Source organism: Xenopus laevis, chromosome 6S, assembly GCF_017654675.1.
Source record: "Xenopus laevis strain J_2021 chromosome 6S, Xenopus_laevis_v10.1, whole genome shotgun sequence".
Taxonomy (NCBI): Eukaryota; Metazoa; Chordata; class Amphibia; order Anura; family Pipidae; genus Xenopus; species Xenopus laevis.
In genome coordinates, this window is record NC_054382.1 from 60,950,369 (window position 1) to 61,238,726 (window position 288,358).

Below are 288,358 nucleotides of genomic sequence, written 5' to 3' on the forward strand. Positions count from 1 at the left end.
TTTGGACTCCATCAATCAACAGTCAGACAGATTGTGTACATAGTAACATAATAATTTGGGTTGAAAAAAGACACACATCCATCAAGTTCAACCTTTTAACTCTATTTTAACCTGCCTAACAGCTAGTTGATCCAGAGGAAGGCAAAAAACCCAATTTGAAGCATCTCCGATTTGTCTCAGAGGGGGAAAACTGACTCCAAAGTGGCAAACGGGCTAGTCCCTGGATCAGCTTGTACTATGAACTATCTTTCATAACCTTGTATTCCCTCACTTGCTAAAAAGCCATCCAACCCCTTCTTAAAGCTATCAGATTTATCAGCCTGTACGATTAATTCAGGGAGAGAATTCCACATCTTCACAGCTCTCATTGTAAAAAACCCCTTCTGAATATTTAGGCAGAACCTGCTTTCTTTTAATTGAAATGGAAAGACCTACTGGTAAATAAAGCATTACAGAGATTATTATATCATCCAGTTATATCTTTATACATAGTTATCATATCACCCCTTGAGCGCCTCTACACCAGCATGAACAACCATAATTTGGCCAGTCTTTTTCATACTTTTTTCCAGCTTAGTTTTCTGTACCCTCTCTAATTCAATAATGTCCTGTTTGAGCACTGGAGACCAAAACTGTATGGCATATGCTAGATAAGGCCTTACCAGTGCTCTATACAGTGGACGAATGGACAATGGAAGGCAACACAACCAAGGAGGATCCAACGGAATAGCATGGTCAGACGGGCCGGATCAGTACTGGCAGAGTTCAAGCAAGGTCAGACAGGCCAGGTCTGTACAGGCTGAGTTCACAGGATAGTCAGACAGGCAAGGATCAGGATTGAAGAGTTCAGAATAGTCAGGCAGGCAAGGATCATGATTGGAGAGTTTGGAATAGTCAGGCAGGCCAGGGTCAATACCAGTATAAACAAGCAGGATTCACAAAGAATATGCACCCAGGAACTAAACAAGTTAGACCTAACAACGGGCAACTACTAAAAATCCAAAATCCCTTTAAATACCTGTTGAATATCTCGTAAAACCCGGAAGTGCGTGCCGCGCACACCTCAGAGGAGCCGGCAATGGAGACAGAAAGAAGCACGCAGCAGGCGTCCCTGCCGGCCGATAGACCATCAAGGTATCGATCATTACAAGAATGTTTTGTGGACAGATGAATTCAAAATAGAACTTTTTGGCTTAAATGAGGAGTGTTGCATTTGCAGAAAGTAAAACACTGCATTCCAGCATAAGAACCTTATCCCATCTGTGAAGCATGGTGGTGGGAGTGTTCTAGTTTGAGCCTCTTTTGCTGAATTTGGATTTTGGGCCTGGACGGCTTGCCATGATGAATGGAACAATGAATACTGACCAGAGTGTCAGGAACCACCTGTGTACTGAGTAACCCAAGTTAAGCATGTTGCAAGATGAAAAATAATAAATGAAATAAGGTGAAAAAGAGCAAGATAAACAATAACCAGGAGTAAATAGGCTGGCAAGCTAAAGCAAGTCCTTAGGCAAGCAAGAGGTCTGGGGAAGTCAGAGTTCAATCGTAGTCGAGAAAACAGGCCAAGTCTAAATCAATAGGTCAAATCAAAAAAAATCAGAACAGGAGCACAGGTTCAGGAATAAGGCTGGAACAGTAACGCGCTGGAAAAGGAACAAGGGGGCAAGATCACCAGACTGAACTTAGTGATCCAGCACAGGGAGGCAGGAGAGGACTGGATTAAATAAACCCATAATGACCAGATTATAGACACCTAACCTTAATGAGAGTGAGGGTGGAGACAGAGGAAATAGCAGAGGTAGCAGGTGTCTATACGGACATGAAGGTCGTGAACAGCAAACTCCAAATTCCTCCAGTTGTTCAGCAGGATACAACACCTGTTGAATACCATGCAGGCCAGGGTTCCAATCACCAAGAGTCCTGATACCAGAGACCTCTAAAGGAAACTGTTAAGACATCTCTCTGTGAACTTGGTCATGCAGCAAGACAATGATCCTAAACACAAAAGTCATTCAACTAAAGAATTGCTAAAGAAGAATAAAGTGAATGTTCTGGAATGGCCAGGACAAAATACTGACCTTAGTCCAATTAATATGTTGTGGAGAGACCTAAAGCAAGGGGTTCATGACAGGAAGCGCAACAACATCCAAGAACTGAAGTTGTTCTGTATGGAGGAATGGGTTAAAATTCCTCCCAAGTCGATGTGCAGGACTGATCAACAGTTACCGCAAACATTTAGTTGCAGTTATTAATGCACAAGAAAAGGACACACCAAATACGATTTACACACTTTTGCCGCATACATGGATTTTTTTAATAAATACATGACCAAATATAATAATGTTTGTTTCATTTGTTTAACTAGGTTTTCTTCATCTACGTTTAGGACTTTAGTTTGAAAATCAGATAATGTTTTAGGTCACATTTATATAAAAATATAGAACATTTTAAAGGGTTCAATAACTTTCATGCACCACTGTATTTAATATATATATGGACAGAATAACACATCTTTTACTATGTAGAGATAAAGTATGGGCATAGTTATTAAATTAGAGTATCCTTATCTGTACAACTTTAATAATAAGGTTATGCCATATTTTTAAAATTCTAAATAAAAATTTTAAAACTGTCTGGAAAATCAACACTGTCAAGAAAGTAAAATATTTCATCCCACCTAAAGCACCCTGACACACTGATTTCACAACACTGTACATGTGTCTTCACGGCTGCTTGATGACACATGAGTGCTGTAAACTAGGAGTAGCCTATGAGTCAATGGCAATGCTAAAAGTTTTTCCACATTCCTGTCGTTGCAAAAAAATGTATCAGCCGCTTTCGTAATATGGAATTACCTATATATCAGTATGCAGTATGTAATCTCTTTTTATAAAGAGATTACACATATTGTAAATAAAGCAAATGAATACCTTTTTGTGAAACGGTGCTTAGATGAGGGATTGGCTATTTACATATTTAATATAGTTACATATATTAATTAGTAAATATGCAATATTTCACTTAATAAATTTTATTTTTTAAAAGTTGAGTTTGATCATCAAAATAATAAAATTGGCCTTGGGGTTTTAATTATTGTGTTATGAATCTACACGCTGCTCCCTTGCTATATTTTAAATAAACTTCTTAGAACAGAAGGTATACTGTACACATGCTACCTGCTTCACTTTTAAAAACAAACCAGCAGGGCACGGTAAGAGTAGAAATCTATCTGGCTATCTGGCTTGGGCTTGGTTGGTGAGGATTGCTCTGTAACCATCTAGCACTTCTGAGCTATAATTGTCGCCATACAGAATCTGCTGCTACATTTCCTATTTAGATGAATGGTAAGAATCTGGTAGGAGATGTTTATTCCCACAACAATCTTACATGCCTATATGCCACTAGCCTAGAATTATTTGAGGAAACACCATAGCTTAATTATATATTACATGTTAATAGTAAATGTTTTAACACCTGCAGCCAACAAAATATTCACTGTATTTACTATATTTCACTATATTCATTTTATGTCTAACTGAAACTTCACCAACTTCCTCTGATGAAGTGCCCAATAGTGTGAAACGCGTCAGGAGGGAGTGGCTGACACAAGGTAGGTAGACCGGGGGGACGACACTGCACTGTGGTGTGTTTTTGAATGTATTAACAATTCATTTTTGCTGTGGATAAAAATGCCAAAATAAATGTTTCTGATGTATATGCTGCACATGGAAGTGGACCCATGTACAGTTCTTACTACAAAGATAGCATATACCCCAAAACTACATAGTTAAATGTTTTAACAACATAATTAAGTGTTTTAACACTTGCAGCCAACAAAATATTCACTGTATTTACTATATTTCACTATATTCACTTTACTTCTAAGCGTAAATTGAAACTTCACCAGTTTCCAATAACAAAGTGCACAGTTTGCTATGTCACAGCTTGCTAAACAATTCTGAGGTGCCTACAAAGAACAAAAATCACAAAGTCTGTTGAAGTGTTGCATGCAATAAACAACGTTTAAAAAAAAAAAAAAGAAGCATACACCCACACATCTTATGGGCACATCCTGAATTCAGAATAAAAACATTTGATCAGATATGAGTTGATCAGTCAGATTATTAACCCTTTTACTGCCAAATCTCTTCCAGGTTGCAGTGGCAACAAGCTAATTTGTACAGGGCACTTGGTGGAGCCCAGCAGACAGGGCCAGTGATGCCACTTCCAGGAAGTCTGGGTGAGAACAAATCTGCATATTGAGAACCAGCAGAGAGATTTGGGACAGGACAGGCTTTGTGCCCCCCTGCATGACACTCTAGTGCTATGTGCAGACAAGACTGGCAAATGCCAGAGGGGCTGCTATAAGGTGCCATAGAAAGTCAGTATTTAGTGGGCTGATGGGGGCTGTTTGGGCCTCTTTTATGGCTTATTGGGCCTCTGTGTAACTGATGCGTCCCCCAGAAGCCCCCGGGGGAACGAAAGCAAAGTGGGGCCTGCCCAGTCTGGGCAAAGTTTTGTTTACTTGTACAGGGCGCTTGGAGAGTCCGGTGGACAGAGCCAGTGATGCCACTTCCCAGAAGTCTGGATGAGAGCAAATTTGCATATTCAAACCTGCAACATTTCCAGGAGCTGTTGAGAGATTCAAAGCAGGACATGCTCTCATTGCTACCCCGATCGGTGTTGAATGACCCCCAGGTATGTCTGCCAAACATGGCAGAGAGGCTTCTCCAACTTACCCTGGTGTCCTTCCAGACCCTGCAGTGTCTGGGGCTGGTCTCACACACCCTCTCCCTTGCATGGGGTGATGGGTTGCGGTCTTGACTATGTGAATTTGCTCTATGTTGTCCCTTCTCCAGTTTGGCCTGGTGGGGAGCTCCCCGGCCTCTGGCTGATGCTGTTTTCCTCTGTACTCCTCCCTTAGTACTTTTTTTTGCCCTATCAACTTTCAATGGTACTTTCTGCACCTACCAAGGTGACCACGGGTAATGGGAAATCGGGGTTCGATTCCGGAGAGGGAGCCTGAGAAACATCAAACACATCCAAGGAAGGCAGCAGGCATGCAAATTACCCACTCCAATACTGACAGGTTTGTGATGCAGGAAAAGAGAAAGGAGGAAAAATATACCATGTCCTTTCGGAGCCAGAAGGTTATTCCTTTATCTAGTGAGGATGAGCCTCTGCAACCAAACAATACAATCGAGTCTGCAGAAGTAGTAAGCCCAAAGACTCTGTCTGGGACTCCAGGGCTCCTGAAGGCAATAAGGCAGGTCGAGTCTCCTGGCTCTTTTCAGCCTCAAAAGTGGGTCTTTTCAACTGAGTTGGAGGAAATTGATTCAGGGGAAAAAGTTAAAACCAGGGGAAAAAAGTCAGAAAGGAAAAAGAGGAAGAATGTCATTTTGTGTACATAGAAAGTGATTTTCCAATATTGCAAGAATCTTCCAGTACTGCAAGGGTTAATCTGCAGTCCCAGAGCCCAGAGGAAGGGGGGGGGGATCTGCAGTTTCTCACCCTCATTGTGAGATAATTGCTGCTGCATGTCAGAGAAATCCAAGCAAGGAGAATTTTTTTTCTGCTCAAGGGAAGCTTCAACAACACGCTGGTGCAGTCAAAATTCCTGGGTCTGGTAGTGAGGGGCACCGGGCAAATGTTGGAGAGAGCCCACCAGAAAAGAAGATGCTGAAAAAGTTTGTAAGCCTCCCATTAATCTCCAAAACCCCAAAATCTTGATTTGGTATCTGCAAGTGCTCGGGGAGTGTGTGAGGGTAAACAAAAACAATGTTTGGAGGTTGCTGACTTGGTATTGGTGAGTGAGCGGGAGGAGGTATTTGAAAAGGTGGCAAGTGACGGGCAAATGGTGTGTAAACATATTGTGGTGGCAGCAGAGATGCATGCCGAAATTTCGGGGGGAGGGGGAATTAACAGTGTGTGGAGTCTTGTACATGAAACCTCTCGGGGTGGAATAAATAGGGGTGTGTGTCAAAGGGTGTTGGGGGTATTAATGGAGGGGGTGCAAGAAGTTAATGCTAAGCAAGCAAAGGATAAAGTGGTTAAAGGGGAAAAGGTAATAAAAACACCAGAGGTTGTAAAGGCATGAAAAATATGAAAGCCTGCTAAAAGTGTTGCAAACATTTCAAAAGTTACTGCTGCAACAAGTGCATCTGAAACTGTTAACCCGGTGTGTGCTTATGATGTTTCCTTTGCTAAAGGTTAGGTTACTAAGTTCACCAAAGGAGCTAATGTTTCCAAAGTTGTAATTACTGCTAATGCTGTTAATACTATGAATGCTGGTATTTTACTTAAACACCTGATGCTGCTAAAATTGGGGAAGCAGGGGCTAAGGTGGGGAAAATGTTACAGCAGTTTCATCTGTTTTGCGTTTTGCAAATGCTGTTAAAAAAGGGGGTGCTGTTGGTGGCCCAGTTCCGGGTGGGAGAGGGCATGCTGGGGTAAACCAGGGGGGAGGTGGAGTATGCAAGCAAGACAGGAGGGAGTGTCAAATCCAGAGGATTAGGGAAGATTGTAACATACTTACCGTGATCTTCCTTTCCTGTACGAACTCCATGTCAGTACTTACTGGGTTAGCCCCTCCCCCATGCTCCCATCAGAAGGACCCTCCCCAAGTCTTTAAAGACCGGCCACACCCACCTACCGGCGTCTTTGTAACAAGCTTCTAAAATCACTTGAAAAAGGGCGGGCCGTACTGACATGGAGTTCGTACAGGAAAGGAAGATCACGGTAAGTATGTTACAATCTTCCCTATTCCCTTTACGAACTCCATGTCAGTACTTACTGGGACGTAGCAAGTTAGTATTTTCCCAGTGGGAGGGTAATAGGCTCTTAACAAGAATCTGTAGCCATAGATGGCAAGACTTTGAAGAGACCAATCATGCAACTTCTATAAGTGAATGTTAAGATTCCCGGTGAAAGCTCAAGAATAAGTGACAGGGATAAGAATAGTCTTATATCATAGGCTCTATACCCCAGAAAAAGAGACGTTAGCCCAGCGTCAGTGTGAGGAAAAGATGAATTCCATAACAGCTTGACTCTTCCAGAAGAAAAAGAGAGAGAGGGATGAAGACCTCCCTTCACCTGGCAAACTCAACAGTTTAAAATACTTACTCTCCTACTCACCAGAAAGCATCCATCACATGTATGCTTAGTTTCAGTGCAGATTTGTAAAGCACCTGTAAAAAACACTTGGTAGGAGTTAGAATCCCAAACAGACCCCTTTGTATGTGTGGCCTGTTTAGAATATAAACAAAAGTGCCGGGCATAAAATGCACAATGAGGCATACTTGAGGCATGTACTTGATGTACTTGAGGCATGTACTTACTCTCCTACTCACCAGAAAGCATCCATCACATGTATGCTTAATTTCAGTGCAGATTTGTAAAGCCCCTGTAAAAAAACACTTGGTAGGAGTTAGAATCCCAAACAGACCCCTATGTATGTGTGGCCTGTTTAGAATATAAACAAAAGTGCCGGGCATAAAATGCACAATGAGGCATACTTGAGGCATGTACTTGATGTACTTGAGGCATGTACTTACTCTCCTACTCACCAGAAAGCATCCATCACATGTATGCTTAATTTCAGTGCAGATTTGTAAAGCACCTGTAAAAAACACTTGGTAGGAGTTAGAATCCCAAACAGACCCCTATGTATGTGTGGCCTGTTTAGAATATAAACAAAAGTGCCGGGCATAAAATGCACAATGAGGCATACTTGAGGCATGTACTATAATGCCTAACTATCTGATTGGCTAGCAATTAGATCTGCTCTAACTGGAAAGCAAACCCAGAGAACAGGGACATGGGAACCTGAAACTTATCTGGGGTGAGAATTACTTACTCCGTGTATGATCCTTACGATGGAAACACTGGTACCAACCTCTAGAAGATAATGCCAGATGGAGACAGGGCAATTACCTGAAGAATAAAACCCCAGTTGGATGGCAGAGCATAGCCTTGTGAGACATAGAACTGGTAACCCCTAGAGGATTTCGGAGTCAGAATAAAATAACCCAAGCAATACTATGATAGCCACAAGACTCACATAGGCAGGTTGTAGAGTAACCTGGAGAGATGCTCAGAGTCTCATGAGACCAATCAGATTTCCTCCTTCCAGCAAAGGAACATGTGTAGATGTAGGAAATTCAACCATCCTATATCATGCGAACTTCCTCAATGTTCTGCATTATTAAAATGGCAGGGGTTAGCCCTGCAGCCATATGTCTTTTGTGTCAGTGTGTTCCTCACATTGACTATATTTGAGGTAGCTGAATCCTCTTACCTTGAGTACCAGGCTGCCCACCATTGGGCATGCAGAGGATGTGCGTAGGCATCAATTGCTCAAGTACTTAGGACTGGACTGATCATAAGGATGTTTGAGTAACATCAGAAGGCTTCCAATCCACCAGACTAGACGCCGGTAGGTGGGTGTGGCCGGTCTTTAAAGACTTGGGGAGGGTCCTTCTGATGGGAGCATGGGGGAGGGGCTAACCCAGTAAGTACTGACATGGAGTTCGTAAAGGGAAGGTGGCTTTCCCCATAGAGAGCACGTCTATCCTGTAGATCCTGGAAGGAGGAGAAATGTTCTTCATTTACAGTGACCAAGTTGGTCATAGATAAGGTCCTAGGAATGGGGTTTGTGGCAGAAGACATTTTCTGTTTTGTACATGTAGCACACCCTTGAGTGAGACTAATATATATATGGGTAACTCCAGCACGCTCAGTGACACCCCATTGAACGGACCACAATAATGATAAACAGTGATATCCCTTTTCTTTATTAAGCGTAACAAATAATCAGCAGGGATCCGACTATGATTTAAAATATTAAAGCAAGATATATATGTATAACAATACACCAACCAACAATGACACCATTTAAATTGCTAATACAAAGCATGCAGAAAATATATGTGCTAAATGTTGTAACTTAATTTCCCTGTCACAGTCCCAGATTTGTGCACGTTGGGGCCCTTATTGAGTTTAGCTTATTGGCCAATAGCACTGATCCTTTCCTCTGTCGGTTAGCAGTATAACTCTATAAACTTAGTGAAGAAACACTTTCCTCCCAGGTGAGAAATGACTTGGCAGAGTGTATAGTTCAGCAACAGATGGATTAGCTCCTATTGTTTGATAATACACAGTTCCCCAATAGTGTGTGGTTTTGCAGGTTACTCACAGTCTGTGCTCCAAACTCTGTATCACCTTTAGTAACAGACCTCAGATGGGATGCAGGCAGCTCTGTTCTCTAGCAGCTGAAATCACCTGGGCCTCTTTGCAGCATGTCAGCCTAGGACTCTCCCACCAACCGCAGGCCGTTTCCCCCTGCTCCCTTTCTGGCTAGCACTGATAGCTCTTTTACAGGTGCTAGTCTAGGACTGGGATAGCAGGGCCAGCTTCTCCCAGTAGCAGCTTCCCCTGGGGCAGGATCCCTGCAGATGTCTCTCCCCTCTGGCAGCTCTCCCACGCAGAGCAGGTAGGTAGCAGTCAGCAGTCTTTTTCCCCCAGCAGGCACACACTTCTCTCCCTTTTTTATAGTCCAGCAGTGTGGTCCTCAAAACATTTTGCGCCCTTTCTTATCATTGGTGGATTAAAGCCCCAGCCAGGTCCTCAGCTCTGAGGCATGCTGGGATATGTAGTCCTGTAGACTGTCTATGCAGCACTTGTTCATGTTTCTTGCTTTAGATAGGGGTGTTACATACATAAGTGTTTTCCATAAGTTGACTATACAATAAGTTTTACCAGACCCCAAGAGTTACAGTAGTTCAATTTTGGGCAAGGTATAGAACCTGAACAGACACAATCTGGGTTTGGTATGGTTTTGAGGCAATCCCAGTCTCAAGACCCTCTGTAGTTGTGATCACCATTGTACTTGAGAACGAATCTATACTGCCAGCAGACTTAAAGGTATGGCTAAGGAGGTACAGGGAGGTCCTGGGGGAGTTGAAGGAAAAACATAGGGTACAAGGGGATATGGATGGGGGGTTGGGCAGCTAGGGTCCATCTCAGATCAATAGGAAACATTATTCAGCATTTACCCAATTCCACATTTATTGTCAGGATTTGGTATACTGCTCCTGGAAATGTGAGTCGACTAAACATCTCAGTATTAGGTGTGATGTGCTTAAATGTGCCATGTGCCTTGAAGTAGGCCATGTCTAAAGTCTGCCCCAAAAGTATAAGGTGCAATCTGGCCCCTACAGATTTTCACCAGGTATCACCTCAGGGTGAGTGAGTTAAGGTGGCAACTAAGAGGAAGAAAGGGAGTGCAGTGGGGGGACTCAGAGTCAGAGCGCTTCCTTTTTTTTTTTTTTTTTTTAAAAAAAAGGTTATTTTCTTTTTTGCAGTTACAATATATAACACTCATAATCATACAATAAATTGCAGTCCATTAGAACATTAGGGAATGTTAAATGTCAACAGTACCTACACAGGTTGTTCCTGCCTCTTAATTACTAGTCAATATCAGCTACTTATTGGTAGGTCTCGGGGATGGTATGTCTGAGAAGTCAATTGTTGTGTTAGCATCTAGCCAAGGGATCCTTGAACAATGTACGTTAGTTTTATAATAGGAACCATCTTATTAACTAAGCTTAGTTGGAGTGATATACACTTGGTTTTAAAACTTAAATTGTATAACAATCCCTGGTGGCGATAAGAAACTCATATATATGGTCAGTTGCTTCTTCCCATTGCTTATCAGCTAGTGCTGGGAGCATATTATTCCAGTTTCTTTTTGCTCTGTCAAATGGGGTGGGCTTTACCAGAAGAATTGAGTTGTAGTAGTGGGGTTCCATAACCCTTCCCAGGGAGGAATGCTCGTCTCAATTTTGAGAACCAAACTGTGCCTAAAAGGCATGCTGAATCTGTAAATATCTATAGAATTGTAAGTTTGTTTTCCCTATTTTTTCTTTGAGTGTGTCGAATTGGAGGAAATTTCCATCTATAATGAGGTCTGAAAGCCATTTTATTCCATTTCAGGGCCAGTACTACAATTCTGGAAGTCCCAGAAAATGCTGACAGTTTGAATTCTTCCAGAAGGTGCACAAGGGGATGGAGTATGATTAGTACCTGCCATCTGCTTCCGTACCTTTTCCCATGCTCTAATGGGGGAACTAAGCACCTCTGGTACAGTACGTACATCTCCCTTGGTTCTGTATGAGACATTCCACAATACCTCCAGAGATCCCATTATATTCTCATATAATGCTGCATGGGGGTTGTCAGGTCAGGTTTAAACCATTCATGCATAAAGATTAATTGACCAACCAAATAATACAACTGCATGTTGGGCAAAGCTAGACCACCACTTTGGTATGGTGGCCCATCCTACCCTAGGAGCCCTAAAGGATCTTAGTTCACTGTTTTATCTTGTTGAAGAATTTAGCTGCTAGAATAACTGGGGAGTTTTGTAGGGGGTATAGAACTTTTGGTAAGAACAGTATATTATTTTGAACAGTATATTATTCTGCCCCAAACAGTTAGTGGTAGTTTTACCCAGTGTGCTGGATCTTTTTTGAATTTGGCTAATGCAAGATTAATCTCACAATTTTCGGGTAGATCTCTGACAATGTCTATACCCAGATATTTGAAATGGGATGTCCACTTGAGGCAATACAGGGAACCCTCACTCCTGGAGTCTGTTAGCGAGAAAAGATGACATTTTTGTTTATTTATTTTGAGACCACTATATTCACTGAAAGTTTCCAGACTATTTATAGTGCCTGTGTGAGCGACACTTTGCAGTCTTTTAGGAACAGTATTATATTGTCTGCGTATAAGGCTATTTTATCTTCTATCCTGTTCACTGTCAGACCTTTAATCTCTAGATCAAGCCATAAAGCTATGGCCAAGGGGTTCCACTGCCAATGTGAATAGTAAGGGGGACAGGGGGCAGCCTTGCCTGGTTCCCCAGCCCAGACTTATTTTATCAGATAGTATAGTGTTTACTTGTATCAATGCAACAGGCATTTTGTACATTAGTTGGATCCAGTTATTAAACCTGGGACCAAACCAATATCTTAACACTGCCCAGAGATAGTTCCAACCGACTGCATCAAAGGCTTGAGTTATGTCTATAGATGCTAATAGTCCCTTTGTTTGAGTTAGGTTAGACTATTATACTGTATATGAGTAAACACCCATCTTAGATTTAAGGATGTGGTTTTGTTGGGCATAAATCCAGATTGATTGCTGTGTATCAGGTCATTTATTACTTTCATTAGTCTACTGGCGAGTAATTTTGACAATATCTTGGCGTCCGTATTAATGAGATTGGTCTGTATAAATCTCATTGGGTTGGTTCCTTACCATTTTTGTTGAATAGAGTAATGATTGCCTAATAAAAAGTCTCTGGTTGAGCCTGCGTTTCTATGGATTCGTTAAAGACTTTCGTAAGTGTGGGTGCTATTTGTTTACATAAGAGTTTGTACCATGCTGCTGGCAGCCCATCTGGCCCAGGGGTTTTATTAGTAGGTAAGCTATTTGTTTCTTCAATTTCTTGGGGGAGGATAAGATTGTCTAAAAACTTGCTCTGTTCTGCCGACATTGACGGGATTGGGATATTATGCAAATATCTTTAAATTTCTGTTTCCCCTTTAAAGTCTTGTTAGGTTGTATATATCTGTGAAGTGTGATGTGAAGATATGTTCTATGTCTTGTGGGTTTGTGTATAGGGTCTCTGTCCCATCTCTAATGGATGGTATTACCGTTACAGCCTCTGTAGCTTTGGCTAGATAGGCCAAAATCTTGCCATTTTTGTCCCCTGATTCAAAGGTTTTTTGGCTTTGGTATAATATTTTTTTCCTAGTTAGGGTTACCAGCTGCAGGTCAAGCTCTCTTTGAGCTCTTTTGGAATATGTTTCCTCTGCTTTTTCTCTAGCATAAACAGTTTGGGCTGTCTGTAATGCAGTTTCCTTGTGTTTTGTGTCCTCTCTACCTGTCTTCCTAGCTCCTTTTATATCGCTTATAAGTTTTCCTCTAGAAACCGCTTTGGAAGTGTCCAAAAGTACATTAGTGGATGCTGAGGAGTCATTTTCACACCAGTATTGTGTGTATTCAGAGGTACAGCTAGTTGCTACTGTGTTGTTTTTTAACCAAATCGATGACAGCCGCCATAATGCGTATTTAGGGGGTACTCCTAGCTAGAGTTTAATCTCTAGTGGGGAGTGGTCAGAGTGAAACCTTGGCATGTATTGGATCTCTTGAGTTGTGCAAAGGTGGCAGTTCCTATTGCTAAATCGATTCTTGACAGAGTTTTATGGGTCATGGAGTGACAGGAGTATTGTTGTTCAATAGGGTGTTTGTCCCACCATAGTCATGTAATGCTAAGGCATAAATCCATCCTTTAAGATGTGTTGAGGCTGCTTTGGATCCCTGGGTTCACTGTGCAATTAAAGTCACTTTTGTAGCAGATGGTGTCTGTGAGGAGGATTACCTTTTGAGAGATCTGCTCTAAAATTTTGACCGAATAGTGGAGGCATATATACATTTACTAGGATGAGTGCCATGTTGTGTATTTTGCAATGTAGGATGATGTACATTCCATAAAAATCAGTGTGTAAGTTGAGAAGCTCATATGGTATCGCTTTCTTTACCAATATAGAGACACCCCTAATGTGAATTGAGAAGGGGGCATGGTATGCATGCCCTACCCAGTGTAGTTTAAGTGCAAGTAATTTTTGGCCTGTTAAATGAGTTTATTGAAGCAGAACAACTTCCGGTCTATGTCTGTGGATATGGTTGAGAACCAATGCCCTTTTTAACTTAGAATTAAGACCTGTAACATTCCGTGATATCATCTTAACTGAGGCTATAACAAACTAATGTTTCATAGTGCTGGGCTAGCTTAGCCCCACATTGACAAACCAAATAACATAAATTGAACAACCCTTAACTAATATGTTAATTTTAACCTTATTGTGTCTCCTTGGTGAATGCACATGGACTTTAGCCCTTCCCACACCCCAAACTTGGGTGAGCCTTTACCCCAAACCTTAAACTTATTGAGATGCATACCAAGTGCCGATATAGCTGTATATCAACCCTTGTTGCTTCATCTAGCACAGGTAAGTAATTGAAATGGGGTTCAAACCCGTTGTCGAGGAGTTTGTTTTTTTCCCCTTCCCTCCCTTCCTCTCTTCTATCCCTAGCTCTGCACATGTCAGCAAACATACAAGTTTAGCATGCAGACAGCAACCTGTTTCCTAGAGTAGTAGTTAGTCCTCTTAGTAGTCTTTGCTGTTTCCTTCTTCTGTATGGGCCGTTGACATGGGGGCTGTTCCGATTTGGGGGTTGCAGGGCATTAAGCTATTGGTCAGCCTCATCCACCGTTAGGAGGAAATGCTCACAATCACCTTGAACCATGCAGAGTTTAGTTGGGTAGAGCATTGCGTAAACAATACCCACACTGCATAGCCTTCTCTTTACTCCTTGATAGGATGCTTGGGAGTAATCTGGGTTTAGTGAAATATTCACCTCATTGTAAGTTAGTTGTCCTTTTTTCCTGACCGCTACCATCACCGCATCTCGATCCCTGTAGGATAGGAACCATATAATCAGTGGTCTAGGTGGGGTTCCTGGTGGTAGCGGTCGAGTGGGGACATGGTGTGCTCTTTTCAATTTCATAGAGAATACCTCCTCTGCCAATGCTTGTTTTAGCCAGGATTCTACAAAGGCCTTGGGCGTTTTCCCAGAAACGTAACTAGAGGGGGGTGGGCCCTGGCGCAGGACGGGCAGCCGGGCCCCCCTCCGGACACCCGGAACTGGCCGGGAATATGCGGCGAAAAGCGCCCTGGCCCGCTCGCACCCCCTGCTCCCCCGGTAGTTCCGCCACTATGTTTTCCCCTCACTGCTCTCCGGTAGGCCCACCATTCGCAGATCCCTGTGGTTTTCCAGATCCTCTGCTCGCGCTGAGAGCACTGCTAGTGCCGTGATGAGTTGCACAGTTGTACTCATGTGTAAGCTAGTTATCGCTAAAAGCTCAGCGTTTGTCGGTTCTGGCCCTAATTCTTGGCGAGTCTGGCAATGCAGGCCCAGAGTCTTGATCGTGCACGTGGTCAGGCTCGGGCTGCAATGATTGTAAATAATTGTCCAGCTTCTGCGTTTGCTCCGCTTTTCCTTTTTGGCTGTGCTTCCCCATCTTGGTGTAGTTGTAGGGGGGATCAATTTTGCCTTTTACCAGCTTTTATAGCTATCAGGATATTTGAGTTGTCTTCTCGGCACGTCTGCTCAAGACCCCATCTTGGCCACACCCCCAGAGAGCGTCCATAAAGTTAGAAGCTGTAGATGGGCCTCTGTCCTTTTCAAATTGATTCAACATGCTTTTACACCTTTTCCTGGAATGCACGGTGTAAGGTTTCCATTAGGCGAAGAAAATACGCTCTTTAGAGAAGCAGTCTTTTCTGATGTTTCTCAGGTGGTGGGCTGGTGCTTTTTCTCTCACCCCCCTTAGATTTTTTCATAGGTGTATATTTTATGATTGGTTCATACTGTTTTAGGTGAGTAGCCCAATCCTATGGAAGAGCACTGGGGCCAGCATAAAACAAATTCTGATGGCTTATGTCTTTTTAAAGTCATAATAATTAGAGTAAAAATCATAATTTCGACTTTTTAAAAGTCATAAATCATCAGAATTTTGTTTTTTTGCTGGCCCAGTGCTCTTCCATATAATCTTTTGTTTTCCTGTCCATTTTATTTATTTAATTTTTTTTTATTTTCGTTTTTCTCTCTACCAGTAAAAGTGCCAAACTTGGGAAAAGTTGGTTTAAAGGCCTGTAAAGAGGCATGTAAAAGTGGCTTGGAAAAGTGGTTATAAAGTAAAAGTATTTGAATGTCATTCATAAAAGTAATGACTTAAACTAGACCAATTCTACACTGAGTAGAGAATGTCATTAAAATATATATTTATTGATTACCTAATGTGATGATAATTGAGTTTGTATGTATTTGTATAATTGTTTTTGTTTGTAATTTTATGTAAATATTGCAAATGTTATAAAGAAGGGTGGTATATACTAAAATCAATGAAAGATCAAACTTCAAGGACTTTATGGTGGGGGGGATTCATCTGGCTTGTTTTGGTTCTAAGTTATGTGTATTGTTTATATTGTATAATGTTGTTGGACAAATTGTACATAAAAAGTTTATTGGGACTGGGATTTCAAAAGTGTTTGGGATTTGTGTTGTATAAACTGTATTGTTTGTTTTCTTTGAGACATGTTTTGTTAAAATTATTGTGTAACAATAGGTCTGTACATATCAATAAATATAAATATATTGGTCACACCAGCATACCAGATACAATCCATAAGCAATAAAGTAGGATGGAGCACTCCAAACACAGGCTCTGCTGCAACAACATGTCGCGATAGTATACAAGTTTTTTGAGTCTGTTCGGAGTGCTCCATCCTACTTTATTGCTTATAAATTGAATCTGGTCTGCTGGTGTGACCAATTTGGAAAGAGAGCACATAAACAGGGGTATGGAGGTGAACAATATGCGGCGTAAGATAGCACCCAGTAGTGCTCAATTAAAAAGCAGTTCCATCAGGTTTTCCTCTGCACCTAGTGCCAGATTGGAAATTTGATGCCAGAGCAGAAGTGGGCACAATGCATCCCTTTCCATACCACCTGGAATAAGTATTTGGCTCTGTTGTGGACTAAATGACATGCAAATTAAGAGAAGGGTAATAGGCAGAAGAGTGACTCATAAATACAGGACTGCATAGGACTCTGCTTTCAAAGTGCAGGGCAGGGTGCAAAGTGTGGAAAACAACATATTGTGTCCATTTTGTGCACTTTGGACCCTGTTTTTCATCCATATCGTGTTATGTCGACTTCTGATAATCCAGAGCTTATCAAATAGGCTTCTTTAAACAGGCTGGTATTTAGGGAATGTTTGGAGAGAAGGGGAGAGTTGTTGTAGGGAATAATAATGACAGAAGCTTGAGAGAGTCTTATACTCAGGAAATGAATGTAAGAAAAATGCAAATTTGCATTTCTAATCACTTCTAAACATAGTAAGTTAGGTTGAAAAAAGACACACATCCAATAAGTTCAACCTTTTAAGTCTATATATAACCTGCCTAAATGCTAGTTGATCCAGTGGAAGGCAAAAAAAACATTCTGAATTTGCCTCAGAGGGAGGGGGGGGAATTCCTTCCTGACTGGCAATCACATCAGTTTGTACTTTGAGCTATCTTCCATAACCATGTATTCCCTCACTTAATAAAAAGCCTTTCAACCCCTTCTTAAAGCTATGTAATATATCGGCCTGTACGACTGATTCAGGGAGAGAATTCCACATCTTCACAGCTGTCACTTTAAAAAAATCCCTTCTGAATAGAACTGACAGAACCTCCTTTCTTCTAATCAAAATGGGTGCCCAGGTGTCAGCTGGAAGGACCCACTGGTAAATAACCAATTAATAGGTAGCTCCTGGTATCTCCTGTATGATTTGGATGAAACCTGTAGAAGAGACCTTACCAGAAATACCCAACAAGGCTGAGATTCACAAATATGTAAGTAACATGCTAATACAAGCTTACATAGCTCTATATGGAATGAATACAGTTTCACATACAGTGTATTCCACACACATAATAATGTTTATTTTCTTTGCCTTATATAACCTTTAATGTTTTCATTGAAAAGAAGACACTCCACTGGTTACTTAGGGTTACTTAAAATACTGTATGTTTGTACAGGTACTACTATCCTTCACTTTATATAATATACTGTATTTAGGTTTCAGTATATTCAACTTTTTGTTAATCCTAAATCAGTTGCCTAGAGGCTGTGATTGTACTGTTCTTTGATCAGATATTCATGGTGTGTCAGTCTAGTTCTACTTGCTAGTACGGTTGCTATACAGTTCCCTTCCTTTTGGCCTGTACTTTTAGGTACCTGACAAATTGGCCTATAGGTTGAACAAATGGATATGGCCATGTGTACAGTATCTGTTAGGGTATTATTTGGGCTATAGACTAAATGAGTGGACCTTTGCTTGATTTGGACACCTACAGGCTAGACCACACTGGGCTGATCTAATTGTTTGGCCCCAGGTCAACAAACAAGAGAGACACAGATTCAGTTCTTCTTCAACAGAATTTTCAAACCTGACAAGATATCAGTCAGGGAAAAGGTCGGGAAAGACCAACCACTACCAGACAACTACAAACTGACAATTCAGTTTTAAATGAACAGTAATACCAAATAATGAAAGTACTTTATATTAAGAAGAATATAATGTAATGTTGCCCTGCACTGGGAAAACTGATGAATTTACTTCAGAGACACAAATATTGTTTATATAAAAAAGCTGCTGTGTAGCCATAAGGGCAGCCATTCGAGCACAGGATACAAGTACATTGTATTTTCATTACTTTAATACACTTTCATCCTTTGGTAGTACTTTTTCTTTAAGGCTAGTGTCACATGTAGTGGATTCCCTTATGATGTGCCTGTACCTGGAGCTATGGTGTCAGCCAATGTGCAGGTACACGTCAGGGATTTCAGTGTGGAGATGCTTGAGTATGCATATTGGTGCTGAAATCTACTCCATGTGTCTGTACCTGGCTGACTCAGTAGCTCCAGGTGCAGGCACATCACAAAGCTGCAGCATAACTCACTATCCTAGATAGTCTCGATCTAAAGCAGATGACTACTATACTGTATATAGCAAGCCCTGGAAATTAAAACATTTAGGCCAGTGGCACACACAGCTGACTTATCTATGCCAGCGGATAAAAAGCCAATATGCTCCTGTCCTAGTTTGTCCATTGATGAATATGCCAGGCAGTGTGCACACTGGGCATATTGTGACACTAAAATGCATATGCGTTTCTGCATTTAAAAGCCAGTGCTGTGTCAGTATGCTCAGGAATCTTTTTCAACTGGTATATCTACACCAGTGGAGCTGGAAGATGCTGGAACCCTTTCTTGTCACTAGCTAACAAGCTTAATACATGTAAGCTTTAAATCACTTGCAATGCTATGTATTACTGTAAGATCAATACATTCCTACGGAGGTCAGACCATTTTAAGATTCTTGCTTTGCAGGATTAAAACATATTTGTGTCACCATTCTAATTAAAGCAGACCTGTCACCTACACATAAAAAGCTGCATAATGAAAACATAAAACATTAAACATAAATCACAAATGTTTGTTTTTCATTCAAACATCCATACCTATTATAATGGTGTTTAAATATCTAAGCTGTCAATCAAATATTATTTGCCCCACCTCTATGCCTAAGGCATAGAGGTGGAGCATTCAATTACTTTCACTTTCCATTCAGCACTTCCTACATGTCACTGCACTTCTCACATTGCCCCTTCCCTCCTCAGGCTCTATAATTATCTAGGGCAGGGGTCCCCAACCTTTTTTGGCCTGGGGACCAGAGAAGACTAGTAGGGATGGGCGAATTTTTTCGCCTTGTTTTGCCGAAAAAATGACGCCCATAGACTTGTATGGCGTTGTGCGTCAAAATAAAAAGACGCGCGTCAAAAAAATTTGCCGCGTGACAATTATTGTAACGCCCGTAGACTTTAATGGGCGTCGGCGACATTTATTAGCAGCAAATTTTTTGCCGAAACGAAACTGGTCAAATTCGCCCATCTCTAGAGAAGAGCCAAATTTTTTTGAAAGGATGGGGGGGGGGTCGGGGGGGGAGGTTTGCGGCCACGTTAATTGTTCGGCGGCCCAGTTCAGGACTGTCTGTGGCCCGGTTCTGGGCTGCTGCCCGACGGCTGGGAACCTCTGATCTAGGGCACTGGTCATGGGCATTAGGTTCCCCATTCTGGTGTATACAGTACACCACAACAGAACATGGCTCCTGACTGCTTGCTGTAATTGTGTAATTCCAAGACTGAAGGAAACAAAATTTAAATAATAAATGTAGTGTAAGTAAAGTTTATTTTACTTAACTAACATGATAAAAAATAATTTGGAATTGTTTCTTAGGGTGACAGGTCCCTTTTAAATAATAAAAAAAAGGTAAGCAAAAAGTAAACTATGAAAGAAAAATCTACAAATAAAGTAAAAAGTATATTACATTTTTGTAAAATAATTATTACAAGGTAAGTGTGGAGCTGAATGACAAAGAATGCTACATGTTGAATGATAAAGAATCCTAATGCTACACACTGAATGAAACAGAATGCTATACAGGATATAGGATCCCTTATCCGGAAACCCGATATCCAGAAAGCGCTGAATTACGGAATGGCTGTCTCCCATAGACTCCATTTTATCCAAATAATCCAAATTTCTAAAAATTATTTCCTTTTTCTCTGTAATAATAAAACAGTAGCTTGTACTTGATCCCAACTAAGATATAATTAATCCTTATTGGAAGCAAAACCAGCCTATTGGGTTTATTTAATGTTTAAATGAATTTCTAGTAGGCATGAAGTCCCAAATTACAGAAATATCCAATATCATTCTGGATAACAGGTCCCATACCTGTACTAGCTACATCATTAGTTGAATCATTCATGCGGGTATAGTACATAGTCGAATGCACTGAAATTATTATACAGGTATGTGTTCTAGTGGTGATGTATTTTGCTGTGGATTCCAGACTTACGGCTGAATGTAATATTGGTTGCTAACACAAAAATTGTTAACTATGTGAATAAATGCTCACAAAGTAACATTTTGCCTTTGTGAACACGTTGCGCCTCATGTGACAGTTGGTAAGCAACTGCAAATGTTATAGTTTGTGATAGTGTGCAGTTTATGTAATAAAACTTCTTAATGAAAAGTTGTGCAATGCGCAATTAATATTCACTATCCAATAAAAGCCTAATGAAGAATATTACATTACGACATGCAATTTTTTTATTCACAAATTTGTTTTCTTTGTGAATTTTATTACATTTCCCCCTTAATGTTTTTTTTAATATCTTTTTAGAATGTATTTAATATTTCATATCTAGGTGCACTTTACATAGTTTGTGCCAAGGTGAATAAACCAAAATCTTCTGCTAAGGCAGTTTGAATTCAGAGAACACAAGAGAGGTCTTAAACCCACTTATGTTTTCTGACATTGATTTTTTTTAAGCCACAATTGATTTTTTTTTTTAGAGAATAACGCGCTTGCCAGGTTTTTGGTGGAACCCTTTTTTTATTCATTAATAAACCTGATAACGGTTATAAAAAATCAATGCAAGTAATCTGCCTCTGCTGTTCCTACTGCCACATCAGTGCTGGAGGACTCCTCTGATTACCCATTACTTTGAGCAGAGCAGCAAGCCTCCGAAGATCTGAAGCATGAGGAGGACCTCTGGACACCCAGGATCTTTTTGAGGAGCAGACAGGCCTGGCAGCATTATTGTCTGAGGAGGAGAATGTGGCACACCCCCACACATCAGCAGAAGGGATGTCTGTCAGGGTCCTCGAATACCAAATGAAGTAGCCGCAAATACGATTAGTTAGCTTTCATAGTCCTTTCCCCTGCCCATTTTCACAAAGTCTCTCTACTATGGATCACAATGCACATCCAAATATGATCAGTGCCATAAGGCTAACAGAGAAGTAAACAAGGCAGAAAAAGTAGGAGCTAATGAGTGCAGTGCTTATGGTTGAACTAATTCTGCACTCAGTGTCAATTTTTACTCTATGTCCAATAAATGTAAGGTTAGTTGCCCTTTAAATTGGCATTTGTATCCTCATGGGTGAAAATTACTTCCGTCAACATCTTGTATAGCCAAAAGGTGCACCCATCAAAATAGATAACTTATTCTATGCATAATCTGTTCTGCCACACAGGCAGTTAAAACATCGGCACATTGCCCATAGCTTAAAAACTTTTATTTGTATAAAATAACTAAAATTAATGCACTTACAATTGTGCTTTTAAAATCAGTCACTTCACAATTTAGTGCTGAGCAGTTGGGTTTGATACTCCCACAGGTTGGGTAGCCAGCGTTTCCCTCCCTCATGTCTGTACTCAGGTTGCTCCCAGAAGTGATGTCTTTGCCTGATGCAGACGTTTCACTGTCACTCAGCTTCAACAGAGGCACATTCCAGTTCTCTGTTGCCCTCCCTTTTTAGACCACCATTCTTAGCATTCCCATGGCAACCTTCTGGCCCTTTCAATTACATTGTCAAGGTTGAACCTTAATTACAAGTTCATTCACATTTTCCCAATGTGTTGAACTACAACTACCTTTCCTTCTTGTGCAAAAGAGCCCTCTAGTGGACAAATATTGCTTAAATCTGACTAATAAAAAGGACATTTGTTGTAGAAATGCATAAATTCACCCTATTACCATGAAACAAATTATATATTTCCGGGTCCAGTTTTTCTTGAAGCCTTTGCATCTATAGTTAAAGAATTTCTCTTTAGATGCAAAGGAATATGCTGGGGATTGTACAACTTTTGGATGTATGGTTTTCATATTAAATATGCACCTATTTTCCTCATGTAGTGTGGATTTTACTACATCACCCCCTTCTAATTTGGTGTCACTACTGTTATCCCCCAGAATTGTAATCCATGTAGGGTTTTTTCATTGCTCTGTTTAAAATGTCTAGATACATTATGATTTTCACCTACCTTCATTATTTCCCCCACATGCTCATTTTTTCTTTCCCTCAGCCTCCTGCTTGTTTTTCCTATTTGCTGTAGTCCACAGGGACTTTCTATGCAATAAATTAATTTTCTTTTTTATCATACATGTTGTACAAAAAAAGACTGAAAAATCAATCAATGCAAATAATCTGCATCTGTTGTCCCTACTCCCACCTCAGTACTGGAGTCCCCATTACTTTGAGCAGAGGAGCAAGCCTCCGATGATCTGAAGCATGAGGTGGACCTCTGGACACCCAGGATGTTTTTGAGGAGCGCGGCAGCATTACTGTCTAAGGGGGAGAATGAGAATGTGGCACACCCCCACACATCAGCAGTAGGGAGGTCTGTAAGGGTCCCTGATTAGCTACTGACCTAGAGACACTGACCCACATGGTGCGTGATGTATAGTACAGTTTAGAAGGAAGGAATTGTGTGTTGATGAGCTGGCCCTGCAGTGACATCAGACCTTACCTTAGGCAGAGGGACAGACCTGCCTCACAGTCTAGGGCACTGGGCGTTTGTCCATAGACCGACAGGGCTGGTGTATGACTCCCAAGCACACCAAGGCAGGCAAGGAGGTGGCCAACGTAAATATCAAAGACATGCACAGTTTCTCGCTTAAAAACATTTATTGGTGCATATATACCACAAAAAATGACATATCAATGTTCAAATCACACACACCACGAAGCAGTGTCTCCCCCCCAGTCTGCCTACCTGTTGTTAACCACACCCTCCTGACGCGTTTCGCGCTATTGGGCGCTTCATCAGAGGAGGAGGTGGCCAACACTGCATCGGTGTGGGTATTCTTCACTTGCCAATCATGTGCAACCTCTGCTGTCCAAGGATCTTATATGGGTACTACAGTCTTAAGCTTCAATTTGAAGTGTCATCACATGATGATTTAGGAACAGCACCTAAGTGGCAGGGCACAGGCCAGTCATTCCTCATAGAAGCGATACCAGATACCCATCACTTGAAGCAAGGGAAAATTTTTTAGAGGCTCTCAGCTGGAGGCTGTCACTGTGCAGCTCTGCCCTTTCTGCAACCAGCTCTGCCTCCTCTCACCAAGGCTATACTCCTCTGCAGTCCCTGTTCTGCCAGATTTGCCTCCAGTTTCTTGGCTGAAAGGTGCTTCACGCCCCAGAAACTCCATGTTCAGATTCAGAGGAATGCAAAAAAGCCCATCTCAGTTTTCTTTTTTCCACAGACATGGAAAAAAGTTCCTTCAAGATGACAGTTGCAGCAGTCCCTGGGTCAACTTTGTTATTAACACTTATTTCACTCAGTTGCTAAAAACTTCATCTGAATGAACCTAATTTCAATTGCTTCAGGGAATTGTACAACTTCACAGCTCTCACCGTAAAAAATATTTTTTGAATATTATGATGGAGCCTCTTTTCTTCTGATCCCTAATGTCTGCTGGAGGTGAAGTACTTACTGGTAAATAAAGCATATATGTTTATTATATGGTCCCCTTATATATTTCTACATAGTTATTGTATTACAGTTTCTTTCAGTGCCTCTTCTCCATCTTTTTTTCATAACTGTGACTTTCCATACCCTTAACCTGCTTAGTTGCCCTTTCTCTAATTCAATAATAATACTTTTCATTAACCTGAATGGTTAGTTGCAGGTCAGAAGATTAGCATGGATGATTGTTCATCCGATATAGGCTATAATCTGCACGTCTATGGCAATAACCCATAGCAACCAAAAAAATTACATTTTTAAACAGGTGACCATAAATTCTACCTTGCTATTGTGGTTGCAATAGGTAATAAGGACTGTAGCAAACTTGCACATTATAGGGCTCATTCATAGCCACAAACCTAGGTACCGTATATACTCGAGTATAAGCCGACCCGAGTATAAGCCGAGGTACCTAATTTTACCTATGAAAACTGGGAAAACTTATTGACTCTAGTATAAGCCTAGACACAACTACAGCCTGTCTCCCAGCAGCGCACATTCTGCCAAAGCGACCCCCCCAGCGATCAACCGGACTTCTTTGCAAAGCTGATGGTGACAGAGAATTGCCAAACGGATTACTGTGTGCATTGTCCCACTACCATGTGCAGAGGGTGCTGTTTGATATTGCCATCACTGTTAATCTTTCGTATAACCAACAGAGGGCGCTGTGTGATATTGCAGTCACTGTTATTCTTTCATATAACCAACAGAGGGCGCTGTGTGATATTGCAGTCACAGTTAATCTTTCATATAACCAACAGAGGGTGCTGTGTGATATTGCAGTCACTGTTAATCTTTCATATAACCAACAGAGGGCACTGTGTGATATTGCAGTCACTGTTATTCTTCCATATAACCAACAGATGGCGCTTTGTGATATTGCAGTCACTGTTATTCTTTCATATAACCAACAGAGGGTGCTGTGTGATATTGCAGTCACTGTTATTCTTTCATATAACCAACAGAGGGCGCACTGTTATTCTTTCATTAACCAACAGAGGGTGCTGTGTGATATTGCAGTCCCTGTTATTCTTTAATATAACCAACAGAGGGCGCACTGTTATTCTTTCATACAACCAACAGATGGCGCTGTGTGATATTGCAGTCACTGTTATTCTTTCATATAACCAACAGATGGCGCTGTGTGATATTGCAGTCACTGTTAATCTTTCATATAACCAACAGAGGGCGCACTGTTATTCTTTCATGCAACCAACAGATGGCGCTGTGTGATATTGCAGTCCCTGTTATTCTTTCATACAACCAACAGATGGCGCTGTGTGATATTGTAGTCACTGTTATTCTTTCATACAACCAACAGATGGCGCTGTGTGATATTGCAGTCACTGTTAATCTTTCATATAACCAACAGAGGGCGCACTGTTATTCTTTCATATAACCAACAGAGGGCATTGTGGGATATTGCAGTCTCTCCCCAAGTGAACTGTTGGTATAGGAATGATTAAAAGTGACTGCAATCTCACCTATTCGGGTCGGGTGCCTGACCCGAGTATAAGCCGAGGTAGACTTTTTCAGCACATTTTGGATGCTGAAAAACTCGGCTTATACTCGGGTATATACGGTATATTCATGCAAATTTTTCTGCAGTTAGTTGGACTTAAAGCCCCACTTTATGGGCTCTTACACAGGTGTTTTTTATGCACTTGATGCGCATTAAAGGAGAACCAAACCCTTAATTTAAAAACCCCCTACCCTACACAGACCCCCCCCCTGCTCCCCCCAGCCTAGCTGTTACCCCTGGTAAATGTCCCTAACCTTTACTTAACCCTCTGTGAAGATCCAGGGCATCGGAGTTCATGGGCGCCATCTTCTTCTCTTCTGTAATCTTCGGGAAGAGAGTGGCATATCGGTGCATGCGCAGTTGGAGCAATCACTAATTGCATTCACTAATTGATTCCATCATATTCTGCCAGGCTGTCCTCATAAACATTGAGTTGCATTTGACTCCATATTCAATAGAATAGAGGGTTGACTTTGAAACTGGAAAAAAATGCTCTTAGCTGCGGCAAGAAAAGTGTTTAAATGCAATATATGCGTTTTTTCACGCTCAGCATGATTTTGAATAACACAGAAGCAAATGCCCGTGTGTTAGAGCCCTAATACTTAGTGTCAAAATGTGCTCCTTGCAATTTTGTATAGTTGCGCTGAATGCTGTTCAATGTTTCCTGCTTCCTGTTCCAAATCGAGTGTAGAGCAGTTGATGCAGGGGAACCCTGGAGCTACCACCTGATACAGAGGTGGTTTCCTCATCACCATGTGTCAAAAGAATCAATGTACTTGCATCGAAAAAAATATGTAGCCTACCCAAGGGTGTGGATTAATGAAGTAGTGATCTGACTGTGGTGACACCCAAAAGATTCCCAGTAAATACCAATACAAGCTGAAAGTGAACCTCTGATTGATTACACAGGAACTGGGCTGAAATAAATTGGTAATTAAATGCAGAAAATAGAAATGATCAAAAACAATGCAATTTGAATTGGTTAAATCCACACTTGTATTTGATTTTAACAATAAAGTTAAATAATCACAGCGGAGCTTCAGGGACTGCTGGCGCCCCCCCTCCCCATCTCCTTGTTTTTAATTTTTAGCGTCAGAGCAGGTCCAGGAGGGGCCTCATCGCTAGTGTAATGAGCGTTAATGCACCTGCTGCACTGGCAGACCCTAATTTCCATGTTAAAAAATGGAAATTAGGTTCTTAAAGTTATCAGAGCCAAATAATATATGGATATTTGGGAGCTCTTCAATGGTCCTAAAAGCCAGCAACGTTGGGGCCCTTAAACAAAAGTTCACTCCCAGGATCACTGAGTTTGTACTGAGTACTGCTGCACACTTACTACTGAGATGTGAGGCAGGAAAGTCGAATACTAAGCAACTTGCATGTAGGCCGCAGGTCTCGCTCCTTAACTCTCTGTATTGCGCTGGAGGCTTGGAACGTCTCTGGCAGGATTGCAGTCTGCTTCCCAAACTGTGCTGGAGGATCTCTGCTGTCTCCCTTACAGCAGATACAGCATCATTTCAGTATAATACACAAAATACACAATATCTTGTAAATTATATCCTTATAAACGTTGAGTTCTGATGTCATCAGTTATAAACTCTGAGTTCTGATGTCATTTCTGTCACATGACTCACTGAAACTAGTGTATTATAATAAATAAAGTACCCCCAGTTGCAAAATATGAGGATAATAGAAGTTACCTTGGAGTTCCATGACCTGTATAAAAACACTTCACAGCTATGTTGTATGCCTGCTCATGTTTTAGAACTCAGAATAGCATATAATTCAGGCGAGTTGCAGTAACTGACACAGAGCTTGCAAGACACAGTGAAAAGCATGTCAGGGCAGGAGAAACAGCCTGGGGAGTGCTATCTACACTTTGTTGATATATTTGCTTTTGGAAAGCAGTTCAAGAGGCTCAGGGGAGGATCCAGCTGATGTCACACACAGAGGAGGGCTGAGAAAAGGAAAGGAGAAGCCATCAAACAGACGGCTTTTTTTCTAAGTGGATCGCACTGGATATTTGTACGAGGACCCTGCTGATGGACTGATCAATGAAAATAAAATATACATAGGCAGCCTGATAGGTGGAGCCCCACACTGACAAGAGGAAGGGGGAAGGTGCAGAAAGAAAAGGAGGAGGCTTGTGTGGGACAGCAACGCAGCGCTCTGGCTTTGCTTCCTGGAATAGAAAAGAAGAAAAAGAGAGAGAGAGATAGCACCACCACCACCTGCTTTTCTCTGTCAGGATCCTTGGTACAATACAAAGCTGCCCTGGATTTATCATTTCAGTTCTGTCAGGAGAGTCGGCTGAGCTAGCCAGAGCAACTCGGAAGGAGGATCTGAATGGTGCAGGTAAATCACTGCAGTGGGGAGAGGCGAGGCGTTGGTGCTTCACGGAAGCAGCAGACTGTGCCCCAGTCAGTGTGTGTGTAACACTGTGTGCTCTAGGTGTGCGTCTGCTTGTCATTTCCCCCAGGCGCGACATGAAAGGGCTGGGCTCTTTGCCTACCTGCTGTGGCTAACCATGCGCTCATGATTTCTCAAGAAAGTCAGGTTTTTATGCATATTAAGGAAAGGTGTTTTACACCCACATGTTTAAAAGGCTTTAAAAAATACATGTATAAAAGTTTCCCTCTTCCAATATTAACATGTTCTACTTCTGTTTATATAGAAAAGCAAAAGTAAGCAGGGAGCAGAAAAAAAAATGCAGTACTTTGGTAGTTTTTATAGGTCTCGCGACATGTTTCAGTTTAGAGGGATCCTTACTCAAGTGTCAATAGATACAAAGTGCTTGAACATTTAAACAGTTGATACACCCAGTGCACCTCCCCCTGCACAGTCATGCACATTAAATTCATCTAATTAGTGCTGGCTCATCAAGATAAAGTCCAAGTTACAGTCAAACGGATTCTTTCTTGGTTAAAAGTCCCCAATGAAATATACTCAGGCACCATACAAGTTGCATAAATGAATTAAATAATACGATATTTGTTTCAGCATGTTAAAAACCATTCCATATGGATAGCCTATATTGGATTTATAGATGTTTTAATGCTTTGTACCAGGACAATGGGCAATCCAAATCCCCTCCAATATATTTGCATCTACATAGTTGAATGTTATAGTTCAACAGTGGCTAATACAAAAAATTCTGTGTAATAAAATGGTCATTGTATGCATGTTATACTTACAGTATATACTTATCAGTCATTATATATGTATATTAATAAGGCTTGATACGCAATACTACTCAACAAGTAGTCGACCTGTCATGTTTTAACCAAAATATCATATACCGCCCATATCAGATGCATTGTGATTCAATGGTTGGGCCCTAGGGCCCACAATCGGATCAGCCCAATATCGGCCACCTCAATTTGGGCATATCGGGGGGGGGAGATCGGCTTGTTTGGCGACATTGCTACGATCTACGTGTATGGCCACTTTTAGTGTCTATAAGGGCTTAAAGGGTTAGTATTATGAATTATCTCCATAGGTTATACTAGGGCCGCCATCAATGATATCTGAAATTAAATAGAAATATAAGGTTAACATATTACAGAAAACAGTTTATACTACATACTTCATTTAAGCCCACAGGTAACCAGGGCCGGAACTAGGGGTAGGCACGCAAAGCTGGAGGGGCGCCAGGCACACACCTTCTCTGCCTCTCCTATCCCCTAGTCCGGTCCCTGCTCTGGCCGACGTGCGCGATCTCTCTAGCGCGTATCTTTGTTTCATGCATGCGCACTTTTGTTTTTTCACGCATGCGCACTCATGTTTTTTTTTCCGCGCATGCACACTCGTGTTTTTCGCGCACTTGCGTATTGGGTGCTTTGCCCAGCCAGGCTTCCTAGGTCACCTGCCCGCGTTGGCCCGGCATTGCAGGTAACATTGAGTTCAGTTTAAAATCACCATCCCTAACCTGCGGTTGAACAACCTCTAAAGCTACCGACTTAAGTTGACATTGATAATGTTTTGCCTCTTTAATGGCTCTTATGCATGGACATTTTTTCCTGCGTTTTTCACATGCACTCAAAAAAACGCATATATTGCATTTAAGGGCAGGGACATACGGTCAGATTCAGGGAGATTAGTTGCCCGGTGACAAATCTCCTCTTCTTTGGGGTGACTAATCTCCCAAACTGCCTTTTCCTGCCTTCCCGCCGGCGATTTGCATTCTAGCCGGCAGGAAGCAGTTCAGGGAGATTAGTCGCTTAGTTTACCGAAGTTGCCCCACAAGGAAACTTCAGGTGACTTCAGAAAATGAAGCGCTCCGATTGTTATCCCGCCGGCCATTTTCATCCATGAAGAAGAGATTTGTTGTAGGGCGACTAATCTTCCCGAATCTGACCATGTGTCTCTGCCCTTAATGAGTTTTTTTCCATTTCAAATGCAACCCTCTATTCTACTTATAGCTGAATGTGCGTCAAGTGTAAGTAAATGCAGAATGCTGCATCTAAACAAATACACCAAAACACAAACGGATTAAAATGTAACTCGGAATGCTCATGAGTACAGCCAGGCAGACTATATTGGAATCAATTAGCAAATTTGAGCTCAAACCTGCATTTTAACATTCATTAAACACAGAAAAAGACGCTCCTGTTTAAGAGCCCTAAAATGGCAGGCAAATGTGGTGTCAGTCTGGGTACCTTCTTTGTAGTTACTAATATCACCCTTATGTTCTTTGATTGTAATTTTAATGCCCCTACCTGTTTGCCCTACATAAACTAATCTGCAAACTTAAAGACATGTTGTGCCCTTCTAAGGGTGAAGACACAAAGAGCTACTAGTAGTTTTAATTGGCTTTACTATAACACTACCTGTGTTTCGGGGTGAACACACACTTGGCAATTTGTCACTGTGACTTTTGAAACGAGTCGTGGTGACTAATTGCCATAACTCAAAAGACCCAAGAGTTATCCTGGCAGCAGGCAGTAACTTGTATGTTTATCTATGGCCGGTAAGTCGCCGCAATTCATCGCAGTGATTGGATTTTTAAAAAAGTTGAGATGAGTCATGCCTGCGAATCACAACGTGTGTCTTCACCCTTAGCAGAGGCAATTCTTAGTATTGTCTATGACAGGGTATTTTTGTCTGTATGTTGTAAAAAGGTATCCACAATTTATGCCAATGGTTCCATTATCACCAATGCTCCACCCTTATCTGCCTTTTTGATAACAATGTCATGATTCTTTTTCAAACACTCCAATGCTTTCTTTTTATTAAGCGTTAAATTATATGGGATCTTTTGTTGTCCCTAACAGTTTTCCTCCATGCATTCCACCTACTTAAACATTTCTAAAGAGGTGTTTGCAACACAAGGTATAACGTCGCTTTGAGAAAAGAGTTTATATCATACAGCCCCCACAAAAATGCATTTTAAGTTTCAGGGTTCTGATAAAATGATGGAATTCAATGTCCCAGTCTAAATAATCCACTCTATAATATGGGACAAAACTCAATCCTTTATTCAAGACTGACTTCTCTGCATCTGACCGTTTAAAAGTGGTAATGTTAACAACTAAATTTACCTCCTGTGTTGTCTGATCTGTTGCGAGAAGCTCTTCCTTGGAAAAGGAGCTTTTCATTTATTTATTTATTTATTTATTTATTTATTTTTACACATTTGGATCTAAATGATCAGGTCTAAATCATATTTTTGTTAAAACATGATAGGTAGACTTCTTGTTGAGTAGTATCATATCTCAAGCCTTATTAAAATACTTATGTATTGACTGAATGTAAGTATAACGTATATAAAGTACTGTTTTATTGCACATATTTTTTTGTATTAGCCACTGCTATCTTGATGAGCTGGCACTAATTTAATGACTTTAATTTGCATGACTGTGCAGGGGGAGGTGCAATGGGTGTATCAACTATTTAAATGTTTAAGCACTTTCTATCTATTAACACTTGAGAAAGGGTCCCAATGATCTGTAACATGTTGTGAGACCAATAAAAACTAGCAGCTAAATACAGTGGTTTGTGTTGTGCCCTTCATACTTTTGCTTTCTGTATCTACTGAGGTCTAATATGATGAGGTTGAGCATTTGTTTAACATTTATGGATGGTGCTAGAGGTGTTTATTGGATGTTTGTATACTTCTTTTTGCAAATGTACAGTGCCTCACATTTGAGTTTGTGTCCAGTAACATGTAATGTAGTGGCAGTGTGGGTGTTTGTTCTGTGCCATAGACCTGGCAGCTGGGGCTATATTATGTGCAGTAGATGGAAAGTGACAGGTATGACATGGCCTGCCAAGCCTCACTTCTCCTGAGCCATCATTACTGCTCGGCAAGTCGGACTTTGGGCGATTCTGCCATGGCTTTATTGGGGTTGGTTAGGAAACGTAGCTTTGTTTTGGAGAAAACATGTACTTCTCTTGGGTGAATTAAAATGTATACTTATCAATAAACTCATGTCCCAATTGTAAGACATAGAGCACGTGTTCTCACCCCCCTCCCCCCAACTGGACTTAGCCCTTTAATTAAGAGCCCTGGGCGGGTTTGGGTATGTTACATTGCATCAGAGGCTGGCTTGGCTTTCTCTTACATTATTTAGTTTTAGTGTTGCGATGAACATAAATATTTACCCAGCATTAGTGAAGTCCTTTACTGTGCAATGTGTGGGAAAAGGGGAGGGCACTATTGCTAGAATTCTCTAATTTCAGGGATGTAGTAACTTCTTTTTCATAAATAGATATTCATAGTAGATCTTTTATTCAATCCAATGGTTTATGCTGTTAAACTTGAAAATAAGTTACAATAATCGTATTTCTATTTGGTGCTTGCTATGGTAAACAATTGTACCTTTCAGCAATTATGTTTTAATTGTGAGGAAAATATAATATAGAAAATAGAAAACTGTGTAGAAAAAAAATTAATTTTCAAGATGACAGTCATCTCACTGTATTGCATCTTGAAATATCAAAATATGAAGTGGCACATTTTGGGGCCCTACAATTAATATGCTGTGGGTCCCAGTAACTGGACTAGTTATGCCCCTGATTTGTCTCACTTCAACTTCTGTCAGAAAGTTTGATTTTATGCAGTGACAATTTAATCCTGTGACAATTTAATTCAGTGACTTTGTTCTGAATGACCGTTTCTGTTTAGCCAAGCAGTACAAAAGTGATTTATGTATTGTACACAGCGTTTATTTAGAATCAATATTACTCTAAAGACACTGACTAATGTGTAAATAAATTAAAATCGCGCATCAATGGTGGCCCAGTTGTCTGTGCCAGAAATGGCACTAGTCTGTGATATATAACGTACAAGGCAAGGCACTCGGAAAGGTAGGCTTTGGGTGTGAGGGGGGGCAGCATCTGAATAGCCGCCTCAGGCAGCGAAAACCCCAGAAACACCTCTGGGAGTACTGCAGGGCTCTTTACATGGTCCTTTGATTTTCAACTCGTTTTTATTATTAATGACCTGGAGGTGGGCATTGAAAGTACTATTTATAGTTTTGCTGATGAAACAAACTTGTGCAGAACTATAGGTTCTATGAGGAATGCTGCCTCTTTGCAGTCATTTGATAAATGCAAGGTTATGCACTTTGGCAAAAATAATATAAATGCAAGTTATACACTAAATGGCAGTGTGTTGGGAGTTTCCTTAATTGAGAAGGATCTAAGGGATTTTGTAGTCAGTGTCATTCTGTGGCTACTAAAGCAAATAAAGTTCTGTCTTGCATAAAAAGGGTATAAACTCAAGGGATAAAAACATAATTTTGCCACGTTATAGGTGAGAGGACATGATTATACTTTACGAGTATATTACAGGACATTATAGTAGGGGACTCTTACCCATAAAGAGGATCCAGCACCAGAGGCCACCCCTTAAGACTAAAGGAAAATAACTTTCATTTGAAGCAGTGTAGGTTGTTCTTCACAGTGAGGGCAGTTAAGCTGTGGATGTTGTGATGGCTGATTCTGTTAATGTTTTTAACATTGTCTTGGATGATTTCTTGGACAGGCATAACATCCAATACATATGTAGGGACCCATAGGGTTAATATGCCCCTATGGCTTTAAATCCCTTCCTCCTTTTCTTTAGTTGCTGGCCAAAAGCCCATATATCTAGTGTTAATCTACCTATCTTGGTTATTGGCCAAGAGGTGTAATGACCACTTCCTGCCACACTGTATGTAAAGGGTTAGATCTTCCTCTTTGGCTTCTGGTGTCCTAACCATCTGGATGTTCCCATTGAGCCTGGGTACACCAAAGCTCAATAAAGCCATTCTGTCCTAGAGGGACCAGTGAATGAGGTTTGCTAGAGACAGGATTAGATCTGTTATAGACTCTCTAGGAGAGTAAGACAGAGAGGAGAGAGAGGGAGAGAGCAGCTTTGTGCTCCATCAAGGATTGTATCAGGAAGTAGCTTCCCAGGATGTACAATTGTCTTTAGTGAAGGGACCACAGTGGATAGGGTGTCAGGCTTAGATTTCTTCTCCCTGACCACTCTGCTGGGTGGGATCCGGACCACTTCAAGGTACATCTGCCTGGAAGTGTGCCTTACTACTTGACTACATACTCACATTCCTAGCTGTCTCATCTGCCTGTCCTAGTTCGCTGCTATTTCATACTGCATATGCCTCAGTATTGTAAGTAACCCTGTGGGTTATTTATCTTGCACAAATAAACTGTTAATTTTTGTTCTTTACTGCAAGAACCTCCTGGCGTCCATTCTTTCTATTTTTATTGCACAGTAGCCTGTGGAGCCTGAAGTGTTGGAGTCACGTGTAACCCATGCTCTAATCTAGTCCACTAACTGGACATTAACCCCGTTTGGTCTGCATAGCTCAAGTTAGTGTTACATATATATATATATATATATATATATATATATATATTATATCTGTGTGTGTGTATAGAGAGAGAGAGAGAGAGAGAGAGAGAATATAAATGAACCTTGTGCAAAAAAGGTTTATTTAAATCCAAAGTTTCAGTTCCGAATTGGAACTTTCATCAAGGAAGACTTTTCTGACAGAAAGTGCAGCACAAATTGGTAATTCAGGTAGCAGGTAATGTAGCTTTCCTAGTGTTTACTCAGAAAAACCTGGTGAAATTGTTAAACATTAATCTACAAGTTTGCTGAAGCATGTAAATTTGTTCTCTCGAGAATGTTTTAGACTTCCCATAGGAGTTTATAAATACCAGAACAGTGCGATATGTTTCTGTTTTATAAAAATAACATGCGTTAGAAGAATCTTTAAAGTAGTCGGTTCTTAACTGATCTTTTGTATTTGTATACTGAAAATATTCCAACAACCTAGATTTTCCAGCATGCTAACTGCAATTTATAAAATACCAAAGAGATTGTGTTTCAGGCCAATACACAGTCTGGTGTTAAAGTATTCGCATGTGAGTAGTTAGTTTAAAATGAGGACAAATGATTCTGTCAGTGATAGGAATTGTCATTATTACTGTCAAACTACCATCATTATTATTTTCTGAAAATGACAGAGAAAAAAAGAAAATTGCAAATAAAAAGACCCACGTCCATCAAGTTCAACCTTTTTAAAGTTTTCCTGACTCCACAATGGCAATTGGACCACTCCCTGGATGAACTTGTACTATGAGTTATCTTTCATAACCCTGTATTCCTTCACTTGCTGAAAAGCCAGCCAATCCCTTCTTAAAGGAACAGTAACATAAAAAAATTAAAATGTTTTAAAGGAATGAAAATATAATGTGCTGCCCTGCATTGGTAAAACTGGTGTGTTTGCTTCAGAGTTTGCTTCAGAAACTCTACTATGGTTTATGTAAGCAAACTTCTGCGTAGCCATGGGGGCAGATATTCTATCACAGGATACACAGTAGATTACAGTTAATTTACAAGAATCCCATTGTAACAACACAGTTTATCTGTTATCTGCTGCGTAACCTGTTTCAGCTTTGAGTGGCTGCCCTCCCCCATGGCTACACAGCAGCTTGTTTATATACACTGAAGCAAACACACCAGTTTTATCAATGAAGGACAGGCCCTGGATCAGCTTGTACCATAAGCTATCTTCCATAACCGTATATTCCCTCACTTGCTAAATAGCCTTCCAACCCCTTCTTAAAGCTTGTATATTTATCTATAGTTATCATATCACCCCTTAAGCGCCTCTCCAGCGTGAACAACCCCAACTTGGCCATTCTTTCTTCATAGCTGAGATTTTCCATACCTTTTACAAGCTGAGTTGCCCTTCTCTGGACTCTCTCTAATTCGATAATGTCCTATTTGAGCACTGGACCAAAAATGTACTGCATCTTTTAGATGGGGAATTACCAGTGCTCTATACCATGGAAAAATAACCCCTTTCTCTCTCAAATCTATGCACCTTTTAATACAGCTCAAGACCTTGTTTGCCCTTGAAGCTGCTGACAGGCATTGCTTGCCACAGCCAAGTTTATTATCTACAAGGACTCCAAGGTCCTTTTCAATTTTGTGCAGTCCCATTTAGGGTATAAGTGGTGCATGACTTTACATTTATCAACATTGAATCTCATCTGCCACTTAGCTGCCCAGATTGCCAGTTTGTTTCATTAATGAAAAAGTTAAATAAAAGTGGACCTAATACAGAGCCCTGAGGGACACACACTAAAAACCTTACTCCAAGTAGAAAATGTACCATTAACAACCACCCTCTTTACCCTACAGGGCCGGAACTAGGGGTAGGCAGAGTAGGCACGTGCCTAGGGCGCAAAGCTGGGGGGGCGCCAGGCACGTACCTGCTCTGTCGCCTACCCCAAGTCTGGTTCCCGACTGTCTGGTTGTTAACGCGTCTTTTTCGCTTCTGCGCATGCGCAGGTTCGCGCATACGCACGCGAGCACAGGTTCGCGCACTGTATCAAACGCTTTGGCAAAAATGCAAATAGATCACATCTACTGCTCCTATGCTGTCTAGCATCTTACTTACCTCATCAGAAATAGCGATCAAATTTGTCTGACATGACCCTCCTCCCACGCATCTATGCCACTTTTAATAAAGCTCAAGATCTTGTTTACCGTTGAAGCTACTGATGACATTGCTTGCTTCAACCAAGTTTATCTACAAGGACTCCAAGGTTATTTTCCATTATGGATTACCCTAGTGAAGGGTATAAGTGGCTTACATTTATCAACAGTCTGCCACTTAGCCACACAGATTGCCAGTTTGTCAATATCCTGCTGCAAGGATGCCACATCCTGGGTGGAATTCATTGTGCTACATAGTGTTCTGTCATCTGCAAACACTGATACAATACCCTACCCTAAGTTTACCCAATACAGAGCCCTGAGGGCCCCCACTAAGACCTTACTCGAAATTGAGAACAACCACCCTCTGTAGCCAGTTTTCTTCTTCATGTGCAAATAATATTAAGCTCAACAGTCCTTTGTTTAGAAAGCAGTTGTGGGGGCACTGTATCAAAAGCTTTGGCAAAATCCAAATATATTACAGCATCTGCTGCTTACATTTCAATTGAGCGGGTCACGTTGGGAGATACCAATATCTTTAGACACGCCATTCAGGCCATGGCCTGTCGGCCTCTTTGGCAAATCCAAATGTCCGCGTCCACCCACACAAGATTGAGTTTTCCGTGAAGGTTCTGGCTAATAATGCAGGTGCATCCCTCTTAACATTTAATGGTGTAGCACACCGACATCTCGAGGAGACTTGTGTTAGAGGGGTGCCTTATTGAATATTAATACCGGATTGACTGGGACTGCTTACTCTCGCAAAAATTGAGATTGTGGTTCATTACTGGAGCGCTCCGGTTTGGTTCCAGATACGCTACTTTCACATTACAGCATACGAATTGCTATCTGCGTTGTTGTATACTTAGAGACTATAGCAAGGGATCCCTTTTGCACATGCAGCGCTGCTTAGTTTCATTTTAATTGGTTTTAACTTGATATTGGCATAGTGTTGAATAATAAATATTGCCTTTTACTTTACACTTTGGAGCATTTCTTTAAAACTGAGCAATTTGGGGTCACATGGGCAGGGGGATAAGTCCCATTCTTGTCGTGTATATATACTTTGTTATATCTATGCACATTGGGCATCAAACTGTTCAGTAGACCATTGGCATCAATATTGTTTTACAATTATATGTAAGAAATTGGGTGAGATAAATGTGGCCAATTGCAATATTCTAAGCGATTTTGAGATGTGATTAAAACTGCTGCCTTTAGCATAGCTTTGCAGTTGAGTAGTTTGGAATATTAAGCCATAATAACCATTTTGGATTCATAAGAATGTGTACATACCAAAAATATATGGTTTTCAGGGGTCACTATAATTTTTTTGGACCTTTTATCCCACATAAAACCGTGTTTATAAATTCGTGTAAATGTGAGCCATGAAATAAATATGCACAAGGTAGATTCTGGGGTCTTTACATGCCATGTACTTTGATAAACCTATGTACATTGGGTATCAAACTGTTCAGTGGACCCCAGACTTTTCTATTTGGGGTGATTTATCTTGATACCTAATAGTATGTGGGATATAAGATGCTGCAGGGTGGACATTTTGAGGTGATTTCTGGAAATGTCTCCAAAATCGTCAAATTTAGGAAAGGTTTGCAGCTTGGTGCTTTGGAGTAGAAAGACATGCATACCCAATTTGGATTCGGGGGAATGTGAAAATTTATGGTTTTCTGGGGCGAACTTTTATTTATCTTTGTCCCCCAATAATGTAAATGTGTTGATTTTGCAGTATCTGGAATTAAAGAACTGATAGCTTGAATGGAGTGTCTACATTTTGTGGCCCCGATATGCCACATACATATTGATAAACCAATACATATTGGGCATCAAACTGTTCAGTGAACTCCTGGCATTCATAGTTAAGGTGTTTTACACTGGTAATGATGTGTGGGAGATATGATGCTGTAGATTGTAAGCTTTGAGGTAATTTTTCAAAAACTTTACCAATTTCCACAAAAAATGATAACTTTAGGAAAGAATTGAACTTCGTTGTTTGAAGGACATAGATATATTTACACATTTTTAATTCTCCAGAATCTGTTATTCGTAGTTTTCTAGGGTAAACCTATGGCTATGTTCTTGTACATAAAATAAATTATGTTTCTAATATATGTGATTGTACTATGTGACATTATTTTTTCATTTTATTAGACACTTAGAAGCCTATATTTTTTACAGAAGTGGAAATGCACCAAACTTTAAGCATATTTTGAAAACCCAGGTTGTCCCAAAAAAAACAATGTTGTTGTCCTGGGTAAACTAACGTACCCCCCCCAGTACCCCCCCCCCCCCAGTAAAGGCCCTTAATGAGAAAGAGTACAAAATGTTCAATATGGTCTGGCAATAAATGTACCAAATAGGCAGCGAATGGGTTAAACACAAATTTTTATTTATTTATTTTTAAAATAAATAATTTAAATTAATCCCCTTGGATAAAGGCCTCCTACTAACAAACAGTCACAGGTGGAAATAAAGGGGTTTATATGTTATGTTTTATGCTGTATTACATATGGATGCATCATTTTGAGACACATACATACCTCTATTTTAAAACCATGGCTTTGGGCCTAGGGTAAAACAAAATTTGTAGGCCCCTATTTTCTTTTCAAAGTAGGAATATCTAGTCTGAGATCCTTCAGCATTAGATGTACTTTTCGAAGTAACTGGAGGGCTGCTACTTGAGCTATACTAATATAAGGTATTGCTGTTGCTATCTTGCCTTAATGCAGGGGTGCCCAAAAAGAAGGTCAGTATCTACCAGTAGACATTTAGCTGGGGATCAGAAGATCTCAAGACACTGTCAACAAACAGCTTGTTTAAATCGCCCTCCTATTTCATTATTTTTATTCATATATTTATTATGTAAAGGTTACATAAGAAATAGTTGTTTGTTAAATATACAAACTTCTCACAACCTGACCACAAACCAACTGCAGGTAGTGGTATCAACATCAGGGGATGGCTGATCAATTACCAGATGGCAGCAGCCCTGACAGATGTCACATATAATATAAGGATAATAATAGATAAAACCTCTATTAAAACCTGCATTGCCATTGGCATAAACTAAGTAGACAAACTACCTTTTACATTGTTGCCTTTTCATTACAAATGCTGCAGGTGCCAATTCAGCTGTCCTATATGAATAACACAATGTCCAAATCACAAAGGAGCATAATATGTGTTTTCTCTCCATAAAATCTCCCTACCATCCATCCACTGCTTTTATATAGTTTACATGACAGCTGCTGCGTCAGTACATACAGACATCACAACACAGTGTGTACTGGAATGCACCCTAGGCTTATACTCGAGTCAATAAGTTTTTGGAGGTTTTGGAGGTAAAATTAGGTATACGGTATTTAGATCAGATTTACAGTAATTCGATCAGTAACAATATAAGGGGGGAAGATTACCTATCGCATTTTATGTAGTTGCCCCCGGATGCTTTTCTTAGAAGCTTATTTGCAGCTGACAAACTGGCGAATCCTTCGCTTACAGAGAATCACCAGGGAGATCTAGGGTCAGATTAGCATTTATCCAAGGGGCCTAGATAATATCAAATTTTTGAACCTCTGCCAATATATGTTACTTAATCATTTGAAGGGTTTTGTTTATCAAAGTTACCCAATCCTCTACATTCGCTGGTGTGTTACTCATGCATTTCATGATAATTTTTTAGCATAGTATAAGGTTAATCTCCTGATAATTTTCATGTGGTTCTGGTGGATAAGGTCATCGATCAAACCTAATTGACACACTTCAGATGATTCGACCCTTGGCAGGTCTAGGCAATCAGCTAGGTACACCAATTCTGCAAACCAGTAAAAGTATGGGACCTGTTATCCAGAATGCTCAGTACCTGGGGCTTTCTGGATAGCAGATCTTACCATAACTTGGATCTTTATACTTACGTCTACTAGAAAATTATATAAACTTCAAGCCAGTATTTTAGTATCTGTATTAATCAGAGAGATTGGCAAGTAGGATTCACATAGTGCAGGCGATTCCCTTATTTATGAATTAGAGTGAGAATTGCATCATAGAAGAATGCTTTAAAAGTTGTAGTCTCTAAAGCTTCATTGAATATTGTTACCAAGGGGGGAGGATACCTGTTTACTTAATAGTCTATACCACGCTGCCAGTAGACATCCAGCCCCGGGGTCTTTTTGGAAGGTAGGCCTGCAATTGCTAGCTCTATTTCTTGCTGGGTTATTGTCTAAGAAGTCAATTTGCTCTATGCTTAATTGTGATTGTCTGAGGGCGCTCAAGTAGTGGTTCTGTTTCCTATTGGGGAACTGGTTGTTTATATACTTCCCTAAAATAGTCTGCAAATATTGTGGCTATGTCCATAGGGTGCATACTGAGGGCCTCTGTATTATCCGTGATAATGTTTATAACTATGGGGGTTGCAGTTTGTGCTAAATAAGCAAATGTCTTGCTGTTTTAGTCTCCAGATTCAAATGTTTTCTGACTGTAATAAGTAATTTGTTTCTAGTTGTGTTGACACATCAGTTCTAAGTTTCTCTGGGCCTGGACTAGGTGTTGATGAGCCTCTTGAGAGTTGCAGATGTGTTCAAAATAATAGTGTGTTTAAAAAAGTGAATGAAGCTTAAAATCCTTATAATAGCTTTTATTTCCATACACACAAATGCTTTGGGAACATTACACATTCTATTCCAAATGAAAACATGAAGAAACATTAATCAAATTTGTGTTATACAGAAAGTGAAGAAAAGGAATTATCACTATTATCAATAGTAGTATCTGCATTCAGCTTTACAAACTCAAAGATTCACTTTATGAACTGGGAAATGTTTCAAAATGTTATTATTTAGTTGTATAACCACTGTTTCTGAGAACTGCACATCTGTATTGCATGTAGTGGACCAACTTCTGACACCTGTTCCATTCCACAATTCTTCAGCATTTGTTTTTGCCACAGAAACGGCATTTTTGATGTCACCCCACAAGTTTTCTATTGGATCAAGGTTCGGGGATTGGGCTTGCCACTTCTTAACGTTAATCTTTTTGGTCTGGAACCAAGATGTTGCTCAGTTACTGGTGTGTTTAGGGTTGTTGCCCATTTCTAGCGCATTTCCTCTTAAAGGACCAGTAACATCAAAAATTTATTTTACAGAATTCATTACAATACCACGAAAAAAAAACACCAAGACAAAAAAAAATTTAAAATAGCAAAGCCTTTATTAAGAAATAACTTACAGAAATTCCACTTCCTGTCCTCTACAGAAACGGCGACCATCCATACTGCGGCGTTTGATTTCTCCTCCCTGGCTATTCTAGTGACACTGTGTTCTCTGCCCCCATCTTCTTCTCCACCTCTGTGCAAATACCTCTTCCTGTGCTGCCAGTGCCTGTGCTATCAGTCCTTCGCTACAGATAGTTGTCGGTGCCTGTTCTACTCCTGTTCTATATCCAGATGGGCACAGTACAGCACGGAGTACTTCGCAATTACCAAATCCCCGAGGTCCCAGAATGTCAGCGCTTCTCATCCCAGGCAGCAGTAAACACAATCCCAGCTGAACTGCTAAGTGGCAGTATAGTCAGCGGAAGCGAGTTCCAGTGCTAGGACAGCGCAAAGTAGCTTCAGCTGCGCGTGCCATTGCCCCAGTCGAATTGCTCGCCCCTCTCTAGCAGTGCCTATGGAAAAGCAGAGGGTACTCACTGTGCCCATGATTCTTCGCCCGGCAGTCAGTGTTTGGCTACAGACAACAGCTCTCAGGCACTTGTGCGCCGGTTGGATCGCTCATTCCGGCAGAGTGAAGGCTGCAGCGCTTATCCCATACACTTCAAGAGTAAGTGGCCGGTGCCGGCATTTTCTTTGCCAAACACCGAATGGAGTGCTCAGTGCAGAGACTAACGATTTGCTCAGACAGCAGCGGTGCACGAGTGCCTGAGAGCTGTTGTCTGTAGTCTTCAGTCCGGCGCCGGGAGAGCCCAGGGGAAGGCAGGAGTTACACGCTCCTATGAAACCAGCAAGTGAGAAGCGCCTTTCTGTTCTGCCTGGTTATTAATCACTACACGCAGCATCTCTGCTTAGGGGAGGAGGGAAGATAGAGAGAAAGGTGGAGAGCGTAGGAGGGAAGCCGATGCACGGGGAAGGAGAGACACTGCTGCTGCTGGACGTCGCGAGGAGGATGCCTTTCAGTGAATTTCCAGGGAGGAGAAATCGATTGCTGCAGTGTGGATGGCTTTGCTTTTTAAAAGTTTTATTTGTCTTGGTGTTTATTTTTTGTTGTGCACTAACGAATTTTTAAACATTTTTTTTTGATGTTACTGGTCCTTTAAGCTTAAGGCAACCTAACTAGGTATTTTGATGTATTGAAACTAATCCATGATCCTTGGTATGCAATAAATAGGCCCAACACCATAGTATGAGAGACATCCTCATACTGTATAATGGTGCTTGTATCATCATGCTTAACAGTCTTCACATTGTACTATGGCTAGAATTCTGTATTTGGGGGTCATCTGAATAATTGTCTGCGGCCGCTAAACCCAAAAAGAACAATATTGCTTTCATCAGTCCACAATATGTTGTGACAGTTCTCTTTAGGCCAGTCACTATGTTCTTTGGCAAATTGTAATCTTTTTTTTTTCTTTTTCAACAATGGGACTTTGCGGGGGCTTCTTGCCAATAGCTTGGCTTCACATAGGTGTCTTCTAATTGTACCAGTACTCACAGGTAACTTTAGACCTTCTTTGATCTTCCTGAAGTTGATTATTGGCTTTGCCATTTTAGCTATTCTCCTATCCATTTGAATAGTAGTTTTCTGTTTTCTTTCCTGTCTTTTCAGGTTTTGGTTGCAATTTTAAAGCATTTGAGATAATTTTAACTGAGCAGTCATCATGTTCTGAACTTCTTTATATGTTTTTCCCTCTCCAATCAACTTTTTAATCAAAGTACACTGTTCTGGAACTACCCAGTTTACTCAGATTTACCCAGTTTATGATCAGACACATATGCACTATAACCAGCATGAAAGGCTGTGATTGACAATTGTTTTTTTCACAGAATGAATGACCTCACTAATTTAACTCTACACTGCTATAATTTGGAAAAAGCCATTATTATTTTGAGCACTGCTATTATTTTGAACAATCCTCAATTAATGATTCAGTTACACAGAATCAGCAGCATGAATGTCATGACTGTCGCGTCTGTATAAGGAATACTTACCAGCACTCCACCTAACGCCGAAGCCATGGACAAGTTGGCGGCGCCCAGTACTTCCACATGGCACGTTCTGACGCCAATGCATCAAAACATGCAGCATCAGGACGCATGACGAATGTACGCAGCGTCATGACACAGACGCGTCAAAATGCGCAGCATCAATGTGCAGCTTCAGTACGTAACGCATGACATCATCACGCTCTTTTGGTGCGAAAATCTGCCTATAAAAGATGGCAGAGCCTTGCAGACCGTCCCAAATTATAGGTTCAACTTTTTGTGTTCCTGGGTGTGATTGAATATACTGTTCTTGATTCCTGTTATTGAACTCGGACTGTTATATCGACTAGGAACCTTGCTGCCTGAATCAACCATTGCCTGGACCTGACTTTTCTTCTTCTTTAACCCTTTTTAGATACCTTGAACTGTGTTTGAACTTGCCGCTTCCTCCTTGGTCCGCAAATTTTCAATTGGGTTCAGATCAATTGACTGACTTGGCCATTCAAGAATATTCCACTTCTTTGCTTTAAAGGGTTGGTTCACATTTAAAGTAACATTTACTATGCTATAGAAAGACCAATTCTATGCAACTTTTAAATTATTTATTTTTTATAGTTATTTGTCTTTTTCTTCTGATTCTTTGCAGCTTTCAAATGGGTGTCGCTGACCCCTTCTAAAAAACAAATGCTCTGCAAGGCTACAAATGTATTGTTATTGTTACTTTTTATTGCTGATCCCTCTATTCAGACTTCTCCTATTCATATTCAATTCTCTTCAATCAATGCATGGTTGCTAGGGTAATTTAGTCCCTAGTTACCAGATTGCTTAAGATGCAAATTGAAGAGCTGCTGAATAAAAAGATAAATAACTCAAAAACCTTCAATAATAAAAAAGTAAAACAAATTGCAAATTATCTCAGAATATCACTCTCTACATCATACTAAAAGTTATCTCAAAGGTGAATAACCCCTTTAATAAACTCCTGGGTTGCTTTGGCTGTATGTTTTGGGTCATTGTTCATCTGTATTCTGAAATGCCTCGCAATCAATTTGACTGAATTTAGCTGGATTTGAGCAGACAGTATGTCTCTGAACACCTCAGAATTAATTTGGTTTCTTCTGTCCTGTGTCACATCATCGAAAAACACTAGTAGCCATTCACGCCAAAGTCATCACACTGCCTCCGCCATGTTTTATAGATGATGTGGTATGCTTTGGATCATGAGCTTTTCCACTCTTACTTTTTTCTTGCCATCATTCTGGCAGAGGTTGATCTTGGTTGAATTTGTCCAAATAATGTTTTTCCAGGACTGTGCTGCCTTTTTTAGATATTTTTTTTTTTTTTTAGCAAAGTCCAATCTAGCCTTTCTATTCTTGAGACTTATGAGTAGCTTGCACCTTGCAGTGCACCTCTGTATTTGCTTTCATGCAGTCTTCTCTTTATGGTAGACTTGGATATTGATACGCCTAACTCCTGAAGAGTGTTGTTCACTTGTTAGGCTGTTGTGAAGGGGTTTCTCTTCACCATGTAAATGATTCATATTCCCCCCCCCCCAAATCAACTCCAACTTCTTGAAGCTATATCTCAATAACCATATCACATTTATAGTCCAGCAGTTTTGTAGGGTTTGTGCCATGTTGGACAAGTCCCTCCCCTTAGACACTCTCCTTAGGAAGCCAGTCTCATGATTAGTGTATCAGGACTGGGGCAGGTTCCAAGCTAAACTGACTAACTGCACAACAGCCATTGCTAGGGGTGCTACGCCCCAATAATTACATGTAAGGACCAATTCATTTAGCACAGGGCAATATATATGGCTGTATTTGGGTTAGAGCCTGCCACATACTCTCCCTGGAACATGTATCTCCCAATGGCCATGTGTATAACCAATATGCAGGATAGGCACTTTACCAATCACATATTTATATCAGGGCTTGTAGGAACTAGGCTATCCACTAGATATAACCAAGTCATACTCAATGTGGGTTAGTCCTTTATAATTGATTCAATTGCATCTCGGACTGTTGTGGGAGAAATCCGTTGATCTGCCTCGTCAGCTGTTTGAAAGAAATACATGCAATCACAAACAAGTACAAAAAGACATTTGCTTCATTGTATACCAGCTGGTCTTTTTGTCTTGCTTCCACAGCTGCCGCATCACAGGCACGATCATTTAGAAATAACATGATAAATGGTCTAGGACAGGCTCCAGGGAGCAGGGGCCTCTTAGGGATGTGATGAGCCCTTTAAATGACCAGGAAGTTGGAGAATATCGCATCTACCACGGTTTGCTTTGGCCAGGTTTCTGCAAATCTTTCAGGATTTCTACCCTTGCAGCCGCAGATCGTTCCAGTGGTGTCTGTTTTCCAGTTCTGAGATACTATGAAGGCAAATGTGTTTAATACCACTGCAAAAGGTTCCCCTCAAAAAAAAAAGCCCCTCAAATGTTTTTTTTTTCCACCTGCATCTATGATTCACTATAGCGATGAGCAAATTTTTTTGGCAAATATGGATTTATGGTGAAATTCTGCATTTCGCCATCTGCAAATGTTTGACACAAAACTGCTGTGGCAAAAATCTGCCGCAAAAAATTTCTCCGTTACAAAAAAGTTGCCAAGACAAAACTGTTGTAGAGAGACAAAAGTCGCAGGAAGAATAAATGCACATTGATGTTTATGCATTTGGAGTGAGAAAAAGTTGTTAAATTTTTTCTATCATCTTCAATGCATTTTGCTACTCTTTTGGTGAAATGAGACAGATTCGCTAATCACTACAATGGACCATATTTCTCTTCCACACACTACAGAAATTCCAAGAAGTGTAGTTTATTGGGGTATAAGCAAAACTATAGTTCCACCAGAAAGATGTTGTGTGTTTTTTTTTCCTTTCTTTTATTGTGCTTTTATAATGTTCAAGTGTGTAGCATCTAAGTAGGTTATGAAAACATACTGCCTCAAATTAATATTCATAATTTTGTTTGTTTTGTTAGTATGCCATTGATTCCTAGATTTCATCATTGCTGGAGTTATTAAAAACAAAATAATGTACATTTTAGTGTAATTTACAGTATTTAAGAATAAGATTGTATTGTTTTTTTTTCTAATTCATTTGACACAAGATAGCATATAATTATTGCTTGATTGTTGTCGGCTTCTCTTTGTTTAGAGTTATTATTATATCTTCCACTCTACTAAAGACTCTCCATAGAGTGTGAACAGCTTGTTTTAAAATTAGCAATGAAAAAGCACATGATGACCTAAAATAAGATCTTCCAAACAAGGAGAGGCAAGAGCAAAAAAGAAGCTTGTGTGATGATTCCAATTCTCTGTAAATTATTCTTTTTGCTAAAACAGAAGAATGGCAGCTCAAGGAAATATTTTTTGTAAGTTTTCTTTTTTTGTAAGTATTTTTGCTTTTTCAGAGTTTTGAATAGGGGTACAGAAAGGAAGAAGGGTGAGGGAACCATAATCCAAGATAAAAGAACAAAGGAAACAATACATCAGATCCTACTTCATTTTTGTGAAAACCATTTATACAGACTTGCATTACCTAATCTGTATATACATTAGGGTTGCTACCTTTTGCTGAGCGGCAGGCTAGGCGGGGGGGGGGAGGTTTCTGGTGACGGGGTTGGCACCTGGCCGGTAAAAATGATGGTTGATCCCAATGTTGTTAATAGGGAAAAAGAGATAAATATATAAGAAGGCTGGTATTTTTTTATCCAGAAAATGTGGTAACCCTAGTGGTGATAGCCGCGCCTTTCACTTTAAAGCACTGTCTGGATTTTTGGAAATCTCTTTTTGAAATCCGGATAGGTAGTTTTTACACAGACAGCTCTCCTGAAAACTGGGCTGTTGGGTGAAAAGCAAATAGAATATGGGACTGCTAAATTGGGGGGAAGCAGGTATAGTGTATAACTGTTGGTATGCTGCTATGAGCTTTACCCTCAACTGTTTAGCGTGCTATTATTACCTTTAGTTATGCAAGTTTACTATATTTTTCTTAGATGTCTCTATTGCTTAGACCCAGTCTGCTCATATTTTTTCATACAGTTTAATTTTCCCATATTTTAAAGGAGAAGGAAAGCTACGGGGGCATTTCATTGCCAATAAATTAGCTGCAATAGTGCAGCTACAATGCTATATTTTTTCTGCAGAATGTTTTGCCATACCTGAGTAAAAGGCTTTAGAAGCTCTCTCACTTCCTGCCAGAGTCTCTCCCTCCTCAGTTTTAGCTCTGGGCTCAGATTACAGCAGAGAAGGGAGGGGGGAAAAGGAGCAAACTGAGCATGATCTTGCCTGGGGCAAAGAGGTTTAAGATGAAGGCAGGAAGTCTGATACAGAAGCCCATGTGTACACAATAAAAGGAAAGAAATGCTGTGTTTCTTTTGACAGGGGGCAAAGCAGCACTACTTTGAGAGTTGTCTGGTATACTTAGGTGGACCTTTCTGATAAGGCTTACTTAGTTTTAACTTTCTTTCTCCTTTAAGGCTGTCAGTTCTTCCACTTTCTTTGTCTTCTATTTCTTTTACCCAGTCTATTTTTTGTTGTGGTTCAGGGTTCCGCCAGTATTTCGGTATTACCACTCTTGCAGCCTTTAATATGTATATGATCAGTTGTCCTGTCTCACTTTTTAGTTATTTTTGTCTAGACTAAATAAGACTATTTGTATGTACCTTGGGACTTAATTTTTCTATTATCTCAAACACTGTTTTCCCAATAAAGTTCAGTTTTGTTCACATAGTTAGGAAATCCTATACCTCCCAACTGTCCTGTTTTCTGCGGGACAGTCCCGCTTTTGACAGCTCAACCAGCAGTCCCGCATTTGTACTGAAAAGTCCAAACTTTCTCTGCACAGAACAGCCAGAAAAGATGCAAAGTTAATTGGCTTTTGGCAGAGAGCCCAAACAACCACCAAGTGCAACTAAGATACTTTTGTAACAATTTTGAGGTAAGCAAATAAGTAATTGTAACAATTTAGATAAACAGGTCTCTTGGGAGAAGTTAAATTCACAGCTGAAAGGGCAATTCACCTTCATTAGCAAAACTGTAATAACTGAAAAAAACTCAGAAATATGTTCAAACTTTCATAACCTGTCAAATGAACATGGTAATTAGTAGGGATGCACCGAATCCACTATTTTTTATTCTGCATATGCATATGCAAATTAGGGGTGGGAAGGGGAAAAACATCTTTTACTTCCTTGTTTTGTGATTTCCCTCCCCACCCCTAATTTACATATGCAAATTAGGATTTGGATTCGGTTCGGCCAGGCAGAAGGATTCGGCCGAATCAGAATTAGAACCGAATCCTGGATTAGGTGCATCCCTAGTAATTAGGGGGTTTGGCCACTAAAATGGGCATGGTCAAAATGTTGGGAGGTATGAAATCAGATTTTAATGATGCATATGTGTCTAATAATTCCGCCACAAGGAATGGTCTTTATTCTGCATTCTGCCGGTTTCAGTTCTGTGATGTGTTTCTTTAGGAAACTTCCAAATGGCACTCAGTAGGGTGCATCACTCTTCTGAAACAGAGTTGGATTATGGATAAGGTAGTTATGGGGCATATTGCTGCTTGGGCTGTGTAGATTAGAGTTATCCGGGTTCATACAATGCATTTATTTTTTGAGTATGGTAGTTGCCCCCCCCCAGTCTTAAGGTGGCCATAGATGCAAAGATCAGCTCGTTTGGCGACATCGCCAAACGAGCAGATCTTTCCCCGATATGCCATTAACGAGCATGGCTATATCGGCGGTAATCTGACTGTTCGGCTGTATGGTCCGAACGATCCGATCACGATGTGCCATGGGCTCTAGCGGGATCAGTCGGGTCAAAATCAAATCTGACCAGTTAACCAAACGACCGATCTCCGACGGACGAAAGCTGTCGGCACTCCCCACACTCGATCCAAAAATCGTACAAATCCTCGATTCGTACGATAGGATCTGTGTGTCTATGGCCAACTTAACTGTGTAGTTCACTTGTGGGTAAAATTTAAATATTAGAGGATTAAAGTTGGCCATAGTTATGTAGGTTTGTAATTCGTATTAAGTATATAATACATTGCAGGATGAGGCAGTGAGGAGCTGTTGCAGCTCCTCCTTTTTTTTTCTCACTGTTATGATTATTTGAGTCCAAACAAATGGAACAATAATAAGGCCACCACACTATGTATGTGTAAAAATAATTTACCAGAAATTTCAGCCATATCCACAAGCAGTGTATTGAGGGATATGTGGGGATGAAGTGGGTGGAAATTGAGATAATTATAAGGTAGCCAGAACGTATATTTACAGTGAGGTTCATGAGCCTGTAAAGTATATTTATTAATTTCTGTATGGTAAAAACTAAAAAAAAATGAGTTTCTTTTACTAAAAAATTTGAATTTTTAGTGAGAATTATTCGAGATTTATTATACCCCATGCTGCAAAAAGTCAGTTTTCCAAAATACTTCAACCTGTCGAGGTCCTGCAGAAGTCAGTGGAAGAGGTTCTATTTGCAGATATTGTTTTGTGAGCTGGGTTTTATACGATGATCCGAAGGTTTTGAGTTGTTCTGCCGATTTCATAAAAAATTGTGATGTTTTGGGTGACAATCGGAAACCTTTGCGGTTTGCAACAATCCGAAAAAGTTTTGTTGATCCGCTTTTTTACATGTTGTTTTTAATGATTAATTAGGGTAAATTATGGATTTTAGTTTGGTCGGATTTTTTTTATTAAATAATAAAACAAATTTGGATTTTAGTAAATAACCCCCTACTTTTATAGTTAGGCTGATCATAAGACTTTATGCAATCTATCTATTTAATAGTTTTGTGTTACAGTTGTTTGTGAAGTATTGTATTCATTATGCATGCATAAAATACATGGGTTTTATATTTTCTGGTTGAAAATGTGCTTTGTGGTATGCAAGCCAAGTTGCAGTGAATAAACAGTGGCAGGACTTGCTTGAATGTCTGTACCATGCATATTTAAACTAAATAATCAATATCTGTATACAGTACATACTGGCACGTTCATTAGCAATTAAATAACCGCTTACCCCCAGTGTTTTTTTTACATTTTGTGGTTTGTAAGTTATGCGTAAATGCGATGGAAGTGGTATTTGTCTTTTACATCCTTTGCACTCCTGTTTGTAACTCCTGAAACAATATTTCAAGCCAGCTGATTCAAAGACCTAGAGGAGACCTGACTTCTGTTACATTGTTTTAAAAGTGAGAGCCAGAAAACAGGGGTAAACAAATGTTTCCAAAAATACCCCCAACTGCTATTACAATTGCAAAACAACAGATTTTTTTTTGTATTAGAAAGTTCACCTTTTTGTATTAGTTGTTCCGCTTTAAATTAATTTTAGTATGATGTAGAGAGTGATATTCAGAGATAATTTGCAATTGGTTTTCACTTTTTATTATTTGTTTTGAGTTATTTAGCATTTGAGTCAGCTGCTCTTTCGTTTGCAGTTTCAGCAATTTGGCTACTAGGGTCCAAATTACCCTAGCAACCATACATTGATGTAAATAAGAGACTGGAATATGAATAAAAAGATGGCAATAACAATAGATTTGTAGCCTTCCAGAGTATTTGTTTTTAGGTGGTGTTGGTGACCTCCATTTGGAAGCTGGAAAGAGTCTACAAGTAATTAAAAAACCATATAAAATAAAAAATGCCAATTAAAAAATGGCTTAGAATTATCCATTTTATAACATATAGATGAACCACTCCTTTAAATCATTGTTTTGGGTAGAGGACCCTGTACACTAACCCCCCCACATGAACAGAGAAAATGATGATGTGAAGTCCAGTTTGGCTACCAACGTGCTAATTATCAAGTCATCACTATGTATGTGTATGGGAGCTTCAGTGCATATAGGATGGGGTTACTTTAGCAAAGCAAAGCAGGTAAAAAAAGTATGCCATCCCCCCATTCTTTGCATTCACTGTTTGATAGGTTATTTCATTGCATAACACTCACAAAATTATAAAGTTTGGTATACATACCTAGATTTGGTTTGTCTGGTGTTTTTTCTAAGATTGGTTTTGATAACCCATCCAGTGGTCCTTATGGATTACTGTTGGTGTGTATAGTGCATCATCTGCTTTTCCAATTGATCGGGCTGTTTCACAACCAAAACATTTCCACTTGTGAAATTCTGTATTTTTGCCTATAGTGCTTATCATTTGTAAACAGTGGGGCAAGCAATTGTATGGCTACTTCTCAGGGCAGTGACACGCAGAATGTGTTGTTGAACAGTTGACAAAACACCACATGTGATGTGTGTCATTGCCTTTGAAGTAGTAATATGCTGGCCTATACCCTTACTCTATCTGATTGATCCACCACATGGTCTAGTAAACACACCCTTTCGTACTGACCCTGCTAATATAGTTATTGCCAGTCCACGAATAAGACATTGAATAGATGACAAAACACTACATGTGTCCTTGCCTTTGAAGTAGTAATGTGCTGGCCTATACCCCTACTCTATCTGAGTAATGCACTACATGGTCTTGAAAGCACCCTTTCGTACTAACCCTGTTAGTATAGTTACATAGTAAGTTAGGTTGAAAAAAGACACACGTCCATCAAGTTCAACCTTAGTTGTGGAATTACTCAAAAGATGAGGCAGTAAGCAATAGTGTTTTATATGCAAAATGTTTTTATAAAAAAAATCCTTTTTTTTTCAGGCTTTGTCTTTTTTATGGTTTCAACAAGGAGCTGGCTGGTGTTCGCACTGGTGGTGTTGATTTTCATATCACATTCCAGCACCACTCCTTGAAAAAGTATTTCAACACCCTTGCTCCCTTCCTCCACTGACAACAACATTTAGCATTAGTGAAAGTTTGTACAATATCTGCAGTACTGCTTTTCAGAAACAGGTTGTGATTTTTTTTTAAGAGAAACAATGCTTTCTATAGTTTGTGTGCTATAGACATATAGACGTAGACGTGTGTGTGTGTGTGTGTGTGTGTGTGTGTATATATATATATATATATATATATATATATATATATATATATATATATATTACTGATAAAGAACAATATTTGCATACAGATGTAGTCCTCATATGAAGTACAGTAAGAGTAAAAAAAAACAAAAAAAAACTTTGTATCTTTTTCTGGCATTTCAGTAACAAGCTGGGATTGGGAGCTGTCAAAATCGGGACTGTCCCACTCAAAATGGTACAGTTGGGAGGTATGCACCAGATCTACTGCTTATTTTTGTTGCCAAATGAAACACAAGTGGCAGCATCTGATGATATCATGTGTTTAACTAAAATACCTTGCATGTTATTTTAATTTTAGTGACTTCTTTTGGAAACCATGGAGATAAAAGCGAATCTGATTAATGCTGAACAGATTGCCCATTATTTTGCTAACAACCTATATGTTGCAGATTGATTATGGTCTTCGGTCTGTTTTCAAAAGGTTTTTAGTGAACTTACCCAACTTCTTTCAGGTTTCAGCCAGGTTGTGCCATAGAGATTTAGGGAAAAAAATAATAGGGAACTTTATTATGATATTCATTTGGACTGGCACACAGGTAGAATTTGAGGTTTTAATTAACATTTCTTTGAGCAATTATATTATTGCTCTCATTACCCTTCCATTGCCCAAGGTACTTATTGCTATATTCCCTTGAATTTTTGGCTGAAACCAAGTATGAGTTTTTATGAAAGCTGACTAAGATATAAATGATAAATGATAAATATACAAATGAAATACAGAAGAGACAAAAACAGTATACACATATAGGCAACTTGCATAGAGCTATAGGAAGGTGCAAAAAGCTCATATGTCTGATTCAAAATTTTTTTAAAATACAGTTACTCTGTAATACATATTCAAGCTCTAATGGTTTTTCATACCTGCTCCAAAGCACACAGCCTCTCGCTTTAGGGCCTGTCCCTCATGTAGGGTTAGAGGGCTTGACTCTCAATGCTCTGAACAACTAGAATATGCAAATAAACAAGTGTTGCAGGCCTGCTGAGCTTCCCAACAAATATAGCAGTGATATGACATAATAAAGTAAACAACGTCTACTATAAATTCTACTGTAAAGGAGAAGTCAAGCTTAAAACACATTATTATTAATTTGATTATGTACAGAAAACAGATAAGAGTAAATAGAAGTGCTGTAATAACATGGACTAATATAGCATGCAGAGTTCCCATTGTTCCAGCCCTAGTCCCTTCATAACAAAGTATAGCTTTCATAGAGAATGCAAATTCAGAATCTTTGAAATCAGGAGCCCTCAAATAGTTTGTGTATTTGAGATATAGTGGTTCCTCAGTCATTAGGATGGGCTTCCGAACAAACAGAAAATGATTAGTAGCAATGAAGGACCCACAGCTCCAGTCACAGCATCTAAAAGAATGTTTATTCACAGAAAATGAAAAAGTTAAACACTGCACAGCCAAATACATTTTATATATGCAAGTACAGGTATGAGATCCAGGGCATGTATGTCACTTTGCGGTTCAGTTCGGCAGACTGTTCGGTTGATATGTCCAAATTTAAGATTACTGCTTGTCTACTCAGGAAGTTAGAAGAACTGCATCTCAGATCAGATTAAACTGAAAAATACTATTTGGTCATCAAAGTGTACTTCTAGTCATAAAGTATCTGTGTATTACCAAGGTGTTCCCAGATCCACCCTAACCATAGTCTGGGTTGTCATAAGAAATGCAAGACTTTTGACATTTGTAATCATATTTCGAATATCCTTTTAGCTTGCATTCTTTTGTTAGAAATTATATGGTGTGCTTTGAATTCAGATGTTACAAGGCTTGAACATACAGGTTATAAATAATAAATAATGTATACGCACACATATAGTAAATCCAATAGAGCAGCATCAACAAGGTGAAAGTAACCTCTATAGGGGACTAAAATGTAGATGTTTGATCTTAATCCAAAGCCCTTCTCAAGCACTCACCAGAAAATGCATACTGAAAATATCAGGTATATATTTAAACATCCACTCCGTGGCATCTGTGTCAAGAGTCCTGTCCATCAAGTTACCCATTCACATCATCAGGTTTTTCTGGCAGTTGCACCCAGAGTTCCCATAGTTATATTGGATAAACAAAAAGAAGGAAAAGAAGTTAATTTCACCTCTGTGGTTTAATTTTTTCCCACTAACCTGATAATGACTACTTATTCTGTATCTAAAAATGTAATATAAACAACCATTTCTGCTTTATGAAACACTCCAATAATTTGACCTTTGCATAAAAAGAATTTATGGCATGTGCCATAAGGAATGCTAATAATGGCATATATTCACAGTCCATTGTAAGCATTTGCAAGATTAACAAATACAGGTATGGGACCTGTTATCCAGAATGCTTGGGACCTGGGGTTTTCCGGATAATGGATCTTTCTGTAATTTGGGTCTTCATGCCTTAAGTCTATTAGAAATTCATTTAAACATTATATAAACCAAATAGGCTGGTTTTGCTTCCAATAAGGATTAATTATATCTTGGTTGGGATCAAGTACAAGCTAATGTTTTATTATTACAGAGAAAAAGGAAGTCATTTTTAAAAATTTGGATTATTTGGATAAAATGGAGTCTATGGGAGACAACCATTCCGTAACTTTCTGGATATCGGGTTTCCGGATAAGCGATCCTATACCTGTATTTGGAAATGGTTAAATAATTTAGAATGCCCAAGTCCCTGTGAGAAATTTCCTTACCTGCTGGTTTGAATGACCAGTTACCCATGTTCTGCTCCTGAGTCACGTCTCAGTCACTGAGACAGATATTAAAATAACCTACATGTCTAGATATATTAATGCTGTTGCTCTAGGTCACAACATATACACAGGTAAATACTTTTGTATATGCACTACCTCTGAAACACAAACTTTATATGTGTTTGCAGATTCAGGATTTTTTATTTTGCAACTCACTCTATGTGGCATGCAACAAACACTGTATCCAGTATTCATGAATTGTTTTACATGTGTTCTTTCTTTACTTGTCACCAGTGCTAACACAAATGATAGTTAGTTAGCCAAAAATGTAATATATAAAGGCTGGAGTGAACAGATGTCTAATAAAACAGCCAGAATCCAACTTTCTGCTTTTCAGCTCTATAACTCTGAGTCAGTCAGCGACTTGAAGGGGGGCCACATGGTACATTTCTGTTCAGTGAGTTTGTAATTGACCCTCGGCATTCAGCTCAGATTCAAAAGCAACAGATATGACCCATGTGGCCCCACCTCAAGTCTCTGATTGGTTATTGTCTGGTAGCCAGGGTAACCAGTCAGTGTAAACCAAGAGAGCTGAAAAGCAGGAAGTAGTGATCTGACTGATTTGTTATACATCAAATCACTCCAGCCTTTATACATTACATTTTTGTCTAACTGACTATATTAGAAACATTTTGTATTTTGCACAGTCTATTTACCCAGTTTATATTTTTACACTGAACAATTCCTTTAATGTCTAAAGCAGGGGTCAGCAACCTTAACTATCAAAAGAGCCATTTTGCCCCTCTTCCACTAAAGAAAAATAGTCTGGACCGCAAAACATAACGCAGCTTATAAACTTTTAACATTTGTAACCTTTTTTTTAATTTTAACTGTTACAACAACAGAATACAATAAACAGAAGTGCAGTGTGTATGTGTAGGCCTACATAGAAATAAATTAAACACTGAATAGCCCTATTAAATGCTAGTGTTCTCATCTGTTTAATGTGACTTCTGTTTCTGAAGCTCCATTCTGATCTTCCTTCTCTTGTCTTAAGTGTGGTGATGATGATGAATCATCTTGCTGCGGCTCGGTCTTGCCTGTCACTCATGGGACGTCTATATAGCCCTCACACCTGCTGGCGGCTTCCCGAGTGTGCGATCGCGGTAAGCTAACAGTTAGGTTACCGTGATCACACACTGAAGAAGCTGACCTCAGGTGCAAGTGCTGTATAGAGAGCCCTGGAGACAAGCGTAGCATAGGGGGAAGGGCGGCATGACCAGGCCAGCCTACTAAGCGGGGATTGGTTAGGCAGAATAGACTGGGCAAAGGAAAGGGGGGGAGTTATAGTGGGCATAGGTTTGGGCGCCAAAAGGAAAGTCAGTCAGCGGCCATTTTACAGGAGAAGAGACTGGTCACTGTCTTACAAACCGAGCGATAATGGAGCCGAACATTGAAGCGATGCTGGAACAGCTGCGAGCAGAGGCATCAACGAGAGGAGCGGGGTGGCTTCAGCAGCTGTTACCAGAAGCAACAACGGAGTCGGAAAGGACGGGAAGCGACGGAGCAGCGCCGGTTCCAGCCAAGAAGGCACGGCGGTCCAGGCCTCCAGTGAGACTCAGCCCGTCACCACCGCGCAGAGGCATCAGACGGACAGCAAGCAGCAGCCCGCAGCCAGCGCAACAGAGGTACCGGAGTCGGAAGGAGTCAGTTGATGCGGCGAGAGGTGAGACACCCGGGAGGCAGTCAGCAGGGACAAGCGGAGACAGAGGGAGCGGCGCGGCAGACGGTAATATCCCTCAGGGCAGCGCCGGAAAGCAGACGGAGAAGCCAGGCACCAGGGGGAGGAGGTACCCCGCGGGTGGGCTGGAAGCGGCACAGGAGCGGGGCGCCAGCAGGGGGTCTAGAGCAAGGTCCCGACAGGTGACAGCGCTGCCGCCGGAGGAAGCCGTATGGTCTACCCCATCTACGGCAAGGGGAGAGGGTCAGCTTGCACAGCGTCCACATCACAGCGCAGTGGCTGCAGCACGGCAGTCAGCTCAGGCAATAACAGACCCACAACTATTACAGGGGAACAGACAAGGTAGAGAGGGGTCGCAGCCAGCTGAGAACAGGCAGTCAGGGTTCGATGGCGACAGGGTAAGATCCCTGTCAGGCAATGTTTCGGTACAGAGCACAGATGACAGCGTGTTGCCCAGCACTTCTACAGCTGGGATGACAGAGAGAGCAGCAGAGGATCAACGTAGCACGTTTGCTAACACAGGTAGCTCTAGCCATACGGCACAAATTATCACCTCACAGAACATGCAAAGTGAAATGGGGCAACAGGGAAGGGAGCTAACAATCCCAGTCGGGGGACAAGGAGCCCATAAGGTCCAAGAGGGTAGTACTCCGGGGGCAGCCAATTCTATGGAGACATTCCTAGGGGGTTTGCGCACCTTGCTGATGCAAATGGGTGGTGCACAAGGTAACAATATATTAGCCAATGCGGCAAGTGAAATAAGACCAGCAGTGGTAAGCACCACAGAAAAGGCGGCAGAAAGTACAGGGAATAAACCAACACCTATTTCAGATGCTGCTAAGGGGCATACATATGTGTGTTATGAAGGCCCACTAGGGGCACATCTGAAACAGGAGCTTAGAGAAAAAATTTGGAAACGAGAGTACGTGGATATATTTACCTTACTGCCGCTGGAGAGGTTTAATGTAGAGAAGTGGGAAAAAGGGAAAGAACACAGAAAAGAGGAAGACGAGGACAGAAGGCGTTTCCGGTTGATCCCTAGAACATTTGGGAACTGGTTACAGGCATTTGCAATTTTGGCCAGTGTGACTGGTGAAAAGCACCCAGGGCAATGTTCTGGGTTATTTTGTTATTTAGATGGGATATGGGAGGCACATAGAGTATACGGTGGTTTGGCATGGTTAAGATACGATGAGCATTTTAGGCAAAAGATGGCGATCAGACAGGACCTTCAGTGGGATCATAGAGACATTGGTCTGTGGATGCGACTCATGAACAACAAAGGTTATCAGGGCTATACAGTGGCGCATAATGCTCAGCCCTTTCAGGGGGGCTCCAGCGGGGGGACGGCCAGCTCGGCAGGAGCCCACAAAAAAGGAGTTTGCTGGCTGTATAATGACAGCTACTGCAAATGGGGGAACACATGTCGATTTAAGCACGAGTGCTCAACATGTGCAGGAACACACCCGTTTTCCAGATGTTTTAAAAGGAACAAGGCGGTTTCACCCAGAGCAAAAGATAGCTATACAAAAAGGGGAGACACCAGTGAAAATAGAGGAGATGCTTCCTTTTCTAAATGAATACCCTGATAGAGATAAAGCAAAATTGCTGATTGGGGGTTTTAGAGACGGTTTCCGAATTCCTGGGAAGGAGATGATGGTTGCAAACCGTTTTAAAAACCTAAAATCGGTGAACGAAAATCTACAATTGGTGAGGGAAAAATTGGAGAAGGAAGTCAGATTGGGGCGTATGGCAGGGCCGTTTAAGGAATCACCTTTGGATAACATCAAGGTCTCACCATTGGGCTTGATTCCAAAAAAGGAACAAGGAAAATACAGATTAATTCATCATCTGTCCTATCCAAAAGGGGGTTCAGTAAACGACTACATTGATAAAGATCTGACGAAAGTATCTTATACATCTTTTGACGAAGCCATACGGCTGGTCAGAGAGGCAGGCAATGGCGCCTTCATGGCCAAGACGGATATTGAGGCAGCTTTCAGGCTACTGCCAGTGCATCCAGATTCATTGTACCTTTTGGGTTGCCATTTTGAAGGGGAATTTTATATAGATCGATGTCTGCCAATGGGGTGTTCGATATCATGTGCGCTGTTTGAGGCTTTTAGCACATTCTTGGAATGGGCTGTGAAGCGCAGGGCTGGTCTAGATTCTATGATACATTATCTAGATGACTTTTTATGTGTGGGCCCTGCCAATTCCACGGTGTGTGCTGTATTGCTTCAAACGATGCAGGAGGTTGCCATTCAATTTGCATTCCACTAGCGCCGGAAAAAACTGAGGGCCCAACAACGTGTATAAAATTTCTGGGCATTGAAATCGACACAAGGGAAGGGGTGTGCAGACTCCCTGAGGATAAGATTCGAGGGCTACAAACAGACATTCACAATGCGTTGGCAGCAAAAAAGGTCACGTTAAGGCAATTACAGTCACTCATGGGCAAGCTCAATTTCGCTTGCAGGGTTATGCCAATGGGCAGGGTATTCGCAAGACAGTTAGCGATGGCCACATCAGGAGTAAAATCACCACATCATTTCATTCGTTTGAATAAGAGTCATAAGGCGGATCTAGTGGTTTGGGAGCGATTTTTGGAGACCTATAACTGCAAGTCCTATTGGTTGGGGGGAGACAGAATCCAATGTGGATCTGCACTTATTCACAGATGCAGCTGGGTCTCTGGGGTTTGGAGCCTACTTGGAAGGCAGTTGGTGTGCTGAGCAATGGCCGGAGGCATGGGGGCACGATGGCCTTACGGGTAATCTTACACTGCTGGAACTATTTCCTATTAGAGTGGCCATTGAAATTTGGGGTGAACGTTTTGCAAACAAATCAGTCCTTTTTCACACAGATAACATGTCAGTAGTGATGGCGATAAACAACCTCACGTCATCTTCACAACCAGTATTAGCGGTGCTAAGGTCCCTGGTGTTACGTTGTTTACAGTTGAACATTGTGTTTCGGGCAAAACATTTGCCTGGAGTTGTCAATGACATTGCTGACGCTCTATCTCGATTCCAGTGGGACAGGTTCAGGATCTTGGCACCAGGAGCAGAACGGAAAGGAACACGCTGCCCGGCACATCTCTGGAAAATCGTGTGCGAGGTATGCTAGAATGGCTGGAACAGTCAGTGGCACCAACAACATGGTTGAGTTACAAGAGGGTATGGGAAGAATGGTTCAGGTTGGAGAGAGAGAGTGGAAGGGCACTGGATGACACAGATAGGCTGAACATTTTACTTTGGCAGTTAACGTTGTATTTTGAGGAGGCTATATCGGTGAGCCAGTTAAGTAAGAAGATGGCAGCATTGGCATTTTTATTTAAAGCAATGGGTTGGAGGGACGTGACAAAAGATTTCATGGTGCAGCAAATTGTAAAAGGTTTTAAGAGAGGGAAACAAGTGATGGACAAGAGACGACCAGTCACGTTGCAGATCCTGAGGGAGATTATTGCGTTGTTACCGAATATGCTGCGTTCCCAATACGAAGTGGCGTTATTTAGATTGGCGTTTTCGTGGGCATTTTTCGGAGCACTTCGGATTTCGGAACTAGTGAGCAATAGTAGAAAAGGTTCAGGAGGGTTACAGTGGGAAGATGTACATCTGACGAATGACGGCCTACACATTGTGGTCAGGCATTCGAAAACAGATAAAAAAGGGGCAGGGTTACATATATTCCTTTACGGGGTTGAAGGGTGCGACACTTGCCCAATTCAAAACTTCAAAAAGTTTGGGGCTGTTAGGCCAACAGCTCAAGGCTCGTGCTTGATACACGAGAATGGAGCATGTTTGTCCAAGTTTCAATTCATAGCCATATTCAAAAAAGCAATAAGATCTTTAGGGTTGACTTTTTCAGAGTACGGCAGCCACTCTTTTCGTATTGGAGCGGCAACCGAGGCGGCAAGGTGGGGCCTCGGGGAGGAATCGATCAAGAGAATCGGGCGATGGGAATCATCTAGGTTCAGGTCATATGTAAGACCACATAGGATGGAAGACGGGCTAACTCGATAATAAAAAAAAAAAAAAAAAAAAAAAAAAAAATGTTAGTGAGAATCGAAAGTTTGAATTCACTTATGTTTTACAGGTTCAGGACCTTGTGTGGCTTGGATCGTGGGCCACTCCTACATTCGGCGGGCAGAAAACAGGGCCAGGGTCCGGGAACCCAGTGGGCAGTTGGGGTTTTTAAGGAGCCAATTACTGTTAACATGGATTGGAGTACCAGGTCTACAATGGGAAAGAATAGTACCCATTTTAGTGGAGAATGCAAAGAAACAAGGGCCGCCGAACGTGGTGATTTTGCATGCAGGGGGCAATGATTTAGGGAAGTACCCAATGAAACAGTTGATAAAAGATATACGCCGGGATTGTTTGAGATTATGGTCCCTATTCCACAAGCTGCTGATCATATGGTCAGATATTATCCCCAGACGGGTTTGGAAAGGGGTCAGGTCAGAGATAGCCATCAATAAAGCAAGGATTAAGGTCAACAAGGCAGTAGGAAAATTTATACAGAGCAACGGAGGGGTAGTAATCCGCCATGTAGAGCTAGAAAGTCAGGATTCATGTTATGCAGCGGATGGAGTGCATTTGAATGACATAGGGCATGACTTATTCAACAGGGGCATTCAAGAAGGCTTGGAGTTCGCTCTTAAAGTATGGGGTCATATGTGTGCTTGAAGGAGTCCAAACACACATATTGTGGCGGGTCCTTGTCAGTCCGCTAGGGCGATACTCATGGTATGGGATGGTATAAAGGTATGGTTAACCCCTGAGGTGGGTAACCATGGTAACAACTGGAATATTTAACACAAGCTTGGAAGGGGATAAGTTATATACTTGGAAAAGTACAGCAGATTGGTGATAACTGGACTGTGTTCTGCAGGTCTGCTGAGCTAGGAATTGCGGCCAGCTGACAAGGCATTGAGGAACGGCAGACTGACAGGGAACCCAGGGTTTTTCATTTAAGGCTATATATGAATATATACTGTTATGTGATGTTATGATAATTGTTGTTATACCATGTTGAAGCCATATAAGGGCTGATATGTTTTAATTGACATGCATTTGTTATGTATACAACTGTTGGGAAGTGATTAAATAAAAGCTGTGGCCAATATCATTCCAAATAAGCAGATTGTCACGCGTGTTAATTGGAGGAAGGAAGCAAAGTTAGGCCGTGCCTGTGTCAAGAGAGCCCTGGAGACAAGCGTAGCATAGGGGGAAGGGCGGCATGACCAGGCCAGCCTACTAAGCGGGGATTGGTTAGGCAGAATAGACTGGGCAAAGGAAAGGGGGGGAGTTATAGTGGGCATAGGTTTGGGCGCCAAAAGGAAAGTCAGTCAGCGGCCATTTTACAGGAGAAGAGACTGGTCCCCACCCACCCTCCCTAGTTAAAGAGAAGAAGGACGGTTAAGGTTAGGAAATATTATAAGAAGTAATTACAAGTCACAGCTCGAAGGGCGGGTCCTTGTCAGTCCGCTAGGGCGATACTCATGGTATGGGATGGTATAAAAGGTATGGTTAACCCCTGAGGTGGGTAACCATGGTAACAACTGGAATATTTAACACAAGCTTGGAAGGGGATAAGTTATATACTTGGAAAAGTACAGCAGATTGGTGATAACTGGACTGTGTTCTGCAGGTCTGCTGAGCTAGGAATTGCGGCCAGCTGACAAGGCATTGAGGAACGGCAGACTGACAGGGAACCCAGGGTTTTTCATTTAAGGCTATATATGAATATATACTGTTATGTGATGTTATGATAATTGTTGTTATACCATGTTGAAGCCATATAAGGGCTGATATGTTTTAATTGACATGCATTTGTTATGTATACAACTACTGGGAAGTGATTAAATAAAAGCTGTGGCCAATATCATTCCAAATAAGCAGATTGTCACGCGTGTTAATTGGAGGAAGGAAGCAAAGTTAGGCCGTGCCTGTGTCAAGACAACGTGACAGGCAAAGCCGCAGGACCGAGCCGCAGCAAGCAGGATGAAGAGCCGTATGAGGCTCTTGAGCTGCCGGTTGTCTACCACTGGTCTAAAGTGTTCCCGTGATACAACCATTGTATATACAGTTCTCCAAAAGCAGCAACGTTTTACCATTTATCATTTCCTTGCAGCAAATAGAGTATAATTTAAAGGGTTAGTTCAAGTTTATGGTAAAATTGTAAATGAATATATTATAGAATATTATATCCTTAACAAATTGTTTTTAAATGGTGGTCACTGACCCTAGCAGCTAATAAAAACAGTTGCTCTGTATGGCTACAATTGTATTGTTACTTTTTATTACTTATGTTTGTATTCAAACATTCTGCAATTCTTTCTCCAGTCTCTCACTGAAATCACTGCTTGGTTGCTAGGGTAAATTGGAGCCAAACTGGAAAGCTGCGGAAGAAAAAGCTAAATGAACTATAGCAAACTAAAAGTGAATTTTGACAAACCAGATTACAAACCAGTTGCAAGTCAACAGCAAAAAAAAAAAAAAGTTTTGGAAAATCTGCAAGAAATCTCCTAAAAATACCTTGCCATCCAGGCTGCATGTATATATTTTTTAAATGTAACGTTTTATTAAATTTCAAAAAGCAAAATAGGCAGCTGGGTAAAAGAGGCAATTAAAATATTTTTGAATTATACATGTATGTTCAGAAGTTGAATGAATGAAAATGAGCTGCAGATACAGCAGGGCAAAGTAGAGCTAATTTGAAGTAATGGTTAAAAGGTTTGTTAATGTAGTTTGGGGAATTGCGTGATAGAGATTCCATACTTAATTATTTAATTATCCATACAGGCTCTTTTTTTTATAAGCTATTTTTCAAATGGGAGCACCTGGTTTGTGATGGTAGGGGTCAATAACCAGTAGACACACTTTAGGGACCAGTGGGTATGAATGAATTGGATGGTCTGTTTTCAACAATTAAGTGTCAGGAGGGGTCTGTTGCATCTTGCTCTACTTTGTAAGCAAGATGGGCATGCCCATTTTTGTGACCACACCCCCTAATTACCATGTCCATTTTACAAAAGTTGGCAGGTTATAAAAGTTTGAACACATTTCTGTGTTTTTTATGTGTTATTACAGTTTTGCTAATTAAGGTGAAATGCCCTTTAAGCTGCTTGTATCAGGTCTCCCAAGAGACCTGCTTATCTTAAATTGTTACAATTCTTTCTTTGCTTATCTTACATTATTACAAATGTATCTATTCTGGGCTTTTTTTGTGTCTTTTTTCTGGCTGTTCAATGCAGGAGATCAAAGAGAAAGTCGGGACATTTCCGTAACAAACCCAGGACCATTGTATTAACAGAAAATATGCAATATGCATCTTAACAAAATTAGACAGGTGCATAAATTTGGATACCCGAACAGAGATATTACATCAATACTTAGTTGAGCCTCCTTTTGCAAATGAAACAGCCACTATGCACCTCCTATAAACTTTGATAAGTGTTTGGATTCTGGATGGCGGTATTTTCAACCATTTGTCCATATAAAATCTCTCCAGTTTAGTTAAATTTGATGGCTGCCGAGCATGGACAGCCTGCTTCAAATCATCCCATAGATTTTCGATGATATTCAAGTCGGAGGACTGTGACAGCCATTCCAGAATATTGTAATTCCCCTTTGTATAAATGCCATTTGTAGATTTCAAAATGTGTTTGGGGTCATTGTCATGTTGGAATATCCAACCCCTCGTAACTTCAACTTGGTGACTGATGCTTCAATGTTATCCTGAAAAATTTGTTATTGGGTTGGATTCATCCGACCCTCGACTTTAACAAGTCCCCAGTCCCTGAACTAGCCACACAGCCCCACAGCATGATGGAAACTCCACCAAACCTGACAGTAGGTAGCAGGTGTTTTTCTTGGAATGCGGTGTTCTTCTTTCACCATGCAAATCGCTTTTTGTCATGACCAAATAACTAAATTTTTGTCTCATCAGTCCAAAGTACTTTGTTCCAAAATGACTGTGGCTTGTCTAAATTAGCTTTTGCATACAACAAGCGACTCTGTGGCGTGAGTGCAGAAAGGGCTTCTTTCTCATCACCCTGCCATACAGATGTTCTTTGTGCAAATTGTGCTGAATTGTTGAATGATGTACAGATACACCATCTGCAGCCAGACATTCTTGCAGGTCTTTGGAGGTGATCTTTTGGGTCACAATTCTCACAATTCACCGAATATGCTGCTCCCGTATTTTTCTTGGCATGCCAGACCTGGGTTTTACAGCAACTGTGCCTGTGACCTTCCATTTCCTGATTACATTCCTGACAGTTTAAACCTCTGAGATAGCTTTTTGTTGCCTTCCCCTAAACCATGATATTGAACAATCTTTGTTTTCAGATGTTTTGAGAGTTGCCTTGAGGATTCATTTTCTTATGATTGGACACACCTACCTATGAAGTTCAAGGCTTAACGTGCATTCATTTGGTGTTGCCAGTAATCAGTATTGAGCAGTTACATGCATTCAAATTAGCAAACCGCACAGCCAGTTTTTCACATTTGATTTAATTTCATACAACTGAATACTGCTTCACTAAAAATCTTTGTTCAGAAAACACCCCAGTACTCAGATGTTCCTGGGAAATGAAAGACCTACCACTGTTATCTTTTTTTGTTGAAAGTGGAGTTAATTATTATGCAGGCTGAGAGGGGTTCCCAAACGTTTTCATATGACTGTATATAGTGATCCATAGGGTTCCCCTGTGGTGTTAAAACCTTTCATGGTCGGAAATCCCCTTTTGTGGACAGCTAAAGTTTAGACCTAAATTGGATAAGGAGGGGGTGAGTCCTTTGTCCCTGTGCATTGTGCCTTGGCAGATTCTGGATTTGGCCAGAAGGTATCACTGTTGAGCCATTTCTTCAAATAGCTGAGCTGCCATGTGCTCAATGGGCGTCAAAACATTTTTTTTTTCTTATGGCGACTTTTCTGTCTCACTACTTTTTGGGGACCCAGGTTCCGCGTCACCTTTGTATATGTTATTTCCTTAAATTGGAGAATTTAGTTAGCATGCCTGTTTCAAACACATCACACAGCCTTTACGTAAAAATTACAGATTAAGAATGCACTAAATAATAAAAATTCATTCATGCTAACCCACTAACACTTTCATGACAAAGTACATTCAGCTTTGTATATTTAAATTACAAACATGTAAAATAATACATAAAGGTACATTATATGTTTTCCATGAATTTGAAGTGGGGATTAGCTCTTACTAGTTTAGTCTCAACATGATTTATTACTTGAACAATGAGCCATGAAAGGTGACCAAAATATACATTTTCATTATAATTGGACAGAGGCAATTACACAGAACAAAAATATTTAGTAGACAAAATTGGTTCAAAATTACTGCCTGTTGACAAGTTTTGAATTATTCAAACAAGTAGTTGGTGTTGCTTGTTTGAAAAATTTCCATATTGTTCTCATGAAGCTTATTTTATTTTAAACATATATTATCATTTTAATATCCATAGCTATTGAAAAGGTTTACTGGATGTCCAAAGAGTTAAAGAATAATATCAGTAAAGAAAAATGCAATTCTTGTCAGTCACAATAAGATTTGCTTTTTTTACAATTCTGTTAAAACCTGACAGTTTGTGGCATGGATCCTAGACTCAGCAGGATAATGCATGTGTCCTGTTCAATGTATATTTGATAGATTCAGGAAGATCCTGAAGGTCCTGAAAATAACGACTAGAAAGGAAGCAGGCATCAAGCCAAATAGTTTAGATAGTATAATGGTTCTGATGCAGCCTTTTACCTAATGTAATTTAAAACTTTTTCCTACTAGTTTTAAAAAGAATATGTAACTTGTAACTTTTGTTACAAAAGTATCAAAGTACACCTGCCACATAATCTGGGCTATCTGCCAAAAGCCAATTAAGTTAGAAACTTTGTTTCTTTTTCTGGCTGTTCAGTGCATGTGATCAAAGAGAAAGTCAGGGCATTTTAGTAACAATCCGGGACTGTGGGTTGAGCTGTCAAAATTGGGACTGTCTCGTGAAAAACAGGACAATTGGGAGGTATGTCTTTATGTAAATTTGCATGCCTTTCACAAAAACCGGTCTGTCCGGGTCAAAAGTGGCCAGGTGGCAACCCTAATTTTCTTCCATGAAGCTGGTTCTGGCTGTGGTGCTATACAAACCAAATAGGACAAGCATTCAGTTGGGAAGCCCTTATTGCTTATTTTGAATTTGCTGACTGAAGTTGTGGAGATTTCAACCATTTCAGTTTCTGGGTGACATATACTGACTCCAGTTTCAGTGCTCTCTAGTACTGGTTGGGGCTCTTCTGTAGATTGGGCAGTTGAAAACTCTGTATGTCTAAAGTTTAATGATATAGTTACATAGTTACATAGTTAAATTGGATTGAAAAAAGACAAAGTCCATCAAGTTCAACCCCTCCAAATGAAAACCTAGCAAACACACACACACCCCTCCCTACTTTTAATTAAATTCTATATACCCATACCTATACTAACTATAGAGCTTAGTATTACAATAGCCTTTGATATTATGTCTGTCCAAAAAGTCATCCAAGCCATTCTTAAAGGCATTAACTGAATCAGCCATCACAACATCACCCAGCAGTGCATTCCACAACGTCACTGTCCTGACTGTGAAGAACCCCCTACGTTGCTTCAAATGAAAGTCTAATAGTCTAAAGGGGTGGCCTCTGGTACGGTGATCCACTTTATGGGTAAAAAGGTCCCCTGCTATTTGTCTATAATGTCCTCTAATGTACTTGTAAAGTGTAATCATGTCCCCTCGCATGTCCCCTTTTTTCCAGAGAAAACAACCCCAACCTTGACAGTCTCCATCCCTCTAACGGTCTAACCAATTGAGTTGCACGTCCAGCTCATTTATATCCCTCTTTAAGGACTGGAGTCCAAAACTACACTGCATACTCCAGATGAGGCCTTACCAGGGACCTATAATTATGTTTTCATCCCTTGTGTTAATGCCCTTTTTATGCAAGACAGAACTTTATTTGCTTTAGTAGCCACAGAATGACTTTGCCCAGAATTAGACAACGTGTTATCTACAAAGACACCAAGATCCTTCTCATTTAAGGAAACTCCCAACACACTGCCATTTAGTGTATAACTTGCATTTATATTATTTTTGCCAAAGTGCATAACCTTGCATTTATCAACATTGAACCTCATTTTTCAGTTTGCTGCCCAGTTTTCCAATTTAGACAAATCACTCTGCAAAGTGGCAGCATCCTGCATGGAACCTATAGTTCTGCACAATTTAGTATCATCTGCAAAAATAGAAACAGTACTTTCAATGCCCACCTCCAGGTCATTAATAAACAAGTTGAAAAGCAAGGGACCTAGTACAGAGCCCTGCGGTACTCCACTAACAACACTGGTACAATTAGAAAATGTTCCATTTCTCTTTGTAATCTATCTTTTAGCCAGTTATCTATCCAGGTGCAAATACTATGTTCCAGGCCAACATTCCTTAATTTAACAAGTAACCTTTTGTGTGGCACTGTATCAAATGCTTTAGCAAAGTCTAAGTAAATCACATCCACTGCCATCCCAGAATCGAGATATGACATCATCAATAATAACACTCCATGCTTCTTCCACTTTTACACTTTTTTAGTGTGGTTCAATCTCTCAAACTCAATTTTGCAGTGGGTTGTATGTTACAGTAGTCTGAAACATAATTCCATGTTTCCTCAGATTGGCTTGTGTTTTGCCACTTGCGTCCTATTATCTGCATGGAGTGTTTTTGGCATTTTGCTAAATTTATTGCTTACTTGATAAAGATTTTCTTCAAGCTTCTCTGGAACTTCATCCTTGCTGTGTAGCAGACTGAAAAGCCTACATGTGCTAAATCTGCATAGTTCTGCAGATGGCAGAAGAAGATATTTATATAAAAATCCTCATGATAATAGCAAATAATTTTTCCCATAAATTTTCCCATAAAAAATATTATTAAATATTATTTTCTCTGTAATTACAAAACAGATCCTTATACTTAGCTTCATAAATCGATATTGGTAGCTAAACAGTTCTATTGGGTTTATGTAAAGTTTTCAAGTAGACTTAAGGTTTAGTGATCCAAATGATGGGAAAACCTATTCCTGATAATAGATCCCTACCTGTATAACCTCCATAACTTCCAGCTTCCTACTAAGAGCTTTGCACCATTTGTAGCATTACATTTTATTTATTTAACTCTTTTGGAAGCTGGTAGCATAAACAAAATCTTAGCTGCAAGTTTTTAAAAAAGAAAGGAATCCATCACACCTGCTCAGACATTATAGAGAAATGCAAAGGAGAATAAGCTGGCCATAACATAAATTGGTATTCATTATACATTTTGATCTATTAAAATAGCAGACCCCCCTGCCCCTCTACTTCCAGTTTATAAATTGATTATATGCTACAGATAACATCTGTCTTGTTTACGCAGACATTAAAGAACAAATCAATGTATAAGCAGTTATCATTTTCATGCCTTCGAGGTGCAGCAGCCATGCCCTGTGGGTAGAAAAGTCTTTCTTTCTTTACAGGGGTCCCCAACTGCCGGGCCATGGACCACTGCTAGCTCAACATGGCAGGCGAACCGGGCCGTTTCTCCAGACCCCCAAAATACTGTTTGCATGTGGGTTTATATTTTTTTTTGCAAGCTCAAGAGTTAAGAAAAAATGAGGGAAAAATAAAACATTGCTGAAGTGCTTCTTTGAAAAGGGCGAAAGACCCAATGATGACACAGCAGGAGACTCCAAGACTGCAACACAAAGAGAGCTGCATTTAAGAAAAAGTAAAAAAAAGAGTCTTACTTACAATATGGGTTCATTGCAACAGGTGATTCACGTTCTCCATGCCCGCTCTGTATAATATGTGGTGAGCAGCTATCTAATGAAGCCATGAAACCTTCAAAACTGCTTTGCCACATGGAGATCAAGCACCCTGCATTTAAAGATAAGCCTTTGGAGTTTTTCAAAATTAAAAAAAGTGAACACAAAGGGCAGAAGCAATTATTGAAGGCCACCACAAATGTGTCTGCACCAACAGCACCATTCTTAGTCGCTAAGCTAAGAAGCTCTTTAATATTGCTAAAGAGTTGATCCTGCCCGCTGCTAAGGACATTTTGCCATAAAGTTTTAGGAGAGGCTGCAGTTCAAAAGGTGGCACGTGTTCCTTTTTCGGTTAGCACTATAACTAGACGAATTAATCACATAGCAGAGGATATTGAGACACAGTTGTTACAGAGAATTAATGAGTCACCGTGTTACGCAATGCAGGTTGATGAGTCTACAGATGTTGAGAACAAGGCAATAATGTTTTTGTGCTAAATATTTTTTCAGGAGGATGTGCATGAGGATATGTGCATTATTGTTGCCTACACCATAGCTGCAGAATTGTTCAAGCTTTTGAATGATTATCAGGAAAACAAATTGGTTATTGGTCATTTTATGTAGGTGTATAGTATGCACGGACAGGGTGTCTGCTATGAACTGAAGGCTTTCTGGTTTCAATACTCTGGTCAAGGAATTTGCTTCTGAATGTGAGTCTACACTCTGTGTCTTTCATAGAGAAATGCTGGCAAGCCGAAAAAATTCACCTGAACTTAACATTTTCCACAAGATGATTAAAATGATCAACCACATCAAAGTACATGCTCTTAATTCGTGTCTGTGAGGAGATGGACACAGAGCACAAACGTCTTCTCCTTTGCACAGAAGAGAGATGGATAGATTGCTGGCCAGAGTTTTTGAGTTATGAGAGCCGCTCCAGAGATTTCTAATAGAAAAACATTTCAGCAGCACAGAATGGGTCGCAAAACTTTTCATATTCACAAAACTTGTGACATATTCAACCTGCTCAATGAACTCAATCTGTCACTTCAGGTAAGAATGACAACTGTCTTTCAAGTTGGCAGACAGAGTGACTGCATTCAAAGCCAAACTTGAATTATGGGGAAGACAAGTAATCATTGGGATTTTTTTTTACACGTTTCAGACATTAGTAGGGATATTGGAAGACACTGAGCCTGGCCCTTCACTCTCCCAGTTGGTGCAGGGTCACCTATCTCAGCTTTCAAGACAGTTTACTTCCCAACCACAGAAGACCCCTGAACTGGGAAGGAATGTATCTGCAACCCATTTGTGAACAAACCAGGTGAATCAACTTTGTGTTAGAAGAGGATTAACTGCTTGATATTGCAAAAGATGGTGAGCCTTAAAAGTATGTTTGAGACAGCTTCAAATCTCCACACTTCTGGCATGGAGTCAAGGTGGAATATCCTGAGATCGCCACAAAAGCACTGAACACCGTGCTTCCATTTCCAACATCCTATCTTTGTGAAGTGCGCTTTTCTGCAGTGACAGCAACAACCAAAATGCAATTATGGAGCAGACTGGACATAAGAAACACACTCTGTCACTGACGCCCATCACCCTCAGACAGGACTGTCTAGTTACAGGGAAACAAGCTCAAGTCTCCCACTGATTCTCTGTTATGAGTTGTATTATATTTTTAGTTGTGAGTTGTATTACATTTTCTATATTTCAGTGTAATAATAATAACAATAAATTGCATCATATAAAATGCATTCATTACATTTGCATTTTTTATATATATATATATATATATATATATATATATATATATATATATATATATATATATATATATATATATATATATATATATATATATATATATAAATTCTAGTAGTTGTTGCATCTTGACAACATAACCATATGAATATATGGCTGTATTTGTGCAATTAAGATAGAAGTTCTGGATGCATAATTGGTCAAAGGCACCTGTAAAGTGGGATTTGTGCATCACTATTTTGTTTATCCTAAAATTTGGATTATGCTCATTTCTGGTTCTGTGTTATAGCACTATATGTATATGGTTTGCAAAGTTTACTTGCTCTGCTTTTCATAGTAATAGAAAACAGTTTCTTATAAAGGAAGGGTGACTGTGACCTTCATCTCATACAGGTATGGGATCCGTTAACCTGGAAACCCGTTATCCAGAAAGCTCCGAATTACGGAATGGCTGTCTCCCATAGACTCCATTATAATTAAAAATGATTTCCTTTTTCTCTGTTATAATAAAACAGTACCTTGTACTTGATCCAAACGAAGATATAATTAATCCTTATTGGAAGAAAAAACAGCTTTTTAGGTTTATTTAATTTTTACATGATTTAAGACTTAAGGTATGAAGATCTAAATTACGGAAAGATCCGTTACCCGGAAAACCCCAGGTCCCAAACATTCTGGATAATAGGTCCCATACCTGTACCCAGATTTTGAGTCCAGGGGGTGGAAAGCACTTGTACATGCAAAATAGAATGATTTTTTATTTGCACTATTCAATAAAACAAGTGTGACTGTTTGCTATCAATCAAAAACTGATGTTACATATATTTTTCTTACAGTTTTTTACATATGTGTGACATACATGCTTAGACATGAGGCTGTAACTGAATGAATGGAACATGCCCCATGATCTCTCCATATTTAGTTATCAATACACCAGTGGTGGTAAAAGGCTGTCTGCAATTTACATGCCATTTGTGCATTTAGTACATGGCAGAATGTGTGTATACATAAACATATATCTGCACTACATTTAAAAAAAAAATATTAAAGGTTTGCATGTACAATATTTTGTTTACAATATAGTATTGCCAATGCTATTTTTTTCATAGCCTATAAGATATTTAAAAATGAACAGAATGTGATAGATGGATGGATTATAATAAAGCTTTAACCAATTTCTTAATTTGTTTCAGGGTAATTTATACCAGTTATGAACTCCCGACTCCGTGCTCTGGGTGGAAGGATAAACAATATTCGAGCAACAGAACTTCCAAAAGAAAAGAACAGATCTGAGGTGGTATGCAATGTGCGCTTCTTGGATGGCTCTCAACAGTGCTTTAGAGTTAATGTAAGTTGTCTTTTTTTAAGTGCTAAGCAATTCTTTGGTTTTGGCTTTTGCAAGCCATGTTAAACAAAATGACCTGTCATTCCAACCAGTTAGATTATTTGCTTTATATCCTGTTCTATAGCACTATTAAGGAGAAAGCTATATGAAATACATTTGCTTCTGGGCAGCACAAGATTGATCAAGAGCGAGGAAAGTAAGGCCTGTATAACTCACTGCAGTATTATTTCAGCATACATTTTACAAAGGCACATCAAAGTCCATGGGGACTTAGACAGAGTCTGAAAGAATCCTGGAGACAGAAGAAGTTGAAGGAAGACAGCCTTTAAGGATCAAAAATAGTGGTTGTGGGAAAATATTTGTAGATACAAGGGGAAATAGTGGAGTATAAAATTGTGCACATGTGCCATCAACCTAATTTAATTTGGATTTTCTTGTTTTGGTAAAACAACAAATCCTCCCAGGTGCTTAGATCAGACGTTTTTGCTCAGTAAATGAAAGCAGGTAGTGTGTAATTTTTCATTATATTTTGGCCAGAGTGGGATATAAACTATGCCAATGTGAGAAAATAAGTGAATCTCCTATCAGTCATGTATATTTTTTACTTTTTAGTATTTTTTTAATCATTTTAGGAAATTAAATACAGTCTTTATTAGATATTTACACAGCCTCAGCATTTGTACCAGCATATGCTGCTCTATTAAAGGAGTGTGTATATGAAAGATATAGGGATGCACCGAATCCAGGATTTGGTTCAGGATTCGGCCCTTTTTCAGCAGGATTCAGATTCGGCCAAAATCCTTCTGCCCGGCCAAACCGAATCCAAATCCTAATTTGCATATGCAAATTAGGGACGGGAGGCAAATTGCATGACTTTTTGTCACAAAACAAGGAAGTAAAAAATGTTTTCCCCTTCCCACCCCTAATTTGCAGATTCGGTTCGGTATTCGGCCGAATCTTTCATGAAGGATTCGGGGGTTCGGCTGAATCCAAAATAGTGGATTCGGTGCATCCATAGAAAGATAATATAAAGTACCCTACGGGGCATTTATTATGCTGTGGAAATTTAAATTCACCAAAAAACGTAGAAAACTGCAAAATAAATGGCGAATTTATCAAGTTGTATGTAATTTTGCTCCATGAGAATGCCAGCTTTGACACTATATGACACTGAATACTATTTTTTGTCTATCCAGTTCTAGGGTAGTGCATCTGTTTAGCTAAAAGAACTATCTGGATTTCAAAGTTGTGAAGAAAAGGCAAACATAAAAAGTGGGCAAATCTGTGCTGTGGGAAGTTTGTAAGATATCATTGGGATCTAGTTTCATGCAGAAAATTGTGGCAGTGACGTAATGATATGGGATAGATTATATTAATAAAATGTGAGCCCTTCACTAGGATATAATCAGTATTATTAATATGGCTTATGGAGATATGAGTATGTGGCTGTTACTAGAGAAAAGTATTAATCTATATTGTGCACACTTGCCTATTTCTTATAATTCACAAATGCCAGAAGTAATCTGTAGTGTGTATCCTTATAAATGGTTATTAGATATTCCAACTGTTGTAATTTGTGTTTAGAGAATGTATACTCGCGTGTTTCACCAAGAAAATCAACTCCATGTGCCTATACCCAGGGGCGTAACTACAGAGGAAGCAAACCCTGCGGCTGCAGGGGGGCCCAGGAGGTATAGGGGGCCTATGAGGCCCTAATTAATGAGAAATGTCAATATATATTGGTAAAACAGGACAACCTCTGGAAATGTTGGGGGCCCTAAAATTAATTTGCTGTGGGGCCCAGTAGCATCTAGTTACTCCACTGCCTATACCTGGGCCAATGGAGTGACATCCCTACTTGATATAAAAGGTGCTTCACCATCTCAGTTGTCAGTAATTTATTGCCACAGATATTGAGGTGGGGCAGGCAATTACTTTCACTTTCCATCCTTCACTTCAGTGTCCACAAAATGATGGCTGTCTGCTTGCTGTGATTGTGTAATTCCAAGACCGAAGGAAACTAGATTTAAATATTTATGGCAAAAGAAAAAACCCTCTGAGTTGTGGGAAAAAAATATTGTGAATTCAAAACTTGCAATTTTGCACACTACACTTGTGATGGTAAAGAGCCTTTACAACTAAACCATACACGTTGTTTTCAGATAGACTGTGTTTCTTTCAAGGAGATGCATAGCGTAATTAAAATGCCTCCAATCTTGTAGGCGATAATGAATAATATATGGTGCTGGTTTTACTTTAGGCTAAAAATCAATATCTTTAAAAATTACCCATTTTTTGGAGCTCTCTATAGATCGGCTATGGCCCTGTTCATGTTTCAAATGAGGAGTTGACATGTCCTAACTATTCCTGTCAGAAGCACAGTGGGAGGTAAATTGCCAATCATAGCCCTGCAGTCACACAAGCAAAGTTGGGCTTCAGTTTTCTATAAGGTCAGCCTAGCTTGTGATTTATATTCTACAGTGCAGTGTGCTGAGTGCTACCAGCTCCCCCACACAGCCTGGGACAGGAGGCAGCAAGAAGTGGATCAGATGGGCAACCGATAGGGTTTTTGCACAATTTTTCAATAAATCACCCGAAACACTACTTTTTAAGCTAAAGCTTTGCAAAATAAGGTAGAAATATTGTACATTGTTTTAAGGTTCTGTACTAGCTCAAGGAAATAACAGCCTTTTCACAGCAAATATCTCTGCCTCCAAAGATGCCCCAGTAGCTCCCCATCTTATTTTCTGCTGATTCACTGCACATGCTCTGTGCTGCTAACAGAATCCAAGATGTGAGCTCTTGAGTTAACATTGAAAATCTGGATTGTTGCAGAGCCTGTGTATAAGTGTATAATGCATTCTTGTTTTTCACATAATATGTCTCCTTTAAATAATTCATAGTTGTTCCAAGATACAGCTGCCTTACATTTAGGGGGTTATTTGCTAAAATCCTCATATTTTTTTTTAAAAAAAAACTGTAAAAATTCGGTTCAAGAAAAATTCGGATTGACTCGCGACAAACCTGAATTTTCCGAGTTTGACGCCTGAAACTCATGTGAAAGCGTTAGAAAAGCCAGAAATCTTTGGATTATCAAACAAAACCCAGTGCAAACCATAATATCTTCAAATATTGGTTAGTTAATTAATAGTGAAAAAATTAAATTTTCAGGATTTTAGGATATGAACTTTAATAAATAACCCCCTTAGTGTCTGCAGTATTGGTCATCTGCTCAGACCCTTATATACTAACTGGTTTTTGAAATGAAAATCTTTAAAGGAATATTTATGATTCCTGCTTAAAGGGGAACTCCACCTTCCAAACCAATATTTGATAAGTTGATAAGCTACCTGTTTGTTCAAAAAGTCTGAATAAATGCCATTTTCTATGCTGAAATCCAGCTGTTTAACAGTTCTTCTCTTTCTAATCACTGACGTTACAAATTGTGACAACTTCTCCACAGCTTAGAGACGGCATGCAGGAACTACATACCCGACAATGCATTGCACTGTGATGTTCTGTTACTTATTGAAATCACATGTGCAGGGAATTGTGGGGTTTGGAGGATGCAGGCTGAGGACAGATGGCTGTTGATACAAAGTAACGGTAGTCAGCCAGCTCAGCAAAGTAGTCAGAGAGATCAGCAGGAGAGCAGAGGTCTAGTCTTAGGGAACTGTCAGAAACCATTAAAAATCCTGAAAAGTCTGCATATTTTTTAATTAATGATGTATATTGCAAAGGTGCTTGAAATTATGTTTTCAAATAGCTTGTTATGTTTTTGTGGAGTTCCCCTTTAACTGACGTTGATGAAGCTGTGCACGTTAGTGCCACAGAAAGAGTTAAAAATGTTTTGATACACAACTGATTGCAAGTCAAATGGTGCCCATAGTTGTAGTTCGTAATAAAAAGTCACAGCTAGTTTATGTAACTGAATTGGAAATAGCTGTGAATTTTTTGTCTTAAATACAGAAACTACCTGTCAATGTTTGTTGTTTTTGTATATTCCTGTTTTGCAATACTGGCAGAAATTTAATACATTCACATTTAAATAAGCAACTTTATTTTTACATTGTTTCTCATTATTTATTTTTCCAGTGTTATGACAGAATTTTGAGCTTTAATGTTATAAAAACCCTGTCAGTGTGTCAGCAAAATTCACAGAATGAATAATTTCTTAAAATAAATTGATAATGTATTTATTTATTCTTGTGGGGAAAATTACAACAGTCTTTTAATGCAGCAAATCCACAATGTCTGCCATGAAGACTGTCATATATTCTTGTAAATTCTTTGAATATTCCAGTGTAATTGTCATGCAGTGTGAATATACAGCTACATGGATATATTGGTAATTTCTTCTTTCTTTTTGCCTGAAAATTGGACAGAAGCCACTATTGTTTTAGTTATGAAATATTTATTGCTTTTGTTATTTCTTGCACTAAAGTTAAATTCTGATTCTTGTCCCTACTAGCAAGGTGAAAATGAGCCATCAGGTCCGCTAGGAAGCCGTTTGCATAGTGACCTGCTCTTTATTTGTAACCCTTACTGGCTGCAGCTGGGAGTAGGGAAGTGTTCTCGGTGGTTAATGGATTATTTTTTTGTGTGTGTAACTGTTTAAGTGTGCAAAACATTATTTATTTTTCTATAAAGTGTTCTGCTCATTGATTGGCCTATAATTTACCAATAATTCATCATGGTCAGCAATTTATGTAATTTCCCTAGCTTTTACAGATCAAGAACAGCTTTTAGTTACTTTGCTACAAAATGTATATAGGGATTGCAGCCATACAAAAAAATATGCATATTGTGTTAAGTTTAAAAGTCACTAGGTTCACTACCTTTTGACAACAGAAAATGCTGATTCTTATCTGCTTGATTCACTGGAGAAGTCAAAAAGGAGAGATGTACAAAAAGTCATTTGGACATGGGGCTGTGGGGTTGTCTACCCTGACGGCAGTTGGATTTCTGGACTGTGGTATGAACTGGGGAAGCTTGGTGTTGGCCCTGGAGGCCATCAGGTCGACCTCCGGAGGCCCCAGAGGGAGACCAGGGTTTGGAAGACCTCTGGATTAAGGGCCCATTCACCCTGATCAAAGGTTTTCCTGCTCAGAAATTCCGCAGTCCAATTTTTCACCCCAGGAATGTGGACTGCTGAAATGGCGAGGAGGTGTTTAGCCTGCTAGGGTTGGTCGGACCAGCCCCTTGGGACGGCTGTCAAAGCATTTTTCTTTTAGTGTCCTTTCTGCCCTCTAGTGCCTGTGTCCCCTTAAAACTAAAAGAGAAAATACATTATGGGGCATGCTTACAAAAGTAATTTTACATTTTCACCAAAAATAGTGTAAAAAGCATGACATCAAAAATAATTATGGTAAGTTGTGTTGTTCCCTGTGTAGAAAACATAATATCAAATATATGGTGTAAGTTTTATTGTTTTCTGTGTACATAAATTAAAGGGGTGGTTCACCTTTAAGGTAACTTTTAATATGTTATAGAATGGCTAAGTCTAAGCAACTCTTCAATTGGTTTTGATTATTTTTTATTGTTTAATAACTATTTGCCCTTTTCTTCTGACTTTGCAGCTTTCAAATGGGTGTCGCTGACCCCTTCTAAAAAAAAGGCTACAAATGTATTGTTATTACTAATTTTTATTACTCATGTTACTATTCAGGCCCACTCCTATTTATATTCCAGTCTCTTATTCAAATCAGTGCATGGTTGCTAGGGTAATTTGAAACTTAGCAACCACATTGCTGAAATTGCTAACTGGAGACCTGTTGAATAAAAAAACGAAATAACTCAAAAACCACAAATAAATGAAAACCAATTGCAAATTGTCTCAGGATATTACTCTCTGCATAATAATAAAAGTTATTTCAGAGGTGAACCACCCCTTTAACACCTCACAACAAACATATGGAAAATAATCTTTACAAAGAGCTGACTGGGCTTTTAAAGTGAATCAAACGAATGCCTGAAATGATGGCTATATCGGCTCTGACTTGAAATTAGCTTTTGTTATGTATACTCTAGTCTAAGCAATGTTCCTTCTAAAGTAATTTTGATGCCAGCATGCACAACACAGATTTTAAAAACTGCGCGCACACGTTTAAAATGTGTTCACGAAAGAATTTTTGTGCATATAGCCGAGATGGAATCAGAGGGAACATTGTCTCTAAGTAAAGTGTGACAGCTCTGAACGTTTTTTTTTTTTTTTTTTTTAAATCCATTCTATAACATACTAAAAGTTGACATAAGGGTGAAACACCCCTTTAAAAGAAAATATTTGTATTTTTCAGTTGTTGAGAATGTTGGATAAAAGACTCATAGTGCCCTATTATTTCTTCCAGAAACAAGACACTGGTCAGACTTTGTTGGATATGGCCTACAATCACCTAAATTTGAAAGAACGAGAATACTTTGGATTACAACACAATGAAGAATCATTGGACTCACATGTACGACGTATATTGCTCTTACTCTATAAACAAATTCTTTTCTGGTTTCATCAATTGAGGCTATAACACAGATTTAAAGGGCAAGGCAACCCCCAAAATAAAATGTGCCTAAAAAAAGAGAACCTAATTCTAAGCAAATTTCCAATATACATTTATTTAAATAAAGTGCTTTTAAAGGAAAACTATACCCCCACAATGAATACTTAAAGCAACAAATCGTTTATATCAATTTAAGTGGCATATTTAAGAACTGGTATATTTATTCAAGTAAATATTGCCCATCTCTTGCCTAGAACCACCATTTTGGGATGGTCTGTTTGCTGCCTCAGAGATCACCTGCCCAGAAATACTGCAATAATACTAACTATAAAAGGAAGAAGTGTGGAAGCAAAAGACAGAACTTTGTCCATTAATTGGCTCGTGTGACCTAATATGTATAGTTTGTTTCTGTGCATTGTGAATCGTAGGATCCCAGGGGATGACCCTTATTTTTTAAAATGGCAATTTTCTATTTATGATTACCCAATGGCACATACTACTAAAAAGTTTTTACATATGAGCTGTTTTATGCAATATATTTTTATAGAGACTTAACTCTGTTCGGGAGTCTTAGTGCCCCAGGAAAGACAAGTCTGTTAATCAGCTGCCTTAACTGTCTGAGCCACCAGGGAAGAGAATAAAAAGGGACAGACAAGCACTGCTTTCAATACAAACAACCTAAAAACCACATACATTTTGAATCGAATGTCCTGTATCCTCCAGGCCCTGATATCTACAGAATGTATATTGCAAAGTTGCTCAGAATTATGTTTTCTTTTATTAGGGAAATTTTTATTTTGGGGTTGACGTGCCCTTAAAGGAGAACTAAAGACTAACTAAAGAAGTAGGCTAGAAATGTTTTACGTTACGTTTCGAGCTCCTGTGCCAGCCAAGGCAACCACAGCCCTTTAGCAGGGAAGATCTGTGTCTCCAAAGAAGCCCCAGTAGATCCCCATCTTCTTTTCTGCTGATTCACTGCACATGCTCTGTGCTGCTGTCAGTTACTAAGCTTAGGGACCCACTCACGATATACACATAGAATAGAAATATCACAATATAAGGCTGATTAATAGTTAATACAGATGATTACTACACAGCAGCACAAAAACCAGTGCAACTAGCATCAGAATTTAATAATCAGCCTTGTAGCATCATCTTATTTTTCAGGCCATCCTCATTTTCAGCTGGATTATTTGCGACAACCACAAAGCTTAGTTTTTCAACAGCTGCTCAGAGCCCACTGAGCATGTGAGTGTCGCAGACAACTTCCAAGATGGTGACCTGTGACAAGTTTGAAGTCCTGGATCATTGCTGCTATTGAGAAGCTGAAACTTTAGGCTGGTGCAATAAGTTAAGCATATAAAATATGGCATTTTTAGCCATATTCATTTTTAGGGTTTAGTTCTCCTTTAAAACCATGCTATAAATGTGAGTAATATTATGGATGATTGTTTTAAGTTCTTGCCCAAGTAACTTGTAGTATTCTAAAGTTCACTTTATGGGCAAAACTATGCAGATGACCCAAATCTTAGAAAACGTAATAGAAGCAGACCAGGAACCGTAGTACTGGACACATTTATCAAGGCTCGAGTTGAAAATTCCAATTTTTTTTTTTAAGGTCAAAACTGTCAAATTCGACTAGGGAGTTATTCAAATTCGATTCGAGTTTTTTAAAAAAAAATCTAATTTGATTTTCTAAATTTATCATACTCATCCCCTTTAAAAACTCAAATTTGACTATTCGCCACCCAAAACCTGCAGAATTCCTTTTTAAGTCAATGGGAGAGGTCCAGGGATCAATTTGAAGTTGTTTGCAGCCTTCCTGACATTTGAGTGTTCGGGTCGATTCCATTCATCCGATTTTAAAAAGATTTTATCAAAAGTGTTTGATTGGGAGTTTAGGGGAGTTTTTAAAAACATGAATTTGAAATTCGACCTTTGATAAATATGCCTTTACATGTTTCAAGCAAAATTGCCCTTTATTAAGTGTAATTTATCACCACTACACACTTTACGCAATTTAAAGAGAATCTCATGGGAGGGAAAAAAATCCCCCACCCAAATGGAATGTAATTATTAAAGTATAGGTGTATCCCATGATAGAAGCAACTTTCCCTCCTATGGGGGGCGGGGAATTCACTTCCCTTCCATGTGGTTCTCTTTCATTTGTGCAGTTTAAAAGTGTGCAGTTGTGGTAAATTACACTTGATAAAGGGCAATTCTGATCGAAACATGTAGTATTTAAATAAAAAATCATTGCAGCACAGTACTACAGTGCCTGGTCTGCTTCCATCAAGTTTTCTAGGATTAGGGCAATATTGTGGCATCTTGGATAGGTACAGGAGCTGACATTCAGGATTACATCACAGGAGGCTTCTCCTAAGTTTTGCAATTTGTGAATTCTATCCAAATTCCCCAATTATCTGAATTGGCTATTTAAAGGATCAGTGACACCAAAATATGTCAATACACATAATTCCCTCCAAAACTGCTATAATAATAGGTAAGTCTTAAGGTGGCTATAGACGCACCAATAATTTATTCAGTGCGTGTATGGTGGGAAACAAGCTGACTGTTATCAGCAGGAAACTTGGATATTGGTTGGCTTGTCAATCAGGCTGGCTGGAAAAATTTGGTTTTGTCGCCTTTGAAGGCACTCAAACATCGCCCACTTTAAGTGATGAATTCTCAGTTACAGGTAGAATTCTATTGTTTCTACCTGTATATCTGACGATTCAGCTCTACACGTCTGTATTGAAAACAAATGATCTTTCCTCCGACCATTGTTGCCACCATTACTCTCCCTAATTTTTTAAAATCCTCAGCTAGAATTTTACTTGCAAAATACTCTGTAGCAGAGGAAAGGAAGGGTCACAGGCAGCTTACATTCCTTTGTGCACTGAACCAGAAGTTATGTTTGCCTTGAAGGACCTTCACCACCTATGCTTTTTATCAGTGTGTCTGCACAGAGACCTGACCTCAGCCCAACTGAACACCTGTGGGATGAACTGGAAGCCAATGTGAGGCAGGTCTAATTGCCATACATCAGTGTCCAACCTCTTACTAAGAAAGGAAATAAATTCTGTAAGAATGTTTTAGAATGTGTAGTAACATTTTTGAGAAATATAGAAGCGAAAAGCTGTTTTAGCAAGAGAGGACCAGCTTCATAGGAGTACCATTATTTTTGGGACAGACAGGTGCTGACATGTTTTAATCATATATTGGCAAGGGTAGTGATGGTACTATTATTAAGTGAAAAATACTATGTTATATTTGGCATCTCTGAAATAATGCTCTTTAACTCTTGTCTGCTTACTGTTAAAATAAAAACACAATGCAGATGGACACATGAAACCAAGCAAATGCTTTGTTACATTTAAAGCAGGCTTTAAACACCTTTTCTAATTTTCTTATTTTACAGAGGTGGATTGAGCCGAGTAAACCAATTCGAAAACAAATAAAAGGTATGGCACAAGACAGTGACAATCCAAGTATACTGCACTAATTATGATCCTTTATTTCTTTCTTTAACGTACCCACTCACATTTGTTAAGACCTTGGGTGCACCCTTTTTTAAAAAATGTCTTCCTCCTTTCAGTCAGCTTTATTTATTCTCTATTCTCTCTATACACTCTAATCTGTCCTATCCATTTCTCTTCTTTGTTTTTGTACAGAAATATAGAATGAGCATGATACAGGCTTACAAGGCCTCTTTCCACTTATGTCTTTAACGGAACAGTTCAGTGTAAAAATAAAGATACTTCATTTTTATTTCTGGTGACAAATGACCAGAAAAAAGAGCCATATACACAGCACTCATCAGGATATCATTAAAAAAAATGTTATTCATAAATTGCACTTTAACACATTAACTCACAATTTAAAACACATATACAATGCCTTAAAATATTACTGTATAATGGGAGCTCCCAAGAGTAGCACGTGGCCTGAAATCTTAGCAAAAAAACACAATACACATCGTTTGAAATTCTGTTGAACTTGACTTTTCCACCTAATGAATTGTTATAAAAGTCCAATGCCACTGCTAATGACTAAACCCAGCACTTGCAAGCTAATAAGGTCCAACAGTAAATTGGTATTCCTTTTTAGCGTTTAAGCCTCTATTGGTCCCAAAGGCAATTGCATAATGTTATATTGCTCACAAAGCGATTGTATATAGACCTTCAGGGGAAAATTTCCAAAATGTTCCTAAAAGGTGTTAAGGAAATGTGAGTTTAAGTTCAACACCAACCAACAGGGCATTTATTTGGAACAGTCCTATGTTTTCATTATACTCACGGACCCACACATTCGCTGCACTTTTCCCCCTGTTGAATTATTGTGAAGGGCCAATGCTTATAACCAAACTCAGCACTTGCTGTCTAATAAATTCCAAAAGTGAATTGATATTGATTTATAGCAATTAAGCCTCATTGATTCAGAGGCACTAGCATAATTTTGTATTGCTCACAAAGCATTTGTGTGTAAACCTTCAGGAAATCGTTCCCAAAATATTCCAAAAAGGTGTTAATGTGAGTTCAAGTTCAATACCAACGGACCGTACATTCATTATAGACCTTCAGGGGAAAATTGCCGACCCCGATAATGTTTTATGCAATTGCCTTTGGGACCAATAGAGGCTTAATTGCTAAAAATTAATACCAAATGACTGTTGACCTTTATTAGCTTGCAAGTGCTGGGTTTAGTCATTAGCAGCGGCATTGGACTTTTATAACAATTCATTAGGTGGAAACATCAAGTTCAACAGAATTTCAAACAATGTGTATGGTGTTTTTTGCTAAGATTTCAGGCCACATGTGGTACGCTTGGGAGCTCCCATTATATAGTATTATTTTTAAGGCATTGTCTATGTGAGTTTTTGTTCAAGCTCACTTTACGAATAAAAATTAAATTTTTCATTATATCCTGATGAGTGCTGTATATATGTTTCTGGTCATATGACAGATGACCAGAAATAAAAAATAAAAAAAAGTATCTTATAATAATTATAGCCAGAACACCACCCCAATTGTGGGTTAATCAGGCTTTTTGCTGTATGAGCTGTGCATCTAGCCATTTCTGTCAATCATTGTAACAATAAAAACTGGTTAAATAGGCTGTGCAAAATAAAAAGTTACTAAACTAGTTAGCCAAAAATGTATTCTATAGAGGCTGGAGTGAGCAGATGTCTAAGATAATATCCAGAACCCAACTTCCTGCTTTTAAGCTCTCTAACTCTGAGTTAGCCAGAGACTCAGTGAGTTAGCCTGTGATTAAGTATCTGAGTGATATGAAATGCGTAAGGCTGTATCCTTGTGTACTGGAATAAACTATTTCATGATTTGCCTGGAAGACTGGTCTTTGCAAGTGCCTGCTCTTTTTCTTTATATGGTGGCCCGCTCCCTAAGCTGAGGGTTCAGGGCAGTGCATCTGGACCTCTTCTCACAACTGGTGAGTTCTACAAAAACCTGAGAATTTTCTATTTTTATATTACTACTATCCACAAGTGTGTATGGTCTATATTGTTCAGTGAGTTTGTAATTGATCCTCCGCATTCAGCTCCAATTCAAAAGCAACAGATATGACCCATGTGGCCCCTCCTCAAGTCACTGATTGGTTACTACCTGGTAATCAGTTGAAACCAAATGAGCTGCAAAGTAGTGTTCTGTTATGTAAGACATCCAGTCACTCCACCCTTTATACATTATATTAGAAACATTTTTTATTTTGCACAGCCTATCTATTACCCAGCAAGTGATTTCCTGTGCCTAAATAATTACATTTTAATAAAATTTTCATAATTACTTTTTATGTTCTTAAAGGGGAAATATTGCAAAAATTTAAATTTAATATGAGTGTTGTCTCCTGGAATTGAGGACATTTTAAAATACTGTATATTCAATAAAAATGGTGTACTATTTCTGAAATAATAAAGTTATGCTCTGTTCTCCTCTTGTCAATCAGTCATATTTTGGTTGACTGTTGTGTTGAATACATTGGGTTTGTGCTCCCTTTGCGTGTGTTTTAGAGCAACTGTTTTAAAATAACTGACTTCAACACAAACAGCACGAAAACAGATTGGTGAGAGCGGATAGTGAAGAATAAATTGATTAATTCAGAAAATGTACAACGTTTTTTTTTTATTCTTGTGCAAATGTTATTTTTGTATGCACATGCCTGTGATATTTTTTGTTATTACCTATTCAGTATCATAAAATGTATTTATATACAAAAAACGATTACAGGAGGATTTCCATGCTCCCTTTTGTTCCGTGTACGTTTTTTCATTCCTGACCCCAACACATTACAGCAGGATCAAACCAGGTAATTTAATTTCTTTTAGGTAATGTTCAGAAATCCAAACTACCTAGAACTTATGCTATACGTCTTCATTGTAGAAACTAGATTATGAATTAGGTAAACTATATTTTATATATAAATATTTTTTTTATGGACAACCCAGATTTCATTGCTTTTCTGCTCTACTACTCTACTTTGTAAGATACTTGAGGGGTTACCTTTATATGGCAGGGTCCCCAGTACCTCATTTAGGGGCAGATTTATCAAGGGTCGAATTTCTAGAGTGAAAAAAACTTCGAAATTCGACCATCGAATAGGCTAGTCCGACATTCGAAGTTGAAGGATTTTTAAGATTGTACGGTCGTAGTTCGAATTAAACGATTCGAATGATTTAATTGTACGATTTTACAAAAAAATCCTTCGACTTCTCAAAACGTAGCCAAATACTGGCTATAGGTTCTAGGAGGTCCCCATAGGCTAACATAGCAATTCGGCAGGTTTAACGTGGCGGTGTCAAATTTTTTAAAGAGACAGTACTTCGATTTTTGAATGGTCGAATTTGTTAAGTATTTTCAATTCGAGTCGAAGTTGAATTTGGTCTATTCGATGGTCGAAGTACCCAAAAATTACTTCGAAATTTGATGTTCTTAATTCGAAAATTCACTTCAACCCTTAGTAAATGGGCCCCTTAGTATTTCAATATGAAGTTTCATTCAATAATTGTTTTATCTGCACTCCAGTTTCTGAATTCATTATGTAAATTCTAACTCTATAACAGTTTGAATTGAATATTTTTCTGATTCAAGTTATTATATTTACAATATAAAATTTGTCTTAATTACAACCAAAGTAATTGACTTTTTTAACATCACATTTGATTTGCCTAAATGCACACAGGACCCAAAACCACCCAAGTTATCTTGGGGCACATTTACTAAGGGTCGAATATCGAGGGTTAATTGACCCTCGAAGTAAAATCCTTCGACTTTGAATATCGAAGTCGAATGATTTACCGCAAATACTTCGATCGATCGAAGGAAAAATCGTTTGATCAAACGTCGAAATCCTTCGAATCGAACGATTGGAAGGATTTTAATCCATCGATCGAAGGATTTTCTTTCGATCAGAAAAAGCTTAGAAAATTTATGGGGAAGGTCCTCATAGGCTAACATTGTAGCTCGGTAGGTCTAAAGTGGCAAAGTAGGTAGTCAATTTTTTTTTTTTAAAGAGACAGTACTTCGACTATCGAATGGTCGACTAGTCGAATCAAAGTCGTAGTCGAAGGTCGAAGTAGCCTGTTCATTGGTCGAAGTACCCCAAAAAAACCTTTGAAATTCAAAGTTTTTTTTTACTTCGAATCCTTAACTCGAGCTTAGTAAATGTGCTCCCTTGTGTTCATTCTGTAGTAGAGTTCAAGAAACAAGCCCACTGGGGTATTTCATAGCTCATATTCAAGTACTTGAAATAATATTTTACCATACACACATTTAGGGGTCCGTTTACTTAGCTCGAGTGAAGGAATAGAAGAAAAAATACTTCGAATTTCGAATGGTCGAATACTTCGACCATCGAATAGGCTTCTTCGACTTCGAAACTTGAACGATTCGAAGTAAAAATCGTTCGACTATTCGACCATTCGATAGTCGAAGTACTGTCTCTTTAAAAAATACTTCGACCCCCTACTTTGGCAAATAAAACCTACCGAAGCCAATGTTAGGTCCCCATAGGCTTCCTAACAATTTTCTGCCTCGGAGGAAAATTGTTCGATAAATTGCGGTAAATCCTTCGACTTTGATATTGGAAGTCGAAGGATTTACATTCGGCAGTCGAATATCGAGGGTTAATTAACCCTCGATATTCAACCCTATGTAAATCTGCCCCTAATTGTTTAAAAGACTGGCAAATTCACAACCTAAAAATGTATTGATTTAATTTTTAGGGATTTTTTTCCATTACAGGTAAAAATGCATTATTTGAAGTCTTGATTTTAATCTCCTGTTAAATATTTTTGGTCAATGTAATAAGTCATATTTGGAAAATAATTAAAATCTAGTACAATAAAATACTGTAAATCACTTCAGTGTTGTATATCATTCAAGAAAGTTTCAGGATTTTTTACTTTGATTCCCCAATTCCCATAAGGGTAAAGGTAAATGGAGTGGTGTGCTACCAGCACAATTAAATACATTAATGGGACGTTAACACATCTACATAATGTGGTAATTATTGTGTATATCATTTTTAGAGAATATATGTTTTACCAATTTGTGTAAGATTTAAATAAGGTTAATTTTAGTATATACTGTATAAGTATTGTGATTATTTACAAGAATTAACAATTAGCATTTTTAGTATTACGTTTTATGAATAAGTGAGCATGAGACTGATGAACTATTCAGTCTGAAACATCAAGGAAATGTGCATTCTTCCATTCTGTCAAGGTCTAAGAAAAGACAGCCTTATTGGTATAAATTGAATCTAGTAGACTACATTTTTTGTTTAGATAGTCTATCATTTTAGTGCCCTAACAATATCTCTTTTGTTTTCATTTTTTAGACATTTATATTTTCTACAATTAAAAAGTGATATTCTAGATGGGAGGTAATAAAGAACTAATATTTTTCAGACTTTTGTTCTAATTAATCATAAATGTATTTAATATTTGCAATTTTGTTATTGTAATGTACTCCTGATATTATTTGTACTGCACATTAAGATCTCGCCAAACTCAAATCCATAGCAACTGTACAGTGGATATTAAATCCCATTTACAGTAGCCCTATTGAATAACACCCCCTTTCTGCTACAAGGTACACACACAGTTTGCTTATAGACAGTTGAAACTGGAGCAGAAATATAGGGTACCAATGGTGGCAGAAAACACATTTTTAAAGGGATTGTTCACATTTTTAATTTTAGTATGAAGTAGAGAGGCATATTCTGAAACAATTTGCAATGATTTTCAGTTTTAATATTTTTTTTGTGGTTATTTTATTTAGCTTTTTTTATTTAGCTTTTTATTCCGAGCATTTGTTTTTTTAGATGGGGTCAGTGATCCTATTTGAAACATGCGAAGAATTAGAAGTAAATATAGTAAAAGCTATAAAAAAGGAAAAATTAAGTCCAATTGAAAAGTTTCTTACAATTAGCAGTTCTGTAAAATACTAAAAGTTAACATAAAGGTGAACCAACCCTTTAAAATGTTTCTATTTGTTAGAGCTGCTGTAGTAAGCAATGTTTCCCCTGTTACTCACTGACCAGCCCTTCTCCGGTTTGTTTATCTGATGCTAATGGCATTCTGTATGGAACAATAATAATTAACTCAACCTTGTAAATTTTATGTCATATATTTAAATGCCTTGCACAGCATAAATCTGAGATATTTATTAGCAATTCAACGTGTCATTAAAAAGGGACTAAATCAACCCTTTAACAGGACAACATATAAAAATGCTTTTTCATTTAATGCATTCATGAGACATAGTTTTGAAATCTTGAGCTTCACATATAAAATATATGAATTTAGATTCCACAGCTAGCAGATGGTTGATTGCTCTTTATTAACTGTTGGTTAACTGTACAATTATAACTATTTAGAGTTAATAGAATATAAATAACTTTAATAAATGCACCATTTCAGAGGAGTACATGAGGTCAGAAGGCTTTTTCTTAGTGCATTCTGTCTGACCATCTAAGAAGGGTATGATTTGGAATTAGCAGATATCATGCAAATAACACAACCTTTCTTTCTTAAAATATCTTATGATCTTGTATTAAAGAAGGCATTCTGCCACTGGATACTAAAGAAATGATAATGTAATATAATACAGTTGTTTCAGAGACTGGAACCATATTCTGAAGAACACCCCAGGGCTTCTTGTTAGACAGCCTTTTTTGTTTTTTAATTATAGTCACAGGAAATTAATTTCTCTTATATTTGCTTCATATTTCTGCTTACCAGCTCTTCATCCTTTGTGTGTGCTTTAATCCAATCTTTGCATGCAAAGAACTTTGTACACTGCCAGTGCTCTGTATACAGGGCATCTGTCTATCATAAGGGAAGAATTAACTTGCAAATATGCCTGTATATTCATTGATAGCTTAGTTTAATGGCTCCATTTCATCAATCACTTTTTTGTATGTTATCTACTTATAGGATGTCTTGTCCTCTGAATTCAGCAGTAGTTCTTGCATCTTATTCTGTACAATGTAAGTAGCAATGAGTCACATTGTGACATAACTGAATGTTTAAAATTTTGCACAGAGCAGAACAAGGTTCCATACTGCCCCTTTAAGGCACAGGTTTCCCAATTCTAGAAAAAAACACATAACCGGAGTACGATTTTTTAAAACTATGATTTTTTTAAACAAATCTGGAGCAATGCAACTTTTTCCCACAACAAAATGTTGTTCTGATTTTTTTTTTAGTAAATTAGGGGCATTTGTGGTTGTAAGTTTGTCCGATTTTTTTTTTTTAAATAAAGATGAGAAAAAAACGAGTTTTAATAAATTCCCCACTTAAGGTCATTAATATTACAGCAGAATGAAATGGCACACAAGACTTGTATTGTATGTATTACCATTTCATTTATTAGCTCTGTTTTGAGGACATATTTGAATTAAGCTCTAGAGAGAAAGATCACAGTAAATTTGTATCACAATGAAACTAATAATAGACTGTTGGCAATTGATCTTTACTTTTATTTTTTTTTTTAACTAATTGAACTTTGTTTTTTGTGTTTTTTTTTTTTTTTTGTCTATTTTGCCTCTTTTCAACCAGAATATGGCATATGATTGGCAGGGTCAGCAACACCTGCAAAGAAAAAGTGTATATATTTTAAAGCTAGATGATTGCTATTATTTTATATTTAAGTTATTTTTCAGGCACTTTCTTATTGATCTTTCAGTTGTTTTGTTGCTAGGGTGAGTGGAACCCTCGCAACAAGATAAGTCAAGTAATGTTATAACGTGGAACATTCACTCCTGTTCTGGTAACCCATAGCAAACCATGCTTTCAAATCGCAGAACAATAAATACTAATTGGTTCCTTAAGGTTACTCAGAACAAAGTAAATGTTATTGCATTGCAATTTAAACCCTAAACTGGAGAAAAATATCCAAAATCCACAAAAATAGAAATTTCAGTACTAGTTTAAAATTCTCTTACCACAATTACCACTATTTACATATTTTACACTATGCCCATTTAACAGCCTCCTACAAATAGTATTCAAGCATGGGGCTGGAAATAGGGATAGGCCTAGGGCGTGACTTTGGAGGGGGGGTTCCTGGGCATGTACCACTTCTGTCTGCCTATCACCCTAATTTATAATATAATGCTTCATATATGTCAATTCTGCTCAGGTCTATGATGCATGGAAATAATTATCAAGTTGTTTCTGTTATTCAAACATTTTTTTCATTTTTTTCAAACCATAGCTGAGCTAGGAGACCATAATCCTTTGATACATGTTCCAGGACACCTCTCAAATACTTCTTTTATACCAGGACAAGATATTGATTTTTTAAATAAAGTAGAGGCATTGCACATACAGCACAGGTAATAATTTTATTATTTCAACGTAGTCTTTAATAACTATATGCTTTTGAACTAGAAGGTCTTGTTTGCTTTAAACCTTCATATTGCTTTTCAGTTTTATGAAACACTGAATGTTTTTCCTGTGGATGCTTTGGTTATATATGCAAAAGAGGTGCCCTAAAGGCATTGTCTTTTGTAAACTATTGAAACATTCTAGATATTCTAATTAATTCTTAGGGTGAATGGTCCCCTTTAACATTTTACATTTTGTGCTTTACAGAAGTTGTGTAAAAAGAAAAATATATTTATATATAAATATATTGTTATAAAAATATATTAATGTTGAATAAACCCAGAATTGTTATAAATATGAAATTTTGCTGATAAATTGTTCATAGAAGATTTAGATAGAAAAAACAATACAATGTACTTTCCAAAGTGAACCCTGAATAAGGGCATGTGAATGCAAAATATAGGTCTGCTGTATATAAGAAAATATTTTATGGTATTGTCATTTAATTCTGATTTGGCTATATTTGAAAACCATCCAGTAATGTAGCTTGTAAGGATTCTCATTTCATTGCAAATAATTATTGTAAACAGCATGCAACAAAATAAAGTTACTGGTAAATTATGGTTAAAGGAAAACTATACCCCCCAAACAATGTAGGTCTCTATTAAAAGATACTGAGTAAAACAGCTCATGTGTAAAACCCTGCTTCATGTAAATGAACCATTATCATAATAATATACTTTTTTAGTAGTATGTGCCATTGGGTAATCATAAATAGAAAATTGCCATTTTAAAAAATAAGGGCCGCCCCCTGAGATCGTAAGATTCACTGTGCACACATACAAACCACATGTAAGGTCACATGAGCCAATTAACAGACAGAGTTCTGCCTTTTGCTTCCTCACTTCTTCCTGTTACAGTTAGTGTTGTATTTCTGGTCAGGTGATCTCTGAGGCAGCACAGATAGAGTCACGAAATGGTGGTTCAAGGCAAGAGATGTAAAAGGGCAATATTTATGTAAATATATATTCCAGTTTGGTAAGATTCTTTAATATGTCATTCAATTTGATATAAACTATCTGTTGCTTAAGTATTCATTTTGGGGGTATAGTTTTCCTTTAAATAATAGGTAGTTAGTTGTATGTTAGTTCAGGCCAGTCTTGTATTTGATTAGACTTTGTTGCATTGTATAGGCATCTTAATGATTAACTTTATAATTGACTAGATGTGGAACTGAACTTAATAACTTTATATAATTTGACTGGCAAAATGGACAGAAAACAGGGTCTATAAGATTCACTAGTTAGCGCGTCTCTTTTTTTAAAGATTAGAATATTAAAATATCATCATTATCATTTGATACTAGGGCCTCATCAAGTGTAGCATTTACTATCAATGTTCCCTCTAATTCCTTTTTGGCTATTTGTGCCAAAAATTATTTTGTGCACACGTTTAAATGGAGAACTAAACCCTAAAAATTAACATGGCTAAAAATGTCATATTTTATGTACTGAGCTTGCACCAGCCTAAAGTTTCAGCATCTCAATAGCAGTAATTGATCCAGGCCTTCAAACTTGCCACAGAGGTTCACCATCTTGAAAAGTGTCTGAAACACTCGTTTGCTCAGTGTGCTCTTAGCAGCTGATAAGTAGCTAAATATCAAGCAGAAAATGAGGTTGGACTGTCATATAAGCTGATGCTACAGGGTTAATTCTTAAATGATGATGCTAGTTGCACTAGTAGTCAGTCCCTAAGCTCAGTAAGTGACAGCAGCACAGAGCATGTGCAGTAATTTAGCAGAAAAGAAGATGGGGACCTACAGGGCACATTTGGAGGTACAGATATTCCCTGCTTAAGGGCTGTGATTGCCTTGGGCTGTACAGAAGGCCAAACCATAAAGTACAACATTTCTAGCCTACTTCTTTAGTTAAACATTAGTTGTCTTTTAAACACGTGTGCAATTTTTAAAAACGGTGTGCTCAGGTCAGAATTGATACAAAATGTTGAGTTTTCACACAAAACTTTGTGTGCTGGTGTCAAAATGTGTGTGCAAGCGCACAAGTGCACAACTACTATTACTAAATGAACATACTATTCATTTGGTTTTTTTTACATAAGAAAACCTGGTAAGTATGTGTACAACCCTGTTCTTATAGTATCAACTTCAGTATGAAACTCATACACCCAGCTAAAATCTATGGAGTTTCTATTATAAAGTTGGAATGTTGGATTAGTTAAAGTAAAATTATACACCCAAAATTAATACTTAAGCAACAGACCATTTATATCAAGTGGCATATTAAAGAATCTTGCCAAACGGGTATATATATTTAAGTAAATATTGCCCTTTTGCATCTCTTGCTGTGAACCACCATTTCTTGATGGTCTCTGTGCTGCCTCAGAGATAACCTGACCCAAAATTCTGCAGCTCTAATTGTAAAAAAAAAAAAGTGTGGAAGCAAAATACAGAACTGTGTTAATTGGCTCATGTGACCTAACATGTACAGTATGGTTTGTTTGTGTGTACTATGAATCCCAGGGGGCAGCCCTCATTTTTTTAAAATAGCAATTTTATATTTATGAATACCCAATGGCACATACTACTAAAAAGTATATTATTATGAAAATGGTTTATTTACATGAAGCAGGGTTTAACATATGAGCTGTTTTATGCAATATAGTTTTATAGAGACCTACATTGTACGGGGAGGTAATAGATTTCCTTTAAGAGGGAGAAAACAGACTACTTATGTTAGACAAAGGGGCTCATGTACTAACAATCCAATTTAGTCCAAATAAGGCTCCACGACACCCACATCAAATCTTCCTTAAAAAAAAGATTGCAAGCAAATACTGTCCATTACAGTAGGAAAAGAGAAGCTTAAATAATGTGGCACAAGGTGTATGGATAAAACAACATAAAAATGAAGATTCTTCTTTCATTAAGAGTAATATCCCCAATGCTTCAGAATACAATACAGTACCCTTTAAGAAATGTCTTTTTATATACCTAAATATACCTACAGCACTTAGTTTTTCCTAACACAAGTTTTTTTTTTCCATCTTTTAGCGGACTTGGACAAACAGAAGCAGAGTCATGCTACATTAATATTGCAAGAACACTAGAATTCTATGGAATAGAAACACACAGTGGTAGAGTATGTTTGATTTATACCTATTTAATAGCTGAATACTTGGGACACAATTTCAGTTCTGTTCTAATTACAGCAGCTCAAGGTTTAACTGTACTGTTATTTATTAATCAACATAGTATTTCACTGCACTGTAAATTCAGTTAGCTATGAGTAATAATAGATAAAACAAAACAAACCATTCAATGCTTATTAGAATTTGCAGCCCATTGAGCAGGAATGTGGACATCTCTGAAAACAGTACAGGTATGGGACCTGTTATCCACTTGGGGCCTGTGATTTGTGGGAAAAGGGATATTTCCATAATTTGGATCTCCATACCATTCTCATTTTGAAAATTAGGCACTTTCCCTGTTCCTATGCCCACTATCTTTCCAGCATGACCTGTCCAATAATCATTTTTGTCCTCCTAAACAGGGATGACTGTGATTTTTAGCTTTCTCTCATTTTACACCATTTTTGTGATTCCCTGATTTTACACCATTTAGTCTGGTCCCCTGAAAAACATAAATGGGGGTTCTACTAAATTTGAAGTGATTACATTTTACAGATCTGTTTTGTTTCAGATTATTACTTTAGTTAACAGGTTTACTTACATATGCACAGTATTTACATCAAATATATGAAAAGGATACAGATTAATTCCTATTTACAGAAATTCAATGCCCAAATGCAAAATGCATTTTACAACTCTCGGGGCGCCCAAGGCAAAACTCCTGGCGTTGGCCATCCTCACCATCTGCTGAGTAGGCTCTCGCCATTAAAGGAGAACTGAAGTTTAACTAAAGAAGTAGGCTGGAAACATTTTATATTGTGTTTTGGGCCTCTGTACCAGCCCAAGGCAACCACAGTAGTAAAGGTCTGTGTCTCTGAAATGCCCCGAGTAGGCTCCCCATATTCTTTTTTTGTTGACTCACAGCGCATGCTTTGTGCTGCTGTCAGTTATTGAGCTTAGGGATTGATGCACACTATACAGAATATAAATCATATAAAAGCCACAATTTAATGTTGCTTCTGACTGAATGAGTTGTACAGGCTGATGCATTGGATAGCTTTAAGACGGGATTGGATGATTTTTTTTAGCAAGAGAGCGAATACGAGGTTATGGAAGATAGCTCATAGTACAAGTTGATCCAGGGACTAGTCAGGTTGCCATTTTGGAGTCAGGAAGGAATTTTTCCCCCTCTGAGGCAAATTGGAGAGGCTTTTGAATTGTTGTTTTGCCTTTCTTTGGATCAACTAGCAGTTAGGCAGGTTAAAATAGAGTTAAAAGGTTGAACTTGATGGGCGTGTCTTTTTTTTCAATCTAACTTCCTATGTAATACAGATAATTACTATATGGCAGCACAGAAAACATTGCAGCTAGCATCATAATTTAATAATCAGCCTTGTAGCATCAGCTTATATTTCGTACAAACCTCATTTTCTGCTTGACAATTTGAGAATCCCCCCCCTAAGCTTAGCTTCTTAACAGCCCACTGAGCATGGAAGTGTCACAGACAGAATAAGGATCATTGCTGCTGTTAATAAGCTGAAACTTTAGGCTAAGTTCAGTATATGAAATATGGCAATTTTAGCCATATGAATTTTTAGGGTTAGTTCTCCTTTAACACCGCCTCCTTCCACCCCACTTCTCCATCAAAGAGCAGGGCCAGAGTTAGAGTTATAAGTGGCACCTCTTCTGCCCACTCCTAGTTCTGGCCCTATGAGAAATGCTTCACTCTGCCACTAAAACCCTCAGAAGGAATGTGCTAGTAATAGATCTAGAGCTAATGAACCATATAGCAAAATCTCTACAGGGCTTTTAACCCAGAAAATTTGTGTAGAATAGATTATCTGTTTTGCTATTCTAGGCATGGGACCTGTCATCCAGAATGCTGGGGACCTGAGGGTTTTCTGATAACAGATCTTTCTGTAATTTGGATCATCATACCTTAAGTCTACTAGAAAATAATGTAAACATTAAATAAACCCAATAGGTTGGTTTTGCTTCCAATAAGGGCTAATTATATCTTCATTTGGATTAAGTACAAGGTACTGTTTTTTATATTACAAAGAAAAAGGAAATTTTAAAAATTCTGGGTTTTTTTCGGATAAAATGTAGTCTATGGGAGAGAGTAATTCTGTAAATCAGAGCTTTCTGGATAACTGGTTTCCGTATAACGGATCCCATAGCTGTACCACTGAATAATAGAATATACAAAATTAACTGCTAATTGGTTGCTGTTGGCAATTGAATTTTGTTTAGCACCTATATTCATAAATTGACCCCCAGTAGGTGGTTCAGTGCCCTGTGAGTTGTTTTTAAAGGCAACTTTTGTTCTTAAAGACCAATTTCTAACACAGCCAGAATAGTTTGCAAAATTTCTGCTCTCATGCTTATTACTATGAACTGACTTTAAAAGCAATTGAGTTAGAAGTTTAAATTGATGAAGCAATAAATAAGAAATTTAACTGAGATTCATAACTGATATAGCCTGCATATGGCCTCACTCCTGAACTCCAACAACCTCACTTCTCAAAATGCCCCACTCCCTTTACCAGGCTTCCACTCCCTTAACTAGGCAGCCACTCCCTTTACCAAGCAGCCTCTTCATTTCTATTTTCTGTCATCAGTCACTGACCAGAAGCACATGCTCTAAAGGCCAGGACCAGATTGTTTTTATGCATTCATGAGTTTACATTAACAAATATAAATAATAATGTAATACAGACTGTAAACAAGTAAAGCATCTTCACTTTGTTAGTATTATGTACCTTTAATAGCAAATCAGTTTCACTGTGCTCAGTGCAAATAAAAACAAAAGATTCATCTCACAGATAAGTAAACTACGCCACCTAGAGTCCATATGAGCATTTAGGAATTTTCTCACACCTAGGGACATATTCATAATGTAAGAAAACTATATTACCGCAAAATTTAAACTGATTTGATATCATGGAATGCTATGTAGTTATTTTTCTGGAATGATAACCAACATATCAATTTTGATGCAAAAAGTAAGGGAAGACAGAAAAAACTGCGTTAAAAAAAGACACATTTCACTCTATATTCTCTGCACCAGAAAAGTTGAGAGAAACATTATTGCCTGAATTTGTCCCCTTGGCCTCAAAAAACGACAACGGGTTTAGCGCTGTGAAAACTGATGTAATTTTTGGCATAAATATGGCTTAATTATAGTACATACCTCTATAAATATGGTGATTTTCTCTTTGTAGCTGATGATTTAAATTATGACAATGGTTAATGCTAAATCACTCTTAATCAGAGAAGCAGCTTTATAAATATGCTGTTTATTTTACCTTTTGGACATAATATATATATATATATATATATATATATATATATATATATATATATATATATATATATATATATATATATATATATATATATATAAATATGCCCCAAAATACAGCTGTAAATGTTTTAGTCAGCCTATATGCCCCTTTTATAAAGAATCAAAGTACCTGTATTAAAATTGGTTGCATTTATAAATTTGTGATTACCTTCTAACAAAAATTCACCTTCCACAGAGAAGTTTACGTTCAGTTCCACTTTTAGTGCAGTTGAAAAATGTTTTAACCTTTTCCATGTTAACATAAAGCTTCAGAATACACTTCAGGGAAATTTGTGTCAGCTTAGACCAGGGAAATCCCATTTTTTCCTTCTAAATGCTGATAATTTTGCCAAAGTTTTTGAAATAATGAGAATTTAATTGCATTTTACTTTAGCAACACATTTAACATCATTCCAATAAGATAAGATTACTGGCTTATTTTCAGGGGTCCTGAGTAACTTGTACTGCGTTTTACCAGTTTATGGGAACACATGGGAATTACCAATATTAATTGTCACCTAAATGAAATGAGGAGCTATACTATATTTAGTCTTCATGCTGAGGAGCACTGGGAGAACATGCAGAAAGTATGCAGCACCCAGGTGCATTTCTGCCATGAGGCAATGTGTGTACCTTGCCTCAGACTGCAGCTCCCCAGAAGTTACCGGGGGGCAGCAAAAAGGTGCTCCTGATAACTTTAAGAGCCGAATTTCCGGTTTAATATAATTTTGCTCTCTGCACTAGCCTCAGGTGGTGTTACAGCCTCAAACGCGCCTGGCAGCACCCAGCCAGATACGGGTAGAATTTGCATTATAATTGCTGGGGTCATCTTCTTACTCTAAAAAAGTATTTTATGTGACAGTTTTTATTAGTCTGTAGTTCAGTAAATTAAACTGAAACTTTGCAACTATCTGTAACACTGAATTGAAGTTACAGAGCGAATGTAGTGTTAGAAGCACTACAGGCATAATTTGCATCTTGTGACAAGCAGGCTGCCTGTGCACACAGTTTGTGTGGAAATTAGCTATGGTAAGCAGGAAAGATAGAGACACCGCATCTTCTTGCAAAAGCACAAGTTTGTTTTGGCAAACTCTTACCAACATAAAGGTTACAGGAACACAGTCCAACAGCATGCATTCAAAACTTTCCCCCACTCTGGGGTTCTCGCCATACAGGGTGGCTTCCAAGATCTGGAATATTCTGGGCTTCTCACTAAGCCCTGCTGACTCTCCTCTCCAGGGATACCAGCTCACCAGCCTCCAGTCTGTTTCATCTTCTGGCTTTTCTCAATCACTTTAGACTATCAGTCACCTGGTCATGGCTCCCTCTTCTGCTTGCAGTGGCAGAACAGCATCTCCAGCCCCAGGAGTTCCTAACAGACAGGTATCCTTCCTGTTCTGTTCTTGTTTAGAAAGATCTTCCTTATATTTTCACTACAATTAAATACACACACAGTGCCACCTTCTTTGGGAAAGGAGGCTCTAGTATGAGAACTGGACCTCTAGAATGGATTGTCTGGCTTGCCTGTTCCTTCAAGAACAAGATAGCTTCCAGGGCCAGACAGCAAAATTCTTTAAGTGGAGAAATCATTCTCTAAGTAACATCTTCTTTTGCAGTTTCTCCTGTTGGGAACAAAAGGCAAGGGGACAGGGCAATGAACAGCAGCGGGTCTAAGGGCGCCTGCTATGTAAATCCGGCCCTGCATATAAGGCACTTAAAGGAAAACTATACCCCCAGAATGACAGAATGAATGCATAGCCAACAGACTGACATCTAAAAAAAGCCCATAAAAGTTACAATAAATAAATAATCCTTCAGCATGTGGCCTCACTGACTGTTTTCCTGATCTGGAGGGAGATGCTGTGTGCCCATATAAAAGTGGGAGCACAGAAACATAGCAACACCGCCTCATCACTTGGCTGTTTTCAAAATCAGCTGATACACCATACGCCAGCATGTTGGTATGCCCCTTTTAAAAGAATTGTTCAGTTTAAAAAACATCTAATATACTGTAAATATATCAATCTAATATAATTCTAATATAGTTAGGCAAAAATGTATTGTATAAAGGCTGGATTGACTGAATTTCTAACATAATAGCCAGAACACTCTCTTGGTTTCAACATTTTTTATTTTGCACAGCCTATCTAATTACCCAGTTATTATTTTCACACTGAACTGTTCCTTCCAAAGTTCCCTGTGCTTGCAATAAATCTTTCATATTAAAGGAACAGTAACACCATCAAATGAAAGTGTTTTAAAGTAATGAAAATATTATGTTATGTTGCCGTGCACTAGTAAATCTGATGTGTTTGCTTCACAGCTGTTTGTTTATATAAGCTATAGTAGTCATTCTAAAGCAAACATATACCTTTTACCAGTGCAGGGCAAAAGTCTTGTTTGTAATTGCAGTATCTGTTCATGGACTTGGCGGCTGGTGTAACAGACCGCTAGCTTTCAGGTTCGGAGAGGATGATTTGATGTAAAAAATGTATTGGAAATTACTGCACAGGGCACTGACCCTGCAGCAAATGACCCAGCCTTGCCAGCACTGCCATGAATGATCACCAACACAATATTATGCACAAGCCTGGGAGTGTTTTTACATGTAAATAAAATATTAAAAGCAGTGCATTAGAAAAGTTAATATGTTTAGGAAACATTTTCTTTTTGCCGATATATATTGATTTTTACACAGTATTCTGCAATTATGAATTGGAATAGTTTTTACCTGTACATAAAAATAAACAACATTGTGCTCATGGAGGACTGAAATAAATGTATTTTAAAAAGGAAAAAGAAGATGAGTGCCTAGAGAACAATTTGTGTACCTTTGCCGGATTGATACCCTACATCTTTGCCTCCTTCATACTCCTAATGACTGTCTTGTTTAAAGTCATAAAAAATTGTCTTATAATGTTATGAATGCATAATCCATTTTGCATGCTTATGCCCAGGTAGTTTGAAATGCTAACAGGGTCGGACTGGGCCGGCAGGACACCTGTAAAAACATGGTGGGCCCCCAGCTCTTATGGCCCTGCTGACCAAGATCCGTTCTCTGCACTGCCGCTCTCCCAACCTCTCTCCCTGCCACAACTTCCCTTCCTGGTCCTACTCGCTGTAAAGGAAAAGGTACACACGTGAGGCCAGAGGGGGGTTGTGGCTGGGGTGGGCCCAGAGGGGGGGGCTTTGCAGCTGGGGGGTGGTGTGAGGGCCCCTGAGGTGGCAGGACCAGTGAGCTCCAGGCCTCCCAGTCTGACGCTGTCCAGCAATACAGGTATGTGACCTATTATCCAGAATGCTCGGGATCTGGAGCTTTAATGGATCTTTCTGTAATTTGTATCTTCGTACCTTAAGTCCACTAGAAAATCATGTAAACATGAAATAAATCCAATAAGCTGGTTATGCTCCAATGAGGATTACTTATATCTTAGTTTGTATCAAGTACAAGGTACTGTTCTATTCTTACAGAGAAACTCATTTTTAAAAATTTGGATTATTTGGATAAAATGGAGTCTATGGCAGACGGCCTTTCCGTAATTCGTATCTTTCCAGATAATAACTCCCATACCTGTATAACTGGCTACAGTCTATACTCTCCTGGGAAAGGTTGCCACTAGATGGACTTCTATGGCTGTTTAAGTCACAGCACTGAGCCATTAAGTTCTTGATAGCAAACCCTTCTGTACAGCTCTGACTTTGTGCATGGGGCATAATTATGCTGAAACAGGATATGAAACATATGAGCTATTCTATGGAATATATTTTTATAAAGACCTACATTGTTGGGGGTATAGATTTCCTTTAAGTACATATTTCCCTTTGCATGCTGCATGTGATAAAAGATGCACAAAAAAAGGTTGTTCAATACATACTTTTTACCATGAAATACTTTTTTTTACAGGACCTCCATAATTTAGACCTACTGATTGGTATTGCATCTGGTGGAATAGCCGTGTATAAGAAACTAATCTGCTCAAGCTTCTATCCTTGGTGAGTAAATGAAAGTAATATTTGTTCTTTAGTAAAAATATTTCTTTTGCTATAATGCACTATAAACTATGAGCAGTTTTTCAAGTTTAAAGCTTTTATTGCATACATTGTGCAGTGATGCAAACCATAAGATGCATAATATGTTCTGCTATGTAGTTCTGCAGGTTTGCAAGAACAGAGAAACACGCTCTTTGGGGCAGGTCCTCTGAACACTTATTCTAATTATTGGTTGTATACAATCTATATGTTTAATTTATACACCCATTTATTGTACAGCACTGTATAATATGTTATTGCTTAACAAATACTGGTTATTTAAAAAAACTATCTTAATCAGCATACAACAGTGACAACACTCAACTCTAACACTGGATAAATGTCTGCTTGATTAGAAAATATTAAAGGGTCCAGTTTATTTTTTTAACCAACCCCTACCACGAAAATTATTTTTTTGGCAATAGGTGCATTATGGAATGAAAAGCTCCTCCAACCGCTACTTTAATAGTACTGTATTTATTAGTTATCATGAGTGGATTTTCCATATGATTTGGTCTGATACACCTTGACAGCCACAACAAATGAATTGGTCTGGTCAGTTGCCCTAGAACTGCACAGACTGAACCTCTGCCTAGTAGCTATTTAAGCACATAAGCAGTAGTGCATTTTGGCTTTAGGCAGAACTGCATAAGCATGTAAAAGATTCTCATTTAATTCAGAGAGTTCTTCCTTCATAAGGGAGAATCTTAAATGCTCAGGTAGTATCTTTTAATACATTGCTAGCAATGGTTTTACATTTTTTTTTTTTTTTTTCAATTTAGGGTATACATTTTAAAAATCTCTTTCAAAAGGAAAAAGTTTTTTTTACATCAGCGTCAAAAACAAGTAAGTGATTTTTTTTACTTGTTTAACTTGTATTCCTTAAAGGACAAGGTAACACTCTATTACTATGTTTCATCACCTGCTATTGCCCCTTTAGCCGTAGCTTACTGCTAATTATTTATCAGGCTCTAGTGCTCACTGCGCCTAATTGAAATGACCCACAATTCTATCAGCAGTGCCATATTTACTTATTCCAATGTCTCAAACATGGCAGATTCATTCATAAATTGAACTGTTAGTATTATTACATACAGTCCCTTAGACATTTATTAGAGATGGTGTGGTTGTGATTCAAGATTGTAATGTGAAATACAATTGTCTCATGTTGTTTAAAAAACATATTCTTCATTATTGATTCTTAATATATCCATGTAGTCTTGGAGCTTTTCTAACGTGTATTTGACACACTCCATTTACTGTTATATGCACATGTTGGTTTCACCAGATAAAACACTGTTAAAGGAGCATCTTTGACCATTGTGATATTGGAGCTCCCAGTAGTCATTTGGTTTCCATGATTCTCAAAAGTTGCAACTGACCGTTTTAATACACTATGGGGCATATTTATTAGAATTGGAGACAAACATCACCTGTGATGACCATAGCAACCAATCTAAAATTAGATTTTAACAGTCACCTACATGTTAGAAGACAAAAGCAAAGATCTCACTGGTTGCTATGGGCAACATCACCAGTTATGTTTGTCTTCAAATCGAATAAATATGCCCCAATGTAGCCAATATTATCCAGACACTATATATGTGAAAATGGCATGTCTTCAGTTGGATCTCTCGCTTTAAAGTTCCAAACTGTTTCAGAATAAGTTTTACAAGAAGTATGGGTATTTTAATGGGTAATTAGAAGCAAACAAACCTGGCATTACTGTGTTGGCTGAAGGTTGCAACAGTTGGATTCTGGAGCAGTGGGAATCCATTTTATAGTTATTAATGACATTTCACTGTCTGGGAGTCTGATATAATAGTCTGGATTTGTAAGATGCCAGGCAAATACTGCCAACCTGAATGCATAATACCTATGGTAAATCTTGTTGGTGGAGGATTTATGGGCTATGGTTGCATGCTTTTATTGTTTGCTATAGTTGTTTGGTTTGAAAGAGAATCTGGGACATGGGAAGCCTATTTATCACATTTTTTATTTTTTTATTACTTTATTCCATACTTAGTGCGTAAGGCAGCACACACACACATGGGTAAGCTTTGAATCAATCCCCTGGTAGGACAGAAAAAAATACAGCCAATAAACAAACCTATAATAAACCCCCCAATCACAACCTGCAGCAATGTTAAGTTTTTCAAGCTAACAAACTAGGGAGAAAACACACAAGAAACCAACTGATGCATTAATATTTATTAGGGAGGGAATAATTTTGCTGCCTTATGGACTCAAGGAAAGGACATTTCAGGTAAGCACAGGCATCACACATGGGATTTAGCAAACTAAACAGAGAGGATTTGGAATATATTATGAATACTGAAGAGCTGCTTCTAGATTTCTGTTGCAGAAGGCTGCTTTTTGAGAGTCTGCAATGTCTAACTTGCAGTGCTTGACAAACATATGAACACTGCTCCAAGATGCTGCTCTGCACTCATTAATATTGACACAAGATTTTCTCAGCTAAGACAGCTCTGGTGGAAGGAGCCCTTAAATGAAGAGGAGGTTCCTTCCCTGAAGATGAGTAGGCCAAGGATAGTTCCTTGAGGAGGAACAAAAAAAAGTTTGTTTTGCAGAAGATTGTTCCCTTTCCCTGGGTCTAAGTTTTTCTCCAATGGTGTTCCTTTTCAGTTTTTTTGAGGCTGAATCTGCTCAGTCAGGATCTTCAGATTATAGGTCCCTTGAACGTCCCACCTGGAATCAGGGCAGAAAAAACACTGCTGGAGGGTGTGAAGGGGGCTTATTATAGGCTTGTTTATTGGCTGTGTCCTACCAGGGGAAGGTCCAGAGCTTACCCATGTGTGTGTTGCCTGGAGGATGTAAAGAAAACTCAAACTTGCCAAATACTTATTTAATAAAAAAACTTGTATCTCAAAAACTGATTAAAAACATGATAAAACCCTTAAACAAAGTTGATTGCATTCATTTTCAGTGAGTCTGCTAGCTCTTAAAAAAATTAAAATTGAATGTCCCATTGCCTTGACATGAACTTAGATGCTGAGTTTTACATTTGAGTTTTTCCGCTTAATACTTTTTAAGAATTCAAGTTTCAGAAACCCTTATTTGAGTTGCACTGTATTTTGACATTTCAGAAAATATCAACACTTTCGAACCGTAAGGGGAGGTACAGAGCACTTCAATGTAACTAGGATATAAAAACAATTCTTTAAAAGTGTTTAAAACAAAAACAATTCTTGCTTTTGCTTACTATGTAATTATGTATTTCAGAATGAATGCAGAGAACAGATTGTAACATTCAATATGTTAAGTTATCGTGCTTGCAAAAACCTTTGGAGATCCTGTGTGGAACATCATACATTTTTCCAGACAAGAAGATCACTACCACGTGAACGGAAGGTAGTTTCTAATTATTGGACTTTGGGTGCATTAAACCAAGCAAAGTAAGTATACCTATGTAATTGTTTACAATTACGTTCACATAATGTATTAATTATATCTGTTTATTACAGATTTGGTAAAAGTTCATCATGAAAAGAGATCCATATTCTAGATGGGGCCTGGAAGTGAACTGTATCACAGCACACTTTGATATCATTATTATAATGATCTGCACTAACATATTCCACAGTGCATTACAGAGATTACACATCAGTCCCTTCCCAGTAGCTATTAAAATGTAACGTCCCTATTTGCGCACACTAGGGCCAATTTTATCAGGAGCCAATAAATCTGCCTGTATGTTCTTGAAATGTGTTGAAGGGCAGTATACAAGTTTCTTGCAGATATAGCTCTTGTTGGAATCAAACCCAGGCCCCAGCGCTGCAAGGCAGCAGTGGTAAACATTGCATCACTGTGCTAGTATATTTTTAGGAATATCCTCAGTCCCCCAGGTGGTTCATATTTACTATCAGAGCAAAGTGCAAAAATCAAAAAAAGCAGACTGCCACATTATTTGCCCACTACGCATCATAGTTTGTACCTGAATGGTGTTGAAGTGGACTGGCTATTAGTTCACAGAAAGCGGGTACCCACTATTAAAAAATCACCCCTGATCACAATTTGGGGTTTGTGCTGTATTTGTCCGATCAACAATCTGAATAAATTTGTTATGGCTAACTGTATTTTAATTTAAAATTAATTAATTAATTTATAATAGATTTAAGTATCGATTAATTACTAATGAATTGTAACAGCATTGACAAATCAAGTCATTTAAATTGACAACTGCACCCAGCTCTTTGTCAGTGGGTTAAGACTGTGAATTGGTTTGATGGTGGTGGAGAGGGTTTTTTTTTTTTACTATTTTTTCCCTATAAATGTATTTTAGGTCTGCCAGCAGCCAGCTATGCAGGAAAGTAATTGGTGGAATGGTATGGAACACAGATGTGAAGAGATCATTATCCGTGGAACATCTTGAGACAAAAAGTCTTCCGTCACATTCTCCTCCTATAACACCAAACTGGTAGATAAACCTCAGTAAAGAATATGATTGCTTTACAAAAATAATTTAGAGGGGTTCACATGACTGACAAATCTGGCACCTATGTGGAAAATTAACAAAGAAAATTGAGTGAAGGCTGCGCTGTTGCACAAATAGTCGGGTCGGGGAAAGCAGCACCAAAAAATAGTGGATCCACACTTCCACTGTGAGTAATAGAAGTCAGCAAGAGAGGTGCGCTATTAACCTTATAAATCCTTAAATACAGGCACCTAAAATGAAAAGAAACTACACATAGAGTAGTACGTTCGGCTCTTTCTAGAAATAACTTTGATGTTAGAACTACTCACAATCGTGATCCTCAAACAAGAGCGTGTAGAGTGTTCTTTTTTTAGCAGGGTATATACGATGTTGAAGCGTGCGATGTTTCTGAAGGAAAGAGACGCTACAGATGGTGAAGAATCGTTAGAGATCCGACTTAGACCCTGCGGGTCCTAAGGACTTACCGGACTGCCGTCAGAAGAGAGCGTTGGAAGACTCGCAAAGAGATCGCTCGATGCCGACGTGTTTCCCAGGCGCTGTTTGGACACCGTTCCCTGAGTTCAGGCAGCCTCGCTCACCCGCTGCGCGTCCGCAAACACTGCTGTTTCTCGTTCCACAGTCAGTCAGCTCGCCTCCGGTGCCGTGCAAAGGTTAAATAAGTGATTCGGAAGGGGATTAATTCTATAACAAACTTTTATTTCATTTAATACAAAGGCCCAACGCGTTTCATATCCTACGATACTTCCTCAGGGGCATCACGTGTGTAACATCACGTCCAAGATTATATAGGGTAGATCATTTCATTAGCCTAATTGGTAATTGGCTACAAGGTTTCGTTTCCACAATTAACACTTTCGTTTAAGAATACATCCATTATAATAAATTACATTAAAATAATTAATTTAAACATACTTAAATAGTAATAAAACATTATTAAGTTAAAAAGCACTTCAAATCAATTTCTATATTTAAACCTTTGGGAGCGAGTGTTTTAAGTTTATGTATCCAGTATGTTTCTTCTCTCGATATTATTTGTATAATATCACTTCCTCGCCAGTGATTTTTCTTTTGTACTATTCCCATGAATTTTAAAAGTGAGGGGTCTGAGTTGTGATGAGTTTTAAAATGGGCTGAGACACTATGTGTCAATAGTCCCTTTCTTATATTATTCATATGCTCCCTTATTCTGATCTTCAGAGTTCTATTTGTACGTCCAATATATTGGAGATTACAGGGACATTCTAATAAATAAATTACATTGTTGCTATTGCATGTTAACAGCGACTTAATAGTAAATTCTTCTTTTGTTACTTTTGAATCAAATGTTTTATAATTTCTATCATTGTTTGTACTTGTTTTACAGCCTTTACAGGTTCTGCATGTGAAAAATCCGTTTATTTTTTCTTTAGAGAAATGGTTACTTATTGATTTTTGATCTACAGGAGGTAGACAACTTGGTGCTAATAGTTGTTTAATTATTTGTGGTTTTTTGTATAGAATATATGGTTTTTCAGGTAAGACATCTTTTAGATCTTTGTCTTTTTTCAGAATATGCCAATGTTTTTTTATAATTGCTTCTAATTTTTTGTTTGAATTATTATAAGTTGTAATGAATGAAATAGGGTTACTTAATTTAGTTTTTCTTTCGGTGTTATTAATTACAAATGTGATAAAAAAGAGAGAATTGGATTAATTAATAACACCGAAAGAAAAACTAAATTAAGTAACCCTATTTCAATTATAAAAAAATTATAAAAAAACATTGGCATATTCTGAAAAAAGACAAAGATCTAAAAGATGTCTTACCTGAAAAACCATATATTCTATACAAAAAACCACAAATAATTAAACAACTATTAGCACCAAGTTGTCTACCTCCTGTAGATCAAAAATCAATAAGTAACCATTTCTCTAAAGAAAAAATAAACGGATTTTTCACATGCAGAACCTGTAAAGGCTGTAAAACAAGTACAAACAATGATAGAAATTATAAAACATTTGATTCAAAAGTAACAAAAGAAGAATTTACTATTAAGTCGCTGTTAACATGCAATAGCAACAATGTAATTTATTTATTAGAATGTCCCTGTAATCTCCAATATATTGGACGTACAAATAGAACTCTGAAGATCAGAATAAGGGAGCATATGAATAATATAAGAAAGGGACTATTGACACATAGTGTCTCAGCCCATTTTAAAACTCATCACAACTCAGACCCCTCACTTTTAAAATTCATGGGAATAGTACAAAAGAAAAATCACTGGCGAGGAAGTGATATTATACAAATAATATCGAGAGAAGAAACATACTGGATACATAAACTTAAAACACTCGCTCCCAAAGGTTTAAATATAGAAATTGATTTGAAGTGCTTTTTAACTTAATAATGTTTTATTACTATTTAAGTATGTTTAAATTAATTATTTTAATGTAATTTATTATAATGGATGTATTCTTAAACGAAAGTGTTAATTGTGGAAACGAAACCTTGTAGCCAATTACCAATTAGGCTAATGAAATGATCTACCCTATATAATCTTGGACGTGATGTTACACACGTGATGCCCCTGAGGAAGTATCGTAGGATATGAAACGCGTTGGGCCTTTGTATTAAATGAAATAAAAGTTTGTTATAGAATTAATCCCCTTCCGAATCACTTATTTAACCTTTGCACGGCACCGGAGGCGAGCTGACTGACTGTGGAACGAGAAACAGCAGTGTTTGCGGACGCGCAGCGGGTGAGCGAGGCTGCCTGAACTCAGGGAACGGTGTCCAAACAGCGCCTGGGAAACACGTCGGCATCGAGCGATCTCTTTGCGAGTCTTCCAACGCTCTCTTCTGACGGCAGTCCGGTAAGTCCTTAGGACCCGCAGGGTCTAAGTCGGATCTCTAACGATTCTTCACCATCTGTAGCGTCTCTTTCCTTCAGAAACATCGCACGCTTCAACATCGTATATACCCTGCTAAAAAAAGAACACTCTACACGCTCTTGTTTGAGGATCACGATTGTGAGTAGTTCTAACATCAAAGTTATTTCTAGAAAGAGCCGAACGTACTACTCTATGTGTAGTTTCTTTTCATTTTAGGTGCCTGTATTTAAGGATTTATAAGGTTAATAGCGCACCTCTCTTGCTGACTTCTATGTGGAAAATTAGTCACGCAGGGTTGGGCCATCTTAAAGTGATACTGTTGCTTAAAAACTACTTTTCAAAATATGAATGTACATTCATAGTTACCAGTAGGTCATGTTGATTGTTTTTTGCTGAGAGATCTGTTTTTGTAAGTTATTGTTAGTTAAAGTTCCTAAAACTGACCTGGGAACTGTATCATCTCAACCTGTCATTTAAAGTTTCTAATGCTAATGGACTCCTGCTGCATAAATATGGCAGCCCCCTCATAGATGAACACAGGGAGTCAGACAGGTAATTGAAAAGCATTAGGCCAATACTTTATAGCAGAATTATAAGTAGCATGTAAATACAATATTATGATAGATGCAAAAAGGTTTAATTTCTGGTGTCAGTATCTCTATAAATGTGTGTTTTTTGTGATGTAGGGTGCAAGATATTGATAGGAGGATGCAGTTGTTGTATGATAGGATCAGTTGTGGGTGCTACACAATAGAAAACCAGCTCTCCACTTGCATGTTGTACTCTCTGACTGTGAAAGGTAATAGGATTCCATGTAGACAGCAGCACTCCAGGTTATTTTGAAAGCCATGACTTTACTTAAAGGGGTTGTTCGCCTTCCAAAAACTTTTTTTCACTTCAGTTGTTTTTAAATTGTTCACCAGAAATAAAGACTTTTTTCAATTACTTTCCATTATTTATATTTTTACTGTTTTTCCAAAATCTAAGTTTAAAGTTGAACGTTCCTGTCTTTGTTGTTTGAGTCTGGCAGCTCAGTAATTCAGGTGCAGAAACCAGGGCTGTCCAACTGGCCCCCCCCCCACCTGCTGTGTTTGCTTACCATGTGTAAGATTTAAATGGTATCACTTCAGAGCTATACTGGCCCCTGCATTGTTTAAACCTCAAATTCTGATCCCCTGTATTGTTCACACCTGTGATTCCCCCTGCATTGTTCACACTTGTGACACCTCTATTGTTCACACCCTTAAAGCCCTGTACTGTTCACACCATAGACCCAGACTGAAACTGCTCACATGCTAATGGGACCAGCACTGTGTCACTGTATGTATTACATATTAGAGTTTCCTGATGGGTTTCCCTGTCTCTTGCTCTGTTCTGCCTTCCATATGCTCCCTGTGTGTGTCCTGCTCTGCCTGTGTGTAACATACTCTGCCTATGAGACATACTCTGCCTGTGTGTGCCCTGCTCTGCCTGTGTGTGCCCTGCTATGCCTGTTGAACATAAGCCTGGTATTTGTTCTGGGGGTTTGTTAACATTTGAAAATAAATTATTGTAAAGGGCCCCTAAGGTGTTTAAACATGTGCTGGGGGTGCTGTGTTATCCAAGGGGAACAGGAGGCATATTAATTTAAGGGTATGTCTTAATATGACACTTTTTTCACATATAAGTGATAAGTGATATCCCTGCAGTGAGCACCAGCCATTTGGTTTTTTTGGTGTGCTACCACAATTAATGTGGATATGGTCTTGTGGTAACATGGGTGTGGTTTAAAGTGGGTGTGGTTTAATAACAGGGCGTGGTCAACACTGGCTTCCATTATTGGCCCTCCACTATGTAGGCCGGAAAAATTTCGGCCCTCGGTACCACAGAAGTTGTACAGCACCGCTCTAAACTGTTACAATTTTGCAACATTCAGTTGACACATTTCTCAGCAGCATATCTGGAGTATTAAAAACTATTGCTCAATTGAACAATTCCAACAGCTGCCTGTAATGAAACCCAGAGATTCTGCTCAGCAGGAACAAAGACAAGAAATGTATGAACTAAATGTATCGATTTAGGACAGTTTACTGGGTCAGTGACCCCCCTCCCACAGCTGTTTTAGAAGGTGAAAAAAGACACTTTACACTTCAATATTATAAAAACGATGAAACATAGAAAATAGAAAGTATTTGGAAGAAAACGTTATTTCTGGTGATATATCGGAAAACATCTAGTTGTTTAAAGGTGAACAACCACTTTAAGCGCCAAAGGCAATGTTTCATGATTTAATCCAGCTCTTTATCAAGCCTAATGCAGTTGTTGTATAATACACATATTTTAGTACATTCATATTTGTAACTGCCTCATTTATGCAGCAATTATTTTTAACAGGGCATTTTCAGAATATTTGCTATTGCATGCTTTAACCAAAAATGCTTTTGCACTTTTTTCTAGGCGAAGCCCCAGGTTAAGACATGTGCTTAGAAAACAGCATTCTTCTGCTGACAATCTAGCCAATGAAATGACTTACATAACAGAGACTGAAGATGTTTTTTATACATACAAAGGCTCACCAACCTCCAAAGACAGTGATTCCGAGTTTTTTCAGAATCAGAGTCCACATAGTAGGTATGAAAAAAAATGTTCCTTATATTATTATTTTTCTTATAATAAATCATATAACTATATTATGAATTATTATGTATTTGTACCATGTATATCCATCCGGATGTTGAGATTTATTTTGCTAGAATTACATTTTTTATAAATGTTGCTTGTGTATTTCTCCATCTCATCTTTGCAAACTAGCAATTTTGATCTGCAGTTTTCATAAACACTTAGATAAAAACTTAGATGAGGCAGTTATTAGTCCTGAAATTGCTAAACAAATTGTACAGGCAAAATTTACCTTAGCTAAATTATTGTAAAGGGCCCCTAAGGTGTTTAAACATGTGCTGTGGATAATCCTATCACAGTAACTACACAAAATCTACACCTCTGCGAATTTCTTCAGATGTCAGCTCTTTGAAGAGTTACAATGTGCCATTGTGATTGGATTAGTGGAAGAGTTTATATGCCGAGAACTTCCCAAACCAGTCAGTTGAACTGAAGAAGCTGCTCGGATGAGTAGTGAAACGTCTTCATTGATTACTCAGCAAGTCCAGTTGTTTTTAGATTTACCTATACTAGATATACCATGACCTGGATGAATATAAATCTTCATAGTCATATTGAGCTAAAGGAAAACTAACCCCTAAAAATGGATATGGTTAAAAATTCCATATATTATATACTGAACTCATTGCACCAGCCTTAAGCTTAAGCTCAGTAACTGACTGCAGCACAGAGCATGTGCAAGTGAATCAGCAGAAAAGATGATCAGGAGTTACTGGGGCACCATTAGATGCACAAAACTTTACTGCTAAAGGGTTGTGGTTGCCTTGGGTTGGTACAGAAACTCAAAACATAATGTACAACATTTCTAGCCTTCTTTAGTTAAGCTTTAGTTCTCGTTTAAAGCAAAGTTATGGCCAGTTAGACCAGAGTACTTAATTTTTAGGCGAGTTTAAGCCTGAAAGGAAAAAAAAATCTTCAACTTGAAGCACACATGGAAAACATCCAGGTATATGTGGCACCTTCCCAGTATTTCTGTGTACTTAAATACTTGGCAAACCATTGTTTGTTTGTTTTTTTTTTGTTTTTTTTTTAATCTCACAAATTTATGACGCATACCAGTAGCAAGACCCATAGGTAGAGAATTTATTTGTGTGCACTTTAAAGAATATTTTATATGAACTGTAAGTATTTTAATTTAAAGGGCATGTAAAGGCAAAAAAATAAAATCCCATTTTTACTTTATTTGATGAAAAACAAACCTATCACCAATATATTTTAATTTAAATTTAAAAATGTGTACCGTTTTTATATGAAACCTGACTGTATGCAGTTAAATTCTCCCTTCATTTACTGCTGTGGATAGGAATTGTCAGACGGTCCCTAATTGCTCTTCAGGGAAACAATAATAATTATGAACAGCAGGGGGAGCCCCCGCCTTACTGCCCAGCCATGCAGATCTCATGCAGCTTTGTTTGTTTCCCTGTAGAGCAGTCGGCAACTGTGTAGCGATTTGTTTTGGATTTTATTTTTGTCTTTACATCCACTTTACGGTTTTCAACTCTAGCTGCAGGGAAAAAGATCACTGAGCCAGATTTAAATAGATAAATTGGGATTCTATTTGGAGGATTATTTGGTTCTGCAAAGTTGGTATTAAACAATACAAAAACTATAAAATACACATTAGATTACACGAAAACACAGGACCCAGTGCAGTCTGCATATTCTGATTATTATTCAGTCTTGCCATATCGCCTTCTGGCAGAAATTATTTGACTTGTGTTGTTTTGATTATTTATGACGACCCCTAAGCAGCCCAGACCACACTGAGCATGTTCATGTGTCTTGGTCTTGCAGAGATGTTTATACAAGATGGTGACCCCCTGTGGCCAACTTTGAAAGCATAAATCATTTGTTTGATTAGGCTTGTAGTGCAGTAAGTTTGTCTAGTTTACAAAATACAGCATTTCTAGCCTATTTCTATTTTAGACTGTACTTCCCCTTTAAAGCACAAGTTTGTGTTCTGAAAACATATCATTGCTTTTGGACTGATATCAATCTTTTGTGCAGTGAAGTATAAGCTAAAGTGTATGTACTTAATACATTTACCCAAACAGGTCTGTTTAGTGTACAACAGGTCAGATGTTATGCATAGGAGTTGAGGTATAAATAAGCAGATGGCAGGGAAAGTCACAGTTTTAAAATCATACAAAAACATAAACCTCATATAACATTAAGGGGCACATTTACTATGGGTCGAATATCGAGGGTTAATTAACCCTCGATATTTGACCCTCGAAGTAAAAGATTTACCGCAAATGCTTTGATCGAACGATCAAAGGAAAAATCGTTCGATCAAATGATTCGAAGGATTTTAATCCATTGATCGAAGGATTTTCCTTCGATCAAAAAAAGCTTCCCCATAGGCTAACATTGGTGCTCGGTAGTTTTAAGGTGGCGAGACAGTACTTCGACTATCGAATAGTCGAACGATTTTTAGTTCAAAACGTTTGATTCGAAGTAGCCAATTCGATGGTCGAAGTAGCCAAAAAAAAACTTTGAAATTCACATTTTTTTTTATTCAAATCTTTCACTCAAGCTTAGTAAATGTGCCCCTAACTGTAATGTAAGTTTAATATAATTTATTGCAGTACTAACGTGTAACATTATGCTGTTGACATTGCATTTTTAAGAAATGTACTGGAACACAGCCCAAGAGAAAACAGTCCAAGAGAAAACAGTCTGGACCATGAAAAATCCCTTCACCTTGTTTAACTATGTAACTATATGTTTTACATTTAAGAGAATGGATTATAGTTCTGATACTTGTCCACGAGAGGTGAATACCTCCCGCCATGTGCTATTGGCATTAGGGTGATCTACCTTTCCCTAATATCGTTGAACTGACTCAACAGTTAAGATTATAAGAGCCTTTAGCAAATCCAGATTTTTCTTTAATCAAGGGTCAGCCACATCGGCCCACACTGACGAGCAAGCACGTGCATGTGCGCAAGCAAAGGTGCATATTTGTGTGCTTTACAAGACTTGTTCAGCCGGACTATCGGTAGGCAGAAGAAAAGGTACGTGCCTGCACCCCCCAAGTTTTGCTCCCTAGGCATGTGCCTCTTCTGCCTATCCCTATTCTGGCCCTGCTTTAATCAGTTGTACAGGAACTTTGGAACAAATGCTTAACTTTTTGTTTTATGTAAGAATATGTAGAATAGCTGTGACAGACTGATTACAGTGTTTTTAAATGTTATTTTATATCTTTCTAGGTCGTCAGAACAAGATTCCCCAAAGTAAGGGACATTATTACATTTACAAGTTTCTTTTGCTGTACCGATGCAAAGTATTTTATCATGTAGTTTACTAGTTTATATATCTCAATCTATATTTATATTAAGTGTGCTCAAATTGCATTCCATATACAAAATTTAAGTCTAAAATATCTAACATTATTTAATGTCTTTAAAGAGAAAATGAATATACACAAAGGTGTTCAAAAAATGTAGTCGGCTAAGTAAACGTTTTCAGAGATTTTTTTGTATATTTTCTTGAAATCATACAAAAACAAAAACTTCATACAACATTAACTTAAATGTAAGTTTAATGTAATTTATTGCAGTACTAATGTGTAACATTATGCTGTTGACATTGAATTTTTAAGAAATGTACTGGAACACAGTCCAAGAGAAAACATTCTGCACCAGCCAGCTTCTCCCAGTGGGTTATCAAGACATTCATCATCTTCTCACCCACTAGAGGGTGTAGATAAGCAGTTTCTTGAAACGTATGACAATATCAAGAAAAGCAGTTCAACAGATGACTCCAGCCAATACTACTGTGACAAGGTAGTGTGGAAAGCTTTTATAATGGCAAGGGTATTTCTCATCCAGAAAACAGACAGAAACAAAAATGCAGAAAAATAAGACTTTGCCTTTAATTGTTCAACAACAACAAACACATCAACAGGGTGTTTGTCTTCATATGGCATCACAAATTTTGGTGTTTTATGATGTTTTGATGTTTTTTTAAGTTTCTCACGTGAGATTGTAGTCTACCTGACTACTCCAGGGTCTCTCCCAGCCAAAACCTTCCAGTCTCTCATGGTGGAAACTTTGTCTCTCTTTCAGACATAAAGGAGATATGTCTCCTCCAGACATCCAAGGATGAGCTCATAGGTGTGACGTCACACCCCTTTCACCTGCTGTTGCTATGCTCTCAGCTACGATCTATTTAGCTGCTTGTGAGAGAATATTAACCCTTTCTATCCCCCTTCAGACCAAATCATGTAGCTTAAAGGGGTTGTTCACCTTCAAACACCTTTTTCAGCTCAGTTAGTTTCAGATTGTTCACCAAAAAATACTTTTTCCAATTACTTTCTATTTTCTATGTGTGACTGTTTTTCTAATATTGAAGTTTAAAGTTTCATTTTTCACCTTCTAAAGCAGCTTTGGGAGGTGGGGTCACCAACCCTGTAGACTGATCTAAATTGATACATTTAGTTAATACATTTGTTATCTTTGTCCCTGCTAATCAGAATCCCTGGGTTTCATTAAAGGCAGCTGTTAGAATTTATACAATATTTGCTAATACTCCAGAGTCTGTACCTGGAACTTTAAACTTATATTTTGGAAAAACGGTTGGAAAGTGATTGAAAAAAAGGTTTGGAAGGTGAACAACCCCTTTAAATGCCTAATTTTCTTTATATTATCATGACAGATATGTTTTCTAAATACACTGTCACAGTAGGTATTAAAGTGCAAAAATGCAGTGAAAAGTGAAAAAATATATTGTTAGAATATATATATGATTTACATAGGACTTAGTAACATGAAAATGCTACACTGTTGCTCTCTGTATACAAGAATCCCTCTTTTTCCTACAGATGCAACCTTTTAGGCTTTGTGATAAAGAGAAGATTGTGATTTGTATTGGTTGTTTCTGGAAAAACCTTACTTTAGAACCTTAAATGTAACTTTACTTTACATTTCAGTTGCCCTGTTTAGTGAAATAAATTCAAAAACATAAATATTTACCAATTCATTTTCCAATTAAATTACCAATTTCCACTTAGACCAAAATGATTATGTAAAAGAGTAACTAAACTTAACAAAAATGTAGGCAAGAAATACTGAATATTATGTTTTTAGATTATGTAGTAGCCAAAGGCAACTACAACCCTTTAGCAGTGAATGCTTCCACTAGCTCCCTCTCATTTCTGTTGATTTACAGCAGCTTATATATATATATATATATATATATACACACACACACACATATATATATATATATATATATATATATATATATATATATATATATATATATATATATATATATATATATATATATATATATATATATATATATATATATATATATATATATATACTCTGCAATACTAATGTCCCTACACTATGGGGCAGATTTACTAAGCTCAAGTGAATAATTTGAATAAAAAAAAATTCGAATTTCGAAGTATTTTTTTGGGTACTTCGACCATCAAATTCGATCGAATCGAACGATTCGAAGTAAAAATCCTTCGACCATTCCATAATCGAAGTACTGTCCCTTTAAAAAAACTTTGACTTCATACTTTGCCACTTTAAACCTACCGAAGTCCAATTTAGCCTATGGGGACCTTCCCCAGTACGTTTCTAAGTTTTTTGGGGTCGAATAAAAATCCTTCGATCGATCGATTAAAATCGTTTGATTCGAAGGATTTTATCGTTCGATCGAACGATTTTTATTTGATAGTTTGATCGAACGTTTTGCACTAAAATCCTTCGAATTCAATATTCGAAGGATTTTACTTTGAGGGTTTTTAACCCTCGAAATTCGACCCTTGCTAAATCTGCCCCTATGTATCGCCTCTCCCAGCCCGATCAGCACTGGCTAAATTTGTACCCGTTAGTAACCCATTGCAACCAAGTTAATTTTTAGCTATTTTTCATCCTGCTACAAGTAAGCAAATATTTTGCCTTGAGTTACTGCCTAGATATAAATTTTGCACCGTCTTGATGAATGAGCTGCACTGTGCTTCTGTTCATGCCACTGAAGATTTAGCTTTTTCCTAAACTGTTAAATTTAGTTGTGCTCTGTTATCAGCAATTAGATTTCTTTCTCGCCACTATTTGCATAACATGTACTGTGTATAACAGTTTCATGTACCCACAATTAATTCATAAGCTATTATAGTATGCTATATGAGATAGCCATAACTCCCGTCACTCTTGTGATTTGAATTGTGATTACTCGAAGCTAAAGGGTCACTTTCTTATATACTAATTTAAGTAGGGGACTTTGAGTTTCATAGAGGGCAGTGGAAGTTTATTTGCCCAACTTCTATGGGCTATTATAAAATCACTTTTTGCTATTGCTTTTAACTGTTCTATATTTTTCTTTTGAAAGGTGTATTTGAGAACAGCTTGATTGCCATTTTTGTAATATTGAATTGTGTATTGTAATACACCGCAGAGCATTATGTGGATGCAATATTTTAACTGTTCTAGATTTATATATACTTAACAAATCATTTTGTAAATTCTAGAGTGACACTTTGAATGGAGATTTGTTGTTGGTTCATATTATACCAGATGAAGAAGGAAAATTTGGATTTAACCTAAAGGTAATTACAATTATAAATAATTACATGAAACCATACTTCAGAGTTCCAACAAATTAACCTGAATACAATACATATCTAAATGAGCACGGGGGTCTATATTGCCAGTCCAAATAATGGCTGCTGAGTATCAGGTACTTGCTGCAGTTTTAAAAGCACCATTATATTACCAATAAACAAAAATTGTCCTGATGCTCATAAAAAGTATAAATACAAGTTTTATTAAATCAATAGTAAAAAATACAAACATACTGACCCCGTATGATCCACCTTACATGTTTCGTACCCTCCGGTACTTAAAGGAGAACTAAACCCGCCGTTAACCAAAAATCCCCATTCCACTTCCGTCCATTGGCCCCCTCAATGGTTTCTCCCTCCTTAGTAACTCAGTGGGAAAAGTATCCCCGTCATGTACCTTGGCATAATTATGCAGAGTAGCACAGCGGAGTTCTTCAGCGCCATATTCGGAATCTTCGGATACTCTTCTTTTCCTTCGGCAATCTTCAGAGCTTTCCATGCATGCGCAGTAGGCACAAATACCAGAATGGTCCCAACTGTGCATGCGCGAAAAAGCTCCATGCTGGTGCTCACTTACACGAGGAACCAGGAGATGTCGCTGGAGAGCTCTGCTGTGCTACTCAAGTCAATCAGAAATCCACGATCATAGGAGAATAATAATACCACCAGACACTTTTCACTATTCAGTGGTGGAGATACCTCATATTTTTCAGCTCTGGGAATAGAAAGGGTGAAATTAGGAGTCGGGGGAGGAGACCTTCTGAGTTTACTAGCAAGGAGGGGGGTATTTTGGATCTTTCATCTACAGATGAGATTACCTTTAGGGTTAAATTATGAATTTGATGTTACATGTTATAATTAAAATCCAGTTGAGTTCAGTGATGCGATCTGTCTATGTATACTTATATTAATGGCTCTTAAGTGTACAGTGATGGAAATGAATGGGAGTACATTTTATATTGTATAATTTGTATTTTGGAACTATTATAATGATGTGACATTTTAGTGTCTAATTGCAACTTAATTCTACTATTTGTAACTACTAGTATATTTTACTCAATTATTATTAGCCGAATTGAAAAAGATTGGTGGCCCACAGGTTAACTTTAGCCGTTATATTTGGGTATACATGATACAGGGAATAACATGAGTACCCCGGAGTTAGTATAATGTAAACAAAAGAATTAACCTTACTGATTGGTTTTGTACGTAAAAGGGTGGGAACACCCAGGTTTTAAATGTTGGTATTCAGTAATTACTGGCAGAAATTCCCACGATTAAGTACCGAAGGGTATGAAACGCGTAAAGTGGATCATACGGGGTCAGTATGTTTATATTTTTTACTATTGAATAAAACTTATATTTTTACTTTTTATGAGCATTGGTAATACAATGCATATGTAGGTATGATCATTTGTTTTAACAATCAAAATTAGGCTTGCTAGTGGGCTAATTAAAACTAATAATTTGTAAATGTTTTATGAACATGACTGTAGTAAGCAATGCCGGACAGAGGCAGAAAGGGATTCTGCTTCTGCCTGGCATTCATAAGAAGAGAGGGCAAGAACATTAAAGGGTGGTTCAGCTTTAAGTTAATTTTTAGTATGAGTGGCAAATTCGAAGCAACGTTTTAATTGGTCTTCATTATTTTTTTTTTATATAGTTTTTTAATTATTTCCCTTTTTCTACTGACTCTTTCCAGCTTTCAAATGGGGGTACGGACCCGATCTACAAAAAATTCTCTGTATGGATACAAATGTTTTAATACTACTTTTTACTACTCATCTTTCTATTTAGGCCTCTACTCATATTACAGTTTCTTATTCAAATCAATGCATGGTTGCTAGGGTAATTTGGACCCTAGCAACCAGATTGCTGAAATTGCAAACTGGAGAGCTGCTGAATAAATATCTAAATTAATTCAAAAGCCACAAATAATAAACAATTAAAACCAATTGCAAATTGTCTCAGAATAATCACTCTCTACATCATACTAAAAGTTAATTTAAAAGTGAACAACCCTTTTAATAAAGGACTGATAAAGGTTATGGAAGGTCTTGGATACAAAGGGGATGGCCAAGTTGTTTGTACTGGTGAAGAGGTGCTCAATGCAAGCTATGATAAGTGTATAAATATGTAAGGGGCTATCTATTAAACTCACTCATGCCTTATTCATCAAAGAAGTAAGGGCATCCATTAAGATTAGTAAAAAGGACATTTTCATATAGAGAGCATTATGTTACCGGTAGCTTCAAGAATGGGTTAGATGCCTTATTAGCAATTGAATTACAGGGTTACTCTTATTAAAATTACCTTACTGGTATCTGGAAAGATAGCATCAATTAGGTTATTTTTTGCCATCCTTTGAACCTTACGAACTTAATCAACTATGTGACTGTATCACTGTATCAACAGGGAGGAGTCGACCAGAAAATGCAGCTGGTGGTATCCAGAATAACACCAGGATCACCAGTAAGTAAGGTCTATTTTATGTAATTTCGCTGTAATCTGAAAACTCATCATTTTGTTTTTCTTATTTGATAAGAGATTCAATTTCTGTATATCTAGTTATCATTATCTGTAGTTGCAATGCCTAAATGTTTGTCAGAATTGTCTTGACCGTTGTTTGTGTGTTTATCTGTCTAGAAAAGCACCAGTAAATATATATATATATGTGTGTGTGTGTGTGTGTGTACTTGTATAAATTTATATTATTTTTTTTGTTGTATGTGTGCATATGTGAAAAAATTGTGTGTTTATTTTGAAATCAAAATGGCTTTCCAGCAGCAATAAAGTTCTAACAGAAAACAGCTTGTGTTAAGCAACCAAAAAGTACAACACAACAGAATTCTGCTTACTTTAGCAGAAAAGTTTCCAAATCTTTATCAGAACCAAACAGGTTGGTCTCCGTACATTCAGGAGGTGAACAGCAAAACAGCTCCCATGTGTAGCTTGTACTATCGCCCCTACACCTGCTACACTTCCTTTAAACACCCCTTGGATGTCCAACCCACATCTCTACTTGGTTAACTATGTGGTGGCTTCCAGACCTACAGTTAGGTCCATAAATATTTGGACAGACCACTTTTTTTCTAATTTTGGTTCTGTACATTACCACAAAGAATATTAAATAAAACAACTCAGATGCAGTTGAACTGCAGACTTTCAGCTTTAATGCGGTGAGTTGAACAAAAAGATTACATAAAATGTGAGGAACTAAAGCCTTTTTTAACACAATCACTTCATTTCAGGGGTTCAAAGGTAATTGGGCCAGGGGTTCAAAAGTAATTGGACAATTGACTCAAAGGCTTTTTCATGGGCAGGTGTGAGCAATTCCTTTGTTATGTCATTATCAATGAAGCAGATAAAAGCCCTGGAGTTGATTTGAGGGGGGGTGCTTGTATGTGGAAGATTTTGCTGTGAACAGACAACATGCAGTCAAAGGAGCTCTCCATGCAGGTGAAACAAGCCATCCGTAAGCTGCAAAAACAGAGAAAACCCATCCGAGAAATTGCTACAATATTAGGATTGGCAAAATCTACAGTTGGGTACATCCGGAGAAAGAAAGCACTGGTGAACTCAGCAACGCCAAAATACCTGAACATCCACGGAAGACAACAATGGTGGATGATCGCAGAATCATTTGGTGAAGAGAAACCCATTCACAACAGATAAACAAAAATATACCACTCTCCAGGAGGTAGGTGTATTGATATCCAAGTCTACTCTAAAGAGAAGACTGCATGAAAGTAAATACAGAGGGTGCACTGCAAGGCATCAAGGATAAAAAAGGCTAGATTGGACTTTGCTAAAAAAATAACATCACACTTCTGTAAAAACATTCTTTGGACAGATGAAACCAAGATCAACCTCTACCAGAATGATAGCAAGAAAAAAATATGGAGAAGGCGTGGAACAGCTCATGATCCACAGCATACCACATCATCTGTAAAACGGTGGAGGCAGTGTGATGGCTTGGGCGTGCATGGCTGCCAGTGGCACTGGGACACTAGTGTTTATCCATGATGTGACACAGGACAGAAGCAGCCGAATGAATTTTGAGGTTTTCAGAGACACTGTCTGCTCAAATCCAGCTAAAATGCATTCAAATTGATTGGGTGGCTTTTCATAATACAGATGGACAATGACCCAAAACATACAGCCAAAGCAACCCAGGAGTTTATTGAAGCAAAGAAGTGGAATATTCTTGAATGGCTAAGTCAGTCATATGATCTGAACCCAATTGAGCTTGCATTTCACTTGTTGAAGACCAAACTTAGGACAGAAAGGCCCACAAACAAACAGTAACTGAAAGCCGCTGCAGTAAAGGCCTGGCAGAGCATTAAACAGGAGGAAACCCAGAATCTGGTGATGTACATGAGTTCAAGACTTCAGGCTGTTATTGCCAGCAAAGGGTTTTCAACCAAGTATTAGAAATTAACATTTTATTTTCAGTTTTTTAATTTGTCCAATTACTTTTGAGCACCTGAAATGAAGTGATTGTGTTAAAAAAAGGCTTTAGTTCCTCACATTTTTATGCAATCTTTTTGTTCAACCCACTGAATTATAGCTGAAAGTCTGCATCTGAGTTGTTTCATTTAAAATTCATTGTGGTAATGTACAGAACCAAAATTTGGAAAAAAAAAATGTCTGTCCAAATATTTATTGACCTAACTATACATATAAAGCCTCTGTCTGGACATGTCACGTTCTGCAGAGAGAGGAGGAGAGCTGGCGCTGCAGAAAACCGGAGGACTGCCGGCCTTATTCTGATGCTTCCTGGTTCCTGCTGGCATAGGTACAGATCTATGGCAATTTTTTATGGCTGGCTGCTTGCACAAATTTGGGGGCAATTTTTGTATGGCTGCACAGGTACAGATTTGGGGGCAATTTTTAATGGCTGCACAGGTACAGATTTGGGGGCAATTTTTATGGCTGCACAGGTACAGATTTGGGGGCAATTTTTATGCCTGCACATGTACAGATTTGGGGCAGTTTTTATGCCTGCACATGTACAGATTTGGGGCAGTTCTTATGGCTGGCACAGGTACATATTTGGTGGCAATATTTATGGCTGGCTGCTGGCACAGGTACAGATTTGGGGGCAATTGTTATGGCTGGCACAGGCACATTTGTGGGAAATTTTTATGGCTGGCACAGGTACATATTTTGGTGTAATATTTATGGCTGGCACAATTACAGATTTGGAGGCAATTTTTATGGCTGGCACAGTTACAGATTTGGAGGCAATTTTTATGGCTGGCACAGTTACAGATTTGGGGCAATTTTTATGGCTGACACAGTTACAGATTTGGGGCAATTTTTATGGCTGGCACAGTTACAGATTTAGGGCAATTTTTATGGCTGGCACAGTTACAGATTTAGGACAATTTGTTTATGGCTGGCACAGTTACAGATTTGGGGCAATTTATATGTCTGGCACAGGTACATATTTTGGGCCAATATTTATGGCTGGCTGTTGTCATTGTGTTTTTTGTCCAGACACATTACCACCTCAGTCTGTCTTGTTAGGAATAGGTTTAATATGCCAGGTTGTAACAATGTGGTGACCTAGGGGGGCTGCCCATTGTAGTAATCAAACAGGAGAAAGTTTCTCTATATTTGTCCCATATCCCAGTGCATAGATCAATCTGGTTATCCAGCTGGTATTGTAGTTCATTTTTGTATATTTCCTTTATTTTTAGAAATTCAAAATTATGTATTTCATGTGCAGCCCCAGAAATTGTTTCTTCTTCGAATGTGGCCCAGGGAAGCCAAAAGATTGGACACACCTGGTATACCCGGTGTTGTGCCTCTTGAGAACTTTGCAAGTGTTCCTGTATGGGGTTGGTAGACAAAAATATGTAACTTTTTTATCTGGAACAATTTTCACACATCTGCCATAACCTTTGATATGAATGGGATACCCTAGTTAGTAAGTATCTCATTGGGAAATCCTGTCCTCAAGAACATCTGGAACAGCTCATGGGCAATAGCTTTAGACAAGGCATTCCTTATGGGAATAGCTTCAGGGTATCTGGCGGCATAATCAAAGATCACCATGACATACTAATGGCCTCTGGCATATTTTACCAGGGGACCTTCCAGTTCCATGGCTATACACATTGGTACTTTGATAATAGGTAAGGGCACCAAGGGGCTGAGAGGCCAGAGCTGTTTCACTTTGCACTTTATACCGGACCAGTAAAACCGGTCCATGATTCGCAATTCAGTCTTCTCTACCCCCAGGTGTCCACCCAGAGCATTATTATGTGCCAGATCAAGTACCATATGATGGTATGTTTGGGGAACCAATAATTATTCAATAATCTCTCACGGATCTTGGTTACTTAATCGAAGAAGATCACCACTGACCGCGAAGTGAGGACATTGCTTATCTGCACCAGGTTCCTGAGAAATACCATTTATTAAACAAATTGCTCGCTAGTATTTACTAAAGTAGGATCCCGCATCTGGGCAGTGCCAAAGGCTCCCATTGTCACATATAGATCAAGAGATACAGTGTTCGATAAATCATCCTCATCATCCTCCCCAAGCATTAACTGTAACAAGGAGAAATGTCCCCTCAAAGTATAGTTCGTTCTTCGGACCAGAATCCTCAGTTACCATATCATCTTCTGTAAGAGTTTGGGACTGTGACACATTATCATGTTGCAAGTCATACATTACATCATGGATGCAGACTACCCGGTGTTTTGGATGCACGTTCGAATCCTCCTATGACACTATCCAGTACAAGGGTCACCATACTCTCTGAATCGAGGAGAACCTTGACTGGGACCTGATTGATGTAGACCCTACACTTGAATTGCCCCTCAAACATGTCAGGGCATGCAACTTAAACTTTCTGTGTATAACAGGAAAGTTGCTGGAGAGCCCCACACTGCAGGGGCTCCTCTTCCCAAAGGGCACTGTGCATGGTGTGCCCCCAGGCTTGACACTTCCAGCACTGCACGCCGCCACCTTCCAGGGTGGGGTGAAGCTACAAATACATAAATAACATAATGGATGCAGACTACCCGCAGCATTTTGGATGCAGGAAGAGGTGAAGCTAAAAATCATAAAACATGATAAATTGTCTCAGAATATCACTCCCCACACAGTCACAATATCACTCCCCACAGCATATCAAAAAGTTAACTCTAAGATGAACAACCCCTTTATTAAACTACCAAATATGCCTTATTTTAACATTTACTCTTTCTTTTTCCCTTTTCAATACTCTTATTAGGCTGATAAATGCACACCAAAACTTATGGAAGGTGACCAAATAGTTCTTATCAATGGTCGGGATATTTCAGAGCACACACATGACCAAGTGGTGATGTTTATAAAGGCCAGTCGAGAATTGCACACTCGGGAACTTGCACTTCTAGTTCGAAGAAAAGGTAAGCAAAGAAATTGACATTAAACAGCTTATAGATAATTTCACAAGTGCTACTTTTTAAAATAGAGTTATGTGTTGTCATATCAATCAAAATACTGAAACTATTATATTTGAAGTCACTGTCTATGGGTGAGCTTTGTACTCTTGTATGGATCTACTGGGATTACAATTAGGTCATTAGTCTGCTTTTTATCAGGCAAGTGTAAAAGTCATGGAAATGTTTGGGCTTCCATTTTAAGTTTAAGAGCATTCATTGTGGATTTCTGGTGGTACATAGCATTTTATAATAAGAAGTGTTATTACATATATTGTGCAATGGTGCAAATGATAAAATGTCAGTCAATTCATTTAAGTACCGTATGTTACATACAGTAGTTTTTTTTTTTTTAAAATAGGTTGAAAAAAGACACACGACCATCAAGTTCAACCTTTTAACTCTATTTTAACCTACCTAACTGACCATCCAGAGGTCAAAAAACCCATTTGAAGCCTCTCCAATTTGCCTCAGAGGATGGCAAACAGACTAGTCTCTGGATGAACTTGTACTATGCGCTATCTTCCATAACCCTGTATTTCCTCACTTACTTAAAAGCCATCCAACGCCCTCTTAAAGCTATCGAATATATTAATATATCTAATATATTAGCCTTTAGGATTCAGAGAGAGAATTCCACATCTTTACAGCTCTCGCTGTAAAAAACCTCTTCCAAATATTTAGGTGGAACCTCCTTCCTTCTAATCAGAATGGGTGACCTCGTGTCAGCTGGAAAGACCTACTGGTAAATAAAGCATTAGAAAGATTATTATATGAGCCCCTTATAAATTTATACATGGTTATATCACGCCTCTTCTGCACCATGAACAACACCAAAAATGTTACGTTAATAAGGTACAGAACACTAAAAGCCGATAGCAGTAGTGTGTTACTATCATTTTATAGGCAATTTTTTATTTTTCATTGCCCTTGTTTATATTTTCAATTTCTAAAACTTGGAAGGAAAAATTTACACTAGTAGCTCAAATGCAATTTGGTCAACTTTCAGCTATTTTTAAAGCCTTTTAGCTCAACTTTAATTATTTGTGAAAAATATCATAGAATAGTCATATTGCTGGTGACAATGTTTGTGAACAAAAGAGGGCAATGGAGAAAGGTTTACTCTTAATATTTCAAGCTCATTTAAATGTCAAAAAATTAAACTGTTTTAAAAATAATACAAAAAAATAACAGATTAGTAGTAAACACTGCTTCCTGTTTGTCATGGCATCTTTATTTACTCATTTACCTTTTAGTTGTTAGGCCACTTGGTGAAACAAAGTCAGAAGATGATTCTGCCTTCACACTTTTTCCACCATCAATTCTTCCCACTTGCTCAGAATATGGTGATACATTACAGGGATCAATGGAACAGCTCTCAAAAGGCTTGGAAACTGGAGTTGTGCTCATTCAATTTGAGGTAACATAAAAATTATGTAAATTATGCCAAAAATGGGAAATATATTTTCATCCAAATTTACAAGGATCTATTATTTTGTATGTAGTTTACTAATGGACCACATAGACCCCCAACAACAGTGAGTAGTGCTCAGGGTCGGACTGGGGGGCCCGGTGCCCACCAGAACTGCAGTCCAGGGCCCCCCTACAGGCCCCCCAACCCCCTACGGTGTGCGCCGTGAGGCGCTGTACGCCGCCCCCCCTTTTTTTTCTTTAAAAAAAACAAGCAGGAGAGGGGGTCTGGCCCGGCGGGGGCCCATGATGGTTGGGGCCCACCTGGTTTTTTCCCAGTATCCCACCAGTCCGACACTGGTAGTGCTCTGTATTGCTTTGTCAGACATCAGAGAATGTGCTGAGAAAAGACATGCTACATCCAGTACCATCATCACGGAGGGGGGTGAAAAGTAAGTAAGTCCTGAACTGCAGCAAAGGGTGGGGACTTTGCAGTAAAGGAGCAGGGTTTGGGTGAGTCAACCTCTTTTTTCATTAAAAACTGTATTTATTTACTTGAGAAGGCCTCTTTTTTTTTTTATCCTGGCTGTCTGTAAATATAGAAGCTATCATAAAGGCAGTCACATGCCTTAGACTCATATAGTACAAGTATGGAACCTGAAATGCGTGAGACCTTGGGTTTTCTGCAGTGTATAAAAACTTTGAAACATAAAATAAACTCAATAGAATTTTTTGCCAACACTATAGATTCAGGCAACATTGGATCAAGTATGAGGTACTGGTTTAATACTACAGAGAAAAAAACATTGAATTATTTGCTTAAAATTGAGGCCTCTGGAGATTGCCTTAATTGATATAGAAGTGAGTAATGAGGCTGCTGAGAGGGTTTGTTACATAGGGGTTTTGAGCCTTGCTAACATTTAACTTACAATGCCAATAACAGTTTATCATGCCTCCAGCATTTTAAATTGTATTTTGTGTCTTTAATATATGACAGTCTTTTAACCTGTTGATCTAGCTAATGTTTTCTGTAAAACATATATTAAATATAGGCCTATTATATATGACAATGGGCTTATAATATATGATAAAGCCAATGAAACCATCAGATATTTATGAAAGTATGAAACTATACAGAGGAAATGGCTTGTTTATGCAGATACTGCATTAATTTCAGTGATAGCTATTTGTGCCACTGGGCAAGGAACTCGAGCCCTAAAATACTGTACCCAGTGGTTCACAATTATATTGTGTATGAATGCTAATTTGCATAGGCCCTGAATGTAGCAAACTCATTTTTAAAAAAAATTCCAAATAACGGCACTAATTGTAGCATGGGTCTGAACCTTAGAAATAACGGTTTATTAAAATGTGCCCTTTAAATGATATAACTATTTAAAATATATAAAATCCATAACATTTGCATGTCAGATGTTTCTGGGGACTGGATACTAAGAAGAAATAGCTTCAATCTCTGAAACCAGAATATTTTCTAGGCTCACATTTTGCAATTGGTTTTCAAACTTTATTTGTATTTTGAATTTTATTTGTTTTGTTTTACAGCAACTATACAGGAAAAAGCCTGGACTTGCTATTACCTGTGCGAGGACGGGTCAAAATATGGACAGAAACAGATACAAGGATGTTTTGCCATGTAAGATATTGCATATGATTGTCCTTTGTGTCCACTGCAGTTTATCTGAAAAACATTATTTTGCAATCAGAAATGTTGATGAGGGAATTTGTCCAGGTTTCCTTCGCTGAAAAATTTGTGAAACTGCTAAAAAATTTGAGAGATGGCAAAAAATTTACAAAACACACTGAAGTCAATAGGCGTTTTTTCTTCTAGGGACTTTTTTGTCTATGCGACTTTTGTCGTGGTAAATTTTCCACATCAAATTTTTACCACAGTTTTGTGCAAAAATTCCTTGGTGGCGAGATACGGAATTTCACCACAAATCCATGCCTGGTGAAAAATCTGCTCATCACTAATAAGAAATATTTTTTATTTTACAACACATACGTGTCTCAGCATAGGAGAATTATATATTTTTGTTACTTAAGAAATAATAATGTTATAGGTATAGGATCCGTTATCCAGAAAGCTACGAATAATGGAAAGGCTGTCCTTAGACTCCATAGACTCCATTTTATCCAGATAATTCAAAAAATTTTAAAAATTATTTCTTTTTTCTCTGTAATAATAAAACAGTATCTTGTACTTGAACAGAAATAAGATATATAATTAATCCTTATTGGAAGCAAAACCAGCCTTTTGGGTTTATTTAATGTTCAAATGAATTTCTTAAGGCATGAAGACCCAAATTACGGAAAGTTCCGTTATCCGGAAAACCCCAGGTCCCGAGCATTGTACACTTAAGGTATGAAGATCCAAATTACAGAAAGATCCCAGGTCCCGAGCATTCTGGATAACAGGTCCCATACCTGTATATTTAATTCTGTGGAAGAATAATTTGCAAAATCTTGCTTTTGTTTTCCACCTATTTCCAAACAAGCCAGATGGACTTCAATTTTTATTAGTGCCTTTATTTATTGATGTGGACAACTGCTTTCTTGTTTAAATGTGCTAACATAGCAAATCATTCTAGACTTAATTTTAGGAACTCTTGTGTTCATATTCCCTAGATGATGCTACGCGAGTGCTGCTAAATGGAGAAGACGACTACATCAATGCAAGCTATGTGAATGTAAATAGCAATTACAATTTAATTACTTTGTTAACATATAAATGTATAAACATATAAATGTATAAATTGTTTTTTTAGCCAATATGCCTTTTATTGTTTACTTTCTGTAGACTGGATCTACTAAATCTACTTAGATCTAGTATACTGTAAGTTTAAAAGAACCCATAGCCATGACTGTTTAGAATTAAAAAAACTATTCTGCAAATTAAATTGTAATCTTGTAAACTAGAATATTATTTTTCTTTTATATGTACAATGTCAACGTATTCTAGAGAGTTTACATATTCTCATTAAGCCCTGCCTCAGTGAATCTTTTAATCTATGTCCATATTACTTTTAAGTATACTATGGTCAGTTTTATCAGGAGCCAATTAACTTTTCTGTATGTTTTTTGAGAAAACCCACACAAGCACAAAACATGGTTTTTTGTCTTAAACATTTAAAGTTAATATTAGCAGTTTTGTTTTTCCTATGATCGTTTGAAGTGGGGGGTTAGTGTTGGAAATATAAATGTATGTTATTTATTGCAGATGGAAATTCCTTCCACTAATATTGTAAACAAATATGTTGCTACACAAGGACCGCTTCCTCACACATGTGCACAATTCTGGCAGATGGTTTTGGAGCAAAAGTTGTCTATTATCATCATGCTAACAACCCTAACAGAGCGAGGAAGAGTAAGTGATCACTGTTTGTTTACAGTTACTAAATACCATATCATTTTCCAGTAACAAGTAGTATATTTTTTCTCTAGACAAAATGCCAACAATATTGGCCTGATCCTCCAGAAGTCATGGAGTATGGTAAATTTCGCATAATATGTAAGACCGAAGACTGTACAATTGCTTATGTCTTCAGAGAAATGCTCCTTACAGATACAGAGGTAAGGGATAAGACCATATTCTCACAAGCCATAATAAATATAGAGGCCTGTTTATTTAGCGTTGATTTTTTGTTGTATTTAAGTTAAAACCACAAATGCCACATAAGGTATAAAAAATCTGAATAAAAAAAAATGCTGCACTAAAAAATATGAATACCTAACAATAACAAAAAATCTGAAAACCTCAAAGTCTGAAAGGCTAAAAAAGCTACAATAGAATCAGCACAGCTCCCATTGATTTCTATAGGACGTCAACTGGTTTTACTTGGCAAAGTTTTGTATTATAGTTTTTCATGGTTTTTACACTTTTTAAATCAAATTTTTAGAGTAATAAAAAACACCAACATTTTTGTGAAAAAATACCATTTGTGAAAAAAATAAAAACCCGAATGTGAAGCATGCAACTCTTTCTTGAAACCCTGAATTTGTTTCATACATAATTTCCTTTCCTATTTACATACTTGCTACATAACTTATATAGAAAATTAAATTTTTATATATTTTTTTAGAGAATATAAATAGTTTGATTGCTACTACTGTACAGGAAAAAAAAAATTATACATTGATATCCAAAGTATTTTCACTGTTTGGCTTTAGGGGCCCTCTGAGTAATGTCGCATGGATGACTACACTAAATTGGCTGCATTATGGGTTGTGCTGAATATAATCACAGTTGTTGCCAAGTAGGCTTCCAAAGTGGTACATCTATCTGTTTTCAGGTTGCTTCACGGTGGGTCGCACTCGCTACTTTCCATCTATCCTTTGGCTGGTGTTAACAGAGTAATCTTTCTTTTCACTCAGTCAGGAAAAGTGTTTCAACATACCGTATTTATAAAAGCTGATATTTCTCTGGGTATTACAGTTTCATTCTTAAGTCCCAGAAAAAAATGAACACTGCTATAATTATTTTATGTGCAGTAACTATTCAGTACAACTTGTAGCACATTTTTGGCATGTCGGTCAATAAGGAAAAACATTGATATGGATTAAATAATACATAATAGGTGTATAAAAACCCAGGCACAGAAACAGAAATTATTTTGAAAAGGATTCATATTCACACTAAAGAGATTTAAATAAAAAATATAATGTTAGCCTTGTTACATTAATTGTCCTTCATTTAAAAAAACATGCCATTCTTTTTCGATTATTACTAGTAAACGTAGTGCCTATTGGAAATTTTTTTGTGTTTTGCTTGTTTTAAATAAATGCCCATGTGCATACATGATTGACATGATTGACCAGTGAGATGTAGTGTTGCTGGTAATGTGTTGAAAAATGTCGGCTTAAGCATAAAAAGTATAAGGAAGGACAGTATTTATAGTTAGAAAGGTTTGGACAGTAAGGCAGAAAACTGAGGTAAATGGGGCTTTAAATGACAAGCACAGTACATGGCCCCTCAGCCTTTCATGACTGACACAGTTTTTGGCCTCAAACATTTCATGACAGACACAGCATGTGGCCTCCCAACATTTAGAGGCACATTTATCAAGGGTCGGATTTCTAATTTGTGTGAGTTTTTTAAACTCCCCTGAACCCCCAGACATTCGAAATTCTACCAATCTGAATTTATTCTTAAAATTGAACGTATTGAAACGACCAGAAAACTCGAATCTTATTCATATCAAATTCAATCAAACTCGATTCGAGTTTTTTCTCCGAAAAAAACTTGAATGTCAGGGAGGCTGCAAACATCACCACATTGATCCCTGGACCTCTCCCATTGACTTAAACAGCAATTCTGCAGGTTTTAGGAAGTGAATAGTCAAATTTGAATTCTTAAAGGGCCAGAGTATGATAAATCTAAAAATCAAATTCACATTTTTAAAAAAACTTGAATCGAAAATCCATAGTTGAATTTGAGGGTTTTGACCATAAAAAAAAAATTGAAAATTAGAATTTTCTATTTGACCCACTATAAATCTGCCCCTTAATGACAGACATGGTGTATGCCCCCCTGAGCATTTTGTAAAAGACAGTGTACACAGCAACCCCAGCATTTCATGACAGACACAATACTTGGCCCAAAGCATTTCATGACAGTACCCACCCCGCTAGCATTTTAGAACACAGACTGTGCATGCGCCCTAGCATTTCATGACAGACACAGTATGTGGCCCCCCCAGCATTTCATGACAGACACAGTACTTGGCCTCTGGGAATTTCACAACAAAGACAGTACCCGGCCCCTCAGCATTTTAGAACACACACAGGGCATTGCCTCCTAGCTTTTCCTGACAGACAAAGTATACGGCCCCCAGCATTTCATGACAGACACGCACATGTGCCTATGGTGCAAGAGTCACTCCACATCACTTCCACAGCTGCTTAATAACCCTCCATAAAGGGTTTCTGCGCATGTGAGTGTTTTTATATTAAAATAAATAAGGATTTTAGCCACAAGAACTCTCAATGTTAATTATAAATCTGTTAAGTGTATCTTTCTGCACAGTGTCTACTATTACCCCTCCACTTTCCAAGTCAGTACCTTAATACACATGTATGCTTATTGCACAACCTCACTAGCAAATATGACAAGAATTCACCATCTCACACATTTAAACATGGACAGATGTACTTTCCACATGAAGTAAGTAGCTATGGCTACTCATGTGCTTAGTGTTAGGCTGCACTCACTTCTCAGCAGTCTGCAAGCATGCATCTAGGTTATTAATTAGCCATTTATTGTGTAGAAAGTACTGTATGTATCCATTTTAAAGGAGTAAGGGGTGAGGCTGTATATAAGTTTGCTTGCAGAAGACTTCTGGAAATTATTGATGTCAAGAAACCTTGGCATCTTAAAGCTTCAGTACCAGAGATAATGTACAGCAAATGTAAAGTATAGAATATTTTCAAATAAACCTGATGATTAAAAGCATCTTTATATTTGCAATTATATATATATATATATATATATATATATATATATATATATATATATATATATTTATATTTATAATACAGAATAAATTAATGCAGTACACTTTCAAAATGTTCATGAGACCATGATCTTATGTCCTTGCATCAATACAAAATATTCTCATACAACTGATTCCTGAGATTTTGAGTTTACCAAATGCTCTCCTAGGAACAAATAAATGATCACATAAGGCAGTGGGTGCAATTAAACAGTCTACAGAACTTTTGACTTGTAATAAACACATTAATTTTGACTTATAAGCGTTTAGCTTCTTAGACCCTTTATCAGTTATGTCGAACTTCATGTGGTGAACCTTATAGGCCCTTCTATTCCCACCCTTTGTTATCAGTTGCAAAATGTTCTAATGTGATGCTAGGCTGGTACAATAAACTCACTCAGAGGTGTTTCTAAGAGGTGACTTTAAGGTCACAAAAATAACACAAGTTGATCTCTTAAATTTACCAAGGGAGGTTTGTTGTTGTCCTGATAAAGTTCTTCCTGGGGCGAATTTCTTGCCTCATTTAAAACACAAGAAGAAAAAGCTTTGAATAAAATTCAACCTACAAACTTGTCCTGCACAAGATTTCAAGCAGTTGCGCCATTAAAAAAAAAAAATTATAGAGCATATGATAGCTGTAGTAAACAAGAACAATAAGAATGTTGGCTTTATTCTTTTTTAGACTGGTGATGAATTTCCAATTATTCACCTGCAATATGTTGCTTGGCCTGATCATGGAGTTCCTGATGATTCTTCAGACTTCCTGGAGTTTGCTACATACGTAAGGCAAAAAAGGATGGAAAATCAACCAGTCCTCGTTCACTGCAGGTAATTTTACTTTAATCACTTTAGTAGAAGATTTACTGCTCAGTAATCATAGAATAAATATATTCCTTTTAAGTAATCTCAAGAAAAAAATCAGGTTGCATGTACTGATATAAACAAAACATTGCCAAACAAATGTCTATCTTCAAATGTAATATGTTCTGTGTGGATAAGGCATTCGAAAAATGCTTCTGAATACCACTGAAAATATTAGAAAGCTGCTCCACAGATCAACTCTACGGTGCACTTAACATGTACACTCACAAGGCAGCTAAGGATCTGGAAACTCCAATCTGGATAGCAGACAATAGAGCTTACTACACTGATGACTGCAGGCAAGTTACTACATTAACATGTCCAGACCAACACCAACCATGCCAGAGGGGGACACAACACCTCACGTAGAGGCAAAGATGGCAGTAGCTGACACAAACAAAGGGAAAGCAACAAACAAAAGGAAATCCAAGACAAAATGTTCCATTGGAAGACACACTCTACATAAGAATGAGGATAACACATGCTTTGAATGCCTGCCAATTGCCATGCCCACTTCCCCCCAGCAAGCTGATACCAGGGGACCTTCAGAATTAACATCAGACCCCACAGCATAACTATATGCCCTATTAGGATGGATTAAATCCACCATTCAATCTGCGATTCCACAGACCACCAAATCTTCCTGCAAGCGACAACATGAGGATACCCCAGCTCCTTCCCCAGCAAAATTAGAATTCGATTTATCAGCTAGTAAGAGAGGCCAGATATCGGACCAATAAACATCTGAAACTGACTCCCGAGAAAGGGGACAGCCCTTCAGGAAGGCTCATCCAGAGATCAACAAAATACTACTTAAATTGATGATAGAAACTCTAGAGATTAAGAATAAGGTCAAAGTGGTTTCTAAAGCTGATAAAGTAGCGGATGAATACTGCAAGTTGTGGAACAGACCACATAAAGTAGACTCTGCAATAGCACTCCTGTCTCACCATACTACCCTCACTGGAGAGAATGCCACGTTCAAAGATCCTATGTATCAGAAGATGGAAGCTACACTGTGTAAGGGCTTTGTACATGCCACATTCACTTTAAGGTGAACCACAGTTTTTTTGGACCTTGCAAAAACACCTAGCTAGTGGTGTCAGCAGATAATCACCAATCCACCAGCATCAGACCAGAAACTAATAGAAGAGGTCCAAAACTCATCTTTAGCATTCATTCCTTACGCAGCCCTGAACACAATAAGATTAGCAGCAACATCTGCAGCCAATACAATCAAGGCTACTGTCTCAAGTTTGTGGTAATCAAGAGGTCACACAGAACAAACAGCCCTGCAACAAGCCATCCATTCCCTTCTCATGAGTGGGGTCATAGTACCATAGGTGCCGGAGACACAACATTTCAGGGGTTACTACTCAAACTTGTTCTTAGTTAAAAAGAAAGAAAGCATCTTCAGACTTCGGAAATCTCAACCAATTCGTAAAGAAACAAAGTTTCAAAATGGAATCCATAATGTCATTGTTGGCTGCCCTAGAACCCAACACCTTCCTCTCCTCCACAGACCTCAAAGGCAAATACCTGCATTTCCCAAACCACCCCAGAGATCAAAGGAAGGTTCACAATCAAAGATCGAAATTACCAATTTAAAAAACTATCCTTCTATCTGTGTACAGCTCCACTCCTATTCACAAAAATCGAATCGCCACTAATGGCCTATCTCAGAACTGAAGGATTACATTCATGCTGTACCTAGACAACATCTTCATACACACTCCAGATGTAAAGACCGCACAACAACATACCAAGTTGATTTTTTGTGTCCTTCAAACTCGCAAATGGTTGATAAACTACAAAAAAAGCTCCTTAACAGTCAGTCTTCAGAGTTCCTAGGCCTCCAACTTTACAAGTATTCCTAACCTAGGGCAGGATGCAATGCCTCCAAGAAGCCGTTCACACCACAAGCTGAAGAATTTTTGAGGCTCCTAGGCTACATGATGGCAGCTCTGGATACACTTCAGTTTGGCAGGTTTCATATGTGAAACTTGCAGCTCTTGCCTACTGTGGCGGGTGAACAAAGATAATCTCACCCAGAATCATGGAGTCAAATTCCCTGGTAGGTCCTGACAGTGGACGCCGGCCTACAGGTCCTCCAACCTCCTCCTCCCCACAGATGGATGCAGTCAGGTGGGGGTCAAATGGACACCCCCCTCTTCGGTTCTGGTGTACCAAAACTCCCGACTTCACCAGGTCATTTCACCAGTGATAACAATTATATAATATTTTGTAGCACATGCAATTAACTCTAGCTCTTCCATTTTACCTGATAAACTCTGTGCATTACAGAAGAGGTTACTACTTTTTCCTCTGAGCCTTATATTATTAAATGGAAAATTAAATTTAAAGTTACTATTAATCTATTTTTCTTGTAACAGATTGATCTCCCTAGCTGGTAAACTATATGCTCCCCTCACTTCTCCCCATGACCCCTTACTTCTCCCACTGCCCAATCTATCCTAGCTTCCCCATAATACTCTGGCTCACCCACTCCTCCCCTTGCCTAGTTAAATGCTCCTCCAACCTCCTCCCCCAAACCCTTCCTTCCTACACCAACACTTTAGCCACGCATTTAGCTCCCTAAGCTCCCACTGTCCTTGGAAGACCTTCCCTTAATATTTGAACCTATATCCTCCATTTTCCATAATGTGGGTCATTACCCAGCCCCACACAATAATTTGTCTACCTGACCAACCACATGCAGAATCCTGGCACCAGGAAGACGGCAAACTGTTCGTTTGTAGCTATCCAGATGATAAATAACCCTATCCACTTTTCTAATAATTGGATCCCCTATAACCACATCAGTGACAAAAAGTCAGACAAAAGAACCCCTCTACGGCTTAAAGCCCACTCTACTAGAGTAACTAGCACTTCCTGGGCACTGAGGAATGCAGCTTCCATTTTACTACCTTCACAAAACTGCTTTGGCACAGTTGGCCTATGGCCGAAAGGTACTGCAAGCAGCACTATTTTCCAGGGACTAAAGACCCACCCTAGAAGGGACAAACTTTTGGATGTCCCCTAATGTCTGCACTGACAGGAAGGGCCGCTAGAGAAAGGGGGATTTGGGATTTACCGCAAAATCCTTTTCTCATAGGCTGGACTCTCGGTGCAGTAAATCCAGCCCTTATGTTAGGTTAAGATTAGCTATGCTCTTACTGCTGCTATTATTATTGCCAAGTTCTTCCTCTATCCAACTTCTCTTCTACTGTACTTATTTTCTACGCTGTCTCCTATGCTTTACAATGAACTGAAGGCTAGGGGAGGAGACAGCACTATATTTATAGAGGAGCTGAGAAGTTTGTTCTGCCTCCAGATGTGAAGGATTACGAAAACCCTTACGTATGCACAGTCCAGGCCTACGAGAAAAGGTTTATCCAGTAAAACCAAAATCCCCCTTTCTCACCTTGTAAATATAAATATAAGCAAACATTTCCATTTACAAGTGATGCATGTGTTCTGCAATAGCCAAAGAGTTTAGTATAAAATTTTGCACATCTTGGCATCTTTTTTTAGTTTTCTCTGCCGCAAGTTATAACCGCACATTTCACCTAGTAGCGGAATATAAAATGAATATAAAATATATTAATGAATTAACAAAATATATTATATATATATATATATATATATATATATATATATATATATATATATATATATATATATATTTAGAAGTTGGGAAATAATGTATAAATTAATAATGCAACTCTAGATAGTATTAAGGCAAGTATTAAAAATGTATAGCCCTTTACTTTACAGCTCTCCATGTCCCACAAATACAATATATATTGTAAGGATGCAGCAGTCTGGTTTCCACTATGACTGTACCTGACTGGATCCATACTTGTCTGTATCTTGCATTGCCAACATTAGGACTAGTTGTGCATATTAAAAAAATCCACTATAATAGGTAAGCACAGAGGACGGTATGCACATCCTTAACAACAATACCATCTTAGAACTAAGAATGTGTAATGGAAAATTAGGACGGCCATACATGGGCCAATTGGGTGCACTCTAACAGATTGGCCCATGGGCTGAACTAAGGGAGAGCATGCGAGAGGCCATACATGATATAACCTATTTCTATTATTTGACCAAAACCGCAGAAAGTAAAGAGGACCATGCATTGAGCAACATGGAGCTTCAGGTGACGAAATATTAAAACCTGACGAACCCCTAATTGACAGATATCCAGTTCATGAATATTGGTCAGGTTTAGCAGGCCGACATACACGTACCAAACAAACTATTGTATGATATATTATAAATGTTTGTATGTCCAGCTTATGCTCACTAAGAATGAATATTCGGATCTAAAGCATAATGACACTTTAATATATTACTCTTTCACTGATTTCTAGTCTTTGCTTTAACCAGACTAGATTAGATTTTAAACACTGACAAATTAGCCTGTCCTGGTAAAGGTATAAAGCACTGATGCTGAAAGCTTAAATAAGAGATGTGACTGTCTTGCTCCAGGCCTAGTGTACATACAAAGTCAAATAACAATGTGATTGAATAGTCACAAGCTTAACAGAGATAATTATTCTTAAAGTGATATGGACTGATAAAATGCTGGATGTATAAGTTAGCACAAGGCTCACTCAGTATGAACAGAGTTTAGGATTGCTTAGGATTTTATTAACTCATGGCATGAATAAAAAGGCTTGGGTTTATGAGAAAGTTATACAGCGTGAATCTGACCTATTTCGCTGAAAATTCGCGAAACAGTGAAAAATCCGTCAAATGCATTGAATATATGTACCACTTTACAGGCACAGCTCCTGAAACTAAAATATAATTTTGGTTTTCCAGAAACAAGGAGAGCAATGTATTTGGGGGGGGGGGGGTAAATTAAAAAGTTTTTATTATAGTGATTTGTCTAAAAATTTCAACCATACTATGCAGTTTGTTTTCTATTTCAGTGCTGGGATAGGACGAACTGGTGTACTGATCACCATGGAAACTGCCATGTGTCTGATTGAACACAATCAGCCTGTTTATCCACTCGATGTAGTGAGACAAATGCGAGATCAACGTGCCATGATGGTTCAAACCTCAGTAAGAAAGAATCTCATCTAACCTGAATATGTATATTAAATACGGTATAATTAAAGGGCACCTGTTAGGTAAAAATGTTAGCCCCAACCAAAGGTGCGGGCTTATAGAGCCTGCATTCCGGTTGGAGATAACAGTAGTTTTTAAAGAAAAAAAAAAGCTCCCCCCCCCCCGCCAGTGCTAGGCTACCCGCAACTGGAGGGAGCTCCTGGTGCGAGCAGCCATGTCTGGTCACTCGTATGCGCATTATGAAAAGCTGCCCCGAATTGCTCATTATGCACATGACGTCACATGCGTGTTATGCGGACATGGCTGCTTGCACCGGTAGCTCCCTCCTGGTGCGGGTAGCCTAGCGTTGACGTGGGGCATTTTTTTTAGCCCACACCTTTGGTTGGGGATAACATGTTTACCCAACAGGTGCCCTTTAAGTGTATTTTGAATTTTTTTTTTGAGCAAAAAAATTTATGAAGGGTTTGTTGCACTTGGCTAGCTCTCTTAATAGAGTTAATGAGAAAAGATAAAAGGGCTTACATACAATCATATGAAAAGGTCTGGGAACCCCTCTTAATTCTTTGGAGTTTTGTTTATCTTTGGCTGAGCTTTCAGTAGCAACTTCCTTTTAATATATAACATGCCTTATGGAAACAGTAGTATTTAACAGTGACATAAAGTTTATTGGATTAACAGAAAATATACAATATGCATTATAACTAAATTAGACAGGTGCATAAATGTGGGCACCCCAACAGAGATATTACATCAATACTTAATTGAGCCTCCTTTTGCAAATGTAACAGCTTCTAGATGCCTCCTATAGCCTTTGATTGTCGCTCGCCTAACCATATAATTCTCCACTAGGGATATATGATTCTCACCCACAATGAGTTAGTCTCTCTTGGATTTAAATAAATACTTACTCAAATCGAGCCTGGCCCCAAAGTTCCCCCTGGGCCTGACTTGAACCATTCAGATACACTCAGGATATTAACCAGCTTTATTTGAGGTATACATTAATACAGAGTATTGCAATACAGAGTATTAAAAAATTGCTCATATGTCCTGAAGGACGTAGAGGGAACAATAAGCAATGCAGCATGTTACAATTTAACAACTTCTTCCATGGGGCTGGTCCAGTGGCATCCAATCGTCATTCTTGTTTTAGCATAACTGTGTCACTATTTCCATCTTAGGGGCAGACTCACAGTCTCCGCACAATAGCCAAATAAGGTACATCTACTGTGTCAGCACAGTGTCCAGAATGGTATCTGTGCTGTGGTTTCTGAAACTATATGTGCCTTTCTTGGCCTTGCACTAGAAATACTTGACATGAAACAACAAATGTATTCCTTGTTCTGTGTAAACATTCTACAACCCTAATAACAAAATGGCCTTTAACCTTGAGTTTCTTCTACAACATAGCAGTTCTGTATTAGTATCATGTTCTATAATATTTGTTCTTTGATAATAACCATTTATGGCTTAAATCTAAAACCCTGATATCTACACCCAGTACTCAGATGTTCCTGGGAAATGAAAGACATACCACTGTTATCTTTTTTGTTGAAAGTGGAGTAAATTATTATGCAGGCTGAGAGGGGTTCCCAAACTGTTTCATATGACTGTATGTTTTCTGAAGGTGACACACTCTGGGTAGACTGATATTGTGCTATTTGACCACAGCAACACAGATAGTCAAAGTGCACTGATTTTTAAGGGGGAATGTCACAGACAGGAAAATCTAATATGAGCTTTATCTCATGGGAAAAAAACATGTTATAAATTCTGTATTGTTTCTAAAAAATGTTATAAATTCTGTATTGTTTCAAAAAAAAAAAAAACCATACTGTATACTCCTAGTCCAAATTCATGTTTTATTTTGTAAAATTGGAATGGAGGTCCATCATTTCACTTCTTTTTTTTTCTCTTACTTTCACAGAGCCAATACAAATTTGTCTGTGAAGCTATTCTTCGTGTTTACAAAGATGGCTTAGTTCGACCATTGAATTCAAGTTAATAACATTTATTTTGTCATGCCAAGAGGGCTCCCCCCCCCCCAAATGCCTATTGTCTGAGATGTCAGTAAGACAGATGAGCACTTTTGGTTTCTGGAAAAGATTTTTAAGTTGTGTATATAAGGAATGTGTATATATTGTTTCATGTCTAGATAAGTGTATAAAATAATTTTGCACATATTGTACACACAAAAATAAATCATCACAGGAACACTAGTTAATAAATTGTTTTGCCTTAGACACAATCTTGCAAAAGCTTCACGTTCTACCACTGAAGATTTTATCTATATTTTTAATATATATTATTTTATGTGTAACAATACATGATAACCCACACATCAAAGTATTTCTTAGCTGCTTCATATTTTGACACAAATATTTTTTGAACACAGTGCCAATAAATGAATCTTTTTTTTTTTTTAATATTTAGGACTTGTACCATGGACTTGTTCTATTTACCATATACCTTTTTGCTTTAAGACATAGCAATGTAAAGTTTTTAAATCAAGTTAAACACATTGACAGCAATAACTTTCCCTAATGATGACACCACCAGCGAAACACATGTAAACTTTCCACATACTTAGTACCTTGAGGCATATATATTTTGCTGTGTTAATTTTTCAGGCATATTCTTGGAGATTAGCCAGAGAGATTTTCATTGTACTTAATGAATTTCCATCTATCCTGGATAATTTTGAAACACGCATAAGCATCTACATTGTAAAAACAAAAAAGTTTAACTTTGTATAGTATTTAGGCCATAGACAGTGGCGGACCCCCATAAGGCCTATATGGGATGTCCATTTCCATAATTTACCGGAATTGCAGATGTAGAGACGGGAGAGGCAGGGAGTAATTGGAGCAGGAATAGGACTGGGGACAGGGTATAACCTGGTGCCCAAAGTAAAATTAATGCAACCCTGCAGACACCTTAATGGATTGCATGGCACAAAAACCAAGGCTTACAATTCTTTAATGTCCAAATTTTGGTAGTTGTGAATAAAATAAAGGGGGAAATACCCTCCTTTTTGATTTATCTTATTAAGTTGGGCCACAAATAGATTTGTGTTTATTTTATTTGTGACATACATATTTCCTCAGTTTGAGAGAATCATGATAGTCTGCCTCTGACTCACATAGGCTATTACAGTAGCTCCCCTGTCAGAGTGGTATTCAATCCCTCCTTTACCTTGGTACATATTAAAGTGACAAATACTTGGGCTTGAGGTCCTTCGGATTTCCAGATAATCTGAGCACCTTTTTTTACATAAATCCAACTGAATGAGCTTATGTCATGGGGGGTATTTTATTTGTTTTAATGATCGAAGAAATTGTGTGTGAAAAACTGAGATATGTTGATGTATAGTTTTAGAGTAGTTACACTTTCACATACTGACTACATCTTTTAAGAACAAACTGTCAAACCATTGGCCATTCTGTAGACCTGCTGTATATATGTTTTGAAGAATAAAGCTATGATGCAGTCACACGTAACATATGTATTAGGATTTTGGCCATCTAGATGAATGCTGGAGTCACACCACTTTATTATTCAGATTGGCTGACCCACATGTCAAATGATTATATAGCTCAGTTTGGTCATGTGCTGACTGGTTCAAACACAATCAATCCAACAAGCCTCCAAGAATTGATATTCAGTTTAGCTAGTTGTTGGTCTCTTATCTAGGCAGTTTAAATTAAGTTACAGAACACTGCAATACAGATAGTTGCCCATTAAATAGGAGGTAGTCTTTAAACATGTTTTCTAATTCTCTTGTTTTGTTACCCTGAAGCCCATAGCAGTTTTTTTTTATTTAGTCCTAATAAGCTGATTTAACTACTTTATCACAAAGAAAAAATCAAAAATGGGACTGGTTTTGTTCATCTACGGTACCACAGGTCTCTGTGTCGTTTCAATTAGATAAATGTTCACTTTCTAAGGAGAATTGACACAATTTATATATAAATAATTTATAAAGATTTTATTTTCTTACCTAGTTGTTTAGCATTTGTGAATAACATTTTGAATACCTATTTTTGGTGGTTATACAAATTATTTATAAATAAGTAGGAATGATATTGGTGTTTAAATATTTTTAGAAAATGGTTTTCCAGATATTTATAATAAAACTGTATATCAGTGATGCAATAATTAACAAAAGTAAGACACTGAGGTAAATTTGCTTTGCTGAAACTGTACTCTGATTTCCATGAACCATACTGTAACCTGTGAACAACAGAATAGAAAGTTAATTCATGAAACAACTGTTCTTTTTAGTAGAACTGCATATTTTGATTTTACAGTTTGTAGCTAGGGATGTATGGGGACATGTATGATGTGTACTTGAAAAGTAATGTAATAGCAATATTGATGTGTGCTGTGGACACCTTTTAATATATATCGCATATCCAGCGGAATTGCATCCAACTGATTTATGTACAGTGTACAAACAGCATAAAGCAAGCAATACTGGGAAAATTACAAATGTATACATAGTAAAGCATTTGCTAAAGATGCAACACTTAAAGCTAATAAACTTAGAAAATAATATTTGTTGAAAATAGTAATGTTTATGAAATGGAAATGTGTAAGAAAAAGAAAAAAAGAAAAATTCCTAGATTTGAAACCAGATTCTAATCATTAAGTATTAAACTGGCTTACTGGGACTTGAATAGTCATTTGTTATTGGTTTTACCTGATAGTTATCTTCTCATAGTATTCTAAGCTCTCACTAAAAGAGTTCTTTACAGTCCATGACAATAGCCATTTAAGAAAAATAAAATGCTAATAATATAAGCATATGCGTCTTTTCTTTTTTTAAGCAGTATAAATATACATATACAGACAGCTATTACAGCCACATCATTCTTTTGCACGTAGCATGCCGTTTATTCCAACACCACTACCTTAGTGACAATGGCAATAAGTTTCTTAGCATCAGGACTCAAAAAAACAAATTCCTTCTCGTGTACTAAGATGTGGCTGAAAATCATAGGGAACAGTTTCATCTGTTAAAAAGCACTGTAACATTCCAGGCAGGATAAAGTATTTTTTGTCCATCACTAAGATAACCAAATGTTTTATAGCAGCAGTACCTATAGGTGTGTCAGTATAATACAGAATCCAGAAATATTTCACTTTAATATTTTAGTACAAATCTACAGTTTTGGTGATGCAATTTAAATTGCTTGCAACAAAACTCTTACATGGGAGTCTGGGGCAAGATAAACCTAACTCTGGGTGAAATTACCCTGGGCCAGTGCACCTTTTGATTGGCTATAAGCAGTTTGAGGCAGTGGGGCACTCTCCATTAATCTCATGTTCTAGAGGTGCTGACACCTGGCCAACAATACTTTCAGCTACCTGAGGAGGCTAGTGTTCAGGGGAATGCAGAAAAAAACCCTGTAAAAGCCCTTACTTTCATTTCTGTTCAGTTCATTATCTTGGTACACATCCCACACAATGGGGGGAATCCATAAAAGTGAAGAAAACTAAATTAAAGTAATAAATATTGGTGGATTTTAACTACAGTTCCATGAATGTCACAAACGTGTTAATCAAGTTTGTGAATATGGCTTGCTTTGTGCAAGTTGGAGTTAAATGTGTCACCACTGGTGAAAATGGCGTACCAAATTTCTCCATACAAAGCTCGGGTTTATCTTAAGTTTTTTAAACGTTAATAATGCCATTTTGCTGCTGTTAATGACAAATTTAGAAAGATGGGCTTAAACTGCCAAAATTACCATGCACTAATTTTTTGACAAAAAACATTGTGGCATAAGATGGTTTAAAAAATTGTTGCCATTTAGAGAATTGTAATTTATTGATGTAAACAAATGTTTTAAACCAATTTAATGCTCATTTTGTGTTAACAATTTGTGAATTTCCCCCCAGGTCTGTGTTTGCTACTCTGCTTCTGCCTTCATCTGCTTATTTACACCCACAATTAGGATCAGTTTCGGCAGCTTTTAGTTAACATTGCTCACACTGTTCCCTTACTACCACTTCATGCCTGCTGTTCCTCCCTGATTCCTGCACATTGTGCCTGTCCCTTTAGTAAGTGTCAGCCTTCCTCGACAAATCCTTACTTTTGGGCTGTTCTCCTACAAACAATTATATTCAGTCACCTAGGCTTTCTCTTCTACTATAAGGCAAGATTCTGCTTGCACAGTCCGGCAACTGTATATGATCTCCCCTGCAGTATCAACATCTGCACTATGACTGTATGAGAGTTTTTCCTGATTTGACCCACTTTGAAACATAAATGCCAAAATTATTAGTTAATAAGGGAGTCATCTAAATCAATGTAAAATTGTTTTATCATAAATCTTCATTTTGTTTTGTACACAGTAATATGTATGTACAATACAGTTAGGATTGCTACTGGCTTTTCCCTATACAGTCTTCATAATTGATACAAATCATAAACAGGGAAAAAAAGACAACTGGTATATATTGTATGTTTTACTTGATTATTCAAAAAAAAAAGCCGTAACACTGTTGGATCAGTAAATCAGGCAGGAAGCAGCGGGTGTCCCTGCCGGGAGCGTGGCGGGCATCCCCGTACCGCTAGACCACCAGGTACCCTTGTATTACCACCCTCTAGAGGGGGCCACTGGTCCCCTAGGCTTTTTTATGCTCAGAAAGTTTATTTGAGATAGTATATATACATTCATTACAGGGAATATAGGCAATGTAAGCAAATGTTTACAGGTCTTGGTATGACATAGCATTTATCAATGATTACACACAGTGATTTTGGTTTAAGATTATATTATCAATTAGAGTGACTTATGGCGCGTTCCACTTTTCCCATATTGCCCTATAGGCCTGATTTCGTGAATTCTTAGTGTACATAGCTTTTTCAATTTTTACCAGATCCTTCACAGAGTTTAACCAATGTTCATAAATTGAAGGGTCTGTGTTTTTCCAACTAAGAGTTTTCCATTTCCTAGCCAAAAATAACACTTTGTGAAGAAAGGGTATCAAAGGTGAGGGGAGCACTAATGGGGTGGTGATTCCAAGGAGACACAACTTGGGATCTTTTGGTAAGGGGGTCCTTACCAGTCTAGATAGTGTTTCTAGGATTTTGGTCCAGTATGACTCCAACTTTGTACAGGTCCAGAGAGTATGGAGAAGGGTACCTTTTTTTGTTGAGCATAGCGGTTACAAAGGGGAAAAATAGAGGGATCCGTTCTGTGCAGTCTGGTCTTGGTATAAAAGGCACTATGGATAAAGTAAAGCTGAATAAGCCTGTTTTTGTAGTTTAGGGATACTCTAGATGGGGTCAAAAGTGCCAGAAACAGGGTAAGTCCTGGTCCTACATGACACACAACTTTAATGCTTTTATCAGCTTTATGTTTCTGTATGGTCCTATACAACTTGGACATTAGTCCTTTGTGTTTGGTGGCTGCTAATTCACTTGCTAGTGGTGAGCTTCCTATCTGAATTGGGGTAAGGACCCCTAGGCTTATCAAGAAACCTGCCATCAAATTGTATGATAAGCCGATCAGCCCGAACATCAAAGGCAAGCGACCCAAGATCTCTCCACGGGACCATAATCCTTCCAGTGGACCAATACCTGAAAAGATGGGAATCTACCAACCTTTGCATCAAATACTCAGAAACTGGAGGAGGAGAAGACTGTCTGACAACTTTAACAAAGAAACATGAAAAGAATTAGAAATTTTAAGCTCAAGAAAAAGTTCTAGTCGGACAGTACTGGGATTGATTATCTCAGATACAGGAAAAGGAACAATGAATTTAGGCCTTAACTTTGCAGAAGGGACTTTCAAAGGAATATTTTTGGAATATAACCAAACCTTGTCACCAACCTTATACCTAGGAGACACCTTACGATGCCAGAGGCTCTCTTTTGGACAGATACTGCAGAGGATAATGCATTTTAAACATTTTGCCAAATCTTAGAGAGATGATCCATCATTGAATTTACAATAGGCACATCTGAAGACTGGCCTAAGAATGAAAAGGCTCTAGGATTATTGCCAAAAACAGTAAAAAAAAGGTGATTCTCTGGTGGACGTGTAGCAGTGTAGCAAAAGGTAGCAAATGCAAACACGGCCCACGAAAGAAAATCTGCCAGTGTAACAGATTACTAGAAACATAACACCAAAGATATTATTCCAAGGACTGATTTGTTCTTTCCGTCTGGTCATTGGTCTGTGGATGGAATGCAGAGAAAAAAGATAAATTCCTACCCATAAGGGAGCAAAATGCCCACCACAACTTAGACGCAAACTGAACCCCCCCATATCAAAAATGATATTTAATGGAGCTACAAGAAACTTGAATACATTAGACAGAAAAAGCTTGGCAAGAGCCTTAGCACATAGGAGGGTGGGAAGAGTGATGAAATTAGACATTTTACTAAATTGGTCAACTACCACTCAAATGACAGTGTTCCCTTTAGAGGAAGGTAATTCCACCATGAAATCCATGGATATATGTGTTCATGGTTTTTCGGGAATAGGAAGCGACTGTAGCAGCCCCTGAGGTAAGGATCTGGAAGGTTTAGAATGTAAACAGACTGGGCTCTAATCAATATAATTACCAACATTCCGTCTCAATGTCGGGCACCAAAGGGTGCGAGAGAGAAGGGAACAGATTTTACTGCCGCCATTATTCCCTGCTACCCTAGAGTCATGAGTCTCAAACAAGACTGCCTCACAAAAGTATTCCGGAACAAAACGTTTGCCTAGAGGCACATTAGGAGGAGAACAAACCTGGGTTTTGGACAAAGAGGAAAACAGATCTGGACCCGGCACTGCCTCAATCACCTCCTTAGACACAATAGAACTTTTTTAGGACTGGAGACAAAACTTATAGAAAGGGCATCTGCTTCAGCATTCTTTTCTCCAGGCCTGTATGTTATTATAAAATTGAAGCGAGTAAAAAACACTTAGCAGATTCAATGTACAACAGATTTGTATGATCAGTAAATACTGTAACCATATGCTTAGCACCCTCTAGAAGATGTCTCCACTCATTAATGCCCAATAATTTCCTGTTATCGCTGTCATAGTTTATCTCTGCAGGAGACAACTTTTTAGAAAAGAAGGCACAAGGGGGAATTTTATTGAAAACAGGATGTTGTTGAGACAGAACAGCCTCGCATCAATCTCAAAAGCATCCACTTCCACCAGGAAAAGTATGGTGGAATCTGGATGCTGGCCCTGATTGCATCTTCAGGCCAAATACTCGTGTCAGTCCCCTTTTTAGTAAGGGCAGTGAAAGAAGCCACTAAAGTAGAGCAGTTCTTGATGAATTGACTATAATAATTGGCAAACCCTTTGAATAGCACAAAGAGACAGTGGTTTGGCCCAATCTAGGATGGCCTGAACCTTGTTTGGCTCCAACTCTAGGCCCTTTTGGAAAATAATGTACCCTAGAAAATGCACCGAAGGGACCTCAGACACACTTCTTGAGTTTGGCATATAGCTGGTTTTGCCTTAGACTTCTTAACACTTACTGTACATGGGCACAATGGTCAGTTAGAAGACATTGTTTACAAACTCTTGGAAGATGGCATTGCATAGACCGAAGGACATTACTAAGTACTTATAATGCCCATACCAAGTACTGAAGGCTGTCTTCCATTTTGTCCCCTTCCCTGATGCTAATTGTTATAAGTGCCCCTAAAATCAAGTTTTGAGAAGATAGTGATGCCTTTAACTCTATCGAATAGCTCAGAAATCAAGGGAAGGGGATAATGATTCTTTACCGTGATCTAGTTAAGACCCCTGTAGTCTGTACATGGCCTGAGACCCCCATCTTTCTTCTCTACAAAAAGGAAGCTGACACCTGTAGGAGAAGAGAAGGGCCTTATGAACCCTCTCTCCAGGTTTTCCTTAATATACTCCTTCCATAGCCTGGGACTCTGGAAGACAGAAAAGGGTATGTTCTACCCTTAGGAGGAGAGAAACCTGGAGTCAAATAAATAGCACAGTCATAGGCTCTGTGCGAAGGCAGGGGTTTGGCAGCTTTTATAGAGAACACATCAGAAAAAGAGGAGTATACCAAAGGTAGCCCTTCAAGAGAGGTAGCAGCCATTACACGGACATTTGAAACACAAAGGCTCACAGCCTTTACCCCAATGTAGCAGCTTCCCTGTGACCCAATCAATTTGAGGGTTGTTTCCCCATAACCAGTGAAGGCCTAGAATCACAGGGGTGTGAGGGCAATGAATGATAGAAAAGAGAATATCCTCAGTGTGATTTCCTAGACATTCCAAGCCTTTCTGACTGGGAAGACACCAACCCATTCCCAAGGGGACTGCCATCAGTGGCTAGTACTTTGATTGGAGTGACAAGGGGTTTAGTGGGTATTCCATGCCCATGCACAAAGCTGACTTCGAAATTCCCAGGTGCCCCAGAATCAAGAAAGACAGGGCACTGTATGCAACCCTATTAAGAAAACTGGGATTAATAGTTGAGAAGAAAGTTGTTGGGGAGTAGAAATGGCATAACCCAAACAAGACTTCCCGGATTTGTTTAAGCTTTGCCATTTCCCGGCCTCTTGGGACAGGTGTTGCGAAAGGTTTAGCCCAAAACCATTAGCCCACCTATGACCCTTTTCCTCCAGGGACAAGGGTGCAGATCCTGTGGAAAGATTTGAAGGGTCAACTGTAAGGGACTCTTCCTGACATCTCTGCCTATGTCTCCCATCTATCTGGATAACCAGATGCATGAGGGAGTCGAGTGAATAGTGCATGGGGGGAGTTACCATGGGGATATATTTGAAATTCGCGCCAAGTGTCCTGATGTCTGATGCATCAAAACCCAGAAGCGACACGAGTGTGCGTCATTTGCGGATCAGTGCGGGAAGTGGCGGGCATCCCCGCACCTCTAGACCACCAGGTACCCTTACAATATGTTGTGGATCATGCTGCTAAATGTCTCTTTTGCAGACACTGATTCCATTCTACCCATACAGGAAGCTGACACTACAGAGAGCATTAAAGTGGACCCGTCACCCAAAAAAATTATTCAAAATCCTATTTTATCACATTAGTCAAGCAAAATGAACTTTAATTACACTATATAAATTATTTGAATCTTGTTTCCTTCAGTCTGGGAATTCATAATTATAACAAGCAGGCAGGAGCCATTTTGTGGACACTGTTATTAAGACAAGCCTTGTATCTTCTCAGAATCTTGTTTGTGCACCAGAATAGGGGACCTGAAGTCCATCCCCATGCCCTGGCTACACAATTAAATGGTAAAGAGAACAGGGAGAATGTGGGGAGAGCAGTGACATCTAGAAAGTGTTGAATGGAAAGTGAAAGCAGTTGTCTGCCCCGCCTCTATGCCTAGGCATAGAGGTGGGGCAGACAATATTTGATTGACAGCTGAGATTTTTAAATGAGTTTACAACAGTTATGAATGCTTTAATAAAAAATTGAAATTGGATTTCATGTTTAATTTGAAAAGGACTTTTGTTATACAGATTTTTGTGTCTGGGTGACGGGTCCACTTTAATGGCACAGAAGATCCATGTCTTATCAGGTCTGTAGCTTCAAAATAGAACATTTAAATTTCTTCTTACAGGGGCTATTCAAATGTAGAATATGGTCTGAGATGAAGATTCCCTTTAATGGTTTCTATATCAATAAGGTAACTTTTTTGGTGGATTTGGAGTGACACTGGTATTGAAAATTAAGTAAACTATATGAATGTGGATTGCTACTCTACTAGCTGATGCTCTACTTTTTGGATTGTAATCTGGGGTATTTGTCATGTTTAAAATGTTCTCCTGCACCCAAAATCAGCTGTGTTGCTATTATTTTTATGCAAATAAATGTTTTTGTTTCATTGTATAGCAGGTAAATTGGTTCACCATAGAAAGATTTACTGTATATCATTACGTATTTTAAGATTCAGGTAAGTTTTCCAGCAGTTATCTGTTTCTTGGCTCTAACAAGAAATTAGATGCAGAAGTTTTAATTTTAATCTTCTGAATGAAAAGCCACTGACTCCGCGACCCGCTAATACTACTCTAAAACCGCAACAATAGAAGAGACAAGAATGTTCAGCTGAAGCAAAGCTATTTAACAAAAACATTCTGCAGTACACTTTTTACTGCACAGGTATGGGATCCCTTATCTATAAACCCGTCATCCAGAAATCTCCAAATTAGGGGATGGCCATCACCCATAGACTCAATATTAAACATATATAGTATCTTGTACTTGAATCTAAGACATAATGTATCCTTATTGGAGGCAAAACAATCCTATAGTATTTATATAATATTTAAAAAAAAAATTAGGTTGACAGAAAACCCCAGTTTTGGGACCTGTTGTCCAAGCTGCAACCCCCAGCTTGGACAACAGGTCCCAAACTGTACAAGAGAGTAATACTATTATTTTTATTTTGAAAACATACTAATTCCCAGATACAACATTTATAGATGACACACAAAGTTGTCTGTGGTAAAAGCAAGTGGTCCAACCAAACTGTAATGGCAAGTAATCCTTTTATGTATACGATAGGGAACAACTGCTCAACAGGAGCTTAACTTAGTTTGAATTTGTTGCTTAAGCTGGCCATAGACGCAAAGATCCGATCGTACGAATCGTGGATTCGTACGATTTTCGGACCATGTGTGGAGAGTCCCGACATTTTTCGTCCGTCGGAGATCGGTCGTTTGGTCGATCGGACAGGTTAGAAAATTTCTGTCGCCTCCCGATAATATCTCTGCGTGTATTGCCGATCGTACAATTTTCAGAGGGAGACTGTCACTAGTGTTGTCAGACATAAGTATCGTACGATTGCTGTCAGGGGCAGAACATTGGGTGATCTGTTCTTATTTGATCGGAATGGTAAAGACTTTGATCTGAATGGTTAGTGGAGGGTCGGGAGATGGGAAAGTCCGATCGTACGTTGATTCGTACGATCGGATCTTTGCGTCTATGGCCAGCTTTAGTCCATTTAGGCAGCACCTAGCCCCAGGCAGCAGTCTGAAATCCAGATAACACCTATTTAGTAAGTAACTTACCTGTGACCTCCCAGCCCCACCCCATTGGGACAGCAGTTTCCAGGAATTTCAGAGCCCTTTCCACACACAAGGTCCGAAAATACCTTTCTAATGCTATTAATGTGACTTGCCCACCCTCTGTCCTGTGTGTTCCCAGCCTGCACATAGCTGTCTTATGCTGTTGCCTGATCATTCACTTATAACAATATTCCCTCAATGCTCAGCATAAAGCAATAGATGTAATGTTTAATACAAACTGTAAAAAATGTAGTACAGGTATGGGACCAGTTATCCAGAATGCTCGGGACCTGGGGTTTTCCGGAATAACGGATCTTTCTGTAATTTGGATCTTAATGCCTTAAGTCTACTAGAAATTCATTTAAACATTAAATAAACCCAATAGGCTGGTTTTGCTTCCAATGAGGATTAATTATATCTTATTTGGGATCAAGTAAAAGCTACTGTTTTATTATTACAGAGAAAAAGGAAATCATTTAAAAAAATTTCGATTATTTGGATAAAATGGAGTCTATGGGAGCTTTCTGGATATCGGGTTTCCGGATAAGGGATCTTATACCTGTAGTAATATAAGGCAATAAATGCAACAGTTCTGGGACAATTTATGTTTAATTGCAGGGAGATGCGAGGGAATAAATGCAGCTGTTCTGGGACAGTTTATGATCAGGTGCTGGGGGTTATCAAAACCAAGGATTGTTCTTGTAGTTTATCACTATTATTTAAGCAGATTGTATAGAGGTGTAATTAGTAATGAACAATTTATCCAAAGAAAGTAGTAACCAACACTAGCTGAATATTTTATTATACCAAATTAATTTAAAATGTTAAATTATCATTAAAGTACATAGATGAGTGAAAGTGCTTAGTGCTTCATATACCATGCAATTATAAGTGATCAATTAATGCTAACACATGAACCAATTAATCTTTCAATATCAATCAATTTATTAATGCATTTAAACCATATAAGAACTTTTCAACCATCAATTCTAATTGTTAATTCATTAAAGTGCATATAGTACCAATTAATTAATGAATTAATTTTTCACTATCAATTGATTAAAGTGCCAGTATCAATAAATATCATATAGATTTAAAAAGGTTTCAGAGTTTTGTTTTAAACAAGAAATTATCAAATAGCTAACAATTCATGAAATGAAAGATTGAAAATAGAATAGATCACCTAAATGAGATTTTTTTCTAGGCCCTGTGTGGTGTCCCAGGGCCTAGAAAAAAGCCTCATTTAGTAGATGTTAGGACAACTCAAGATAATACAGATGTTTTTGTCCCAAAAGTTATAAAAATAAAAACAATCTTATTTTTTACATTATTTTACATGGTTTGCTGCATTGTGAAAATATATGCTATATGTCCCTTTTAACTATCCATTATAGTCTATGGATGTTTTTTCTCTGCAAAATATTTTCTGCATCCCTACCCAGAACATATAGCAAATGTGCAAGTGATTGAACCCCTGGGTAATAGTGACCATAATGTGATCTCATTTAATATGATAAGTTCATAAAGCTTTACATCCATGGTGGGCAATTTATTTTGAAGGCTTATTAAGGGATCACATTCAGAATTAAGTCCTGTTGAAAGGCATTATGAGCAGCAATCAGCATGGTCTTATGGAGGATAGGCTGGTCAGACAAATTTGATTGCTTTTTATGATGTGGTTACTAAGATGCTGGATGGGGGGAGTAGATGTAATCTATTTGGATATATGTGAAAGTATTGGATAATGTGCCCCAAAAACAACTACTTTCTAAACTAAGGGCTGTTCGGCTTATTGAAGTTGTTTGCACATGGATAGGAAATGGGCTAAAGGATTTTTAGTCGGGGTCCCTCTGGGTTCTGTATTGGGTCCACTTTTATTTAACTTGTTCATTAATGACTTAGGGGAGGTTACTGTAAGTAAGTGTCAGTGTTTGCAGATGACACAAAACTATGCAGACCAATTCATTCCATACAGGATGCAGCATCCTTGCAGCAGGATATTGACAAACTGGTATTCTCAAAGTGGCAGATGAGATTCAATGTCAATAAATGTAAAATCATGCACCCGGGAGGTAAAGATATGCAAGCTACTTACACTTAAATGGGACTGCACTAGGCAAATCCATAATGGACTGGGCCGCTCCTGCCATGAGGCAAGGTGAGAACCTTGCCTCAGGCGGCATGGATCGGCCAGTTACTAGGGGTGGCAAAAAGCTGTCTCTGGTAACTTTAAGAGCTAAGAGGGCTAAGTTGTGTTTGTTAACACTAGAGATATGATAACTATGTATAAATATATAAGGGGATCATATTATAATCTCTCAAATGCATTATTTTCCAGTAGGTCCTTCCAGCTTACAATGGAGGCTTCTTTTCTGAAGAAAGGAGTTCACCCCCTGGGGTAAATTGGATAGGCTTCAGATAGGTTTTGTGCCTTCCTCTGGATCAACAAGCAGTTAGGCTGGCTATATAAACATAAACATTGTTTAGAAATTTCTAGACGTGTTTCTTTTTTATACGTTATGTTATGTTACTATGGACACATCTCATTTTGAACAGCCTGTCAAGATTGTTGCTTCTATCTCTAAAATTACTCTAAACATCCTCCAGAATAACATACCCTTTTCCCTATAATGAGGCTTATTTGTTTTTTAAATTACAAGCAGCTTAAATTCAGCTCTTTAAGCTACTTCCATGTCTGACGTGAAGATCCACACCCTGGGATCTTCTTCTCTCTCCAACTATGAAGTCCTCAAAGAGGTGTCTACAGCTCATTCCTGATTGATTTCTACTGACGCAGAGGCAGTAGGCATGTGCAGTAGGAACCAAACCCTTGCTAATAAAAACCCCTACTCCCCTACCCTACAAAGACCCCCCCCTTCACTGCTCCCCCCCAGCCTATGTGGTACTTTTGGTAATTGCCCTTAACTCCTTTACTTACCCCTCGGTGCACTATGTAGTGTAGGGGGTAGAGGTTTTTATTATCAAGGGTTTGGTTCTCCTTTAAAGAGAAAGGGAAAGATCTGTCCATTTTCCTTTCTGGGCTTTTATTCTCTATTCAACTATGAAGCCCTCAAAATGTGCCTACTGAATTGATTTCTATTGGAGCAGAGGCAGTGTGCATGCCCGGCAGGCACCTCAAAGTGAGAAGGAAAGCTCAGAAACGAAAAGGGTGGTAGCTTCACACAAGACAAGGCAGTAGCTAAATGAGCTGAAGTTAAGCTGCTTGTAATTTAGAAACCAAAAAAGACTCAATGTCGTGAGAATGATATGTTCTTCCCATATAACTGAATTGCACAGTAGTCACTGACCTCATTAGAGATGAGAGGACTGTTCCTAATTAGTTTTGGTGAATCTTATATTCAAATTAATTATACATGAAATGGCACTGCAGGTGGGGGCTGAAGCAACACAAGCCCAAAACCCTGTACATTTTCTTAGTAAGCACTGCCTCCTTTGTAAACCAGGACCCCAAACTAAAATTTGCCTGACCCCATGGTTGCAACCTATCAGCACCATATGAACAGGCCACTGTTGTCACACCTGTGGGTGGGCTGGAAGTGATATACTGTAATCTGTCCTTACCTTAAATTAGCTTTTGTCTAAACAAATGCTAATTTGCACATATATTGATGCATAAGACACACATTGGGGTGACCACAACCTAGAAAGCTCTTGCAGTGATACCAACATCCTGGGTAAAGCACATTCCATATGGCAAATTCCATTAAAAAGCCGAATGCACTTATTGGCTTTTAGACTTAATTTTAATTTATAAGGATTCTTCTACAGAAATGTTTATTCCTGATATAATTTCACCTTTATCTACTTTTTTGCCCCACATTTTACAGAATCAGTAACACAGCGTAATTGCCTTTCTCTATCTGTACTATACCCTGCACGACTGAATAGCATAGTTTGGTCCAGGGCCCACTATCACACACTTGACAAGTTAGTTAACCCTAAGTTACATGGTGAATCAAAGTGAGGAAATTTTGTGGCTGTAAACATTGGAGGAGAATACAGAGTGAAAACTTTGTAGTGGATGGTATGTGAATCAGTGTATATTTTGCTGCTGCCCTTAAAGTTTCTGACATTCTTGTATACCATCCACCACCAAAACCTGAAGAATACATTGTTTAACTCTCTTAAAGGAACAGTTCAATGTGAAAATAAAAACTGCGTAAATAGTATTTTTACACTGAACAATTCCTTTAATAAGACCTGGCGGCATCCGATTAGCCGAGGGCTCCTCCCAAGGTGAAAGGCGGCTGTTAAAGGCGGAAGCAAGAGCCGAGAACAGGGTGTTTAGCATTGGTTCTGAATTTAGGGTGCCAACTGTGACAAGCTGTTTGTAAAAGGGCTGTATTTAGGTCTGATGCCATCCAAGGCACGGACCTAAACACGCTCCTATTGTGCCAACCTGGCTCCATATAGAGGACATGGCTGCCGAAACCTGCCACCCTAGGCACAGGCCCTCGGGCAGTCTCCCCTTCAAAAGCCGCATATGCAGGTGGCAGGGGAGGATCTAGTCCAGATTAAAACCAAGGTTTTAAATTTTGATCACAGGTAAACAGGTTAGGGACCGCCGTATGGGGTTTACCTTGACGTGGTATGGCGGCTTACCAATTTTATGATCATAACTTTGTAACAAAAAACCCTGTTTTTCTCTTTTTAGACAGGGGATTATTGTATTTAAATATTTTTTATATGGCCTTAGGAGTGCACCCACAACCCCCCTCTTGTACAGGCCCTCGGGTGCCTTAATATAAATACGCCCCTGACTTGTACATCATTCTATGTATTACATAATACTCATTTTCTCATATAGCTTTGCTGCAGCTTCTCAACATCAGCATGATAAAACTGTTGCATGGCAATCAGTCACACTGTGCAAGTAGTAACAAAATAAAATAAACAAAACACACATTGATGGAACAGTAACACAGAAAAATGAAAATGTTTTAAAGGAATGACAATATAATGTACTGTTGCCCTGCACTGGTAAAACTGGTGTTTTTGCTTCAGAAACACAACTAAAAGGCATATAAACAAGCTGCTGTGTAGCTATGGGGCAGCCATTCAAGCTCAGGATGCACAGTAGATCACAAATAAGTTCTGAAGAATCCCATTGTATACTACAGAGCTTACCAGTTATCTGCTATGTATACCGTGCCTTTTCTCCTTTTTCAGCTTTGAATGGCTGCCTCCATGGCTACACAGCCGCTTGTTATATAATCTATTGTAGAGTTTCTGATGCCAACACACCAGTTTTACCAGTGCAGGACAACAGTACATTATATTTTATTTAGTTTAAAAGACTTTCATTTTTTGGTGTTACTGTTCCTTTAACATAGCATAAAGAGTCTTTATCACACAAGGGCACAGTAAAATGGTATAAAGATATACTTTGTTACATTTCATTTAGGAAGAAGCACAGTATTAAACCCAAAAGTTATTTTTCAAATGCTAATAAGTTAAATATAAATGGAATAGCTTTGTTTGATCACTTACTAATATCAAGACACTGAGCAACAGCTGCTGCTTTTTAAAAAGCTCATTCAGTTTTAACCTGAATTGATTGGATGTTTATTGATCTCAATTTTTATTACCAACTCAAAATTAAGTGCACTTATAAAGGCTTAATAAAGATAATTGCATACAGCTGATCAATATTCAAGATGGTTGGATTATGGTTCGAAATACAAAAAAAAATATTTTTAAACATCTCTATGAAAAGAAAGTAAAATGCATAAAAAAAATGTTTGAAAGGGTAAATAAAGACTCACAAAAGGTCAGGCTAACGAACAAGCCCAGAAAGTGATGACATCTGCAGCTGAGTAGTTTGCATGGACATTTAAATACTAAGACATATTCTTCGGAATGGAGATCCATTTAAATGTCTCACTCAAAAAAATAGTTTTTTTTTTAACTTAAGTGTATAATCAAGTAAACCCACTAAAAGTTGGTGAGGTCCTATAGAAGTCAATGGAAATTGTGCTCATCCTATTGGACCTTTTTCATCAATTTGGACTTTTAGAGGTTTTCTGATTTTTATTTATTTTACTATGAATTGTCTGAAAAACTTTTTAGATAGATATTTAGGGGCTTATTTGTGAAGCCTGAAATTTTTTGGTTGAGTTTGTGGGGCTTACTTTTTTCACATTGATTTTTTTGAAAACTTTTATTGGTAAATTAAGTGGATTCGGGGATTGGGAGTTTGGTGGAATTGATTATTTAAATAAAGTAAGAAAAAGTCTAGTTTTAGGAAAAAATTTTAATTTTTAGAGGAATTTTTTTCGAGATTTATTATGTTCCAAAGCTGCTAAAAATCCAAATCCTAAAATACCTGTCATAGTCATGTAAAAGTCAATGGCAGATGGTCCTTTTAACAACTAGAACATGTTCCCAAACGTACAGTGGTCGATCAGAAATTTTAGTAAACTAAGCCAGATCATGATTGGGAGTTAGGTTGAATTGTTGTTTCAATTAAAAAAAAAAATAGAAAATTTGAGTTTTAGTAAATATGTCCATTAAATTTATTAGCTATTTTAGGGGTATTTTTTCAGTATTTTTTTTTCACTTGTGCTTTTAAAATTCATATCTTTTCATAAATCCCATGGCGTTCATAAAAGATTTGGTTAAATACCATAACCAAACCCAAATTTGCATATGCAAATGGAAGCCAGAAAAGTTTAAAGAGAAAAAACTAGTTTTACTTCCTTATTTGAATGACCGAAAGTCACTTGAATTCTGATTCATTTTTGCCAGGATCTTGGATTTGGTCAAATCCTGCTGAAAAGGGTAGAATCCCTAACTGAATCCTTGATTTGGTGCATCCCTAGTTTCAAAAACCTAAAACTACTAATAAATAGGCCTTGATAAATAGGCCTTGATGTGTTACTTTCTTTTTTTTACAGGGATGACAAGATGGCTCATTTACCAGTGCAAAAAATTAGTGAAATTAATTTGTTTTACCCAAAATACATTACTTTCAGATTTCCTATTGACTATTATCCTAGTTATTAACCTAGTTAGTAAATTGCACCCAAGTTGCACCTGGAAAGGAAAGGGCTGTGATAGAGGAAAACGGGTGTACAGTTACAGGCCTTTCAATTGGTGTAAATCAAGTGGTGGATTGGTAGCCCCTTTAGGCACAACACACAAAGGGAACTCTATACTTGCTGTCTGGTCAAGGCAGATAGCGACTAGCTCCTTATGCACCAAGGGAGGCACAGCTGGCAAACTGGAGCATGGTGCTAGTATAGCTTAGCACAAGCACAGTGTGTAAAGCATTTTATTTTTGCACCTAGGGACAAAATTGATCCACTGAGTCTTGAGCTTTTTTTTGGGGGGGGGGGAACATTGGTGGCCAGGGCCCCAAAAAATTAAAAAAAATTGGTGCCAGTGCCTCCTACACAATGAAAAAAAAAAATTGGTGGCCAGTGCCCCTGTGTACAAGTTAAAAAAAACAATTGTGTCCAGGGCCCTCTGTACAAGATAAAAAGAAAAACAAGTTAAAAAAAAAAATGGTGGACAGAGCCCCCTACACATTCAGAAAAAAAGGTGGCCAGGGACCCACCGCCACAAGGTAAAAAAACATTGATGACTAGAGCCCTACAAGCTAAATATCAAACTGGTGCCAGGGCTCCCTACACATTCAAAAAAACACTGGTAGCCAGGGCCCCTTACAAGTTAAAATAAAACATTGGTGGCCAGCCCCCCTCCCCCAGGAAATACATACTGTTAATTGATGGTGAGGTGGTTAAAAATAAACCTTACCTTTACATTTCGACAGGTGGTCTTCTTCATTCTCGGCAGGTTCTTTTCCATAGCGGCTTCTTCGTTCTTCTCCAGATCGGTCTTCTTCGTTCTTCTCCAGATCGGTCTTCTTCGTTCTTCTCCAGATCGGTCTTCTTCGTTCTTTTCGAGGGTGGTCTTTTTCATTCTTTTCTGGAGCTTCTTTTGCAGCATGGTAGGACCCCCTTAGAAAGCAAATCCGCTGGGCCCAGGACAATAGGCACCCCCTGTGCCCCTCTGATGGCGGCCCTAGTCTTGAACATCTCCATGGTCATTTTTATAAATGGAATGTTCATCTCTGACCATATTCTACGAGAAAGCATTTTAGCAGCAGCCATCCACAGCTTATATGGTCTGTAGCTTCAAGACTATCCATTTAAAATAATAAAGATAAAATATAAAACGGTTTCTTCTAACTGGGGCTTTTCAAATTTAGACTATGTTCTGAAGGTGAACCTCACGTGAAAATTTCCGCACCTCACTCGCCTTTCCTATGCCAATTCCTGCTTGATGGTGCAAAACTCTCTAGACGGTCAGCACACATCAATCATTGTAATAACAGCAGAATGGAAGAGAGTAGCACAACACCATTTTTGTTGCAGGTGGGGAGCTTCCCCATTTATTTTTCAGCACAAGTAGATCAACGTTTCATGGGGGGGGGTTTCACCTGATCCTGATGAAGGGTGGGTGAAAACCCCCCCAAAACGTTGATCTACTTGTGGTGAAAAATAAATGGGGAAGCTCCCCACCTGCAACAAAAATGGTGTTAAGAATAACTAATCAAATCTTTTGACCTGCAAAACCGCAATAACATTTGTACTGTACATATCAGATATATAAATTATTCAGAATTCTTGATAATGTTATGTATATTTGTATAACTTTATTTGTAAAAGTCAGAATTCACTGTAGAAAACTGAAAAATGTTTCAAGATTTTCCTTTCATTTGAATCACTGGGCTTCCATTTGAATAACTAAGCTAATTTAGTTGTATAGCCACTCCAAAATAGATCAGGCGGCACTCCGGATGAAGTATAAGACATTGTGTGGGGTAAGTCTGCAACAGTCACTTTTGAAATTTGATAATTTAGTTGTATAACCACTGATTCTTAGAACTGCTGCACATCTGTGATGCATGGAGTCAACCAACTTCTGGCCCCTTTTACATTCCACAATTAACCTGCATTTCTTGGTTTTGCTTTTTATATCGGATTAAAGTCCAGGGATTGGGCTGGCCACACCATAATATCAATCTTGTTGGTCTGGAACTAAGATGTTGCTTGTTTACTGGTGTGTTTGGGGTCTCGTTGAAACACCAATTTCAATGGCATTTCCTCTTCAGCATAAGGCAACTTGACCTCTTCAAATATTTTGATGTATTGAAAGTGATCCATAATTCCTGATATGTGACAAATAGGCCCCACAAGATAAAGCACTGCGTATCTTGACAGCGCTATATAAATAAATGATGATGATGATAGTATGAGAAACATCCCCATATCATGATCTTCACAGTGTACTGTGGCTTGAATTCAGTGTTTAAGGGTCGTCTGACAAACTTTCTACGGCTTTCATCAGTCAACAAAATGCGGCACCATTACTGTTTAGGCCAGTCAATGTGTTCTTTGGCATATTGTAATCTCTTCAGAACGTCTTTTTTTCAACAATGGGACTTTGTGAGAGCTTCTTGCGATAGCTGAGCTTCACTTAGGCGTCTTCTAATTATGACAGTACTCACAGGTAACTTTAGACCTTATTTGATCTTCTTGGAGCTGATCATTGGCTGAGCCTTTGCCATTTTGGCTATTCTTCTATCCTTTCGAATTGTAGTTTTCATTTTCTACCACGTCTTTCAGGTTTTGGTTGCCATTTTAAAGCATTTGAGATCAATTTAACTGAGCAGCCTCTCGTTTTCTGCATTTCTTTATATATTTTCCCCTTTCCAATCAACTTTTTTTTATCAAAATATGCTGTTCTTGTGAACTATGTTGACAAAGAACTGCTTCTATCACCCAAAACAGCAATGGTAGTCATTTAAAATTACATTACTCTTCTCAATTTAACCCCTTAAGTAAATGTAGAAGCACCTAAAACCACCCTTAATATGGCTTAATATATACATAAAGTAGTTAATAAGAAAGCAGTGAAAGGCATTTAAAAACTGTCTGTGGGGACAGAAGCTGCATTTAATGAATATAAACACTATACACGCAATCCGGAAGGGAAAGATAGGATATGAGGAGCATATTGCAGTAGAGGCTGTCTAATGCTACAAAGATTTTTTTAAGTATATTAATAGTAAAAACATTCTGGTTGAGAGCGTTGCTCCTTTAAATAATGGTACCAGTATGGAATTAACAGATACTGAAAAGGCAAATGTGCTAAATATGGCCAGCTCTAAGCACCACAACTCCCAAAAAGTTGGCACCTTCTTTAATGGGATTCTGTCATGGGAAAACATGTTTTTTTCAAAATGCATCAGTAAATAGTGCTGCTCCAGCAGACTTCTGTACTGAAATCCGTTTTTCAAAAGAGCAAACAGATTTTTTTAATATTTAATTTTAAAAATAGGCCAAACATTTTGTCAGTTTCCCAGGTGCCCCTGGTCATGTGATTTGTGAACTTCAGTCACACTTTACTGCTGTACTGCAAGTTGGAGTGATATCACCCCCCCCCCCCCGCAGCCCATCAGCAGAACAATGGTAAGGTAACCATATAGATCCCTGGTAGATATGAGAACAACACTGAATAGTAAAAATCCATGTCCCACTGTGACTCATTCAGTTACATTGAGTAGGAGAAACAACAGCCTGCCTAAAAGCAGTTCCATCCTGATGTGCTGGCTCTTTCTGAAAGCACATGACCAGGCAAAATGACTGGAGATGGCTGCCTACACACCAATATTAAAAGTAAAAAAAGTATACTTGTTGGTTCAGGAATAACATTTTATATTGTAGAGTGAATTATTTGTGATGTAAACAATGTCATTTTGAAAGAAAAACAACACCATAAAAATCGTGACAGTATCCCTTTTAAGCACTAGACCCGTCTTATATTTAAAATCTCAAAATTTTGAGATCTATTAAGTGTAAAAACCACAAAAACCTCTAATGCAAAACTTCACCAAGTAAAATTTGTCAAGGTCTTATAAAAGTAAATGGGAGCTGCACTGATCTTATTGGATCACTTTTAATGCATTCAGACTTTTAGAGGTTTTAAGATTTTTTTTCCCGCTAAGAATTGTCCTAAAAACTCAAATTTTTAGAGGTTTTTGAGGTCTTCATATTTTTTAGCACATCTTTTATATTCAGATCTTTTAATAAATTCAATGACAATCGTGGTTTTAGAGTTTAGTTATGGTTTCAAAAACCTCTAAAACCACTAAAATCTGACCATTAATAAATAAGTGTCTATCTGTGTTTTAGCAGAGGCAATTCTCAGTATTGTCTATGGCAGGGTACTTTTTGGCATTTTATGTAATTGCCTGTAATTCTCCTATTGCCATAAGAAAAAGACAATAAAAATAAAATAAATGAACAATGACTCCAATCTGGGCCAGACAGATTTTCTGCTATTTACTATAAGAAGTTTAAATCACTATTACTCACACTTAATGAGTGTTGTTTAATGAAATGCTTCAAAGTAACTCCTTCCAATATGCTGTACTCTAATCTCTTATTACATCCTAAACTGGGTAATAACCACACTGATGTTCAAAATTACCCTATTTCCCTGGTCACACAAGCAAAACAATAAAAAACTGTTACATTTATTTTACTATAAAGAATAGGTGTCTGACTTTTCTGTAAATCAGTAATGTATTTTGTGATGCAGAGCATGACAAATATGGATTCACGGGGGGCCACAACATTTGCCAGGTGCTGTGATTGAGGTTACACAGTGTCAATGCATATTAGCCTGTCTGTTCGTACAAACACTGTTTGTTTTGTAAAGTCTATGCTGTGATTTTCTTCATCAGTAGGGCATTGGGGATGAACAGCTATTACAGTAATAACTATAATCAGGCTCTAGGGTGCTTTTTACTCCCACTGAAAGCAAAATGTTAACCACACTGACTGCTGAGATGCATCTGAATTGGTTAATTAATTAAAGACCAGAAATTGATTCTGCAATGTTGATTCTGCAGTTAGATTTTTGTTTATGTGTAGGGTGGCTGGGGTCTGTTTGCAACATTCTTCAATGTTTTTATACTTGTTTTTTTTTTATGTTATTTGTTGATATGTAGGACTAGTTATATAAATCTGAAGCTCTATCAATGTAGAGTTATAAAACTTTTTGACATCATCAATCTCTGCAAATCTACATACTGACCTCCAACTGGAAGCTATACTGTAGTCTAGCTAAGCTACAGTTGCAGTGCTTAAGAGTGGATGTGGATTTTTTTCAAATTCATGTGAAGTGTGTTTAAGTCTAAAAGCAGGTACATGGTTCCTATGCTTTAATGGACTTACTTTCTAAATGGACTGGGAGTAGGACAAGGTCTATGAGACAGTACAGTTTCCATGAAATAAAAGAGACCTGACATAGAACCATATTAACCAAAAGTTGTTAGTGTGACTGAAACGACTAAATTGTTAGGGCAGTAGTATGTGTAGCACAAATTTTCAAAATGATTTAGCAAGGAAAGTGTAAATGAATTAGTGAGAGGACTGGGTGAGTGTGCTGATTTAGCCCCTCCAATAAATTCTAAAGGGGTAAGAGTTATTATTAGTCAGTTAAAAAAAAATATCTGCTTAACGTATGCAACCTTCATCAGTGGCGTAACTAGATATTAATGGGCCCAACAGCATATTATTTTTCAGGCACCCAAAACTTCTAGAGTTTTTCCTGTTTTAACAATATTTATTTAACTTCTATATGAATTAGGGCCTCATGGGGCCACTATACCTCCCGCCCCCCCCTGCACCCGCAGGGTCTGCTTCCTCTGTAGAAGAGAATTCTGACTAGTAATTATTATTCATGTTAAATTTATGTTTGGGTTGCCAGCACTATAGAAGACAGGGACCCCAGCAGATGTTGTAAATAAATGGAAGTACTGTATAAAGAAGTGGTTGGGGAAAAGATGAATGTCAGGGGCATAACTATAAATCCCCATAAATTTAACATGAATAATAATTACTAGTCAGAATTTTCTTATAGTGTATGCATTGTATAGATGGCACTATAACATTGTATATCATAATTAACAATGAAATATATAATGGGCTTTACATTTAGAGGGTGGTAAAATCAAAAATAATGTGGTGAATGTGGAAAAATGTTTGAAATAAAGGGTGAAAATTGCAACAACTATGACAAAATACGATTGTACATGGTTCTGTATTAATAACTGTATTAATTCCAGTAGAAAATTTAAATGGTTCTCTTTCCTCCAACTAACACAAGTAACATCCCGGAAGTATCCATCATAGCTAACAATTCCACTATCACCCCCTCTCCCCAGGCCCGGTGCCTTGGGGTTATCCTAGATTCTGCCTTGTTTATCACCCAAGATGCTGACAAAATTCTTATTCACTCTCTCGTCATATCACGTCTAGACTACTGTAACTCTCTTTTAATTGGCCTTCCCCTCCAGAGACTTGTCACCTCTCCAGTCCATAATGAACACTGCTGCAAGGCTCATACACCTCGACAACCGCTCCTCCTCTGCCATGCTATTCTGTTAATCCCTGCACTGGCTTCCACTACCTTTCAGAATTAAATTCAAATTAATGACCCTGACATTCAAAGCACTTCATAAGTCTGCCCCACCCTACATCTCTGAACTCATCTCTATATACTCACCCAACTGCTTACTACACTCCTCTATTGACCTGCTACTCAACTCTTCTCTCATTACCTCCTCACATGCTCGCATTCAAGACTTTGCAAGGGCTGCACCCCTCCTCTGGAACTCTCTCCCACGGTCTGTCCGACTTTCTCCCAGCCTTTCTGCTTCAAGAAATCTCTTAAAACACACTTCTTTCAAGAAGCCTACCCTCACTCTGCTTAACTACCAAACGCAACATCACATACAGTACCACATTTCTCCCCCACTTAATTCGATCTTGCCCACTCCCACACCTTGTGTATTACTCCCTTCCCTTTAGAGTGTAAGCTCTTTCTGCATAGGGCCTTCCTCACCTTTTGTACCTGTATTGATTGTGATGTACGTAACTCCATATGTTCTATGTATATAACTCATGTGATTTAGTTGTATAATCACGATTACTTTACAGCACTACGCAATATGTTGGCACTATATAAACATGATGATAATAATAAAATGTGCATGTTGCATTAATGGGGCAATCTAAAGCAAGCACCATTTTATTTTTTAATACCATGCAGCATTAGAAATTAGTATACATTTATTTCATTTTCTCCCTAAAGTTATTGGACTGGCAGGTACAGATGTTGCAGGCTTAATGGAAGCTATAAAAACGCAAAGTGACCCTTTTGTGCCATGTGTATCATATACAACATTAAAGCTCCTTATATGTAATAAAAGGGTATTGGGACGTAAAATATTAGTGCAAATGACCATGTTTGTTACCCACAATACAGACTTTATTATTAATTTCTGCAATTTGCATTCAAGGCAAATTGTGAAGAACATTCACATTTTCAGATACATTCAGTTCATTCCTTCTGAGGGGATAGTGCAGCCTGTCTTGGTGATTTTACACAGCATTAGGGATTCCACTGGGTAACTTGCTACTTGGCACTGTTTCTACTCCTGAGCTCACCTAATTGTGTCCCTGTCTGGTGGCTTGATCACCACAAGAGTGCTAACTCCAACTACTCTCCTTGTTGGAACCAAAAAGCCGCTCACTAGCTAAACTGCCCCTACCTTTCACTCCTAAAGTGACTATGATATAAAACTCCTACCGCTATATAAATTTTCCCTGACTTGGGGCCTGACACATTCCAGACCCAATCCTGTACCCACCTTCCTACAAGGTGGGATCCAGGAACAGAGCCCTGAACACGTGTGTTCGCTTTTTATACAAAATTATATTGTCACCTACTGAGCAAACCTTGAACTACAATGAACCCAGGAAAAGGGAAATAAATGGCAGTGAAGTAAAATAAATAAATGCCTGGGTGAATCAAAAGACCAAAATACAACTGCCCTCAGGAGTTGCTCACCTTTGAGATAACTTTAATATGATGTAGAGAGTGATAGTCTGAGACAATTTGCAATCAGTTTTAATTTTTTATTATTTAAGGTTTTTGAGTTATTTAGCTGACAGAGTCCAAATTACCCTAGCAACCATTCATTGATTTGAATAAGAGACTGGAATATAAATAGGGAAGGGACTGAATAGAAAGATGAATAATAAAAAGTAGAAATAACAATACATTAGTAGCCTTATGGAGCATTCGCTTTTTAGAAGGCGTCAGCGACGCCCGCTTGAAAGCTGCAAAGATTCAGAAGAAAAAGGCAAATAATTCAAAAACTATATAAAATAAACAATGAAAACCAACTGAAAAGTTGCTTAGAATTGGCCTTTCTATAACATACTAAAAGTTACCTTAAAGGTGAACCACCCCTTTAACTCAAATGTTTTTGCTTGGTAAAGGCAGACAACAATAAGAATTTTTCCTTAATCTTTCCTTCCTCACCATCAACAATAGCTACTTCAGTTCTTAGAAATTCAAAAACTATGCACAGAATGAGTGGTTACTGTTCAGATTTACTTATGCTTGTCAGTGCCGGGCCAAGCCGACTGGGCGCCCTAGGCGACCCAGCCGGCCTCCGAGCTCCCCTCTGTACTTGTGTGCGTGCGCACGCTCCTCTACGTGCACGCACCCCCCCCCCCATCCAGCATGCGCACACATGCGCAGATCGACAGAGGGGAGGGGAAAAACCGAAGAGGTAAGCTCGGCAAGGGAGAGGGAGGGCAGGGGAGATATCACCAGATGAGAGGGGAAAAAGCCGGAGGCGGAGGGGAGGGGGAGAGAGCTGGAAGGGAATGGAGAGGGAGCGCGAACATGGACTAGGGGTAGGCAGAAGACAGGTACCTGCCCAGCGCCCCCCTTTTGTTGCGCCCTAGGCAGGTGCCTCTTCTGCCTACCCCTAGTTCCGGCCCTGATGCTGGTATATGTTACTAAACAAAGTGTATACCTTAATTTTACTTCATTTAAATTGATTTGGCTTTTAATATTGTTTTCCTATTTCTATTTACTATTTAAATGTGTCTTTCAGATATCATGTGCATGCATTGTCAATGCAATCCAAGTTCAATGTAGGTTTCCATTACCAATGTAATCCATGATTCATCCCTGACAGTTTTTTTTTTTAAAAAAGTCATTAATTCAAATATGGTATTCTCATAATTGTATAAATTATCTTTATATTTGGAATATGGTCATGCTGAACATCGTTTTTATATTATATGTTAATTTCCTTAATCCATACACCGTGACTCATGGCTGATGTTAGCTTTATTAAAACTGAATTATATTTAGAATATGATTTATACAGTTAAATGGGCTTGACAAAACTTAATGCTGAGTTGAAAAGCCTGTTTTGTTTCAAATATTTTTATTGGATTTTTACAATAAAGCATACAATACGTTTTAACAAAGTTTTCAACAACTTTATGCTTTATTCTATGCCTATCGATTGATAGGCATAGAATAAAGCAAAAAGTTGTTGAAAACAACACGAGATACATAAAGATATAAAATTATTGTTAAGTTGCATGTTATATAGCATATAATGAAAGCAGAGAGCAGAGGAGAGAGCCTTTTAGCATCAGCGATCCACAGCTTATATGGTCTGTAGCTTCAAAACTATCCATTTAAAATAATAAAGATAAATTACAAAATTGTTCTTCTGACTGGGGCTATTTAAATTTAGACTATATTTGGAAGGTGCACCGCCCCTTTAATGAAATCATATCCCTAAATACCTTTCCTGACGTGACACAATTATGTGATTAGTTAACCCCTTAGTGCTTCAATCCATAGTCCAAAAGTGCCTTGTTCAAATATCATAAATTGTCTGGTTATGGACATTATAGTACATTACCTAGAAGAATACAACAACAAATTAGCTTAAAAAATCCAATTGTGACATGTCAGGAAAGGAATTTAGGGATATGGTTTCATTAAGTGTGTGTTTCACCTGAGGAAGGGGGCATTCTCAGAAAAGTTTGTGCCACAGTTCTTGCTGCAATAAATGGACTAAATGGCATTTAATGAAGGCTGGTAGGTCAGCTTCTTCTATACAAAGTTGCTGGGTACTACTAAATGGCCTTGAAGCAGCCAGGGAAGTAAATGCACATGGGATAATCAAGTAAGTGGTGTGCGGAGGAATTTTGTCTTTGAACTGGCTTTAAACCCATTTCATTTTTCAAATTAAACCACCTTAATAGATTTCCACTGGAAGAATCAACAGATTTATTTGTAAGAATTTCCTAATTGCTTAAAGTGAAAAGTTGAAACCTTGGCTTTGAATGTTTCCATAGAAGTTGTAATAGCATAAAAACTGTCAATGTGTGATTAAAACCATGTCTAGAGGACAATAATTTCCAAGTAAATACAGAGTCCCTAAATAAAGGATTGACTTTGAAATCCATAGGAACATCTTTCTATTTTTTCTGTAAAATAGAAGATTGCATTGGAAATCATGGGAAACTTTAATGTCAGCATTAATGAAGCTATTACCACTAGATGTTCAATAAGATATCGGGTAATAGATGCTAGATTAAAATTAAAATCTGAAATCAGGAACTCAGAGGCCCCCAGGCTGGTATGGAGACTGAAGTTTGATAAGGCTATTTTTGGATTTTTGTTAGTCCAAAGAAAATTATTAAATGAAGAGTCTAGTTTTTCATGTCAGCATGCCTAACCAGAAGTAGTAAATTGATTAAAGGGAAAATTAACGTTTTAAATATGTTACTTTACCTTTTAAAATCAAAGGTGCATTCATTCATTGCAGATCAAATTTATAGTGGGGGAAATGTTGAAAGAATACATTTCAAATCTCAAATCAGCTGGTATTATAAGCCCTAGGTATATAAAGAATAAGTAAACTTTTTTTTAATATCCCTCATATTGCTCTAAATAATCCCCTATAGTAACCCTACAATAGTCCCAGCATTCAGCCTGCTGTGGTTTCTGAATAATCAGTTGAAATTTCACTTACTTCCTGGTCTAGCATGAAGCCCCTTCCTTTGAGATCTCTCCTTATCTCATCGGCAGCAAGAGTAGTTGGAGAGGAGCAGCCGCACAGTAACGGAGAAACAGGAGCCAGCAGCAGCAGCTTTTTATATCACTGTAAGCACCTGCACTGTTATCACAAGTTTTTCATATTTGCTGTTTAATGATACAATTTGCTGTATTTATTGACCAGTTGCTTGCACTTGCATCTTAATTAAACTGTGGTGTTGAACTATAACTCTCTGTACAAAATAGTATGGTTTATTCAATAATAGAAATATTAAATTATTCTTTAAAAATTACAAAAAAAGGGTCAACTCCTCATTGTTGATGAGATGAGAAATCTCAGAAGGGAAGGGAAGGGGCTTCACACTAGACCAGGAAGTAAGTGAAATGAGCTGGAGATATCAACTGATTATTCAGAAACCACAGCAGGCTAAATACTGGGAGTAAGGTAGGTTATTCTAGGGGACTATTTATAGCAATATGAGATATAGTAAAAAAATAAATTAAAAAAAGTTTTACGTATTCTTTAAGAGCTAGTTTAAATTTCTCAAAATAGTGCCCGAAATTGAACCATTTAGAGCTATAAACTATGACCTGTTTACATTTATTTCCTCAAAATGAGCCAAAATTTAATTATTGGCATTCTGGACAATCAATAACAAATTATCCACGAATACTAACGTTTTCAGGTGGCAGTTATTTATTTCAATACAATGAAATAAATCCAAATTATCAAGGTTTGTAATACTGTATTTAAGTACTCAAAATATTGGCATACAATTTAATCCAATGCAGAAAGGACATTCTACTGTAATACATAAACATTTTTGGAGGTTATATTGTCCATGACAGAACAGAAGAATATGGTTGCATTAACTCACAGAGCCAGGCCTGAGTCTGGTGTAAAAAAATAAAATGGGGGCCCATCCACAATGTTCAAAACAAGTTATCCTGCCCATATACATCAGTAGGTATGGGTCCAAAATGGCACACCCTCATCCACCAGGCGCCCCACAATTGTGGGGTCTGCTGCACTGTAGTTACCCCACTGGCTGCATTGATATTACTTTTTGCTGCAAGTTGCCTAACTTATTAAAGGTTTAATTCTAAGCATCTGAGAGCTAAAGGGTGGGGGAAAAATGGTCTGTATGCTCAGATGTGGCACACTTGGACAAGCAACCTTAACCCATGTAACTGCCATTCAGCTTTTCTCCCCTCTCTCCTAGTAACATTAGTGTTGTATAGCCTCCCACTTCCATGATATCATCAGTGGGTTTAGATTTTAGTTAAAATTTAAGGGACTGGGCTCAGTTGAGTGTGGATCTTTGAAAGCTGGAATATGATCGGCTTTAGTTTATGTTTTATTGAACCCACACATCACAAATCCCTTCCTATGGGCAAACATCTTTTTCTTTGTCTAAAATCCTAGTATGATTTGTCTAAAATCCTAGTATGATATTTTGTAAGTTAGGAAATCACTTTTTTAATTACTTTAATTGGGATTCTCAGATCCTTTCCAGTTCGTGTATATCTACTTTTAGACGGTTGCTCAAAATTTCACCATATACTCAGATATGGTTTTTACAATGATCTATAGATAAACAATATTTTTTCATCTCTTTAACCAAATGTCTTTCTATACATTATAGATAATATCTAGTTAGTAATAACTTCTCTATCCACAGTATGGCAGTGCTGAAGTCAAGCATACAGTATATCCATAAATCCATTTCCATCACTGGTTTCCTTAAAGTAATCTTCCCAACAACAGGCAGATTTCTTGTTACTACAGTTTAAGTTTATAATGGATGCACTCAACTCTGGATTTTTTCTCTCTGCACTTTATGCAGGATTTGGCCAAAATGTTCTGACAAAGCTAATTGAAAGCTATGTGGAATTTATGATATGACAACTGAAATTGATAAAATTTTGTTCAAGACTGCAGCTTCTTTTTATTTTTCTCAAATTTGCATATCCAAATTATTATTTTTATAGACAATTTATCTTAAGCCAAATTCAATAATTAAGAATTAGGTGCATCCCAAACATTTATCTACATTCAACTTCTTTTGAAATGTATCAACCTACTACAAAAATTTTTTTTACTCAGCAAATTCCAAACTCTTTTTCCATAATCTTATATAATGTAGTTTTGTGAAAATATGGACATATTGCTTTATAAGCCATTTATTACAGATGTTTGAAAACTACATTGTATATACTGTACATCATAGTCCAAAAAAAATAGAAAGTCTTAAAGGAGAAGGAAAGGGTAATAAACATGCTGTCTTAAATGAAAGGCTAACGCTGTTATCACTTACTGCACCAAGAAAATCGAGGCTGTCTCTTCTCTTTCACTTGCAAATGTACTGCCTGCAGAAGCCGAGTCTCTAGGTCGGGTGACGTCACTAAGATCCTCTGCTGTTTCCTCCCTGCTGCCTCTGGCACAGAAGGATCGCATTACACACTATCTGAAGCTTCTGCGCATTCTAAATATTATAGCCCTTCCCTCGTGTCCCTCACGCCCCTCAGGGCTATTTGCATTCTCTCCTGCTTGACCCGCCCACCAGCCAATCGGATTCTATGTGTCTCTTTTCCATGACGAAGCTCAAGGCTGCGGGCTAGCAGAGAGGGGAGGGGAGGGAGCAGGAGCGATGAGAAGTGCTGCAGATCTGTGTAAGTAATGTGTTACTGTTATGGTATTAGCACATGCGCACTAATGAAGTCTGTAAATGACGGAAGTGCACACTAACCAAGATGGCGGCCGCAATCTGTTTATAGTGCTGCATCTTAACGATTGGATTTTCTCCTAAACTATGCATGATTTTAAAATAAAAAGGTAGCGATTCAGAAGGCATATATAAGGGCTACACAATGGAACCCTAAGTACGTTTTGGCTTTCGTTCTCCTTTAATGTATTTTATAAGCAAGTATTATTTCACATTTTCACTATTTCTAAAGAATTACAAATGAGAATTTATTTTTTCTCAAAACACTTCACCTTTCTGAGCTGGGCATTAGGAAGGAAAGTTGTTGAAATATATTCATTCATTTACATTTTTCTTTTGCCAAATTTACAAATCGAAAAGACCCTTAACATAGTAACATAGTAAGTTAGGTTGAAAAAAGACACACGTCCATCAAGTTCAACCTTTTACATTTATGTAAAACTTAGCTGCTAATTTATCCAGAGGAAGGCAAAAAAGAAACCCCGATTGGAGCCCCTCCAATTTGCCTCAGAGGGGAAAAAAACCCTTCCTGACTCCAAAATGGCAATCAAACTAGTCCCTGCATCAACTTGTACTATGTGCTATCTTCCATAACCCTGTATTCCCTCACTTGCCATCCAACCCTTTCTAGCTATCTAATGTATCAGCTATTATGACTGATTCAGGTTGAGAATATACATGTTCTCACTGTAAAAAAAAAAACCCCTTCTGAATATTTAGGCGGAACCTCCTTTCTTCTAATCGGAATGTTTCAGCTAGAAGGACCTATTGGTAAATAAAGCATTAGAGAGATTGTTATATGATCCCCTTATATATTTATACATAGTTATCAAATCACCCCTTAAGCGCCTCTTCTCCAGTGTGAACAATCCCAGCTTGGCCAGCCTTTCCTCATAGATGAGATTTTTCATACTTTTTATCAGTTTAGTTGCCCTTCTCCGGATCCGCTATAATTCAATAATATCCCATTTGAGCACTGGACACCAAAACTGTACAGCATATTCCTTACCAGTTCTCTGTACAGTGGAAGAATAACCCCCTCCTCCCGTGAATCTATGCCCCTTTTAATACAGCTCAATACCTTATTTGCCCTTGATTCTGCTGACTGGCATTGCTTGCTACAATCAAGTTAATTATCTACAACGATACTGAGGACACTGAATGTTTTAATAAATTCAATGACAGTCGTGGTTTGAGTTTGTGTGAGTTTAGTCATGATTTTAAAAACCTCTAAAACCACTAAAATCTGAACTTTAATAAAAAAGCTTCTCAAACCACTGAAATCTGACCTTTAATAAATAAGCCTAGTAATAATGGAGTTTGCTTTCTTGATTATTTGAATATGATTTACTATAATCTATTTTCCAAAGCTGATTTTTTTATTTATAATTTAAATTACATGATTTCATTGTAAACATATTGAATATTGCATTATAAAAAGGAAATTATGAGTTGACATAGAAATCAAAGTAGGTGCTATACAGCTCATAAACTAATAAACTCTTGAGTATTGTGCAAGTGTTTGAAATGCTGGATTTGTAGATTACATGGTCTGCATCCATTTCTTCACATTTTGCAATCTAATTATATACATTACATTTGCTCTGAAGTTACTGCTTGATTTAATAAAATGTGAAAACACAGGATTTTTTAAGTGTTAAATCTTCATTCCATTTAAGCAGTGTTAGTAAGAATCAGTTCTGATGTGCAAACTGGTTTGTACAGTATGTTCATTATACAGTTTATTATATTGTGTATGCTTTTAGCACATCTTAAAGAAATGGTTGAAAGTAGTTTTGTTTTTTGGCAAATATACTGTCTTTGTAATAAGAAGTTTTAATACAAACACTACGGAGCTCATAACAACAATCAATTAGCTTTTTTTTCCAAGAATCTCAAAAACATCATGGTTTTCCAATATTTCTTAAAAGCCCTTAAAAATTGAGATTTATTAAGTGTAATAACTATGAAAAACACTAATCAAAACTTCACCAAGTAAAAAATGTCAAGGGCTTACAGAAGCTGCGCTGATCTTATTGGACTTTTTTAAATAAATTTGAAAGTTTAAAGTTTTTGGATTTTTTTGCTAGGAATTGTTAGAAATAATTTTTAGAAGTTTTAGAGGTATTTGTATTTTTACCACATATTTCAGGGGTTTTTGTTTATACTTTTTACATTTGGTTCTTTTAATATATTCCATGACATTTGTGGTTTACATTTGTGGTTTACAAGAATGGGAGTGTTGATAAATAAGCCTCCACACAGTGGTGCAAACAACAAAACAAGAATATTATTTCTATTGTCAGATGAAGTGCCACGAGGTTAAAAAAGGAGAATTGTTAGCATTATGCATTTTTATCTGTATTGACCAAAGATGTGCATTTCTTGTATATAGAAGAATCTAACTCTCATAACAGTACAGTTTTAAACATCCCTGGAAGGGAGTGGAGTATCAAAACTAGTGAAACTGATTGATAACAGAACTGCTGGTTAGGCTAGCTTTAATCTGGGTTGCAAACTGGAGGTATATGAGAAGGTCAGGCAGAAGGGATAAGCTGGACCTGTAAGCAGACAGGGACAGAAATAAGTCAGGTACCATCTAGTAAGAAATGTTAGTTGTAATGTTTGATGAAGTTCTCGTGAACTATAGCAATTACATGGTTAGTTCCAAGAAGCTAAATATAAAATGCTTCCTGCTGATGCTGGTGCTATTACCATGTCGAAAGGTTTGGTTTTGGACTGCATCCTGGAAGCAGGTTTGTGCTGACTGATGAGAAATAAAACAGTTTCAATTGCTTTGAAGCGACTTAGCACACTGAACAATTAAGTGACAAGAAAAGTGGAAAATAGAAAAGTATCTTTGTAGTAAGGTTTATTATAATAATCCATTAAAGCAGATGCTAAGAACTAAACCCTAAAAACCAATATGGCTACAGCTGTTGTATTTTATATACCAAACTTACTACACCAACTTAGATATTCAGCATCTCTATAATAGTAATGATTCAGGCCTTCAAAGTTGTCACAGGAAGTCACCATTTTGGATTGTGTTAGGAGTGTCAGTGATGACTCTGGGCTGCTGTTGAGAATCTAAGCTTAGGGGCTGGGCAAATCATCAAGCAAAAAATGAGAAACTGATTCTACAAGGTTCTGGTGTAGATTACATTGGTTTCAGAGCTGCTATGTAATGTGAATCTGAATGAATTACTAATCAGCCTTGTTTCATGACTTTCATATTCTGTATTGTATATACAGTATATTGTGATTCAGTCCCTAAGCTCAGATAACTGAAAGCAGCACAGAGCATCTGCAGTGAAATAGCAGAAAAAGAAAATGGGGAGCTACCATGAACATCACCCGTTGCACAGATCTTAACCACAAAACGGCTGTGGTTGTCTTAGGCTGGTACAGAAACAAAAACATAATGTGCATATACATAGGAGAAAGTAGCACTACATACAGTTTGTCTTTTTTGGGGACATGAATAGACTGCACTCACAAATTCTCCCCATGTCCAATATTATTTTATATATCATAATCTATTGTTCTAATGTTAAGTTTGCATTTATAATTATACCTTTGTTAGTATTTTATTTCCTAGTAGAAAGACCAAAGTGAATCTATTGGGCTCCATTTGCTGGCGTCTCATATAGGTTACATGTAGGGATGTCGCGGACTGTTCGCCCGCGAACTAATTCGCGCGAACATCGGCTGTTCGCGTCCGCCGAATGTTCGCGAACGTCGTGCGACGTTCGCCAATTTGGGTTCGCCTTAGCTGGCGCTTATTTTTGACCTCTCACCCCAGACCAGCAGATACATGGCAGCCAATCAGGAAGCTCTCCCTCCTGGACCACCCCCACACCCCCTGGACCACTCCCCTTCCATATATAAACTGAAGCCCTGCAGCGTTTTTTCATTCTGCCTGTGTGTGCTTGGAAGAGCTAGTGTAGGGAGAGAGCTGTTTAGTGATTTGAGGGACAGTTGATAGTAACTTTGCTGGCTAGTAATCTACTTGATACTGCTCTGTATTGTAGGGACAGAACTCTGCAGGGATTTGAGGGACAGTGAGTTTAGGTTAGTTAGCTTTGCTGACTAGTAATCTACCTTCTACTGCAGTGCTCTGTATGTAGCTGCTGTGGGCACTGCTTCTGATCTCATCTGCTGACTGCTGCCTGTAACCCAATAGTCCTTGTAAGGACTGCTTTTATTTTCTTTTTTGTTTTTTTTACTTTGCTACTGTAAGAGCCCAGTGCTATTAGTCTAGCTGTGTTGGGGAGTGGGACTGGTGTGCTGCTCCTCCTAGTAGTTCACCACTACCAGCACCAACCAGAGTCAAAATTGTTACAAAGTATCTTATTTGCACCTGTTAGCTGTTCTGAGCTCTCTGCCAAAAGCCAATTAAGTTAGAAACTGTTTTTTTTCTGGCTGTTCAGTGCAGAGAAAAGAGGGACTTTCCAGTACAAAAGAGGGACAGGGGGTTGAGTGGTCAAAAGAGGGACAGTTGGGAGGTATGCAAGTGCCACCTAGCTGTGTGAGCTTTTTCACATTCTGTCTAAATAACAATAATAATTCCGTGTCCGTAAACATCACCTGAGTGATGTTTTTACAGCAGCAATAATATATTCCGTATCCACTACTGTATACGTTGCCCTTGCAGGCATTGTTTGCCCAGTCTTTAACCAAGTGCCACCTAGCTGTGTGAGCTTTTTCACATTCCGTGTCCAGAAACATCACCTGAGTGACGTAGTGTGATTTCTGCCCTTTACAGCACAAAACGCAGCGCTGTGTCAACAATGTATTTTTCAGATACATTTTTGCCCTTGATCCCCCTCTGGCATGCCACTGTCCAGGTCGTTGCACCCTTTAAACAACTTTAAAATCATTTTTCTGGCCAGAAATGTCTTTTCTAGCTTTTAAAATTCGCCTTCCCATTGAAGTCTATGGGGTTCGCGACGTTCGCGAACCGTTCGCATTTTTGGACGCAAGTTCGCGAATATGTTTGCGAACATTTTTTCCGCCGTTCGCTACATCCCTAGTTACATGTAACTTGAAATATAGTGAAAAAAATATGATTATTATTTTATACAATTATTATTATTTGCTAGTATTTTTGTGAGGGAACTGGTCATCTGTTGTTTTTTAGTATGGTCCTTCAGATTGTAAGCTCTTGGCCTCTAATTCATCCTTCTCTGTAAACTCTTATTTGTTAAATTTTTGTAAAATCCTTAGACATTATAAATTAATGTAAAGTGCTGCGTAATTTGCTGAAACTTCTTGAGTTTGAATTTATAATCCAACATTTTTACAGAATTTTGGTTTAAGACAAGAGGGAAAAGAAGAAGATTCCACTAAGTAATCACAACTACTAGGAATTCTGGAAGGAATTTCATGTTGTAATTTAAGGGTGGGACAAGGGCAGGCACTGTTGCTAGGTGGCAATCCTATCTCTTGAACAAATGTTGTTCACATACCATTGGACGTTCCCAGACAATAAGGGGCAGATTTACTAAGCTCAAGTGAATGGTTTGAATGTCAAAAAGTTCGACCATCGAATAGGCTATATTTGACCATTCGATTCGAACAATTCAAAGTAAAAATCGTTTGACTATTCGGCCATTCGATAATCGCATTACTGTCTCTTCAAAAAAAACTTTGACTTCATACTTCGCCAAATTAAAGCTACAGAAGTGCAATGTTAGCCTATGGGGACCTTCCGCAGCACTTTTCTAAGTTTTTTTTTGTCGAATAGAAATCCGATCGATCGCTAAAAATCTTTCGATTCGAACGATTTAATCTTCGATCGAACGATTTCTATTCGATCGTTCGATCGAATACGCTAAAAATCCCTCGACTTCGATATTTGAAGTCGAGGGATTTCAATTCGATGGTTGGATTTCGAGGGTTTTAACCCCTCGAAATTCGACCCTTGATAAATACCCCCCTAAGTGTATAAGTGGAGCCTGCATCACAATCCTGGGAATCATTGCCTGTAGACAGACCTCCTACAGGGTGCAGGGTTACCACTAGAGCCACCCAAACGGGCCTCTTTACTGATAGTGAAGCCTTAAGAAACTCTTGGTTTAACTCCAAACGGAGAAGAAATATCTACGCATTTAAAGACTCCTTTTTACATCTTAGGGTAGGACTACACGGACATTTTCGTCGCAATCCGTTGAGCTGCGACAAATTGCATATGACGGAAATAAGGTAAGAGATAGAAATGTCGGACGAAGTTGCAGCGTTGATCCGACACCACTGTCAGGGCAGTCAAATGAGGAGAAAATAAAGCAGAGTCTAAGATCACTCTTTTTCCTCAGAAAAAACAAAATGTTCCTCCTCATGTTTAGAATATCAAGGAGATTGCACCTTCCATGATATTTGGAAGGAAACTGAAATGGAATCACCATGGAGTCTGTAGCAGAGTAAGAAACTGCATCCTCCATGAATGCTGAGGTAAAAAAGTAACTCTTACTTCAGCAACTCCCCTTTGATGTCACACTGCTACACACTGTCCAATTAGCATTGAGCAGGCCTGTGCTTACTCCCACATCTTAAAGACACAAGCATGTCAGAAGGGGAGTGTTGAAATGTGGATGTAGTGGTGAAATAAATGTTTCCAGCAGGGCCGGAACTAGGGGTAGGCAGAGTAGGCACGTGCCTAGGGCGCAAAGCTTGAGGGGCGTCAGGCACGTACCTTTCACTGCTACCTACCCCTAGTCCGGCTGAGTAAGGCTATTTGTGCGCATGCGCGTACATGAGGGGAGAGCGTACCTGGAGAGGAGAGGTCGACGCAGCCGGTTAGCGCGCCTCCTAGAGTCCTGCGCGGGTCCATTTTTTGGGACCCGTACCCGACCCGTACCCGCAACCCGCACCCGCAACCCGGACCCGCAACCCGCATTCTTACCCGCTTGGACCCGCTACCCGACCCGACCCGCAAGTACCTTATCCGCAACCCGGACCCGCGACCCGCTGACCATCAAGAATCAGGAAGTGCTGTCATTAGAAACCGGAAGTGACGTCATCGGGACACGGCGTGACCAGAAAAAGGTGCAAATATCGTTAATGAGAAGATCCGCGGCCCGACCCAGGACCTGCACACCCTCAGAATCACCGCCCTGCGGGTATACCCGCACCTGGAACTTCTCAGCACAACCCGCCAGGTACCGCAGGTTTTTGGTACCCGACCCGCTGCAGGACTCTAGCGCCTCCTATGCGTGCGGTCAGTGCGCATGTGTGCGCGGACGCATGCGCGCGGACGTCCTATGTGCACGCCAGTGCGCATGTGCAGCGGATGGGGCGTCACGGCTGGCTGGGTTGCCTGGGGCGCCCAGCCAGCATGGCCCGGCCCTGGTTTCCAGCATATCTTTGGGACGCTTCTGCAATCTCCCATAGAACAAAGAGTGCTCCATGTATACTTGACTACCGTTGAGCCATTTAAAATAACATTGATCATCCACTATTATAAAAACTCAGATGTTTAATAATGGCAAGCTTGGAGTGCAGTAACCACGATACTGTAAATCAAACCAACAGAGAATTTTCATTACTACTAGACTATATTAGAGAACTTGTCATGGCATTTGGCATGTTCTTTTTATCTTTTTTTTAATTCTAGGAGCCAACAATTTCTTCATTATATAGATCTATATATAGAGGTGTGATAGGTTATCAGAATGCTAATGACTTGATATTATAATGTATAAAGTTTTTATTATAATGTGTATAGTTTTTAGAAGTAATAATAATTGTGCAAAGTAAAAAACATTTATGCAAACTTTTTCTTTGAAAAACCCTGATCCAAGTCTAGCAAAAACCACCACAAGTAAAATAGTACACATTATTATTTTAGGGAGGTTTTTTTTATTTCAGAAAAAGAGATTAGATGTTGAATCTCATTTTTTTATAAGAAATATTGTGTTTGAATGTTGAATCTCACTTTTCGTAAAAAAAATTCTGTTTTTCATCGCCTGGGCACAAATCAATAAGATAAAATATAATTTACTAAAACACTTTCTATTGGTGGATAATTTTAAATGCTGCCTGGTGCCCACCATAGTGGGGCCTGTGCCAGGCTTACTCAAATATAAGCTCTAGGTTACGTCTCAGCCAAACTCATGTAAATATGTAAACGGTTACAAATTAGTAATTTAATGCCTAAAGTTATTGCTAACAACATATATTTATCAAACCGCAGCATCAAAGAAGCAACATCAAAACATTGATGTTGCTTCCTAGTGTAGTCTTTGGCATTTAAAAATGGGTTGTTCAGCTATATTATCCAGGTAATTTAAAACATAGTGCAACTTAACTACATAATATAACAGCAATTTAGTTTAAAATGTAAGCGCATTTTACCCATTAAAATCATGAAGCAGAAAGAATACATATCATAAACTGTTATTAAACTCTTATTAATCTGCTCTCTCACTCATAAAAAAAAAAAATTGCAAGTGAATTTTACTGACTCCCTACTAGTAGATTAATGTTAGCATTTACTGTATTTCTCTCTTTATATTAAGACTGAACCATTAACAATTGTTTTACACAGAGTTAGTTTCCAGCCAAACCATAAAACAGGTGTGGCATCTGTGTGACATGCCACCTTACCATTATTGATTTAGCCAAGCAAATGCTGGTGCTGTTTGAGTTATACGATACAGTAGTTGGTTATCCAAAACATAAAACCATTCTGACCTGGAACTACACAGGCCAGGACACTGATTTTGAATATCTCACAGTCCAACCCATTACAGCAGCTTACAACTGGGCCTTTCAATTGCCTGAAACGGACCTAGAAAAAGTACACTTCTACTTCCACAGCCCAATCTATTGCATCATTGTTGAGTCATTATTTTGTGCATTCTTCCAATGATAACGCACACAGGCCCGGCTTTGTGGAAAGGCCACCTAGGCTGGGGCCAGGATTTTAGGGGAGCGGCATGTTGCCCAACCACACCCACATTGGTTAAAAATCACTGGGGGATGCGCTGGAGATAAAATAATTTTTAAATTTCCCATGCGCCAATCCCCATTGCTCCAGTCCCCCTGGAGGGTACAAGGGCGATGAATGGTAGTGGGCCTAGGGGTGCCCACTATGTAAATCCGGCCCTGCACGCACATCTCCTCTCAAAGGTTTTTCAGGTCTGAACTATAATGGCCTAAGTGGGCTTCAGATCTAGGGATGTAACGAACGTCGGGAAAAAAAGTTCGCGAACATATTCGCGAACTTGCGCAAAAATGCGAGCGGTTCGCGAACGGTTCGCGAACCCCATAGACTTCAATGGGAAGGCGAACTTTAACATCTAGAAAAGACATTTCTGGCCAGAAAAATGATTTTAAAGTTGTTTAAAGGGTGCAACGACCTGGACAGTGGCATGCCAGAGGGGGATCAAGGGCAAAAATGTATCTGAAAAATCTGCCTGTGTGTGCTTGGAAGAGATAGTGTAGGGGGAGAGCTGTTAGTGATTTCAGGGACAGATGATAGTAAGTTTGCTGGCTAGTAATCTGCTTGATACTGCTCTGTATTGGAGGGACAGAAGTCTGCAGGGATTTGAGGGACATTTTAGCTTAGGTAGCTTTGCTGGCTAGTAATCTACTGTTCTCTTTAAACAACTGCCATACGTTGACCTTGTAGGCATTGTTTGCCCAGTTTTTTTGGACGCAGCCACTGAAGCACAGTTGCCATAAAAAATATGCCATATAAATGCTGAAAATAGTAATTTTTCGCCATACGTTGACCTTGTAGACATTGTTTGCCCAGTTTTTTTGGTTGCAGCCACTGAAGCACAGTTGCCAGAAAAAATATGCCATATAAATGCTGAAAATAGTCATTTTTTGCCATACGTTGACCTTGTAGGCATTGTTTGCCCAGTTTTTTTGGTCGCAGCCACTGAAGCACAGTTGCCAGAAAAAATATGCCATATAAATGCTGAAAATAGTCATTTTTTGCCATATACGTTGAGTCAACGTATGGCAAAAAATGACTATTTTCAGCATTTATATGGCATATTTTTTCTGGCCTCTGTGCTTCAGTGGCTGCGGCCAAAAAAACTGGGCAAACAATGCCTACAAGGTCAACGTATACACTACTACAGCGGTGGATACGGATTACGTAAAATATATGAATGCTGCTTGAAAAAAAGTAACTCAAGTGGTTTTTCTAGAGACGATAATATTATCAATATTTAGACAAAATGTGAACAAGCTCACACAGCTAGATGGCGGGTTGAAGAAAACAGTGTGCAAATAATGCCTACAAGGTCAACGTATACACTACTACAGCGGTGGATACGGATTACGTAAAATATATGAATGCTGCTTGAAAAAAAGTAACTCAAGTGGTTTTTCTAGAGACGATAATATTATCAATATTTAGACAAAATGTGAACAAGCTCACACAGCTAGATGGCGGGTTGAAGAAAACAGTGTGCAAATAATGCCTACAAGGTCAACGTATACACTACTACAGCGGTGGATACGGATTACGTAAAATATATTATGGCTGCTTGAAAAAAGTCACTCCGGTGTTTTTTCTGGAGACGGTAATATTATGGATATTTAGACAGAATGTGAACAAGGTCACACAGCTAGATGGCGGGTTGAAGAAAACAGTGTGCAAATAATGCCTACAAGGTCAACGTATACACTACTACAGCGGTGGATACGGATTACGTAAAATATATTATGGCTGCTTGAAAAAAGTCACTCCGGTGTTTTTTCTGGAGACGGTAATATTATGGATATTTAGACAGAATGTGAACAAGGTCACACAGCTAGATGGCGGGTTGAAGAAAACAGTGTGCAAATAATGCCTACAAGGTCAACGTATACACTACTACAGCGGTGGATACGGATTACGTAAAATATATTATGGCTGCTTGAAAAAAGTCACTCCGGTGTTTTTTCTGGAGACGGTAATATTATGGATATTTAGACAGAATGTGAACAAGGTCACACAGCTAGATGGCGGGTTGAAGAAAACAGTGTGCAAATAATGCCTACAAGGTCAACGTATACACTACTACAGCGGTGGATACGGATTACGTAAAATATATTATGGCTGCTTGAAAAAAGTCACTCCGGTGTTTTTTCTGGAGACGGTAATATTATGGATATTTAGACAGAATTTGAACAAGGTCACACAGCTAGATGGCGGGTTGAAGAAAACAGTGTGCAAATAATGCCTACAAGGTCAACGTATACACTACTACAGCGGTGGATACGGATTACGTAAAATATATTATGGCTGCTTGAAAAAAGTCACTCCGGTGTTTTTTCTGGAGACGGTAATATTATGGATATTTAGACAGAATGTGAACAAGGTCACACAGCTAGATGGCGGGTTGAAGAAAACAGTGTGCAAATAATGCCTACAGGGCAAATAATGCCTAAAAGGTCAACTTATACACTACTACAGCGGTAGTAAAATAAAAAAAGTAAAATAAAAAAAAATGAATATTAAAAAAAAAAAATTAAAGTTGGTGCTGCTGAACTACTAGGAGCAGCAGATTAGCACACCAGTCCCACTCCCCAACACTGCTAGACTAATAGCACTGGGCTCTTATAGTAGTAGTAGTAGTAGTAGTAAAACAACAAAAAAATAAATAAAAGCAGTCCTTACAAGGACTACTGTTATTGCAGCAGTCAGCAGATGAGATCAGAAGCAGGACAGCTGCCCACTGCAGCTACATACAGAGCACTGCAGTAGAAGGTAGATTACTAGCCAGCAAAGCTACCTAAGCTTAAATGTCCCTCAAACCCCTGCAGACTTCTGTCCCTCCAATAACAGAGCAGTATCAAAACGATTACTAGCCAGCAAACTTTCAACTGTCCCTGAAATCACTAACAGGCAGCAGCTCTCTCCCTACACTATCTCTTCAGCACACACAGGCAGAGTGAAAAAACGCTGCAGGGCTTCGGTTTTTATAGGGAAGGGGAGTGGTCCAGGGGAGAGCTTCCTGATTGGCTGCCATGTACCTGCTGGTCTGGGGTGAGAGGGCAAAAAAAAGCGCCAACAATGGCGAACCCAAAATGGCGAACGTCGCGCGACGTTCGCGAACTTCCGGCGAGCGCGAACACCCGATGTTTGCGCGAACAAGTTCGCCGGCGAACAGTTCGCGACATCTCTATTCAGATCTGATCTAATGATGATGGGTATGAGAGCAGCTGTAAAATATGTAAAAAAACAAAAGCCATGAGAGGAACATAAACAAAAGTTATTCTTATACAGTGGCATAATGAATGTAGTCTGGGTACACAATATACACCCAGGTCCCCAACCACCTCCCAACGGACTTGTGCTGTTTGCACTAAGTGCAAGAACACACAAAAAATCCCATGCCCTTGAACCAGTGATTTACTTTTGTTGTGGCTCTCGTTCTTAGTCTTATTGTCTGATATACTTTTTGGTTTACTCAAGTCGGGCCTTTACTCTGGTCACTCTTTGTGAATTAGCGTACTAGCATGTACCTTCTTGCATTGAGAGGCATATACCTAGCAGTCTTTACTCTCTAGCTTCACTGACATTGGTGGACTTGGAAAGGACCCTTTCAACGTGGTTCGAGAGCATACTTACGGGAATGATGTTTGAAGTACACCCAATATCCGGGCTGGAGCTCATGTGCCTGATAGTTGTCGTGGATAGGCTGGGCAGCAGTGATTTGTGATTTAATGAAAGACAAGCTATTAGACAGTTTAATGCAGTATTGCACTATATTATCACTGCAGGTTCTGAGTTCTGCAGGGATAGTCATTGAAATATCAGTAATCATCATCCTGCCAAACAATATTTTGTACAGGGATAAACCAATGTACGAAATGGGGTAGACCACGTGGAGGCTAAAACTACTGGGAGGGCTTCCACCCAAGAGCATCCTGAGGTTGTGGTTGTCTTTGCTAACTTCTGTTTAAAAGTCCCATTGGTGGGGCAGGGTCTAATGACTGATGTAGGCAGAGGTGTTCATGCAGATCTCCAGTTTAGCCGATCCATAACCAGGGCCTCATTGTTACAGATCCCAGGCAGATAGCTGAACAATTTAGGGACTATTACACCAATCTTTATCAAACTCGAGCAAAGCATACCCCAGCCCAGCAGCAGCAGCACTTTCTGGCAAACATACCCCTTCCAAGACTCCACCCATCATACACTGCTCTCCTAGATAGTCCAATAACATCCGCAGAAATACAGGAGGCAATGGACTCAATGGCATCCTTCAAATCCCCTGGACCTGTCGGGTTGCCAGTTGAATGGTATAGGGCATTGGGGAAGAAAGTAGCAGGCACACTCTGTGACATTCTGACGCAGGCATAGAGCCACGACTCTCTTCCCCCCCTCGTTTAATCATGCTCTGATTGTTTTAATTCATAAGGAAGGGAAAGATGCAGAATTATGTGGGTCTTATCGCCCCATGTCGTTGCTCAACGTAGATGCGAAAATTCTGGCAATTATACTCAAACTGGTTATCACACAATAAATAAATCCTGATCAGACAGGTTTCATGCCCAACCGTTCCATGGATATCAATTTGAGAAGGCTATATTACAACATGCAAGTACCACACAATAATACTGGGTCCAGGATAGTGGTCTCGATTCCATAGTGTGGCCCTATTCCTGTGTGGGGAATTCTGGAACAGTATGGGTTTGGGGAAAGATACATTAAAGGAATTGTTCAGTGTGAAAATAAAAACTGTGTAAATAGGCTGTGCAAAATAAAAAATGTTTCTAATATAGTTAGTTAGCCAAAAATGTAATGTATAAAGGCTGTAGTGATTTGATGTATAACTTGTCAGTCAGAACTCTACTTCCTGCTTTTCAGCTCTCTTGGTTTACACTGACTGGTTACCCTGGTAACCAGGAAGTAACCAATCAGAGACTTGAGGGGGGCCACATGGGTCATTTCTGTTGCTTTTGAATCTAAACTGAATGCTGAGGGTCAATTACAAACTCACTGAACAGAAATGTACCATGTGGGCCCCCCTTCAAGTTGCTGACTAGCTCAGAGTTATAGAGCTGAAAAGCTCACAGTTGGATTCTGGCTGTTTTATTAGACATCTGTTCACTCCAGCCTTTATACATTACATTTTTGTCTAACTAACTATATTAGAAACATTTTTTATTTTGCACAGCCTATCTATTTACACAGTTTTTATTTTCACACTGAACTGTTCCTTTAAGTGGATCCAATTACTGTATAAAAACCCCACTGCCCAGGTACAGGTTAATGACTGAGCAGATTTCCCGCTGGGTAGGTGGAACAGACAGGGATGCTCTCTGTCAACTCTCCTTTTTGCACTGTCCATTGAGCCACTGGCCACGCAGGTCAGGTTATCATCCCAGTTAACAGGTCTCAAATACAGGCCTATTGAAGAAAGAATCTCCCTATATGCTGATGATGTCCTATATTTAGCTGATCCAGGCCCCTGACTAACCAGGGTTCTGAATATGTTATCCACATTTACTGTATATGCTGACCTCCGTATCAACTGGTCTAAATCTGTCATCTTACCCCTGGATCCAGACCTGGACCCAAACCTAGCAACTGACTCAAGATTACAATGGGTCACAACCTTAAAATACCTTGGGATAAATATTCATGCGGACCCCAGTCAGTTCATACCCCACAACATAACCCCCATAACTGCACAACTTACAACAGCAATGACAGCCTGGAATGTGCTCCCACTCACCCTGTGGGGAAGTATAAATATAATCAAAATGATTTTCCTGCCAAAGTATGTATGTGTATATATGTATATATATATACTGTATATAGAAAAGACCTTGGTGTGTCCGCACTCCACTGGAATAAGCAAATGACCCAGGTGCTACTCGAAAAAGTTATCAATAACAGTCCGCAAGTAGTGAGTGCACACTGGGAACCATTCAATAGGTTTATTTAAAACTTCATTTTATTTAAGTTAATTAAAAAACAGGACGACGTTTCGGTCCACTTCTAGGACCTTTATCAAGACCATGATTGTTTAAAATTAACATCTTAAATAGACAGACATACAGACACTCACCCAATCGTGTAAACCCGTGAAGGTCATGTGAACGCAAGGGAAAGCCCACTCACCAGCAAGTAAAATATTAACCATATAGGTGTTGAGACACTGTGAAAAGACAGTATAAAAACGTTTTTAAAAGCTTATAACATGTTAGTACAAAAGTTACAAACAGTTACCAGACTGCCGAGCGACCCAGAAACTTAATTGAAGAGAACAGTTTGAAAAGGCAGAGCACAGATTATACCATGTGCTAAGTGTCACTATTTAGAGAAAAGAAAAAGGCATCTTACTGCATAGCAAAATTGGTTACATACTGTTGCCAAAAATATTGCATAGAGATTATTATCAAAGAAATGTTACAAAGACAAAATGTTACAAAGAAAAATGTTGCAAGAAAATGTTACAAAAAATGTTACAAAAAATGTTACAAAAAAAGAGAGAGAAGGGGATTGTTCACATTATAGTGCTGAACTTACTCTCTCACCTCTGTTGCAAAAAACATGTTAAAGGACAGTTTTCATTAAGACCTAAAGGGGCCAAAGTATTTAGCTTTTTTATCCAAAAAACTTCACGTTGAAGAAGCATATTCGAGTGATCACCACCCATCCGGAGTGGTGGGATATGGTCAATGGCAATATATTTAAAAGTTGGAAGCCTATGGCCATGTTCCAAAAAATGTTTTGCAACAGGTTTTGTGGTCTTACCATCCCTAAAAGCTGTACTTATTGCAGACCGATGTCCATCTATTCTTAATCTAAGGGTCAAATCTGTTTTCCCCACATAAGACAAGCCGCACGGGCAAGTTATCAAATATATGACATGTGTGGTACTGCAAGTTATATGATGCCGAATAGCAAACCGCCTGCCGGTTTGTGGATGTAAGAACGATTGACCAGGAAACATAAAACGGCAGGAGGTGCAGGTAGGGCATTTAAAGCATCCTGGTTTATCACCTGTCAGCCAGGTATGTTTTTTGGTAGTACTATAGCACGACACTGGGTCGTTTTTGACCAATAAATCCCGTAGATTAGTACCCCTTTTATAGCATACCAATGGGGGATTAGGGCTAGTTTTAGCCAATTCCTTATCAGCCTGGATGATATTCCATTGTTTTTTTACAAACTTGCCAATGTTTGACGTGCCATAGTTGAATTTAGTGCTAAACACCATGTTAGATGATGTTGCATTTTTTATAGGCGCTTGGAAGCGATTCCATGCTGAAGTCAAGGCATCCTCCAGCATGCCGTCAGTGTAACCTCTGGCTTTAAAGCGATCCCACATCTCAGCCAACTGCAAATCACGGGTATTGTTCACAGAGTTGTTTCTTAACACCCTGCAGAGATATTGGCAAAGATTTTTTTATTGAATTGGGATGACCACTGGAATAGTGTAAAAGGACATTCTTATCCGTGGGTTTACGGTATAATGAATAATCCACTTTAGCACCATTTAAAGTGAGCGTAACATCCAAAAAGTTAATAGTATGGGGATGTATATCATATGTAAAACGCACTGGGCTGTCCAAACTATTCAATTCAGCAACCATCTCAACAAATTGTGCCTCAGTGCCACCCCATACGATTAACAAATCGTCAATATAGCGACGAAAAAAGAGGAGCTTATCCCCGTACTTTGGCAGAATGAATTGTAGCTCATATCTGTGCATGAATAGATTAGCATATGCAGGTGCCATTGCCGCACCCATAGCAGTGCCTGATAGTTGTAAATAATAATCATTTTCAAATCGGAAATAGTTTAGTGAAAGAGCTGATTCGAGCAATTGCAAAATGAAAGAAATTGGAGGACCAGTGTAATTGCTAAATGCCTCAAGTGATTCGCTCACCGCCCTCAACCCAAAGTCATGGGGGATGATGGTATATAAGCTGACCACATCCATATATATATATATTCCATAACTCACCAGTTGTCATTGGCAAAGGGGTAACAGATAATATAACAAGCATTAATTAGACCCTTCCTGTGGAACAAGAAAGTTCACCTCACGTACTGTGATGGCTCCATTAGATAGGGGGGGATTGGGGCTTCCGGACGTTTATGCATATTACCTAGCAGCCCAGCTGACCTACATCAACTGGTGGTTGACCCAAGAACTAGAAAATCCAAATGTATTACTGCAGGCCAGGCTGGTGGGATCCTTAGAGGCCCTGAAACGTGTTTTTAGGAGGGCAAGGGATTACCCACAGTTTCCACCCTGTATGAGAGCCCCATACATGGCTTGGTTAACTGTCCAAAAACGTATGAAGATTAAGTCCCCAATTAACTCGCCAATGCTTCTACTATGGAACAAGTCTCATCTACAGCAGCTTATAGGTACAGAGGTCACCCGATTTTGGACCTCCAAAACAATAAAATACTTTTATAAAATACTTGGCCGACTTGCTAGATGGTGTGAGGTTCATAGACATGATAACCCTCAGAGACAAAATTGCGGTGCCCAGTTTGCCGGTGTACAAATACCTACAGCTGTGCTCAGTTTGGGGCAGCAGATATTTCAACGGATGAACCCCTGAATCTGAAACGGCTTAGGAAAGAAGATACCTCCAAAATGGTATCAGCCTTAAATGCCCTCATTATGTCAACTGGCCCACAGCCTTAACAACATGGAAAAGAGATATGCCTGACTTGAATAATGGGAAGAAGTCAAGGATAATCTTTATAAATTTCTGATTAGCGGCAGAGACAAACTAGTTCAACATAAATTAATATTAAGAACTTATCTCACCCCCAATAGACTTAAATGCATAGGAAAACTCCACTCCCCCATATATAAAAGATGAGGATAACAAGACGGGTCATACTGGCGCATGGTGTGGACATGCCCTATTACCCATAGATAATGGAAAGAGGTTACTTAATATATGGTGGATACGCTGGACCTCCCCCCAATCCTTTACAATGAAGTATGTTTACTGGGCTTAGTAGATGACATTTTACCCACAAACAAAACAAAGGTACTGGTCAGATCACTCCTCTACTATGCCAAAAAAATAACAATTATGAGGTGGATGGCACCTGTCCCTCCTAGAAAAGGTGAATGGGTAAACTATGTGAATCGGATACTCCCACTAATAAAATTAATGTACGAGGCCTGGGGTTGCTCGGACAAATTTGGTAATCTATGGAATCCCTGCTTAGGTACATCTGTTTCAATTACCGTGATACAGTAACTATAATGTTGATACTGCTGATGGAATATGAATTTGGATGTGTTATCTGAATACCACTATACCCCCCCCCTTTTCTTTCTCTTCTGTACCCCTTCCCTGTTAACTGAAAATAATAAAAATGTCTACTAAAAACAAAAAGTCCCATTGGTACCCTCAATCAAACCTGATGTACGGGGTATTCAATTGCTGAGTTATGTGTAGCGCCTAGCACACTCCAGTACAAAGCTGCTGCAGCTAGGGCACAAAGTAATCCTGGCAGGCCCCTAGCAACAGGATCAAGATAGTAACTATAATAGGCAATGGGTCTTTGCTTGTCCATATGTAATTGCGTGGCATTTCCATTTTTCTCATGACAGTAGAGGGTAGGAAGCGTAGATTAGTTAGGCAGACGAGGGCAGGGCATCTCTTAAAGCATATAAACACTTGTCGGCATCATCAGATCAAATAAGGGATGAATCACAGGTACTATGTTGGAGCAAATCTAAAAGAGGTCTGGTTAATTCTGAGTAATTGGCAATACAATAGAACATAACAGAGGTAAAGGTGAGACTATAATAAATAATACTATAATACTATTCTATAACACTATAATAAATGTTGTAAAACTGCAATCCGGAAGGCAAAGATATAAAATGAGGAGCAAATTGCAGCTGAGCTAAGACTAACGCCAAAAGTTTTATATAAATTTTGTATATTATTAATAATAAACTTTGTGTATTATTAATAATAAAAAGATGCAGGTTGAGTGTGTGGCACCTTTAAATAATGGTACCAGTATGGTTGTAACAAATACACAAAAGGCAAATGTGCTAAATCAGTTCTTTTCTTCAGTGTATACAATAGAGGAGTAATGATACGATTGGTATACCGAACCTAGAACAAACCCCAAGTTCCCAGTCATGGCTCACTCTTCCACCTTTAGCAACCACCTTTGACTTTGGAAGGAGCCCTCCGCTACTCGGGGTGGTGCCAGGTCTTATTATGAGAGGACCAAAGGAATACTTCTAGGCAAGCAAGTGAACCACACGTTATATAGAAATGGAGAACAAGGAGCGTAGTCTGGGTGTCAGGAGCTTACCGCTGCCTGAAGTCCGCACGATGTCGCTCTTCTGTGCTTTGCGTTCCACCGATGCGGGTCAGTGACGTCATGACGTGTGCGTCATGACGCTGGCGCAGGGGTGCCGATTGACGCAGCGTGATGACGTAGGGGATCCTACTTCTTGCGGCGCAGAGATCTCCCCAGTGCTCGGACATCGTTTTCTGGCTAAAACTCTAAGTGAGTAACTTAATTCTTATTTGATATTCCGGTTTTGACTCTGCTTTTGCCTTGACTTCTCCTTATCCTAATCCTTGGAACCCTTGCTTGGACTTTGATTCCCTGTTGCCGACCCTGCTATTGCCTTGATTACTCTCCTGCATTAACCCTTGAAACCTCTGCTTGGATTTGATTCCCTGTTGCTGACTCTGCTTGTCCCTGTTACGCTCTGCTGCATTAACCCCTGAAACTTTGCATGGACTTGATTATTGTTGCCAACCCTGCTTGCCTACCGACTACGCCTCAGATTAACCCTTGTGGATCCTGTTTCTGAATATCGTCTGTCTTTTACTGGGACACCCATCTGGCTCATGTATATTGCTGTGATTGTGACCATTCCTATCTGTCTGCGCTGACCTTCACCCATTTAGGTTACGTTCACCTGCGACTGACATTAAGGTGATTGCCGAAATCCACGCACGTTCCTACAGTTTCTTGCCACAGCTGTTTACACCATTAATTCACCCTTCTCTGTACTCATCTGCAGCCGCAAGACTCAGCACTGGAAGTACTTCACGAGGTCGGTGTTCCCTCTTAAAGACTTACAGGCTCCCATACCTCACCTGCTCTAACCTCCCTCTGTACCTAGTTGAGGGTGTGTTGGAAAAGGGGCTGTAAGGGTTGTCTTCCCCAACGCCAGTGGTTCCCTCCTGCTCGGTAAGTCTGACAGTATGTCCGAGCCATACCAACAGGAACCACTTGAGGAAACAAGTGTTCTAGAGACTTTGTCCCAGCAAATGGCGGCCCTGACTCGAGCGGTCCAAGACTTACAAGGTGGTTATCAAAGCATACAAGCTCGGTTAACCGAACTCCCTGCTGACGACGCGTTTACTTCTGCTTTGGGCTCATCGTCTGCATCCTCATCTGGGCATCTAGAACCTAAGATTAATTTACCTGAGAAATTTTCTGGTGATCGTAAGCAGTTTCGAGCCTTCTGGAACAGTTGCAGGTTACTGTTTTTTCTATGAAGCCCAGAACTTATGCGGGCGAAAAAGTTAAGGTGGGAGCTGTGATTTCGTTTCTTCAAGGCGAACCACAGACTTGGGCTCACCGCCTATTGGAGCTAAATAGCCCCCTTCTGAAGGATGTCGATACCTTCTTTGCAGCTATGGCATCCCTTTATGATGATCCACAACGTCCAGAGACCGCGGAAGCTGCATTACAGACTCTCACGCAAGGAAAGCGTTCTGTGGAGGACTATGCAGCGGAATTCCGGAGGTGGGCTGTTGATACAAGCTGGAATGAGTCCGCCCTTAGACACCATTATCGTGTTGGGCTGTCCACCCAGTTAAAAGATGAACTGGCCAGAGAAGGAGTTCCTACTCCTTTGGACGAGCTTATTCAGCTTACCATCCAGATTGACAGACGTTTAAGAGAAAGACGTACTGAGAAGTCTTCCGCTCCTGTCTCCTGGATGGTCCCTAGGGCACCCTTTTCAGGTGCTTCATCATTCCCTACACCTGAGCCTGAACCAATGCAGCTTGGGTTAACCCGCCCCAGCCTGAGTCCTGAGGAGAGACTAAGAAGAAGGCGTCTAAACCTCTGCTTATACTGTGGCGCTGCTGATCACCTGTTACGGACATGTCCTCTCCGACCAGATGGTAATTGTATTTCCGGTGGGACTGGGTTGGGAACACAGTTGCAGTTTAAGAAAACCCATATCTCTCTCTTGCTCTCATTACAGTGGGGAAGAAGACGGGTACAAGTGATGGCAATCATTGACTCCGGGGCAAGTAGCTGCTTCATCGACTCAACATTTGCCTGTATGCATGGTTTTCCTTTACGTTCAAAATTACAGCCGATGACGATCAGAATGGCGGATGGCTCTCCTTTAAGTTCGGGACCTGTTTCTTTTGAGACTGAACCTTTAAATGTTTCAATAAACAAATTCCATCATGAAATTCTCCGTTTTGATGTGGTTCCTTCACCTCTATTTCCAATCATTATTGGGTTACCATGGTTAAGGGTCCACAATCCTCTTATTGATTGGGCCACGGGGAAATTGTGCTTGACTTCTTCATTTTGTGTTAAGAACTGTGTCCAAAAAGGGGTGCCTACTCTTCATCAAGCCTTGTTTTGTGTTGCAGAGGGGGATCAAGATTTGTTATCCTCTGTTCCAACCGTTTACCATGAGTTTTTGGATGTTTTTAATGAAAAACGTGCGGACGTTCTTCCTCCTCATCGGGCATATGATTGTCCTATTGACTTGCTTCCTGGTTCACCCATTCCGTTTGGTCGCATCTTTCCTCTTTCGGAACCCGAACTTAAAGTTTTGCAGGACTACATTGATGAGAACCTGAGAAAAGGTTTCATTAGACCTTCTACGTCCCCAGCAGGGGCAGGAATTTTTTTTGTCGAAAAGAAGGACCACTCATTGCGACCTTGTATTGACTATTGAGAGCTCAATAAAGTTACAATCAAGAATAGGTACCCTCTTCCCTTAATTCATTAACTTTTTCAAAGGCTTCGCTCTGCAACCATCTTCTCGAAGCTTGACCTTAAGGGGGCCTATAACCTAACTCGAGTAAGAGAAGGAGACGAATGGAAGACAGCCTTTCGCACACGTTTTGGGCACTATGAGTACCTTGTTATGCCATTTGGCTTGTGTAACGTGCCAGCAACTTTTCAGCATTTTATAAACGACATTTTTCGAGATATTCTTGATACCTTTGTGGTTGCATATTTAGATGATATTCTGGTCTATTCTTCATCATTGGAAGAACACCGTAGACACATGCGAGAAGTGTTTTCTCGACTACGTTCACATAGTTTAGTAGTCAAGGTGGAGAAATTCGATTTTGAGAAAGATCAAATTGAATGTTTGGGGTTTGTCATTTCCACCAATGGCATCGTCATGGACTCTAAAAAAGTTTCAGCCATTCTTGACTGGCCAACCCCCAGCGATCGTAAGTCAATACAAAGATTTATTGGATTCTCTAATTTTTACCGTAAATTCATACGTAATTTCTCGGGCATCATTAGACCTTTAACTGATCTCACGAAACAGAAAGTCAAGTTTCAATGGTCCGTTTCGGCGCAAACAGCCTTTGATCAACTGAAAGAAGCCTTCACCACAGCTCCTGTTCTCACTCATCCAGAACCATCTCTGCCCTTCATCCTGGAAGTTGATGCTTCTGAAGTTGCTGTAGGAGCTGTTCTTTCTCAACGATCTATTCCTCAGGGTTCGTTACATCCAGTAGCGTTCTTTTCTAAAAAATTATCCGGATCAGAACAAAATTATGACGTTGCTGATAGAGAACTATTATCAATCAAATTGGCTCTGGAAGAGTGGAGGCATCTTTTGGAGGGGTCCGCACATCCAATATAATATTATTTCTAATGCTTTCTTTACCAGTAGGTCTTTCCAGTGGACACAAGGCTACCTATTCCAATTAGAAGAAAGGAGGTTCCGCCTAAATATTTGGAAGGGTTTTTTTTACAGTGACAGCTGTGAAGATGTGGAATTCTCTCCCTGAATCAGTCGTAAAGGCTGATACATAAGATAGCTTTAAGAAGGGGTTGTATGGCTTTTTAGCAAGTGAGGGAATACAGGGTTATGGAAAATAGCTCATAGTACAAATTGATCCAGGGTCTAGTCCAATTACCATCTTGGAGTCAGGAAGGAATTTTTCCCCCCTCTGAGGCAAATTGGAGAGGCTTCAGATGAGGTTTTTTGTCTTCCTTTGTATGAACTAGCAATTAGGCAGGTTAAAATAGAGTTTAAAGGTTAAACTTGATGGATGTGTGCCTTTTTCAACCTAACTTACTATGTAACTATACAACATTAGAATAAGCTGTCATATACCTCACTTGTGTAGCTTATGAAAATGTGTCATATGCTTGTGATATATTGAAACCTATGTTTGTTCTTCAATAAATTCATTTGTTTTTGTTTAAGAATCACTTATGCCAAATATTCCTTCTGAAAGTGTGTGAAGATTATAAATCTACTAGGAGTTGAAGATAAACTTAAACTCCACTATTTTTTCAAGCATCTAGTTAAAAGAACTGCATGTAACAATGATCTAGTTGTAAGCAGCAGGACTTAAACTATCTCAATTTTCCTAGTGCTTCATACCTTAAAACAGCAGCTGGACACAAAGTTATCTTTAATAGTTATGGTGAGAGTGTATGTTTAGGGTCTCTCCCTTATAGTGTGTTGTATCAGTCAACATTCAGAAGAAAATGTCTAAGATATCCTAATATTTCAACCCTCATTTTACAGTATTCATGGAATAGGCTTAAAGGGGTTGTTCACCTTCAATGTACAAATCTTATGAAACCACTAACAATGTTCTCAATGTGTTAGAAAAAACATTTTCCATAACAAAAAGTAAAAATGCCATTGTAAAAGCTATTTTTTATACCTATTAACTCAGCCCTTCTCCTGTCTCTCAGACCAGTTTTCTGAAGTGATGGGAGTAGCCTATTTTGAACCTGACACACCAAGAACTTCCTATATGATGACATCATCATGCCCAGGCTTTGCCCTTACTTGTTTCCTATTGGATGTTGATACTGCCCTCCTCCTAGTAATTTATTGGGTGCTTGTGAACTGTAACCAGTCACATAATTTGAATGAGGTTAACAGACGCAGCATATAAACAAACCTGCTTTGTAACAAACAATCACACAGCCATGCAGACAAATACTGCAGAAAAGGAAGGAGCAACATTGTTCTCCCAATTCTGGCACTCTCCTTCTGCCTAGACTAAAACTGAATGTAGTGCCAAAGGGATGCAAACTTTTCTGGGAATAAATACTGGCGTTTCTATATTTTTATCTTTTAATACCTTTGGCATTAAGCATAATGTCAGTTATTTACAAAATTGCAACAAAACCACCACTGACTTGCTTAGAAACGTATGTAACTTACACATCTAGCAGGGACAGTAGGGTTGCCATCTCACCCTTTTAAAACCAAACACATATGAAATCCACAGGCTGCATGGCTAATTATCAACTCATTTAGATGCTGCAGACTGAACTGATTTCTGTGCAGCCATGTATCATGCATCTAAATGAATTGCCAATTAGCCATGCAGGCTGTGGATTTCATATGTGTTTGGTTTTAAAAGGGTGAGGTGGCAGCCCTAAGGGCTCTTACACATGAGCGTTCTGACCTGTGCTCCCCAGCGTTCCGTTTTTTGGCGTTCAGCCGCAGGGGAGCGCAGGAATAGATGCAAGTCATTATTTGAAATGGGGCTGTACTCACTCAGGCGCGTGTAGGCGCATGCTGCATTTTTCCTGCGTTCGGCGCCTACACGCGGCTGAGTGAGTACAGCCCCATTTCAAATAATGACTTGCGTCTATTCCTGCGCTCCCCTGCGGCTGAACGCCAAAAAACGGAACGCAGGGGAGCGCAGGTCAGAACGCTCATGTGTAAGAGCCCTAAGTGACAGGCAGAGCAGTGTTGAGGGCAGGTAGGTTTTTTGAACATTTTGTGCGCTCTCCCAGGGGGGCGGTAATTTACCTAGGAAAATGATACCTTTTTTAATTGTTCCACTTCTGGAACAAGATTTAGAGCTCTAAATACCAAAAAATGAAAAAGTTCTATTTTTCATGATATAGGGATCTATACCAGAAAAATATTTCACTTCATGCACAAAAATTCAACTCATTTGGAAAGCCTCAAGCTCATACAAATAGTCCTGGAAGTCACGTCAGCTGCTGAATAATGATTTTTTATGAGGTAAATACACAAAATAATACATGGACCCCCCCCCCCCAAAATAATATATTTCTGGAAAGTACAAGTGTCATCTTCCATTATAATCCAATAATTCAAATTTATAAAAATGATTTCCCTTTTCTCTGTAATAATAAAACAGTCGCTTGTACTTGATCCCAACTGAGATATAATTAATCCTTATTGGAAGCAAAACCAGCCTATTGGGTTTATTTAATGATTACATGATTTTCTAGTAGACTTAAGGTATGAAGATCCAAATTATGGAAAGATCCATTATCCATAAAACTCCAGGTCCCAAGCACCTCAATCCCCCCCCCATCTGCACAGTTGAAGTCTCTGCAGCACACAGCCCACACTCCCCCTCCCTCTCACAAACTTGTAACAGTTTCTCTTCAGTACCTGAATGCTGCTCAAATTCCCCAGCACAGGAAGCAGTGGCAGATTGACATCAGACATAGCCAATAGGAGTTAAGTTAGCTGCCAGTACAATGTGTGATGTCATATAAGGAAGAGGAAGTGAACACTGTAGTGTTTTTGGGGGTCAGTGACCCCCTCCCAGCACAGGGTCTGTGTGGAACTGAAGGATTAGTACAGGGACACTTCTGAGGTGAATATCTCTTGAACTGTACTTTTTCTGTTTACTATTTCTATGGAAAAGTTTGTTCTATTCATGTGAACTGTTAGGTTTGTCAATTTGTTACAAAGGTGAACAACCCCTTTAAGAAAATCTCAACAAAGTAAAAGTTTACAATGAATTGTTATTTACATGGCACCCTACTTCCCTTTATATACCATAGGCAGTGATTATTTACAATACAAAGAAAAGGTTTAATGTAGAAACGCCTACTTCATAGAAAAAAAATCCCATGAAGGGCCCTCCAAAGCTCCATTTGCATATAAATAACTTTGTCACGATCTTGTGCATACAAATGTGAAATAATGTATTTACATATAAATTGCCTAATAAACAATAACCTTAAACAATGTAGCTGTCTTAAAACTATCTGAACAAGATGAGATAATGGCACAAAGCATAATGACAGGAAAAGATTTATTTTTTTCGTGGGCTGTTATCGCTGAAGGAACTATATGTATTTTATTAACATTTTTGTTAAAAAACTACACAATGCTGATAAATTAAGAAGTCCATCATGTTCTCCATAACAACATTCATATCACTGAGACAAAATGGCAAGTGAAATTACAGAGAATAACATAGAAAGTCTTATGTACAGTATTCAAGAATCCGAACTTCAGCAACATATCAATATGTATATCTAGTGAAATGTGTGTTCAGATAAAATTGACAGTTTATTACATGGTTAAATATATTTTCTAAAATCAATTCACACCTGATAAGAGTCCCTTTAAATATAAAAACTCCAAACCCCATAAAAACAGTTCTGTAAGAGGAGAGGTTTACATCATTATCCATCCATTGAAGTCAGGTTGTGATTTTGAGAAGTAGACATCTAGACAAAGCTGCAAGTCTAACAAACTTGAGCATTTTCCTTTATGATATATACACTTTAGTTAACCTTCAACAATGAAAACATTTCAAATCTACTGCATTTGGAATGTGATAATTTTTCACCACAGAGAAATGAAAGCAATACAAGGAAACTTTTCAATGTCTTCATAAACAGAGCAATTATACCTGCTTATAAAACCACACTTCTTGCCATTTCATATGACAATTTATAATGTACCTAACTCAGATATTTGCATATAGAGATATATAAAAAAGAGATATAATATATAAAAAAATGATATATAAAAAAAAGATACAGAGCAAAATATATACAGTATAATATTTAAACTTTAATATACTGTTGGTTTAACAGTCTATATGCAATCTGCTCTGTATATTATTGTGTTTTTCTATATGCACAACTAAAAAGCTGCTTTTTTAGGGGCGGTATTGTCATATAGCAACATAAGGAAGACTTACCAGAAATCACCTTGCAGTTCCTACCTTGCAGTTCCCACCTTGCCTCAACAATGATGGGGGTGGGGGCAATTGCTAAGAATAGTAGAGAAGGATCACTTAGATTTGCAACCAATACAAGGGAAGCATTTCAAATTGATCTACGACACATTATACCTGTTTATTCTAAGTGATTACAGGGTAAATCACTGTATAACCTATTTTGCTCCAGTACTTGTTTTTTCCCTTAGAGCACTTAAAGTTGCCTTGTGGTTGTAATGGGTGTGACATCAGCAAGTACTTACTGTATTCTTAATATGATTGTCTGATATTGCTCTATTATATATTTATGCCTGCCCCGCCCAGAGATGGGGTGAATGCTGGTATATATAAAACAACTACTTGCCGGGTTGGGTTAGGTACAGGTTGGAAGAGTATATCTAGTGAAATGTGTGTTCAGATAAAATTGACAGTTTATTACATGGTTAAATATATTTTCTAAAATCAATTCGCACCTGATAAGAGTCCCTTTAAAGAGTTCAGGTTAAGGTCAGCTGCAGTTTGACTTTCGTTGACCCACACTTGACTAATTGTATAATTTACAACAGACCAAAAAATGTAAATTATATGCAAGTATTTGGATTACTTACATGTGGGTGGGTTTGCAGCTACCCTTGTGGTGGCTTCCCTCTGACTGGACTCCGCTCCAGACAAAGTCACAACGTCCAAAATGATAATAGATAGACGGGAGCCTTAAACAACCACGGGTAGTATTTGAATAAAAAAATCTTTATTGCCAAGTATCCTTAAAAAATTAGGAAAATAATCAAGAGAAGACTGGATGTCCTTAGAATGGATCCACTGTTGGACCAGTCAGTTTTAGAAGACATCAGATTAATTTCAAACGTAATAGAACTATTACGTCTCCCCAAGTTTATATTCTCCTTAAAAAAAAAAAAAAAAAAGGAAGGTAGTAAATGGTTAACCAGAAATGGATGTTATAAATGTGGTAAAAATAGATGCAAGGTATGCAGACATATATTGGTAAAGGACAGCTTTCAGAGTAGCATAGCTGGGAAGAATTTCCCTATACATAGTTACATTAATTGTGACTCCAAATGTGTTATTTACTTAGCAACATGTAATTGTGGCAACCAATATGTAGGCCGAACCTGTAGAACTTTAAAGGAACGGGTGCGAGAACACCTTACACCAATAGACTTAAATGATCTTGACCAAGCTAGTCATCAGTAGAATTTCAGCCATAAGTAAACATATTATGGCAATTTCAGCTTAATAAAATTCCAAGGTATTGAAATTGTTAAATTAGGAGTGAGAGGAGGAGATTTGCAAAAAATGATAGACCAGAGGGAGGTATATTGGATTTTTACATTGAAAACATGCCACCCACAAGGGTTGAATAGTGATTGGGAGGTTTCATGTTTTCTTTAAATGAGGAAAACATGTGTGTGTGTGTGTGTATATATATATTTATTATTTATTATATTATTAGGAATTCCTTTGATTACAAAGATAAATGACAGCCTGATATAAACCAGAAGTGTATTATGTAAATTTTAAAGGACACATGGTTTTAATTACACACACTATATAAGGTCAGGTTACTAGACACGTCATGGTTTAGTTAAAGGGCTCTAGGATGATACCTGTTTATGTTTTTTAGGATACTTGGCAATAAAGATTTTTTTATTCAAATACTACCCGTCGTTGTTAAAGGCTCCCGTCTATCTATTATCATTTTATAAATTATATGCAGGCTAAAAGTTTTATGAGCTTAAATTTCTTACACCAAATGATTCCGCTGCAAACAATATCTCAATACAAACTACAGCTTTATTGTGAAATTCATAATTTTATATCTAAATAGCAATATTACACCATTCATACAATAATCAAGTTTAGAAAAGAATAAGAAAAATGACTTCAGGTACTTTATAAATTATGCTTTTTTTTTAAAGAATTGTAATAATGGTTACAATTTGGAAAAAAATATAGTATTTTCAAATCTAAAAGCACATTTTCTGTTTTTAATCTGTTCTTAAAATAAGCATGAAGAATGAATGATTTTTGAGGGGTGTTAAAGCTGAGCGCTGCCGCTGAGCTTTAATGCCACTGTGGACATACAGTAATTGTGTTCAATTGCTCATAGCAGTCATATTCATTCTGACGAATTGACACATAATAAATGTTACCTTTGAATATTTCCTTTATGGTCAATGTTTAATAACTGACTTTGCACTCATACTACACAGATGCAAATTTAAGCAAATAATGGATGCTGTTTACTTCATACAAATATTTTTTTTAATGGCATTAAAGCATGTATAAAAAAGCTGCTTTCAAATTTAATATGAAACACAAATGTTTTTATTTAAACTTAGATGTTTTAAGCATAGTTAATCTTGCCTGTTATATGTTACTATGTTATATTACTTCCCATGACTCCCATTGCTATGTTCCACTGGCATAGTTATAATATCCCATATGGCAGGTCATTATTGTAATTGCACACCTAATTTTTCATCTGCCTCCTAACACAGGAATGATGCAAACTTTGCTTTTGATAGCAATTAGGTCACAGATGCCTGCTTGCTGTAGGGTTACCATCTTTTCTGGGGCTGGAAAACAGGAAGGGGGCATATCACATTGGAGGCGGGGGCATGATGTGGGGGTGGGACTGGTGATGTTGGGGATGGGACTGATGACATGGCAATCAGCGATTGGCTGATCTCCATGTTATTATTTTCAATGTCCTGTCCGGATTTCCTGATTTGGAAATCTGGACAGGAAGGTTTCTGAACTGAAACACAAATCTTTCCTTTGTTATATTGTAATCCACTATCACAAAAAGATAGGGTTGTCACGTGTTCAGATTTCATCCGGACAGCCCTACCAAATACTGGTCTGTCCAGGTTAAATCTGGACACATAGCAATCCTAGCTTGCTTTGATAGTGGATTACAAAATAACAAAGGAAACAAAATGTGTGTTTCAGTTAACACAGTGGAAGAGGATTTGGAACTTTTTTTACTATGTATAATATTTGCCATTTTATAATTTTGGAAACATTTGATTATTATTCTTATTACAACAGATTTATAAAACACCTACATATTCAACAGTGTTTTGCAATAAATAGGTGTATGAATTAAACATACAAGAAGAAAACTTACAAAAACAATCAATAACCTATAAAAGAAGTATAGAAAGCCCTGTCCAAATGGTGGAGCACCATAACTATTTTTAGTAGAAATATTCAAATCTAAAAGAAATGTAGGGATAGTTATTGTGCGCTTGGCAAGTGTCTACAGCTTCTCTGAAAAAAAATTCTGTTGCTATGAAGTGATGCAAGCACAATAGAATGTAAAAATAGTATTAATGTACTGAATGTATTTTCAGTGATATTGACTATTAAATGGAAATGCAAGCATGTTTACCTTGAACCTTTTCTTGGAAATAAATACATGCAATAACTCTGCAGTGAGGTGCAGTTAAATCATTGTGAAATCCATGAAGTCAAGGATTTGAAATGTGTTCTTGTAGCTCAACAAAGAGATTAGCAGTAATGTTAAAAGAATGTCTTAAAATAAATCACACTCTTAAATATACTAGTCACAAACGACACTAACTGAAACGTTCAGACATTAAAAAGCAACATATATGAAAACTATATGGTAAATGTCCCTATAAAAGTATAAGTATCCATCTCAAGTGATCCCCAGAATCACATCCAAAATTAAACTTCTTGGTGCTGCAGATGTATCTTGTGCATGTGTGCGCACTCCAACTGTATATAACTTTTTATTCCACACTTCTCCAACAGATAACATCTATATTTCCGTTTATGGTCTAAAATCTTTGTCAAGATGCTTAATGAAACCAATTTCAATAAATTTGTAAAACTTAAAACATTGCTCCACAGCTCACTGGCATAACTTGGTGTCATGCCATAATTTCCCTGGGTCCCAAGCTGCAACCAGGGTTCTCGGGAATTTTATATTTTGACATTATTACAACAGTGTTATACACAAACAACTCAACTGTTTGATCTCCCACAAATATATCTAGCCATAGAGCATCATCCCTAATTAACAGACATCCAAAAAAATAGAACAATATTCATTCAAACCATTAGTTCAGTTTTCACACTGTAAAAGTAATCGTGATCTGTCACCTCCATGTCTTGGCATGGTGATGTGATCTATGGCAATATGGTTTAGAAGTGACGTGGTATGGTGGCTTTTCAACTTTATAATCATAACTTTGTAGCTAAAAACCCCTGTTTTGTAAACACATGAATTTGCATTTATACTGAATTACTTATGAGACAGGGGTCCAGGGAAGGGCATTGTAAGTAGCACTTCCATTATACTTAAAGATATTTTAATTAAGCCTTTAGAGTGCTTCCCCGAATTTTGAATATGTTTAGAAGGCAGCTGTTCACAAAATGCTGTATTGATGTCAGATCCGTGTGCATCCATGCATAGGCGCAACATCAAATCTATTTTGTAAGGATAGATAATTGAGCTCAATTTAGTAATTGTGTTCCACTATACTGCAAGCTTGTAACACACATGTGAAATCAAAATCAAACCAAAGAATCGTGGTAAATGGCTGGACACCAATAGTATTAAGTGACCTTTCATTTGCCACAAAGCAAGCCAGTTCAGGAAGTGGTAACACTCACAAAAGTAACAACATATAATTTAAAACGTAACTTTTACTGTTATATTGTTAAAAAACACGCTCTCTGAAGTACACACCCACTAGCCAACCAATCCGTTGGTAGTGCTGGACAATCTCCATAAAATATAATTAAAAATAGATGAAGCGTAAGGTGGAACGGTGGGGTCTACACAAGACTTCTCTGGTTGTTATAAACGTATATTTTTTTTTTTTTTTTTTTGCACACTCCCATAAACAAGGAGACCACAACCGCCCGCTCCCTCCCTTCCAAGCAGTCACCCCCGTGCCAGAAAACCTGCCTATCTACGTTGGGACTGCGTGGGAGCTAGGCACTCCACCGTCCACCTATGCCCGCCCTACGCGTTTCGCCGATGCACTCGGCTTCGTCAGGGGCATAAGTAATGAGCGCGTTTCTCTGCCAAGTTTAAATAGCCGGTTTCAAGTATCCGGGTACTCGAAGTCTCGCGATAGTTCGGCCGTGACTTCCGCATTGGTCACGTGACGTCGCGGTTGTCACGGAAACGATACACAAAGTCGCCTCGCAGCCCTCATATGTGTATATGGTGAAAATTTCTTTAGATCGTCCACAGTTGGGGGCCATCACTCGGTGTATGAATATGAGTTATGATTGAAAATAAACCTTTTACTGCTTATAAAGCCATTTAAAACTTGTAATGGGACCATTAATCGTATATTATTCAATATCTGTGGTTATTCATTAAGGAGATTTAACGCAGCAAAAAATTAATCTTTTAAGGAAATTTTTAACAGAATTAATTATTAATTCATGCAGCTACGTTTTGTATTTGCACCTATTAATGAAAATTGGGATACTCTTTTATTAATAAGTGGCGGACCTAGGTACTTGGATATAACGATTACTCAGGGGCATTTCCACTCGTGCAGGAAAAAGTGCTTACAGAAATGGACTGAAGGTAAAACCTTCATTGAGACCACTAGGAGCCTTGCTATTTAACCAATAAATCCATTTGGCTTCGCATTCCAATAATTTCCTATCTATATCGCCCACTCGAGAAGTTGGTTTGAAATGTTCCACCCCAAAGAATTTCATGACCCCTGTGTCACCACTATGGATTTCATTGATGTGGGTGGCGACAGTCGTGTTGCGTTTGTTTTTAACGTCACCCACATGTTCGAGGATACGTCTTCTGAATTCCCTCTTGGTTTTCCCCACATATGTTTTTCCACAGGCACATTTCATAATGTACACGACACGACTGGCCAATACTTACGAATAAGAAGGCTGTGTAATACCCTTGATGATTTCAAATTGGAATCTAAAAAATTGTATGAAAGATTCAGGGAAAGAGGCTACAGCCATAATTCTCTGAAAAAAGCATACAAAATAGCACTGGCCAAGGATAGGAATTCTCTTCTGGTCCCCCGAAAACAAAATTCTCATAACAAACAAAAGGATAATAAACAAATCAGACTGATAGGGGATTTCAGCAGAGAACATAAAGATATCACCCGAATATTGACCAGACACTGGCATATCTTAGAGCAAGATAGAGATTTGAAACAAATAATAGGGGACAAACCCTTGATAACTTTTAGGAGAAGCAGGAACATCGGAGACCAACTGACACACAGCCACTACAAAACCCCCACGAACACCACATGGTTAACAAACAAAACGAAGGGTTGTTATAAATGTGGCACTTGCATGGCATGCCCATTTATACAAAAGACTAACTGTGTTACAGGGAGGCTGGACATTATCAATTTTAAAATATCGCAGTTTATCAACTGTAAAACAGTAGGTGTCGTGTACATTATGAAATGTGCCTGTGGAAAAACATATGTGGGGAAAACCAAGAGGGAATTCAGAAGACGTATCCTCGAACATGTGGGTGACGTTAAAAACAAACGCAACACGACTGTCGCCACCCACATCAATGAAATCCATAGTGGTGACACAGGGGTCATGAAATTCTTTGGGGTGGAACATTTCAAACCAACTTCTCGAGTGGGCGATATAGATAGGAAACTATTGGAATGCGAATAAATAGCAAGGCTCCTAGTGGTCTCAATGAAGGTTTTACCTTCAGTCCATTTCTGTAAGCACTTTTTCCTGCACGAGTGGAAATGCCCCTGAGTAATCGTTATATCCAAGTACCTAGGTCCGCCACTTATTAATAAAAGAGTATCCCAATTTTCATTAATAGGTGCAAATACAAAACGTAGCTGCATGAATTAATAATTAATTCTGTTAAAAATTTCCTTAAAAGATTAATTTTTTGCTGCGTTAAATCTCCTTAATGAATAACCACAGATATTGAATAATATACGATTAATGGTCCCATTACAAGTTTTAAATGGCTTTATAAGCAGTAAAAGGTTTATTTTCAATCATAACTCATATTCATACACCGAGTGATGGCCCCCAACTGTGGACGATCTAAAGAAATTTTCACCATATACACATATGAGGGCTGCGAGGCAACTTTGTGTATCGTTTCCGTGACAACCGCGACGTCACGTGACCAATGCGGAAGTCACGGCCGAACTATCGCGAGACTTCGAGTACCCGGATACTTGAAACCGGCTATTTAAACTTGGCAGAGAAACGCGCTCATTACTTATGCCCCTGACGAAGCCGAGTGCATCGGCGAAACGCGTAGGGCGGGCATAGGTGGACGGTGGAGTGCCTAGCTCCCACGCAGTCCCAACGTAGATAGGCAGGTTTTCTGGCACGGGGGTGACTGCTTGGAAGGGAGGGAGCGGGCGGTTGTGGTCTCCTTGTTTATGGGAGTGTGCAAAAAAAAAGAATATACGTTTATAACAACCAGAGAAGTCTTGTGTAGACCCCACCGTTCCACCTTACGCTTCATCTATTTTTAATTATATTTTATGGAGATTGTCCAGCACTACCAACGGATTGGTTGGCTAGTGGGTGTGTACTTCAGAGAGCGTGTTTTTTAACAATATAACAGTAAAAGTTACGTTTTAAATTATATGTTGTTACTTTTGTGAGTGTTACCACTTCCTGAACTGGCTTGCTTTGTGGCAAATGAAAGGTCACTTAATACTATTGGTGTCCAGCCATTTACCACGATTCTTTGGTTTGATCAAATCTATTTTGCCCACATATGAAAGCCCACAGAAATTTGCAAGCAGTTTCTATCTTAAAATTGGCTGAAAAGGTGAGTCATTTTTAATAATAAGTTACCGACCCTTACTTATTTTAACAAACAGCCTTTTATTGCGTGAAAAACTTTTCCCTGATTTCTACACAAACAGCACATAATGTAACTCTTGATATATGGAGTCCAATAGTATTGTTTGCTTGAACTTCATCACTTAATGATGTTGACCCTTTTGTGAAAATCCCAAGATAACCTGGGTTGAACTTGATGGTTTTGTGCTGCATATGCATGTACTGTAAAATCTGTTGGTTATTGTTATTTCTTGAGTTAAGATATCGAGTAGCTTCCATTTCCATGTCTGCCCTGTTTAGCAAAAAAAAAAACCATAGATTATCCAGAATGAAGAATGATTGGCACAAACTTTATTAATTGAATTCATGTATACAGCCCCTTTAAAAAAAAGACATTCTGTTGCTAATTTTACCTTTATTTGTGATAATACAATGGAAACATAGTGCCTAATTTTAAAAAGGCTCAAAGCCATCAATTTCTACCTTTTGCACACATTGTTACTATATACTTCTAGGTTTTCCAACAGACCAGTGTCGGACTTAAAACCTATGCCTTTAGTACATGACTACAGGCCATGAAGAAATTTAAACTTACCCATTTCTCACTCGCTTTAGTAAAAAAGGGGAGCTGTCACCCAGACATAAAAAGCTGTGTAACAAAAATGCTTTTCATATTAAACAGGAAACCCAAATTATATAACATGTAAATATGTATTTATTAACACATTCATGCCTGTTATACAGGTATTCAATAGTTCACAGTACAAGTTGATCCATGCACTAGTCCTATTGCCATTTTGGAGTCAGGAAGGAATTTTTTCCCCCTCTGAGTCAAATTGGAGAGGCTTCAAATTATTTTTTTTTGCGTTCCTCTGGATCAATCAGTTAAGCAGGTTAAAATAGAGTTAAAGGGTGGAACCTGATGGACGTGTGTCTTTTTTCAATCTAACTTACTATGTTCTCAGCTGTCAATTATACATTGCCTGACCCATCTCAGGCATAGAGATAGGGCAGGCAATCACTTTCCATTCTGTACATCCTAGATGTCACTACACGCCTCACATTTCCCCTTCCTCTTCACTTTCTAATTGTGTAGCCTGTGCATGGGCATAGGCATTAAGTGCCCCATTATTGTCCATAAACAAGATGTTGGCATGATTCAAAGATTGCCTTAATAACAGTGTTCACAAATGGTGTAGGACTTGCCTTGACGTGGCACGTGAGCTTACATATTTTGGCTAAAGTGTGTTACTAACACCTAATTTTTTTTTAACAATTACTGTATATACAGGCCGAGGTCGATACCAATCAGGCAGAGCAGCGCAGAATTAGAAGTCCGGGGCTAAGTCGAGGTCACAGGCCAGAGTCAAAACCAACAGTAACGCAGTACAAAATCAGGATCTGAAAGAATGGTCAGAAACAGGCAAAGGTTGGTAGAGGCACCAAACTAGCAAGGGTCAAAGAACAGATAATCAGACTTGAATCTCAACCAGAAACAGACCAGATATAGACCTATGTTGGGTGATGTGAATAGGGATGTAGTGCCTTTAAATATTTGATATTCGTGCCAAGTGTGTTGATGGCAGACGCAGGGGTTGTGTCAGACCACGCATAAGAAGAAGAGGCTGCTCTAGGGAGAGGAACCGAGCATCCCAGCTGTCTCCCAGGTATTATAACACATAAGTGTTTTATATACAGTAATTTAAAAAAGTTTCGGAACTCCCCAATTCTTAGGAGTTTTGTTTATCATTGGCTGAGCTTTCAAAGTAGCAACTTCCTTTTAATATATAACATGCCTTATAGAAGCAGTATTATTTTCGCAGTGACAAAGTTTAACAGAAAATATACAATATGTGTCATAACAAAATTAGACAGGTGCATACATTTGAGCACCCCAACAGAGATATTACATCAATACTGTGTTAAGCCTCCTCTTGCAAATGTAACAGCCTCTAGATGCCTCCTATAGCCTTTGATTAGTGTCTGGATTCTGGATGGTGGTATTTTTGACCATTCTTCCATACAAAATTTCTCCACTTCAGTTAAATTTGATGGCTGCCGAGCATGGACAGCCTGCTTCAAATCACCCCATAGATTTTCGATGATATTCAATTCGGGGGACTGTGACAGCCAATCCAGAATATTGTACTTCTCCCTCTACATAAATGCCTTTCAAAGTGTGTTTAGGGTCATTGTCTTGTTGGAATAACCAACCCCTGTGTAACTTCAACTTTGTGACTGATGCTTGAACATCCTAAGGAATTTGTTGATATTGGGTTGAATTCACCCTCGACTTTAACAAGGGCCCCAGTCACTGTGCAGGTGTTTTTCTTGGAATGCGGTGTTCTTCTTCCACTATGCAAAGCTTTTTGTTATGACCAAATAATATCACCAAATGATGAGACAATAATAATTGTCTCATCAGTCCAAAGCATTTTGTTCCAAAATGACTGTGGTTTGTCTAAAGGAGCTTTTGCATACAACAAGCGACTCTGTTTGAGGTACTGTATGAGTGCAGAAAGGGCTTCTTTCTCATCACCCTGCCATACAGATGTTTTTTATGCAAATTGCACTTAATTGTAGAACAATACACAGGTACACCATCTGCAGCAACATGTACTTACAGGTCTTTGGAGGTGATCTTTGGGTTGTCTGTAACCATTCTCACAATCCTCCGCATATGCCACTCCTGTATATTTCTTGGTCTGCCAGACCTGGGTTTTACAGCAACTGTGACTGTGGCCTTCCATTTCCTGATTAGATTCCTTACAGTTGAAACCTCTGAGGTAGCTTTTTGTAGCCTTAAACTCCTAACCATGATACTGAACAATCTTTGTTTTCAGATCTTTTGAGAGTTGCTTTGAGGATCCCATGTTGAAAAGAAGCACAGCTTGCAATTTGCCCGACTTAAATACATTTTCTCTTGATTGGACACACCTGCCTATGAAGTTCAAGGCTTAATGAGCTAAAAATACTTAAGTTGGTGCCACTGCCACATGACAGCAAATATCTATGGTACCACTCAATAAATAAGTATCAAATGAAAATACGAAAATATAGTAGAAATAATAAAGGAGAATACACTCACAGTTCACCTCAGTCCCAAGGTGCAAAGACCAAAAACACTGTATCCAAAAGCATGTAACTGCTCAATACTGATAACTAGCAACACCAAATTGGTTGGGTTAGCTCATTAAGCTGTATCCAAAAGGATGTGAGGATCTCCAAAAATAAAGAAACAGATGTAAAAAGTAGAAAAATTTATTAGGACATGAAGACCTAACGCGTTTCGTGCCTGTTGGGGCACTTACTCATAGAGCCTAGAGGGAAATGAAAGACATACCACTTATCTTTTTTGTTGAAAGTGGAGTAAATTATTATGAAGCTGAGAGGGGTTCCCAAACTTTTTCTGTTATTGTATTGGTAGATTTGGTGTCCCCTGAGTTATTACCAAACTTAATATTACTACATTACTACATTTAAAAATTATTAAATAGGTGGGTGGATTATCCAAACAGCATATACAGTAGCATTGATTAGTTTTCTAAAATGTCCTTAGTAAATTAAATTGTTCAATTTATCGCTTACCATTAATAGAGACATATAATCCTACTATAATTATTGTGTTAGGAATATGTTATAGGTCACACAATTATAACCATGGCCTATTAAGGTAATTGGCAAACTGTTTTGCAATAGCCCAGTTTAAATCCACTGTTTTATCTTGACAGGTCACAGGTACAGGTCAATGTTTATTATCCAATGACATTTCCACTTTTCACTATTTCATCATGGTAAAGGATAAAGTTCATGCTATAATCTTAAAAGATGCAAATAAAATACAAATAGGCACAAATGGTACAAACCTGTCACAGATGGACAGTTTTTTTAATAGGTAAAATTTTAACAGTTTTCTTTAAATTAACATGTCACTGGTTATTAACATATTTAACACACTGGTAGCAGCAGCTTTCTAAGCTTCTCAGAGTATGGTAGGTGATTCGGGGGAAGGAAAGACCCTTCATACTATATCTTCGTTATCTCTAGGGGCCGCTCCTGGCCTGGACTCTCTCAAGGAACTCCAGATGTATAACATTGCCTTTACCTTCGTATGTGAGTTCAATTTTGGAGTATTGTCCCGTTTACTAAATTAATAAAGGAGTCCCATGTGGGAGGGGTGAGGCCCATCCACCGCATTATCACACATTTTTTGGCATAGAACAACAAAGCTTGGAATCTCAACATTGCATGAACTGTGGGGACCAGGTGGTTCACCACTCCCAGAAGGCACACCAGGGGGAAGAGTACTTGCAGATGCAAATCTAGGGTAGTTGCCAAAGAGGTCATTACATGGGACCAGAAGGCAGCTATTGCTGGGCAGTCTCAAATCATGTGTAGGAAATTGGCCACATGGTTCCCACATCTAGGGCACGAATTGTCATCCCTCTTGCCAATCGCTTTTAGCTTTTGGGGAGTTATAAAGCTGCTGAAAAACTTTGTACTGAATTAATCTATCCTCGCTGCTATTAGACTAATGTATGTACATAGCCTCTGTGGCCTCATCCCAGTCCTCGAGTAAGTTATGGGACACTTCTTTTGCCATCTCGTCTGAGCTGTATTGAATGGGAGGACGAAAACAATGGTCGTATGGAGTATGTTACGGAACAGCTTGGATGCTAGTTTTACGGGTAACTCCTCAGACAGGGTTTTTTCCACTGTGGTTAGGGTGGGGGGAGTGTTCCGAACTGAAACTTAAATATCTGTTGGATCTGGAAATACCTAAATGGAGGTATGTTTTGGGCAGAATATTTGGCTTGGAGTGCTTTGTGGGTGAGAAACGTATCGTTCTTAAGAAGATCCCCAAGGTATTTAATTCCCTGTTTTGGCCATAACAGAAAGCCTCCAGATTGCGGAAGTGTGGGAGGTGGGAGTTGTCCCATAGTGGTAAGCTAGAAGTGCATTGAATAGGGCTTTATTTGAGGGTCTGGGGACTGGGCCAGTCTCTGTGTGGTAATGGTAGGTGGGAGGTTGCCTATATCTATGAGTTTACAATGTGGCAGGTTTTTAAGACCTTCTAGCGACCCCACAGGGTCATATTTGGATTGTATGGGTCTGGATGGAACCACCAGTGCAAGTAATATACCTGGGCTGCTAGGTAATACAGCTGGAAGCTGGGTAGGGCTAGGCCTCCATCCACATTTGTGGCTTTAAGCTTTACCCAGGCATTTCTGAGGAATTTGCGGTTCCACATAAAAGGGAGAACCAGGCAGTTGATCCTTTTGAAAAGGTACTGAGGAATGTGGGTTGGGGTGTTATGCAGGTGGTTTCGGAATTTGGGGAGGTAAATCATCTTAATAAGTTTGATTCTACCCAGAGCATTAATGGGAGGTTTGCCCAGGCTTGCAGGTCAGTCTTGAGTTTTGTGTTGTGATAGGTCTAGCTGTATATTGAGACCAAGATAATTAAATTGGATGGACTTGTCCCAGTTTATTTTAAGGCCAGAGAATGACACAAATTGTTCCATTATGCATAGCACAGATAAAGAATTCTGGGTATCTGCTAGGTAAATGAGCATGTCATCTGCATACAGGGATAATATTTCTGTGAGTGGGCCTCGTTTGAAGACGATGATCTGCTCTGATTCACAAATGCAATGACCAAGGGTTCAATTGCTAATGCAAAGAGAAAAGGGGAGAGGGGGCATCCTCTGTGGGTGCCTCTGGCTAGTTGGAAAGGAGCGGATATCAGACCATTCACTCTGACCCGCACCATTGGGTGATGGTATAGCATCTGGAGCCATACCCAGGTCGGACCTGCGGAGGGTCTCCCAAATATAGCTATTCAATAGAATTTAATTCCTTTGCAGAGTCTACTAAAGCCACTTCTCTGGATCCCATGTTATCGTGAAAATTGATATGTTGGTGTAGAGTCTCCAGATGTTAATCTTTGTGGATCTACCCGGCATAAAGCTGGTCTGGGTGGATAAGATCAATAATGTAATGTTGGAGTCTTGTAGCTAGTATTTTTGCACGTATTTTTGGCATCTGTGTTTATGAGGAAAATTGGGCATTAGAAACTGCACTGGTCGAGGTCTTTCCCCGGTTTCGGAACTACAACAATTAGGGCTTTACCAAATGAGGGAGGTGGAGTACGCCCACCTCAAAGGATTTCTGTAGCTTGCTTAGGAGCTTGGGGGCTAATTGTTCTGCTAGGGCTTTATACCAATTGGATGTGAGTCCATCCATGCCTGTTATTTTGTTGGGAGAGAGGGCTGCTATGGCTATTTTCACTTCCTCTACAGTTATTGGTTAATTGAGTGAGGTCTTGTCTTGTGGATGCATTTTGGGAATTGGTATTGTTTAAGAACTGAATGTGTCTGTTGTTGGGGTGTGATATTGTGGATTGATACAGGTCTTGATAGAAAGTTGCGAATTCTTGTACAATACATTTTGGGTCCGTTAGTACTGTCCCATCTGCCCCCTGTAAGGTTTACAATGGGGAAGCGCTGTAACCGAGGATAGCCACTCCATGGGGAGTGGATATGGTGGGAGCCCAGGGGTGTAGCCATTGGTGTTTGGAGGCAAAGACATGATGAAAGTAAATAGTAGATTTAATGGCAGCCAGAACACAGAAAACAAAAAGGCAGGAACAGGCAAAAAAGGCTAATCATGGTATCCACAAGGTGAGGGGAAAATGGGGAACACAGAAACAAAGGTGCTCACTCAGGAACAAAGTACAAGGTATTCAAAGACAAGGTTTCCAGGTAACATGATTCAGGTAACAGATAACAAGATTCAGGAACAAGATTCAGGAACAAGATTCAGGAACAAGATTCAGGAACAAGATTCAGGTAACAGTTCAGGAACAAACAAATTCATACATTCAATACATTCAATGACTCAGCCGTGAGCAAAGCTCATGGCGGGGTTTATAAAGGGAAGGTGATTAGGAATGGAAGACACATGAGGGTAAACGAGGTGGGTGGAAAACATACTGTGAACAGGCAGATAAACAGAAACATTAAACACAAGAGTTCAGGATCAGCCCCAAGAGCCCCCAGTGGCTCACGAGGCAAATGCAGCCAGTGTCCAGTGTCCAGAACCTCAAAAACAAGGGTTCGCTTCCCGGGCTGATCCTGACACCCCCCTTATGTTTGACATGGCTGTTGTGGGACTTTGTGTTTTCATTAAGTATGCCAATAATCTCTCATTTTTGTCACCCTGTTCAAAAAATTAGATTGATAGAGAAGGGCTTTCTTTGTTAGCAGGGTGTTCTGGCGATCTAGGGCAATGCATTTTACTTGTAGTTGTAAGTATGTCTGGGGTGTAGGATTTGAGGTGTGGTTGTTTTCAGCTTGTAGTGCCTTTGCCTCTGCTTGTTTTATAGTTTCTTGGGTTTGGCGGCGTGCTTGTGCTATAGCACCAGACAATACTTCTTGCTTTACTGCCTTACATGCGTCCCATAGTACTGCTTGGGGGTCAAATCTGCATTCTGTTCCCAGTAATATCTGTAGCCATCTGAGTTGGCTGCCTGCACTGTTTCATTAGTCAGCCACAGGGGGGTTTAGTCTCCATAGTCCATAGACCAGTGGAGGGAAAGCAGGGGTGGAGAGTGGTCAGAAAGGCTACGCGGTAGGAACTGCACCTTGTCTATGAGAGGGAGGTCGTCTGTAGTTACATGCTAGGTCTATCCTTGTGAAGGAGTGTTTGAGTGGCAGGAATATTCTCTAGCCTCTGGGTGCTTCCATCACCAAGTATCTGCTAGTTAAAAGGCTTCTGACTATTGTGCTAATTTGGTTAGGTCTACTGCTTAAGAGTGGAGATCAGTTTGCGGATACATTGTGAAGCTGAAGCCACCCAGTCGTCTCTTGACTTCCTGGAAAGTTGCCCTTTGCTGTTTCACTGCTGTTGAAAAATTAGGATAGAAGGAGAGTTGATGAGCTATTCTGAGGATGGTATCCCTTTCTCTGTAGTTTAGTAGGAAGAACCGTGGCGGGGCTCCCAGCAGAGGTGCTCTAGTGGGAATTCTGTGAGCCCTTTCCACAATAAAAACCTCTGAGAAGGTGTTTGCTCCAAACAGTTCTTTTAGCCAAGTTTCAGTGAATTGCTCAGGGTGTTGGCCTTCAGCCCTCTCTGGCAGTCTGACTATCCTGACGTTGTTGCACCTGTGCCTGTTTTCCAGGTCATCAGACTTTGTGTTTTGTAGGGGAGATACTTGGTCCTCTAGCGTTGGGACTCTAGCATTTTCTCTAGCATTTTCTACCATTTCTCACGTTCTGTAAGTCTTGCCTCAATCGTGATAGATCACTTTTGAGCTCTTCCAGTTGAGCGGTGTCTGTTGTACTGTTCCCTAGTGATTTTGGGCCAGCAGGTGTGGCAGGATAATCAACCAGGCTATGTTGCCAAGGGACTTTTAGTTGTTTATCACATTTTATTGAGCTGATTTGCGCAAATGGGGAAGCGCCCCAGTCTAGTAAGGCACTGCAGTCACACTCCCAATAAGGTTGCCCTCAAAGTCAGTGGTGAGTATGGTGCCCTCAATGTGCATCCCAGGTGGATGCCAGTGTCTTGGCATGGGGAAGGTCGTGGGTTGACCTTGGGGCTGGGTGACTGGGGCCCAGTTGTGCTGTGGAAAGTCTGGCTGACGCAGGCTCTGGCTCTGGTGTGCTGGGGGTGCTGCCTTTAGTTGGCTAGGCCTGGTGGGTTGCTGCTCAGGGTAGGCCTGTCACAGGGCACAAGTATGTGGTCGCTACTGGGGTCTCCTGTACACTCACCCATCTTTTGTGCCTGATAACTTTGTACTAAATATTGCTATTATATTATAATGGTTAGACACGAGCATAAACAGTGTTGCTATGCTTTTTCAGTAACACTAGCACTAATAAACCCCTTTACTAGAATTCACTTGGGTTTAAAAAGATGTACTGATGCATTCAGTATGACCATGTAATTTGTTTTTGCTTTAACAGTGAGAAAAATAGTTTTCAAACATTAATTTATTTTCAGGTTATTATGGTTTTTACTCAAAGCTTTCTCAATATAAAATCGCTGATGACAATGTTATCTGATTAAAAGAGATTAATTTTACCTGAATGTAGAATTCCTTTAGCTATCTTGCCAAGAATTTAAAAATACTAACAAAAAGGACCAACAACAACTGTATTCACGAGGCAGTCTCTGCATCTCTGTCAGTGGAACAGCACATTGTGTCTCATTATAGAAAAGCTTACAGTAGCTCTCTTAAGCTGTGAGAAACCAAAGTATACCTCCCAACTGCCCAACTGTCCTGTTTTTTTCGCGGGACAGTCCAGATTTTGACAGCTCAACCTGCAGTCCCGGATTGTTACAGAAATGTCCCAACTTTCTCTTTGATCTCCTGCCCTGAACAGCCAGAAAAATATACGATGTTTCTAAAACTTAACTGGCTTTTTGGCAGAGATCCCAGAATAAGTGGCAGGTGCACTTGGATACTTTTGTAACAATTTAAGATAAACAAAGATAAGATTGTAACAATTTAAGTCCCTTGAGGAAACTGTAACTTGCAGCTTAAGGGTAATTTCACTTTCATTAGAAAAAATTTAATTTCACATAAAAACCACAGAAATGTGTTCAAACTTGACAAATTTTGTAAATGGAACATGGTAATTAGGAGGTGTGGCCACAAAAATGGGTGTGGTCAAAAACATTGCCCTTTTTTTATTTCCAAAATGTTGGGAGGTATGCCAAAGGAGGCTGAAATTGATCTGAAATGTTAGTGCCCAAAGAATCCCAGCATCTCTATGTCTATATGGTCACTTCATTAAACAGCAAGAGCTTCTTTTTCAAAAGTGAAGTTGCTTTAAAGGGGTTGTAACTGATGACACTTTTTCTTTTAAACTCATGCAAGTGGTTATACAGTAGCTCCATACTAAGGGATGAAACAGATTTGCCATGTATTTTATAGCAAACTTTCGCTAACGTTCATTTCTACCTAGCAAAACTTTGTTAATACACATACGCTTAGGTCAATTTGAATAGGGCAGGTACACTTAGGTGATATACTGTATATGTCTTTATTAGTGATGTTGGTGCAAATGATTGAAGTGGCCAATTATTATTAAAAATGTCCTAGGAAGCAAAATAAGGACGAGATCCTCTAATGCCTTAGACAAAAGCCCACTCTAAAACTAATGTGGCATGCCCCTCAAAAGGTTAAAAAAAAATATTACAACAAAAATATTTAACATTTACAACTTTTACACACAATCTCGCTTTAAAATATGAAAAAACACCAGCATTTTTTTCTTTTTTATAACTTTTTGGCATACAGGATATGCTGTTACTGACATAAGATTGAGGAGGATGTAGTTTCATTTTAGCAGTTCTTCAGGTATAACCTGGCGAAGAAGACACTGGTGAAAAGGGTTACGTAATGGAAAATTCGCACTTTAGTTCGCCTGGCAAAAGGAAGGAAAACTTTGTTAGCAATGAACTCTTTCGCTAGCGAATTGTGCTCTACGCCTGTTAGTAAATTGGCGATGTCCCTGTGGATTGAATTTCTGTTGAATTTTCGCTAGCAACGGCCACTTCACCCTTTAGTGAATTTGCCCCCAAATTTTGAAATCCTCTACAAGGCATGCATCTGGATACTCAGCCAAATCAGAACCTTGTTTTACATTTTTAGGGCTCTTCCTCATGGCCCTTTTTCCTCCTCAGTCTAGACCTGTGCTCCACTGCGAATGAACACTTTTAACTGGAACGCAGGGGAGCACAGGTCCAGACGCAGTCAATTCTTCTTTAGGGGCTGTCCTCACGATGATGCATGTCATGATGCCAAACACAAGTGGAACATCTGGACACAGTATAGTGCAGGAAAATATGGTTGTGCCAAACAGTTGCTCCCTACTTGCCGAACAGTCTGCTGCTTGCCTGGTGCTAGGGTTCGGCAGGTGGTGAAACAAATAGACAGGGTTATTGGGAGGGGCTGGGGAAGACCTGGTGGTCTTGGTACACATAGTGATCTTCCTCATGGTCCTAGATCCTGTGGTTGAACTCTTTTAACTGGAACACAGGGGAGCACAGGTCCAGATGCAGTCAATTCTTCTTTAGGGGCTGTCCTCATGATAATGCATGTCATGATGCTGAATGCAGGTGGGAAATCTGGACGCAGAAGCGCAGGAAAATATGGTCGTGCAGAACAGTCTGCGCCCTACATGCTGAACAGTCTGCTGCTTGACTGGTGCTAGGGTTCGGCATGTGGTGGAACGAATATACAGGTTTTTGGGAGCGGCTGGGGAAGACCTGGCAGGTACCAATGACAAATTTAGAGGAGGTGGTGAAGTCCTCAAGAATGATTTTAAAAAAACTACTGTTAAGGACAGGGAGGACCACATGTCGTACAGTATGTTAAGTATGGTATCAGTATTAAATGTATGTTTGCAAATGCAAGGAGTCTGACTGGTAAAATGGCAGAGATGGAGGTGCTGGTGCTGGAGGGAAAATATGGTGTGACTGGTGTGGCCGAAACATGGCTGAATGTGTTGTATGACTGGGCAGTCAATATCAGTGATAATAATTTGTTTCAGCGGGACAGAGGCAATAGGAAAGGAGGATGGGTATGTCTATTTGTCAGCCAGGATGTAAAAGCTAATATAAATAATTTATGATATAAATAATATAAATGTTAGGAAATGAGGGGGCTGAAGTCTTATTGGTAGAGCTCTTCACTGACTGTAAAGAAGTAAAGAAGTTAATAGGAAAAAAGAGAAAGGTATTCAAAAACTATAAGTCTTTGGGGACAGAAGCTGCACTTAATGAATATAAGCACTATAATAAATCTTGTAAAACCGCAATCCGGAAGGCAAAGATAGGAAATGAGGAGCGCATTGTGGTAGAGACTAAAACTAACCCAAAAACATATACAATACAGTATATACAATAGAGGAATCAGAGCTTCAAGGCTTACTTCATAGCTGCACTGTTGGCTCAGCTCAAGCTAGTCAGTGGCTGACTCCGGATATGGTTCATAAAGCTTTAATAAAAATTTATGTGAAGAAAACACCAGGACTAGATGTCATGCACCCCTGGGTTCTAAAGCTTGGTTCAGTTTAAGACTGGTCTCTATTTCTGGTTTTCTCAGATTCCCATTCATCTGATATGCATTGGAATAAAGCTGATGTTGTTCCAATATTCAAAAAGGGATTATGATCTCAGCCGGGCAATTATAGGTCAGTAAGTTTGACATCCATGGTGGGCAAATTATTTGAAGGCTTGTGAAGGGATCACAATCAAAATTTTGTCCTAGTGAATGGCGTTATGAGAGTGATCAGCATGGCTTTATGAAGGATAGGTAGACAAATTTGATGTTTTTATGATGAGGTAAGTAAGATGTTGCCCCACAAAAGACTGCTTTCTAAACTTAGGCCTGTTGGACTTAATGAAGCTATTTGCACATGGATAGGAAACTGGGTACAGGATCAGGTACAGAGAATTGTTAATGGTACATTTTCTGTTTGGAGTAAGGTTCTTAGTGGGGTTCCTCAGGGCTCGGTTTTGGGTTCACTTTTATTTAACTTGTTCATTAATGACTTAGGGGAGGGTATTTTAAGTAATATATAAGTGTTTGCAGATGACACAAAACTATGCAATTAATTCCATCCAGGACCAACACAACTCATAATGTGGCAAATTAAAAAAAATAAAATAAATGAAGAACAATTGAAAAGTTGCTAAGAACTGGCTATTCTCTAACATACTAGAAATTAATTTTAAGATGAACCACCCTTTTAAAAATTATTTTCAACATTGTTACAGAAAATCTAAAATATATCTGGTTTCTTGACAGTTGATCTCAGTTTATCTATTTTTTCCCAACCTTAGTAACTATAGAACTTTAAAATGTATTAATTTTGTTTGTGATAATGGTTGCTAGCCTACAAGGTTTTATTATACAACATCACTAAAGTGTGAATTCACAAAAAACACCATGAGACCTTGTACTGTACTTAACAAAACATCACCTTATAGGAGAAAATGTATTATACAGTCATAGAAACAGACTCATACCATTCAACAATTACAATGGCATACAAAATGCGTAACTGAAAAGTGATTGATTCAGCTTGCAATCAACATGTTACATTGATCTCCTTGAAAATCTGACAGTTTAGACTGAATAGGAACACTTACTGACAGCCTGCAATCTTAAGACTACCATGCAAAAATCACATTTATAATATATGACATCAAAAGTGATATCATAATAAATAGTACTATTTCTAGCACTTTAGCCTTTCTCTTCAAATGTGGTAATTTATGGAAAATATATTGTGCAGGGTGCTGAAATAGCTGTACCTTAAATGTGATTTTTTTTTTCAGTCTCCCTCTGTAAAAGGCAATCACAGCTAATATTGCACTGCAGAGAGTTCAGCAAATCCTGCAGAGTAACTAAATAAGTGTATCAATATAATAGTGGTTTTTGAAAACAGTTACATAATCTGTAATCCTCATACAGAAAGTACTCTGCTTGCTGCAGTTTTTTAGGTACAGGTATATGATCCGTTATCTGAAAACCCATTATCCAGAAAGCAGTCTCCTATAGACTCCATTTTATCCAACACCAAATTTTTAAAAGTGATTTCTGTTTTCTCTGCAATGTAAAATTTAAATGTACATTGTACATGATCAAAACTAAGATATAATGAATCCTTATTGGAAGCAAAACCAGTCTATTGGGTTTATTAAATGTTTACATGTTTTTATATAGACTTAAGGTATGAAGGTCCAAATTAAGGAAAGATCCATTATCTGGAAAGCGACAGGTCCCGAGCATTCTGGAAAAAGGTCCCAAACCTGTATACTGTAATATTAAAGGTTTAAATGACATTCCTCTTCTAAAGGGAAGCAACATGCAAAGCTTAAAAAACATTGATGAATTTATTTCAAAGTCAGGTCACTGCCATCATCATCTCCTAGTTTCCTTTTGAAAGTGGTGACATGCAATTAGTGGTGTTTTGACCTCTGTTGTTCTCCACAAAGCACTGTGCCCATGTTTTGTAGCATTTGCTAAGGGCTAGTCCACACGGGGAGATAGCCACGCGTTTGCGGTCGCGGCGACAAAGCGCCGCGCCAGTTGCCGCGACCGGCGCAGGCGACAGTTTTGTATAAGCGCCTATGTAAAAACGCCTGTGCTAACCACACGAGGCGATGCGCTTTTCAACAGTCGCCTGAAAAAGCCTGGCGAGGCATTTTCAGGCGACTGTTGAAAAGCGCATCGCCTCGTGTGGTTAGCACAGGCGTTTTTACATAGGCGCCCATACAAAACTGTCGCCTGCGCCGGTCGCGGCGACTGGCGCGGCGCTTTGTCGCCGCGACCGCAAACGCGTGGCTATCTCCCCGTGTGGAATAGCCCTAAGTGTATTGAGGCATTCTGCTTGCAGGTACTACTGCCTACTTAGAAGAGAGTGATAATGCTAAAGGTGCCATTTTTTTGTTGCCTAGAGTCATTGCAGCAAGGCCAGTGCTTCAAGTATTTTAGCAGGTGTTTTCTCTGTGTGTTAGCAGATATAAATATTGTAAAATTATGTGATGGGTTAGGGAAAAAATATATGATTAAAACCAATAGCATGAGTTAAAATAATCAGTGAAAAAATACATGAAAAAGTATAGAAAATTCCATATGACTAAACAAACCCGTATCACCACGGACAATTCTCATCCCCCCTGTCACCCTAAGGTAACTTCTGTGCTGCCACCCCCTCCCCCCACACTAACCTTTCTGGGGGGTCCAGGGGGGTATACAACACTAGTGCAGAGCATGTAATAGCACGTTCTTGCACTATAAGAGCCGAATTTCTACTTAAAAAAAGTTTTTGTCACTTGCAGTCTTGTATATATACCTATAGCAACCAATAACCAATAAAAATTAAAAAAAGAAATTAAAACAGTGGATGCAGGGGCATTTATGGGCCAACAGATGTCCAATGTGAGCTTTAGAAAAAATGGATTACTCAGTTTTCATACATAGCTCTGCGGTAATGTGACAAAACAATTAGAAAATCCAGCTAGAAGGGCTGCACAGACTGCATTAATTTAAATGCATTATTTCAATTTGTTTGTCTCCGCACCTCCTAACAAGACACCAGTACTGTTAATGCGTCCAATATATTGAGGATGTGCTGACAATTCTATAAATACATATGAAAAAAAATATCCCAAAGAAAGGAACTACCAAGAAGAATTCTTATTGTCGCACCATCCCAAAATTTATAAAACAAGATTATTATGCGTGGAAAGAGAAAACACTACTTCAAGTGATCAATTCATTGTTATAAAAATTCATTAGGACTTTCAATAAATAAAGTGTAAAAAGTGAGAGACTATTGTTATTTGTATCTATTTCTCTTGTGCAAAAGGTGCTAATTAAGGTGGTTAATTCATCGTTTGTATTTATTCATTAGGATAGAAAGATATAAAGTGCTTTTTGTTATGCAAAAAGTACCAAGTCTGTAGTAGGTCGTAATCAGTTTACTGGTGAAAACATAGTATAAAGAATGGAATAAAACGTGACATTTAATGGTCTGTTAAAAAGTAGTTCATAAGGGCAAAATCAATTAGGTTTAAAATAATTAAAATACTTGATCCGGTGTGGGGTATTCAGGATACTCAGCGTATGTAGCAATTACCCACTGGCCCCACCGTAATCTTACATCAGACCTCTTAGCCCTGAAGAATAAATTGTCCTTTATGGTGAATTAAATGGGGAAAAATATGAGTATAAGTTGGGCAGTGTTGCTTAAAACGCTGCAATTATGTGGTGAAATAATAACATTAGGATATCAGTGAATCAATCACTAGAAAAGGGAATTTAGACCAAATACTTGTGTCTAAATAATGCAGATGGATCTATGAACTTGGCACCTTAACACCAGGACGTCTCAATGAAAGTTTATCGTTACATACTTATATAGGCAATTGATTGATTCAAATAACAATAGTCTCTCACTTTTTACACTTTATTTATTGAAAGTCCTAATGAATTTTTATAACACAGAATCAATCACTTGAAGTAGTGTTTTCTCTTTCCACGCATACTAATCTTGTTTTATGAATTTTGGGATGGTGCGACTGTTGTCTTCCGTGGAAGTCCAGGTCTTTTTGCATTGCTGAGTTCACCAGTGCTTTCTTTCTTTCTCAGTATGTACCAAACTGTAAATTTTGCCATTCCTAATATTGTAGCAATTTCTTTGGATGGGTTTTTCTGGTTTTGCAGCTTAAGGATGGCTTGTTTCACCTGCATGGAGAGTTCTTTGACTGCCTGTTGTCTGTTCACAGCAAAATCATCCACATACAAGCACCCCCCTCAAATCAACTTCAGGGCTTTTATCTGCTTAAAGGAGAAGGAAAGCTATGGAGGCATTTTATTGCCAATAGATTAGCTGCAATAGTGCAAGCTAGAATGCTATATTTATTCTGCAGAATGTTTTACCATACCTGAGTAAAAAGCTCTAGAAACTCTCTGTTTGTTTAGGATAGGAGCTGCACTATTAACATGGTGTGACATCACTTCCTGCCTGAGTCTCTCCCTGCTCTGGGCTCAGATTACAGTAGAAAAGGGAGGGGGGTGGGGAAGAGGAGCAAACTGAGCATGCTCTTGCCCAGGGCAATGAGGTTTAAGATGAAGGCAGGAAGTCTGATACAGAAGCCCATGAGTACACAATAGAAGGAAATAAATGCAGTGTTTCTTTTGACAGGGGACTCAGAGCAGCATTACTTTGGGGGTTTACTGGTATATTTAGATGGACCTTTCTGATAAGGCTTACTTAATTTTAACCATTCCTTCTCCTTTAATTGATAATGACATAACGAAGGAATTGCCAATGAAATAGCCTTTGAGTCAATGGTCCAATTACTTTTGAGCCCCTGAAATTAAGTGCTTGTGTTAAAAAAAGGCTTTAGTTGCTCACATTTTTATGCAATATTTTTGTTCAACCCACTAAATTAAAGCTGAAAGTCTGCAGTTCAACTGCATCTGAGTTGTTTCATTTAAAATTTATTGTGGTAATGTACAGAACTAAAATTAGAAAAAAGTTATCTCTGTCCAAAGATTTATGGGCCTAACTTTATTATATAGATAATATCTGTGCTCAAAAGTGTTCTGATTTATTAGCTGTCTCTGCGTTTGTAAACAAGTAATACAGTATATAAACTATAGAGGGTACTTTTGGTTAATCAGCAACATGATAACTAAGGAGGTAACTTATCAAAATTTGGATTTAAGTAGTTTTAGTGGTTTGAACCACAAGATTCATGTTTTAAAAAACTATGAATGTCATGTTATTTATTAAAAGATCCAAATATAAAAATGTGAACCAAAAAATACACAGAAGAAATCCTAAAATCTTAAAATCCTTGATTTTATAGAGATTTTTGTGTGCTTACAAAAAAGCCAAAAAAACCAATAATTTCTAAAATCATAAAGCAAAGAAAAATGTTAAAAAAAAGGACAGCCCCCTTTGACTTCTACATGGGCTTGGCAGCTTTCAGAGGGCAAAGTTTTTTTATAAGTTTTTTTGTGGTTTTTACCTGTGGAGGCTTATTTATTAAAAGCTGTATTTTAGTGCTTTTAGGAACCACGCTAAAACACACAAACTGTAAAAACCACAAATTGTCATTGGATTTATTAAAAGTTCTGAATATAAGATGTAAAAAGAAAATGATGAACAATTCAGAAAGAAAATTTCTGGTAGCGAAAAACCTGAAAACCTCTAAAATTCAGATGGTCCAATAGGACCTCCCATTGACTTTTACAGCATCTCGACAACTTTTACTTGAAGTGAAGTAAGCATTTAAGGCTTTTGTGTTTTTTCACTCAATACATTTTTATAAATATACGATAATCACATTTTTTTTGTGATGCCTAAAAAAAAATCACTATTTGATTGTTAGTAAATGGACCCCATAATTGACAAAGTTTGAGGTTTAGAGTTATTGGTATAATGCACGATTGTTAGTGCAAAAACATACAAATGACGAAATGCAAACTGAAGGAAACAGCAGCAGGCAAAAAATAGTCCAATATGTAGTACACAGGGGGTTAAGAAGCCCCTAGTGTACCACCCAAAGTCAATATCCAGGCAAAAGTCAAGGCTGTCTACAATCAGCTTAGTCTGAATCAAAGCAGAAGGGTCAGAGTAAAAGTAATTTAAGGGAACTCACTAACCAATACCTTTTTTAGGTCATTGAATCCAGGTTCTTGATAATGTCATGTGGCGGGACGTCACAGCACACTGTTGTGATGAGGCCGAGGATGCCACCATCTTGAAAATGAAGCAATGGAGCATTTCCTGACAGTATCCAACCAGACCACCAAGACCAGGTTTCTGGGGAAATGGTCTGTAAAACTGTTTTAACAGCCTTGTAACATAAAGGTGTGAATGCTTAACCAAGGAACATTCTTGTTGGTCGTCAACAATGACAGGTGTAGGAGGAGATTGCCTGGAAGAGAAACAATTGGAGATTCCAGGTTTAACCCTTTAAGTGCCAGCAGAATTTCACATTTTGGTTACGCGAAATGCCAGCCGTTTTTGAATCATTTTGTGCTCTCTCACTTTAGGGGCATTTTCTGAGGGGAAACCTATAGTTTACCTAGGAAAACTATAAATAGTTTTTTTCGGTAGAAACTGAGCTTTCTAAATCTGCCTGAGTTTTCATGTATTTCCACCTGTGCAAAAAAATTTATAGTGCTAAATACCAAAAAAAAATGAAAAATTACCATTTTTCATCGTATATCAATTTATACCAGAAAAATATTTCATTTTACGGAGGAAAATCCAACTGATCTGGAAAGCCTTATGTCTCTCGAACGTGCCAATACCACATATGTATAGTTTTAGGGAGATTTAGGACTTCTGTACCTCAAAAACTCCCGGCAGTATATTACCGAATTTTGAAAGCACTAAGGCAGAAAACGGCATGCTTTAGATTCCAAGGCAAAAAATCCTGAAACCGTAGGTTTACCCCAGAAAACCATACATTTTTGAAAAGTACACATTCTGCCGATTACAGAATGGGTAACTATGTCTCGCTACTCCCAACTACCAAACATAAAAGCTTGTCTGAAAATAGCGGTTTTTCATAAAAAAATTCAAAATTCTGAAAAATCATTTCAAAGGTTTTATTTTGCTGCTCCGCATATCCCAAACTATATTACCGTATATACTCGCGTATAAGCCGAGTTTTTCAGCACCCAAAATGTGCTGAAAAACTCGACCTCGGCTTATACGCGGGTCATACGCCAATCCCTCACCGGATCCCTCACCTCCCTCTCCCATAGCGCATCAGGACTCTGTGACTGACGATCGCCGCCCGGAGCAGGTCCAGGAGCTCCGGGCGGCGCGTCCTTCCCTGCCGGCGTCCTTCCAAAATGGCGGCGCCCATGGCCGCCACGTGGGTAGAGGCGCCGGCGCCGCTACCCACGTGGCGGCCATGGGCGCCGCCATTTTGGGAGCGACGCCGGCAGGGAAGGACGCGCCGCCCGGAGCTCCTGGACCTGCTCCGGGCGGCGATCGTCAGTCACAGAGTCCTGATGCGCTATGGGAGAGGGAGGTGAGGGATCCGATATTACGGGATTTGAATTTCTACGCTGGACCTTCCTTACGCCCGGATTTGCTTGCGGCCAGGTAGGCTTTACATTCGGTGCTTTCCTTCTATCTTGGCGCAGTCGCTCTTTATTCTCCCTCGCAGTGCAGGGGAGCCGGCATCGATCGCGTGTAAAAAAAAACTTTCAGGAGAGATGGTTGGGAAGTAAAAATGGCTCCCCCGCCTCCCTCTAAGCCGCCTTGGGCCCGGTGGTGGAATGTTGTGTGTGCAGTTGAGTTGGTTGGGGGCTAGAAGTAAAGCCGGCACCCCCTGTCGCTACACATGACGGGGCCTGACACCTCCTGACGACGCCTTCTACTTACGGTAACTGGGGGAAGCAGCCACTCTGTATGGTTAGGGGTAGAGTCGCTGGGGAACATGCCTTCTACTGTTTCCCTGTGGCCCCTAACTTTTTGTCTTCCTACTGTCTACTACATACTGTACTATCCTGGCTAGCCCCATATCTATCATCTATCTATCTATCACTGCTGCTCTTAGCACCTGTATTTTATTTATATATGTGGCTATTGAGTGGATCTGTTGGGATGTTTGTTCCCTTTGTTATGAGATGGGTACGACTAGCTGCTGCCTGGCCAATCAATTACATTTTTTTTTAAACTTGTGCTTGTTTTTATGAATTAATGTTTTAAGCATCATGGCTTGATTTTTAACATTAAACCGACTGTTTGATATTTCTGAGACTTTTCTGAGTTGTGTCTAGGCTTATACGCGAGTCAATACGTTTTTCTGGGTTTCATAGGTAAAATTAGGTACCTCGGCTTATACGCGGGTCGGCTTATACACGAGTATATACGGTAGGTACCAAGAAAAAGCACCTGAAATATGATTGCCAGGGGTCCACTGAACAGTTTGATACCCATTATGCATAGGTTTACCAAAGTATCTGGCATTTAGAGACACCAATATGAAGTTAGCACATCCAAATTGTTCAGGACTTTACTTCAGCTACTGAGAAATCAACACATTGACTGCATTTTTTGTGGGGTAAAAACACAGAAATATATGTTTACCCCCCAAAACCCATATATTTTTGGAAAGTACACATTCTACTGAAGCTAAAATGGGTACCCATGCCTTTCTGCTCCAAACTACTGAGTCGCAAGGCTTTCCCAAAATTGTCGGTTTTGGTGAAATATCTGAAAATTGCCTCAAACCTTCAGCTTCCCAGCACCATATCGCCCATGTATCATTACGTACTAAGAAAAAGCACCCTAAATATGATTGCCAGGGTTCCTCTGAACATTTTGGTAGTCATTGTTCATAAGTTTACCAAAGTATCTGGCATTTAGAGGCCCCAAAATGAAGTTAGCGCATACAAATAGTCCTGTGGGTAACTTCAGCTAATGAAAAATCAACACATTGACTGCATTTTTGTGGGGTGAAAACACAGAAATATATGTTTACCCCCCAAACCCATATATTTTTGGAAAGTACACATTCTACTGAATCTAAAATGGGTACCCATGCCTTTCTGCTCCAAACTACTGAGTCGCAAGGCTTTCCCAAAGTTGTCGGTTTTGGTGAAATATCTGAAAATTGCCTCAAAGCTTCAACTTCCCAGCACCATATCACCCATGTGTCATTATGTACTAAGAAAAAGCACCCTAAATATGATTGCCAGGGTTCCTCCAAACAGTTTGGTGGCCATTGTTCATAGGTTTACCAAAGTATCTGGCATTTAGAGGCCCCAAAATGAAGTTAGCGCATACAAACAGTCCCGTGGGTAACCAGCTAATGAAAAATCAACACATTGACTGCATTTTTGTGGGGTAAAAACACAGAAATATATGTTTACCCCCCAAAACCCATATATTTTTGGAAAGTACACATTCTACTGAAGCTAAAATGGGTACCCATGCCTTTCTGCTCCAAACTACTGAGTCGCAAGGCTTTCCCAAAATTGTCGGTTTTGGTGAAATATCTGAAAATTGCCTCAAACCTTCAGCTTCCCAGCACCATATCGCCCATGTATCATTACGTACTAAGAAAAAGCACCCTAAATATGATTGCCAGGGTTCCTCTGAACATTTTGGTAGTCATTGTTCATAAGTTTACCAAAGTATCTGGCATTTAGAGGCCCCAAAATGAAGTTAGCGCATACAAATAGTCCTGTGGGTAACTTCAGCTAATGAAAAATCAACACATTGACTGCATTTTTGTGGGGTGAAAACACAGAAATATATGTTTACCCCCCAAACCCATATATTTTTGGAAAGTACACATTCTACTGAATCTAAAATGGGTACCCATGCCTTTCTGCTCCAAACTACTGAGTCGCAAGGCTTTCCCAAAGTTGTCGGTTTTGGTGAAATATCTGAAAATTGCCTCAAAGCTTCAACTTCCCAGCACCATATCACCCATGTGTCATTATGTACTAAGAAAAAGCACCCTAAATATGATTGCCAGGGTTCCTCCAAACAGTTTGGTGGCCATTGTTCATAGGTTTACCAAAGTATCTGGCATTTAGAGGCCCCAAAATGAAGTTAGCGCATACAAACAGTCCCGTGGGTAACCAGCTAATGAAAAATCAACACATTGACTGCATTTTTGTGGGGTAAAAACACAGAAATATATGTTTACCCCCCAAAACCCATATATTTTTGGAAAGTACACATTCTACCGAATCTAAAATGGGTACCCATGCCTTTCTGCTCCAAACTACTGAGTCGCAAGGCTTTCCCACAATTGTCGGTTTTGGTGAAATATCTGAAAATTGCCTCAAAGCTTCAACTTCTCAGCACCATATCACCCATGTATCGTTATGCACCAAGAAAAAGCACCCTAAATATGATTGCCAGGGTTCCTCCGAACAGTTTGGTGGCCATTGTTCATAGGTTTACCAAAGTAGCTGGCATTTAGGGGCCCCAAAATGAAGTTAGTGCATACAAATAGTCCTGTGGGTAACTTCAGCTAATGAAAGAGCAACACATTGACTGCATTTTTGTGGGGTAAAAACACAGAAATATATGTTTACCCCCCAAACCCATACATTTTTGGAAAGTACACATTCTACAGAATCTAAAATGGGTACCCATGCCTTATTGCTCCAAACTACTGAGTCGCAAGGCTTTCCCAAAGTTGTCGGTTTTGGTGAAATATCTGAAAATTGCCTCAAAGCTTCAACTTCCCAGCACCATATCACCCATGTGTCATTATGTACTAAGAAAAAGCACCCTAAATATGATTGCCAGGGTTCCTCTGAACATTTTGGTGGCCATTGTTCATAAGTTTACCAAAGTATCTGGCATTTAGAGGCCCCAAAATGAAGTTAGCGCATACAAACAGTCCCGTGGGTAACTTCAGCTAATGAAAAATCAACACATTGACTGCATTTTTGTGGGGTAAAAACACAGAAATATATGTTTACCCCCAAAACCCATATATTTTTGGAAAGTACACATTCTACCGAATCTAAAATGGGTACCCATGCCTTTCTGCTCCAAACTACTGAGTCGCAAGGCTTTCCCACAATTGTCGGTTTTGGTGAAATATCTGAAAATTGCCTCAAAGCTTCAACTTCCCAGCACCATATCACCCATGTGTCATCATGTACTAAGAAAAAGCACCCTAAATATGATTGCCAGGGTTCCTCTGAACATTTTGGTGGCCATTGTTCATAAGTTTACCAAAGTATCTGGCATTTAGAGGCCCCAAAATGAAGTTAGCGCATACAAACAGTCCCGTGGGTAAATTCAGCTAATGAAAAATCAACACATTGACTGCATTTTGGTGGGGTAAAAACACAGAAATATATGTTTACCCCCCAACCCCATATATTTTTGGAAAGTACACATTCTACAGAATCTAAAATGGGTACCCATGCCTTTCTGCTCCAAACTACTGAGTCGCAAGGCTTTGCCAAATTTGGCGGTTTGGGTGAAATATCTGGAAATTGCCTCAAAGCTTCAACTTTCCAGCATCGTATTGTCCATGTATCATTACCAGCATAAAGCATCCTAAAAATAAACATAGGGGTCTACTAAACAGTTTGATGCCCAATGTGCATAGATATACCAAACTATGTGGTGCACAGAGACCCCCAAATGACAACATGTATAGACATTTTCACCGCTGACACTGGCTGCTGCAATAAACCACCCGGTGTGTGTATTATGCGACATTAGACCACCTAACAGTACAGAGACCCCAGAAAACCATATATTTTCAGAAAGTACACATTCTGACGAATCCAATATGGGTAAATAAGTGTTTCTACTGCAAACTGCCAAACTGCAAAGCAATGCTGAACATAACGGTTTTTATCAAATTTCTGAAAATTGTCACAAAGCTTGAATTTTACCCCATTATATGCCCCACATTTCGTAACTTATCAGCATAAAACATCCTAAATATGAACGCCAGGGGTCTACTGAACACTTTGATGCCCAATATGCATAGATATACCAAACTATGTGGCGCACAGAGACCCCCAAATGACAATAGTGTATATAAATTTTCACAGCTGACGCGCTGGCTGCTGCAATATAAGCACCTGGTGTGTGTATTATGCGACATTAGACCCCCCTAACAGTACAGAGACCCCAGAAAACCCTATATTTTCAGAAAGTACACATTCTGACTAATCCAATATGGGTAAATAAGTGTTTCTACTGCAAACTGCCAAACTGCAAAGCAATGCTGAACATAACGGTTTTTTATCAAATTTCTGAAAATCGTCACAAAGCTTGAATTCTACCCCATTATATGCCACACATTTCGTAATTTATCAGCATAAAACATCCTAAATTTGAACGCCAGGTGTCTACTGAACACTTTGATGCCCAGTATGCATAGATATACCAAACTATGTGGCGCACAGAGACCCCCAAATGACAATAGTGTATATACATTTTCACGGCTGACGCGCTGGCTGCTGCAATATAAGCACCTGGTGTGTGTATTATGCAACATTAGACCCCCCTAACAGTACAGAGACCCCAGAAAACCATATATTTTCAGAAAGTACACATTCTGACGAATCCAATATGGGTAAATAAGTGTTTATACTGCAAACTGCCAAACTGCAAAGCAATGCTGAACATAACGGTTTTTATCAAATTTCTGAAAATCGTCACAAAGCTTGAATTTTACCCCATTATATGCCACACATTTTGTAACGTATCAGCATAAAACATCCTAAATATGAATGCCAGGGGTCTACTGAACACTTTGATGCCCAATATGCATAGATATACCAAACTATGTGGCGCACAGAGACCCCCAAATGACAATAGTGTATATACATTTTCAAGGCTGACGCGCTGGCTGCTGCAATATGAGCACCTGGTGTGTGTATTATGCGACATTAGACCCCCCTAACAGTACAGAGACCCCAGAAAACCATATATTTTCAGAAAGTACACATTCTGACGAATCCAATATGGGTAAATAAGTGTTTCTACTGCAAACTGCCAAACTGCAAATCAATGCTGAACGTAACGGTTTTTATCAAATTTCTGAAAATCGTCACAAAGCTTGAATTTTACCCCATTATATGCCCCACATTTCGTAACTTATCAGCATAAAACATCCTAAATATGAACGCCAGGGGTCTACTGAACACTTTGATGCCCAATATGCATAGATATACCAAACTATGTGGCGCACAGAGACCACCAAATGACAATAGTGTATATACATTTTCACGGCTGACGCGCTGGCTGCTGCAATATAAGCACCTGGTGTGTGTATTATGCGACATTAGACCCCCCTAACAGTACAGAGACCCCAGAAAACCATATATTTTCAGAAAGTACACATTCTGACGAATCCAATATGGGTAAATAAGTGTTTCTACTGCAAACTGCCAAACTGCAAATCAATGCTGAACGTAACGGTTTTTATCAAATTTCTGAAAATCGTCACAAAGCTTGAATTTTACCCCATTATATGCCCCACATTTCGTAACTTATCAGCATAAAACATCCTAAATATGAACGCCAGGGGTCTACTGAACACTTTGATGCCCAATATGCATAGATATACCAAACTATGTGGCGCACAGAGACCACCAAATGACAATAGTGTATATACATTTTCACGGCTGACGCGCTGGCTGCTGCAATATAAGCACCTGGTGTGTGTATTATGCGACATTAGACCCCCCTAACAGTACAGAGACCCCAGAAAACCATATATTTTCAGAAAGTACACATTCTGACGAATCCAATATGGGTAAATATGTGTTTCTACTGCAAACTGCCAAACTGCAAAGCAATGCTGAACATAACGGTTTTTATCAAATTTCTGAAAATCGTCAGAAAGATTGAATTTTACCCCATTATATGCCCCACATTTCGTAACGTATCAGCATAAAACATCCTAAATATGAACGCCAAGGGTCTACTGAACACTTTGATGCCCAATATGCATAGATATACCAAACTATGTGGCGCACAGAGACCACCAAATGACAATAGTGTATATACATTTTCACGGCTGACGCGCTGGCTGCTGCAATATAAGCACCTGGTGTGTGTATTATGCGACATTAGACCCCCCTAACAGTACAGAGACCCCAGAAAACCATATATTTTCAGAAAGTACACATTCTGACGAATCCAATATGGGTAAATAAGTGTTTCTACTGCAAACTGCCAAACTGCAAATCAATGCTGAACGTAACGGTTTTTATCAAATTTCTGAAAATCGTCACAAAGCTTGAATTTTACCCCATTATATGCCCCACATTTCGTAACTTATCAGCATAAAACATCCTAAATATGAACGCCAGGGGTCTACTGAACACTTTGATGCCCAATATGCATAGATATACCAAACTATGTGGCGCACAGAGACCACCAAATGACAATAGTGTATATACATTTTCACGGCTGACGCGCTGGCTGCTGCAATATAAGCACCTGGTGTGTGTATTATGCGACATTAGACCCCCCTAACAGTACAGAGACCCCAGAAAACCATATATTTTCAGAAAGTACACATTCTGACGAATCCAATATGGGTAAATATGTGTTTCTACTGCAAACTGCCAAACTGCAAAGCAATGCTGAACATAACGGTTTTTATCAAATTTCTGAAAATCGTCAGAAAGATTGAATTTTACCCCATTATATGCCCCACATTTCGTAACGTATCAGCATAAAACATCCTAAATATGAACGCCAAGGGTCTACTGAACACTTTGATGCCCAATATGCATAGATATACCAAACTATGTGGCGCACAGAGACCACCAAATGACAATAGTGTATATACATTTTCACGGCTGACGCGCTGGCTGCTGCAATATAAGCACCTGGTGTGTGTATTATGCGACATTAGACCCCCCTAACAGTACAGAGACCCCAGAAAACCATATATTTTCAGAAAGTACACATTCTGACGAATCCAATATGGGTAAATAAGTGTTTCTACTGCAAACTGCCAAACTGCAAATCAATGCTGAACGTAACGGTTTTTATCAAATTTCTGAAAATCGTCACAAAGCTTGAATTTTACCCCATTATATGCCCCACATTTCGTAACTTATCAGCATAAAACATCCTAAATATGAACGCCAGGGGTCTACTGAACACTTTGATGCCCAATATGCATAGATATACCAAACTATGTGGCGCACAGAGACCACCAAATGACAATAGTGTATATACATTTTCACGGCTGACGCGCTGGCTGCTGCAATATAAGCACCTGGTGTGTGTATTATGCGACATTAGACCCCCCTAACAGTACAGAGACCCCAGAAAACCATATATTTTCAGAAAGTACACATTCTGACGAATCCAATATGGGTAAATATGTGTTTCTACTGCAAACTGCCAAACTGCAAAGCAATGCTGAACATAACGGTTTTTATCAAATTTCTGAAAATCGTCAGAAAGATTGAATTTTACCCCATTATATGCCCCACATTTCGTAACGTATCAGCATAAAACATCCTAAATATGAACGCCAAGGGTCTACTGAACACTTTGATGCCCAATATGCATAGATATACCAAACTATGTGGCGCACAGAGACCACCAAATGACAATAGTGTATATACATTTTCACGGCTGACGCGCTGGCTGCTGCAATATAAGCACCTGGTGTGTGTATTATGCGAGATTAGACCCCCCTAACAGTACAGAGACCCCAGAAAACCATATATTTTCAGAAAGTACACATTCTGACGAATCCAATATGGGTAAATATGTGTTTCTACTGCAAACTGCCAAACTGCAAAGCAATGCTGAACATAACGGTTTTTATCAAATTTCTGAAAATTGGCAGAAAGCTTGAATTTTACCCCATTATATGCCCCACATTTCGTAACGTATCAGCATAAAACATCCTAAATATGAACGCCAAGGGTCTACTGAACACTTTGATGCCCAATATGCATAGATATACCAAACTATGTGGCGCACAGAGACCACCAAATGACAATAGTGTATATACATTTTCACGGCTGACGCGCTGGCTGCTGCAATATAAGCACCTGGTGTGTGTATTATGCGACATTAGACCCCCCTAACAGTACAGAGACCCCAGAAAACCATATATTTTCAGAAAGTACACATTCTGATGAATCCAATATGGGTAAATATGTGTTTCTACTGCAAACTGCCAAACTGCAAAGCAATGCTGAACATAACGGTTTTTATCAAATTTCTGAAAATTGGCAGAAAGCTTGACTTTTACCCCATTATATGCCCCACATTTCGTAACGTATCAGCATAAAACATCCTAAATATGAACACCTGGTGTCTACTGAACACTTTGATGCCCAATATGCATAGATATACCAAACTATGTGGTGCACAGAGACCCCCAAATGGATATATAGTATATAAAATTTACAAGGCAAAACAAAATAAGGCAGTAAAGAGTGAAATGCAAAAAAATCCAATAAAACCACAAAAATCAATGTTTTTTTTTGCAGACTAGTGTTATCGGCTGTCAGAATCACAGATTGAATATTTTAGCTGGGCCAAACAGGTTCTATGGCTAGAAACAAGTGAACACAACATATGCAGAGCTGAAAATGCAATAAAATGGCTAAAAATTCAATAAAATGGCTAAAAATGCACCAAAATACCCAAAATTGCAATATAATCACCGAAATAACATACAAAAGGTATTGCACAGTACGGTTAGCGAATACGCTATTCGTAATGGCAATAAAACATTTTTTTCAGCCAAAAAAAGAGACGATGCGATAAGAAAAAAAAAAAAAGCCACAATGCCATGTATGTGCGTGTGCGTGTGTACAAATGGTAAATTACATGTTATGTGCGCGTGTGTGCGTTTGCACATGTGTGTAAGTGCAGTGAGTGTAAGTGACCCCCCCAATCCCCAAAAATGTATGTGTAAGTGTGTGTAAGTGTGAATCTAAGTGTGTATTACTGTAATAAGTGTGTGTTGGTGTGTTTGTGTGTGTAATTGTTGCACTAACCTGAAAAAATCGATGGAGACTGTTGCAGGCGATCAGGAAGAGCCCCTGGAAGACATCTGCCTCGTGGTTCCTGTCTGTGTGCTGTGGGGGCGGAGATCGACGATCCGGTGCAGGCTGCAGCAGCAGGACACGTAAGTAACACGTGCCTGCTGCTGTTTTTGGGCCCCTGGGCGATCGCGCCCCAGGGGCCACTTGATCCCCTGCTCTGCTCGTTGCCTAGGGGCAGGGGATCGAGCAGGAACGGAGCGAGCGGCTCTAACAGCCGCTCCTCCGCTCCTGAACCCGGAAGTGCTGCAGAACGTAGAATCTACGTTCTGTGGCATTTCAAGTACCTTTGCCACAGAACGTAGATTCTACGATCTGTGGCATTTAAAGGGTTAATAAGAGACACATAAAACACATCGGGGATGCGTGTCTCAGGGGGAAATTGGAGTCGGACAGGCACAGGGTTGACAATTTCTAGAATAGGGAAAGGACCAATTAACTTAGGTGGATATTTATAGTAGAGAAACAATCTTTGTGCCTGAAGGAGAAGGTGTTTGCTTCATGTTGGCATATATCTTTTGTACAAAGAGCTCTTCTCCAAATTCATGTTAGTGGAAAGAGAAAAGTCTTGGGGAAATGATAGGAGGTTAGCTCAGTAGAGGAACAAGCAGAGTTATTTTGAGCGAAATTCTTCCCAAGGAAGGAGATTTGACCAGTCATGCTGGCAGAGGGAGGTACACATGGCATCTTAAGAATTGTTAGAGATCTTGGTTAGCTCATTCAGCAGCTCAATTGGACTGAGGATGGTATGCAGAGGAAAACAGAGAGATGGCAAGAAACCTCCAAAACTTGTGCCATCTTGCTGGAGTGATCAATTATGACTTTGTTCCCATTAGAAGGTGGTAATTCAACAATAAAATCCATGGCTAAATTGGTCCATAGACAAGAGGGAACTGTTAGGGGGTTGCAACAGACCACAAGGAAGAAAATGACTTGAGTTTTAAGAAGCATAAACAAGATGTTATAAAGCCTTTGACATATTTCTGCATGGATGGCCACTGTCCAAGACATTTCAACAGATCTACTGTATATTTTTTATATTTTTCTTTACCCCTGGATGGCTGTCTTGTTTGGAACAGTGGGTCTGTTGAAAAACAGAAAGTCAAAGCTCAGGAGGAATATAGGCAATACTAATAAGAATATCTGGAGGACTAAGAGAACAGAGCAGACTGGATCTGGGAAGCGATTTGTGGATGTCGGAGGTAATAATCTTATTAGGGGAAATAATTGAATCATTAACTTCACAGTGGTGGTCCTCTGAGAGAGCATATGCTTTCTTGGACAAAAGGTAATAATACAATTGAAGAATGTGATGAAGAGTGCCCACCAAGCTTGTTGTGGGTTCAGTTTCTTGAAAACCTGCATATAACATATTTCAGATTTTTATGATCAGTAAAGATGGTGACAGGATGGAAAGTTCCTTCTAGAAGATCTTGCTATTTTTCCAGGGCTAACTTTATAGCAAGTAATTCTCTGTTCCCACTGTTGTAATTCTGTTCAGAAATGGTAAATTTCTTAGAGAAATTGACACAAGGGTGAAACTTACAATCTGACACATGCTTTTGAAACAAAATAGCTCCTGCTCCAATATCTGAAGCATCAACTTCAATGAAGAAGGGCTAAAGTGAATCAGAATGCTGGAGAATAGGAGCAGAAGCAAAAGACTCTTTCAGAGACTTAAAATCTTCTAAAGCTTATGGAGTTATATTTCCTACCTTTTCATATGAGAGCCTGAATGAGAACTTGTAATGAACCTGTAAGAGAACCTGTAATAATTGGCAAAGCCAATAAATCTCTGTATGGCCTTGGTGCTGGGAGACTGGCAGTGACCTTTTCAAACCATTCTTGAGAGGTGGGTCAATCTTGAGGAAGGGAAGGGAATTGAAAACACATTTATCCAGTTTGGCATAGAGAGAGTTTTCCCTTAATTGGGAAAATATCTTTGGAGAAACAAGAATGATGTTGAGGTAATAACCACAGATTGAAGATATCATTGATGAATTTATGGAAGACAGCAAGTGTATAATAGCCATCTCTTGTGTTAAAAGCCATCTTCCATGCATCCCCTTCTCAAATCGATATCGGGTTGTAGTCCCCACAGAGATCAAGCTTAGGGAAAAATACTTGCTTGTTTCAACTGGTCAAAGAGTTCAGAGATAATGGTTAACAGTTCTTTAAGTTATCTTATTGAGACCCCTGTAATGTTTTGCAAAGACAAAGACCACCATACTTCATGAAGACGAAGCCAGCTACAGCAGGAGAGGAAGGTGGACAGATTAACCTGCACTGTTTAATTTTTCTTGGATGTACTCCTTCATGGCTTTGGTCTTGGAAGGAGAAAGAGGTTTAGTACGGCCCTAGGGAGGCATGGTTCCAGGAAGAAAGTCAATTGGATAATAGCAAGGACAATTTCTTACAGAACCAGAAAAAAACCAAGGCAATGGCTATTCAATTATAAAAGTAGTGGCTAGGCAGTTCTTGATGCAGTACAGACTCCATCGACAGATTTGATTGGAAGACCATTTAATTGTGGGGTTATGCAGGCAAAGTCAAGGTAAGACCAAGACCAATGGAGCAGAATGGCAGTTAATAATGAGTAAAGCTAGTTTCTCTTTGTATAGAGCCCCTACAGTGAGAGGTAATCCCCCTGTTGTTTATGAGATTATTTCTGACATCAAAGGTATACCATTAATCGCCAAGACCCTTAAAGAGATACTGACACCAGAAAATGAACCTTTTTTTTACTAAAAATGAATTAGCATGCTTCTTATAATTTTGCCATAAAGTATTTGCCCAATGCTTTTACATTACCTAACTGACTCCCTGTGATTGCATATGAAGCAATGACAATTGACTCAGAGGCTATTTCATGGGCAGGTGTGGGCAATTCCTTTGTTATGTCTATTAGTAGTGATGGGCGAATTTATTCGCCAGGCGCGAATTCGCGGCGAATTTGCGCGATTTGCGGCAGGCGAATAAATTCGCGAAACGCCCGCGAAAATTCGCCGAAAAAATTCGCCAAAAACGGGCGCCGGCGTCGAAAAACGGGCGTCGGCGGCAAAAAACGGGCGCCGGCGTCAAAAACGAGACGCCGGCGCCGTTTCGCGAATTTTTCGCCGTTTCGCGAATTTCGCGAATTTTTCGGCGAAGCGAAACGGCGCAAATTCGCCCATCACTATCTATTAGTGAAGCAGATAAAGCCCTGGCGTTGATTTGAGGGGGGGGGGTGCTTGTATGTGGAAGATTTTGCTGTGAACAGACAACATGCGGTCAAAGGTGATGCAGGTGAAACAAGCCATCCTTAAGCTGCAAAAACAAATAAAGTTTCAGGCCTGCAGGCCTTTTTTCAAGTTGAAAAAAGGCCATGCAAGCCTGAAACGTTGTTTGTTTGATCTGAGCCAGGATCCCAATAAAGTCTTTTTATGATTATATAGATTTGGATGATGCTGTGACTTCACTATTTCAATATTCAAGCCAGTCGGAGTGGACAACTTCGCACGTGCACCTGCAATTTGAGAGCTTAAAGGGTTTGGGTTAGTGCCAACCAACTGTCTCACATCCTCTCATTTTCTCATTTTATCTTTTTGTTCAACCCACTGAAATAAAGCTGAAAGTCTGCAGTTCAACTGCATCTGAGTAGTTTCATTTAAAATTCATTGTGGTAATGTACAGAACCAAAATTAGAAAAAAAAAAGTTGTCTGTCCAAATATTTATGGACCTAATTGTAAGTCAAAACTTCAACAATGTTTAACAAGGGCACTTATCTGGATCAACACAAGGACGCTAAAGACACCTTTATAAGTTGTTACAGAGCTCAAATCCAGCCGGTGTGAATCCCTTTAAATACATTTTACAAAAACTGATCCCCCCCCAATATATATAAATTCACATGCCACTTCAAGGCCCCTCATTTTACATGACTTCCACCTAGACAGTCTGCTGTGTAGGATATACAGTATTGAAGTGCATTTAGACACATTTAATGTCTTCCAACAATATGCATTATATGACTGAGTAGTAGAACAGCATTCACTTACCATTAGTACTCAAAACTATAGGGGCTTTTCATTCATTGAGCCTGCAGCAACAGTGTGCATTACGTACAACTGGGTGGTGGAACCATGTTCAGTTACCCTTTCATCAGTAATTCTGCTAAGACCAGCAAGAAATCTTTTACGTCTCAGCTAATTAATTAAAAAAAAATGGTGCAACTGTATCTGAAATCATTATCCTATAAGCTGAATGACAGCTATAATATAAAAAATTTAAGAAAATTAGAGCATTGAACAAAAAGAGAAGGTTAGTAGTATGTTGTTTTTACATATATTATATACACCTGCAATGTGGGCTTAGGTAATGTGTATATATTAATTACATCCATATACATAATGTACATCAAAACAAGATAAACAATGGATGACTAAGGTATCTACGTTGATCCTTGAAATACTGTACAAGTATGGTTTCTATTACTATATGTGGAAACCTGTATGACAAGTCTATTTCTTACAGAGCAATAGTTAAGTAAACATTTTTTTTGGTTTAATTTGTTAACTAGTGATGAGCAAATCTGTCCTGTTTTGCTGAAAATTTAGCAAAACAGGACAGATTTTCTCATCACTAGTTAACAAATTAAACCAAAAGTCTAAATGCACTTCAATATGAGAAAAACTTGTGATTGAAGTCAATAGGCAACAAACATTTTTTTCCTCACTCCAAATGCAAGTCAATGGGTGTTTTTTCTTATGGCAACTATTTTGTTGCAGCAAAAAATTTTCAGATGGTGAAATGCGGAATTTTGCTGTGAAATCCATGCCTGCTGAAAACATTTGCTCACCACTATTAACTTTTTCTCTGTTGCTTTCAGACAATAAATCATGGTTGAAGGCACAGTACTTTCCATTACAGGAAGACATTTTATTGTGAGTGTAGACTAACATTATATGTAAACGCATTTAGAGAATTTCCATTTCCAGGTGTTTTAATAGTGACAGGCCACCTGTATTTAAAAACAACATGCTAGCAGAATATACAAAAAGCACAGCTGGCTGTATGTCTTTTGAATACTTTTTGATTTAAAATTAAACATCATCCTTTACCACAGAATTTTCTAAGTCAGAAAGGTATTCACATAATAACCAATAAGAAATTCCCTAAATATTTGCTATGTTTGCTATTATCTGTGAAATCTGTGAATTTCTATATTGTGTATAACTGTCAAAAAAAAACAAAACTATATACTATAACTATATATTTCTAGGAAAGTCTGCTGGAAGACAATCCTTGAGTGGCACATAAAGAAAATTCTTGTAAACTAGATTAAAATGGAGGGAGTATAAATGTACATTACAGTGTAATGTAATTAATTATATATGACAAAAGGGAAATTTTTGAAAACATAAAAATAATTATTTCTAACAATTTGATACTTTCCCCATATAATAACACTTTCCTGAATGTCAGAAAAAAATAAGAATGTCACGTACCGTATATACTCGAGTATAAGCCGACCCGAGTATAAGCCGACCCGAGTATAAGCCGAGGTACCTAATTTTACCTACGAAAACTGAGAAAACGTATTGACTCGAGTATAAGCCTAGACACAACTACAGCCCTGTCTCCCAGCAGCGCACATTCCGCCAAAGCGACCCCCCCAGCGATCAACTGGACTTCTTTGCAAAGTTGATGGTGACAGAGAATTGCCAAATGGATTACTGTGCATTGTCCCACTGTCCCACTACCATGTGCAGAGGGTGCTGTGTGATATTGCCATCACTGTTAATCTTTCGTATAACCAACAGAGGGTGCTGTGTGATATTGCAATCACTGTTAATCCTTCATATAACCAACAGAGGGTGCTGTGTGATATTGCAGTCACTGTTATTCTTTCATATAACCAACAGAGGGCGCACTGTTATTCTTTCATATAACCAACAGAGGGCGCTGTGTGATATTGAAGTCACTGTTAATCTTTCATATAACCAACAGAGGGCGCACTGTTATTCTTTCATATAACAGAGGGTGCTGTGTGATATTGCAGTCTCTCCCCAGCACATTTTGGATGCTGAAAAACTCGGCTTATACTCGAGTATATAAGGTACCTTAATTTTGTAAATTTCTTGGTATAGGTAGGAACTATACTGTACAATAGCCAATTAAGGTTGAACATGACCTATAAGTATTAAAACACCTGACTTTGTCTTCATCACTGCTATACATTTGCCAAGTAGTACATAAACCAATATTAATAACTTGGGATGGAAACCCTGTATGGACATGTCGGGACTAGAAGAAATGGAATTTAAGAAATTAAGGTAAATTAATTTCTAATTTTCTTCTGTGTCCCTTCCAGTATAGTATGAATTAGTATATAGGATAAGTTAATTAATATTAATAGATGAATTAATACGTGTGGAGGGAATGATTCATTAATTAAATAAATAATTACTTAATTAAATAATTAATTAACTTTACCATCAGGACACTCCCTAAATGTTCACAAATCTTCATGATTTTTCATAGATTTACCCTGTTCCATTAATTGATATAATATGAACACTAAAGTGTAAGGAACTTACCCTGGTGGTCTAGCGGCAGCGGGGTCCACGCCGCGTCCTCGGCGTGGACACCCGCTGTGCTGCTTTCTTCCTGTGCCGACTTCCTTTAGGGCACGCGCGCGGCACGCGTAAATTATTTAAAGGCGCATGCGCGCTGGCGTGTGGCGTCAGTGCGCATTGGCGCGAAATTCAAAAGTATAAAGAGGGGAATTTGGTTTTTAGCAAATTGCCCGTTGTAGGTTCAAATTAGCTTGTTCCTGGGTGCTATTACTTTATTCCTGATATCTCTGCCGTGTTTGACCCTTGCCTGCCTGATTTACTCGCTGATCTCTCGAAACCCGACCCTGCTAGCCTGTGACTATTCTGACATCTCCAATCCTGACCTCTGCCTGTCCATTGACCATTCTACGTTTTCTCCATCCTGATTTTGGCCTGTCTGACTTCTCTACTGCTTGGGCTGGCCCAGCCTGCCTGATCCTGTGGCTTCCTATCTTCCAACATCCTTGTAAGACAGTCGTGCCCCATTGCCTGCCAGAACTTATGCTTTGCACCTCTCGTTAAGTCCAGGTGGCATCTGAGTACGCCGAGGGCTCCTCCCGAGGCCAAAGGCGGTCACTTAACTGGTGAAGTCGAGCCGAGACCAGGGTGCTTGGCATCTGTTCTGGTGTAGGGTGCCGACCGTGACATAAAGGAAATATTAGCATGTTAGCATTTGTCTGAATATGTTTTTTAATATTTTGAATATTAAATTGCTTCTGTATGCATATAGATATGTGTTCTGTACAGTTGTAGTAAATAATGTTATTATATGTTATTAATATACATGTTTTAACTACTATGTAATTTATGCACATTAATAAACCACATGGACACATATTACTTTTTGATCACTGTAGGATTTACATACTGTACATGAGTGGATTTAACATACAGTGATATTGGGAATTATGGTCTAATGAAATTTATTGAATACACATAGATTTATTTTTACTTAATGAACACTCATAAATACATACAAATCAAATAATTAATTTATGCATTTATATACACATTTTTACACAATTAATGGGATTGTAGTATGTATTTTATGAATATTTATTCTCACAGTATCACTTGATCTTCAAATTAAAGTATTATTTTGCCTTGAAACTTTTAATGATATGCATGCACGTAGCTATTTATACATTCACACATGTGCTCACTAATTACTCTGATTAAGTGCCCAGTTTTAGGACACGAAACGCGTTAGAATTGAACACCCTCCGATGTAATCCTCACATGCGTCTGAATGAAGCCGAAGATTGAAGTTAGCAGTGTTAGACTCCTGATTTATTCTTGATCTGCGCTCCGCATCGGTTTGAGAGTTTGGTGCAGTGGCCAGCAAGGAGTCTCCGGTATATCGCGAGAGCTGCGATCAAGCAGGACAATACACAATTCCGTGTGAGCTCCGCCAGTTGATGTCCCTTCTAGATGGGATCTACAAAATAATGCCACCCAAACAATAAGGGGTGGGAATAACATACTAAATTTCTACAAAGCCCATGACTAACAAGGCCAGCATCACAGCCATGAAACAAGAAAGCTGATATCAGGAGCTGCTGAAAAATGCCAAAGTACAAGTAAAAGCCATAAATACAATGACCCCTAATGTTGCACCTTCCCACCTAATAGTCTATAATTCTATTTAAATGATAAAAAACTTACCTTTTATTACTACATTTAAAACCAGCACATGTCCAAAATTGCAGGAATCAAATTAAAACTACTGTAGGCAGTAGCGGTAACAGGAACACGCTCATGGGGACAAATCATAAACAGCTCCCAATTATGCTGTTTGTAGGTTCGGTATGCTATCTGTTTGGCCTTGGGTGAATCATTAAGCTTATGCAGCAGCAGCTCAGCATTCTAATACATGTGTGCACCTTACATTCCAGCCCTCTCCCACCCCCCGCTTGTGTAAGTACAAAACATGTACAGACAACACGCTGCGTTTTCATCCAACAGTCGGATCAATGTAGTTGTTTCCTGCGATTCTCCTTCACTTCCGTTTTCTGTAAAACATCTGACACGTTGCATGCGTTTAGTCGCATTGCGATGTGTCGGGTCCAAGCGCTTCATCTAGTCCTGCCCTAAAGGGCTCATATATATGAGTGTTTCTTAAGTTGACCGTGCTTCCCTGTGGTCAGTTTTAAAGCATTCAGCCACAGGGGAGCACGGGAAGAAATGTAGCCTATTGATTTAAATGGTCCTGTACTGAAAGGTGGAACGCGGAATATTTAGTTCCACTTGTGTTCGGCGCTTACTTGCCTGTGTCAGTAAAAGCCCCTTTAGAAGAATTGTGTTTCTTTCTGCATTCCCCTGCAGCTGAATGCTTTAAAACTGATTGCAGGGGAACGCATTAAGAAATGCTCGTATGTACGAGCCCTAGTGGTTGAACTCAACTGGAGCTTTTTAGCTACAAACAATAGCACAAGATTTTACTAGGATGCTGTGAGATGTGATCCCCCACCAGTGTCGGACTGGGACACCAGGGGCCCACCAAAAAAACATTTGACCAGGGGCCCACCAAAAGTTTTTAGACCAGGGGCCCACTCTCAGTACTATTTTCTTCCTCTCCTCACTCAACCTCTAATCTCCTAGTCTCTCTTCTTTACATACTATAATCTATTGTTCCATCTATTTAGCCTCTTTGTTCTCATAGAAATAGGGAATGGCCATGAAATAGGCCAAATGTTTAGCAGCCTGAGGGGCCACTGACACCTGGGCCCACCGGGAGTTTTCCTGGTATCCCTGTGGGCCAGTCCAACACTGTCCCCCACAGTTGTAATGTAATGTTGGATGAGATAAAGGGCCAGATTCGATACAGTGAGAAAAAGTTTAAAGTTTTAAAATTCATGGTTTATAACGGGAAAAGTCATGGATGAGATTCAATTTGAGGAGAAAAAAATGTTTTCTCTAAATTTACAGTTTTTTCCCCATAGACTTCAATAGAGTTTTCACGTGATTAGGCATGAGATATGTTTTTCTGAATTGAATTGCATCGCAAATTGAATCCAGTCCTTGAGTGTTCACATGAGAAACATTTTCACCTTTCCAACTCCTTGTCATACTAATTGGGTATAGCCCCCGCCCCATCAGAGTGACCCTGTCCAAAGATTTAAAAGCCCAACCCCACCCCCAATTTGTTTTTTGGTCCTTTTTGCTTAGTTTTTGCACCCATTGGAAGCAAGTTGTTAGTCTTGGGAAAGCATTAGGGCTGCCAAAAACATCACAGGGACTGTGGTTTTGGTCCTTGATATCTTTTATCCCCCCAAGCACTTTACTTCATTGTATGGTGTCCCAATGGGATGATGTAGATTCAATCCTGTTTTTTGAGTCCCAGGGTTGTCTTCTTTTTTTTCTCTTATACTTATATAAATATATATATCGATTTTTTTTATGGAGACATTTAGGCATTTGCCTGCCTCCAAGGGTTGAGGTATTTTACTATTTTGGGGGGAAAAAGCTTTTTCTGCCTTTAATCTTTTAGTACATTTTTGCAGTTAAAAGTTCATCTTAATGTGCATGTTTAATGTTTATATGCTTAACCATTGTTATGCTACCGCCTACTGACCAAAGCTATTTGGCTGGCTCTGTATCTTCTTGTTTGTAAACCCTCCTCCTATTCCTTCCTTGTGTGTAATTTCAGTTCCTCCCATTATCCTCTTGTGTTCCTGCTTTTCATCACAGAGGAGCTTCAGCTCAGAGGTTAGGAATGGAATATGCTTTTTGACCTGCAGCATTTATTCATCCACTGCTACATTTGTCCATCCACCTCAAATTAAGCACCTTACAAGTGTCTGGTGAGTTCAGCTATCTGGCAAAGATTGCCCTCAGTGCTTGTTACAGTTCCATACAGGCCCTGCAGGCAGGTCTCATGGGGAAATCAGCCATTATGACAGCAATTGGAGTCATAATATATGCAAAACATAACTAAATATATTCCTTTGTTGAAATACCTTTAACTAATCTATGACCATGTCTAATTGCTGGCATAGCCAGCTACCCCCTGTGGATGTATAATTGTTGGACAGGTTATAGCAAGGTGGACTTCCTACTAGGTTGCCTGACATATCAGCCCAAATAGTTCACTGCTAATTAACTGGATGAGCACAAAAAAACAAACCACTAAAACATTCCCTTGGCCAGGAGACTTGGCCTACAAAATCATGGCATTATTTTGCTACAAATTACCATTTACTCTGCCCACGTGGTGGACTATGATGCTAACATGGTAGGCAATTTGATTCCAAATTCTGAGGCCTCTCTGAATCAGAAAAAGTTTATCCGGCTTCCGCCAATCTTCTGTTCAAGTCAAATCTTGAGAAATGGCCCTAACTAGGTCCAATGTATGCCCCTCTAGTTACTTGTCAGACTTAGAGGAAGGACAGAAGGAAGGGTTACTTCCAAATCGGCATGAAATTGAGAAATTACTTTTGGAAGGAAATCAAAAGATGGTCTCATCACTACTTTATCCGGGTAGATAATTGTATCCGGTTCTCTCGCTGAAAGTGCAGAGATCTCACCTACCCTGCAAGCTGAAGTAATTGCCACAAGGAAGAGGACTTTCAATGTTGCATGCCAGTCTGAGGCTTTTTCCAAAAGCTTAAAGGGTGAGAACATTAAAGCCTATAAAACATAAGATCCCAAGGTGGAATCCTGGATTTTGTAAATGGACAAACTCTTTTCATTGCATAAAAAAATCAGCTAACAAGAGGTTCTTGCCCAGGAATGGCCAGATAATGCAGATAATGCTGATATCTGACCTCAAAGCGTACTTATGCTATGTCTCTTCTGGAAACCTGCAAACAGGAATTATACTACCTGTTAGACTTTGGTAATTCTCGGATCAAATCTGTGTTTTCCTGCAAATTCCACAAAACAATTCGAGACTCTATATTATTGGGCGGAGGTTTAAGCTTTTCGAGACTTCAGTAGGGAATTTACAAGATCGCCTTGGAAACCCTCTTCTGACAACCTTTGAATCTAAATTTCCACACCATCAGGGACAAAAGATTCACTCCCTCGTAGAACACTGGGACAGCAGATCCGACTGTGAGGCAATCTTAGAGGTGGCTCTATTGCCAGACGATGAAGGAGCAGAAACCAAGTCGTCTTGGCCAATAAGGAATTATGGCAAAGATTAGAGCTCCTTCAACACCCTCCAAATCAATGGAAAGGGAGGAAAGACATTCAAATATCCTGCTCCAATCCTGGAGGAGCGTTTCCACTGCTTCCACTAGAGAACATGGAATCCTGGAGAAAAATCTGCTGCACTTGTGATTCTTGCTTGTAGCCATAAGATCGACTTCTGGCCTTCCAAACCTTAGCGCCACATCCTGAAAAACTGTCAGGCATAGGCTCCATTCTCCTGGCTACAAGATATTCCAACTGAAAAAGTCTGCCTCTGTGTTCTGGCTGTCAGACCCCCCAGGTTCTCTTCTGCTCAAGACATTATTGGAGCCAGTTCTCTCAGAAGTCGAGCGCTTCTGGTTGCCTCTTGCTTCTGTACATAAGTCACTGCTGTGACATTGTCAGACTGAATCTTTACCCAGCCGTGCACTACTTTCCTCGAAAAAGCTAGCACGGCTTCCTTTATAGCCCTTAAATCCAGGACATTTAATGAGAAGCCTTGAAGATTCCAATGACCTTGAACACAGTGGCCTTCTAACACTGCACCCCAGCCTCTCTTTGAAGCATCTGTTGAGGATTTACTAGAACCATCCCCTGAGTCAGATTTCTTAGATCTAGCCACCAGTCCAGACTGTTTTGGATGTCCTCTGAAACTTCTAGACTAGTATTCAACTTCAACTGCCTTGAAGCATTTTCCTTCAGAAAGAATTGCTGGAGAGGTTTCATGTTTCACCTGGGCCACTTTACCATCTGAAGGAAAATGTCATGAGACCTAGAATCGACTTACACGCCCTTACTGGAACTCTCAGTTGTTCTTTGAATTGTCTTATTTGTCTCAACACATAACCTACTTTCTCTTGTGGGAGTGATACTATCCCCTCATGTGTATCTAGATGTGCCTCCAAAAAGACTATCCCTTGTGAAGGAAGTAGGCTGCTCTTTTCCCAATTTATCACTCAACTGAATTGTTGGAGTGCTAAGATTGCTCTGTCTTTGAACTTCAGAGCCTCTTCCCTTGACACAGCCAGCAACAGAATATCGTCCAGGTAATGAAATATAGGAGTACCTTCCCCTCTTCGAAAGGCTACGATTGTGACGTGTACCTTCGTGAATGTTCTTGGGGACATCAACAGACCAAAGGAAGGCACGTAAACTGGACATGCTGATCTTTTTCTCCTGCGACAGAAACACACTCTTCCCTCTAGAAGCCTTCTTAATGATGGATTTGAGTTTCTCTCCGAAGAGCATATCCCTTCCAAATGCAGCTGACACAGATTTACCTTAGAGGCTGAGTCCGTCAACCATGGTTTTAGCCACAAGGCCCTTCTCACCAACAATGCCATTGTTCTGGAAGCTAGATGCACAAGATACAGAGAGGTTTTTTTTCATAGGACTGACCTCTTAACAGTTGAAGAATTGCTTCCTTCAGGTTATTCATCCAAACCTTCATGGCCCTGGATGTAGAGGTCATAGCTACCGCCTGCCTATATGTTGCGCCTGCTGATATAAAGGGCTTTTTAAGATTGGTTTCAATCCCCTTCTCCATCGGATCTCGAAAAGCTGCAGCATCATCCACTGGCAGTTTCGTTCTCCTTGCTAACCTTACTACCGAAGCAGCGAGGAGGGTTATCCCATAGTTTGGTAAAAGATTCTTACACCCAATACTTTTTAGCAAACTTTCCTTGAATCACAAATTTCTTTTCTGTTCACTTCCATTCAGAATTGATAATCTCCTAAATTGAGTGATGCACTGGAAAAGTCACATGTCTCTTTCTGACAGATGGAAAAAACTTGTCTGCTGACATAGACTTAGGCAGCTCTTCTGAAAGAGCTGCTGCCTTCACTAGATTCTCCATTGTAGTAGGATAAAAAGCAGTTTCCTCCTACTTCCTTCCTTCCTCGGAGAACTCCGAATGCATATCCCCAGGAAAATACAATTCTTTGTCTGACACATCTGATGATTCATATGGCAACTCTCTGACCCTTTTAGCTTTCTTCTGTATTTCAGAAGTAGACGCAGTAGCCTCCTGCATGCCTTGCACCACAGCTTGCTTGATAATTGAAACAAGAGCCTCCAGTTGTGGAACTCCCGAAGGCTGAGGGTCTGAAGGCGCTACCGGATCTGGTGCCGCATTCTGATAGAATCGCTTAATTCCCTGGTCTGCCCCATCTTTCTCTTTACACAGCAGGAGGGAATTTCACAGCAGTTCCAGTACTCGACCCTGCCCAACGGGTCCTTCTCACCACAACCCTTATAGGGTGTACTTGGAAGCATCAAAGGGGAGAGAGAACCACTCTGGCATGGTAAGCTAGCAGCCTGCTGCAACCTGGACAGGAAAAAAGACTGGGCATGCTGGGAGGAGGGAAGCATTTAAACCTATTGTTAAGACTTTCCTGTCCAGTGACCTTATAGGCGGGATTAACCCATGTGGGTGAATTGTCTGCCAAGGTGACTTGGGAAACAACCTATTTTTATGATGTAATGAAATGTTAAGAAATTTGAAACCTCTTCATACATACAGTTCAGAAAGGGACAGCACCAACTAGTTTGCAAAAACATATATTATGTGCTACCATCCACCACATGAGAGACTCTCTCAATAATAATAATAATATAATATATATGATATATAATAATCCAGTTGTACATAGGATGGTTAGTGGTCCTGAGGTGAAAAAGACAGGTTGCACAGGAAAGGGTTTGGTATCCTAACCACGTAGGACCACACAGGCATGCTACCTAGGAGTTAACTTAGACTTGCAACTGTCTTTTTCACCACACATCCAAACTCTTGCAAAATCTTGTTGTATTCAGCTGAGCAACATTGCCCAAATATGACTGACCGTTTCAAAACAACCAAAACACTTATCCTGACTCTTATCGCCCGCCTTAATTACTGCAACCCAACCTACTCCTCTTAGGTATTCCAACAAGTTGCCTTTCACAACTCCAATCTGTTTGAAATACTGCTGTTAGAGTTAGACTCATTCATCTATCTCTCCAGTCAACATCAGATGATCCCCTATGCGTAACCCTTCACTGGCTTCACTTCTCCTCTAGAATCAAATTGAAACTACACACACTTACATTTAAGGCCCTTAAAGGAGAACTAAACCATGAAAATAAATACGGCTAAAAATGCCACATTTTATACACTGAACTTAGTGCACCAGCCTAAAGTTCCAACTTCTCAATAGCAGCAATGACCCTGGATTTCAAACTAGTCACTAGAGGTCACCATCTTGGAAAGTGTCTCTGACATGGTCAGTGGGGTCGGAGCAGCTGTTAAGAAGCTAAATTTAGGGATTGTAGCAAATTATCAAGATGAAAATGAGGTTGGCCTGTAGTATAAGCTGATGCTACAAATGCTACAAGGCTGATTATTAAATTCTGATGCTAATTGCACTGGTTTCTGTGCGGCCACGTATTAATTATCAATATTATTTACTAATCAGCCTTATATTGTGACATTTCTATTCTATGTGCACTGTATATATTGAGTCAGTTCGTAAGCTCAGTAAGTGACAACAGCACAGAGCATGTGCAGTGAACCAGCAGAAAAGATGGGGAGCTACTGGGGTATTTTCAGAGACACAGATCTACACTGCTAAAGGGGCGTGGTTGCCTTGGGCTGGTATAGAAGCCCAAACCACAATGTACTGTACAACATTTCTGGCCTACTTCTTTAGTTAAGCTTTAATAATGAAGGCCCTCCTTCATGCAACCTTCGCTCTGCTTCTGACTTTTGCCTCTTTTCTCCTCTCATCATTTCAGCTCATTACAGTTACAATACTTCTCTCAAGCTTCTGCTTTTCTCTGGAACTTTCTGCCTCGAGCTGTCAGACCTCTTCTTTCAAATACTCCCTAAAGACCCACCTGTTTAGGGAAGCTTTTTGAAAGTATCTTAATTAATCAGTCATAGCTGATTATAAATCACAAGTTTGCTTCTGAACTCATACTTATATCTCAATTGTGCCCTAACTTCTAATTACCCTAAAATCCTATTGTACTCTGTAAACCTTTGTTTGTTATTCACCATTTGTTCCCTGTTCATTGTAGACTAATATAATTGTTCATTGTAGACTATAGTAACTTGTTGCTACTATATAAATAAATGATTATATTTTATGTGGAGTATAGCCACAAGTTAAGGAATTTGCCTTGCCCCAACTTGTTTCATACAGATGGGGTAAAACTATTGGCTCTAATCTTTCTTTGTCCATAAAGAGATGGTAGAGGTTAAAAAAATATATTTGGTTATTTACAATGCAGTATGCACCCTTGCCTATATATAAAACATGTTTCAACATCTAACCCCTGGAGAATGTTTCAACTTGAGGGCACATTTTACCTGCAGAAAGATATATGTAGAGGAGACAATCCAAAAAGTAAAACCACTGATTTTCCAGCTTAAAGTCTACAATTAATGTGAAAAATGTAACATTACTACATGTATGGGACCTGTTATCCAGAATGCGAGGGACTTAGGGCTTTCCGAATAACGGATCTTACATAATTTGGATCTTTATACCTTAAAGGGGTGGTTCACCTTTAAGTTAACTTTTCGTATGTTATAGAATGGATAATTCTAAGCAATTTTTGAATTGGCCTTCATTATTTATTTCCTAAAGTTCTTTGCATTTTTCTTCAGACCCTTTCCAGCTTTCAAATGAGGGTCACTGACCTCATCTAAAAACAAATGCTCTGTAAGGCAACAAATGTGTTGATATTGCTACTTTTTATTTACTCATCTTTCTATTCAGGTCTCTCCTGTTCATATTCCAGTCTTTTATTCAAATCAATGCATGGTTTTTATGGTAATTTGGACCCTAGCAACCAGCAAACTACAGAGCTGCTGAATAAAAAACTAAACTCAAAAAACACACAATATAAAATGAAATCCAATTGCAAATTGTCTCAGAATATCATTCTCTTCATCATACTAAAAGTTAACTCAAAGGTGAACAACCACTTTAAGTCTACTAAAATATCATGTAAACATTAAATAGCCCCAATAGCCTGGTTCTGCATCCAATAAGAATTAGTTATGTATTAGTTTGGATAATGCACAAGGTACTGTTTTATTATTACAGAAAAAAAGGAAATAATTTGGATTATCTGGATAGAATTTGGATTATCTGGATAGAATTTGGATTATCTGGATAAAATTGGGTCTATGCGAGATGAACTTTCCATAATTTGGAGCTTTCTGGATAATAGATCCTATGCCTGTACTACCAAAACATTTAAGGAACAGGTCACACTCCTGCACTGTGCTAGATACCGCTCCCCCCTGAAAGGGGAAGGGGTCTGGATTTAACGCTCAAACAAAGAGAAGCATGGTGGATGTCTGAATCAGTACTAATGTTATATGTTCTCTTTAATACGAAAATATTTAATTAAAAACAGTTCATAATACAATACAAATCTTATCACATAGATAAGAATAATTTGATGGCAGTTGGGGGGATAAAATGTTTTTCGGCATCATTAAGAAATTATCAATCTAGTATACAGTCATTTACAAAGGCAATAAGCTTTCCTGCACTATGTCTGGGTAAAATCTTCCCTGGGACCATGTAATATGGCTAATTACTGTTATATTAATATGATCTTGCAAAAGCAAGTGAAGAGAGTCTTAAAATGATTGCACAATAGAATTTAAGAGATTCAGGGGCGGAACTACCAAGGGTGCATTGAAAACTGCAACCGGGGTTGGGGGGGGCAGCTCCTCTGCCTGCACCAGGCCCCGGCACTGATAGTTATGTTATTGATAATATTTACTGGAAGTTAATTCATCTAATATCTGTATTTCTCGACGTGCTTTATTCCATAAGTTATAATAACGTTTCAGCTCCTGCTTGGGGCCTTTTTCAAGGTTAAATAATACAAAGTGAAACATACTATTTATACCATGTGACAATGTGTGGAAACAACCAGTTTCCACACATGACTATTAACATGTGCATGTTACAAAAGAACAACATGTAGATTAATGAAAAACAAGTAGAGTTTTTACTAGTGGAATTTTTTATTAAACCTGTGTTTTACACAATTCCCAAGATCCATAAGGATCCAGATAATCCCCCAGGGTGGCCAATTATCTCAGGTATTGGATCTTTATTGCAACCTGTAGCACAGTATTTGGATTTTTATCTGCAGTCTTGTGTGACAGCACATCCTACCTACCTTAAAGACACCATGGAATTGTTAATGGTGGAGAGAATAAATAAGAAAATGTATGACTGTGATTTTTTGTTTCTCTAGATGTCACTAGTCTTTATACCAGTATACCCCATACAGAAGGACTGGATGCAGTAAACAAGCTCATTAGAGGGTAATCCAGGGGTATCCAAACTTTTTGCAATGAGGGCCAGATTTGGTGCAGTGAAAATGTGTGGGGTCTGACCATTCAGTCTGACATTCTTTGAACCATTAAACAAGGAATCACGTAGCCGTAATATTTGGGCACATTAGTGAAGTAATCTGCCACTTGGTCTACACTGCTGACTGTGTGCTGAAGGAGTTAGCAATAGACACGTACTGGCACATAGTGACGCTCCGCTCTCACATACTTCTTTCGTTTACTGTACTGGCATGTCAGTACTTCTACTGATACCTTCAGCCTTAAAGAAATATGCGAGAGTGACGCGTCACTCAGTGTCGGCCCTCTTGCTTCTAACAATTTGGCCTATTTCATTTCACTCTCTATTTCTTTATGGTAAAAAATAGGCTTAATAATGGAAGAATAAAGTATAGTAAGTAGATATACTGTAAAAGACTAGGAGAATAAAGAGGTTGACTGAGGAGAGGAGGAATAAAAGTTTTCTGGTGGGCCCCTGGCATCCCAGTCTGACACTGGCATCACTGTGTTGCTGTACGTGTCTATTGTGAACACCTTCCGCACACAGGCAGCAGTATAGACCAAGTGGCAGATCATTTCACTAATTTGCCCAAATATTACTGCTACGGCTACATGATTCCTGATCGCACTATGCTGGCGGGCCGCATGTAAATTAAAAAACAGGCCACAATTGGCCCCCGGGCCTGACTTTGGACATGCCTGGGGCAATCCATTATATAAAGGTCCACTGCTGGATTACTTTTTATTGCTCCTACATTTTTTGCTGCACAATAATTATTTTAAATTTGAGGATTTTTTTCTGCAATTTAAAGGGGTCGCAATGGGTAGTAACATCACACCCACATATGCCAATGCATTTATGTATTTTTTTGAAAAGGAGTTTATTTTGAAGGATATTGCATTTAAAACATATGGCACTTGATACTATTTTTGTGGTACACTATTATTTGAAGAAAGGTGTACTATACAATATGATAAAATAGAACTACATATTCTGGATATGACCCTGTATAAAGATAGTGAAGGAAAAATTACAACTAAAATTTATTGCAAACCAACAGATAGAAAGGTTGCATTGAATTATAACAGTCACCATCCTAGACATTTAATTAACTCTTTACCTAAATTGCAAGCCCTGCAAATTTTGATACAGATATCAGAGAGAGGGAATTAACTGTCAGGGGCCTTACGGCTCCAGTATTGGAGAAGTCTGGACCAAGGAGGAAGCACTAAGCCAAAAGTCCAGTATGTGGTAGCCAAGGGGTTAAACAGGAGGCAAAGTCAGGAAACAGGCAGAAGTTCACAAGGCAGGTGGCAAGGATCTTAGTCAGGGTCAAGCAAGGTCAAAAGTTCAGAATCAATAAACAAGCAGTAGAATAACACCCAGGAACACCAGTAAGAGGAATCTATAATTGGGCATTGAACTGGTGTCCTGAGCGTCTTTTTATTTAGAATTTTCTCTCCAAGGCGCAACGTCATGATGTCATGCGTTCACGCACCGTCATGATGCCAGCGCTCCTAACATTACACTCCCTAAGAGAAATGTATTTGTCTAAAGGCTACTCTGAAAATGTAGTTATTATTGAAGAAGCTTAGAAACAGGTGCCTATGGTTTATAAAATACAGACACAAGAGAAGATGTTAAACAATATTTATTTTGTCAGCATCTATAACCAAATGTCTAAAGTGATATGCCAAGTTATCAAATCCTATTAAACAGCAGTTAGGAAGGTTGAAATAGAGTTAAAAGATTGAACCAACTTACTATGTACTGAAGGGTTAACATGCCTACTAACCCTTCATGTACTATGATTGGAGTATGCTTGCAACAGACCAAAAATTTGGACAAATGGTTGGAGAGTCTCCTTGCTTCATTTGGCACAAGGCAGCACTCTGGGTGACATCATAAGTCCAACGGATCCTGTGAGTAAATACAACAAAGCCAAACAGACATGGCGAACCCTTAGTCCTTGTGTATTCAAGTACAAAGGCTGCATTCATTGTAAAAACGTTGTTCTTGGGGACACCATAACTCAACCTCATACTGGAGAGACTTTTAACATTAAACAGCATCTAACCTCTGCTACAGAAGGAGTAATATGCCTTATGCAGTGTGAATGCAGATTCAATTATGTTGGAACAATTTAAGGAACATTCAGAGACAGAATGACACTACATAAATCTCAGATTTAACAGGCATTAGACTTTGGATCAACACAGTTTCCTATTGCGAAGCATCATTGCACATCAAACTGTGCAGCAGACCACTGCCCTTCATTTTTATGGTGATTTATTTTGGTACCTAATGTTATGTATGTGATAAAAAAATGTTTGAGACAAGACAATATAAACTGGAAGCTGAGGACATTTTTCAAATCTGGTAAGGTTAGGAAAGCATAATGACTGGGTAGTTTGGAATAGAAAGACATATTTACTTATTTTGAATTTGTCAGAATTTGTTCTTTTCAAAAATATAGGGTTTTTGTAGGGTAAACCCACTGCTAGTAGAGTTTTTGGCCTTGAAATCAGAAGTATGCAGTTTACCAGAGCAGTGCTTTGGAAATGTGGTAGAGTACTGCTGGGAGTTTTTACCTATACAAATCTCCATAAATCTCCATAAAACTATACATATTTAGTAATGGCATGTTCTGGAGTCATGGGCCTTTCCAAATCAGTTGTAATTTCATGCATATAAGAAATTATGTTTCTACTACATCTGTTTATATTATGGAAAATATGTTTCATTTTTTGACAGTTAGAAGCCTATAACTTTTTACAGAAGTGGAATTACAACACAATTCTATCATATTTTGAAAGCTGAGATATATAATTTTCTTGGGTAAACCTTAAGTCCCCCCCCCAGGAAAGGTTCCTAAAGTGAAATAGCACAAACAATGAACACATTAGGCAGCAGAAAAGGGTTAATTCTCCCTCTGTTGCAGCTTTTAAAAGATATTGCAAAGCCCACCACATTTTTAATACAATAAGGCCACCATTAAAGTCACAAGTGCTACAATCACATTGAAGTTTGGCTATTTTTTCTCCAGAAAGTACATAACACAAAAAAAAAGGGGGGGGTTATAGGAACACTCCAACGCTACATACAAGTACAATGGAAGCAGGCCTTTTAATGCTTGTATATCAGTATGCATTATATGTACGATAAGAAAAGCACCTCTGCTGTTTCTGTTTGGATCGATATGAAAAATACTGTTTCTCTCTGCATCAGCAGTGGAGAAACACAGAGCATGTGAATCACTATGCTTGTGTTTACCACCTGACACAGTTCTGCTTATTCTGGCTTGTTATATTTATCAATCAGGTATTAAGGAAGCCTTTTTTTATATAAAAGACCATTAATCATCAAGCACTGGTCACGATGAGCATGATGTATTATTATGCAAACAAAGAAGCTATGCCTGAGCTCACATGGGCAGCCCACACCATGGATAGGGGAAACATTAATTATAGAAGCAAGAAGTAAATGTCTATTTCTATATTATGTCATTTAAAACAGTTTGTGCTACACCACACACATAACACTTACTAGTAATTAACAGTGCAGATGCCAGTCGATGATTGTTTTTTGGAGTGACATTTTGTTGTGTGATCTTTTTCTTGTGTGTACTTGCAAGCATAGACAGCATTCAGTAAATGTACATGCATCCATACACACACCTTGCACCTCATTACTGTTTCACTAAGCATCTGAGTGTCCTTTCCATTTTACAAATCGCAAACAATTGGCCTATTGGCACAGTAACCCTGGGTTCACTGCAACCTTTAAGCTCCCATAATTTCAGGGTTCCCTCTGCAGCCTATGTCTGCAAGTGCAGCAGATTTATGCCAGATGTTATTTTGACACCAGGCACTGAAAATGATGCAATTCTAATTCAAAAGCAATTGTGCCGATTTGTGTCAAAATACAAATTTGCATGCATTTTGACACCAGACTCAACATGGTGAATCCAAAATTGCAATTTGGGCACTGCTTTTGCACCACTGAAAAATGGCAGGCACCTAAAGTTAATCTCAGAGAGTGTGTACATTAAAGGTTTCAGTCTCTCCTTATCATAGAGTATTACAGTATACTGTTGTGATTGTAATGGTCGGCAGATAGCAGCGGATGTTACATTCTGTGCTACATGTTACTGTAAGCATGGCTTTTCTGTTTGAATGTATGAATTGCATGTAACATTGCTTCTGTGTGACACCAGCCTCATGTTGTAAAATGGCAATTAACACATACAAATAGTAAGAAGGTGCATATAGAGTTCATTCATTGCTTTGTTGGGTATTTCTGTCAATGGAATGCTTTCATTGCCATAGTCTTGAATGGCTACTTAACTGTGCAACACACATTTTAGAGAAAAAATACCCCCCCTTTATAAAGTATCAGCTGAATGTGCTTATAAAAATACAAATTTCTTGTCAGGGTATAATACTTAATTACCAAAAAAATATATATATTTTTTTTAAATGTGCTTTTAACTTTTTCAGTTTCAGTTCAGTTGCTCTTTTTCCATTTGCTGCAAATTAACCTGGAAATGTAAAATCTATGTCAAGTGCCAGCCATGTCCTTGACAGATAGCACTATAGATTCTGCCTTCTGTGGCAAGTAAGTAGTTAAAAAAAAGGATCTTGGTCTACACATGTTGACAAAAAAAATCATGTAACTATGTTGTACAAAATCTATTTGTGACAATGTGTTTAGTGTATATTCTCATGAATGTTTATCCATTATATATTAATTTACTTGGCTGTAAAACATACTGTATAACAAATGGGATTATGTCATTATTATTATTAGCCATACTTTGTTTATGTTACTTATGAAGGAGAGAAAATGAGCACAGTGTGTCTGAATGTAAGCATGTCCAAGACAAGCTCAGAGACTGCCATAATACAGTATGCACAATGAATATGAGCAATGCAGTATTAGTGATCTGGAAATGAGCAGTGACTCTATTCATTCCATCTCTCAACTTCACTTGGATTGATTAGTTTTCTCCCTCTTGGTCTATAGAGGTCACTGCCTGTTTGGTGACCTGAAGGGCATCACATTTTTATAAAAGCATGACATGGAAATCATTTTCATGCATACAATTGTTGGTTTAATTTATTTTGCACAAGGAATAGGTGTTCACAAGATGAGAGAAGAGTACTTTGGACATCTGAAGAGTACAGTGGAACACCCAGGAAGTACACCTGTAGACACTGCCCTGTCCATGTGCATCTCCTAAAAAAGGCCAGGAGGGCAGCCCGCAAACTCTGGAATGGAGCAGCAGTGCCTAACAGAGGGTCTTTTATTTTACCCAGGAAAACAATATATTGTTCTTTTCAGGACAACCTTAGCTTTCAAAATATGCTAGAATTGTGGTGTAATTCCACTTCTATAAAAAGATATAGGCTTCTAAGTGTCTAAAAATTTGAAACCATCATTTTATGTACGAGAACACAGCAGATTTGGAAAGTTATATGTCTCCTGAACACACCAATACCAAAAATATATAGTTTTATGGATATTTCTCACTTGTATAGATCAAAAACTCCGAACAGTACTCTACCAAATTTCCAAAACACTGCTCCACAAAACAGCATAATTCTGATTTCAAGGCCAAACATTCAACTAACAGTAATCTCCAATATTAATGGTTGGCTGCTAGCACAGGTACAGATTTGGGAGCAATATTTATGGCTGGCACAGGTACAGATTTGAGGGCAATATTTACTGCTGGCACAGGTACCAATTTGGGGGCAATTTTTATGGCTGGCACAGGTACAGATTTGGGGGCAATATTTATGGCTGACTGCTGGCATGGCTACTGATTTGGGGCAATTTTTATGGCTGGCACAGGTACAGATTTGGGGCACATTTTATGACTGCTGGCACAGCTACTGATTTGGGGCAATTTTTATGGCAGGTTCAGATTTAGGGACAATATTTATGGCTGGCACAAGTACCGATTTGGGGCACATTTTATGGCTGGGATAGGTACAGATTTGGGGGCAATATTTATGGCTGGCTGCCGGCACAGTTACAGAGGAATTTTTATGGCTCTCTGCTGGCACAGATACAGATTTTGGGGCAACATTTATGGCTGGCACAGGTACAGATTTGGGGGCAATATCTATGCTTCTGAGTAAGTGGCGTGAGGCCACAAAACAGGTCAAGTGTGGGGTTGTTTCACTGATGATTGACTTATTTTAATGCAACTAATAAAATCAAGATTATAAGACTCGAAGTTGCATGGCGCTCCGTGAAAAATAACAAGTCAATATCTATGGCTGGCACAGTTACAGATTTGGGGGCAATATTTATGGCTGGCTGATTGCACATTTACAGATTTGGTGGCAATTTTTAAGGCTGGCTGCTGGCACAGGTACAGATTTGGGGGCAATATTTATGGATGGCTGTTGGCACAGGTACAGATTTGGGGGCAATTTTTACATAATGGTGACCCCTGTAAACCATATATTTTTGGAAAGTACACATTCCAATGAATCCAATGGGTAATTAGGTATTTCTACTCCAAACTACCTATCTGCAAAGCTACGCTAAAGGCAGTGGTTTTTATGACATTTCTGAAAATCGCCTAAAAATATTGTAATTTGCCACATTTATCTCACCCAATTTCTTACATACAATTGGACACCACCCTAAATAATGTTGCCAAGTGTCTACTGAACAGTTTTATGTCCAATATGTATATATATGCCAAAGCAGATGGGCATATGTGGACCCCAAATGAAAATAGTGCATTTGAATTTTCTCCACTGCCGATTCACTTTCTATGAACAAAGCCCAGCATATTCTGTGCCACAAGACCCCCTAAAAGTACAAAGATCCCCCAAAACCAAATATTTTTGTAAAGTACACATTCTGACAAATCCAAAACGGGTAATTATGTCGTTTTACTCCAAACTACCATACTGCTAGGCTAAAGGGAGCGGTTTTTATGACATTTTTGAAAATTGCTTAAAAATATTGCAATTGGCTGCATTTATTTCACCCAATTTCTTATATAGAAATGGAAAACACCCTAAATATTGATGCCAACAGTCTACTGAACAGTTTGATGCCCAATATGTATTGATATACCAAAGTAGCTGGCATGTACGGAACTCAAAATTAAAATAGTGCAGATGAATTTTCTCGGCTGCCAATTCGCCTTCTGTGAACAAAGCCCCCTGAATGCTTATTATGTGCCACAAGACCCTAACAACAAAGACCCCCTAAAACCATACAGTATATTTTTAAAAAGTACACATTCTAACAAATACAAAATTGCTAAAAATGTGTTTCTACTCCAAATAATCAAAGTGCCAATGACACTAAAGAAAATATAAGGAACAATAACGCAAGCATAAAACCACAATAAAATCACAAAAATGAAATGCAACTAGGCAAATCAATGAAATAACAAAATAAATGATCCAACAGTGTGGTTAGTGGTCAGAATGCTTGAACCAATAGTCACACTGTAAAATCAACATTTTATATGGGAATAATAAGAGGGAAACTGATAAAACGAAGAACTAAAAAAAAAGTTAAAAAAAACCTATACATGTGTGTTTGAGAAAAAGAAGAGAGATTGATCAATGCACATTCCCTGGTCCACTGTCATATAAGTAATCTATACAGATGCATGTGTTTACAAAGCCAGGGTTTTTTTAGTTACAAAATAATGATCATAAGATTGATAAGCCACCATACCACGTCAAGGTAAAACCTATATGGCAGTCCCTAACTATTTACCTCTGATCATAATACTCAAATGCTAAAGCCTTCTGGCATAAAAGCATTATCTGAAATAAAGGTCTTCCAACCTGGGTATTGGTTTCAATCATAGGGCTTAGCCCTCCCCCGCCATTAGCTTTCAAAGGAGAGAGATAACCTAGACCACAGCATTGGTTCCATGAGATGAATTCTCCCCCACTTGTGGCTTTTAAGAGAGAGAGACAGCCCAGATCAACACCCATTTCCAAAGGCATGGGGCCACCATTTAAAGGAACGGGTGTGGGGAAGCTACAACCACATAGAAGCCTGGCCTGCAGCATAGCTGCTAAACAGAATAGATCTGCTACAATACAAAATGCATAAAGGAAAGGTTGTGGGAACACTCCACAACCAAGAGCAAAAAATTTGCTATGAAATGCCTGCTTTGATGAATTAATGCTAGCAAAACTTTGCCAGCATTCGACTGCAGAGACGCAACTTTGGTGGGGCGAAGTGGCGTGGAGTGTGGCGAAGCGGCATTGAGTGTGGCGAAGCGGCATTGAGTGTGGGGAAGCCTTCACAGGAGTAGATCTGCCCTTTAGTGAATTTGCCCCATAGTTGTATTTCTAAAGCAAACACCAGTTTTACCAGTGCAGGGCAACAACACATTATAATGTCATTCCAATAAAAAATTTTTGGTGTTACTGTTCCTTTAAACTCGATGGACATGTGTCTTTTTTAACATAAGGGACTGTCTCACATAAGAGATGCTTGTTATATCATCTCTGGCTATCAGTGACATAAGGATCGAATTAGTTTGTTCTTTCCATATCTGCCTTGGTTTCCTCAGGGTTCTCCTGTTTCTCACACATTTCAAAAACATATAGGCAAGTTTATTGGCTCCTGATACTGAGTGTAGGACATGCAGAAATCCTAGACTGTCCTAGACATGGGGGTTTGACTCCCCAAGTCTCAATGGCATCGTTCTTCCTTATGTCCTCTCTTTCCTAGTCTTATTTCCAAAAAGGCAATACTGTTTCTTAGTTTTTACTTCTTTGTTTGATTTTATTTAAAAAGTTAACAGAACCTCAGTCCTTGGCTTACATTGTATTAAAGGAAAATGACCCTGTAATTCCTGCAATTGCTTTGATGGAGCAAATATTAAAATATGGCACTGTAATAATCATACTGTTTGAACTTCAGCTCCCATACCACAAAACCACTGCTGTTGTTCAGTTGCAATACCCCATTCGGTATGTAAGACAAATAATAAAAACTTTTATGTATTAGTATTGGTTTTTAGATCCTGCATTAAAAGCCATTCCAGATAAATAACTATTTAATTGAATAAGTTAATGGAAATGATTACTATGATTTCATATCTATGATCACTAGAGAGATTATGTGTTAAAGCCAAAAAGTTTTTTCCATATATCTTAAAGTGATAATGACACCTCTAGTTTTGTGCTTAGATCTCTACTTTGACAAGGTCCACACATAATCAAGTAAGGCAGAATAAGTTAAAAGCACCATTAAAAAAATTAGCAGCACAGAGAGGTGCAGAAGAGGAGTTTCGCAGTGTGGTGGACGAGCGAAGCCGTTAACTGTGCTGTCAGTCAGCATTTCACTTTCCACTTTGCAGCTCTGATTTTCAAGCCCCAAGGGACCATAAGAATGTGTCGATTCCAAAACTCTCTTCAGGGTTGGATTATGACGGTGTGTGCCCCTAGGCCGAGCCGGGCCTCACCACAAATCCGGGCCTGAATCTCTCCGGACCTATGTCCAATTTACAAAGGAAGTGGTCACATTGAGGAAAATGGTCTAAAGGACATATAGGCATATTTTGATGAAGAATTCAATTTTGCTAAAACCTGACATCTGACATGATGATATTCCCATAATTCATTCCATCAGATTTCATTTAGATTTAGGTATACACTCTGTAGAAATGTAGAGGAAATGGCTTCTTAGCACCCTACAAAAGTTTCTGGAAGTAGTATGCAGGGGGCACTATAATGATAAAATTGCAGCTGCCTTGGAGTTTTGAGATTGCCAGCTCTTAGATTTTGTTTCAGGATGGTTGCATTCTATTAACCAACAAATTACTTATTTAAGTTACTCTTCAGTATCTTCTTCTATACATTAGTGCAGTGATCCCCAACCAGTAGCTCGTGGGCAACATGTTGCTCTCCAACCCCTTGGATGTTGCTCTCATTGTCTTTAAACCAGATGCTTATTTTTGAATTCCAGGCTTGGAGGCAAGCTTTGGTTGTATAAAAACGTATAGTGACAATCAGAGGCTCCTGTAGGCTCCCGGTCCACATAGGGGCTACCATATAGCCAATCACAGCCCATATTTGGCACTGCAAGGGACTTTTTCATGCTTGCGTTGCTCCCCAACTTTTTTTAAATTTCAATGTGGCTCACGGGTAAAAAAGGTTGGGGACCCCTGCATTAGTGTGTGCTCTCTTTCTTAAAAATGTATCAGAGCCAACTGTTTAAAAATGACTGACCAACACAAAGCTGCATGTAGAGACACATGCTGAGAGGGGATAGTGAAGAACAACTTGATTATTTAAAAAATTATACAGAATTGTAACACATTTGGTGACATTATTATTTTTGAATTTCTAATCTTATGGTTTCCAGGTATACTATCTATGAATTTTGTATCTAACGACACAGCAAAAAAAAATATTTTTAATTTGAATTAAATTGTTTTGTAAATTGTTAAATTAATTATAATTCCAGAGTAAGAACTATATTCCTGTGTTGATTTCACTATAATGATAAAATTGCAGCTGCCTTGGAGTTTTGAGATTGCCAGCTCTTAGATTTTGTTTCAGGATGGTTGCATTCTATTAACCAACAAATTACTTATTTAAGTTACTCTTCAGTATCTTCTTCTATACATTAGTGCAGTGATCCCCAACCAGTAGCTCGTGGGCAACATGTTGCTCTCCAACCCCTTGGATGTTGCTCTCATTGTCTTTAAACCAGATGCTTATTTTTGAATTCCAGGCTTGGAGGCAAGCTTTGGTTGTATAAAAACGTATAGTGACAATCAGAGGCTCCTGTAGGCTCCCGGTCCACATAGGGGCTACCATATAGCCAATCACAGCCCATATTTGGCACTGCAAGGGACTTTTTCATGCTTGCGTTGCTCCCCAACTTTTTTTAAATTTCAATGTGGCTCACGGGTAAAAAAGGTTGGGGACCCCTGCATTAGTGTGTGCTCTCTTTCTTAAAAATGTATCAGAGCCAACTGTTTAAAAATGACTGACCAACACAAAGCTGCATGTAGAGACACATGCTGAGAGGGGATAGTGAAGAACAACTTGATTATTTAAAAAATTATACAGAATTGTAACACATTTGGTGACATTATTATTTTTGAATTTCTAATCTTATGGTTTCCAGGTATACTATCTATGAATTTTGTATCTAACGACACAGCAAAAAAAAATATTTTTAATTTGAATTAAATTGTTTTGTAAATTGTTAAATTAATTATAATTCCAGAGTAAGAACTATATTCCTGTGTTGATTTCATGATGAATCTGGTAACAGAGGGCTATTAATAAGGGGCAGATTTATCAAGAGTTGAATTTCAAAGTCATGGGAGTTTTTTTGAACTCCCATAACTTTGAAAGTCGAATAAAAAAAGAACAACCGAAATTTATGAAAAAAATGAAGTTTTTTTTTTTGCGGGTGAATAGGCTGTATTCAATCGTTCAAATTGAAGTAAGATCGAATTTAATTTGAAGTATTTAAAAAAAAAAATAAACTTTGATTTTTCAAAGTGCACCAATTGACTCCTAATAGGTTCAAGGAGGTCTCCCATAGGGTAAAACAGCAATTTTGCAGGTTTTAGATGGCGAATAGTCAAAGTCAAAGAGACAGTACATGATAAATTTCGATATTCGAATTTTCTATGTTTTTTCAAATTCGAATTGAATTTGGACTGTTCCCGAAGTACACAAAAATAGCTTGAAATTTCTTTTTTTCGACCCTTTAGTGTTCAATCTGAGGGCTAAACTACAGGGGAGATTTTGATCAGATTTTATGGGTCAGATTTTATCTGCTTGTGCCATGCAATACAACACAACAGCAAAAGATTTTGTTGGGTCCTACAAAATTTGATCCACTTTATAATGTAAAGTTAAATTATATAAAGTCAGATCGTATGGTTTGTTTATGCATCTACATCCAACATTCAATGTATTTCAAGGGCAAAAAAAAAGTCGGTCAGACACCATCAGATTTTATCTCGTCGGACAAAGAAGCAGCATGCAGTGTTCAAATGTAGTTTACACATCAGAATTTGATATAAGTACCATTATATTTTGACCCATGCGACTGCATCCGACTTGTAGGATGCTTTCTGTCAATCCAACACCATCCAGCAAAATATCTGGTGTAGTTTAGCCCTAAGGTGAACAAACCTACAGAAAAAGTGCTAATTAAGTCCCCTCTGTTGGGTACTTTTATAAAAGAATATCTCTGGGCAGCCCTGCAGTGCCTTAATGGAGAAATAAACCCCCAATAAGAAAATCCCCTACCACCTACCCTAGCTTCCCCTTTGCATAATTAGTTACCCCTGAAATTGCCCTTAAGAGTTTGCTCATGTATCGGTGCAGAGTAAGTGCAGTGGAGCTCATGGGCTCCATCTTCCAGATCTCCGATCTTCGTTAGTTAATCTTCCTTCCCTTCGGCAATTTCCGGCACTTTTGGCGCATGCACAGTTGCTATGAACTAGAGGACAGCTACAACTGCGCATGCGCCAATATGGCGCTCACTTACAGAAGAAGACCAGATATCCGGAAGGTGGCACCCACAAGTTCCGCTGCACTTATTCTGCACCGATATGTGAGCAAACTCTTAGGGGCAATTTCAGGGGTAACTATGTTTAGGAGGGAAGCAGGGAGGGGGGACTACCTAGGGTAGTAGGGTAGGGGATTTTCTTATTTTGGGGGTTTAGATCTCCTTTAAAGGAAAACTATACCCCCCAAACAATGTAGGTCTCTATTAAAAGATACTGAGTAAAACAGCTCATGTGTAAAACCCTGCTTCATGTAAATGAACCATTATCATAATAATATACTTTTTTAGTAGTATGTGCCATTGGGTAATCATAAATAGAAAATTGCCATTTTAAAAAATAAGGGCCGCCCCCTGAGATCGTAAGATTCACTGTGTACACATACAAACCACATGTAAGGTCACATGAGCCAATTAACAGACAGAGTTCTGCCTTTTGCTTCCTCACTTCTTCCTGTTACAGTTAGTGTTGTAGTATTTCTGGTCAGGTGATCTCTGAGGCAGCACAGATAGAGTCACAAAATGGTGGTTCAAGGCAAGAGATGTAAAAGGGCAATATTTATGTAAATATATATTTCAGTTTGGTAAGATTCTTTAATATGTCATTCAATTTGATATAAACTAACTGTTGCTTAAGTATTCATTTTGGGGGTATAGTTTTCCTTTAATAACAGCACAGCCATTTTTTTTATAAAAGAGAAAATTGCTGATTTTTTAAGTTCAGTACCACAGTTCTACATTCATGATGTAAAAAAAAATAATTAAGTAATCACAATTCAGAAAAGCTGCAACCATCCAGGCCTGCTGACAAATTAGTGCACAAAAGGATGTCATTATATTACTAACTCCATTCTGTATCTATTTTTTCATTCAAATCTAGCTTGGCATGCACTAGTTAGTTACACTATTAGAATGAATTATGTAAAAAAAACTTGGACATAATATATGAAAGTAACTTTATACCTAAGTGTGTCTGTTACATGGATGTTATACATTTGTGAGACAGATTGCTTGTTGAAATGTACAGAATGGAGTTCATAATATAATGACATCCTTTTGTGCACTAAACAGATTTTGTTCTCATTCTTTAATAGAAACAATTCTTTTGTATATTTTTTTTTTATCTCTGTATGGTCACAAATACTTATATACCATGAGACACATTAACTCTGTGTATTAGATAGTTTTGTATACAGAATGTATTTGGGACAAACGGCACCCCATACCAGGGCCGGAACTAGGGGTAGGCAGAGTAGGCACGTGCCTATGGCGCAAAGCTGGGGGGGCGCCAGGCACATGCCTTCTCTGCTTCTCCTACCCCCTAGTCCGGTCCCCGCTTGCAGATGAATCCGGTGTGATGCGCACTGCTCTTTTCGGCTTCTTATTTTTGCGCATACCTTTTTTTTTCCGCATGTGAGCATCCGGTATTTCCACGCATGCGCACATTCTGTATTTCTGCGCATGTGTGTCTGTGGGCGTTATGCCCGGCCAGGCAGCCTAGGGCGCCTGCCCGGGTTGGCCCGGCGCTGCCCCATACCCAGGGTAGTATTTTAGCAGTTAGGCCAGTGAAGTACCATTGTGTGGAGGGATGAGTCCCCACAGTTTGTGCTAAAGTTGGAATGACCTGAAAAAAAATGCCCATGCTGCAACTGCAAGCAGAGATGTAACTTTACAGAAAGCAGACCTTGATTTGGGGGCCAGCAGTGTTGTACTGTCTACTCTCATAGCAATTATATATAGATAGGTTTCTATTTAGGCCCGTGCCTGCAAGAAGTTTCTTTACCTGGAGCCCACTAGGACCCAGATCCTTCCATGAAACACTCTGGTAGGTAAGCCCGACATTAGAGGGGGAGGGGAGACTCAACAGAAGTTTCAAAGTTTTATTTAAAATGTTTGCAGGGGGCCCTAAAATAATTTTGCAAGGCATTCGTGCCAACACGCCATGTGTTTAAAGCACAACTTTCAGCACCCCATTTTCAGTGGCAAGGCTAGATCAAAATGAAACTAGAACATACAATTGTTTGACACCATGTTTAAATCTGGCAGGTGTGTGAACCTGTAGGTCCGCAGCCATTGCAGGACGACTAATCAATAAGTAACAGAAAGTAAATTATAATACGTCACGTCAAGTCACCTTCATATTACTAGCCGCCCTATCCATTACTGTAAGGTTAAAACACCTGCCGCCACCTTGTCAATAAAATAGCTGGGAAACGAGCCAAACTACAGCGGAGGGAGGAGACAGAGAAAGAAAACGACACAGGAGGAGGAGTAAGGGAGGGGGAACTAAAACCCATGTCTGTGTCATTCCAGTTTGCAAGACGAGGAGGAAGAGAACAGAGCCAACAAGTGCATGGGAAGCCAAGGAGAAAGGAAGAAAAAAAGGAGATTTTCAGGAATTTTCCAAGACAAAAGAATCAGCAACGACTGTTTGTACTTAGAAGGTCGCAGGAGGAAGTGGCTGATTGCTTTCCCCTTGGCTGTGCAGCATATTAGTGCTACTGCGTGCTCTTTTCATTGCTCATGCAGGGAATGATGAAGAGACAGCAGCCTCCCTTTTTCTGAAGGCAACTAGTTATCTCTTGGGTCTGATAAGGATGGTGTGAGTGGCCAGGCGGCTTGTCAGTATCGGGATCCCTGTGTTTCAATTTGCCCTGTGCTTTAGTACGGGAGGCTGGGGCTGTAAGTGGGGCTCTGCAGCTGTGTCCTTTGCTCTGCTGCTCAGAGACCACAACACTTGGAAACTTTGTCACGTCAAGAAAAACTATAAACATCGTGGATTCGATTGTGTTTATTGGATTGCCGCGCTGGATAAGAAGTGTTTGCTGGTATAGGAGCACTGTGGAGCCAGACACCTGTGTGAAAGTCTGGGGGTGTGAGTGATCCAGGGCTAAACACAGTGTTCTCTCAGTATCTCCTGGTTCTGCTCTAGAGCCACCTGATCCTGTCACCCAACGGCAGTGGCGAAGAGCGCAGAGCTTTATTACCCAGGAAGAGGAGGAGAGGGAGGAGGGAAGAGGGAGGTGAAGGAAGATGCTGCGGTTCCTGCGAAGGACCTTTGGCCGGCGCTCGATGCAGCGGCACGGCGGGAGAGCAGCAGCAGGAGCCCGAGGTGGTCCTGGATTCCGCGGAAGGGATGAAAGGGACGGAGGGATGAGGGCAATTAGTGCTGCTGCTTCCCCTGGTGGTGCGGGACTTTACCCGCCCCCGACCCTGCTGCCACCCCCAGTCCACAGCGGAGGAGCTACGGTCCACATCCCCGCGGCAGGGGACAGCAAATCGTTGCTGAGCTGTAAAGTGCAGTTGTTGGACGGAACGGATGTCGGTGTAGACTTGCCGGTAAGTGTGTGATTATTGTGTGTACTCTAACAGGCAGCATGAAGCCACTCCGTGCCCAGCAGGTGATTGGCACTAAGTGCCGATTAGGGGATTGGCAGTCACTGGCAAGAAGGCAGCAGAACTACAGTAGCTGGACTGTAGCAGCATTAATACCATCAACATTGATTTTAGTTTGATTTACATGTGAGAATCCTGCTCCCATCGTGCCAGGCAATAGTGAAAGTACTGGAAAGAGTTCCAGAGTCCATGGTCATTTTCTAGCAGCTTAACCCCTTCCTCTTGATTCAGCAGTGACACCTGTTACCCTCCTGCTTATGTTCAGCTAAAACTAGCTGCAACTCCCTACACCAGATGTTGTACTACATCTACTGAGGAATAGTTTGGCTACATTATGATACTTTACAAAATACCCTGTGCCCAGCTGATGTTTTACATTTAGTTCTGGCCCAGCCACATATTTTCAATTAGTTAGATCAAATCAAGTTGAGCTGGCTTTATATTGGCAACATTGACTGCCAGGCCCGGACTGTGGGTTCTGGCAAATGCCAGAGGGGCTGCTATAAGGTGCCATAGAAAGTCAGTATTTTGTGGGCTGGTGGGGACTGTGTGGGCCTCTGTGTACCTGAAATGCCAGGGCCTATTTTGATTCTCAGTCTGGACCTGACTGCTGACCCCACAGCTTACTGGCCAGACGAAGTCCAAAGCTATGGCCTGCCTTATTGACATCTGGCCAAGCATTGGCCAGCTATCTGTTTGACAGGTTTGAAAATCCCAGCTGCCAAAGAATTTATCAGGTTGTTAATGCAGATCAGTGGCTGGTCCTAGGGATAGATGTGATTGTATCAACTCAATTTGGCCTACAACCTTACTACAAGTAGATCCTATATTTGTGTGCGATCCAAGAGCTACAAACATTGATCTGATTTGGCTGGATCTGGTCTGCAATTCCACCTTGGCTGCACTTTAACAGCAGGGGCAGATTATTGTGCAGGCTCCATTGTACTATAGCCTAGGGGCCCATATAGCTGTATTTAATTATTTCTATTTTCTTTTATTAATTTATTTGTATTTGTGCTGCTGGGTCTGGTCAGTTACATCTGCTGGGATAAGAAGTGAGGGCAAGGCATGTGCATCCAGTGATATCACTAGCACACAGCACTTGACCCTGCGTTGAGAGCTCAGGTGCATGGGTTCCTGGATTAGCACGCATCTGGATCCAGCAGTAGCCTAGAAGGGGAGCCTGTGGATGTATCCAAAGGGGCCCACAACTCAATCTGCTGCTGAGTAGTGCTTCTCTATGTGAGTTACAAGGTACCAGTTGACACCATCATGTTCCCATTGTTACACAGAGTTGCAGAATATAATACTCCTTTTGTGTAACAATGTTTGGTACTGAGCACATCATCCATATCCGTTTCTGTGCCGTTATTTGGCCGTCAGTGCAACTAGTGAGGAAGTGTTACTTATTTTTGCAGTTGTTTTTGGTCAGAACTGCTCAAACTGAATCACAAAATCTCTGCATGATGTAACCATCTGACATTAGTCACAAATAATTTCTGTGCTGCCAGCTTCTGACACATTCAGATAATGTAGGGTAAATTAAGCCGTGCATGCAGCTATAAGGCAACACCTTCATATTAGACCCAATTTAATCATTGCCTAAATACAATACACATTACTGAGGAAGTATTTAAAATGTGCCTGGCATTCCTCTAACTTCTTTCTAGCGTATTGTGTACTCAAGGCACATGATGCAGGCACCTTATGAAAATGCTTTAGTATACAGGATGTCACATGCCATTCTACTGAGTAAAAGTGCTTCTGGACAGCAGTATAATATTTATAATTTAACTACCTATCATGGGAAGGCTCTGTGTCATTATGCTTAGGATGAGTATATTTTTATATATATATTTATGGTGCTTAAATGGGTTGTTCACCTTCCAAAAACATTTTTCAGTTCAGTTTAAATTTTTATGTTCCTATCTCTTGAGTTTTCAGTCTGGCAGCTCAGTGATCCAGAAGCATGAATTAGAAGGTGAAAAATGAAACTTACACTTCAATATTAGAAAAACGGACACAAATAGAAAATAGAAAGTAATTGGGAAAAAGTATTTATTTCTGGTGATCTATCTGAAACCAACTAAATTGAAAAACATGTTTCAAGGTTAACTATCCTTTTAATACATATACAGTTGTGTTCAGAATAAAAACAGTGTAATTTTATTCCATACAAGTAAATGCATTGGAAACACTGCATATTATATTCCAAATCAAAATATGAAGAAAAAATTCTCAAATTTGTGTTATTCCTTATATATCATATATATTATGTTATTCCTTATTCTAGTGTCTGCATTCTTCTTTTCAAATTCGGACATTCACTGTATAAATTGAAAAATGTTTATCAATATTTTTTATTTTTATTTAAATCACTGAACTAATATTTAGTTGTATAACCACATTTCTGAGAACTGCTGCACATCTGTTCAGTATGGAGTCAACCAACTTCTGGCACTACAATTCTTCAGCATTTCTTGGTTTTGCATTAGAAATGGCAATTTGGGATTGGGATGGCCACTCCATAGGGTGAACTCATATGGGGCGTTTCTATGTTGCGTTTTTAAAAACATGCGGTTGAGCATAAAAACGAAGCCCTACTGAAAATAGTGGAATATGCACTATAGCAATTCTCAGTGGGCATTTGTGAGGCAACAAAACCTCAGTATTTGCATTTTTTAGCAGAAACGCCAATACACCAAGAAAACACCATATTATTGAACTCTACGGGATGCGCAGATTTGGAAATACACCACTGATATACTCTCGCAAGATGGAATGCACATATATATGCGTATTTGCAGCATTGTCTGCTGGTGACGTAATTACGCTGCATATTGACGATCAGCCTGGCTACATTTTTGCATGTAAATTGTTTTTCTCTTGGCTTTGTTTCACAAAAGTTTAATAAAACCCTTCCGAGTGGAATTGTATGGAACAAGATAAAACAGAAATGCATGTTGGGAAAGAAAAGTACAGGCTAAAAACAAACATTATCATGCGCGTGTGGTTTCATTGGCGTCCCAACGCCCAACCATGCGTTTTTAAAAGAGTAAAAACACCCCATGTGACCTTAGCCAATGATGTCAATCTTGTTGGTCTGGAACCAAGATGTAGCTTGCTTACTGGTGTGTTTGGGGTCGTTGTTGAAACACCCATTTCTATTGTTGCGCTAGTCGGTGTATTCTTTGGCAAATTATAACATGTCTCTTTTTCAACAATGGCACTCTGCGGGGGCTTCTTGCCGATAGCTTGGCTACAAATAGGTATCTTCTATTTGTAACAGTACTCACAGATAACTTTACACTTTGATCTTCCTGGAGCTGATCATTGAGTTTTTGCCATTTTGGCTATTCTTCCGTCCATTCAAATGGTTTTCCATTTTCTTCCACGTCTTTCAGGTTTTGGTTGCCATTTTAAAGCATTTGGGATAAATTTAGCTGAGCAGCCTATTATTTTCTGCACTTCTTTATATGTTTTCCCCTCTCCAATCAACTTTTTAATCAAAGTATGCTGTTCTTCTAAATAATGTCTGGAACAACTAATTTTACTCATTTTCAGAGAGTAATGCACTATAACCAGCATGCGCAACATTTATTGCCTTTCTTCCTTTTTTTTTTTTCACAGAATGAATAACCTCACTAATTGAACTTCATACTGCTATTATTTGGAACAAGCTATTATTATTTTGAACAAGCCTCAATTAATGATTCAGTTACACAGAATCGGCAGCATGCATGTAATGACTGTTGAGTCTGTTCGTTTTCGTGTTCGTGTTCGAATTTAACAAAGGCATGTACTTGTGTTCAGAATAATAGCTGTCCAACATAACTAATCTAATCAACACCTACTAGTAAATTATTTGCCATGTAGAAATGTAATTTCTACCAAAAACAGCGATTGATTAGATTAGTTATGTTGGACAGCTATTATTCTGAACACAAGTACATGCCTTTGTTAAATTCTCTACTGTACAAGATATTACTATATGCTGGAAATGAATAACAGTATAGTAATAAAATATATTCTATTCTATATTCTTTTGAGGAGTCAAGCAAATGTGATACAATCCCATTTTAAATGCTCTTGCCATTGTAATTAATCCACAAAAGTTTCCTTCCTCCTTGCTATGACAGAAGGTACTCCAAGCAAATTATGTTATAGTTCTAGAATGTGAGCATAGAGCCAAGTCTTCTCCTTACATAGGTCAAAATGGTGAAGGTTAATAGCAAGAATAGAACTGAAATAATATTCCAAAACAAAAACAAACCATTCTGGCTCTTTTCCAGTACTGTTAAGCCTAATTGTCCTGATCAGTGGTTAGATTCGTTTTCAGCGTTGCAATTGTTGATCTTTGCAATTACTCTGCACATTAATACATTGCAAAGCATAATTGTAGAAAAGCTGCATAGGGTATACAGTTCAGTTTCACTGCAGTCAGGCATTGTGACCACCTAAAGCACTCTCACTACCTGGCTGCCTTAACTGCCAGATTCTGGTATTTTCTTACTTTGACTTGTTTCCCATAATGCAGTACCTTTTATCTAGCCTTTAATGATTTTTTCTTAAATCTACATTGATCTACATTGAAACTTGGTAACCTGTTTGTACCTCATTGGAAACAAGTTCTGCACAATACTTGGGTGTTTTCATTAGCAACAGTTGTCATTTAAACAGTGCATGTGCAAACAGATACTAAGCACCTAAACACTGGTCTGTAGGTCTTGGGTGATATACTGTAAGGTTCGCTACAAGAGAACAGTTCTTTTTTCCCTCTGGCCTTCCTTCATATGTACTATGGTATTGTTTTGTAAAACAAAAAAATCTTCATGTTTAGCACATGTGGTACATGACAACCACAGTGCTACAGGGGAAAACCTTGGTTCTCAAAACCTGTTAATTGTGTGCCAATGCTTCCCAAGGCTGACCCTAAGGGAACCAGTGTGTATAGTGCAATGAATGCCATTTGATCCTTTTTTTTTTTTTTTTTTTTTCAGCCTCACATTTCAAAACCGATGTATTCAAACAAGTTAAGCTTGTATCAGCTATGAAAATTGGGTCCAGCACCTCTACTGGAGCCAACATGCCTGCTTGCATAGCTATAAAGTAGCTGGTTCTGGTTAAACTATATTCAAGCTTTTAAAGCAAAAACATGTCAAACACCTATTATTTTTAAATAAGTGAACACAGTTTAGGCAAACTGTAGTTACAGGCAAATTTCTGCAACTGTGTCAAACATATGAATGTTGCGTACTGTTGCTGCATTTTGTGTGTGCCTTACTATGCATTCAACTACCGCCGTGGTTTGCAATTATAAGTATAGGCACTGCCAGCGAATCTTCAGAGGCAGCGGCCCCAATGACATCCCCCCTCCCTCTCCTCGCTGTTAACTTTTAGCGTCAGAGTGCAGGGGGGGCGCATCGCTAGTGCAGTGAGCACTATTGCAATCGCTGCCCTAGCAGAGCTGAATTTCCGTCTTACAAAACGGAAATTCAGCTCTTAAAGTTGCCAGAGGTGTTTTTTTACCACCCCTGGTAACTGGCCACTCCATCCTGCCTCATGGCATTAGCAGCCTTGGGCACTGCAGTCGATTGTTGTGCGTGCACTTAAACAAACACATGGCAAGCACCTATGGCTAATACTTGTGCCAGTAGGTGGGTAGTGCTCAGATAAACCATCTTTTAGAGCAAAACCTGCCTGCTATATTTTAAAGGGAAAAAATACCCCCTTTTTCGCTGCCAAAAATAAATGTATTTTTCTTTTACTTACACAGACATGCCTACTTCCACAAATTGAAAGGAAAACATGATAGTTTACCTCTACTACCTGGGACCAGTTCCCCACCCCCTTAAGGCTAGGGACAGATGGGGCCAAAATCAGCCTTTTGAAATCCACAGGCTCATTTCAGTGCCTGACCGCTAGCAAAACTCCTCTTCTGCATTTGCGTTCAGAAGCCTTGTGTCAGCTCTGGCACAAATACACTCTGCAAGAAATGCAAGACTTTGTATTTTGAGAAGAGAACACAGAAGAGGAGTTTGCAAGTGGCCAGGGGCTGAAATCAGAATTATTTCAGAAGGCTGATTTAGGGAACTAGCACACGGGCAGATTCAGGTGATTTAGTCGCCTCTTCTGCAGGGCTGCAATCTCCCTGAACAGCCCTCCCCCTGCCATCCGCCTGTTATAATGTGAAACGCAGCGCCAATGCACTTCTGGCGTTTCGATTTCCGAAGTCGCCGAGGTTTCCTTGTGAGGCAGAAGAGGCGACTAAATCTCCCCAAATATGCCCGTGTGCTAGTTCCCTTAGGCCCCATCCATCCCTAGCTGTAGGCTCCCAGTGTAAATCTACATCATGCACACTTTGTTCCAAAGTGAAGTGATGGATTCTGGCACTTGAAGTACCTCTGCTTTCCAGAGAATCTGTGCACCACCCACTATGGAAGGCTGAGGGACTTCAAGTCCCAGAATCCATCATGCTTCAATAAAAGAAGGTAAAGGTGGGGTTGCATTACATTGGGAACCTAAGCTATGTTTGGAATAGTTTGTCATGGTTTTCACTTTAGAAATGGTTTCTGACATTTGTGTTTGCAGGTAGCCTAAATTGCTACACCATGCTAACACATGAGGTTGTTGGAGCTGGGTACGATTGGTGATACATTATATAGAATTGTGTTAACTAATTTCTGTGTCCCATGTGGATCTGGTTAGTCAGCAGCAATATTTGAAAACCAATTAGCCCATGTTGAAACTGGTACCCGAGTTGTAGCCTGATTTGATTTTGCCAAATCGTTTGATTCCATAGAATGGGGAATTCCTGTGGGAAGTCCTACGATGCTTTGGCTTAGGCCCAAACATACTGGCTTGGATCAAGCTGCTGTACAAACACCCCACAGCCTGCATTAGAACTAATGGTTGTCTCCCCCATTCCCTCTTTCAAGAGGGATGAGACAGAGGTGCCCCTTATTTCCCCATCCTATTTGTTTGGCCATATGCATAAGGCACTCCCTTCAGATTAAAGTTTTCACATATAACACAATTCAGAAAAAGGTCTCATTGTATGCAGATGACTTACTCATTTACCTCGTGGAACTAACTGACTCACTCCTTGCCCTACTACAGTTGGTGGACAAATTTAGTAACTCCTCAGGACTGGGAAAAATCTGTACTGTTCCCGATAGGTACTTAGGGATAATAATACACACTGGCCGTGGCAAATTCATAGAACTTGGACCCAATAATTGCCTCCTTCAAGACTAAACTGACCCTATGGGTCAAACTGCCATAACACTTTGGGTTAGAATTAACCTCATAAAAATGGTTTATCTTCCCAAATTCCTAAATGTACTCCACATTGTCCCCTGCTTTATTCCTAATTCCCTTTTTAAACAGGTTTACCAAACCCTGATCCGCTTCATTTGGAACAACAAACTACCTAGGGTAGCTTGTGCTAAATGTATGGCCCCTTTATCAGAAGGGGGCTTGACACTTTCCCACTAGCGACTCTATCTAGCATCGCTAATACATTATCTGCACTTTTGCTTTGTTTCAGGTGCCTACAACCCTAATACCCCCTTCCAGGCATCAATTTTGGCATCCCTAGAGGGTCTAAGCAACTTTGCTTACGACTCACCAATGATGCACCACCTCTACCGTGCACACTTTCTACCCCACATAAGGCCAGGTCAGAGTTGCTCAAACTGTTGGGCCACTCACCGCCTTTAAAATCTTGCTATCTAACTTTATGGGGTAATTCGTTTCTCCCGCACCTTAAATCCCTACAGGATTTTATTTTCTGGCCTAGCAACAACATCAAATACCTGAGTGACCTCCTACAACACAGAGCATTCCCAACATATATGCAAATTCAGGATAAAACCCAGAAACAGCAACTCCCCTTTTATAAATATTGATTTATTTATAAATTTACAGCTGAGGCGTGCATTCCAAACCCAATTTATCTCCCTCTCCCCCTCAATTAACCTATCTTACTTTATATGAAATCCTCTACTCCCCTACCCTGGTTAAATTAACCTCTTAACATCTACCAAAATCCGATACTAACAAAACTGTTTTGACCAGCAGAGAAATGGTGTCCTCTCATATCCCCAGACTCTCCTCTGATGATTGGGAGGAGGAGGCTAGTAATATTTACAAATACCATTATTTCAATAAGGGACAGGTTTATCCAATACAAAACCTTTTACCACCTCTGTGTGACACCTATGAAACCGCACAAGATGGCATGCATACCCACTGACCCCCTAGATGTGGTGCTGCGGACTTTTTCCATGTGATCTGGTCGTGTTCCCAATCCTACTGATTTTGGTCAGCTGTAGTATAATTTCTTGCATACAACTTGGCCTTTCCTAGAGTGATCACCCCAGCAACATGCCTCCTTGGAGTTCCAGATGACATAATCCCACTAAAACACTCCCAGACTACTATTTAGACTGCTACTTTTTCTATGCCAAGAAAACCGTAGCTATGCACTGGATGGGCACCACACCTCCTACACTGAAGGCCTGGAAACGATTAGTCAACAAAGTGATCCCATTGTATGAATTGCATATGAGAGCAGAGGCTCTCCTACCAAATTTATAAGGTATGGGGCCCCTGGTGTGACCTTAAATGCCTAGCTAACCATATAGAGCAGTGAACCCCCAACCAGTGGCTTGTGAGCAACATGTTGCTCTCCGACCCCTTGGATGTTAAGCTGGCCATAGACGCAAAGATCTGATCGTACGAATCAAGGATTCGTACGATTTTTGGACCGTGTGTGGAGAGTCCCGACATCTTTCGTCCGGCGGAGATCGGTCGTTTGGTCGGACAGGCTAAAAAATTTCTGTTGGCTGCCGATAATATCTCTCAATGTATTGCCGATCGTACGATTTTCAGTGGGAGACTGTCACTAGCTTTTGTCAGACATAACTTTCGTACGATTGCTGTCAGGGGCAGATCTGTTCTTTTCTACTTTGTTTGATCTGAATGGTTAATGGCAGGTCGGGAGATGGGGAAGTTCGAGGATTCGAACTTCGGATCTTTGCATCTATGGCCAGCTTTACTCCCACTGGCCTCAACGTACAGTAGGTGCTTGTTTTTTAATCCTGGTTTGCAGGCAAGCTTTAGTTGCATAAAGACCATGTGTACTTCCAAACAGAGCCTTTTGTATGCTGCAAGTCCACAAAGGAGCTACTAATAGTCAATCACAGCCCTTATTTGGCAAGCCCAGGAACTTTTTGCATGCTCGTGTTGTCCCCGAATCTTTTTACATTTGAATGTGGCTCATAGGTGAAAAAGGTTGGGGACTCTTGATATAGAGGAACAGTCTGGTTAGCAACCGCCTCAATATAGAATGCAGATGCCATTAACCCTTTGCCTGACAGCCAATTTGTCCTAAATGCATACTGCCAAGCATATTATACATTTTGCACTCATTACGTTTACTTAAGATTTTTGACAAGAAAAAATACGTGAAATAAGACACATTATATATTGTTTTCTTTCCGTAATGAATTGGGCTAGAACACTGAAACAAAATGTTGTACTTTTTCTGGAGATATAACAAAAATTTTGAGTGACATATGTTAAAAAAGTGAAATAAAGAATAATATAAATATATATATATATATATATATATATATATATATTATATATATATATATATATATATATATATATATATATTTATTTTTTTAAAAAGAATTACATTTACTGACAAATTTACTGTTTCTAAAAGGCCCGAATTTGGTTAATTAAATGATGCTAAATTGTATTGGTATCCCACTTTTCATGTATGGGTGCACCTAAAGATGTGGCCTCCAAACATCCAAAAACAGGGTCAATACATAAGGGAAATTTTAGCTGGAAAGTCTAGGGCTGCGCTCGAAGTTCACACCTTGCAGTTCTTCAGTTTAAACACCCCTTACCTGTGACATACCCCCAACAAACTACTCCTTGAAAGTACACACCTGCAGCTATTCAGTTGTGCCTCTGTTGCTTTCCTACATGCAGATCTGTGGGCACAGTTCTCCATAGAGGTTTGTGGTTTGACCTGAAATAAAGAAAAAAAAAAAAAAGTTCCAAAGTTAGATTTCTCCGCAAAATTGGCATGATAACTAAAAAAATAAAATAAGTATCAATCTGCAACTTCTCCAGAACAAAATGATACCCCACATGTATGGGTGCACCGAAAGACGTGGCAGACAAACACCCCAAAACTGGGTTAACACACTAGCAATTTCAGATGGAAAGTTCGGGGCTGTACTCTTAACTGCACATCTTGCAGTTCTTCAATCTAAACACTCCCTTACCTGTGAAATACCCCCCACAAACTATATATTCCTTGAAAGTGCACACCTGCAGCTATTCTGTGGCGCTATCCTTATAAATAAAGAAAAAAGATTCAAAGTTAGATTTCTCCATAGTATTGCCACGACATCTGAAAGAAACCTGCTAAACATCAATGTAGAACTTCTGAATAAAATGATACCCAACATGTATGGGTGCACCTAACGACCCAATCTCCAAACACGCTAAAACTGGGGCAATAGTTACATTTGGGGTTGTGCACACCTTGCATTTTTTCCAGTCTAAACACCCCTTACCTCGAAAATACCCCCTCAACTATATATGCCTTGAAAGTGTACACCTGCAGTTACTCAGTGGCACCATCTTTGCTTTTCTAATTGTGGGCGCAGTTCTCCATAGTAATTTGCCCCAAAATTGCCATGGCAACTAAAAAAAACCTTCTAAATATCAGTCGTAAAGTTCTCCTGAACAAAAGATGCAGCCACCAAGCACCCTAAACCTGAGGCAATAGCTACATTTGGGGTTGTGCTCTTAAGATCACACCTTGCAGATTTTCCCCCATTACCTGGGAAATAGCCCACAAATTGTATAAGTAGTGAACATATACACACCTTCAGTTTTGTAGAAGTGCTGTCCCTGCCTTTGTATATGCAAAATTCTGGAGGCTATTCTTCACAGAATTACATGGTTACAGTTTTAACATTATATTTCTCTCCAATTTCGCAAATATGAGTATTATAAAGTTACTTAATATTCTACTTACCTATATCTGTTTAGGGAGCTTCTTCTGACCCTTTTGTTTCATCTCTATACATGTCCTCGGGCAGTGCTGCTTTTTTTGGGTGGGGGTACTTTTAGAACTCTAAATAGAAAATCTGCACATTTATGGAAAACATATTTCAAATATTCATACTGTCAACCCAAATAATCCCACCTCAGTAGGCTATACCACCACAGCATATTGTATTTGTGGCATGAGCACACAAAAACCATAGCTGTTAAACATTTAAACCTAAAGGACTGCCTTTCTTCCTTGTAAAAACCATAGCTGTGCCAGCCTCTCTTCTACAAAAAAGCTGAATGCCTATACCAAGAACAAAATATATATAGCTTAGAAATAGATAGAGCCTCAGTAACAGAAATTGGAGCTATGGAGTTTTCAGAGCAAGTATCCTATTTCTCTCCAAAAGAGGCATAATAAAGTGGTAAAGTAAAGAATAAAGTGACTATAGAGGAAGCTGATCCTCAACCTAAACCTAGCCTCTATCATCAACCAGTAAGTAAACCATAACTTTCTTTGCACAATTGCAAACCCTGAATGCGCTAGCTAAGATCACTTTACAAAAAAGCTGATGGTTCCAGGGAGACTCAAATACTAGTAAATGTAAATATTGCTCAGAAATACAGCGTTGGCAACTTTACTGAAAGGGGAGCTTATGAGGTGTCACTAAAAAAAAGATGACTATCTCATGGAGTCATCATGCATCACACATTTATTACCCTTTCAAAAGTGTTGCTGCGCATGGTATATTTCAAAACATGGTTTGAAACATAACCTGGGGTTGTGAGGGTACACTTTGCAAGCTTTTTGGGCGAATTGCTTGCCAGGAGTGGTTGGAAGTGTGTCTATAAAATTCTTCCCAATCAATCAGGTCACATTGTCACTAGCGGGCATCATGGGCACTGCCTCCTCAACACCATCAAGCAACAGGGCAGGAATTATGTGCAACTGGTATTTATAATTTGACAATTTGGGGCCTGGTGCTGCTGCCTTATACACAACATAAGAATTTAAAGGCCAATTTGAATCAAATATATACCAACTTTTTTGTACCAGGTCCTTTTTTCCGGGTAATAATGGTAAAGTTGGTCAGTTTTATCAACACCACCCACTGCAATTACTGATTCATCGAGGATTGTTGTCAGCATGAATACATTTTTTTTGTGTCACAATATTGGATGGCAAGGAGCTCGTCATTTTTCAGGGCATAAATTTCTCCACGTCTCAATTTGATGTTTATTAGATCGCTGGGCATTGCTTTTTGGTTACGATTTATGGTGCCACAGGCTCCAGGGGAATACCTGTGTAAAAGTTATCCACATATAAGTGGTAACCTCGGCCCAGAAAGATATTGCTCGTCTTACAAATTGTTATAGAGGACCATATACTGTAGGATGGCCTCAGTCAAAAATAATTGGAAATAATCAATTGGGTCAAAATTCCTGGTGTCAACCTTTACACCTGAGACTGCAGTAAATGGGGGGGAAACTAACTGGAGGCCCCCCATGCAGGCTCTTATCCAGCTGTAGCCTCAGCCCTATCGCCTGCATCCTGTTCTTCAACACCCTGATCATCCACATCCTGCTCAAGCTCCATGGTCTCCTCAAGGGCAGTAATGGTGCTACTACTATGACCCAGTGACTCATCACTAGACGAGTCACTATCTGATGCAGGGGGCACATACTCAGAATGAGTCACTAAACTCCTCTGAGCTAGATGCCATGCACAGAGCAGCCGCCTCTTCAACAGAATAAAATCTTTTGGCCATGATGCCAACAAAATCTATTGATTTGCCTAGGCCACAGTGCTTACAGTCGGAGAAATGATACAGTGGGATCAGTAGTCAAGGAAAAAAAAAAGCTGACTGCATTGCAAACACAGAAAACTACTCCAGTAAAACTACTCACCAAGGCGGAGACTAGAGAAAAAAAACTTAATATAAACAAATCTGGCAAAGTTTCAACCTCTTGAACTCCCTGGAACTTTCTGGAACAGAAACCACACTAAGCTATAGCGCTTACAATCAATGGCAAATAAAACACCCATCAGCCAACAACTTAAATCAAAAACCAACTGATATAACAGTGATTATTACCTGATCACTATTCATGCTACAATATGAACAGGTTTTACAAACTATGAACAGCATAAACAATCGTGAACAGCATTAGTAATAATGAACAGCAATACAACTGTATGACCAACTCAGTAAAATCAATGAAAATTCTATAAAACAGAAAAAAGTGATTATGCTGTGTGATTCACCACCTCAAACAAAATAAAAAATGAAATAATAAGCCTACTGTACAGACCCACTTGAGGTTCGTCCTCTTAAGCAGTGGATGTGACGATCAGAGGAAAGGTGTCAAATAATATGCAGAATCTCTGAGTTTCTGAAGATCCTGAAATAACATTCTCATTTTTAATGCATTTATAACAAAGGATTACTTATCTATGTACAGTTAGAGGTGAACCACAGAATTAGTGTTACCAAAGATTTTATTTTTATTATGACAAATTAAGTCAAACAGCAGGTTAAAGGATTACAAAGATTAGAGACCAGAAAGAACCTCTTAGTCTGGTAAAAATGGCAGAAATTGCTTTGTTCAGATGACCCTGCATATGCTCTACTGCTCCAAATAGACAAACCATTTGCTACTTTTACATCCACAATCAAGCCCCATTTATTAAATGCTGCCAAAGTGCTGATCTTATTGAAATGGAAACAAACCATAGCCCCAACACTACAAGAGTGGTATAGAAACGTAGAGGAAATATACACATTTGAGGAACTTTTTTTTTAGAAAAAAATGGCGTGTCACATGTACAGCCCTTATTCATTAAACACAGTCTCTTATTGTGTATAACGTGCCTGGAGAGTCATTAGCCACAGACGCTTACTGTTTATTATGTGCTTGTGGTGTCTCAACCAATGTCTCTCACTATATGATGTGCTTGGGGTGCCTATACCCAGTACTTTTTGTTGGACAGTGTGCTACAGAAGCTACTGATCTCATATTAAGTGGTGAGGTAGGGTTGCCATCTCACTCCTTTAAAACCCAACACATATGGAATCCACAGCCTGCATGGCTAATTAGCAATTAATTTAGATGCATGATGCATGGCTGCACAAAAATCACTTCAGTCTGCAGCATAAGTGAAGATACAAATGTAACTATTCAAGATAAGCAAGTCTCTTGGGAGAACTAAGACTCATAGCTTAAAGGAACAGTTCAGTGTGAAAATAAAAACTGTGTAAATAGATAGGATGTGCAAAATAAAAAATGTTCCTAATATAGTCAGTGAGCCAAAAATGTAATGTATAAAGGCTGGAGTGACTGGATGTCTAACATAATAGCCAGAACACTACTTCCTGCTTTTTAGCGCTCTAACTTTGAGCTAGTCAGCGACTTGAAGGGGGGCCACATGGTACATTTCTGTTCAGTGAGTTTGCAATTGATCCTCTGCATTCAGCTCAGATGCTCTAAACTCCCAGAAATGTGTTAAAACTTTAATAACCTGCGAAATTTTTTAAAATGGATATGATAATTAGGGGGTGTGGCCACAAAATGGGCATGGTCAAAACAATTTCACTTGATGTTTTTGTGTTTTTCAAAAAAAAGCTTTAGAAACCACTGCAGTAACAATGGAAAAACTAATATTTCATTGTGTTACATATAGTAAGTCCAGGGTTGGCTGACCATATTTCTTGAAAGATGGATGATGTCCCTGTAAATATGTAAATATTGTAGCCATAATCGACCTATTTCCCATAGTCTCCCATGCCAGCATTCACCAATGGGTTAATTCCCCTGCTGGCCAGCGGACAGGACCTCCCACCAATAGTTCAAAGTTCTCCTTCCTCCCTTACCCTCTTGTCTTTTTTGTCCTGTCCGGGCCAGGGAAGGATCTATTTTTAAGAGATTAAAGAAGATACTAATAGGAGGATGAGAATCGGTGCTGTGAAGCCTAGAAGCTCCCCTTGTAGGGGTCAGCAGGGGCTAACTTACGTAATCAGGGCTCTCCTCCCGTGTTGCGGGTCAGGGAGTTCTGGGCAGCATGGCAGCGACACTGTGGCTCTTGGCGTATCCTCCCGCATGGCGGGTTAGGTGAGTGCCAGAAACGCTGGGGGAAAGAAGCCGGCGCGAAGGAGAGGTAAGCCATATGTGCGCGTTAGCGCTGAGACGAAGGGCGGATGTGACGTCAACAGAGGAAGTGGCCGGACGGCCATCTTGGTTGAGGGCATTAGCGTCCCTCGTAAGTGAGCGCGACTGGAACCGGAAGTGCGGCTTCTTGCCTGAGGGCAGCGTTTTGACCCGCGTGAGCCTATGTGATAACAAGGGGCAGATAGGAAGATAATATTGTTTTATACAGAGTGCTGCCCCTTGATTTAAACAGCAAACACTTCCTGTGGGTGCCATTTGCTTCTCAGAATCCTGAGCTTTCAAGGCATCGATACAGGTAGGTGTGTGTGTGTGAGTTTTCAGCGGTTGATTCCTTGTGATATATACAAGAGGAATAAGCTGATGTCATTGTCTGCTCTCTTATTAGTTCACCAATGGAACCTGGTATGACGGGAAAAAGCCTCTCACCCCAAAGGGAAAAGGTGAGGTGGATGAGAGAGAGACTATTGCAAGCAGGGGGCGCAGGTAATAACAATGTGTTATTTTGTTTTATGCAGCCTTCCTGCCGCAGACGCTAAAAAAGACAAGTCTCCAGACAAATCAACAGCCTCTGCAGAAAAACAACAGGAGCCTGGAACCTCTCTATTATCACAGGAAAATCAGTTATTTGCAGAATCCTTGGCCTCAGTAATTAAACAGGCAGTCATACAGGGATTTCAGGAGGTATCAAGTTCTAAGAAGAGGACGAGACACTCTCATGGAAGACAAGGGGAGCCTTTGTCTGATATTTCAGAAGGAGATTTGTCAGATGACTCGGATGTGCTGTCTCAAGCAGGGTCGGAAGAGGGAGAAATTGAGTCAGAGGAAGAATCCTCTTTCGATTTAGCAGTAATTGATCCGTTAATTAAGGCAGTTAGGCAAACCCTAACCTTTCCTACAGAATCAGCGAGGGTATCGGCAGCAGATAAATTATTTCCCTCTTCGAAGAAGCGATCTGTGTGTTTTCCGGTGCACTCGTCTATAAAAGAAATTATCCAGACGGAATGGAAAAAGACAGAGAAAAGGGCTCAGACAGCAGGGAAATTCGGAAAAAAGTATCCCTTTGATGAGCAGGACTCAAAGGCCTGGGAGTCTCCACCAAAGGTCGATGCGGCTGTGGTTAGGTTGGCTAAGAAGACCACCTTACCGGTAGATGATGCGACAGTCTTTAAAGAACCAATGGAGAAGAAGATAGAATTTAATTTAAGAAAAGCCTTTGGATCAGCAGGAGCAGCCTGTAAGCCAGCTGTGGCTTTAACATCTGTATCTAGAGCCTTGAAAGTGTGGCTGTCTGAGCTAGGAGAAGCTATATCATCGAATGTAAAAAGACCTAAACTGCTGGAGATGT

At 38.9% G+C, this 288,358-nt stretch overlaps 2 protein-coding genes across 4 annotated transcripts in view; both read left to right on the top strand.

Annotated features, from left to right (window-relative positions):
* Window positions 1-5,511: 5,511 nt before the first annotated feature.
* On the top strand, window positions 5,512-144,705 carry ptpn3.S (protein tyrosine phosphatase non-receptor type 3 S homeolog). Of its 2 annotated transcripts, none has more exons than XM_041567162.1 (27): window positions 5,512-5,691; window positions 73,003-73,157; window positions 79,502-79,609; window positions 83,070-83,112; window positions 85,894-85,972; window positions 88,505-88,549; window positions 90,105-90,157; window positions 91,387-91,507; window positions 94,570-94,657; window positions 101,897-101,985; window positions 102,804-102,867; window positions 105,265-105,437; window positions 106,325-106,459; window positions 111,788-111,961; window positions 115,222-115,245; window positions 115,614-115,797; window positions 118,500-118,577; window positions 121,008-121,064; window positions 125,845-126,001; window positions 127,291-127,454; window positions 129,008-129,098; window positions 130,091-130,152; window positions 130,683-130,829; window positions 130,907-131,035; window positions 134,636-134,781; window positions 139,761-139,896; window positions 141,830-144,705. In XM_041567162.1, exons 2-27 carry the CDS (start codon window positions 73,020-73,022, stop codon window positions 141,905-141,907), a joined length of 2,763 nt encoding a protein of 920 aa, XP_041423096.1. In that variant the 5' UTR covers window positions 5,512-5,691; window positions 73,003-73,019; the 3' UTR covers window positions 141,908-144,705.
* A 125,866-nt stretch (window positions 144,706-270,571) lies between these two features.
* Window positions 270,572-288,358, top strand: part of epb41l4b.S (erythrocyte membrane protein band 4.1 like 4B S homeolog) — a 156,423-nt gene continuing 138,636 nt past the window's right edge. Inside the window, exon 1 of one of the 2 annotated variants that reach the window (XR_005962239.1) lies at window positions 270,572-271,701. Coding sequence is in view for 1 of the 2 variants with exons in the window: in XM_018269392.2 (XP_018124881.1) it covers window positions 271,396-271,701 (306 nt within the window). In the remaining variant the exon portion in view is untranslated. The remainder of the gene's footprint in view (window positions 271,702-288,358) is intronic. The other variant, XM_018269392.2, reaches the window with a different exon arrangement.

What these genes read in the sequence shown, in the direction of transcription:
- ptpn3.S (XM_041567162.1), top strand. Translation starts at nt 73,020, where the DNA reads ATGAACTCCCGACTCCGTGCTCTGGGTGGAAGGATAAACAATATTCGA. An exon ending in AAGAATCATTGGACTCACAT is followed by an intron (nt 79,610 to 83,069) that starts GTACGACGTATA and finishes CTTATTTTACAG; the next exon opens with AGGTGGATTGAGCCGAGTAA. An exon ending in CCTCCTATAACACCAAACTG is followed by an intron (nt 106,460 to 111,787) that starts GTAGATAAACCT and finishes ACTTTTTTCTAG; the next exon opens with GCGAAGCCCCAGGTTAAGAC.